The following is a 288358-nucleotide window of genomic DNA, read 5'->3' on the forward strand; positions in this document are numbered from 1 at the left end:
CCAGACAGCTGAGCTGAACTCAATGTCCTTATTCTGTCTCTTCAGCCGGTTGGATCTCGGCTTTGTAAAATGTAGTTGAGCTGATCAAGAAAGAGAATAGGAAAATGACACTCGCTGAACTCCAAGCACTTGACTATGAATTTGTGTGCCAGGTGTGATCATTCATCTGCACCAATGCTTGGGTCCCAGAGCCTCCTTCAGTTTGAGAGTTTTTTAAAAAATCAGATTATTGTTTCAGGCAATTGCAAGACAGTTTAAGTACTCTTTTTTTTTTCTCCAGGATATAAGTTGCTGCCAACCTCCTTGCTGTGGCAGTCTCCCCAGAGAAGTGTGAAAGCAGTGTGAGTTTCATCAGGCTGCTGACTCAGCAGTTCCTGTTTCCACAGCTGAGGCAAGCCACAGCGGGTAGGGACAGCAGGGCAATAGGGAATGTGTAACACAGGACCCACATAAGTGCATAAACACTGTGCTGCTGCTGGAGACAGGGAGTACCTTACCTCCCTGAAAGGTTTGTTTTCTTGTATGGGGACAGGCAAGATATCACCTTTAAAGTCACTGATAGTTCAGCACATCAGAAATGCTTTTGACTTTGGACACTTCTAGAAGGTTGCTGTCCTTGGCTCCAGTCACAAGACCTCACATTTTCATATGTTTACTAGAGCTAGATAAATTCTAGCGCAGCCTCCAGGCCCCTAGGCATGCTGCTGGCTATAAATAACCTCTCTTTCTTTTCTTAAAAATTGTGAATCGGATACAGAGTCTCCCAAGCTTCTGTCACCTGAATGTTGCACAGATACTAACTTCTAACAAAGCTCTAGAGCAGTCATCTCTTTCTGAAGTTCAAATCCCAAATACAGAAAAGGCAAAATGATCACACTTCAGTCACAACAAAGTCTAAGAGACTGACACAGCTATGGAAAAGAGCCAACCTGTAGACAAGCATTTCCATGCCCACTGTGAGAGCCATGCCAAATCCTGCTGGCTGCAGGTGGGTTATCTACAGCAAGGACAGGACATTTTCACTTGTTACCATGCAACAGGCCAGCCTGACCAGCAGGCAGAAGTCCAAAGGAGTTTGTAGGCTACTGCATCACAGCGATGATGGATCATACTCAGTGGATTCCCCAGAAAGAGACAATTCTTTCCTAGCAAAGGTTGTCACCATTTCCTGTCATCCCAGCACAGATCTCCCATTGCAGCACATCTTCCCACCTTCTAAAAGCTGAGGAGATCTGTATCAGTGTATCTATTTATCCCATATGGAGCCTGGATTAAACACATTACATGGTATTTCCCCAGCATGTAGACAAGAGGAAGCTGTTTGCCTCTACGTGACTTTTCATCTAACCAATGACCCAAATGCAGTTTGGTGTGCTGAGGAACCTCATGTGGATCTGTGACCCTCTTAAGAGAGCTTTGGGACTGTAAAGACAGTAAACACAGAGTACCTGCAGTTTTACTATTTGTGAGCACTGAAATTTTTGCTTGCAAGCTAATCTACATGGTGTATACAGGTCAGAAAAGGGTACACATAAAAAATTGTACCAGTTTTTGTGTTTTCTTGTAATGCTCCAAGTATACAATGACACAGAAACAGAGACGTGACCTACATAAAAGCCTGGCAAGGTTTCCAGCCTTCCACTGAAGACAGCACAGTAATGCCATTGCTCTTATGACAGCGTGTCTCACCATAATGCTGTGCCTTCAGGCCACAGCTCATCTCCTGAGGAAAACAGGAAAGTAAGTTGCAGCAGGTTAACTTAGCACACAGGTTACTCAGTCTTTGACCTTTCTGGGACACGTTGCTACAAGTGAATCAAGAGCATATTTCAGTTCTCCAGGACACCTGTCTCTAACATTTTTATTTTAGATAACAGTGTTATATAGCTGCTGGGCTGGACCATGCCTACGCATGGAGTAAACAGAAACCATCTGAACACCTCCAAAATGTGAAATCCTACAGAGATAAAAGCATGTGAGATCAATGTTGGCTCGAATAGAGACTTAGGACACAGTTCTTGCACTTCAAACCTTGCTCCTATCTGCACAAGCTACTCCATTACATATACTTGGGCATTTTTCCATCCAAAACCTCAGTGTTGGACATAAAAACATGAACAGAAATTTTGTTTCTAGAAAACTTAGTCAAGCTGAGGGGGGAAAGGGAACAGAATCTATTGCTTGCCTGGCAAAGCAATCTCTGCATGAGTTAATTGAGGTATGAAACGCAAATACCTTCTGGGGCATCCTGCAGAGATGGGTAATTGACCTTCCCACATTTCAGTATACTGCAAACCTTAACAGGGAAAAAGCAAGCATCTCTTTCCCACTGTTTAATTACGTTTCTACTCCACCGTGTGTCTCTGCCTGGTGCCCTGCTATTCCCCAAGCGGCGCTACCCCTTCCCCGCTGGCTGCCATCGAGGCCATCGAGGCAGGTCGGGAGAACAAAGCGTCTTGCGAACTCTGTGGGCAAGGGGAGCCCCGGGAGCAGGGCCGGGAGGAGCGGGGCTGTGCCAAGGGCTGGCACGGAGACCAGAGGGCACGGCCGGGGAACCGGGGAGGCTTTGAACGGGATGTGTCCTCGGCAGAGCCACCGAAGGCACAGTCCAGGCCCTTGGCACCTGGGGACACGAGCCCATCTCCCTGTACGGGGCTCTCTGTAACTCTGCTGTGAACTCCCACTGGGCACGGGGCACGGAAAGACGGGACAGGGCCATCACCGGCACCCCGCGCCACCTGGGAAGGGCCATCCCACGGGGAGCCCGCTCCGCCGGCCGGACCCAGGGGCACAGCGCGGGCGCCGGCCCGGCCCGGCTCGGCGGGCCCGGGGCATGTGCGGCGGCGCGGGCGGCGGGGAGCGGCGCCCCAGAGCCGCGCCGCAGAGCCGCTTCCTGCCGCTATAAATAGCGCCCGGCCCGACATGTCCCGGCCGCCGCAGCGGCTGCAGCGCCGGCGGGACCCGCCGTGCCCCTCCCGCTGCCTCGCCCGCACGGAGCGCGGTAAAGGGGCTGCGGGAGCCGCGCTGGGCTCCCGGCGGGCGGGGCGGGGGTCTCCGGGGCGGGCAGGGCTCCAGCGGCCGCCGCGCTGGGGCGGCTCGGCACCCCCGGCCCCGCGGGACGAGCGCCCTGCGGGTGCAAGGTTCGGGAGCCGAGTCTCGCCTCGTGCCTGTCTGCTCTTTCTCTCTTTTCTTCCAGACTGCTCTGTCTCGGGCTGGACGCGTTCCTCCTGCCTCCCGAAGCCGTGCTGGCAGGCTGGGATCCCTCCCTGCTTCCCCTCCATTCCCGCTTCCCCCGGGTTGGGCGCGTGCCCGCGCTGGCGGCTGGCGCTGCCTCGGGGCGCAGCCCCCGGCCCCTCGGACCGTGCCTGTGCCCGGGCTGCCAGGGACGGGGCTGCTGGCACCCTTGTCCATCTCTGCTGCTCTACAGCCACGGCTGTGAAATCCTGGCTGCCGTGTCAGGGTGGGGAGAGCCTCGCTGGGCTGCGGCTCACGCTGGAGCCGTGGCACACACCGCTGCCTGCACGTGTGGCACCTACGCTGGGCATCCTTGTTTGGTCACACACGCAGGTGTTCGTGTCGCAGCCTCCCTCAAGTGCTCTCATCTGCAGCGGATGTTGAGGTGGACCGTGTAGTTATGGTGGAGGCAACAGAGCAGGTCTCTGCCCTCTGAGCTGGCTCTTGGGGGCTTTTTGGGAGGAATCAACTTAGGGAACATCAAGTGACCAGTCTTCAAGTTTGAGCTTGTCTTGCACTTTGTTTGCCTCTGCTGCTCTAATGGCCGTGTTTCATCTTCTAATGAACACCTTCTGGAGTGCAGGGCTATGTGCCTTCTCAGAGAGTAGGTGTTCCTCAGCTACCACGTAGCCTGTTTGAGCAGCCTCTGTAAAGCAAACGTGATAACAGCCCCTGTCTCTGGCACCACGGTGTGCCTGTTCAGGAACCCACCACGAGGTACTTCTGAATTACTCCTTTACTCCTGAAGTGTGTTCTCAAAGACAGGGCTGCAATAAGCAGCTGCTCTCAGTTTTGACCTCCAGGGGATGGGCAGTGTGTTTTGCTTCTCGTTCACACCCTTTTTAACTCTGTCAACCTTCCCCTCTTTCTTCTGTCCGCTAGCTCTTCCCAGCCCAGTTTGGGAGGATGGTGCAGAGACCCAGGAGGCCACGTAAAGAAAGTAAAGGTCGTCTCAGAGCCTCAGCTTGTGAGCCTTGCCTTCAGTGAAGGTGGGAGGCATGGCAGTGCAGTTTTTCAAATGCTGTAAAGCACGAGGCCAGCTGAGCTGGCATGTACTTTCCCCTCTGCTGTGAGGGGAAGGAGCAGATGAGGAGGAAATACAGCTGTTCCAGAGCACTTCTGCCCTCTGTCCAGCCGGAGCATGTGAGGGGGGAGGACGTACGCAGAAAGAGAGATTCAGGAAGAGAGTACGGGAGGGTGGGGAGGGGCGAGGGGTGGAGAGGAAAGCTACAAATGGGGAAGAAAAGCTCTTTATGTATGCACAAATGTTATTTAAAGATCTGTTTAGCTAGAGCGAGAGCAAACAGCCGGAGATTATGAGATTGTATCTCTTGAGTCCCTGTTATTGTTCTTCCAGAAAGTGCTGCTTTTCATTCCTCAAGTATTATGTGTGTCTTTCTGCCTCACTCTTCTAGGCTCTTCAGCATCCTCTGACCTCCAGCTGAGCGGGACGTTGCCCTTAGCTTCTGCCTGTCAAATGTGTAGTTCTCTGGGTTGTACTGAACATTACATTCTCTGTAATGAAATTATTATTCCCATAGTTGGTTAAGGCAAGTTTCTGAGGAATGTGAAGCAAGAGGCACGCCAGTCCTGTGGCTGGCCTTGACTGGAGTGCAGGCATTTTGGGACAGGGGCTGTGCCTGGGGGCTGTGGTTGCTCTATGTGTTATCCTTGGCAGCTTAGGGATTCCTGCCTCTGCTCCTGTCCCTCCCACCCGTATGTCTTATTGCTGCTCACCTGTTCCTCTGCTTGTGCTGCAGCTGCTTCAGCCTTTCCCAGTTACCTCTGGGGTTGTGCTGAGTAGCTCAGAAGTCTGAGTAAGAGAGCTGCTACTCTCTTGTCTGTAGAGAAGCTCCCTCTCAGCCCTGTGCTGACTCTCTCCTGCATCCTGCTTTGACATCCCCCACACCAACAACTGGGAATTAAAGCAGTTGAAACTCTCTAGCTATGTCCTAATTACTGCTGCTGCCTTGCTATTTCTTCTGAAATTGCACTTCCAGCTTTCTCCAGGATTAGTTTACTCTCTGAATGGCATCAGGTAGTAAGGTACAGTCTTTTGGGGCTGCATGGCCACAAGACCACTAAACCTTTTTTTTTTCTTAATGGAAAACCCAGTTACATACCCTAGCAGGGTTTCACTGCTTTTACCTGTGTAGTACAGACAGAACTGAAAGTGTGCATCTAAGAAAAGGTATTGGCTGTGGAAAGAGCAATTTCCTACATGTGATAACAGTATGATCTTTACATCTGATGACATCCAGACCCCGAAAAGGCCACTGAGAAGCACGAGCAATGCTAATCCCTTTGTGAAGGGAGCATGCTGCAGTATTTCTCTTCATTACCTACGCTGCATAAAGTTCTAACAGCTATTTAGTTTTCTGCCCTGCTTATGTAAACACCCATCTGCTTTGTGGGGAGAAAAGAGTGCATGTTGGTGTTGTCTGACAATTGTGACATGACAGGAAGGCATAGGCTTCCTTTGGAGCACACGTGTTGTTGATGGCGTACATGTACAAATTAGTAAAATGTCTTTATGCAGCAGCTTTGAGAAATGTTCTGTGCTTTGAACTACCTTGAGTATTCATCTGGTTAATGGACTTATGTATAGAAACTATATGAAATAATGATGCAGCAGAAGGGCGGGTTTCTTTAAAGTTTATGCTTTTGCCAAGGTAAACATATCTTAATTATGGTTTCTTCACAATAATGAAGTGTTATCAAAAATTCAAATCTAATTAAATACTTCTATGTTCTTTCTTCTGATTTCTCTTATTCTTGACTCCAACACTTTCTCATTTTCTTCATCTGGTGCACTCTAATATTTGCTCTGTGGGATCTGTTATAAAAAGGACTGTTTACCGTTTTGGTTCAGAATCAGTGGTGCTAGCTGTGTTTGAGTAGAGGTGTGGAGACCCAGTATATGGGGAGACAATTAAATTCTGGGATGGTAGAACAGATTTTGGTAATACTGAAGAAGTGGATGCTATAAGTAGCCACAAGTCTTCAAGGCAGCTGTCTGTCCTGTGTGTAGTTAAGACCTACTTGTTTAGCTCCTTACTTCAAAGAGGTATGTGAAAACCTGTTATTGAATAATAACTGCTGAACTGTTAGTTGGCAAATAGCCCAGTAAAGGCATTATTAAAAAGTAAATTTAATAAAGATGTCTGTAATCATGCTTTAGTAGGCTGCTTTGCTTAAAGTAATTTGTGTGCTTGTGGTGACCAATCTGATAATATAGTGTTCACCAGGTACACACATGCATTTGTCTGGGTATCTGAAGAGCAGGAAGGAGAAGTAACAAACTGTTATACTATGTTAGTACTCCATTGTGATCCTCCTGGGGACTGTGTCACTGCTGCTGAGCTGAGAGTGAAATCTGAATAGTAAAAAGGTTATTTTTTCAGTGGCAATAACCCCGAACATCAAGGCCCTGAAAGGTACTGGAGTTGCTCTTCATCCTTGTGGGCACGCGAGTCTGCAAGTGCAGCTGTCCTTGGGCCTCGTCCAGCACAGTTCACACAGATCACTCAAGAGTGTCTCTGAGGCTGGAGACACGAGTGGCGGGGGAGCAGTTTCGTCTAAATCAGAGACATCAAAGGAGCTCAGAATAGAAAGTTTTTCCTAATTCCTGGAAGGAGATAAACGGGAAGCACAAGCCATAGTTTGAGATTCTGTTTTGTAACACGTAACTCAGTCATAACTTCATTAGTGTTCTTCATTTGGATCCACTTACACGTAAGTATGCTTTGGAGATAAAATGTATAGTTTTGTAATTCCTTAAACTACTAATGTTGTGGGAGCAGAGGTTTCTGAGTTTTAATGTGTTCATGTACACCCCTCATCTTTGATATATGTAGCTCCCACCATTTCCTTCTTGGGCTAAAGCCCACGAGAAGGGCCCTCCTGTGTGCCCGTGCATGCTTTCATGAGAGCCTCTTTCTGTTTGTGCTAAGCTTGAGCACGTAATTCCTGCTGAAGAAACTACAGGATATTCTTTAACGGGAAGTAGTGCAGATGTTAAAAAGAAATGCTCTTAGCAGCTTCAGTGAGCCCAAAATAGCTTCTGCATGTTTCTCTTACCATAAGTTCAGGAAAGGGGGTGATTCCCTCTTCTTCCCTCTCTGTAATACTTTTGAGTGCTGAAATCCTGTTGCCGTGAAGAGCAGGCAGTGTGGAGCAGGCTTCTCTGTATTCTTCTGGACCCTGACTTAACAGGGCCAGAAGTGAGCCCTAAACAGAAATTGCATTCCTTGGCACAGTGTCCTGCTTCAAAGAAAAATTTCCACTGACGTCCTTGGTGGTGAGGGGGGCTAACCACTGAAACTGGTTGTCCAGAGGGATTGTGGAGTCTGTTGTTGGAGATGGTCTGAAAACTGGGTAAGGCCTGAGCAATCTGCTTGAAGCCAGGTTGCTTTCCCTGCTCTGAGCTAGATGAGATCCAGCAGTTCCTTCCAGCTGGCTGTTTGCCATGTTTGTGAATTACGGGGGAAGCATGGCTGCCTTTGTCTGTCCCCAAAACCAGTGGGAATAAATGTAGTCTTAAAATATCTGAAAATGGCCTTGAGAATTCTGAATAAAGACTTCAAAAATTGAAGTATGTAGAGAAGCATAGTGTAAGAAGGTAATTTTGCCCAAAGTCTCATAACAGCAGGTCAGTAATAGTGCTGGGAGAGGATCATAAATCTCCTGGCTGGCAGACTAGTGCCTTGGTAGCTAAAAGATTTTGTCTTCACACATAAAACTACCTCCTTTCCCTACTCAACTATTTTCAGATCATTTGGCAACAGACTACACTTACCTGCTGAGAGATGTCTTTTTTTTCCCCCCTTATCAGTCATGTTCATAGGGAGTTTTAGTAGTAAAGAAAAATGTAGTGCATTGACTTTTTCAGAAACCTAGAAAATTTGATCTGGAAAAGAATTTGGTGAAATAAAGACAAGAGTTGGAAAGGAAATTTTTAGAAAGTGATGTTATTCCCAGTTAGTTGCACAACAATTAATCTCATATTTTTTAAGAGAAGAAAATAGCAGACGAAGCTGTACACTGAATCCAAGTTTGAATCTCTCTTTGTTTAAAAAAAAATCACTTGAAAACTTCTAAAAATCTGGAAGCTAAGAAGAACACAGATCAGCACTTTAGAGAGTATCATGGAAGGAGTTAAGCTGTGAGTTAACTGCATCTGTGTTTCAAATCCAAATGCTACGAACAAGGCACCATTCAGATCTTCAGTTATAAGTTATGCTGAATTCGTTATGCTGCGTTTTTTTGAATTCTGTTCAGAGGAGAAAAAAGAAAATCATGTCACATGAAAAAAAGCATTACTCTTGTTTTGGTAGCTTGTTTTTTAAGTGATGAAGTAGGATTTTTTTTTTTTTGTCTAGCACTTATGCAGGTCATCTGCTAAGTATTAGCAGCTGTGGAACTGTGGAGTTGCATAAGCATAACTAAAAGTCAGTGGAGCCTTGCACCATTCTGCAGATCTATCCTTTGCTTATTCTCCACAACAACAGATCAATTTTGTAGCTCAGTTGACACAAATCCCTAAATGTTAAGAGGGCATCAGCAAGCATGGCAAGTTGGGAAATCTTTTAAGTCATGGAAATCAGATAGGATAATGCATTATTTTATTGTTGCCACAACCTGCTGTCCAGTTAGACATGTGCCTTGGTTTTCTGTGAAGAGAGCTATGTCAGAGTAATGCCCTGGAACAGCTGAGCCTGCCAGCTATACAAACCTGATTTGTCTGGGCAGCTTTGTTTGGAAGATGGGTATGGGTGCTATGCCTGGCTGCTGTGGGAGCAAGACAAGTGTGAGTGCCACACATGTATCCCAGATTAGCCATGCTTAGTGATATGGCTGAGTACACCAGTCTCTTTTAAGCGTTAGAAAAGGCATCTTTGCATGTGTGGAGCTGAGAGCCTGGAATGTCTTGGCAGGGGAGATACCTGCAGTGCACATGTGAGTGTGTTGGCAGCAGCAGCAGCCTGAGGCTGGCAGGTCCAGCCTCTGCCCCCAGGTTTTTGATACTGGCTCAGCACATTGCAGGATTTGGTTAGCAGGGTGTGTTTCTTCCCACTGAACCTGAGGTTACAGAGAGCTTAATCTCCTGCGGTTCTGACTTTTAAGTCATAGAATATGTAATGAATTTTCTGATCTAGACTCTGGCTTTGTTTGCAGTTTCGTTTTTTTTTCATCTTTTCTTTTGCTGGTTTAAAGATCTCCACAGGCAAGAAAGACCCTGAAAGGGTGAGTACAGTGTTACTAAACTATGATCCTTACAATACTTTTTCTTGGAAATTAAGGAGATAGAATAAGTTTCAGCAGATAGTGTCCCTCTAGACTAGTCCATGTACCTGGTGGCTCAGAGCCAAGCCCTGTTCCCTCTTTCAAGACTTGAAGAGGAGTTTGGCTGAGCTCCCATTTTTTTCCCCAAACCTTCTATTTTTTTTTCTCTTTTTTCCTTTTCTCCCCACCTCTTTTCCCCCTGCCATTTTTAAAGCAGTGATATGAGAAGTTCAGTGAGGATGCTTCCTCAGATAAGTGGTGTCTGTGCTGTTTCTGCTGGGAACAATAGGCAGTGCTTCATTTGCTCATCTCACCAGCAGGCTCTGAAAATGGTGGGACCTTTAGGTGCCCTGCAATTGCCTTGGTCCCTGAGAAAGGCTGTAGGTGCTTGGAGGCAGATTGCATCTCCAGTTGAAGTAGCACTCCAGAGGTGCAAGTGTGGCATGGATCAGGAGCCTTCCTTTGTGAGTAGTCTGAACAGGATAGTAGCTGTTGAGCAGAGGGATGTGGAGGACAAAAAATATATGGTGGTGAGGAGAACAGAGGATTGCTTATTCCCCAACTTGCTTCCTACCTGAGGAGAGATTCCTCAGCTAGTAATTAAAGGGTACTATTCTTTGATGGTCTTTTGGTTCAATTTGATTTGCAGTTTGGCAAACACAGACAGCATCAGCCATGTAGTACTGAGCTCTACTGCCCTGTCTTTGGTTTACTCCAATTGATCAGTCCTCCCATGACCATCACATCAGTCATTGCTCTCCTCATGTCCTCATTACCCAGCACTGACTGACCTACTTTGCCTAACATATTCCCAAAACTGTTTCTGGCATAGGAATGCAAAATAGAGAATTTTCACTGCTACTTTCACATTTCAAGTTACCGAAGGCAGTTTTCAAAGGAAGTATTGAATGCAAACCAGAAAGGCTGCTGTGTTGTGTATGTTGTAAGTAAAGAAGCCACTTGTTCACTGTAAGTGAGCTTGCATGACTCAGTATAGTGGTCTCTTTATATGGATCTCTATTTGGTCAGGTGCTCCTTCGTGAATTTCATATGATCAAGTGCCTTGTCTTTAATTTTAAGACCCCTGAGACAGGGAATGCATTTGAGCAGTACCCTGTAGAATACATTTTCTATTCCAGTAGGATGAAATGAAAAATCAAAGGATAGCAATGTGGTGGTATCCATTCAGTTTGAGAGAGAATGCCATTCAAATGAGGCACACGGGCAACACCTACCAGTATATCATTGTTTATGTCTGCAGGTTACGTTTTAAACCATTCCAGACCATTACTACTTTGAAACAGAAAAAGATATTCCTTAAAAGTACAGCTTTTCCATTCAATAGTCCTGATGGCATCTTGGAATCTGAAACTCTCAAATGGCAGCAGGCAGCCCCAAACCTTTGCTTTAATACTAGGCAGAAACAAAACACAAATAATTATCACTTGTAACTTCCTACTGTATTTTCAAATAAAAGTTCCTCATTTGATCTTAATAGGTGACTTAGGGAGGGAAAAAATAATTGCTTCATGGCACAGTTTATTTGAAATAGATTATTCTTAACTGAATTGGCCAGTGTCCCTTGGGTATAAGTGAACAACTCATGTTCTTATTTGAAATTAAAACTAAACCAGATAATGCATTTCAAAATGAAACATCTTACTCTGAGGAGTTGCTGCACTTACATACTTACACTTACTTGTACCCTTAGGTGGAACTAGAGCAATATTTATTTTTTCATTTAGTGGTTATCCTTTTCCAAGCAGCTCTCTGCAGGATCAGTGTCTCCAAGTTTTATTATAGCGTTTCCTTTTTTTTTTTTTTCATTTGTGCATCCTTAAAAAAAAAGTGTGCACGCTGTCTGGTGTCAAGAGGAAGACAAATTAACTTGAGCTGCTATAGGGAACTAGAAAATGAAGTGTTCCATAACTGACAAACAGCTTGAGATGACTGGACAAGTTCCCTCTTTATTCATCTAAAATGTGCCAGTTGTTTAGCAGAACATCCCTGATAATGTGAGTGAATTGCAGGGTAAAACCCAGTTGGATGTCATCATGTGCAGTACTTAAATGAGAACACTGAGAGATTTTGTGTTTCCAGGGGAAAGAATTGTCATTGTTGTCTTCTGTTTTGTGTTACTTGAAGTTCCCCAAGAAAGTTTCCTCTTAGGAAGAATAATGGAGTTTATAGTAAGAATGGTTTATGACTGCTCTTTTTTATTTGAAAGCTTTTGTACTTCTCAAAAAATGTTTGTTAACCATCCACTCGCTAATTGGCCAGACTGGGGAGGCATTGAAGAAACCATAGAAATTATACCACATGATATCTAATACCAGAGCATTTACAGCTTCCAAGGCCTTTGCTCCAGGCCATCCATTGTGAGATATAGGCAGAAGCAAATGAGAATATAATGGGAAAACTTGCAAGAAGGGAAAGTAAAAAAACCCCAAACCACCCAAAAATGTATTTTCACTTTTTTCCCTTTAGATAGAAATAAAGAAATGTCCCACTGCTTAATGAGGCAAGGAATGCCTTAGGCCCTAGGAAGTGAGAACAAAGATAGACAAAAAATCCATTCTGAGCTAGCAGAGGGGTTGATAGGTGTTACCTGGGCCCAGTCCTGTAGCCGCACAGTTTGTAGTAATTGGGAGTGGGGCTGCTGCTGAGCCTCATCCCCAATGGGTACAGCTGTGCAGCACAGGTGAGTAATATTGGAGGTAATGAGCCAGGGAGTGCCCAGGGGCACTGACCAGTCACCAAAGGGAACAGAGGGCACACAGGTGCAATGCATGAACATGAGGGTATAAAAGGTTGGGCTAAAGAACAAGAAGGGCAGACACTTGCAGCCTTCTGGAGTGGTGTGGTGTTACTCTGTATGGGTTGAAGTCTTCTGCTACTGTGTGGTGATGTCTGTGTATTGTGGCCATCTCAACTGTGCCATATGTTGTGGCATGTGCTGCAACACAGTCCTGCCCTTGGTGTGTGGTTGCTGTGGAAAATCAGTGCTGAGACGACACCAGTGGAACAGGATTGCTCCAGACAAGATCAGGACAGCATTTTTCAGGACTTTCCTTGGAGCTGTTTTCTGTTGAGCTTGTGGTAGAAGCTTTCTCTTCTTGTCTGGTAGGCACTGCTGGTTATTTTTGGAAATCACCACTCTGAAGGTAGGATGACTCTTCCTTCTGCTCTAAAGCCCCAGTGCCTTTGGCATCTTTGCTTTAAAGTTTTGCAGGGTCACTGTTATGTGATTGTGCTGGGGAGGAAAAAACTCAGATTATCTGCAGGCTTGTTTGGTGCATAAACCTGGGTTCTGTCAAGTGACATTGTCAAAAATTGCAGTTTAAGTTCCTGTATTAAATATGGCTTGTGCAGGTTGTGGTTTCTTCATTTCTCAATGGAGCATGTGACCCCTGGTATCACCATCATTTCCTCTAACATACAATCAGGATTTCAGACCCTGCCACTATGGAATAATGCCTGGTATAGGACAAGTGTAAAAGAACTTTTAAATAGTTCTTGAGGGTATAATTATGGAAATAGCCTTTGGGACAGCCAAGGGTCTTTGAAATCCAAATTTCCCAAAGTGATGCGAAGTGCTGGCTTTGGCATTTGAGGCTGAGAGAATAGTCCTTGTCCCATTTACCAGCAAAAAGCCCAAAGTTAAATATGTCACAAAGTTCACTTAAAGCTGAACTAGAAACATCAAGCAGGTATATACAGCCTGTATCACAGCTTGTGCAGCCGAGCTCCTGCTGGCAGCGTGTAGTGACAGGGAACAGGTGAAGAAACACCTTTGGACTCCCACAGTGCATGGGGATGCTTTGAGGCATTGCTGGGAGAGAGCCAGGAGTAGGATCTGACAATTCATCCTCCATCAGGAACTGTGCTAGGCCTGCTGGGACTTGGCCCACAGACCAACTGGAACCATTGGGCTCTACCAAAATGCCCGTGACTAATCTTTCCTACCCAAAGGAACCCATGTTTTCAGGCCAAGCAGGAGGAGTTTTAGGAGGTCTTTGCTGTTTTTCTCTGTGGTGTTCTCTTAGGTCACTGTTGTGGTACAGCCTCTCAGGAAAGCCAGCCAGCTTTGCTGAATGGTCTAGAAATTGGACTGTAAGGCATTTCTGCTCTTTTAGCAGCACTCTTTCAGACAGCCATGCTTCAAATTACACAGTCTGGGGTTTCTGTTGAGCATAGGTAATGCCCTTGGAGCCGTAAGCCATAAACTTAGCTGTGAATTTAATTTTTCAGTTCTCTACGATACGCTTGACCTTTTGCTAGTGGGAGAGGAAAGAAGGAACAAAACACATGTAGAGGGGGATGCAGACAGATTACTGCATGTTCAGTTATAGTTGTGTATTGAACCTCTGCTGATGAGGGAGACCAGGTGCCAAGCTGTTTTGAGCCAGAATATCATACTACTGCCTCTGCCTAGCTCAGCCCTCCCATTCGGGCTATCCTGACTGTCATTCCCAAATGTGTTACGGGAATTTGTGTCCAGCTCCTTGTATTTGTGTCCAGCTCCTTGTATTTGTCTGGCTGTGGGAACAGTAGGATAGTCCCATACATTTTGAGGTAGAGGTTTGTCTTTTAAGTGCAGTCTCCTGATAACTGATTCAGTTTCAGCAGTTGATGAAACCAGGTTTTAATGAATGGCAATATAGGGTGCTTTATTTTTAAACCAGCAGTTTACTCTCGAAGCCAGGTGAGCTGTGCCTAAATGTTGCTTTCTGTCAGATTAAGCATAGTCTACATGCAGTGAGTTGGTAACCTCGGGTCTGCAAGTCAAAATTTCCTGCTCAAAGTGGCACTGCATGACTTCCATGCTGAAAGCCATCATGAAGAAGTCAGATTGTCAGCAAGGATTGAGGCTGTTCCCTGCCTGGCTAATGAGTGATCCTTTGGGACCAGGGCCAGCGGTGGGCACCGTGGTGTGAGCAGTCTCACTTGGATGTGTCCCATGTGGCTCCCCCTCGTGTAGGTGAGATGTGGGATTTCACAACAGGGCTGAGTTCTTTTCCCTGTCTAAGGAAACAGAGAATGTTAGTCTCCAAGGCTGTTATCTGGATGCTTTTCATGGACTCTGTGATTCTCTGTCACTTTTTAAACTACTGCTCTCTGAAATCCCAGTGGCAAATTCTCCTAATTCATAGTAATTACGCTGATAATTAAATAATAATGTGATATGCAGTGTATATCATACATATTTATATACTAAGACTCCCTTTCTCCTGTTTTATTTTTTTGGCAGAATATAATTGTCAATAAATATCAATGAAATGCAAAGATATTGTCTGATCTTGTGCACGACCTGATCTTGCTCAACTTATTTGGATATAGTTCAAATCAATATGGAATTGCTGGTACTTGTAGCTGAGCAAAGAATAAAATCTCATCTGTTACACAGCAGAGAAGCTGATTCTATTTTATAATTACCCAGCAACTATGCATAGACTCCCATCTGTGGCTATATTTGGCATCAAGTTATTCCTGATGTGAAATATACCACCCATGGGAAGAATGCAAGAAATAGACTAAAGTTCCCGAAGATTGGGACTTGCTTTCTCTTTAAAAAAAAAAAAAGAGGCTGTGAGCTTTGGCTAGGAGATTCAGAATGTAAAGGGGAAATAAAGTAAGCATCAGTAATAGCTTGAAATTGTGTGGCCAGTGAAAAGATGAAAAATTGCTCTTATCAATGAATATTGTTTGTGTGGCTTTAAAATGTGTGATGTTCTGGTAGATCATGATTTCCAAGGTGTAGATTTGTCTAGCTTTATTTGCATGTACATATATGTATCTGTGTATATACATATGTACACAGATGTTTGTGGGGAGTTTAAATAAAAAATATTACTTAGATTCAAGTGTGATCTTAAAACCAGTTGATGTTTTCTACTGAAACAACTAAGTATATAAAAATATGTCATCAAATATTCAGCTGAATATTTGAAAACTCTCTGACTCATGTGAATAGCTTAAGACAGGTTGCTCAATAATAAATATATTTTAACTTTGCCATCATAGCAATGCTTATGTATTGAGAAAAGGTACTTGAAGCCTAGGTGTGCCATTGGAAAATGTAGCAAACACTGCTCTAGAAAAACAGACAGATTTTACTGGATAGAGAGTGTTGAAAATATCCTTTGGAAAGATAGCATGGATTGTTTCTCCCTTGGTTGACCTGCTGAGTAAGTCAGTATTCTTTGATAGGGTCCAAGAGCTTGTGTACCAAGCTTATTGTATAAAAAAGCTACAAACTAAGAAATCAGGTTGTATGTGGAAATAATTATTGGAAGCCACAACCAGCACTCTTATTAAAACTTCCTTTTTGGTTCCTGAGAACATTCTAAGGCTATTAGAAATAATCTACAATGATATGAAGGGGCTTCCACACAAATAGAGTTCTCATTTTAGAAATATATCTAATTACACATATATGTACATGTATAAATAATACATATGCACTGCAGAGCATTTTTTCAGGAGTCTGTTAATGCCTATGTCAAAGGAGCAGGGAGGACAAGTAACCTTGAGAGCAAGGTTTATCAGTTCAGCAGTTTTTGCTCAAGAAATACATAGGCATTTCTAGGCAAAAGTAAGTTTTCTTAGGAATGGCTTTTATTTATGTGGCTGTCCTCTGAAAGGATAGCCTGTGGCTAAACCCAGGAGTGATAACTGATAATGTAATCTCATGCACATAGCTGTGTAAAGGGCTTTGAGTTGAGTTTGGGAGGGGGGGATTCACTGTTTTCAGACAGCACTGGAACAGTGTAAAAAAACTCTTCATTTTCCACAAAGACATGACTAAAGAGTGGCAATCTTACCAGAACATTTTTGATCATCAGATTTTGTTCACATTCCAGATGAGGGACAAAATAGATTCCCTGTTTTATCTGGTATGATTTTCCCCACCCCTGAGGAATGTGTTAATATTTCATCATTTTGAAGAAATGTAGTGGGCAGCATTAAATATTTACATCTCTCTGAAGTCACCCAGATGCCACCAGGATACCTAGCTCTACATCACACATGCTCTAATTCACCCCAAACACCCACTGTTTACTAATCTTCAGCCCCCGTCTGTGCTGATAATGAGAAAGAGGAAATGGAAACAGCAGGGATTATATGCTACTGAGAAGTCCCAGTTTCTGGTTGTAATTCTTTCAACAAACTCTTGCAGACTGAGCTCCTGCTTTGAAGTTTGAACACCTCTGTATTAGTGCTTGGCTCTGGTGATTTGGCTGACAGATCTGGGCTTGGTTGGTTTATTTGTGGTTGCACGTTCATGGTTCCACATGATGGTTTGCTCTTGCACTCACCTGTGTTGTGCCTGCTCAAAGCTGGGGCAGTGCAGATTGTTTTGCCTGAGCACTGAGATGTTAATTGCTCAAATTTGCTGGTGGCAGGTTCCAGATAGAAAACAGTCCTCACATATCCACTGTTCTGTCTGTGTTGTAGCCATGTCGGTGAATGGGGTGATTTTCTGTGTGGTGAATAAATAGGGCCTGTTTTTATAAGGCAGAAAGTATGTGTTGGTCTTGAATGCTGGGCTGCAGCATGCTCTGTTAGTCTGAATCATCATGTCCAGTATACTCAGATGTGTGGGTAGTGCAAGTTTCTAATCTAAACCAAGAACTTCAGAGCCCATTATTGCTTTCTTATCCCCATAGCACAGGACAAGCAAATTGTTTGTGTAAATAGCTTTACATCAGTTTCTCTTAACATCTTCCTGTGGCTTATCTGTCAGGCTGCTGTGCAACTTGTTATTGCTGCTGGGGTGGTCCTTTATTCGTAAATCAAACACTGTTTGATCTCGTGGCAAGTGAGGGGAAGTCATTTATGGCTTTAAAAACAACTTGTGCCATCTGCAGGGTTACTAATATGTGTCTCCAGGAAGTACCCAGGTGTACATAAAGGAGAGCTTCATGTGTGCTTTCCACTCAGAAGCTAAAGAGATAGTTTTGTCTTGTGTATGTGTATGTATCTATGTATTTGTAAGGTGAGACGTAGCATTAGTTGCAAGTGGTTGGCTTACACATAATGACTGCCAAAAATCCCTGTTGGAGCTTTGCTCCTCTGAAAGGTGCCAACCAACAGATCCCTCATCTGTGACAAGGATGGAGGAATAAATGGTTTGTTTACAAGGGATGAAATTTATCAGGCTTCAGATGTTTCCCTTCTTGTTTTAGTGGTCCACAGTCATAGCTGCCAGATGCTGTGGTGTCTGGGGTGACTCAGCAAACCCCGCTGTGCCAGAGCTCTGCGGACACGGTGGGTCCCCAGTGTCACACAGCTGCCTTTGCTGCCCCTGCAGTGCCTCTCCCTGGCCCCACTGAAGGGCATGCAGCACTCTGAGCTTGGCTGGAGCAGCACCCTGGGAGGCTGTTTGCTTTGGGCATGGATTAAAAGTGGCTGCGAGGCTGCTGCGAGTTACCTGCTGGGTGAGCAAATTCCTCCCCTCTTGAACAATCCCAAGTGTCTGGGGGGATATAAAAGTGTATTTGCCCCACCAGCAGCTCCAAGCACAGCTCTGGCACAGTCCATTGTGTGTGACTTGATCCTCACAGAGAGGTTGACACATTAAAAGTGACTTTGTAAACGTAGCCCCTTCTTAAAATGGAGAGAAATAACCCATCTCTTGTTGGGAATCCGGGCTGTCTGAAAGCTCCTGGGGGAGCAGCTGGGTGAGGACAAAGAGGCAGTGTGCTGAGAGCAAGCATGGCCACTTCCTGAACTCTTCAACTTCCCCTCAGTGCCTCTGGAGCTCAGGGTCTAGCGTGTCATGTCTCTGCACGCTTACCGAGGGGAAGATGCTTAAGCTGCATGAGGCTCACAGTGCTCTCAAGTGTCTTCCAGTGTAAATAATACCTTGGCCATTTGGCCCAAAACCTTCAGTGGGGGCAGAGCAGGTGCATCTGCAGACATGTGTTTGCACATGCTTTCCTACTACAGCTGCAGGAGCTTAGAGGTGCATGCACAAGAAGGGTGGGTGTGTGTGTGTCTCATGCAAAAGCATCCATTTTATGGGCTGGTTTGTTGGGGGTTTTCAGTCATGCATGTATTTCCTTTTGCATGGGCATCCTATGCATGTTTACACATAAAATACTTGTATCTTTTATTAGCTGAGGGTAATTTAAGACTGAACTGCTGCTCTGTAAATCCTGTTGTTGCTGCCCCTTTGCCAGAGGTCACTACTCTCACATCTCTGTAGATAGGAGGGATTCTCAAAACCATTGTTCCTCCATTGCCAATTATTTTAACCCACTGATATAAATTACTGGAGCTAGTTAGGCTCATTTGATAATAATGAACTAGTGAGAGGTGGTAAGAAGCCCTGAAGCAGCAGATGAGAATGTAATCCCTGGCTGGTGGTCACCAGGAGGCTGCTCACAACATTGATGTCTTCATCTGGCACAGTTTAATTATAAAGATGACATTTTAGTGGAAACCTCTTAATTTATGTAGAAATTGCAGAGAATCCATCTACCCATGGGCAAAGAAGCAGCTCTGATTGGTTTGCTCTGGGTCACTCACAGTAGCCATGGTTTTGTGTGACAGCCTGGGTAGTGGCAGAGCCAGCTTCCTACTAGCGCTTGTCTGGTTTTGCCTGGAAGTGAGAAAAGGGGGAGAAGAAATCTTGTGAGCTTTTGACCACTAGATCAGCTCCTCAGTGTGGTCCAGGGCACAGGCTGTGGAACCACTGTGCCAGCACACTTGAGGCAGCTGTGGGGTGCAGTGGGAGAACTGAATGGTGGATGCGTGACAGCCACAAATAAGTGTTGCTGCCAGAAGATTTGCATCCCAAATTTGCAGTATCACTGTCTCTTCACTCTCTTTGTACCTTCAAGGTTTTCACATTCATACTTAGGTACAGCTAAAGCAAATCTGTGCCCCAGCAAAGATCCTTGCAGTCAGTCTGTAAGGGAACCCCTGTGGGTCTAACCCACCGCTTTCACACAGGCCTTGCCAGGCTGATCAGTCCCCTAGGCATTGTCTATTATTTCAGCTTGCACTCAATAAAGGAATGCCACATTTATCTTCACCCCTCCATTAGCTTGACTGACAAGTGTTTAGTGTTTTCCACAAGGAACATTTTCCAGCAGAGCAGTGTCTCCTTGCTGACCCTGGTGTAACCATTCTGCCTCTACTGTGACTTGGTAATCTTCAAACTTTACCTCCAGACTGTGTCAGTGCACCTGGTGGTGCACTCAGGGTTAGACTGCCTTTCCAAAATTTGTGTCTTTAAAAAAAAATTCTGATAAAGCACCACCTATTGACTAGTCCTGTAAACATAGTACTCTAATACAGGACTTCACTGTCCTTCCTTTTGTGACATATGTTCAGACCTATTTGCCCAGTGCTAGATAACAGTATGTGGATGCACACTGATACAAGTGTTCTGAAGATATAAACTGCTTTTCATAGGACTCAAACTTCTGTTTACTGTATTCAAATGAAAGTATTTCTGAAAATTGCTGATGACTGCATCTGTTTGAATTCATCAATTCACTACCCCTCTGAACATTTGATAAACAAATACCCTTGAACTGAAATTTCCCACGCCTGCAGTGTAGTTACATTCTCCACTACCGCATTTGTTTCCCCTTTAAAAGCAGGGGGGGAGGCACACTGAGTATACTGTGGCAGAATTGCATTCAGCATTTGGTATTAATATACAGTACAAAAAGGTCCATTGAATCATGGAGTGACTCAGAAGGCAGTAGAGGAGGGCTTTTTGGCTATGCAGAAATGTCAGTGGTTCAGCATTAGATCAGAAATTTCTTTACATGTTGTGAGGGACAGTTAGTTGTTTGATCCGATGTTAAAAGTAAGCACAGTGAGTCTAGCAAGGTGTGGTGAGGAGGAAGTGTGTGTCACATGTTCCTCACAGGAAACGAGCTGGAGCTGCTGGGGAAGTTCAGAACTGGGTGACCTCCAACAGATTCAAATAGCACAGGTTAGTGCTCTTAAAACATCTCTTTGTCTGTCCTGCCGGGGTTCTGCAGATGTATTTTCTCTGATTTTTGGCAGCAGTGGATGAGGGGTGCTCTGTATGGCAGTTGTGCTAGCGGGCAGTAAGCAGCGTAGGATTTCAGAGCAGAGCTCTACAGCGCAGAAATGGGAAGCTCATCTGTGAGTTAGCTTGGTTTGTGCAAAGCTTGGAGCCTGTCTTGCGGTACAACAGCAGTGGGGCCTGAGTCACGTTAGACGTGTGGATGAAATCTCCATCTTGTTAAGAGTTTCATAAAATAAATTAAAGGTCTGGTTTTTTAATAGATGTAGTCAGTGTCAATAAATACCAGAAAGCACTTTTCCAAGTAGAGGTTAAAATCATTGACTATAGTGAAAACTTCTTTTAGTTTGTTTTGGCTGTACCAAGTATATAACTCTTCTCTTTGATTTTACTGGCATAGTTTCTTGTTAAGGTGTTCTTTCATTCCTGGTGATTTCTGTTGAGAAATTGCATCATGACTTTTCTGTTCTGGAGCGTTTCAACTTGGGAACACATTGCATCAGGAATGAAATTAATCTGTGTTGGTGCTGGAGAATCTGGGAGCTCTCAGAGGGAGACTTTAATAGGATGTATGTTTTGTACTCTATCACAAATATGGATTTGTTACTTTTAAATTACTGGGCAATTGTGATTAATTACAAGTCTTAAATGCAAAGCTGGAGTGAAAGTTACAAAGAAAGCAACATTCAGGATGATAAAATGTATAATACAGTAGTAAGTGCACAGAATCTGAACTGAAATGAAATCCTAGTGTGGAGTCCACGTGGTGCTGGGAGAGCATGGGGGAGAGGAGGTGACAACCCCACAGCCAGCTCCAGCTATGGTGGCTGGAGGCCAAGGTGCTCATTCTGCACCTTGGGTCACAGCTGGTGAGGCAGAGGGACTTGGACAGGGGTGGTGGCAGCAATCTCACACGAAATGCAGCTGCTGGGCATGACAGTCCTGTAACAAGGCCATGCCAGGCATTAAAATCAGAGATCTGAGCATTGGGCAGGAAGTCCTAAAGCTGCCCATGCTTCTTCCCAAATAGTTTAAAAAAATATTTTTCTGGTCATGTAGAAAATCAGACTGAGTTTCACAGCTCTCTCACCCTCCTTGTACCACCTAGAGCATTCATCCTGATGTCAGTGCAGAAACACCAGCGTAAGATGAATGCAGTGGCTCATGCTGGGCCAGGCTGCTCCAGCACGTGGAGCTGGATGCTGCACCTGGCCCTGCTGCCGGGCGTGGAGGGTCTTGGCAAGCTGGGAATAGCAGGGCCCTGTTCCTGGGCAGTTAAACAGCTCTGTGGCTCAGCCTTGCAGAGCTTTGCTCTCGTATTTCAGGTTTGGAGCTTTATATGCAGAGAAGGCTTTGGCCTTAGCTGGGCTCCTCTGCTTCTGTAAAACCAGCAAGTATTCAGAGAGCCAAAGTTCTGCCCCAAATCAGCCTTTCTCATGTATTAGGGTTTATAGTCTTCACTGGAGCACTGTTTGACTAGGAATGTGATTTAAAAGCAATTTAGTAAAATCCCACTGCAGACATTTTCATTTCAGCCTAATCCTGTCTTACAGCGACTCATCTCAAATAGATTAGGAGTTGTTTTAAGCTAAATGTAATGGCTCGTAAATAATATATTTGAGCCTCCATGCAGTGGCTTGTGCCGGGTATTTGAAATGGAATTAAAAAATAAACTGATACACATTCCTAAATAAATAAACCCTAACACTTCTACTCTGCTACCAGGAGTGAACATATTTGGATAACAGGATTGAAAGAGCAGGAGAGTTGTTCAAGAGGGGGGATTTCTGAATGGGCCTTTTCCAGCAGCTTGTATTATGAAATCCAGGGAAAGAATGTTTCTTCCTCTAACAAATTAAAAAGGAAATCTGCAAAAAGAGGAAAGGGAATAAAAAGTACAGACTAAACAAAATGAATTAAAATTGCATTGGAATGAGAGAGAAGGAAACCAAAAAGAGAGCATAATAAAAAATGGAACCAGATGGGGACAAATTCTGTGCTTAGGAAGCAAAGGCTACTCTTCTGCTGCACTTCAGAAGGAGGAGAGACTGTGTACATGTGTCTGTGCATTTATTATCTATGGAAGAAAAATTCCTTTTTCTGTGTGCTTTTCTTTTAGTTGTTTGGTTTTTTCTTCCCTTTCAGCAATGCTAATATAGAATTTTATGGATTTGAGGGAGCTTCAAATTTAGATTAAAGCCTCATTAAAGAGTCTTTAATTCTGCAAATAAATAGAATGAACTATTCAATGTCACCTTAATCACTGGCCAGTTTTACTCCCCGAAAACTACATGGCTGTGTTGCACTGTTGAACTTGTGTCCACTGTGCACTTGGATCCGTAGCACAGGGTTATTCTGCTCTTGCAAGGGAAAAAGTAGGAGTTAAGATGTGCAACACCAGCTACGATGTGCAACACCAGCTACTGCAAACCAAACCTGCATAGGCCAGCTTCAGAGAGTTTGCAGCAGAATCCCCTTGTGGGTTTCGTTTTGCCACGTAGTGTATGCCATGGTGCCATGGCTGTGAGGGACTGGGCTCTTGAGACTGATTTCTAAATAGAAGTAAATCTGTAAAGTGCTGAGTGGCTACTGTTCTTACATTTTATTTTAAAATTACTGATTTTTAAAGATTTTATTTTGTTGTTTCTATTACTGAATACATAAAATGGTCAAGTGTATTTTTTGTGGGGGTGTTATTTGCAGCACAACTGTCACATCTTCCAGGCTGTTGCCTCTCCTTTTCTTCCCCCCCACACATTTGTTTCAGCTTTTGCATGCGTTTTTCTCTAACCTAAACTACAGAAACCTCCGAATTACAAAGGTAGTTGTTGAACCGTGTCTCTTACTAGGAGCAGCTGTTGTAGTGGGTAGCTCTATTAGTGGTACCATCACATCCATGGCTTTTTATGCCTTTCTGTTTTCCTTCCGCCGTTTGGAATGGCTTTTACTATGTATGCGATGCTAAAGTTGGAAGAATGATCTTAAATTTGTTTGAGAATAAACTGGGTCCTCTGGCCTCAGTGACCAATAAGGAGAATCCAGCCTGTGTGTTTTCCTGTTCTGATTCCTCTTTAGAAAGAGGGGGGCTCTTCTTTACAGTATGCTGTCACTTTCTCGTGCAGAATTCCTACTTATTCAAGGAAATACATAATGGACACATGCTCAGGCTCTGTGATCCCCAATGGTTCACAATTAATAGTTCTTTTCCTTTCTTTCTTGCAGGATTGTGCAACCCAGGAAATCTTATTGCTATTTAACTAACTTCAGGAAGTGTATTCTGGACTGAATTGACCAATTCTATGCAAGCATCTCCTGCTGGTGACCAGGTACAGAGCCTGTGGGATCTGCACTGAAGGGTGGGAGTCATGGGGTGAGCAGCAGCGCAGGAAGCTCCTCTGCTGTGTGTCATTCCTGCCTGTAAGAGTTGAAAGCCATCTCATGTCTTAGGTTGCAGTGTGACAGTACAGGAGCCATTCTTCTCCAGGGCAGTGCCAGTTTACAGGCATGCTCTGATGTGCCACACCTTTCCTAATGTCAGATTTAGGTGCCTTAGGTCACATCAGATTTTATGCCAAATCCATAAGCTTTTAACATGTGCAGTGAGTTATTTTCTGTTTGTTTTTGTGGGGTTTTTTCCATTCCAGTTGTACAATGCTAACAGTGAAGGAATTAAAGGCTTAGGAGCTAGGTCAGGAGACCTAAGGTGTGATATTACCAGGCACAATGAATCTGTAGTTGTCATGAATTAGAGCAGATGACATTACACTTGAAAACTGCGCAGTGAAGCCTGCAATGTTTACAGTTTGGTGCTAATGAACAGGTACAGTATGAAAAGGTTCACTGAAACACATAGTTAGTAAGAAAGAACAGTGTGTTTACTTTAAAAAAAAAGGTTTTGTTTAGTTAATTTTTAATTTAATTTTTGGTTCAATTTTCTTCTCATTGCAACATTGCATCAGAAAGCATGGTCTGTAGATAGGCTGCAGTGTACTGATCTGGAGCTGGTGCACTCCAGCAGATCGAGTGTTTCCTATCACAAATGCTCTGTGTTGTAAACACCAACTGTGGCTTCCTTATGGTTACTGGGCCACGTAGAAACTGATGCTGGGAGGGTCCCAGAGTGGTTTGGGATTTTGGTTCCCTGTGGACATGAGCACAAAACCATTCAGGGTTTCTTCTAGATAAGTCTATAGCTGGTCTGAGCGGGTTGATGCTTCGGTGTAGTTTCAGCAGTGCACTTGCTTTGGAAACCACAGTCTGGAGAAATCTGGGTGCTAGGCTTGGGAGATGTGAGAGGGAAGAGCTAGTCCCAGGAACAGACAAATGTCTCACTTCATTTGTGGATCCACAGCTCTTACCAGACATGGATTGCTGCTGGATGAGGATTGGTGCAAAGACTGTTGTTTGGAGGATTATTCCACAGAACTGTAAAAGATGGTACTGCTGCGTGGTTGGTAGTCAAACCTCCCTGTTTGGGTAGGAGGGGATGGGCTGTTCAAAGAAGGGAGACAAGCAGGATAAGGAAGATATGGGTATTTATAAACTGGCATTTATAAACTTACAATGCAATACTGAGATAAAGATGATGCATTGTCACTCTCGGCCATTGCACACATGATATGGGTTTATGGAAGGTCCCAGAAACAGCAGAAATAATGACAGCACAAATCCCACCTGTGAGGAAGGACTGGAGGAAATATGACTGCTTAGCCCAAAGAGTAGAAGTTCAAAGAGACATGTAACCAGTTTTCAAATTACCATGAAGAGGAAAGGAATTAATTCTTTTATGCATCATTTGTAAATAGTATGAAAAATAGTAAATGAAATCACAGCAAACAGAGGTCTAAATAGAGTACTGGGAAAAGCTTCATTGGCTGGTAGGATAACAAGATAGATGACAGGGATATTGCAGACTTTCCATCAGTGGAGATTTTTAGAGAAAAAAGAGATGAGTACTGCCAGGAATGATATAATCTATGGTGACTCAGGGGAAGGAAGGGTAGATGCCCTCTTCCAGCCCTGCTGTCTGTTGTTCTGTATTTCAGTCTCCTTGTTGACAGTGACTTTGAATTTTTCTGGTTATTGATGAAAGCTGAATAGTTATTTTAAAGGCGATAAACATTTCCATATGATGGTACAGTGTATTTCATACTCCACTTTTCAGGGAGGGAATGGAAAATGCTGTTTCTGAGTTTCCTGAGGAGGTCTTTCTCTTGGAAGTAAACAGATAAAATGAGTGCATTATACTGTGCACTGTGAGAAGGTATTGAGCTGTTGTTAGCAGCTGGCAGGGTAATGACCAGGTCTGCTCCTCGCCTAAGAGGGGGACCTGGAAAGGCAGGTCCTGCTGCCTTCTCAGGTGAACAGAAAACTGCTCATTTACATCACAGATCTCAGAAGTCTGGTACTAATGGCAAACTTCAAATTCATGCTGGCTGCATTGGGCTGTGTTGAGCAGCATTCCCTAGTAGCAAGTTTTGGTGGATCAATGCTCACCTGAAGAAGTGTTTGGCTGCAGAGCTGAGGCTCTGTTCACGCAGCAGCCCCGGTGCTGCTGTACCCTCTCTGTGCAGAGGCAGGGCTTTTTCTCTGTGTGGTGCTGCCTGGACTGGTTCTCCCTGTGACCCAGCCTCCCGTGAGCCTGCCTGCTCACAAGGGCCTTGGCAGATGTGGAAAAAACAATGAACCCTGCGCCATCATTTTTTCAGGACTGCCAGTCATCAGGACTGCAGTTTAAAAGAGAAAGTAGACTTCATGAAAATGATAATGTCTTAGGACCTCATAAAACCAAACCAAAGCTTCCTTTCAGCGGTGAGTTTGATCCAGATACTATAGCTCTCTGAGTTTAGAAAAAAAAATTGCTTTTTATTTGCAAGCTTGTGGCCTCAGATTTGAAGTAGCTCTTAACTCTCCATCTAATTACAAATTCTGGTTTTGAAAGCAAAGATGCTAGTAGTTACGGGTCAGTCTGCCATGTGCTAAATTTAGCTTTCAAATTTACTTAAAATAAAGTTTGTAACCAAATTGTTCAGCCAGTTTGATCAGGGTTTTGGCCATATTTACAGGATTCAGCAGATGTGATGATAACTTTAGCTGGGGTTCAACAACTATGACAGCCACTCTTGTTACAGATAAGGGGAAATGGGTTGCCACCCTCCAATACTTGCTGTTTCAGGGCACCTGCACTGAGCACAGCAGCCTGCAGGTACCAGTTTCTTTTCTCTTCTAATCTGCTGGTAGTCTGGCGCTAGCAAGGACAAATTACAGCTGTGCTTTGGAGCAAGAGCTTTTGTTGAATGTTCTGAACAGGAAATGCTAGTGCTGAATGATGGTATGTGGCTGCTTTTGGTTTTGTGGGTATGTTTTCGTGGCACTGGTATGTCCTACATACTTTTTTTTTAGCTTGAACTACACTAAATTACTACTTTCATGCAGTAAACCTGTGTTTGGAATACCAGCAGGAGCTCAGCTAGACCTGCTATCTTGGGTGGAGGCCAATAACCTGCAAACCTGTCTGTTCCCTGCGTCCCAGTGAGTTCCTGTGCCACCTGTGTGGCAGGCTGCCTGCTAACACAGAGGTGCCATGCTGGCTGGCCACCACCTCCAAAGCACGGGCAAGAGCCAGGAGGCACTGCTGACCCCGGAGCAGCTGGATGAGGCACCTTGTCTCTCCTCAGGCAATGGCCTGTGGCTCCTGCCGAGTTCAGGCAAGATGTGCATTTGTTCCTCTTGGCATATTCACCTTCCTGGCCTGTCTGCCTGGGCCTGAGCTGTGCAGTCACCAGCTGTGGCCTCACATGGGCTGTCACTACAGTGGCCTGAGCCCCCTGGTAAACCCATGCCCTCCAGGGCAGGCACCCACGTGGCACACTGCCTTTGGCTGCACTTGCTTCATGGAAACGTTTTGTTGTTGAAAGTCATAGAAGACAGTTAGAGATATAAATATTTAAAATAAAATGCAGATAACTGAGTGGAACCTCTTGGCTTTTACTCACCATGACTTGGAAAACACTCTCTTTTGACATGTGTAGACTGAACCAGCTTCCTAAGTATCAAGTGGAGGGGTGTTGTGCGTTTCCAGCTGGGGTAGCTGCAGCAGGCAAGGCAGCTGTGCTGCTTTCCCTCTCAGGAAGGCAGTTCAGGACATGCCTTTGTCTTTGTGTAGGGGGAGATTGACTAGTTTGTGTCCTGAGCTGTGACTTTGCCCTGACTATTTTTTTGGCAGAATCCATTAATAATCATTCTTTCCAGCTTCTCCTCTTTGCTTACTAGCTAAGTACTTGCCATGTGCAGCTGTAAAAAGTTGTTTCCAAAGAGAAATAAACTGAAGCAAAAACTTCTGTAATTGGAGATGGGGAGGAAAGCAGATGGGTGTTTTCAGTTTGTTGTCCTTGGATGCTTTTTGTTTCACTTGTGCCACGCTTTAAACCAGAGCCCTTTACAGGACTGTGTGCCCTCCTGCTTCTGCAATCTGTGTCCTCCCAGGCCTAGCTGGAGCAGCACCGATTTGCCTGTGTCCCTTGCAGGACCAGGGGATAATGGGGGCAGTCAGCATCAGTCAGAGAGCCCTGTGCTTCATCAGCAGTGCCATGATGTCAGTACATCAAGATAGAAATCTCTTCAGGTCTGAAACTTTGACAAGACATAAAAATAGTTTCCCTCTCGCTCTGTTTTTTTGGATTTTTTTTAACCCAAACCCCACATTATTAAACACATACAAATTTTAGTGCCTCTCTAGGTAGATCAGGGAATTTAAATTCCTGCGGTGTCTTTCCTGTAACATTAGAATTGCTTCGAGTTTGAAGGAACCACAGACTGATGAAAAACAGAACTGGTACCTTGCCATCTATTAGATAATTGCCAAAACAAGGAGAGAAGCCTATTTCATAAATGAAATCTTCAGAAGCTATCTTTACTTATAGGGCTTCCAGCTGAACAATGGAACCTTAGGTTAGTCACAGACAACTTAACTGTGTGCCCTTACAGTAGGTGTTTAAATTGGCATCACCTGCTGCAGATGTGTGCTGTGTACTTGGATGCATACATGCAAATTTCATGGTCCCAGTATCATTAAGTATTCAGCTAAAGGCCCAGGTGTCTAATCTGAAACCTCCAGTTTGATGTTATCTCACCTATATTTCATGAACATATATATTGCATAAATATCAAGTCCTGCTGCAAAAGCAGATGGAAGGATTTATGTAAAAATGCTTTACAAAGCTATTGTGAGTAAAATTTTTATTGTAGCTCTGCTCTAGTAAATGAAACAAAGTGTAATTGTGGTTGGTCAATACTTTGATCTCAGCTTGGCTTATAATGATATAAATACGAAGAATATTAGTATTGCCTGGATTTTGTTCTTTGTATTTTGGCAGCTTATTTATGAAATAATTGAAACGTCTCTTAGCTGTACCTCTCTTTTCCAAGTGACTTTTGACATTTTTTTCTTGCCAAAAGGCAGCGTTGGAAATACTTAACAGAAAAATTCATCCTCGTATTACTCAGGATGTTTTCCAGATTGGACCAAGTGGAAATTGCTGGTGATAGGAACAGCACATGAGTATTGCTGGTGATTGCACACATGCAAATTCTGATGCTGAAGGCTGAGGTCTCTCCTATAACCTGTGGAGAGATGTTCAGTGTGCTGTGGGTTAGATTTTGACTGCTCTGCCAAGAGACAAACTAAATCCAAACAGAGGAGGGAGAATTTCAGGTTTGTCCTTCCACTGCTTTAGCTGCAGATGGGAATCTGAGTGAGCAGGCACCAGGGCATCAGACTCCTTGCCTGGGGATGTCTCTAAACACAAGTCCACAGGTTCCCAAAGCCCCTGGGCTGGAGCTGACCCTTCTGCAGGGCACTCTGCAGGCCACCAATTTGCTTTGGAGCTGCCCTTCCCTAGGAGTGAGTCTAGAGCAGGAGATCCTCTGCAGGGTTTCTGTACATATTTCCATTAGGTAGCAAGTTTCTTGTCCAGTAACTGGTGTTGGAGGCAGGAAGTGCTGGTCAGCTCAGAATAAGGCATATGATGGATTCAGCAAATTCAGTACTCAAAGAAAACATGAATCTTTATTGTCCCTGCTGCTGTTCTGCTTTAGCCCTAGAACTTCAACTGGCAGCCCTCATCATTTATCATACAGATTCTCATTACTGCTTTTGGATTATATCTTCCTCTAAGTCAAAGACTTCTTACATCTGGAATGAAACCAGCGCAGTTCCTACTAAGGACAGGTGGTACGTTTTTTTTTTAATGAAAAAAAAATTGACTCTTAAGATTTTTCTTGTAGTTTCAACTCAATATCAGATTAAAATCAATATTTTTTAAAAGAGAGAAAATGGTCAGATTTAGTAGATTTTTATATATGATGCAAAGAACCAGACAATGCAGAGATAATGACAACCTGCTTTATTTAATGGTTATCTGATCTGTTAGTTTTGTACAATCCATCTAAAGGTAGTTTTAAGGTTGTCTTATTGAACATTTTTAATAGCAGTAATGTGTTGCTTCCTCTGTCTATATCTCTGAAGTTGCAGGAGAAGTTTACTGCTGGATTCTACCCAGGCAGATAATTGGGTGGTGCAGGAGCATAACATTTTGGCTTTGTTTTTAATATGGATTAGAGTAAGGCATCATTTACCAGTACTGTCAGGATATTAGGTGATCATTTAATTTCACATGTGCAATTAGGTGTTTTCAGTAATATTATTACTTTTTGGTTTTTAAATTGATCCTTTTCAAACCAAAATGTGTATGGTAAAACATTTGAGATTAATTTTAATCTCTTATCCTTGATTTACCTTCTGGTTGGGTTTTTTTATTGATTTGGATGCAATTTCTAAAGTTTTGTAGACCATTGAGACCAGATAATGAACTTTTGGCCACAGTATCTTGAGTAGTTTGGGATGAGCTAAGATTGGCTCCAATGTGAAGAAGGGGCAGTTGAAGTCCCAGAGTTTGGGGAGGGGTTGTTTGCTCAAGAAAACCCTCTCATTGCTTCAAATTACATTTGTCCCCTCTTTTCCCTCCCCTTTATTATTTCCATCCTGATTTTAAAGTCTCTTCCACAGGTTTGTTTTTATATTTCCCAGATCCTTTAAAAATAATTACTGAAACCATAGCAGCCCATGTGAAAGCTTTCCGAGACACAGCGTGAACTAGAGAGCAGGCCAAACCTCAGAGGCAGAGCTCTTTTCCAAGCAAGGAGGAATGGATACTGAGAATTTCTTTGGGTGTTTGTGCAAATGGGTTGTTGTTCAGTTTCTGTGTGTGCAGATGCCCAGCATACACTGCCCAGCTTCACCTATATCTGCATTTTGGGGAGTTGAAAGTGGTAGTCATTTATTACTGTAAGCTATCATGTAAAATTTGTAAGAGTTTCATCTTGTAGCTATTCTCAGGAGGATCTAAGATAAAATACTTACCTTGGTAAATACTGAAAGTTTGCAAAGTAATGGTATATTTTGTATATGGGATATATTCATTTTTAAGTCAGTAAACTGAAGATTTTCAATTGCTCTGTTGCAAACTTGTGCTAATTCCTTAGGCAATGTGAATTGTAAAAAAGTAACTGTTTTGTAGCAGCCCAGTGGTGTCTACAAAGAACTTGATTTTTCCTGGCCATGTTACTGAAATAAGCTTTCAAACGGCAGATCAAATGGTGTTTTACAGCTTTTTGAAGTGGAGGTCAGAGAAAGTTTGTGAACACAAGGAACACAGGGGATATGCAGAATGAGTTCTCCTTTAGTACCTGCTCAGTTAGTAGGAAGTGGGGTGAGTTTCTGTTCAGTGGGTGGTTTGTGAGCAGGGCACAGAGGGTACATTATGGGGAGTTTGTTGATAGGCTGTGGTCCTTGGAGACAGATGACAGCATATCATGCTGGTTGCTCTCCCCAGGTTCTTGGAGCAAGGTACCAGCAGTGCTGAGCACTAGGCACGGCATCTCTGTGCAAACTATGGCTATGGACCTTGCTCCACCAGCCTTCCTGATCCAAAGGATGGTGTTGTGCGAGTCAGTGCCAGCCTTGCCTGCTGACTGTGACACTTTTCAAATTCATTACTTATGTGCAAATATGATTTGGTGCCTCACAAATTATCTGGTCTAATGACTAACCCCCAGATACAGTGCAAATCCCTCCACAGGAGAGAACATCAAGGAACTTCATGGGATGCACTCTTCTTAATCTATAAATATGACCTCAGAAAGTTCAAATGCTTCAGCAAAGTCAGAAGGTACAATGAGTCTCATCCAGTTACCTCTGAAAACTGGTCTGAGCCTTTCCATGAACTCTAATGAGAATAAATTCAAGCTCTCCATCTCTACCCTGTCCAGTGGAGATATCTCACCACTTTGCAGCTTCAAATCATTCAAAAATAACTTCAAGAATGGAAAATTAGATTTTTTTTAAATTAAAATCTCTGCCAGGCCTGGTTGCCTGTTTCTCACAAAACTGATTTATGGGTCTTGCTGCGTTGAACTGAGGCCTTTATTGACAATAACCTGGCTCTGAGGTGGTGGTTCTCTGCACTGTCTATGGTGGAGCAGGCTCCCTTACATTATGCAGATCTGGGGCTGGCTTTTGTTTTGTTTTTCCCACACTCCAGGCAGATCAGTCTTTGATTGCTCCTCTAATGGCAGGTATTCAAGTTACTCTAATTTACGTCAACACCTGGGCTGTAAAAACTCCAGTGCACTCTTGCCTGTGCAGTTGGTCTTTCCCTGATGACTGCCCAGGCCACTTAGCTTTTTGTTTGGGCTTTTGATGTGAAATCTGAGCTGATCTCTGTGCGCTGTAGTTTTTCAACATTCTCATAGGAATATTGTAATATTTATAAGAGGGACTGGAAAATGATGCTTTAAATTCATTCCACATGTCTTGCCCTTATATGCCTCAGATTTCCCCTTTAGTGGCACTTACTATTTTAATATAATTTAATAGATGCTGCCTTTAGTAGAACAGCCACAATTCACTGCATGTTTAGTAAGACTTAGTTGATTGTGATGAAGAAAATGCTTTATATTAAAAAAGCCTATTTGAATGCTGAATTGAATTCTAAACCTATACCCACTGAGAAATGAAACAATCTGATAGTGTGGGAGGTCCTTGATCCTTTTCTGCAAGTAATCCACTGTTGTTGTTAAATGTTTGTTAAATGTTTTTGACTGCTGCTTTGTGTCATCCTGTTGATTAGAAAAAGATGAATGAAGGCACCATCAGCAATGGTGTGGTGCAGGTCACATCATTATTCCTTTAGTGCCTTGGGCATGGAGAGGATGTGGTGTGGGGTATCCCATAGCTCCCACAATGTAATCTGTAGTTTCAGATGGGCTCTTTTCATCCCAGTGTCAGGACTTGCAGAGATTTGCACCTTTCATTATAACTACTGCTCTGAAGGGGACTGCAGCACACCTGTGGGGGGGGCAGCAGAAGTCCACCAGCAAAATCCCAGAGCTTGCTCTCCATATTTGATTACTTTCTTGACTTTTTTCTGTGTGCATTAAACGTTGCAACAGCTCAAATGTCCAAAAACCCCTCCATTTGGACTAATTTATGGTACTTTTGGCCTGTTATGCTACAAAAAAAGTGGATAGAAAGGAAAAAAATGCTCCAGGTTTCTGTCAATTGGATTCAAAGAGCAGGATTGCTGTTGTGTTACACAAAGCGAACAAGTGGTCAGGGCTGCAACAACCTAGAAATAGAAGTGGAGCAATGGGTGGAAAAGCAAAAGGTGGATATGGTCATGTAAACAAAAGCTAATGGTAATGGTAATCACCCCATGGTAATGAGCTGGGGATTCCAAAGGTCAGGCCATCCCTTTCTGCTTCTGGGTCACCAGGTGTGGCTTGTGGGAAACATCTCTCCCTGCCCCTCGCTGTTTGCTGCCTGCCGCTGCCAGGCCATGAGTGACCCTGCCTGCTCAGAGATGAGTGGTGCCATGTTATAAGGATAAGATGGTGGAAAAAGTACTGGTCTTAAGTGCAATTATTTTTGTTCTGATTTAGGACTAAATAGTCTGGAGGCAATACTTGAGTTTAAGACAATTCTGGGGAGAAAGCTGTGCAGTGCTCAGCAGCCACATGGCATTGAGTGATCACTACTACAGTGATGAGAAACGGGAAAAAGTAGCACCATTGCAGAGAAGCTCTTGGGTTATATGTTAGGAACACTGTTTTGAGAACACAAAATGTTCACAAGGAGGAAAAGATGAGGGAATAAGCTGGAGAGAGACATCAGGTCCTTTCTTGCCCCAAGTATGTTGTCCCTGTGTGGAGAGGTTGCCCCTGTGGCCTCTCCAGAGCACTGGGAGTCAAGTGTCCCTTTCAAGGTCACCTCCAGCCTGTGAGACTCCTCCTTGGCTGTGCTGGGGCAGTGCCTGGATAAAAGCCTCGTGTGTTGGTTCCAGCATTCACTTTGACGAGAGGTGGGTGGTAGATAGTGAGGTGTTGAAGGCAGCTCTGCTCTGGACAGCTGAAGGAGAGCTCACAAACAGCTCATCCTTAGCCATCATTTCTGTCTGGGAGAGAGGGTGAAGCCTTTTGCCCTCGGGCTTTTTGCAGAGTGGCTGGGGGAAAGGCCCTTCATTTTTTTGGTGTGGGGACACCGATGAGATGGAACTGGCAGAGGTGGCAGTGTCTGAGCACATGTCCTCCTCTCCTGAGGACTGGAGTACAGCCCAGTAATTCAATTTTTCTGCTGGATTTAGCCCTGGCCTCCTGCTGAGGAATGACACACATGTGCCTGTTTCAAGAAGAGTAAGCTCCCTCCTGAGGTGCCTGGTGCAGCAGGGGCTTTGCTCCAGGTGTCCTTTGCAGCACTGAGGTCCTGTTCCCCAGGACCTGGTTGCTGTGGTGGGGAATGTGACCTGACCCTTGTTGCCTGAACAGACAGGAGTATTTTTGTACAACTCCTCTGGGCACACTTGCTTAAAGAAATGACAGGAGTATGGATTAGATGTAAGCAATTTCTCTTTTCATTGAGTTCATTGAGTCAGATACTTTCTGCTAGTGTTTGCTCTAACATTATCAGCTTTTCTCAAGTCTACATCCAAACATGTAGACTGACCAAAAGTTTAGCTGTTTTTTCCAAACAGGGACTATATTGGTTACTAGAGGCAGTCCTCCAAAGTTAGCCATTGCCTGTGATCCTCTGCATATCTTGAAAAGTATTTCACTGAAAAAATAATATTTTTAAAATACTTGGATTAAAACAATGTTCTATCACCATAGCAGCCTATTTCTTAGCTGTAATTTTCTATGGATGCAGCACTGCTGGTTTTTCTCCATACAGATCTCAATTGTGTTTGGCAGATGAGGTTTGCTGGATGCGACTTGCTGTGGAGCATAGGTGCATCTGGCTGTTACTGCTCTCACCCCTGGGGTCATGTGCTGGCTCAGGGCTCTCTTGACTCGCTTGTCACTGACACACACAGTAACCTGCTCTGTTACTGTATTCCTGTGGCGGTAGGAAGTAGATGCAAAGTGTTTAGGGCGTTTTAGTTCTCTGGAAAATTACCCAGTGTGAGCTGTAGATCATGCTGACTGGAGGATCACTGCACTTGGCTGGATGCTCTGGGATGAGGGAGTGAGCATGCGGAGTGTGGAGGAAGATGGAGATGCTGTAGGGTTGACAGAGCACGGGGGCCTGGGATAACATGCATAGAGACATGAAAGCACCTGACAGCATCCTCACTTTTTTTCCCTAACTAGTCATGTCTTTTGTTTGTTCTTGTTATTATTTATCTTTACTGGTTCTCACTAGCTCCCCAACACCTGCACCTTTCGTATACCTCTTACAATGGCATAACTGATAAACTAACTCTGCAATTTCTTGAAAAGGTATGTCCAAAACAAAAAACATATCCTCTCTCTGCAGCTTAAGTAGGGCAGGAAAAATCCTCACTTTGATACTGGCTTGACATGTTTTTTTCCCAGGAACTACCCCATACACTTCTGCTAGAGACCCTTCAGGCTCTTGCCTTCCACTTCTCCGCTTTTGGTCCCTGCCTGCAGCAGGATGGTGTTGCATCCCCCGCATCAATCACTACTGAATTGGAAAAGGTGCACTTCCCATTGGGACATCCTCCTGTGTGTTGTTCAGCTTGGGCCAAATCCTATTTCAGGGCCACATAGACCTCATCCACTTCCATCTGTGCCTGTGAATAAAGCTTCTCATCCATCACCCCTCCAATGGGTCTAGGCAGGAGCTCTCCATCGCTGACTGGTACACCTCCTCTGCCCTGGCATTTTGTGTAAGGGGTGGCATTTTTCTGTGTGGTGGAAAGTCATACTCAAAGTCATACTCATTTCGGGCACTGCAGAGAGTTTCCTTGAAATGCCAAAAGTCCCCAGTAAAGTAGGCTTCCTCTCTCTGGCAGCAGCAGCTCCCCAGAATTTCCCTGGGTCTCAGACACCCAGAGTTACTTCTCTTCTGTTGGTCTCTCTTTTGGCTGTCCAGATCTCTGCAAGTGGTTTTAAGGGTGAAAAGTTAGTGCCTCCTTTTGGTACCACAGCTTCCTCAAGACAGGATAGGACAATCTACATTCTCACACCCTTGTAATGTCCTGTCTCAAGCCACAAAGTCTTGTAATCCCCTGCACCAAAAGGATTGCCTTCTCAGCCAAAAACTATTCTTAAAAGACCATCACTGGTGTTAAAGGACTCAAAAATACTGACAGTAACATTTTAGATGTCACTTTGTTCCCCTGGAGTTGGTGAGCTGCAGAAATTTTATCCCAGTTAGGAGAATGAAAATCCAGGCTTTCCTGCTGAGTAGAAGGCTGTTACACAGCAGTCTCCAGTGTCTCAATTAAAACTTGTATCAGGTTACTTGTGTTCCAGATAGGCTTTTTACTCCTCCGTGTGCAAGTGATTGAGGCCAGAGAGTCTCCTAAATATTCTTTCTTTACTCTGTAGGGGAATTCTTCAGTATCTTCCAGTAGCTTCAGGCCCAGCTGAATTTGGTTTGGTACCCTTGTTGAACTCTTTAGGGACTAAAACTCATCTGTCTGTATATTTATTTATAGATTTCTATATATTTAGAAACTTTAATAAAAAGAGAAGAAGAAAAACACCTGATATTTTTCAGGGGGGGATTTACTGGTGTGGTGTTGCATGGGAGGAGCACCTTCAGCATCCTCTGAAGTTCTCATTCACACTGTCACACTTCTGGGCTGACACTTGGTGCAGGCAGCCCCTCTGGCCTTGGGAGATGGTGGTGGTGGAATGTGGGACATGTATGCTTACTAATGACTCAGGTCTGCCAAGGAAAGTGGGAGCAAGGGGTTCAAATGTCATTACATCACTGTAACTATTTTTGGCAAAAAAGCTTAATAGCTCGATACTCTGTTAAGAAAATGATTAATGAAAAATATTGTGGTCCATATAAAACTGATTGTAAGTGATTTTCCAACTACTTTGTAATGTGTTTAGAGTTAGCTGTCCTTTTTGAGAGCTACCTTACTAAAGTATTTGGTAGTGTAGCCCAATTTCCTCAAATTCAGATTTTAAAAGAAAAATAATTCCTCTCTTTCATTAGGAGAAAGTAATGGATTTTGAAAGAATCAAATCAACACTGATTTGGAAGTTGGGTCCTTTTGCATAAGGGAGCAATCAGCATTTTAATTGGCAACTTCAGAGATTTTTCCCCTTAAATTTATGCATTCTGTTTTATTTCTACAGTTGTTTGTTCCTTCCTCTTTTTTTGCTTGGAAATTAATCATGCAGGAAATGATTAGCCACAGTGAGCTTGTCTGTCTGCCTCTGACTCAATGTTTAAGAGGGGGGCCTTCAAGCAGCTCAAAATGTCTGACATGATACAAACCAAGCACTTGCAGTGTGGTTGTTCGCACTATCTATCCCACAATAAAGGTCATGTTTCTTTTTGTTTCATTTTAGCATTTGTAATGCTTCTAAAATGATTTCTGAAACACCAAATTAAGTCTGAAGTGCCCAAAATGTGTTTCACTGCATTCAGTGTAGTGCCGTTTTTACCCATTGCTCTTTATGTCTCACTCTGCAGAGTAAGGGGCTCTTTGCAGAATGCCATGTGCACTTCCTCTCTCCTCTATTTTGATTTTTAAATGAAAGGAGTCTTTATCGTGGTGCATTGCGTAACATAGCATTTTAATATCTTTCCTGATGGCGGCTGCTGCATGTGCCTGGTAGAGTGCAGGAATCAGAGCTCTTTTATGCAGGTATTCTTTACTTGGGCACTGTTGGAGCATCTCATTTGCTAGTGGCGTTCTCCAGAGGCAGCAGGCATGGGCTCTGTGCGCTCCGCTCCCGGGAGGGCTGCAGGGAGGCTGTGGCCAGGGCAGGCAGTGTGAGGATTGCCTGGTGGGCGCCTGCTCTGCTGGGCACGGCACTGCTGAGAGCAGCTGCTGTGGCCAGCTGTGGGAACCCTTCTCTCCTGCTGCCAGTCCTGACCTCTGGGCTCGGGGCTCTCTGCCTGATGCTGCAGTCACTGCAAGCCTTTCTGCCGACCCACCAACACTCACCTAAACACAACGTTTCTATATAGCTTCATAAAAGATGTGATGATTTACCAGTTCTTCTCAACACCCCTGCAGCACCAAGCGTTATAAGAAACTTGGTTGTTAACAGATTTAGTGGGTACAATTTATTACTAGGTGGATTGGTTACTATTCAGGTGTTTCATAGAGTCAGTTGATAGCAATTTAACATAATAGCCTTTTCTTAAATTCAATTCTTTCCCACTGACCGAAAGCAAATAATGATGTGAGTCCATTGCAGAAGTGTAGGACAGTAACCAAAGCTTTCCTCTAATGGCAGAGTTACACTTAACATCTCAGGACATCTCTATGCTCTGTGAGAAACAGTCATCCTGTGAATTGGTGATGAACAAAGCAGCTGCAGAGTTCAGCATTGTGCTGACTCGGCTGTTTTGGCTCCGCAACCAAGGAGGTACTCTCCTCCCAGGAGCTACTCCCAGCACTGCCCTGTGCTGTGAGAGCAAGTCACCAGGTCACTGCATCTCTTCAGACCATTTTTATTCTTCATATAGGCTTATAGTGAGTCAGACAAAGAAATAGACTGTATAAAATTGAACAACTGAACAGCAAGGATGAGTTGGAGATTCAAAGACAGAGGTGATGTTTCTTCCTGCAATGTTTCAGCTTCAATTTCTAAAAATCCTTTTCATCACCAAAAGCAGAGTCAGAGTGATAAAAGAAAGAGTGAAGCAGTATTGCAACTTTGGTTTTAAACTAAAATTTGACAATCTAGGGTGTTTTATGGGCTCTGTAAGTGTATGCATGATAAGTTTTTGTGTGGGCACACAGGTTTCTCAGTCATGCCATGTGATCTCTTTTCTGATGGCTCCTAAAGGAAGTGTGTGCTCTAGAGCCCCATGAGTAAACAACCCTGCAGGATGCTCATGTTAAACTTTGGGTCAGTTTTGCCAGAGTTTGGTTTATTACAGAAGCTTGTCCTGTGCTTCCAAAATGCTATTTTCCAGCCTGTCTCTGAGGGCTATAGGGCTTGTTAAACAGCAGCAAAATGCAAGCTCACCAGTGTGTACCTAATTTCGATGGCAGTTCAGTTAAGAGAGCCCTCCAGTGCCAGAAATACCAGCTAGTGTGCAGTGGTTGAGTACAGGAACACGTAAATGGGATAGAGAAGGAGGGAACACCTAGTGCATTTCTCCCCTCTGCCTCCTTGCAAATCATGTGTGCAGAGAGTGTTTTGGAGAAGCTGGATGGGTCTGTGGGTAATGGCTTCCCCTTAGAGAACTCAGGCTTCAAGCATCACCTTACTTCCTCTTTATGCCACCAATTCCTTAAGAAGCTGATCTAAAACAATCCAGTTAAAAGAGAAAAAAATGTAGAACAGAGCAGCCCAAGAGGGAAACAATCTTTAACTGACAGGGAGGTAGACAAGTTATGGTATTTTACAGGAAGTGCTTCACAGACCACCTGGCTCACTTGCTGCATTCAGGTCTGAGCTGCCATAAAGGATTCATTTAAAAGTCTGATATCAAACCAAAGTGTATTCTGCCTGCTCCAAAAACTTTCCTGTGACACATGGAGTGCCAAAGAGACTGATGGTACGTTATCTAGACTGCTTTGACTTCTTAGCAGAGCAGTGCAGAGAGAATTTCTCTTTTTAATCCAATGAAGCAGTTAAAGGCTTGGTGAAATACCCTCATGGCACAGTTAAGCTAGAGACAACTGCAGCTGTGAAAAGACAGTGTTAAGAAACAGGACGGTTGTGGTCTACTGTAAGAAATAATTTTCCTGTTGACTATTTCTTTAAACAGGAAGCTGAAGAACAAAGCAGCATTAGTCTTGGTGCTTTTAATAGGTTTCAGATTTCAAATATTGCATTTAGAATATGCTGATTGGGAAAGGATAGGGCTTTGTGCAGCGTTTTATGTAACAGCTGAAAGCTACAAATTTGGGAGATGGGAATATAACTAAATTCAAGTGGATCCTCTGAATATGAAGCTGTTGTTCCTCTGGGGGACCTTAGGTGCTCAGTAATGCAGCAGAGGACTGATGAGAGCAGGCTGCTCTGTTTGCAGGACTGTGAATGTCTGCGTTTGCACAGCACCCTGTAGGCTCGGCTTCACAGTTTCCTCTTTGCCAGTCTGTCTATCTGCCAGCTTCCCTTCTGCTTTGCTCACTCTTTTGCAGTAACTGGAAATGGTTTCTGCAGTATGGGAGAAGAAAACCTGCAGGTACTAGTGCCTCACACCACTTTAAACTCCATGACTTTTCTGGATGGTCAGCCAGAGCTATGGGTGATGTGTCTGACTCCTTCTTCCACAAAGATTTTACACAAAATCCATTAAAGTCTTATTTCAGAAAATATTTCTTCTGAGGAAGGTAACTCAGCAATTTGGGGGGGAGAGAGGGGGAAGGAAGGGGGGTTACAGCTGCATTCTAATTCTTTTGAAGCATGAGCATCTGATGAGATAAATCTGTATTTCTAAACAGTTTTTTCTGACACACATATGGATCATGTCAGATGCCATTACAGACTACGTAGGTGGTGACTCACTGCAAATGCCATTTTGGTTCATTCAGCACATTTTCATCATGTTCATTTTAGCTATAAAGGGTACTGTACCTGACATGATGGTGATTTGACAGATACTGTGCTATTACACTTCCCCTTGGTCTCATCTAAAACATTTCAGTTGCTTTAAAAAGTAAGAGCTGTGTATGCATGTAAATAACTGCCCTGGGGACCTCAGCCATCAGCCTGGGGGTGTCTGGGGAATTACCCTTGTTCCTGTTCCCACTGTGTTTACCTGTCTTATGCAAATATTATATAAATCATTGTTACTAAAGGTGGCTCAGGTGAATGACCAGCATGGGTGAAAGCTCAGATAAAAGAGTAAAGCACATGCTGAAATGCATAGTGCTGTTAGAAATGCTCCAAAGCCCCTGATAGGCACGTTCAGCAAGCTGTGTGCCAAAATGCCACCAAAAAGCCCTTGTGACTTGAAAATATAGTCCTTGACACTTCAGGCTTTTTTTTTTTTGGTTGTTGTTCCATAATTTGGTTGCAGTAAATCTCTATATCTCAGGTGTGACCCTCCTAGGATTGCCTGAGGCTGAAAGTTCAGCTTGGGGTGGGGAAAAGTGGGAGTGTGGTCCCTGGCAGGGAAGCTTGTGACAGGCTGAGCTTTAGCAGCCAGGCTTTTCTGTCTGCAGCAGCCTGCAGCTGAGAGGCCAGGCTGCCTGCTTGCCTTCCTCGTCAGGGAGAGTTCTGGAACATGTCTGTGTGTGCTGCTTCTGAGGTGGGGGAAGGTGCATTCAGACATGATGATGGAGCTTGGGATCTTCAGAGCAAGCAGGGAGAGAGGAAGAAGCATGAGTCCATCCCAGAGCTCTGCTGTTCTACTCTACCCATAAAAGTGGAGGTGCAGGAATCTTTAAGCAGCTAAAGGGATTTAACAAGTTGGCATCTCTTTCTGAGTATGATCCTAAAGTATGATGCCTTCTTGAAGTAAGGGCTGATGGTATAGCTATGGGGCTATCCTGAAGCACTTCCATGGGAACAAGATTGTTGGATTTAAGAGTTCAGTTCAGTTTGGTTGCTGCATTTTGTGCACTGCCATAGCAATGCATGGATTGTGTAAGTGTTCAAAACTGGATGTATATCTATGAGTTTGTATGGCAGTGGGGATTGTGTAGGGAGCCCCTGTTTAAAGATGTGGCTGGTTTCCATACAATTAAATATAAAGTGCTTTTTGCAGATTATAAGACTTCAAAAATGTAGAATATAAACCTGTTAGCTGCAAGGATGTTTTCTAGCTGAGAAATTTATTTATAAAGATGTATTAATCTCTAGACTTTGTATGTTTGTATTTTGCTGTGCAGGTTTCTTAGCAAGAGCAGACAGAGCTCAGCCTTCCACCATGCCTGTGCCTCCCCCTCCAGCTCCCCCTCCACCCCCAACACTGGCCTTGGTAAGTTTTACAGGAGGTAAACATATGCACTGTTCTCTGCTGCTGCTTGTCACTTGGAATAGGATGTCCAGAGATACTGGGATGTGGATGAGGGTATCCATGATATTTCGGGAAAACTGTCCAGCATATTGTTTATGGTTGATCATTGGTCCTGCGAGAACCACCACCCCTTCTGCTGCCTTCCAGTTCTCATGTGGATGTCACAATCTACTCCAACTCTCCATCCTTTTATTCTTCCCACACTAGTGGCTGATCTGGTGGAGAGACAACAGCTTGTCTAATGGGACTTGGAAGTCTTGCCTTTCTCCAAACCTGTACTCCCACCTTCTCCCTTGTTCTACTCCAGTACTTCCTGTGACTTGAGCCCCCCAAAAGAATCCTATTATTTAAATTTGGTAAGGATAGCTCTAGCTGTCAGAGCACAGGATCTGGCACAACATGGTGGGTGAAACTACATTGGGCCTGGTTTAAACTGGGATAGAGCTTGTGCTGTGCTTGCCCTCCCAACAGTCAGTCACCTCACTGACAAGAAGGAAGGCTTCTTGAGATGCCATTCTCAAGTACCTAGATATTTTCAGAGCAAAACCCTAGCTGATTATACAGAATGGGCTGTCAGTCAAGAGTCTTTCCTTCATTTTCCACCTCAAGCAAGATACAGACTCTACTTGGTCCCTCCATGACAACTCTCCCCACCTTTCAGGAAATCTCCATAACACTGATCTGATAAATTAGAAAATGTTTCAGGAACTGTTTCCTAGAAGAAAGAGCCATATATATGTGCATATAAGTGCATTGTTTGAAGTTTTTTTGTTCTTTCTTGAAAAACTGTGTCACCAGAACATAAAGTGAAAAGAGACGACTGTTGAGACAAATCTCATATGTCCCAAGGTTTTATTTGGTCCATATGAAGAGGGCAGTAGTATTGAAGTGGTAATTGCCATTTTTAAGTATTTCTATCTCAGCTAAAATAGTAGACAAAGGTCCCTCTTTGCTCTGATTTATCTAGCAATTGTATTTCACAACAACTTTCAAGAATGTCCACCTTCTTGTATAATCAAGTTATGTGTGTAGTCTATTCTTGTTCCATCTCCAAAATGGCACAGATAAGCCTTGGCTTGAAAAAATGAGAGATTCTAAATCATAAGTTCAAAAAAGGTGAATTCACATAGAAGTGTTCTGTTTCTAATGAATTAATGTGCATTAGAATAGCAGTAGTGTTGGAGACTTCAAGTCAGTAACAAGGCCAGCGACCTTTGATATCATTCACAAAAGTAGACATGGCATGCTACCCACTCCAATGCTGTTAAAACAGCCACTGAAGTCTCAAGTAACTACCATATTTAAGCAGAAATTTGTATCTAGAAGTTGTGGTTTATTTTGGCTCCTCATTTTTAATTTTTATTTTGCAGGCAAATACTGAAAAGCCATCCCTAAGCAAGTCAGAACAGGCAGGGCGAAATGCTCTATTATCTGATATTACCAAAGGAAAAAAGCTCAAGAAGACTGTTACTAATGACAGAAGTGCTCCAATTCTAGACAGTAAGTATGACTCTACGTGTTGGAATTTCTGTAGGCATGAATGGTTCTACAGATCTGAAAGCAAAAAATTATTTTATGTATCATCAGATGGATTGCCATGACAGTAGATAAAAGTGCCAGAAATTGGCATGCCTAAAAATAAATTCTATTCATCATGAATGAACAGTCAGCTGAGAAATCAAGTACTGCTTTTGAAATGTGAATGCTAATTTGTTTGGTAATTCTCAAAAAGTGGTTTATTTTCCTGTTTGCTTATATCAGAAAAATATGGAAGTCCTACCAGGAGTTCTGCTGAGGATGTGCTGCAGATCAGGCAAACAAAACCCCATAAGGACTGAGAGGACAAGAATGAAGTGGAATTTCAGACTGTACTTTTGCATAAACAATATAAGGATAAATGAATGCCTGGCATGACACCATTGGCTCCAGTACCACTTAGAGCAAAACCCAAGCCAGAAGCCACAGCTGTACCTGTGTGTCACTGCTGTACGCAATTTTGCCACTCTTGGAGTGACTCAGGGCTGTTATCTTTTTAGATAGCCCAGCAGTACTGCACAAGGCAGTGACTCCACTTACCTGAATGGAAATAAGTCTCTATCCAGCTGTGCTGTGTCTCACAGCACATCTTGGCAGGTGCCAAGAGGAGGCCGGAGAAGCCTGTGTAGCAAAAGTATTGGGAAGGCAGAACAGAAACAAAAGAGTGAGGAACACAGGCCTGTGCTGACAGAGGAACAGCATTCATTTCCAAAGGAGAAAAGACACTTCTACAGACTGATTAGCAAATGTGATACACCTCAGTCTAGGTTTGGCCATGCAATTAAAGGCTGGACTGTGATAGGAACATGATGACAAAAGAAGGAAATGCCCAGAGAAGTGTGACCAAATAAAAATAATTTTTAAAAAATTAGATACGCAATCAGCCAGCTACAAATTAGTTCTGCAATCAGCCAGCTACATTTTTTAAAGATTATCTCTGAATGTGAAGTTACATATTCTAGCTATTATGAGCTGGAGGGGATTAAAGGAGGGGGTAAACAGAGAAAAATGGTGCAGCTATTATCTTATTTACATGAATTAACAAATCATGATGAAAGACTAAACCATGGTAGCAGCATTTCTCCAGAGGTTCACACCCTATCTGAGTCAGAGCCGAACTGAGCTGACATGCTTAAGGAAGAGAAGGATAATGTGGAACATTCCCCCATGGATACACTCTTCCTTTTTTTCTTGGGCAAATTTTTAGAAGTGCTTTTCATCCACAGGTTTTAATTACTTCAAAGTCAGTGAAAATTTTACCCACCCCAACTTGTGTAAATCAGGATTCCAAGAAATTAAGCAAGTGATCTTAGCCTTTGTGGCCCAGCATCTGAGAGCTGATCACAGATATTCCAACCTGTGCACCTGCTGATTTTGCAGTGATGCTCTGAATAAGGTTCTTCCATGTATTGTAGTTGTGGAAACACTTTCATTTTACTTTTGGCAACTCAGTTGTCACAGCAGAAATATTGACATTAGAGAGCAATGGGAGAGAAAAGAGAGAGGGCTGATAAAGTAATTCCTGCCTATTGGAAACATTAACAGCTAATGATTCTGTCACTGCACTTCTGAACCTACAGAAATGGCATCACCTTTGCTACTAGGCTTTGTTTAAAAAGTAGATATGTTGCGATACAATCAATAATGAGAGAATTCTGTGCATTCCCAGCAGTGATTGCCAGAGACACCTTCAGGAGGAGGGACCTTCTGCCTTCTTCCTTCCTTCCCTTTTTCCCATGATATTGCTCTGTCTCTGCTTATGGAGAAGTGGAGGGGAAGGATAAGAGAGCAAAAGTACAAAGAAACAGGAAGAAGCAACTAAGGTGCTAACAAAGACTATATTCTGTTCTCAGAGGTCCCATCCATGCTCAGTTCCAAATTCTCTGCAGCAATTTGCTCTGCTCTCTAGTCTAGAGCAGACTAAAGTAGTGATGGCATGAGAACACACAGAGGCTATGGTTATTATGGTTATTGCACCAGCTCCTCCACGGTGTGGTGGTGATAATGGTAGCTGTGATGATCCAAACCTTGTGTGTTTTGAAAGTTCATCCATTTCTTCCCCAGCTACAAGCATTACTCTAATGAAAGAGGTGACTTGGCAGGATCAGTCCTGCTTCACTAATATGGGGCATCTCTTTTCCCAACAGAACCGAAAGGATCTGGTGGAGGCGGCGGCGGTGGCTTTGGAGGAGGCGGCAGCGGCGGGGGTTTTGGTGGTGGCAGTGGTGGTGGCTTCGGTGGCGGTGGACCACCTGGCCTTGGAGGCCTTTTTCAAGCAGGAATGCCAAAGCTCAGATGTACTGCAAATCGAGATGCTGGTAAGAAAGACCGTGAATTTCCAGCGTGAAAAAATGGCATTGCTTAAAACCTTCATAGCTCTGCAATAAATTACCTGCTGGGATTGAGGAAACCATCAAATATTGTAGGCTCTTAGGAAATGTAATTTTCAGCTTGAATCTTGTTTTATTTTTACTGTTAGGTTTTATGAGGGAGAAGCAAGACTCTCTTTCCACCCATCCTCCTCATTATTGATGAAAGCTAAAGATCTTGGTAATGTTGAATGGCTACCTGCAAAGTACAGTCAGGCAAATTACATCCTGCCTTAGCTGTTGGGTGTGCAGGACAAGAGGGGAACAGAGGAGGATCCAGGCTAATTCTTTCTTGTGCACCAGGAAAAAGTATCTACTTTCCAAATGGAAAGTACTTGTGTCAGCTCCACAACGGCATGATTTGCTGCTTAGGGAGTGCATGAGGCATCCCAGCTGGCTGGTACACACACTGCAGATGGAGGCTTGTCTGGAGTGTGCTTCTGGCTGACAAAACAGCTGCCCCAAGCCTCATGCCCCTTTAAACTAGGACATCTGGGGTCACTGAGTTTTTTAAGTTCAAGGACGTAGGATTTCATACTTGTTGAAGGACTATGCTATGGAGATTGTAGTGTTACAAATATTACATATTTTATAACCTAACATAATTTTCCAGCACATGTGTACAAAACAGTCTCTCAGAGCTGGTATTTTCTATTATGTCACAGTTTATTTTTGGGAACTTGTATTAATACAAAAGTTCCTGGCTTCGCAGAACAGTACTTGTGAACTGCAAGGCCAGCTGCCTTCTTCTTGACCTGCAAAACTACATCCTTAGATCACAGCTACTAGAAAGGGCTGAGAAGAGCTTTTTGCTGACCTTTTGTTGTTAAATGTAATTTAAAAGCTAAGATTTCTTTGCTCTCGGGGTGATGCTGTTTGGTACTTGTTCTTTACCATTTCTTCCCTCCCCGTTCTATTGCTTGCTGTATGATGGCTGCATCACTTGTGGCCACTTAACTCGTGCCTCATCAGCAATATCAGGACGTCACCTGGTACTCGAGTGGTTTCCCAATGGTACCGGCGTTGGGGCTGAGCCTCAAGGCAAGGATGCCCCGTGCCGGGCTGCGCCCTGGCCGCTCGCAGACCCTCGGGAGCCGCGGCCCCGGTGCGACGGCGCTGATGCTCCCTGTCCTGTGTCCGCAGACGCCGGGGGAGGCCGGCCGCCCGTCCTGCCGCCCGGAGGCCGCTCCGCCACCGCCAAGCCCTTCTCCCCGCCCGAGCGGCCCGCCGCGTTCCGGGGCCGCCCTCGGGGATCGCGCACCGCCGCCCCGGACCCGCAGAGAGCCGCGTGCGCCGCCGAGGCCCGACGCCGGCTTCGAAGCCCGAGGCGGCGCCGCCGCCTGTGCCCAGCACGCCCCGGCCCATCGCCTCCAGCCTGCACAACCGGGCTCGCCGCCGGTGCCGGGGCTGAGCCGGCAGCCCAGCCTGGGGCCCTCGCCGCCGCCGCCCTTCCCGGGCAGCCGGGGCGCAGGGTCGGCAGCGCCCCTCCGGCAGCCGGGCCCCGGCGCCGGCCCCCTTTTTTCGGGCCGGCCGCCGCTGCCGCCCACCCCGGGCCGCGGCCGCGAGACAAACCGCCGCCCCCGCCGCCGCCCCCGCCGAGCACCGGCCGCCCGCCCGCCGGGAGGCGTCTCTGCCACCGCCGCCGCCGCAGAACAGCAAACCGCCCGTGCCCGCCGCTCCCCGGCCCGCCCTCGGCGCCCGGCACCCCGCTGCCCCCCAGCAGACCGGGGCCGCCCCGGTGCCGCCCGTCCCGCCCCGGCGGCGACGAGATGCCGCGGCTGCCGCAGAGGAACATCTCGCTGGGGTCGTGCCCGGCGTCCGGCGGGGGCCGCTCCGGACCGCTGCCCCCGCCGCCCGGAGAGAGACCGCCGCCGCCCGTCAGAGACCCGCCCGGCCGCTCAGGTGGGGACGGGGACACGGGGAGAGGGCGCTTTGGCCGGGACAGGTGGTGCAGGACGAGAGGGCGCTTTGGCCATGCCCATGCTAGTTTCACGTGCAGAACAAACACATCCCAGGATGACATCCCTGTTAGGCACTAGGAATTCTGCAGTTGGAAGCAAGGATTTGTGGGCGTCAAGGTGGCTTAAGGAAAGTCAAAGTGCATCACCAGTGTGCTCACGTGTACTTTTATAGATCTTGGTAACTTTCGTTATAGTCACTGTAATTGACTAGGGTTGCAAAGGGATTTCCCCATTACCTTCTTTGATGCAAAGCAGCTTCTGGTAAAGTGACAGCATCTGACTTCCTGAGTCAACCAGCATGAGTTAATGGTTGCGTTCTCACGAGTGGAGGTTTGTGGAACCTGACCCTTCTACGTGTTCAGAGACACAAGCGCAGTCAAATACAATAGCTTTAATAAAAGACCGCGCCAAGAGTTGTTAAATGTAATAGCACTTGTTACAGTGTGACTAAGTGTTGTTACTTACCATATGTAGATATCAAATTAGACTAAGAGTAGAATCGTCTCCTTTGACCAATTTCATAATACACATTGTCCTCTGTGACAACTGTTGTTCATAACTTTTAAGAATTCCACATCATAACTCAGCTCTCTGATACCTGATAGTTGTCCCTTGAGATGAGAGAATTTAGGCACAATCAAACCCTGTAACAGGTGGAGAAAAGCATTGCGCAGAAGATACTGCTGGGAAACTCCATGGAGTTGCCTTTCGTTTCATCCTTTGCAATAAACTCAGAAATCATCTCTAGCCTGCCCAGTCCTAGACAATAGAAATGAATGTCATGGGAGCTCCCACAGACAGCTATCTTGCTGTCAAGCTCCTTGAACCAGTCTGGAGCTCCAATACCTACAGCAGCTGTACAGAAAATAGTGGCCCTGTAACTGTGCTTTGTGGAGCTGGTTGCCAGCATCAAGGATGGCACAATGCTAGTGCAGCCTGCAGTAAATAAATCAAAGAAATCCCATTACAATTGACCAAATTGATGGATCAAAGTTGCAGAGAGTGTCTGCAATTATTCAGTCACTTCCAAGAGTTTGTTCTGTGGTGGCCTTAGCTGCCACCAGTGCTTTCCTACTTGACCCTTTTCTTTGGCAGATAGTTTTAGCAAACCTGCACTAACTTTCTTCTGGCTCAATTCCAGCTCAGTAAGTAGAAGGAAGTTGTAGCAGTACATTCTAAACATGAATACACCTCTTCTGCAGTAGTTCAGTATAGACAGTGGAGTTTAGCTAGGTTTAGAGAGAGAAGCAAAACTATTCTGAAAGTTGCTGAATGCTTCTCATTCTTTGAAACCATTCCCTGAAGGCAAACTTCAGTAATTTGTAAAATAAGAAGGGGAGCAAAAATACACGAAGTACAGCATGTTTCTTGAAATGTTTCAATGCTTTTTGCTGGAGACACAATATCTACTGCTCTCTTTTTCAAAGTGCGTGTCTGTAGATAGATTTCATCAAGACAGGGAAGCATTTATTGAAAATTAACATAATTGTCAATTGCCCAACTGCCCCAAACAGAGGTAGTGAGACTTTTGAACCTGTGTAACTCTCCACACCCTCTGCATCACCTTCTTGTGTCCTAACCACAGGCGCTTCTCTCCCTGGCAGAAGCAGCTTTCCTGTCTTTATTTACTTGTCTTGTAGAAGCACCCTTCCCCTGCCCTCAGGGCAGCCCTGGGTCTGTTTTGCTTAGGCTGTGCCTTCGTATTTCACCTGTCAAGTCTGTGTCAGTTACAGATACACAAACTCTGGAAATGCCAGTGTATGTGTGAGGTCTGTTTCAAATTTACAGGGAGATGGATATGCTCCAACTACTGAAGAACCTGCCATGCAGCTCATTAGTTTGTAAATGAGTGAGCTGATGAGCTGCTGCTTCACGCGGCCACTCCCGGGCAGAGCTTCCCTGTGGGCACCACACACCCGGAGGGAACCACCCCTATGGACAGAGAGCCTCTGAAGGTAGCAGGTGTCTTCTGCTACACGTCCTCTTGCCTTGCAGTGGTCCATAAAAAGGAAATGTGTTATAGTTTGGATCTTCACAGCACCCTGAATTCCAGCTGTGACTTCTGCTTGTTGTGGCCACTCTTAATTTAGAGTGGTTTAAAAGTAGCGACCAGGACCTTTACAGAGGCTTCTGTAGCTGAGGAGAATAGGAGCATGGACACTGCAGTGTGTTTATGTTTACATATACCTGCTCCTCTGAGCTGTGCTCTGCAAATCAGCACTAAATCCCTAGAGAGCCCTGGGGAGCAGGGAGGTGGGTGCTGAGGGCCATTACCCCTTGGGGCCAAGGGTCCTGAAGCAGCCCTTTTTGTTAGCAGGAGGCCTTGGGAGGCCAGCAGGGGCTTTCCACTGGCAGAGTTAACAGCATCTGTGTGTTTGCTTCTTGCCTTGCTCTAGGCCCGCTCCCACCGCCTCCTCCCATCAGCAGGAACGGAAGCACCTCGAGGGCTTTGCCCAGCACCCCGCAGCCGCCGTCCCGGGCAGGGCTGGACAGCCCGAGGGCCGGGCCGCGGCCTCCGCTGCCCCCCGACCGGCCCGGCTCGGCAGCGCCCGCCGCCGCCACCGCCGCCTTCGGCAGCTGTCAGAAACGGCTTCCAAGATCCAGGTGATGGTGAGCCATCCTCCCAGCTCTTTGCCCTCCACAGAGAAGGTGTAGCGGCTTTTGGCCCTAATCCCTCAAAAGAGGTTTGGGATAGACTTTGTTTCTAGTGGCAACCTTTGATTTCTGACCAACAGAGGTGTCACTTGGGTCTCAGTTAACTCTGGCAAGTAAGAGAATAAATATGCCATACATAGACCAGAATTGCAAAGTCATCAATACAGTCTCCAAAATAAACCTTTGAAAAATTTTTCAAACCCTTTTCCCTAAAAAAAGGAAGGGAATTGTTTCAGCTCTAATATTAATTCAAACCACAGCTACACTGACACTTCGGAAGTCAGAACAAGTTAGATGACTCAAAAGCTGAAAAACAGATGAGGGAAGAGATTGTCAGAACATTGCTGAAAATGTCAAGTATCTATTTCTGCTAGTGTTTATTAAAAAGATGAGGTCCAAGATTGCTGTATTTTAAAGATTCGTCATGCTTTTCTTTTTAATTGTTTTCTATTTGCATAGAACAGATAAATCCTTCAGTTAATTATGTGAGGACAAAATTGGTATTCCTGACATTTATAAGGTTAGAAAAAAGCAAACAGAAAATGAAACTGTAACTCATGCTTTTAAAACATCTTCACACATCAGGTAAGGCAGAAGGATCACAGGCATATTTCTTCTTACACGAGTCATTTGCAGGGTTCGGAACATGGAGCTTCTTTACACACTGGTCTCTGATTGCAGCCATTGGAAGTAAACATAGAAAAACTGGATCCAGCAAATAACCACATGTATAAATGCCAGGTAGAACTTACTCAGCTGTTCATTACATTATGCAGTAAAATCCAGCAATATCTCAATAAAGTTATGGTTGCAAAGTTCTGAAGCAAGCAAGTAAAGAAATGACAAAGTTTAAATTAGCCCACACTTTCTTCTTTAGGCTTTCAAAATCAGGTGCAGAACAGAGCTCTTAGAACATTTCCTATTATTTCAATGAGGAAACTGGTATGCTTGCTTTATTTAGAATTTTATAGACTCAGTAAGTACGGCAGAAGGGCCCCTGTAGTCTAAAGAGATATAGCTTCAAGTGATACATTTATACATTTTTCCATTTTTGACACTAGTTATATACAGGATTCTCTGTCATAAATTTTAGCATAATGGGTATTTTTCTTCTTCCAGTATAAATATTAAGAGAGAAGAAACAGTGCTTTTAGGAGTGTGCTTTTAATTATGTTTTTGAGCTTGGTATATCAATGACACTTGAATATTGGTAAATTCTATACCTGGAGCAAAATACTGTTTTGAAGTAGGTGAAACGAGGCAGTTCTGGTAGCACATATGTGTATGTGTTAAAAAAGCAGATCTGTTATATATGGAAGAGAGAGTAAGACTTTTTAGTGGAATTAAGGCTGTTTTCCTGATCTGTAATTTTGCATTAAACTGGCAAAATGATCAGTTTGATAGAAATTTTCATTCCCAAATTAACCTAAAGCATCATCTTCCCTGGCTTCCTAAGAGAATGCTGGTTTGGTATACAGCTGTGTAAGCATTTTGCAATTTAAAACATGCATTAAACATGATGTCAGTGTCAATTGACTTTCCTAAGCTATGTCAGAAAACTAATGAGTAAATTGCATGGGATTTTTTTCAGACGAATGGGAAAGCAGATTTTCTTTTCATCCGATATCTGATTTGCCACCTCCAGAGCCATATGTACCCATGAACAGAAGTTATCCCAGTAAACTAGCAAGAAATGACAGTAGAGGTAAGTTGGAATTTCAGTGGATTGCCCTAAAACAAAGTGAATGGGGAGGAGTCTGGATGCTGAGGTTTCCAGAGTTCTCAGGCTAACAGTCTGGTCATCCTTCCTTACCACACAGGAAAAGCTAAATGCAAGTTCATAGGTACAAGCTCTCTAAAACTTTTTGAGTGGGGAATTGTTTGTTTTTTAAGTTGAAACATATACTGTAAGTGACGAAGTCTGCCATTATGGTTAGCCATTCTGCCACAAAATCCCTCAGAACTTTCTCCTCATTTCTCATCTGAATTCAAGCAGAACTCATTTATTTTTGTGCCAGCATCATCCTTGAGTTTAGTTTTCCTCTCTTCTTGTGTGTTAAACTCTTAATGTTTTTTAAGACAACAGTCATATCCTCCTCTCAGTTTTGTTTTGCTGGGCTGATGAAATCTGGATGTACTACACTTTGCTTCCAAGCCATGTTCTCTGATTAGCAGAGCTGCTTAGATATACACTTCTGTTTGTTTTTGTCTTCTCCACTCTGTGTTACATACTGTTCCAGGTCAGGTTCCAAATGTGTCTTCTACAGCAGCATGGATGTTTCCTATCTTTTTTAGTGGTATTTTGCCTGATACACCCAAGGATCAATTACTTCTTTTACAACCAATGACATTGGTGGCTCATGTCACCTGTAATCATGTGTATATGCAGATGCTTCTCTCCTGTTTCCAAATGATGTTTTGGTTTGAAGCAGAGATTCCTGTTAGTCTCTGATTGTTCGTTTTGCCCTGTTAGCTTTCATCCCATTTGTATTAGTCCACAAAGGAAGGCAAAGTAACATATGCATTTTGTTGTGTTTCCTTTTGTAAGTTTGCTATGAAAATTTTCCTATGGGGAAAAACATTAAGAGCTTTGAAATTTTACTGTGTTTATAGCTTGCCACTTTTTGTTGAGATTTGCACATATTGCAAGTAGCACTGAGAAGTTGTGTGTTCACATAAATTAGTAAGGCTAACAAGAACTATCAGTCTGTTTTAGGAAGGGGAAAATGGACCAAAATACATATGCTTTCCAGGCACTAGGGGATAGCATTAGTTTAAAATGTTATTTTAAAGTCTTCAAAGTTCTGATGTTGTTTAATAAACTAACCAGGAACTCTACAAAGATTTGTTGGTTTTGTTTTGTTTTTTTAATGGCCAGGCATGAAAATTAGTAGATCTTCACCAGTTACTGAATTATTTGCTTGGATGTAAACTGCCCCTTCAAAAGAAGGAGTATTCCAGGAGGAGTAACACAATAAACCCTTCTTTCTCTTTTAGGTGGTTCTGTCCGAAAAGAAAGAGGTGCCCCCCCGCTCCCACCTATACCAAGGTGAAATGGGTTATGGCCCATCTTTGGGTGACATCTGCTCTCAAGTGTCCTTCGAGTCAGCTCTCCTGTCCACATGACTGGAAAGTTGTCTGTTCTGATTGATTTCCACTTTTGGCTTGTCAGCTGGAACAAACTTCAGTCTCTATTACAGAAGTAATAGATGTGGCTTGTGGACTATAGTTGCTCAAAGCTCTGAATTTTATTTGCTTAAACTGCAGGAATTTTGTGGACCCTACAGAGCGTACATGCATCATGCTTACCATGTCCAACCCCATCCCCTGGAGAGCTCCATGGGACGTCTGGCTTTGAATTTGTTAGATCTTGAACAAAGCTGTTTCATTCACTTTGGGTACAGTAGCTGCATTATTTTAATGATAAAGTATTTGATGCTTAAAAAAACAGTTGCTGGGTAAAAAGTGTAGCTAAGAGTCCCCTGAATCCGTCTTTGCATGCCTAACTCAGCCTATCTGCTTCTGCAAGCCATAGACCTACTACATGGTGACAAAGAGTTCATCTTTAACTTTTTTACTTCAGCTTAGTCAAGCAAATCTTAAACAATGCACAACACATCCTGACTCAAGGATGGAGTGTCCCTGGCCTTGTTTTTATCTGCAGAGAGTCTTCCAAAGAAAAGCACAAGTGAAGAATTCATCAGCATAAAAATATATATATTTTTTTAACCCTCTTTCCTGTTTTTTAATAGTGTTATGTGTTCTGTGACCTAATTCTGTCCTGCTCTTACGTGGACCAACCCACATCATGTCATCCGTGCCTTGGATTGCTGTACCGCCCTCTGCCTGATAGTGCATGTGAGGAGTCCTCAGAAGGTAGTCTGAGCACAAGCACAGCAATTATTGTAGTTGCAGGCTCCTTCTGTAAAGCATCACTAGTGCCAGTGCTCCACAAACTGCTTCCCAGTTGTTTCTTTGGTACAACTAAATGATGGAGTTTGACTTAAAAAGCTTCTTGGCACTTAGGTCATGAGTCTCAGAGAGCTTGTGTTTGACTTCTATTATGGTAGAGCAGCCGAGGTCAAAAATGTTCCTCAGTGAAAGCCCTTTGATGTTGTGAGGGGGATCTGGGGTTTGTACATTCAAACGGGAGCATCCAAAATTTGCTGTCTGCACTGGTTCAAGAGAAATGGAAAGATTTGGCTATGAAGCTTGTCCTTTCAAACTTTGCTGAAAGGAGTCTCTACAGAGAGATGCAAGGCTTATGATAGAAGAAAGAGTAAAGTATTCTAACATTGTGGCAAGTGGTTAATATGTTTAATGGCTTTTGAATTTTGTGTATGAGAAAAGAGTTCATTGTATGAGTGAATTTTACAAGTAGGTCTAAGTGCGTATAAAATGCCTTTGGAATATTAGAGGAAGATTATAATTCTGGATTTGAAATATTGGTGAATGATAGCTCTTTGTTAATTGAACCTCTGAAAAATATCCTCTCAGTCTCATCAGCAATATGTCTCTTCAGTGTTTTCCTTGGGATCCCTACCAAGCCTGTGTCAGCAGCTGTGCTTCACAGGGTGTTGCTCAAAAAAAAAACCAAAATAAAACATAGAAACTAGTCATGTAGGTTAAGAAAATGTTTCTCTAGCATGGGAGATATCATCCTAAGTACACTCTGTGGCTAGAATGAGGTCAGTCCTTGAAAATCTAGGGAATTTAGCCAAAGAGAGTCTGGACCCTGCTGAAATGTCTGTGAACAGGGCTTTTTGCTCTGTCTGTGAGCAGGGAGGGGCAGATCTGCTTTCTGCCTGGCAGTCTGGACATCACATTGAAGGGGATGAGACTAGAGTTGGATTTGGCCAGATCAAATGTAATTTGGTCTTTTCAGTGTTTGTTTACAAAATCTTGTTAGCTGTGACAGCATTGATTATGTACTTGTTTTTTACATTTTTGTATCTAGTGACCTATTTTTAGTTACTGTTTATGGTCTTGAACCTGCAATGAAATGCGCAGGCGCAGGGATGTGGCTACATCCAGTTGCAGGATCGTGGCTGTAAGAGTTCCTTAAACAGATACTGATGGGACCTCCGTGTGACAGGTGCACCTTGGGATCAAACCCGGCACAATGCTGAATTTGTGTATGTATTTTATGGATGTCACTTAAAGTGCCTGTCTCTTTGGGATATTATTTTGTGAATAGAAGTCCAAATAAGATTTTTAGGCTAATAACTTAAAGGATAAATTATTGTATTCATATTTTAAAACAGAAGCACTTAATACCTTTCTAAGGAACAATAGTTTGAATTTAAGAATACAATATTTTCAGTACCTTGACTTGCCAAATCTTTGTTAATATCCAAATAGCTATGTAGCCAAAAAAAACCTCCAACCCTCCAGAAATAATATTTTTAATAACTTACCTGCTTCCAACATAACTGTTTTACTTTGATAAGTCAAAGAAAATGCTGCCCCATGTTCTTCCAATACTCTGTATAATTCAAAATATCCTGTGTTTGATCATTTCAGCAAGGTTTTCTGACCAGAAATCTGGACCACTACCAAAGACTTGGAAAACCAGCTTCAGTTTCACTTTAAAATGTGCTGTGTAAAAGGCCCCCAGTTAACAAGCCAAGGATCCTGAGCTGCTTAGGTTTTAGAAATTATTTCTTACTCTAGAAAACTCTTCAGAATAGATGTTTGGCGTACATGTAAAATAGCTTAATACTGCAGAAAGGGGCATTTTTTTCAAATAACAACAGCATTTCCACTTATATGTTTTGCTGTAAAAGTCCCTAGATATCTTCCAGAACAATGCAGCATTTTATCATTCAATATATTGCTTCATGTAGCAGTAGCTATTTACAATATGATCAGTATTAAAGTATTTATTTCACTATTAAGTGTTAAAAAAGAATAATACAAAAGAGCTTGAATCAATGGTGCCTTATGAAGTTTTTAGTAAATTTTTCTGTGTCTCAGTAGAAGAATTAATAGGCATTGCTCTTCCAGGTCCTAAGTACATAGTGCTGACAGTAGCATTTTACAGTGTTTGAGCCAAGCCCTGCTGTGGTTGTGTGCTCAATCTGCTAACTCCAGGTGGAGCTCAGTGCATGGAGAGGCCACTGGGCCAGTGTGCAGGTGAGGTGTATGTGGGCACTGGTTGGCTTCACAATCAGTTGTTGGTATTGCTCTCAAAATTCAGACCTGTCCCAAAACCAGCATCTGATGCTGTTGTCCACACAGCCCAGCTGACTTCAGTCAGTGTGGTTGCAGAGGTTCCAGAAGTAAATTGGATTCACTGCTTGCATATGAGATTTGCTGGGTTTGTTTCAATGGCATTGTATTATAAACTCTGTCCTCTTATGTTACCACTGAGGCTTGCACTGCGTGACAACAGCCACGGATGTTTGTTTTTGTTTCATTCAACTCCATAAATAAAATAAGAATAACTTTTGTACCGTGTAAAAATAATTTTTGCTCTATATTTTTGGAAGAAAAGCACGTGTTATGTTTGTTATGACTTTCTGCACCAGCCATTGGGAGAAGAGGTCACAGTGATGAATGTTCAGAGTTGTTACAGGAAACTCAGCTTGTGATTCAGGAAGTGTATATTTCTATAAATGAAAAAAATAACATGGTAAAGTTCTTGTTTAAAAGCCAGCATTTCCCAACACTAAAAGAATCATAAGGTTTATTTTTTCTTTTCTGCAAGACAGCACTGTGAAAGAAGTTCCTTATATTATCATTTAAAAAACTGGGCAGTAGTTTCTCCTTTCAGCATCAGCTGTTTGCAAGACACTTGTAGAAGTAGATCTGTCTTGGAGCAGGGGATAAAGGAGCTAAACTGCTATCATGCATCACATGTATTGTAACACAACAATCTTCTGTACAGAAGTATGGGAATAGAAAAGGTACTTTTTTGCCTTGGAGATAAAGAATGGAGTTGTGATCAAACATATTATTTTGAGCAGAATGTCAAATGTTGAGAGGGCCCCTTGGCCACAGGACACTGAAAAAGAGAAGATTGCTCAAGGAAATAAAAGCCAACTGGCTGAATGTTGTTACCAGTACTAGAGTAAAAAATAGGGTATAAAACGTGCACTTTGGAGTTCCACGTGGCAGTGGTGTGGACACTTTCATCTCACAGCTGGGTGCAAGGACCTGATACAGCGGTACATTGACTCCACGTGACACAGATTGTGTGAGCCTTCATCTTTCAAATGGTATTCAGCAGAAAATAAGGAGAATCTCTCACCTAAGATATCCATGAGCACTTTAAGGGCAAATTCATGGAATGGTTCTTCATGTACTGGAAGAAAACAGAGATCCTGTAGCCTGTAAGATGGATGTGTTTGGACCATTCAACTAAAATCTAAACTGGAGCATTGTCAAAGGGGAGTATTGGAATAACTCAGGCAGAAGCAGGGCATGTGTGTATGGTCTCAGTGAGTATGCAGCAGGTAGGTATGCAGATGTAAAAAGCAAAAATTGAAACAGCATGTCTTGAGGGAGTAACCTTTTATGTATGTTGCCATTTTGAAATATAGTTTGTCTGTGGTAAATATTCCTTAGTGTAAACTAATGCATGCAGAGGAAGACATCTAAATTTGGACTTCCAAAGCCACACAAGAGGGCTGTCTGAAACATAAAACAGGCTGAGCAAAAAGTAACATTTCTATCAGATGCTTAAAGTTTGAGCTTTTTATAAAATATTAATCTAGTTCTGTGATTTTTTTTGCTTAACCTTTATTTTGTAAGTGATTTTGTTATTTTTCTGTCCTATACCAAATAAATTTTACTTTTATTTAATTGTTGGTGCAGACTGTTACATTGAGGACAAACACAGTTACTTCTTTGACAAAAGCACTTGTTGGCTTTAGCAGGAGCATAGCAGTGAGCCTGGCGGGAGCTGGGGTGAGCTGTTACCCTCCTCCTGGCTGCCATGGGACAGCAGCACAGCAGTAATTCTCAGAGGACTTCGGTCCTACATACAGTGAAGGACACCTGCAGATAAGGAGAAGTAATGAGTTTACTTTAGGATAAAGAATGATTGAAACCAGAGGTTTGTGATGCTGTACTTGTAGGTGGCTGTTGGGTGAGGTGTGACCACTGGCTCTTGGCAGGGCAAGCTAAGCACTTGCCAGGGGAAGATGACATGGAAAATCACTATAGGTAAGTGTAGATTTTATTTGTTGTGTCTCCACTCACAAGGCAGAAAGCTGCCAGAGAATAAGAAATAAATTAAACCCTCCTTTTGACTTTGGAGCCCTGTTCTTTGTCATAGGTGTTAAGCTTTTCAGATAATTTGGACCAGGTTCATCAAAGAAAGACCCTTTTATCAAAGTCCACAGGAGGTTCAAATTCAGGCTGCGCTTCTAGCTTCTCTTCAGAGTTAGAAGGGTCATTTAGAAAGCTAAAAAGCTCTGTACTATAATTCATCTATCTTGCAAAGAGTTAAACATCAGGTTTCTCATGGAGATTGCAGATCCTTTGATATCTCTGGGGACTGCTTTTTGATACCTTCATTTTACAGACTGACTGAGACAAAGAGCACTTTCTTAGAAGACCACCAACCCTTGTGTAGCCTGCAGACCCAGCAATTCTGATGCCTGGGCTATAGAAACAGAGAAGCCATGATGGAGAGTGGGGGGAAGCTGGTGAGCTGTAAAGGAGCTGGCTCAGCAGGCTGTGAGACCTTTGGCAGAGCTCAGTGGCAGTAGCCTTGATTGAGAACACAGAGGTATGAATCTGATCATCAGCTAGTATGACTGACTGTGGCATGTTTTACCAAAGAAAATCATGGGTTTTTTTCTAGTTTTCAAGAAATCAAACCGTTTGCTTGGCTTCAGAAAGAGGGAACTGAGCTGAGCAGTGACCTTGTCATAACCACAACATAGTCCCTCCTTCATTTAACTCAAAAAATGCTGTTGATTTAAAAGAAACCCATGGTGTGCCCTGTAAAACAGTTCTGACTGCTCCCTGCAGTTGAAGGAAGGCTCCTGTGTTGCGCACAGCACACACATAAATATGCAACTCCTTTGATCGTGGTTCAGCAGTTTCCAATGACCTTCCTGCCTCCTGTGCACAGGCTGCTCCCCTCTGCCCTCTCACCCAGTCTGACTCCATTTTACACTGAACATAGTAACCTAGTTCCAGCAAATTACTGATTTCAGAACTAAATATTGGCCCATACATCTCTGTAAAATACTTAATATATTATTTAGGTTAATTAATGAAATAGATCAATTGGCAATCAAGCTCTTAACCTATCTAAAGATTTCAACAGCAGTCCAGGTACAGAAACAATCCCAAGGAAAGGATGACTGGCACAAAAATATTTTGATTAAACATAGTGAATAAATTTGGTGGTTGCTCCTAACATTACCTTGTGTCCAGTATCTATCTGTCTACTGAACAACAACATCAGATAATCTCTTCTTTAATCCTAAAACGTATTTGTGGCTTATGATATATGACTTCAGCAAAACTACATTCAAAATGTTAAATAGCAATCTATCATGAAAGCTGTCTATATGATACTGCAATAAGGCTCTTATCATTCCCATCATGTTTCTTCTTTGTTATTACCATTCTTCTTTTTCCTGCAGATAAAAATTTTTTTTTTCAAGAATGCTGAGATTTAGCCTACAAAGACACATTTCTCATTTTCAAAATGGAATTATTCTTGTTATTTATTTTCTTTTTCTTATTTTGTTGGAATACAGGAGATGCCTCTGCCTAAGCACCTTTAAATTAAAGGTGGACAGAGAGGGCTGTTGGTTGCTGTCCATCCTTTCTCTCTGCAAAACAGGAACTGGTGTTCTCTCCCTGCAGTTGGGGCAGGGCTCTATCACTGTGCAATGCCCTTCTCAAAGGGGACCACTTTGACTACCTTTTGCATGTGGCTATGTACAAAAAAATTTTGGCTCCAACCTGGTGTGAACACTGTACACAATAAGGCCTGTAACTGGTTCCCTTCTGAAAATGTTTTTGTATTGATGCAAAGATGGCTGTTTAAGCAGTGGGTGTTGGGTGTAGCCCAACTTGAAGGAAGCATTCATGTATACAGGGATGTGAAAATGAGTCATTCCTGTCCTTCTCCTTTCTAGCAGAAATTTTAGTAAATTCAGAGTTACTGGTGAGCCCTTGTGTGCCCTGTGGAGCAGCAGAGCCCCTGCATCTGAAGGCTGAGCACTACCAAGCCATGAGAGCCAAAGGCAGCTGAAGCAATCAGAGCGCTTTGAAGAGAGCAAGGTAAAGGCTGTGGGTGAAAGTCCAGGCTAAAACCCCAGCCTGTCGAGGAATTTTGATACTGGAACACTAGTGTACCTGTAGATAACATCATTGTGCTGTTTGTCAGGGACTGCAGAGCCCATCAGTACTTTCTGTGCTGTCTCAAAACCAGCCCTCAGTGCAAACTGCTGAAATCCTTCTGTTGAAGTTTTTTCTCCTCCTTACTTAAAACAGAAACTTTCACTTCTGCTATTTGGCCAGGAGCTTGGGTGCCTTATGAAACCTGAGAGCTTTTGTTTGAAATCAGACAGATACATGATCCTTTCCTCTAAATAGATACTTTCATCTCCTGAGCTGTGCCTGCAGGACTGCTGCTGTGCTTTCATCCAAGTGCCAGTCAACTGGGGGGCTGGTGTGTTTGCTCCAGTTTATTGCTGATTTAGAAACAATACCCTGCTGTGTGCTTTAAGAGAATCACCGTATGTGCCAGAACCTTCATTCCTCCCTCTCTCTTACATATGGCCACTTGTGAGCAAGGACATGAATTGAAAATATATTTTTTAACTGGGAACGTGTCTAGTCCCCGTCCAAGCATGCATCAGAAAATGAGACGCCTTGTGTGTGTGTTTGTTTCTGGCCAGGCAGGCGGGCACAGGTGTGATGCAGCCGCAGCCCGGCCGTTCTCTCAGTGCCGCAGTTGCGGTGTCGCGGTGGCCGCGCGGTGTCGCCGTGGCCGCGCGGTGCCTCCCGCCCGTCCCGGCGGGACCGGGGCCGGGCAGCGGGAGCGTTCAGCGCCGCTCCACGGCGTGCGCCGGCCGCCACTCGCCTGCCCTGCCCTGCTCCCTGAGCCTGGCCGCCCACAGCTGCCCCTGCTGCCCGTGGCCGGGAGGTGGAACTGCGCGATCTTTCGGGTCCCTTCGGCCCAAAGCGTTCTGTTGTAGAAGAAAAAGTGGCGGCTCCTCCATGATTTAAGAGAAATAAACAAGGTAATTGAGGACATGAGCTCTCTCCGACCAGGAATGCCCTCCCCAACGATGCTCCCCCAAAATTGGCAACTGGCTGTCCTAGACATCAAGGACTTTTTCTTCCAAGGAAACTACCACTAGCCTCAACAGTTGGTAGCTGGTTAAAGCCTTATCTGCAGCCTACGAAATCTTATCTAGAATGAATCTTGATAACACCCGAGCTTGGTACTCAGGCTTAGCTCACTCCCCCTCGCCGCACAGATGTTATTATTTTCTAAATCCTTGGCACCCTGAGGGGTTTGCTTAAATTCCTCCAAGAGATCCCTGAGAGATCTCTTCCAGGAGCTTTCCCATAGATCTGGCTGGGTAAGCAGGCACCAGAAAAGATCTAGGAGGTCAGTAGGAACAAATTCAAGGGATGTTAGCGTAGCTGTCATCATACTTCTAAAAATTTCACTATTTCTCCCAAATTCTAACTGACTTTTACATAACTCGTGCTTTGTCTGATAGGAGAAGGGCTGGTAGGTTCTAGGGCCACTTCCACCACCTGTGTATTGAACAGGGGCTTACAGCATTCCGCGAGGCCACGCACATTTCAGCACTTTAGGAACACTACACGCTGTTTCACCACCGCAATTTCACTCCAGGTGCATCCGGCCTGACTCTTCACGCAGTCACACAGTTCTTAGGCAAGTCAAATTCCAGTACTGGCATTGAAGTGATGCAACAGAGTAATACACCTCACTACTCCACTGCAGTTCAACAGAAAGCAGCACACTATTAGAACTAAAAAAATCAAGTCTTCAGATTTTTTTTTAATTTTTAAAAATTTTTTATTATTTTTTTTATTTTTGTTTAACTGCAGCTGGAGAAGGAGCTAAGAATTAAAACAAACCACCTTTTTAAATTGAAATGCCAAGTGGAAGTAACAGAGAGCTGTAAGGAAGCTATTCTGTCAATATTGCAGTCTTAAATATCAGTATACTTATTCAAGTAGTTAAGAAAGGAAGTTTTTGTATTCTTGTTGGCCCTTAATTTAAATGTAGTGACAAACTGCTGAACATAATGAGGAGAAGGAACAGTAGCTTTCTGCTGGAGAATTCAGGAAGAAGAGGGCTTGTCAATAGAGTTCTGTGACACAAGTAGAAGGAAGGATTTAGTGGGGTAGTAGTGGTGAAATGAATGTGAAATACATAAACAAAAAACTATTGGATTTCTATCACAAGAGGCAATGCACTTCAATCTGTACATTTGATGGACAACATTTAAGCTGTATTTGTGTAAGTAATAAATAGTGCCTTGCAAAATGGTGGGATTTGCTGTGACCACAAATGGAAACTTAGTGTACGGAGAGACTTTATGAAGATGTGGGTCACGTTCTGAAAATATTTCCAAAGCTTTTAGTTTGTGATACCAAAATAGGTTTTGTGGGTTGTTTGGGTTGGTTTGCTGGGTTTTTTAGGATGGGGGGCAGGGGGGTGGTGTATTTGGTGGGATTTCCTTACTAATCAGTTTCTTGCTGAATAAGCAACAGCTGCAGCAGGTCACACACCAGAAGCAGCTTATTTAAGCACTGCAGCTTGCTTTTAAATGGTTTTCCTGAGCAAAAAGGTTTAATGGTTTTTCTTAGCAGCATCTGCTAACTTGTGTGTAGCACTAATAGCTCTCGTGGTTTTGTTTGGTTTTTTGGTGGGGGTTTTGAGGATTCAGGCCAAATTTGAGTAGTCTTCCAGTGACTGAGCACTCAGAGTACTGAGAACATGTAAGTCATAAGCTGCCTATGCCAAAATGGATGAAAAAGTTTTCTTGGGTTGAGGAAGAGCTGTAACTCTTATGCCCTGTTCTTAATAATTTCACCCCATACTGTTAGTGTGTTAGTATTTGAAAATACTATCATATAAATATTGTAAAAGTACTTAATATTTTAAGTGTCTACATACAGTAGATACAGCTCTAACCACAGTATGAGACAAATGGAAAAAACTTGATAATGATTTTCCAGCTAAAGCATTTGTAATCTGTAAGTTAAAACAGTGATTTTTTTTCTTTGACTTTTGCATATTTTTCCCCAGTTGGTCTGGTTAGCTATGTAACTAATTTTTGAGTACTTGCATTTGAGTTTAGCACACTTGCCTTCTTGCTGAACCAAGTAAAATGTTGATGTCCTAGCATTAAGGATGGAATTTGTATGTTTAGGAGGGCTGTTCTACTTTGTTTTTCTCCCCTGAAAGCAGTTTCAGAAAAAAAAAAAAACTTCTAGTGTTAAAATCACATGGGGTATTCTGAACTGTATTTAATTCCACGTAATCTTAATTTGAACTTTTCTTTATTTTTTGCTTTAGAAGGTGAATTTCACCATGCACAATATTTACTGGGCTTACTTTCTAGAGCAGTCTATTTCAACACACCTGAACATACATAATTATTGCTAAAGTCTTAGTTTGACTTTCTGCAATTTGTCTGTACTAGTTTCATGTATTTTCTTTTGGCAGATACAGTATTTTGAAGGCTATAATTGCACCTTCAGTTCTGTGGAATTGTCTCAGCCAGACAACAAAGTGGAAGTGAATGAGCGGAGTACGGTAAACATGGTTTCAAAACCAGCTTGGCCATACACACTGTCTTACAAAAGACGCTATGTGAAAAATACCAATTAAGTTCCCGTAACCAACGCAGATAATGAGGTGGACAACTGCGAAATTATAGATGAGCTGATAAATTGCTTTCTTAAGAAGGAAGATCTTTTACAAAAGTATTCCACGGTAACTGAGGTGAATATAAACATCTAATGCATCCCTCATAATTTCTGTGTTAACAAGCTTAAGCTTATGAGTAACATGTGGCATTCTCCTGATCTCTGTGTTATATTGCTTTAAGGACACTCAGAATTTCTCTCAGGTGTTGGATTTTTCTATCTAAGTCTCAGAAGTTTTAGAAATTCTTTCATGGGACAAATGCTTTTTGTGTGACACCACCCTCCAGGGGCCTATTTCCTGTTTACAGATTAATTTTCCTCAGGTTTCCCTTGTTGCTTAATCAACCATCTGTGTATTGTGCACTATAGTTCATTTGCCAGTAACCATGTGAGTCAGTGTAAGTGACCAGACACATCTAGGTATTGATAAGCATTTCATGTCCTTCCTGCACGCCCTATGCACAACTGTAGGAGAGCAGACATCACAAACCAACACACTTTCTGAACCCTGGACTACAGTTTTAGATAACCAAAGTTAGACATGAATTTTTGGATGGGATCAGCTAAGAAAATTTAACAGAGGTTGAGCACGGGTCCTGCCTTGTGCATTATATAATCAATTTACTTGTTAAGCAATCAGCAGTATGAAAAGGGTGTTTTTTCCAGTGCTGGAGTTACAAAGCCACATTGTCTGTAGGTGTAAATCCAATATTCAAATAATGCATGGCTCATTGTCAATAGCCAAGGAGCATTGAGGAAGTATTTTTCCTGTGATTGATAAGGAGATTACCTAAGAAGGGCTAATGTCTCTATCCATTTCTGCAATTACTGTGTTGGTTCTTGGATTTTTCCATGCTGTGGAAAACAAGGTGCACAGCTGTCTGTAAATTTCCAGACAGATTTCATCCTGATGCATCTGCTGACATTCTTCTTGTCTTCTCATATTCTGTATTCTTTCTTTTTGTCTATTCTTGAAAAGGGTATATTTTTCTAATACCCTACTGAGAGGTTATTTAGAGAAATTTTCCACATTTTTAATCAATAATGCTGTTTTGAAGCTCACCTGACACTTGCTACTGTAAGGCAAGGTTGTTGTTCAGTTATCACCACACCCTAACAATTTGACTACAACTTCCATGCTAGTTCTCTAGAAAAAAAAATTACAAATCCAATTTTAGTGTTTTCAGAAACAAACTGGAGAAATTACTTGCTTCCAGTAAATTCTTGAGTGCTTTTCATCAGAATACTCCATATTTTCAGGTTTTGCAACAAGTGCTTGAGTTTACCAGTGAAGTAGCCTTCACACCGAGTACAAAGATGCATTTGTGACTTCCCAGAAAACCTTTCCAAAGTGGCTCAGCTGTATGCCTTTGTAAAATGTTTTTATGTGGTCACTGCCTGTCCTTGTCCAAAACCTTCTCTCACTGAGAGTGAACCTCTCGCAGTTCGTGTGTGGGCCCAGCCTGCGTGTGTGTGTAATTGTTGCAGGGAAATGAGTGTGATGAAAGCCACAGGACAACTCATGTAATGCTTGCTCTAGATGCTTTTCATTGGTTAAACTGCTGCCCAGATCAAAAAGCAGAAATTGTCTCCCATATCATCTATTGGCTCCTTTGGTGGCACATAAGTGGATGGAAACATCCAATTTGAGTGAAAAATAACAAAAATCAAGGGGGAGAGTAGTTAATGATTATACAATGTTATGTCATGTTAAGGGAATGCTCAAGAAGATTGAATTAAAATTTTGGGGACAGCTTTCAGTTTTGTGTTTGTTTAGTGGCTTTTGGAAAGCTTGGCTTTGCAATGGCAGTAACTCTGTTTTCTGTGATCCACAGTTCAACTGCCAGAGCTGAGTTGCCAGTGGTAGAGGGTAGATGTGATCAAGAGCTGATGGTCTCTATAAACCTGTCCTCCCAGGAGGTTGTATACAAAAACTTGCCTTTCCCAAGCATTAGTCATGTTATAGCTGGGTATAGTTATGTTTGGGTGTTAAATTAATGCATGGGGGCTTTTTGATACTTCTGTGGGTTGGGTGCAACTCCATGAGAATTGATGTCCATAGCTGTCAGTCTTAGTTTACAGAGATCTTAAAAGTAAAAAGAAATTAAACTCTGTAATAAAGGCAGGATGTTGGAACACAAAGATGTTCCATGGAACACAAGGGGATGTTCAAGGCCAGAGAAAATGTGGCTCAAAGAAAGCACCTATGGAGCCTTGATTAAGTGTTCAGGGAGCAAAGAGGAGCTGTCAAGCAGTAAGAAAATACTGTCCTTTGCTGTTCTGGGACGCAGGACTTTGTATGGTCTTTGGATATGGTCAGGAGTACCCTGTATATTGAATACTGCATTAGAAAGATGTCTTGACTTCAACATTAAGTTATCATTGCTAATTATCCAGACTGAAAAAAGCCAGAAAACCATGCTCCTAACATTTCCCAGCCAAGTGAAGAACTGGTCCTGTAATCTGGTGCTTGAGTTATTCACAGTGCTGTTCTGGTGGTACAGTCTGGTTAATAATGATTTCATGTTTCTTAACAGGGCAAGGGATAAGACCCTAGTGTTCTTCTCTGTTCATCTCAGAAGAGGCTGCATGTCAATGATAGTTGCTAGGCTGTTTATAGTATGGTTTAAAAGATTAAAATCTGCAAGAGGAAATATGCCCTATTAAGTCCTATTTATATACTTTTGCTTCATTTATTTAGACAGCAGATATAATAATTTTATTGTATTTTTTCACATGCCTTTGATACTACATTTTCATACTTTCAAGTATTTTACTTTTTCCAGGTTTTTGGGGTTGTTTATTATTTACTTTTTTTAAGTATTACACTTTTAATTTGTTTGTGTTCCCCCAAAGATGACACAAGACTCGGGTCAAGTGTGCTTACCTGATTTAGCATGCTATGTATGCCAGAGCTGAGGTGGAAACAGAGCTCTGTCCTGCTACTGCTGATCCCTTGGGAGATCAGGCTGATGGTTGGTGGATATCAACAGCAGTCAATGAGCAGCCTATCCAGCCAAATGTATGCTCTTTTCAAACAGCTGAAGGATTCTTGTATTTTAAATACTTTATTAAATGCTAAATCACTAATGATCTTTTCAAAGGGGAAAAAATGCATTCAAGAGAAGGGAAGGCATACATTTTTACCAAGAGTTCTTAGTATGGTCTGGTATACCTCCCTTGCTACTCCCCAAAGCATGTCCCTCTAAGGTGTCATTTCTGTAGGAAAGAATGAATGACAGAAAGCCAAAAAATCAGAAAGGCCTTATTATACTGTATTTCCAAAACCAAATCCCAATCAGTCTGAAAGTGCTCTTTGTCAGGTGCCAAACAGAGAAACTTCAACAGTGAAAAAATTAACAAAAGAATCTTCTTTATTAGTGTTTGCATCAAAACAAAGTCTCACAACGTTACCAGTGGGTGAGTGTTACCCAACAAGCTGCACCACCTTCCAGCTGTAAACATACATAATAAACCTTGGCACAGCTTTGGAATAATCCCTTGCTGATCTTTTGCTTGGGCTGTGTGGGCCCAGATTTGGGACAGGATGTAGACAGGAATGAAAGGCAGTGAGGAGTCAAGCACTGACATGGCTGCTTCATGTCAGCTAAGGTTCTAGTAAGTGTAGACACTGCTAGTACAATAAAGATTTTATCTAGTAAAGATAAAATTTAAGCATCAGTATCTTTAAATTAAATTTAAAGCAGACATATGATATCAACAATGTAGTACCTTCTAAAAGTTTCTAACAGCCATGTTTATCCCCACAAGTTTCTGTCCCTGTCTGCATTTTTTACAGGATTTTCTTAACTCGACTTCCAGTTAATCCCCTTAAATGCTATTTCTGTTATATTGCTGCTCTTGCTGTATAATATAAATTTCCAGTAAGCATTTCAACAATAGACCTTGTGAACAGAAGTGACTATGGAAAAATTCATATCTGACGCCATGCTTCATAAATTGTCAATTGCATCTTTTTTGGTTGAGATAATTCTCCATTCTGTTTTGGTCTTTTTTGGGTGTTAACTGAAGGGGAAAGAGGTTTGGGGCTTGTTTGGTTGGGTTTTTTTCCTGGAAGTTCCTTGTAAGTTTTTTGAGTATTTTTGAGGGTTTTTTGCTGGAAGTTTGGAATGGAAAGCTACTGAGCACACAGACTGGTCGACATTCCACCACTCGGGAATACTGCCTTGCTCCCAGCGGGTCACCTATTGCTGCCACTTAACAAGTAAGGCAAGCTGGTTGGAGTCTGATCAGGAGGGGAGAATGAGGTACACTGAATTCACACCTGCTGTCTCTGCAGCAGCAGAATCTGTCGTGGCTCTTAGGAAAAGGGCAGCGGGAACTGCTGTGCCCTCAATTGCAGTACAAAGGGAAAGCCTTGAGAAAGCTGTGTCCTCGTTTTCTGCAAGAGAATCTTCGGTCATTACCGGTCTTTAGTTTTTCCTGCAGAAATGACTGACTGGTCAGATCTGTGGAACCGACGGCACGTGGAAAACACGGGGTTGTGTTTCTAAGCGCTCTGACTGCGGGGGAAAGTTGGAACGGGAGTAGGAGGTTCAGGGCCAGGCTGCCGCCGGGAGCCAGCGCCGCTATCGGGCCCGCCGAGCTGCAGGTGACGCTGCCTCGGGCCGATAACGGGGGGTGACCCTGCCCGGCCTCCCGCCGGCGGGGCTGCGGGCAGCTGGCGGCAGCCACGAGGGCCGCCCCGGGAGCGGCCGGGGCTCGTTCCGCTCTCGTACTCCAGGGGAGGCGGCTGCCGAGCGCGGGGGAAGCCCCCGGGGCCGAGGCGGCGGCGGAGACCCGGGCCGCCCCCGCGCGGCGGCCGCCGAGCCGCCATCTTGCGGCCGCTCCCTCCCTCCCCCAGCCTGCCCGGGGTCCGCCCGGAGCCCGCCCGCCCGCGGCGCTCCGCCGGCTGCGGCTGCGGGGCTGTCGCTGGCGGGGCGGGCCGGGGCGGGCCAGACCTCCTCTCCCTGGCCTCGGTACCGGCGGTCTGGGCCTTAGAGGGGTTCTGAGTTTGGCAGAGCGCAAACCCTCCCCACGCACCCGGTGCGGAGGCGCCTACCGAAAGCTGAGTAGGTAAGCTGCCCGCTCCTTTCCCCGGCTTCTGGCGCTGTTTTCTGCTGAGGCAGCTGTCACGCAGGGCAGTGCTGCTGGTTTTTTATCTTTGACCGAAATGCCGTGTGCTCCTAGCTGGGGTGACCGTGGGAAGAGAGCGGTGATGGGCCGGGAAGGGGCAGGCGAGAGGCGTTGGTTTTGTTGTAGCCCTCTGGCTGCAAGTCAAAGAATTTTACATCCCAGTTTGGCAAGTGGTGCAAGTGAGGTGCTTTTTAAGGGGTGCTGGCAAGAAAATGTTATCTACGTTTTGAAAGATGTTTTGCTGTTTACTTCAGAAGTATGCATCTATTTGTTGACAAGCCCAAATGTCAGCTTAAGTGAAAATTATGTGGAGGTATGTTTTTCATTAATTTTCTGAGTTGCCATTCGGTGCCGCTGGCAGCTCTTGCTGCATTTGGTCTTGTCTGAGCTCCTGCCGTGCCAAAGTTTTGCGGAGCTGGAAGTGTTGCTGTGAGCTGTGCCAGTGTGTGCTTCGGGCAGGCCTCAGCATCCCCAGGTGCCCAGGGCATGCGGCTGCTGCACAGCCAGGGGCTCTCCTGGAATGGCATCCTGGGAGAAGGATGGCAAAGGAATTGTGATCGTGAAAACCAACTGGGATTGTCCATGTTTCCAGATAGAGGTGGCACATTTCTTGTGCTAATTGCTGTTGTGATATTGTTCTCTCTCTCTCTGTTTTCTTAGCCCAATAAAGAGAAAAGTAAAAATTGTGGTTAACTTGCAAAAATTAGGAACTGCAGTAATCACTTCTTCCCACTTACTTTTATCATTTTATCTCTCTGAAGTTGCTTCCTCTTTGACTTCACAAATTTTTACATGAAAATGCATGTACTACATGCTTATCTTAGCTGAGAACAGGGTAGTAGAGATGCTACGAGTGGTAACTCTTCCGACCCCAATTCCATTTTAATTTTCCTGAGTAAAATAATGTGTCATCCTTACGTTAAAGCAGGAGAGTTTCTGCGTTGCATTAAAGTAGGTCATGTTGTGGGATATAATTTATGAGCAATGTGCACGGTCTTGCCAGTGTCACCATATTATCCTGAGTCATTATCAGTTGGAAGCTTAAGAGTGAGAGACCAGAGGGGAGATATACATTGAAGTTATGTCTTTTATTGACTTATGCTGTCTTTGACTTTCATTAGAAAAAGAAGATGAAAGGGGTTTTCCCCTTCCTTTGGTGAAGGAGACAGTTTCTCTATTTCTGTACTCGGAGAGGAACCTGATGTTGCTTAACTCACAGCTGCTGGAGAATTGAGTTTCTCGTCTGGTGAATTTTAAGACTCTAGAAATATTGACAACCTACAAGAGAAGTGTTTTGTGGGAAATTTAAACTGCACTTGTTACTTGCTCTGTGTCTATTGTTGGTCTTCATACAAGGCTTCCTCTCGTGCAAGCTGACAGTCTGGCTGCAAGCAGCTATGCTTGCTTGGCACAGTTGACAGCAGATAAGGCAGCATTTTTCCTAAAAGCTGTGTCTGTACTGGCCTCCAGCTCCCCAAAATGCAGCTGTGGCTGAGTTCTCAATGATTCAAATCTCAATCCTCAGTCCCTGAAGGGATAACTACAAATCATATGTTCTGTGAAGTCAAAGCTAAATGCTTTCCCTTGCAACTGTATTATATTTCCTTATTTTAGTGTTATTTGTCTGTTTAGCTTGCTGCATCTACTATAAGAACAAACTAATTTCTGTGTAGAATATATCAAGTTTTGGGTTTATGTGAGATCATTACCTCTGATTTCATTAAGAACTGTGAATTGAAAATGATTTCACTCTTGTGAGACGCTAGTTTGGGATAAGCCTGAGGTGTAACATGGCTGTATATTAAATCTGCGATTAGTCATTACATAATCTCACAATAGTTGTATAAATGTCTGTATCCTGTAGAACAATAAGTGCTGAGATGTACTCACTGTGTTTAGCAGAATGCAAAAGCTTGCATTTCTGGAAAACACTGCTTGGCAATAGATGCTCTGTGTTAAATATGAAGGGTTTGGGCTGTGCATGTCTCTCGAGCTGAAGAGATTATTCACTCTCAAAGCCGTCTGAGGAGTGCCAGGAGCAGCTTTTACTGTAATGGAGTTCTTCTCTTTGAAACTCGTGTGGTTTACCAAAAATTGGTCCTGTATGATTTGACAGGCTCCCTTGTAATGAAGTCGAAGGCAGGCTGAAGGAAGGCTGCAGGAATCTATCTGTCTGTCTGTCTGTCTATCTATCTGTCTCTCTATCTGTGTCTCTTACAAACGATGGTTAGGGTTGTGTGGGTGTGCATCCATGTCAGTTTTGATCCAGTGAGGAAGATAAGGGATTTACATTTTGTACCAATTTTGTGAAGAGGAATAATGATTTTACATAGAAGGAAGAGAGGCTTGTCATTAGCCTTGAATAGGAAGGCACAGGAGAAGGAATGCTAGAATTTAGGGATAGATACAGCTGGAATACACTCCTACTACAGATCAAATGTTGCATTTGGTTAAAAAAGTTTCAGCTGCATCTTATTGCTGAAGAAAAATACCTTGAGAGAGCAGTGAGTAGGTTGAACACATGGCACTGCTGGGAGCCTTACCTCTGTGCAGTGCTGTAAGCTTAGAGAATTTGACATGGGGCTGTGCTGAAAACCTGCTTTTTACCTTGCAGCTAGTGTAGAATGTGGCTGATTTCTTCCAAGAATTAGGTGTTGGAAATCTGTCTCTGGTCCTCTTTTGGACATTTTGCAAATTCCAACAACATCCTTAAGTTTTTTAGTAGAAGAAATGGTTTGTTGTTTGCTTCATTTCTTGCAAGTTTCCCCATTGTTCTGTAGCAAATAACACATTGAGCTCCTGGTCCAAATAAATCAAAGCTAATTTATCATCTATAATATAAGAAAGTACAGCCTTTAAAATAAGCCCTACTTGGAGTGAGACTCATTTTCCTTGGGAGAAGGGATAGCCAAAGCTACTAGACAGATCTGGATGATGCAGTAGCTCAGTCCAGATGAACTACCAGAGCATCATAGAAGTGCTTACCAAAAGCCTCAGGCATAAATAAGTCATGAGTCAAAGAGTTGAAGCTTGTGAATATTTATATGCTGAATGCCAGGGTGTGAAACAGACCTTACAAGACCTCACCTTTGCACTGACTTGATTTACTTGCTTATTTACGTGGCTGCTGTGTTTTGTGTTCCTTGTGGATAGGATACAAGGAGGCAGGGAAGACTCTTAAACCAGTTGCTAATTTGCACAGATTGTACCGTACAAAGCATTGCTTAGGATTTGGCAATTTTGACTTTACCACTGATACCTTAAATAACTTAGGGGAAATCAGTTCACCTTTGCCTTAGTTTCTATCCCTACAAAGTGAGGTAAGTAATTTTGGCTTCCTAAACAAAGTATTTCAGGATTTAGTCATGTCAGAGCTTTATGTGCAGTTACCTGATGGACTGCACAGGTTTCAGAGCTATACTGCCAAAGCCATATCTGTTTCTGGCAGGACCTTGCTATTGACCAGTGAATATTTGTGTTTGATATCCACTCTCTTCATCTGATTTGCAGACTTTGCATGTCTGCTTGCATACAGAACCTGTGGTGTTGTAATCAGCCCTTCCAAAGGCAATTGCTGCTAACAAGTGGGGAAGGGGGTCAGCAGATATTTCTGTTGTACATAAATGCTTCATGCATGCTTAAATTTCCCTGCTCCAGAACTAAAGAATTGTATGTAGAAATATGGGTCAGCTCTAGTGCAATGAATTAAACCACTGGCTGCTGTGTCATCTGTGGATTCTTTGGTAACTGAAAAGTCTGTCATTAGCACATGATATTGAAATGTTGTGAGAGGTCAAAGTTGCACGAAGCAAGGTACAAACTTCAAGGGTGATATGATAATTTAAACTCTCAATTTTTCTGGAAGGTAAAGAGGACCTTGCCAAATGTTTTTGTACCAGAGTGGAGAAGCTTTGATTCTTCATAACATTTATCTTTCTTTCCTGGTATTCAGTTCTTGTAGGGGCTATTCCTGTTGTCCAATCTGTAATAATTTAAGAGGGCATAAGCTTGTACCTAAAGGAATGAAGTTAATAAGTGTACTTTTGTTCCTTTTACAGATGAGATCATTTCACACTCTTCTTTTGGAAGAGGTGATCAGAGGAAATGGATAGCTATTCAGACTTCACTGCAAAGAACCTGTCATCTTCAGCTAACATGTCTCTTTCTTTGCCTGGACAAGCTGGACTCAATACCACTGGCGATCCCCCTTCTATGTCAATAAGCAGGCTTTTCCCAGCCCTGTTGGAATGCTTTGGAATAATTCTTTGTGGCTACATAGCTGGAAGAGCCAACATTATCACATCAACTCAGGCCAAAGGACTGGGAAATTTTGTGTCCCGTTTTGCACTCCCGGCTTTACTGTTCAAAAACATGGTGGTACTTAATTTTTCTAATGTGAATTGGTCCTTCCTGTACAGTGTTCTAGTTGCCAAAGCTGCTGTGTTTTTTTTAGTCTGTGTTTTAACATTGTTAGTAGCCAGTCCTGAGAACCGATTTAGCAAAGCAGGTTTGTTCCCTATTTTTGCTACACAAAGCAATGACTTTGCACTGGGATATCCAATAGGTGAGTACGTTTTCTTCTTTAAAATTATTGTCACTGTTCTAGATATGTTTGCTTTTATCTATCCATAATTTGAAATTGACTTCTGAATTGAAGTTCCATGCAATTGAAGTAATTTCTGAAGTGCCTCTCAAATTCTATTTGAGACTGCTCATCATCTAGGAAAGATTAAACCAAAAAAAGAGAGCAAGTTGGTTCTAGCAAAACAAAAAACAAGATGTTTGATTACAGAATTGAAAATACAATTACAAAGGCAATGTCAAATATACAATTCCAGATTATATGTAACAAGTAGATCCATATTTTAGATTACTTTAGGAGTTAACAATATCTTTCTCCTTATTCCAAGGCAGCATGATTGAGGAGAATCCTCAATTTTTCTTATTCTCTTCAAATTTGCTTGATACATATGAAATTTAGACAAATGCAATAGCATACGTTTTTTTAGATGAAGATACTGTGTTTCCCTCAGTTGCATTTCCTGAGATTTATTCCTCTTGAATGAAATCAGAAGTATGCCACAGATGGGGCTGTGAGAATTATATCTTTGTTTGTTGGTATGCATTTTAGATGCCAATTAGAGCTTCTCTTATTTTAATATATATATTTTCGGGGTCTCTGAATGTATTTCCATTGTGTCCTGGTTAAAACATTCTTTCAGCTTTTACTTTCTTGTAAGACTGCGTATTTCTTCAGGTACTTCATGATTTATAAGATATGATTTATATTTTTTTCTATGTATGATCTTGACAAAATCTACGCCATTTAGAGCTTTACTGGAATAGTCACTGCAACAGAAACATTGTAGGCTCTTGAGGTTTATTTCCTCTTGTCCTTTCCCTTCTCCCATCCCCAAACTTTCACTGGTGTTGGGTTCATGCTGTCGCCTGTGCAAGCTTTTTGCTATTAGTAAAATATTACCCAGCTTCTCTGAAGTGTTTGCAGGACTGGTCAACAAAGAATGCCTTGCTGTTTTTATGTGGTAGAGGTAGTGTTTTGAACAGAGCCTGATATTTTAATGAAAAAATATTTTTAAATGCTGTAGCAGTGGAAATTTGTAAAGGAAAAAAATCAATATTGACAAATTGTGCACTAAACCAACACTATTTAAAAAGGCATTTTGAACTCTCTTAATCATTCCTGAGTCTTCATCCCATGTAATTTCTTTAATACATTACTATTATTATGTATTATTTCTTTTTTGCTGTTTGAAAAGATTTGCACATAGCGAAATCAAAATGTGGGTCAAATTCTTGAAGCTTATCACTGTTTTTCTATTATTATGGTTATGATAGTTCTAGATAGATTAAAAAGTGATATTGGGGTGAAAAAGAACCAACTGGCAGAGAGGTTTGTTAGCACACCCCTGATGTAGTCAGAATTACTATGATAGAAAGCTTTGGGGTTTTTAATTGTGGGGTAATAATGATACAAGTCTGACAAACAGATTCAGGTGTTCTCTAGAGCTGTGTGTTAAAGCACAGGTGTAGCAGAGGTGCTGTGTGGGTGACAGTCACTGTGACTTTAATCATACTCATTGTATTAAGCATGGACAACTAGTGTGTGATTTATATGTACTTCTGAGCAGCTGGGACATGGAGAATTGATTTTTAAAAAAACGAAAGTATATTTCATTTCAGTTTTTTGTTATGATCAGCAAGCAGGCACCGTGATTTAAATAAAAAGAAAACTTTTAATCAGTGATAGAAGTTGTGGAGTATTTTTACTGCCTTAAGGATTCTGTAAGACTGATTTCTTATTTTTTTTCCACCCACTGACTCAGTAATCTAACTCCACTTTTTGTACCCAGTACAATGTATTCTGACCTCATATATGAATTAAAGTACTTATAGACCTTAGTTTATTGTCTTAAGTATGCAGGTTCACTTTACCAGAATGTAAGTTTTTAAAAGGTTTTTAAAATTTTTCGCTCAGACATTAATTACACATGACTTGGGTGGAGTTGTGTTTGAGTGACATGGGCATTCTGTATAAAGCAATATAAAACATCAGTCTCAGGTTTGAGGTTTTAGGAAAATACCTATTTGCATAAAAAGTGTCCAGCATATTTAAAGTGGTTTTGATTACCAGATTGTATTTAGTACTTAAAACTGGCTTGTTCAATGCAGTAACTAACCCCAAACCTGGTACTTCTGTTCAACAGTCTATTTAGGATTTTATACAGGTAAGTTCTTCTACATGTACTTTAATAATGCCCTGTAAAAGTAAAAATGCCTTTAGTGCCTTTTTTAATATATATAAGAAATCAACTAGTTGAGAATGTCAGTTTATTTGCTCTAAAAAGGAGACTGTTCAAAGTGAGTGCTGATCTAGCATTTGGAAGTTCCTGTCATTCCACAGGCTTAAATAATACAACGGTAAAACTCTTTTGGATTTTGAAAAATGTGGTCACGAGGAACAACTTTTTCAGAAAGGGTTAATAATGTTATTAATAATTATGAATTGCATAGTATGTATCTAATACATAGTATATGTAATAATTATGATAGAATTAACTATATATACATATATTATAATTGACATACTATTAATAACTTTAGCATATTATTGACAATTGCTAATAACAAAAAATTATTAAGTATAACAATTATAAGTCAGGTAAAAGAGCATTGGGGGTTTTTAATTCACATTAGATTTTAATCTATGTTTCCAAAGTATTTTCATTATTTTTGAAGTGCCTTTAGTACAAACTTGAACTAAGAAGCAATTCTACTTTGATTCAGAAGTATGTAGTAGTAGTGAAAGCAAAAGCTGATGATTTAGAGCTCCTTGAGGGACCATAACTACAGCAGTAACTCTTGTCCTAAGTAGTCCCAGAGAATGAACCAATAATTATGTCATAAACTTTTGTTCCGAGTTGTTGCTTTGTTGTGTTGTATTGAATCAATGTAGAAAGATCACACCTGATTTACCCATTGAAAACTGATTAAATTCCAAAGAAGTGAGACTCCCTTAAGATGGGAAGCAACTTGTATCCTGCAAAGGTGCATTTAATTCTCCACAACTGTCATGTTTCTGGGGAGGAAAAGCTAGTCAGAAATAAAGCCAAAGTATTTCCAGCATTTGGGATGACTCAAAGGAAATAGAGAATTGTTAAGTTATTTTCTTTCTTTTTTTATGTTTATGGTGGCTAATTGTAGGGTGATTAAATAGCATTGGATAGTTAATTATTGGTCTTTAATATATTCTTTAGATAACTGTTGCCTAATATGATAGGACATACTTCTCTTCCTGCATTATCTTATATTGATTGTTAATTAAATTAAATTAATTCAGTTCCTTCTGGAGGAAACTTAAATAATTTTCTTTAGTTTTCAGAGAGCAAAATTTAATTTCAGTATTTCAATGTATTTTTCTACTGAAGTGTTATCACTCATAACTCTTCATTTCCTGTCTTCTAGTTGAAGCTTTATATCAAACCACTTACCCAGAGTATCTCCAGTACATTTACCTAGTGGCTCCAATATCTCTTATGATGCTAAACCCCCTGGGGTTTATCTTCTGTGAAATCCAGAAGTGGAGGAATAATCGTACTGTGTCACAGAGCAAAATCAAAATAGTGGGCCTAGCACTCCTTCGAGTTTTGCAGAACCCAATTGTATTCATGGTCTTCATAGGAATTGCTTCAAATTTTATTCTTGGCCAGAAGATTCCTGAATACCTTGAAAATTTCCTTGATGGACTGGGCAGTTCATTTTCTGGCTCTGCACTTTTTTACCTTGGACTGACTATGGTGGGACAAACAAAAAAACTGACAAAGGGTATGTTTGTTGCACTGATCCTTCTCATCACAGCTAAACTGTAAGTTCAATTTATGTATTTTTATACCTTTGTTCTCTAGATGTTTTAAGCTCTGAATACCCTGGTCAGATGGCTTTTCTCTAAAAACGTTTATGATAATAGTGCATTTCACTCCCAAAATTTGAGTGAGTGCTTCCCAAACTCTTTGATAAAATGCAGCTGTTAATTTTTTTAAGGAAATTTAATTGACTAAAAACCTGTTGTCAGGCTCTGCAGAGAAAGAAAATTAGGGGTGCTGTGCCTTCATGGACTGCCTACAGGTTATCTGTCGTGAATTGGGTATTTGGGGCATTTGTAGCTTAAATAGTTAAATAAATAGTTAGACAGTATAAATAATAATAAAAAATAAATAGTTAGTAGTGAGTTTAAGTATATTTGATTAGTATTTGTATTTTATTTGGCTTAAACAATGCATCTCCAAATTAGTTGTTTTTCCTTACTTGGTAAGTCTTTGAAACAACTATACTGGAAGAGCATAGAAGTGGTCACTTCATGCTCTAAAACTGCTTGACTTTTAAGCATGAATAAAGGCCAAGTTCTATTTAGAACTTGTACTATCATAATCTTCCCTTGAATATATTTGAGGGAATATTTATTTATTTATTTAATATAAAATATTTTGTTTCCTACAGAACTACAATTAACATAATACAATGTTTGGGTTTTAAGTTTATATTGTAAAATTTGAAGGTGCATTTCAGTATCAAGTACAACTAAAGAGCAAAGCTAAAGACCTAGTCTGTAAACCAGCTTAATGACAAATTTTGTAATGAAAAAAACATGAAAAACACTGGGTTTTAATGTTAGCACTTTGTTTACTTTAGGCCTGTGTAAGGCTTGCATTGAGTCTGTGTGAGATCCAGGCTATTGCTGAAATGGCCTTGATGCCAGTGGTTTGCTGGCCAGAACTTTTGGCATGGGATACTTAAGCTTGAGCCCTTATTATGTTTCAGATGGCTTGCAGAAAGGTGGACTGAATTTCAGAGCTGCTGACTGCTTATAGCTACTATTACTGTAACAGCTGTAAAATGAGATTTTTAATGTTTTGCCATTCTAAATTTGAAGTTTGTACAAAGAATGTGTCTGCATAATCAGGAAAGCTGCTTCTATGCCCGAGTTTGTTGATATGTTTGTCCTTCTTATTTTAATGTAATTTGTGATGGAAGTTTTTTAAGCAGCTGGGAAATATTTTTATAACAATAAAAGCAATCATTCAAAGTGATGTCAGTATTTTGCTTTTCATAAGTAGTATTCAAAGCCTTAAATTTCCTTTTTATTCATTTTCTGAGTAAAGAAGAGTCTATTGTTGTAGGTTGAGTAATATTTTTTCAATTACTTTTTCCCCTTTCAGGCTCATGATGCCATTTCTCTGCAGAGAGATGGTGGAGCTCTTGGACAAGACTGACAACGTGGTCAATCACACCAGTTTATCAAACTATGCATTTCTTTATGGAGTTTTTCCAGCAGCACCTGGTGTCGCAATATTTGCAAGTCAATTTAACATGGAAGTAGGAATTGTATGTAGTTAAACTTTTCCAAATATGCCCTAACTTTAAGCTTAATTTCTTTGATTAAATAAATAAATAAGTAGGCTTGAAGAATCTGCTTTTCTGAAGTATAGATGTCTTAGAGTTACTTCTACTCCCAGGATCTTTCCTGATGTCTTAAGTGTCTTGATAGTCCTCGTCCTTTTTTTTTTTTCATTTGTGACTCTAGTAGAAAGAGATAACTTCAGATATAAAGAACTTGTGTGTTTGTTTTTTGGGGTTGGGTTTTTTGTCTTTTTTTTCCAACGACCTTATCGTTGAGATGTTTTTGTAGGGGAAAGAAGAAATTATGTTACTGACTTCAGTAAGAATAGTGTCATAGCTGAAAATCTATGGAAGATCTTAAGCTTTAACTGATTCATTGTGCTGCCCTTCAGTTAAATCCTGTGATAGAAAGCATTTTACTTCTCTTTATATGTACATAGTAGAGGGTACCTTCGACTTTAAATAGAATTTTTTTTAGAATTGTTTCTTCCACTTGAAGTGACATTAACACATTTTTGTTGATTTTCATTGTTTTTAATGGTTTCTGTTTTGGAGTTGTTCAGATGTATTTGGTTTTTTTAAGAAAAAATGATAATAAAGGTAAATCTTGCCAGATAGAATTTTAAACTCTGGAAATTTCTTTAAAGCAGAGTCTCTAGTATGTGTAACAACTCACATTTCCGTCACTGTGCAAATTGTAGAAAGTAGAAAGACAATGAGAAGCCAAACTAGAAATCACTTGTAAATATATATGGTTTCTTCTCATGAATTGGTGCATATTAATATTTGCATAGCTACATGGTTTTTTTAGTGATTTATTGTGTGAATGTTTATATCCAAAAGCAAATTGTGACAGTGTAAATTCACCGCTAGACAGCAGTCATTTGTATATTTGACACCCATGAAAAAGCTCTGTAGAAATCTGCAGGAGGAAACTCTACTCCTACTATTTCAGAGGCTTGTTAAAATTTTCAGTTTAGCTTTGTGTATAAACCAGATACTTTCTGGCTCAAATTGTAAATAATTTGTTATAGAAACAACTCATTATTTGTTAAAGGCCTAGGTATATTTAATTCAAAGGTCCAATTTTGCCAGTTGTTGTATTCCTGAAAGCAGATTATTTACCTTGAGATGCGATTGACTCGGTTGTTGTTTCTGTTTGACTCTTGGCAGATTACCTCAGGCATGGTGATCAGCACGTTTGTGTCTGCCCCCATCATGTATGTTTCTGCATGGCTGCTGACCATCCCTTCCATGGACCCCAACCCCCTGGTAGCTGCCCTGCAGAACGTCAGCTTTGACATCAGCATCGTCAGCCTCATCTCTCTGGTAGGCGCTGCCGGGGGAGGCACAGAGAGCTCGGGGTCAGGGCAGCCCGGCTGCGTCAGCAGCAACTGAGTCACTGCAGGAGCTGTGCTTCCTCATCACATCCTCAGCACAGGGGGAAGGAAGAGTTAAACATCCTGATTAAGCAGTGGGGCTGCTGCAAAGCTGCACTGTACAGAAAGAGGAGTGACTGAGAGCGTTTAGTGCAGAGCTTGAGAGGGTTTTTCTGTTAGGTTTGTTTTCTTGTTTTAATAACAGGGTGTGGGGGAATTCAAGTACTAGCTTACTCCACAGAGGCTAGTTACATCAAGCCAAGTGAGGTGCTTGGATATCACGGTAATGAAGGCTGTGTACAAACTTCAGCTACAGAAATGTCAGTGCATATTTGTTTCATGAAGTCTTAATGAGCGTTAATGAAATAGTTTAACCTGAAAAATTTGTTTATCAAATTCCTTTACTAGAAATTATTTTCTTAAAAATCAAGTTGATAATCCAGAAGTCCAATGTCAATTTTGTTTTGGTTTTATAGAAAGTAGAGATAGTATGATTATTTTATTTGCTTTTTAAAAATTAAAACATGCACGTTGGAAGGAGTTGGAATTTTCTGAAGTTGTTGTCTCACTGAAGTCCTCTTGTCTTGAGACTGTGCCTTAAGGGAAGTGAGAAGTGAATGCTAACTCTTGCTGGTCAGATAATTTTGGGAGATTCAGGGGAGGTGAGTGTGGATTTTAAATTCTAAATTGCCAGGCTACACTGTGGTCATTTGTGTCCTGAGGAACTAACAGGTTTCTCCATGTTCCAGGCAAGTGCTTGGTCTTTACTGGAAGTATTTCACCAACATGAGAGCACCAAGATGCTTTTTCTGAGCACAGCTCCTGAGGTGAAGGGGCTGGCAGCATATTGTAGCAGTCATGTTGCTAAGATCTGTTGTATATTTAATTTCACCATCATCTGCCAGAATACTCATCTTGTTCTTTTGGGTTTTGTTTTATTCTTTAATTAATTTTTCTTCTTGTATGTTACAGACCTGGTCTCTTACTGTTGTTGTTCTGAGTAAGAAATACAAACAGATTCCTCATATGATTACAACAAATCTACTTGTTGCTCAGGTCAGTAGTAAGGAGAATGCTGTTGTGTGAGGTTTAGGGTTTAAGTTTTTAACAATTTTGGAAGTTTGATTTTTACAGTGAGATCTCTATAGCTAACTGTGGAGGGCAGGTGAATCTAATATGTGACTTGTCTAAACAATTTCAGTGCTGTGAAATACACCCTTGAGGAAAGTGATAGTTAATGTGGGCACTGTGATTCCTAAACAGAACTATAAACAATCAGAACAGAGAGTGGCTTCTGAGATGTTTTCTTAGTTTTTGCCCAATACTGTTGAGAGCACTTCTGTTTCAGTTATGCCCATCTGAAGCAATACCAGGAGCAGCAGCTTGTTTGACTCTGTAGTAACCCTATTCAAGGAGCTAAATAGAAAAATAATCCCTGTACTGGTTTATGTCCCTGAAGCTCTGCAGAGAGATCAGCAGGTGCAAGTGTTGGTGCACGGATGTGTGGGAGTGTATGGCTGGTGGCTAGGGAAGGCCAAAGCCAAGTGGCTCTGGATTAATTTTAATTGTTATTTAATCTGAGAGAACACTAAAGAGTACATGCTCCTTATTCTCTTGAGGTCAACTGCACAACTGGAACAGCCTGTGCTTCTATAACATCTGTGTGGTAGTGCTTTCTGAAGTGTTCTGTAGTTGGTTTTGTTTTTAATCTGATCATGGAGTCACATTTAAAAATGTAATGGATGAGAACTGCAGGTGCTTCTGTTCTGTGCCAACAAAGCTAGCTTTCATCTTAAAAAAATAGAACTATTTTGTTACTGTCTCCACAATACTTCAGCCTATCTTTTCAGGTTCCTTCAGTGTTAAAATTATCATATATGCAATATCACTGTGTGACAACTGGTGTAATTCTTGGCTGAACAAACACCAATTAACCTCAGTTTCATGTGCAAATAATATTAGGTAAATGGTTTGTACTTGCCAAAACATCACCATTTTCTTACTGTAAGGTATACAAAGTTGGGGCTTTACCTGATTTGCCTTACTCCTAGTTTATATGAGCTATATACTTGCTGTCAAAAAAACCCTCCTGAAAATAAGGTAGCATAGTCAAGTGCCGCAACTGTAATACTGAATTTACGGTGGCAGTACTTTACTGCTAAATGAAGTATCCAGTTCACAAAATCACCCTCCAGTGCATCTGGGGGTGGAGTTTGAAGCTTACTGTAGGTATATAGCTCTCTGTTCAGGGTTTTTTTTGGTTTTTTTTTGTCATTCTGCTTTCCCAGTTTAAATGATGATATCTTACTTTTCTTTCCAGTTTATTGCTTGCATTGGAATGGTGGCATGGAATTTCACTGTTAAAGAGAAGGACATCACCATCCAGATCCTCGTATTTATATTCCTCTACAGCTCACTTTACAGTACCTACCTATGGACAGGTATGATTTTCCTAGGTACTGTAATGAAAGATTAATGTCCTGAAATAACATTAATTATATTCTTCAGAGTACTTGTTCCTTTCACTTGTTCGTAGTTTTACAAATGGGGGTACCTGGAAGTTGTGCTGAGGTTTAGTGTTAGGCACTTCTGCTGAGCAGGTGTGGCTTGCCTTTGCTGGATACAGTAGCCTGGCTGGTGTGTGTCAAGAGACAAGAGCCCATTCTCAAGGCAGAAGCAACTTCAGATAGAGTGAATTTGGGGGGTTGCCCTTCAGCTAGTCAAAGTCTTAATAATGCTTTTTAATTAATGCAGAGTTTAAGATTTTAATTATTCAGCCTTAAGTAGATTTAAAAACTGGTGCAACGAAAAAATAGAAAATACAGGGTGAAGGGAAATACCCAAGTAGCTTTTACACCTCTTTCCCCTGGAAATTGTAGTTTCTAAAAACAATATGTGTGCATAAGATTAATGTGGGAATTGAAATAGAAAGAATTGAAAGATGCTTCAAGAAGCTTGGAGTACCTTACATATATGATTAAAAGAATAGAGACTTTGGTATTCAAGATATTTTTGTTCAGAATCTATGGTTTTAATTCCTGTGGTGTTTTTTTGGAGTGAGTTGTATTTGTTTAGCTGAAGTACATAGCTCATGATTGGTGTGGCCTAATATAAATACTAGCTTTGCTTCCACATGAAAATGTTGCTGAGCTGCTGAGGTGTGAGTAGGCTAGGCAGTTCTAGAAGATACTCCCAAAATAGTTAGATATGTAAAAATATGCAAAACTTTTTAGTTAAATTTATCATTGACTTTACAAAGGACTAGTCAGTTTTTACAGAAATGTTATAACTGAATACAACACTGTTTGTTGGTTGCTGAAGAGTGTTGGGATAGAAAACTGCTGTTATTACCTCAAGAAATTAGTTACATGTGTCTTAAATGTTCTTATGGTATCTTTTTCCATCTTGTGAACCTTTCATGTCATTTAGAAGTGAGTATTTAATATAAAATATCCTGGAATTTTTTCAATGTTTCACTATTAACATGATTTTTTAGGCAATGAGTATTTCTAATTTACTTTCTCAGAATAGAATCAGACAAATTATTTTAGAATATTTAAAGGTCTGAGAAGACTATTTTAAGCTATTGAGCAGGTCACATCATAGTTTCTAGGCTTTGCACTTACCAATTCCCTTTTTAATAATGAACAAGGCATTTATTTTGGTTTTTTTAGGTTTTCTATCTTTTTCTTTGTTTCTGTTGAAGAAGAGAGAAACTGTAAAGATTCCCATTGGGTTTATCATCATAGCTGGATGGGGGTAAGTTAATTCAAATGCTTCCCTTCTGAATTAGTAGGAGCATGTTATGCATCTGTTATGTACTTCCTATTTTGTTCTTTCAGAGTCCCAACAGTTCTGGTGGGAATCTTACTAATTGTTGGTGAACGTAACAACTCTAGTATTGACTCTGCCTTTTTCTATGGAAAGCATCAGGTAGGAACATGTTCTGTCTCATCACTTCACACTTCTGCCATGCCACCTGTGCAAGTAGCTTTCAGTCAAAGTGCAGGCTACTGTAATAAAAGTATCCTTGTAGAATGCTTATAGATTGATAAAAAAATGTATTTCTGTCATGAGCCACTAGGTACATTTGCTTGGAGAAAGACCTTCATGTTTAGGCAGCTATGACTAAGGAAAAAAGGGAGTAGGCTTCTTAAAGAAAAACCTTAGGAGTGGTAATGAATTACAGAGCTCTTTTCCTGATGACTAACTTGTATTCTAGCATGATAGTTATCTAAAGTTGTTGTTATCCAGTATCTAATTAATGGCTTTTGGTCTGTAATAGATAGGATATGTATCACCTGTGTAGCAGTAACTGCTTGCACTATTGTAGGCTTCTCAGCACAATCATAGGTCGAAAGACCCTGAACTACCATTTTAACCAGCAAATAGTTCCTCTTATCAGAGGATATAGAGTGTACTAGCATAGGTATTTGTCATCTTTTCTCCCTCTCTGTCTTGTGGACAGAGAGTCCATGAGCCACTCTGGATTGTTCATGTGGCACTGTCAGAAGTACTAAATAGCCTCAGAGTGGATTCTGGGTATCAGTGCAGGTGATTAGAAGGAAAGGCTAATTAATAGGATGCTCCCCATTGGCTAAAGAATGTAAATTAGAGCACATTCCTCTTTGGAGTGAAAAGGTACCAGAGCAGAACTGAACCCAGGAAGGGGGAAGACAGTGAGGGATGTTTTTGGATTGCATGGGAAACAGGGGTCCACACTTTAAAAAACAAACAAAAAAGCTCAGTTACTCAGGCAAGGAAAATTAGTTTCTTTCAGTGCCATGAGGTGCAAGAGCAGTAAATATAGGAAACATAGTCTTGTTCAGACTCATTTGTAAGTGTCTTTAGAAAAGTACAGGAGTTAGAAAAACAGACATAGGCAACTATTTTCCTATATTTACGTGCATTTTCTTTGCTTTCTTAACAGATAATTACCACAGCAGTCATACTGTTCCTCAGCATATTGATGTCAGGTATCTCACTGATGTGCATGAACAGAAGCAGGCAGGGGTCCAGCTATGGGGTGTTGAACCCATACTCACCGCGTAGCTCAATGGAGGAGGTTGAAGTGGAAGGGAGTGGGCAGAATCATACTTCAGCCACTATGACTCAGTCTTCTCCAGAATCTTCTGCACAATCTTCTCCAGAATCTTCTGCACAGTCTTCTCCAAGATCTTCTGCACAGACATCTGCAGAAAAAGGTAGACAAAATATATTTCTATAAAGAATAACCAGCTTAGGGCGCTATAAACTAATTTCAAATATAATTCTGACCTGGGAAGGATGGTTTACAGCTTCAGGTGTTAGATTAGGACAGAAGAAAATTTAGATATAACTACCCAAATATTTAGGTTTGTGTTTCTAAAGTTTGATTGTTACCATTGTAAGAGTTGTGTAAGTGGACAAGAAGAAAAGGCTGTGGATGATTTTTGTATAAGTAGTGATACCTTGATAAGGATGTGATAAATGCAACCCACTAGGCATCTTAAATTGTTTACTCACTAAATTGTCTCTCTGAGAATGAATTAAATGCCAGCAGAAACACTCAATGTGTTTCTAATCCTTTTTTGTATGTAGCCTTTTTGATCCCCTTCTGGTGATGTTATTTTGCCTGTAACTAAAAGTGCTTCTGTTGCTTCAATGGTGGTAGTGTTATGTTAAACTATTAGTATTAGTGACCCATTTACTTTCTCAACAAACTGGAAAAGTTAGGCCTGTCTTCTCCTTTTGGGTTATTTTTGAGCATAATAGTTAAAGCTGCAAAGAATATATTGTTACACCTGGAAAATAAATTATGGTAGTGAGGGAAGCTAACTATCCTATTATTGTATATATTTAATAGGTTGCTGTTCTTGTCAAACAACAAATGGTGAATTACCCTGTGCTAAAGACAGCAAAGCAGTGTCAGATGCTGTTGAAAGCAAGATTCCTCCAATTGAGACAGGTAAAGCAGTAGTATCTCCTTGTTTTTATACTACAGGCTCTTTCCCAACATCTGTGTGTTATTCTCACAAAGAGACTGTTGGAGCTATTGTTCTCTCAACTCTACCTGGATAACTGATATTTTGTATTAAATTCAGTTATTAGGCAATATTACAGCTGTTTGTTCTCTTCTGCTGATAGTTGTTTGTAGTCTCTCAGTGTTCAAGATGGACAGTTGTTTTGGATGTCACTTTTTTGACCACAAAGCTACTTTGGTGTGTTCTGAGCATTCAGACTTTACCTCTCCATTGTTGTCTTGTTTGGATGCTGGGAAGTTGAATGCGTAACCCTACTTTGCATCAAGCTTTTAACATAAACCACTTTTTTACATCCTCATATTCACATCTTGCATCTTTTTAAAAAGCCTTTGTTGTAATCAGGCACAGGTTTTGAGCACTAAGTAAGATCTAGAGAAGCAAGTGCTTACTGCAAATTAGATTAAATGTCCATGCTGCTGTGTACTATTTATGTCTAGAGAAGAGAGATGGAGAAAATCAACTAAGAGGACTTAGGAGTCACTAAAATAGAAAAAAAATTGATTGAACTGACTGTTCAACACCTGTCTGAAAACTGCATGCCCGGTGCATTCTCACTGCACATCAGTGTCAGTAATCAAAGGTAGCTGCCAGTACAACTTGGCTCTTTTTCCTATTTTTTCACTTGTTCTCATGCATTCTTAACCAGAAGATCATATGCTTATGCTTTGTTTGCATGCACCCTAATTTTCAATTAATCTAAATATTTCACACTGAAGCATTCTTCAGTTATGTCTCGTCTCACAAAATGCTCCCTTTCTGCCTATTGCCAACTATTTTATCTATTAAGTAATTGAGACAAGCACCATAAGAATGTCTTCAAGAATAGAGAAAGGCCAATTTAATTTTCTTATCCTAAAAGATAAGGTAGAAAATACCTTTTGGTTGAGTGGAAATTATTTCAACCTCCTGAGTGAACAGTTCAAAACTGTAAATCAGTAAAAGCAAATTGTAATGCATATGCTTGTGTAACCTTGGCTGCAATAATTACTAATTCTTCTGCTATCTCACTGAACTGCTTTGAGTTATCTGGTACCAACTCCTTCATATGACCTTGCCAGGAAGTTTTTCACTGCCATCTAGAGGAAGATACTCAGAATTTCTTAGAACTGTAGCTGGAAGTCAAGCATCCATTCTCTTTGTGTTTGATTCCTTTCGTTGGTAGGATTATGATCATGTTCTGATATACTGTGTTAAAAACACAGTCACAGACCTGAATTAAATATGGTTGTCTGTCTGATTGAGAGATAAACAACACTGAGATGCAGAGTAAAAACATTAGAGCTGACAGTATATTTGACTTTTTTCAGAAATAAATTTAAAATTTTAAAACTGTTCAGAGAATTTCTTTCATTATTTTCATTCATTCTAATAGTGTTTTCTCAGTGTTAACCACACATTCAGTTTGAATTAAATCTTTGAAAGAATAATTCTGTTGGAAAAGCTTTTATTGTTTTAGGAGCACACATAAACTTCAGCTGTTTCATTTGAGTAGATGTCCGAACAGGTTATTGTCAAAGCCAGTATTAAATTTTGTGTGTGTCACTTCAGTAGAGATACTTAACAAAGTGATTTGACTCAGCAAGTTGCATGAACAAGTTTGTTCATGGAGTTCTGAAGATAGAAGGCTAATGAAGAATTTCTGGTTTGTTTTCCAGTGGATCAGTGTGTGAGTCACTGCAGTGCTCAGACGTGTGTGTTGGCTCAGGAAGAACAGCTTCTACAGACTGGAGACAAACAGCTGGCCAGACATGTGCTGCTGTGCTTACTTCTTATTGTTGGCCTATTTGCTGTAAATATTCTTTCTCCCCATGTTAACTCTTTGAGGTAGAATGATTTTTAGGAAAACTATGTAGACAATCCAGTAAAAATCTTCCAGTTGCTTAAGTAAAAATTCATTAAATAAAACAGAGGCTATATTTTGCTTCCTTACTGGAAGAGGGATGTCATACAATTAATTTTTCTGTGCCACATCATAAATTAAATGCAAGTTAAGATTGATGATGTTGAGCAAGATACTAGAGAACCCTAAAGGGGAAGAAAAAGTGAAGTTATATCATTATATCATTCATCACTACTGCCCCTCTTCCCAGTTTTCTCAAGAGTTGGTCTTCTTCCCTAGACAATTATCAATTAAAAATATAAACTGAATTCTGCTTCTGAAGGAGACTACAAAAATTGTTCTATCTGATCAGGCTTATATTGGAACTTGGATTTCTCTGAGGTGTTAAAAATAAACTTAAGATTATTTTAAATGGGAAATGCAATTTTGTTGGTTTTAGTGGTGTTTGGAGCAACATTGCTAAGTTAGTGTTGCCACTCATCATTACTGACTCCAAGATGTGTTGGTGATTGCTCCTGGGTACAAATGTGAAATAACAGAATGTAATGTGTTGGAGATATAATTTTAATTTTTAACTGTGACAAAGGCAAGAAACTGCTCTCTGAATGTAATGCTCAGTTGAATTTTTTGTGGATGTCAGTTGGGAGAAGCATTTTATTTGAAATGGAAAATACTGTGGCACAAATATATAATACTACAAAGCAGGACAGTGCAGCACAACAGTGTGGGTTGGTAGCTACTGCTGTTGCTTTTCAAGTTCTGTTAAATTACAAAATGAAATGTTTCCCTCTCAAATTTCCTGTATCAAATATTTCATGCTAGTATTGTTTTTACTTCTTTTATATTTAAGGGGTACCCCAACTGTCAGCCTATATTTTAGCTGTATCTGAATGCTTATGCAGATGTTATGAAATAAGATCAGTTACTTAAAGAATTAGCCCTTACACTCAAATGGGTTAACTTTGCAGGTTTCCTCCTTCTGTCAGGCATCTCAAATAGCTGAAGTGGTATGTGCTTCACCTTAACATAATCCTAACTCTGCAAGAAATATGTAGAAAGCTCTGGCCTCAGCTAAGCAGCCTTAAGACAAACACTGCAAATCTGTCTGGGCTCATATTGACTGTGTTATGTTGAAAACCTAAGTATACTTGAGGCAAGTTCCTTACAAAAACATGTAAAGAACTCTTACCCTGCTATGTTTTGCATTGTTATGTTTAAAACAGCCAAGGTTCCCCCTCCCACCAAGCTATTAAGCCTAACTAAGACGATATTTTAAGGTGTTTATTCCCTCTTACTTGTCTTTATCTGAATAAAGAGACCATGAACATTGTGCAACAATTATTAGCATGTGAGGAGAAGAAAGCTTTTGATTTTTAACAGTTAGGTTATGTTTGTGGGTTTTGTTGTTTTTCTATTTTCTTTACAGAATCTCTCCAGTTGCTTGTGGTGGCTGTTCAACCAAGAGCCTGGAAGGCTGTATGTGGAACTGCAGTTCTTCTGTGCTGTGTTTAACTTTGGTCAGGTACTTACCAATGTTTGTTCTGAAAATGACCATGTTGGTGGGTGTTGCAGCAGATAATGCACATCTTCTACCATGTACATTTTCAAAAGTGCAAGTGACAACTGAGTGCCAAATGCTCATGGAAACTGATTAGGAATTTAGCCTTATTTGTACCAAAGCTTCACTGGTGTCTCTTCTGTGGAGTTACATCAGTTGCAAGGCAGGTCCATGGATGTAAGGTTTAAATAATATCTCTGGTTTTGGTGGCAGTGCCATAGCAAAGAGCTGAAGATGGATGCTGGTTCTGGCTGCACCTGGCCTGGTTCAGTGCTCCTGACGCCAGGCAGCTTTGTCACCTGTGCAGGTGAAAGCCAGGCAGAGTAAATACACACACTGGAGGAACATTTTACACAGCCATGGCACGTGTGCCTACAGGATGCACTGCAGTATCAAGTAATGATAGTTCTATATAAAAGCTGCACGGAAAAATGAATTAAGTAGAGAGCATTCTAGCTTTTGAATTACAGTAAGTCTGTCCTTTCCTTGGCATTAACAAAGACAGATTCAATACCTGGCTATGTGAGGTTGCCAGTTACCCCAAAGTGTCAAGTGGCATGTCACAGCATTAGTTTTACTGAACTATTTCTTGAAGGTTTTATATGATGGACTATTAGGTATTGATATGTCTTTCTAAGGTCCAAATGAAAAAATCAAAGCAGAAACAAAATGCATTTTGAATGGTATTTAGAAAAGAGGGATACTTTCCATGTATACATGAAATGTATTTGGCACTGAATTTATAAGTTCTGTCCTATAGAAACTAAAGGTTTTGCTTCATGTTGCTTTTTCTTGTATTTTTTTTTCTCCAGGGCTTCATTTGCTTTGGTATTTTTGGCTTAGATAAGCATTTAATCATTCTGCCGTTCAAGCGAAGGTAAATAGAATCTTTGCACTTACACCTATAAACCTAATTATTACTAATTATCATCTTTTAAGGATGTTGAGTTTTCAGTGCTATAGTATTTGGTTTCCTATTTCATTAATCTTCCAAATTTCTTTTCTCTCCCACTTGTAGAGAGGTTGTTCTGCCATCCTAATGACACTTTTAGAGACATAAGGTCCTGCAGGCTCCATAGAGGTGAAATCTTTGCCAAGTGAAGGATCTTGAGAAATAATTTCAGCTGATAAACTAAAACTTAGATCTGGGTGCTGAATCAGAATGTGTCATCACTGTTTTAAAGCGCTGTGTCCATAACCCCATGCCAGTACTTTGTGTGGACAGGCCCTTCCACAGTGGAGGAGTGAGTGTACCAAGCTGCCTTTACCTTAGAGCTAGTTGGCTGCCCTAAGAATCCAGCAGCTAGAGCTGGCTCCCAGCTACTCTCTGACTTTGCTTCTGCCCAAACCTAGAATAAGACCTCTGTGTTCAAAAGCCATACAAATATATTGGGAAGATTATATGTAAAGTATTGGACACAAAAAGAGGTTGTGATAGGCTTCCTGGGAGGTCCATTTTATTATTTGCAGTTTCCCAAAAAATGCCCCTGCTTGATTTGCTGTCTTGAATTTTTCTTTTTGTTTGTGTATGTTTTGTAGGCTTGAGTTTTTTTGGGGTGGAAGAGAAGCAGCAGGGCATACAGATGCCTCTGTACCTGAGGAGATCAGGATGACTTGTCAACAGTTTGTTCGTTATCATAGAGATCACTGTGTCAAAAGCATTGTCAAAGGCAGAAGGTAAGGTCCTTCCCTGCACATATAACCTGTTACAAAACACATAGCTCATCTTTTGAAAACAATGAAATGCAGTTAATTCTGTGGGTGATTCCTATTGTGTATATTTATTCAAACCTCAAGATAAGGATTAGAAATTTAACTATAACAGAAATGCATCTAGCCTCACACTAAAACATTGGGGCGCAAGTTATGATATTATCCTACCTAGGTTTTAAATAAATTATAAAAAGTTTTGTATCACTAAGGGATTTCTCCAGATTTTGCATTTAACTGGAGGTCAGAGGACAAAATCTTTCTAAAAAAATGTATATGATAACACCTATAGAAATGCTTAAGGCCCTTTATTTGTTTTGTTTGGTTTGTTTGATTTGTTTTGTCGAGTAAGACACTGTCCATATTTGTAACTAAATATTTACTAATATGTAGCTTTTATAGCAGGCAAAACTGTTGCAACTGATTTTAGTGTGTACTGAGAGGCCACTTAACATGTGAGATTATAGTGGGTTTAGGACTTTGACAGCTTCTGAGTTTATATAATTTCTTTTACTCGTACCTCTAATGAAGCCTAAACTTCAATTTATGAGACCAGTAAAGATTTCAGAGGCAAATTATGTTACCTAAATCAAGGATTGTGCCTTCAGATATATGTAGGTAGATAAGAAGAAAAAAGCAGACAGAAGCAGCAAGAACAAGGAAAAGATTCTGCCTTTATTGAAATATATGAAATGGAGACATGAATTGTTCTAACAGGACACTTTAAGTGTTCTTGTAATATAAGCTTTTAAGTAGGACTAGCTTGGCGGGGGGGTGGTCTTTTAATGGTCAGGCAGTCCAAAACCATATTGCAGAACTGTTCTGGACACCATCATGATTTTGTTCAGTCTCTTCAGAAGTCAGTAATGTCCCATAAGAAAGATGCATCAGAAAATGTCTTGTGAAGTAGAACAGGTTTTACAGCTGTTTTTCTCATGCCTCTGCTGCTATTGTGGTTTCTTGGGCTTAGGGCTGTTCATTTAGTTGTACTTTGTGGTTTTTATTATTCATATCCACCTGAGAATACATGAAATTATGACATTTGTTGCCTTATTGTTGTAATACTATGTTTGTGCAGAACTTGGTTCATGTCTTATTTCCCCTTATGAATTAAAACAGTGCATTTGTCTTGTCATTTTAAATATTCATCTAACTTGATCCTATCCTTTTTGATTTAAATGTGCTGTAACCAAGATGTTGTAACCATGGATTTTAATTTATTTTCATTTTTGCATCTTCTAATAGATGTTAACACTTGCTCTGTGTTACGGCTGCTTTCAACTTAAAAAAGAATAGGGGAAAAAATGCAGTCTTTTAGCTCTTAATCACCTCTAGAAACCCTGTGCTTGGGTTCCACATAATAGATTTTAGATAACCAGAAACATTCATAGCTGCAGGTTAATTTTTGCATGGTATGTCTGCTGAAACTAGGTAGATGATAGTCATTGCCTCATAAATACATTTTAAAATAGTCTTGTTGTAAAGGTTTTGTTTATTCTCAGTACTGCATGTGTGGTCAATATTTAACAGGATATGCAAGTTATAAATGGGCTTTGTTTACAATATGTGTAAGCAGTTAGTGTCTGTTTAAAAGTGTTCAGAAATTATAAAAAGAAATAAAATTCAAACAGAATCTTTGTTGCTGGGGTTAGGTTGCTTTCAGGTCAGATATTTTGTTGCAGAAAGGGTCATGGTAAGAAGTACATGGGAAGTAAGTATCCAAGAAATAGAATTACATTGTGTTAGTTTTCAGGAAAAATGCTACTGATGTCCACTAAATTTTATTTACAATTTGGATTTTGTTTAGAAGCCTAAAACAACTTTGCATGTCCATATTGCTTCTCATTGAAATGTCTGTAGGAAAATGTAGTGAACACTGGCATGTCCCAAATATACAAAACTTGCAAATTCTTTTCTAACATGCTCTTAACTATCATGATGTCTCTCCTTGTTTCCTGCTGTTTTTCCTTGCCTTTCCCCATCGTGCAGTGGTGATACCAGATTTACAGAACATGTGGGTGAATCATTCCTTTGACATACAGGTGTGGTGCCAAGATCTCCACCGGCATCTTCTTTGGCTGTGACCTGGTGAGCTGGCTGATGCAGGTTGGCCTTGCCTCTGACCGTGGGGAGGCTGTGGTGTACGGGGACAGGCTGCTGAGAGGAGGCGTGCTGCAGCACATAACCAACGAGCTGGAGTTCCGCGATGAGTACCTCTACTACCGCTTCCTTCCTAAAAAATCACCTGCAGCTGACAGCCACTGACCTGGGCAGGCAGGCAAAGCACAGGTAGTTGGGGTGGGTGCCACCACCTCTTCTGCCTTCACTACTGAATTTGGAAATATTTTTCTCAGAGAACTGTGTTATTCTCGCTTGTAAAATTAAGAGATGTGGTTCTACTCGTGTCTATTCTGAAGAAAATGGTAGAAATTTATATTTAGTAGCATTCCAACCAGAATGCTACTAAACAAAACCAGATGCTCTGGATTTAGAACGTTTTTTCCATTTTGAGCAAAACAAATTTTACTAAATGGTATGTATCACTGTTGTATTTTAGAGGCATTATAACTGCAGCTTTAATACTGAGGCCACAGTGAGGAAAAAAAACCCCATGAAAGGTATTTTTCATGTTGCTGGATGTTCTCCATATTTTAGTATGATGAAATATTGATGCCTGTTTACAGTCAGGCTTCCCCTTGACTTCACAGAAGTAGGATTTCTTCTGTCATAACTCAGTTTTTACTACTCTGCTCTTGTCTAACACCGGGAACATTTTTGAGCTGCTTACACCTGAGATCAGGTGGGTTTTTTCCTCCCTTAAAGCACTCCAATTAAAAAGACAGAATTGCTGTGACAATGTTACCAATATCAGGGGATTAAAGCTGGGCAAATACCAAGTGGAATAACTTACAAGTAATGGTTTTGTACAAATCTACCATATCTTAAAACCATAGAAATATTCAGCACTCTTCCAAAATAGGAAATTATATAATGGAATAAACAATTTATTCCAAAATTTTGCCTTATGGTGGTAGTGACAGCTTTATCAAGAGCAGATTTTTACATAATGAAATTAGCCTTTACAGTTTAAATCAGAACTGCCACCCTCAAGTAAAGATTTTATGGAAGTCTTGGTTACATGTGCAAGTCAAGACAAAATTCTTTTTCAAATCATAAAACTTTTAAAGTTAAATTAATGACTTTTTAATCTAATATATAAAGAATCCTAAATGAACATCCAGATTAGGGTTTAGAGTAGCTAAACATCCTAGATTTTAGCTGATTGCCTAACACAAGTTTCTAATAAACCTCAGGTATCCTCCTACAAGTTACTTCAGTGTCATTCAGATTCCTGTGCACTGAAGGCAGAATCTGAGGACCTGTATGTCTTTTGCAATATTTTGAAAAGGCTAAAGACAAAGTATTGTATCTGATAGCCATTATGCTGCTCTTTTAAAACTGCAAGAACAGCATTTATATGTCCATATAAAAATTTTATGTAGTGAGGGAAAGAAATCCAGGTATTGAAAATTATTTGCTCAAGCATATGAATAAGTCTTCTCACCCTTTTTAAAAGAAAGTCTTTCCCTTCTTTTTTCCCTTTTTTTTAAGCACATAAAATTTTATTACAGCTACTTTTGCATCTATTTTGTGTTAAGAATTAAAAGTGATTTTAGCAGCATAAGCTACTATTCAACAAGCAGTTGTTTTATAGTTGCTATAATTTCCTGCAAGATTTAAATTGAAAAAATAATTCCTTTTACTGTCAGTCTGGTTGCAGTATGCACAGAAACATAACATCCTGCTGCTTATGTATGCTGTACAACCTGGTATATTTTAATGTTTTCCATCAACAAGATAATTATGTTTGTATCAGGCTGTGGCCACAAAGGAAAGCGTTCGTGTATTTCCATTGTGAATGTTGAAGACAGCTGCATCAAATATTTTGGAATAATTAGATATATGTGACTTAAGAGCAGAAACTGCAAGTATGTCTGGCTGCTAAATACTGCAACTTGTCAATAAATCTGTTACTTGATTTTAGAGTTCTGAGCTGTGATGTGGTGTGTGAGGGTTACGTGTGTGTGTCAGGGTTTATGGCAAATGTGTTTTTCTGAGAGATTTGTTAACGTGGCTCTTGGGTTTCAGTCCTGGTATTTCTTAAATCCATCCTTGATCCTTTACAAGCAAGCAGAGCACTTCTTAATGGGTGTCCACCATTCAGATACCTCCATACTAGAAGTGTGCCACAATCTTGTCTACTTACTGAATATAATTTTTTAATTAATTATTCAAACATTCAAGAATTTGATCTTAGGGCAGTTTTACAGTTCTATTTATAGTCATTGTTCTTGCACTCTTGTCTTTCTCATTTTCATCATAAAAGTCCTGCTTCCCTTTTTTTCTGTAATGGTTCTGCTTTCCCCTAGATTTGAACAAAACATATCCGTTTTAAATAAGAAATTGCTCAAACTTTCTGCATAGAAAAGACTCTCTGTTACAAATCTAATACAGAGAACACCTTTGATTACCAACCAACACCACATTCTCTTTGATTTACTGCTACAATATTGTGACTTCTGATATCATACCCATTGGTCTGATGAGTCTGTGATGGTTAATAAATAAAGAAGCTAGGAATGAAATACAAATATTTTGTTTCTAAATCACTGGATACTTCTGGAAGCCTATAATAGACTTTGAATTGTTTTAGAAAGTTAAGTAACCCTTTTATCTGGTAAATATTTGCTTCCACCAAGGAGCACTGGCAAGTTTTGAATGGCTGACAAGCTGATGTTCTGTCAATAGTTGATGTACTGTTATGTGGATTTCTGGTAGTTAGAAACAGCTTTGCTTTGAAGAAGTGGTCACTGGTGCAATGACTTCCTTTATTTTGAAGGTGGGTTAGTTTGGGATTAATCTGTTGGAAGCTAAGTTCATGAAAACATCTATTGAACAAGTCTAGAGGAATGTCAGTGAAAATTGGATCTTTTTTCTAGGACTAATCTCAAAATAATCGTCAAAATGAACAGGATGGAACACTTAGGTTTCTAGTATGAAATTTTAGTACATTTTTATTTCAATAATGATCCTTCATAAAGCTCTAGACCTTTTAAAGATACATTCCTAGGTGAAAACCCATGAGAAGATTGCCCTCTAGGGGACATTCTGATTCTTAATGAATTATATTTTTTTTAATATAAGGTTGTGGAAGGGAGGATTATTTGTTTCTCCTGATCCCATCTTTATTTTCTGTTTTTACACTGCGTGTCTTCTAGGAGAATGAAATCCCAAGGAAAAAGGTACTGAAATACCGTGTACTCTGTTGGCCATCACTTTAACTGTCTCCACACATTACATTGTTTTTACATTGTATCCTGTAGACCAGTAAGGAAAAAGCAACACATAAATGAGAGGCACAGTTGGACTGTATCTGCCTGCGTTGGGACTGGACCAATGTGCTTAACCTCGTTCATTGCCACCCCATGATTAAGTGGCCAAGAAGTTTGCTTAAAGGCCTGCTCCAACTTCCTGTAAATCTTCACTCTTTGCACTGTAGCATAAAACTATTTCACTTGGTTTGCTATGCTGCCTGAAAACTTGATTCATACCTTGGTTTCCAGCAGAGTTTCACCTGTAATTTAAGGATGCTTTGAAGCTATCAGTGTAGAACAGCTCATGATTCAAGACCAGGAAAAGATACATAACTGTTAGATATGGACATCCCATAAGGAAAACAGATAAATACAGTAATTTTTTATTAAATCTATCTTCCAGTTATCAAACTGGACTATTGAACTTCTGTATTGAACCACTGTGCTACTGAACTTCTAAGAAATTACTGCCACGTGCTGCACATTAGGTCACTAGAAATAGAAAGTTCATGAGCCTTTCCTAAGTCAGTAGTTTCTTGCTGTGAATCTGAACACAGCGTCCCAAATTAATTCCGACTCTTATTGTAGGATCAGAAAGAATAAATTTTACCAAACTCTTAATTTTCATATTAATTCTGCAAACTTCATTGTCTATCTATTCTTTATATTTAACTTTTTTTACCAGTAGTGTATTGAGCAATTTACAGAATGAGAAAACTGCATGTGAAAAATTGTCAAAGAATGATCTTTCTGTGGTTTGCTGTGTCTGTGGGGATGCAGTGTCATGTCCCACATTGCTGCTGCAGCTCTAGTGCACCATTTCATGTTTTCCTCTGAAGGCTTGCAGAAGTGCTGCATTTCGAGTGCTTTTTTTTTGGTTGCTTTTTCTTACAGTTGTGCTTGTTATCCTGACTTATTGATCATAAGGTGAAATCAGAGTCTTCCTTGTTGTTTGTTTAGTTTGGCCCCTGCCACAGATAATAAAAGTGGTGTCATATATTGATCATTACTTTTAAACAGGATCAGGAAGGAAGAGTTTCTTTTAGGGCAAAAAGTTTGATTAAATTAAGTTCACAGTCTATTAACTTTGGCAAAAAAGTCATGGTTTAAAAGGCTTTATATAAAATGACAAAAATTTAAAGTACTTTTAAGTGTCCTGCTGAGTACATGTATATACTTGTGTAGCTCAACCTCTTCCTTTCTAGTTGCCCAGTTTTAAAAAGTTTAACAATTAAAGAAACATTTTAAAACTCCCTCATGATGTTATGAAGTGCACTGTAAAATTAATTTGACAATAATAATCTTGTATATAAATAAGTTGTATATAAATAATCTTGTATATAAATAAGTTTATTTTTCTCTATCAGGGTGGGAAAGATAGGAAGGTGAAATCTGTGGGGAACTTACAGGATGCTTGCACTGCTGAATTCCATGTAATAAGATTTCACAATCACTCACAGAAAAATATTATTATTGTAACTGTGATTTGTTTTTAATATACCTTGAACTCCTAGTCTAATTTTACATTAAAGGAGTAGGGGGTCTGTATATGAAATGTATCTTAGAATGGTTTTACCAAACAGCTGAGTATCAATCTTACTTGGTTTGTTTCTTTTTGCTTGAGTGTTCATCATAGCTTCTACATTTTAGAAAGTCTTCAGCATGGCCATTTTAATTCAGGTAGTCTGAAATTCTGCTACAATTCTCCTGACTATAAAAGCTAAAACTGCATTCTCCAGAGCTGAGTTAGTGTTCTTCATTCAGAGATAGGGCTGTTCACTAATTTAGTCAAGCTACTGCATTCTAATTGCATCTGTTTGTTGGCAAAATCAGTCTCTGCTGACAGCTTTGTGCCATGTACAGTGCCACTGCCTGGCTTTTAGGAGCCTTTCCAGCATTCTTCTTATAATCAAAAGCCATTTGTCCTAAATATGAATCTGCATCTTTAAAACTGTCCATGCTATGTGATATACTGAAAACAGGATGTTCATCTATATAGCCTCTTCATTAGAAAACTCAATTATAATCCAAATTTTACCACATTCAAATAATATTCTTAGCCATATATTTTGAGTTCTTCTTCTACACACTGTGAAAAAAGATTAACTACTTGTTTAGTATCAAGACATCCATTTTGCAGGATTGATTCCATTTGACTTATCTTCTGTTTCTCCAACTCCTGCATCTCTCTGAGCATTTCTTTACCTTTGTCCTGCAAAAAGAAATATTTATTTCACTAAAAACTATACAGAGCATGTAATCACCCTAACAAAATTCTGTTCTACTGTCCTTATTTTAATCTTTTAAGAGTTTCTAGGGTCCGCATTTATGTTGGTAGAAATCAGTATCATGACAGGTTTTCTTAGATATCTTTCCTAATATCTAGCACTCACTTCATCTCCCTTGTCTGATTGAGGAAATATTAAAGCTCCTTTAGGTATTAGCTATCAAAACTTAAGTGGCATATTACTTACTTTTAAGATGATATATCTGTAAATAGGAGAGATTTTACTGCTAAAAGTAAGCAGCTACCTTCCTGCTTCACTAAGTTGAGTGAAGTTCTGTGTTCAGCTCCCTTTGTCATCTTGTTTCCTTTCCTGTCCCTACCAAGCAATGATCAAAGACAAGCTCTCCTGTCCACCTGACACCGGGGCCTGAATAGCAGTAAGAACTCTTGGCAGAGTTGTGTATTTGCCTGTGGCTGCTGGGGCATTTCCCATTATGTGGCTGGTGAGGGAGTCTGTGGGGGGCTGCTCCTCTCCTGGGGCTCAGCCTGCCAGCACAGCACAGTGCTGGTTGCAGTTTCCAGTGTCAGGAACACGTGCCTGCCAGATGCCAGCACACTGGGCTTCTGGGGCACTGCACTGTTCTGTGCAATCCATCAAAGGGCATTAACTGCCATCACATGAACAAAATGGGAGCAGGGACCTTATATAAACCACCTGCTTGCATTGAAATCTAATTGAATCAACGTACCTTGGTAGTTTCCATAACTACAGCAGTGCTTTCATGTTTTTTATAGAGCTCATGTCTTCGATCTGGCTTACTCTGAAAACGTGGTTGCTTCTTAACTGGATCATCATGACCAAATGTAGGGGACATAGTTTTTAATAACTGAGTAATACCGGGCACAAAAATGAAAGGCTTGAATACAGATCTAGAAAGAAGAAATAGAACAGAGATCCTTTACTGACACTGTTTTGTTAAAATTTTTGAGTCAGTAAATTGCTGTATTTTTTCCCATTCTTCTACTTGCTTCTTTTAAGAAAAAAGTATTAAAAAACCATCTAATGGTGTTAAAGTCACTGTCACAGCAGTGTTCCATTAAGTAGGTTGGTAGATACCATTAATATACATAATGTGCATTTATGTTCCTCCTACATTTTGATTGTGCTTTTTCAGGGGGAAAAAGAAAACCAACCCAAAGCAAAAAGGAATATAACTAGGAAAACTGCAACACTTTTTCATTTAGATATTTGCAATTTTTTGTCCAATTTACTTGCTGCTACATCACCTGGCAGGATCTGGAGTTCCAGTAAAGAAGTGAATACAGGGCAGATGAGGCTGCTGAGGCAGTACAGACACCATGCTGCCAGTTGTCATAAATCCACCTTCCATGTTAATGCCACTCTCTTTGTCACGAAGAATTTCCATCATTATTTCAGAAGTGATAGATCCTGTTCAAGATGCAATATAATTATTTAGCCACAGAGCTAATATAATACCTAGTGAATGACATGTTCCCTACAACTGACTCCTTTTGGCAATGCCAGTTTCAGTTTGTCTGTGTTGGCAGGGGGAAAAAAATCATCCTAATTGCAAACCTTAATATGGAATACACTTTTATTGCTTTCCCCAAAGTATTTATTTCAAAGAGAGGTGATAAGAACATGCCTTAAAAAATGGGGAGTAGAAAGACAAATGGTATTTCCCAGAAAGGTAAATTTCATAGGGCTACTAAATGGTCATTCACAAAGTAACTTTTCAGATGAAAAGTAGTAGCTTGGATTAAATGCTGAACGTGGAGCACTCTGTGGAAGTAAGACAGATCATTATAATACTGGTTGATATTTGAACAGAGTTAATACCATTATGATGCTTTGAAGTTATAAAAATAATAACAGCCACACATGGATTTTGTGTGAAACTTTGAAAATTAAACACCTAGACTGTCACTTGTTTTGGAGCGGTGTTTTGGTGAGGGTTTTTTTAAAATTTTCATCCTTTTCAAGGAGGCACTGGAGTGGCATTACATTCTATGCTCAGAAGCCACAGTAGTACATCTATTTGTAGAAAAGTCTTTGTCAGCAAGCTGTGTGAGGTTTATTGCCAAGTATCTGTGAAAATAACTCCTGCTCAGGAGCAACAAAACCCTTTCCACATCTGCCTGTTCAGTGATATCACTGTTGCTGTATGCTGAAGCTCAGATACTGACATGGTACCACCCAACCATCCAATATTCTAACAGGCAGCTCTTGCAGGATGGTGTTCTTTGCACATTTGGTGTACCAGTAGAGGGTATGCTTCTGGCAGAAAAACATTAGTTCACTCACTCTTTATTTTTTATTGGAAGGTATAGTCTACCACTTTACTATTTTAGTGTTTCCCTTACTGAGTTCTAGCTGCATATTTTTTTTAACTACCTTGCCGTTTCCTCTTAAAATAGTTACTCTGCTAAGTTACAAGTCTCCAGTATTATTTTTTCATACATGACCCAGGTTGCCTGGTGACAGGCATGCCACACTACATTTCAGCAAGAAGACACACTTAAGTATTCCTATAGTTGCCTGGGAAGGTCAGAGAATTAAAGAAATCAGCAAGCTAGATGAATCAAAGGAATTAAAAGAAGCAATGGTCATTTTGTCAGCTACAACTTGGCAACCTGTCCATCAGGGAAGAAGGTACTGCATGTTTTACACTAAACTCTATTATTTTGTATGCCTGAAATACATTCCCTATTTTTTGAAATATGAATAATATTTCTCTAAAAATGGCCCTCACATAGCAGGCAGCCTGGAAAAACCCCAGAACTGTAATGCCACTGACTGAAAAAGCAGGGAAGGGTAGATGAAGAAACCAGTGATTTTACTGATGCTGTAAACCAAATAGCTTTTAGTTAAGGCACCTATTTAAAATAAATCTAAACAAAGTGAACCATATGAGACTGATAACCTGAACACCTAGTGGGATTTTTAAAATGGCTCGGGTAAATGCCTGAAAATGGGGATTTAGAATGAAAACACAGATACAATCTCAGCATTGTTATAATACAAGTAAATACAGGTATTATGAAAATGCTTTCAGTATTCAGAACCTGCAATTCCCAAAATGAATGCAGGATTTACATGATCACTAGAGCAAGACTGCAAAAGTAATTCACTTTGATGCATTAACTAAATGCTAAAGCTGGTCTGGCAGAGTTCAGCCAAATAAATAAAAGAAACAAAGGGGTGCAATGTAATCTTGATTCAGATTAATTACTTCAAATGAGCATGTGAATGCAGCTACAGCAAAAACCTGCTAGATGGATGCAGTTAGAAGTCAAGTAATAGGTTCTTTCTTTAGGAGTCTGAAAAGTAAGTGTTTGAATTACTGACTGCTTAGAGTACAGAAAATAATTTTGTTCTGCTCTTGGTGTGTTTTGGTAGACCACACAAGTTTAGAGTAGCCATTGCAGTGAAATGACAAAGATTTAAAAATTCATGTCAAAAATGAATGCAAGGTGTGTATCTGAATGCTGTGCTGTTGCCTTATATAAATGGTGCCTGACTGAAGCTGTTCATAAGCTGTTCATTCTTTGTGGCTGCAAACTGCTGGGAATCTGTTTTAGCCTCTAGTTTTTTTCCTTAGCAGTACAGTAATAATATGTAGCCTATTGAAATGTTTCAGAACAGGTCTCAGAGGGCATTTAGTGATATGGTCATAATGTGACCTCTCAGGGTTGTTACTGTAGCTCTGTATGTTTGATATTTGACCCCTGTTTTAATTTTTCCTCCTCAATAAATTAGCAAAAAATGTACAGAAACTTGCAAGTTCAGTGCTTCTCTTAGGCAAAAAGTTATTTTAGTAAGTTGTGGTTCACCAAGTCATGTGAATGATTGCCTGCATCAGATGTATAATAATGTATGATTTGAATTAATGTAGCTTACAAAATATTTTGCATCTCTTGAAAAGAAAAAATCAAAAGGATACCTTTGTGTTTGTTCAGAAGTTTATAGCCTTCACAATATCGGCCTCCAGACGTGGTCATTCTGGCAGTATTGACATAAGAATATGTGGCAGCAAAATCAAATTCCTTTTCCCCATCCCACCAGCCATTGCTTTTGGCATATTCCTTCAGTTCTGGGTGTTCTCTGTCAATCTTGGTTGTGATAGAGAGCTGGTTGGAAATATTCCGCATGCCTCCTGTTTGTAAGTTGCAGAAAGAATTGTTTTAATACATTGAATGATTTTTCTTGGGATTTGTTTACAATTAGCTTAGTAAACCAAATTAGCCCTGAAGAGTTTCCTACAAGATCAGAGAGTCTGGTGGTTTATTTCTTGCCCTCTCTCCCCACCTAGATGTATTTTTCTGATTGAATTTTCACTGCAACTGATTTCTGACTCATTTGCTTCTATTGCCAGGATTGTATTTCAGGTTCTGTTTTGATTATTCACACCTTTACATTCTTCTTCTGAGACATCCAAAGATTGAGCTTGTCCTCCTAAGTCCACTGGAAGAATCGGCCACTTCAGGGCCCAGTACATCAATCCTGTCCCCAAATGAAATTGTCATGGACTGCTATCATCCTTAAGACCACACATACTGCTGTCATTCTCATGCTGACTTTCTTGCTGTCCTCTGTTTTCCAAGTGCACAAGTGGTTACCTCTGGCTCTGAAAAGGCCCCTGTCACTGAGCTCCTCTGACAAACTGCCAGCTACTCCACACTCATGCCCCAGGAAGCAATGCCTGTTGTTTACAGACACACGTATGCAGCTCGAGGTTAGTTTAATGCCTTAATGAAATGGTAAATCAAAACTGGAGAACTCCAAGGGGTCATAGCACTTGAAATGTTTAGAACAAAGAGCATCATCCATACCTTCTACTTTTTCTGCTGCCCAGTATTTTCCTGATGTCTCCAGCACCCACGCTTCCTTTCTGTCGGCTATCAGAAAACTGTTGTGGTATGTAAATGCCATGTTGCTCTCCATACAGTTTCCTCCCTGTCCATATTTTTCCAGCAAATCAACTATGACACTAAGAGCCTTTTCAGCTGTGTCTGCTCTCTCAAGTCCAAGCCTAAAACAAAAGGAAAATGTTGGTTTTGGAACTATGAACTCCACATAGAACTATTCAGCCTGAGCATTCTAATTGACCTGAAATGATATTTCTATATGCAGCGGCCAGTTTTATGATCTGGTAAGGAAAAACACAGGTCAGGTAAAGGGCTTCTTTGATGTGGGTCCTCTATGAAACATGACATGGGGAAAAACACCAAATGGGAAATACAGAAAGGCAGGGAGAGGGGTCCTACAAAATGCTTACAAGTCCTGTGAGGTATTGGACTGGGGGGAAACTACCAAAAGAAATGACTCACTGCTGTATGTTAATGGAATTTATGCTGGCACCTGTAGTGTAGGAACTTGAACTTGTTATTTACATGGAAATAGGCAGCTGAGACCAAAACTTAAAAATAATGTGTGTGAAAGATGGGGGAATAGAAAAGGAGTACAGACCCTAGGAAAAGGCCCAAACAGTAGTGCCTGAAGTCCATCCACCTGTGCTCTTGAAAGGTTTTGTTTCTGTTTAGTATAAATTTTATAGAAAGAAAAAGGTTTGCTAATTTCTTTGATGAATTCTGGTCTAGTGCCTGATACTTCTTATGGGCTCCTGGCAGAAATCTAGTGCTTGTGCCAAGAAATACTTTTAACCGTGGCTAGAACAGTGGAAGGAGTGCCTTCTGGACGTGAAAGTTCTATTTCCCCATATAACTCAAACAACATGTTTCCACGTAAATTCCGAATCCGGTACCATTTACCAAAAAGGGAAGGAAAAAACAAAACAAAACAAAACAAAACAAAACAACAACAACAAAAAAAACCAGCTTGTGCACACCTTACGAGGTCCATGCCGAGGAGAGCTTCCCCATCGCAGACCTCTTCCCTGCCCCACACGGCCTCGTTGCCGATGCACACGCCGTGCTCGTTGGCGCCCATCTCGGCCCCCCAGAGCCAGGAGGGGCGGCTCAGGACCACGGCGTGGGTCTTCTCCACCTGCTCGATGCTGATGTAGGTGCACTGCAAGAGGGCAGAGCACACACGGAGTCACAGTCCCCGCGGGCTAAGCACGCAGACAGGGGCTGACACCGGCGTTCTCGCCGCCCCCCGCAGGAGCGCTCCCGCCCCGCGCCCTCACCTCCAGCGCGGCGCCGGGCGGGTGCGCGGCGGCCGGGAAGTGCACGACCTCCTGCACCTCATCTGCCGGCCGGTCCGAGTTCTTCCCGAACACCACGCGGCCCCCGGGCGCGGCGGGCGGCAGCGCCACGAAGGTGTCGCAGGAGAGGGGCGGCGGCCGGGGGTCCATGCTGAGGGCTGAGGGCCCCGGCGGGGCGCGGGCCCGTCGCGGACAGCGGCAGGCAGCTCGGGCGCGGGGCGGTGCCCGCGGAAGGCCCGCCCGCCGACCCGGAAGGCCCGGCCGAGGCCGCCCCGGAGCGCCGCTGTCCCTGTGCCTGTCCGTTCGGGGGCCGGCGGCTCCCGCTCCGCCGCCGCCGCCATGGGGAAGTCGTTCGCCAACTTTATGTGCAAGAAGGATTTTCACCCCGCCTCCAAGTCCAACATCAAAAAGGTGAGGGGGGCCGGGGGTGCCCCGGCGGGGACGGGTTGCCGGTACCGCAGCGGCCCGAGCAGCGCTCCTCACCTTCCTGGGGTGGCACCGAGCAGCGCTACTCACCTTCCTGGGGTGGCACCGGGGCTGGGGCTCCTCACCTCCCTGGGATGGCACCGGGGCTGGGGCTCCTCACCTCCCTGGGATGGCACCGGGGCTGGGGCTCCTCACCTTCCTGGGGTGGCACCGGGGCTGGGGCACAGAGAAAGGAGGAGGCAGCGAAATAGTTAAGAAATACTTGGAGCTTCGGGTTGTCTTGTTCCCAGGTCGCATTTTCCTGGCTCAGGCTTTTCAGCACCTGATTCTCCGAACAAATAGGCACTGAAACCCCACCTGTCCCGATGTGCCCATGTTTTCCCAGTATTTCATACCTGCCTGAGCTGGGTGCAGGTGCCCTCTCCAGAACCGGGCCCATGCCAGGAGCCCCCGAGGAGGGGCTGCCGAGACTTCGCCCATCAAGGGTCGCTGCAGGGAAAACAGTGGCACCCACAGGGTGTTTTCTGAACCTGCTTTTCCCTTTGAGCTGCCAAATTTTCTCCTGTCTTTTCCGTGTGTAAGTGTTGTTGGAACTTGAAGTTTCTCAAAATTACTGCTGTGGGAAGTTCATTTGTTAAAATACTGGATGAAAAGAATGTATTTTATGTGATTAGAATGGTGGTCATCCCTTGTGAAGCATTTTCAATTGGGTAAACTAGTTATTTATACACTAATATATTTTGTAATAGTTTTTGTATTTAAGTGGAAGCTTAATTATTTTCACTAGGTATGGATGGCAGAACAGAAAATCTCATATGATAAGAAGAAACAGGAAGAATTAATGCAACAGTATCTGAAAGAACAGGAATCTTATGATAATAGGTGAGAATTGGCTTAAGATTGCGCCCTTCTTCCTTCTGTCTTGTTTTTATGGTAGTGAAGGTGATATTGCTGTCAGCAATTTGAAGTACTGTCTCCATTGACTGTAGTAGTAGGAGAGGGCAGTGATTTATTAAGTGATGTCTGATTAAGCAGAAGTCACAAGAACTTCTTTAGTGGTTTGTGCCTGTCTTCTGATTAATTTCAAAATATGCTACATTTCACAGAACAGTCAGTAACCTTGTATAATTATACATTTGTATCACACAGAAATCTGGTTTTCATAACTCTGGGCATACTGCTTTTCAGCTGAGATTGAAATGTGTGATTTTTGCTTACAGTGGATCATGCTAAGTCATTGACTGGTCTCTCAGGTTTTTTGATACTCAGATTTTGTTACTCACATTAACAAATGAAAAAATGCTAGTTATCATGACAATTTCATACTGGGTGGTTTTTTTTTTTTGGTGAGTGTTACCAATGTGACTGTTTTGTGTGTAACACTCCAACTGCCCTTTCTATTTAGGTTGCTTATGGGTGATGAGCGTGTGAAGAATGGTCTTAATTTCATGTATGAGGCCCCACCTGGAGCAAAGAAAGGTATTGCAATTTCCTGATTTTGGGCAGAGTACTGCAAAGCTAAAAACCTTCTGAAGAAATAAACGCAATGCATTTTATTTTAAAATAACATGTTCATGGTGAGATAATGATACGAGGTGTGATTTTTTAATTCTTTCTGTGAGAATATGCAGGGATAGATAGATGTGTGTGTGTGCATATAATATGTAATAATTTTGATCTCACAAAGCTTTAATTTCTTCAAAAAGAATGGTTGGGGTTGGGGTTTTTTTAAGCAACAGTTCAGTGTGAAGGGAAGACCAGATAAATATCTTTCCAGGAAACAGCAAAATTCTGTCCTCAACCAAGGATGCTTCTTTAGCCGATTATAAAACCATTGGATGAGGAGGACTGGACCTTACCAGGGCAACGACTCAGACAACACAAACCTGTATTTTGGCCTGCTCTCTTTTACAGAAATAGCAGGTTGTTTTTGTTTAAAAGTTACGCCCATAATTCAGCTTGATGCTTGTCAAACATAGGAAATACCAGAGCAAGACATTATCAGAAGTTATAAAAATAATAAATACTGAAATTCAGTAGTCAAAATTGCTGCCTGACCTGTGTCTGGTGAATCTATGACTGCTTAGTAGTGTCATAAATGGAAGTTTCTAAATACCTGGTGGACACTCATATCAATCCGTTAATTTTAGCAAGATCTGAATGTAAGTGAAAAACTAAGAAAATATATTTTCTCTAAGAGAAAACATGTTCCCTTTAAAATGCATCTTTCCCATTTGCATGAAATCACTTGGAAATACTTGGATATACTCATTCTTGTAGACCAAGTTTTGCAATTATTTAACTTTAGAAGCTCTAATAGTAATCTCTTAAGCTTAGAGGAAATGTACTTTCAAAGTAGCAATTATTGCTAAATTTTCTTTTTAATATCTTAAAAATAAGTATTGTTGCTACTCTTGCAAAGAGTGAAGTTTTTATTAGTGTTACAAATCAGCACAGTTTTAGAAGGTGATTCTGGATTTACAGGAATTAAAGCTATATACTTTAATATATATATTAACTAACCAGAGGCTGGTTATTTGTAAGCGCACTCTATATAAAGCTACTTACTGAGTACTTGCACTATTGATTAGTATACACCATAAAATGTTTTTTCTTTAGCTTGGGGGGGAACACCATCTAGATTTTACATATATAATTAATGCATCATTTATTTTCTTTGCATGCTTCCTGAAAATTCAAAGAGGAAACAAAAGAGGTATTTCATTACATTATTTCTTCACATTTTCTTCTTGCTTGCTTAAAATGTGTTCTGAAAAACTTCAAACTTACTATGTTTTCTGTTTTATAGCAAGAAGGAGAGACTGAATACAAATTTGAATGGCAAAAAGTTGCTCCTCGAGAAAAGTAAGATATCTGGATTTTTTCATATACTTTTCTTTTTGTCCCTTTTCCCCCTGTTTTATTTTTGAGCAGGTCACTTGTGTGATCTTGTCACATCCGGACACTTAATTAGGAAAACCCGTTAACCTGGAACTATTTCCTTGCTCAGCTTTATTTTCATTTGATTTTTACATCCATATTTGAAAACGCATTAAAAACAACGTTTACAGGAATTATACCTCTGAAATGGGTGCACACTTATCAACAAAAGGTAGTTTTGTATATGATGTCTTTTAAAAAATAGTGGTGAATGGAGTATTTGTTTTTGTCTTGTGTTTGTGTACAGGTATGCTAAGGATGATATGAATATCAGAGATCAGCCCTTTGGTATCCAGGCAAGTTACACACATTTCGTTCTGTGGGTGTCTGGGCTGTATTTCAAACGTTGTTATACAGAACTTTCACATGGACTCTGTTAATTTTATCACCTCTTTTTCAGTGGGTTTAAAGGCTTCTGTTATGCCTCTTGGTGACTAAATGGTGTCAATTGGCTTTGTTGCCCTTAGGTGCGGAATGTGAGATGCATTAAATGCCACAAGTGGGGTCATATAAACACTGATCGAGAATGTCCCTTATTTGGCCTCTCTGGAATCAATGCAAGTTCAGTCTCCAGTGATGGGTCAGGTAGGCAGTGCATGGTTTTTACAGTTCTGGTTAGACATATATGGGAGGAGCTTATCATGTTTAATTTTAGAAGGTTTATCGTATTTCAGAGTTGATGAAATCTGCAAAACAGTGAATTCCAAATGCAGGATCCACAAGTTTGAGTTAGTTATTTCATATTGCAGGGACCTAATCTTCTGATTAGTAACTCATTTAAAGAAGATTCTGTATGGCTTTGATCCTATCTGTGCCTAAAACTGAGAAGCTGCAACGAGGCTTAGATCAGAAGGACAAAATTTGTGTAACCAAAAAAATGAATGGATTGTCAAAGATTGTCCCAGTTCAGATTTAAGCAAACTGCTTAGATAAGATGGAATATATCATTATATCTTTGTTAATCTCTTGGTAAAAAAGAAGAGGTTTGTGAGCTTTTTTAAAATATGTAATTGTGTAAGTAGATATGCAATTGAAACCTAGATTTCAAATGTCTGGTTTCCCTTCATCTGACTTCTTTTTCCTTCTTGAGCTACAATTTTTTTTCTTCTATTAGCTCTCCTGTTACTTGAAGTCCCACAGCAGTTAGTGCTAGATTATGTTTGAAGAAGTGGGTATGAACATTCAAATTGAATATTTTTTTTTATCTACGGTATGTTTTTTCTGTGAGTTGACCCAAGCTGTAATGCTTTTAAGTTTCTTAAAATTGGGGCATGTGAAAGAAACATCAGGTAGCGTGAATGAGTTTTCAGCCTTGCTGTGCTGTGCTTTAAAGTCACGTGTTGTGTCTTGGGTTTTGCACTACATGGATTTGCACGCACTCCATGGTTTCTGCTTTTCTTCTGTCTTCATGCAGATTATCTATTTTATGTAACAGCTCCTAGTTTTGTTACATATTTAGGCTACCAACGATCTTGTTTTTCAGAATTGGGTCATATAGATACATAGTTTCTTTGGGATGCTGCCTAGAAGAGTTGAGTTAAAGGAAATGGTGCCCCTTACTCTCCTGTCTTTTTAGGCATTGTCTGATGATTGTGCCATTGTATTACTCATCCTGTAGTTGACTTGCTCAGCCTTTCTGTTCAGTTGGTTATAAAGGTAAATCACTTTCTTGCATGATTCTTATCTTAGAAAAAAATTGTTCTTAGAGCATTTGTTGGTGGTAGAATTATATTGGTCAGCTCTTGCATGTCAGAGATGCCTTTGTGCTACAGAACTCACTGTCCACACCTCAGTTCAAATGATGTGGGTTGATTTTAGGGGTGTTTGGTTGAAAAAGCAGAAATTACTTGTTTGTGCTTGCACAAACCTGAATATGCATTCCTAATTATTTGTTCCAGTGTGATACAGACGCTCTGCAGTGTCAGTAGAAGAATAACTGCTTGTTTCAAACCTTACTGAACTATCTATATAGGTGTAGGCAATGTTTGACTGCTGTGGGTGTATCCCACTTGAAGAGATGTCCCCCAGATGGCTTTTCAAACCATCTTTCTAAGCCTAAAGAGAGCATTTAGCATATATAATGAATTTTGCATGAAGGAAAACGGTGTAAAAGTACTTAGATGTTCTCAGACTGTGCCAGTGCCCTCTCATTTTCAACTCTGGAACTTAGAAGACAGTGTGCTATGCTGAGCTTAGACTCTTGTAGGCTTGAGGAAGGATTTTTAGGGAGTAGGGGTGGGCGACAGATCAGGATTTGTATATATAATTTGTAAGAAGCTGTTCTTGAATTTGAATAGTCAGCTGTAATGATACTGCTACTTTCTCTTTCTTTCAGGGAAGCTATGTAAGAACACTGTAGGTAAAGCTTAAAGTTCTTGATTTAATAGCAAATACAAAGCTTAGAGAAAGTGGTAATATTAATTACAATATCAAATAAAAGGTTGTCTGCTTTTTCTAGCCTCGGGAATACAAACCTTTCATCAACTTTTCTAAAACTTCATCTGATTTAATAACAAGTTAAGTTACACTCCTTAGATGACTTCTGGAAGTATGTGTAAATGAAGCACTGCAGTTAAGTGACAACACAAATTCTTGAATTCACTGCTTCTCTTAAGACTCATAATTCATCCACATGGTATGCTAAAGTGTATGCCACATATTTTTTTAAAAAGTATGGGGTTTTTTGTTGTTGTTGAAACCCTGGCAGTAGGCCTGTGTTGGCTAGGATGGGAGCAATTACTTTGCATCGCTGAGAGTTCTGCCCAGTTGTTACAGTGCTGCAGATCCACAGTTGGCTCTGCTGCATCTCTTTCCACCTCCAAGAATCTTCTCCTGTTGCTCTGTGCAGTACACCTCCTCAAGCTCTGTTTCTTCCTGCTTCTCTTTATCAGTAATTGCATGCACTCCTAAGCTGCTTTCTAGACTAAATTCCTGATTAATTTTTATTGCTTTGTAGTAATGTAAAAATGTCCATTGCCATACTGTTCTTTAGACTGGCTGGAACTCCAGAAAAAACTACTTTGGAAGGGACAGAGACTTTTAATGAGATCATCCTTTTATGAAACTGTTCTGTGTTTTGTGAACTGATGATTTAAAAAAGTTCTTTGCACTTGAAACCAGTTGAATTGCACAGAAATTGCTTCCCAAGCACCCCTTCCTCCACGTGTCACAAGTGTCTCCTCATGCTTAGAAAGCTGGTAAAAACCATGGAAATGGTCCACAGTTTTCATTTTTTGCGGTTGTCAGCAACAGGAAAAAAAAAGTGCAAAACTACTTGGCTTCTAAGGTAAGGTAGAGTTTGTTCAATTTTTCTGAAGCTGTTTGTTCATTTCTAAAATGTAGAGGTTAAAACACATGTCTCTGAACAGAGCAGTGAATAGGGATTTCAAGGATAGCAGGGATTACTGGTAGTATGCAGCAGGTCTGGGATGTGTGCTAGATTTATTTGACTGGACTTTTTAATAATTAAGTGTGTAAAAATACATTTGCAATGAACTCTCAAAAAGTTGAGAAACGTTTGGCTAAATTATTAGCGCATATAGTACTTTCAAAGGTTAGGAAGTATTACCACATTTAGGAAGTAGTGGTAAACTTCTTTCTAGCTGGTGTTTCAGGAAATTGAAATATAAATATTGCCTCATAAATGAAAGGGTACAGCTAAGAAATACAGATATAACAAGGAAAATTTTAGTACAGTAGTCAATGTACAAGAATTCCAATTAGTTTATGGAATTAATTGTATTAGAAGGACCAAATTTAAGTTCTAGATAACTAAACATTTTTTTAAAGAGCAGATCTTTGGATTTTTTTTTTATATTCTTTGGAAAGAGCTCTATTGCTTTGAAGTTACTTACTTGGTAGTGCTTTACATCTTCTGATCTATAATAATTTCATCCTAATAGAAGTCAATCTTACATGCTTTTCATGCAAATTGAGTGGAATAATTTTTTGGCAGTGCGTGGTAGTTACCCTAGATAAATTTAGGTTAGAATTCTTCCAACTTTGCAGATACTCTTCCTTGCTGGAGCACACCATGCACCAGCACAGTGCTGGAAGGCTCTGGTCCATGTGCTGCTGAGCATCCTGGCTGGTGATGAATCTCTGCCCAGTCAGGCTGTGGGAGCATTGGGCTTCATGGTTCTGAATCTGGTGTGCAAAGGACACTGGCATCACTAATTTCTGCAGAAGTAGGTTTTAAAAAATGGTCTGGCTTCCCTGTCAAAGATTTGGAGCAGACCTTGATACAAATTCAGTTTTTGTTCTGTCATAATTTATTCCTGCTTCAGAAGGTGTGAAACAAAATTACTTGTTTGGACTCATTATTTTTTTCAGCATCAGAGGAAACATTTGACTGCAAATAAACGAAAGTGAAACTCGTGTCTGATTTAGTTGACTTAGCTAAAGTTCCTGCTCTATTTCTCCATAGAGAAAAAGAAGAATTATTAACTGAGATTTTTTTCCCCCTCCCAACATATTCAATATAGGCTTTTTCTTTCCCATAAATCCTATAAGCTGTGATTCTGTCATTTCAGCAGAAGAATAGCTGTCTTTTAATATAATGTGAAGACTACATTGTAATGTTCCTCTTGACTCATAAAACTGGTTGGCAATTGCTGTGTCGGATTTGGTGTTGAATATTTTTGTGTGCGAAGACCAGTCACAGCCTTCATTTTCCTCCAGCGAAACCACTGCAGGGCACAGGGTGTCTGTGGCACAGAACTGTCTTCTGCTGTCTTTCAAGATCTGACATACATTGCAGTGCTTCAGCAAACAAAAATAGGTACAATCAGTACCTTAACTTGGGCATGGTGGCTTGATTATTTTGCTTCTGGGACATTTTACTAATCTAGCTGGTAATTCATACAAAAAAATAATAATCTTACCATTAAAAAGCACCTATTGAATAATATCTCACCAGTGACTAGAGATTATTTTTTCAATAAGGCAATTTCAGTGGATGTGGTTATCATGGGATAATCACACCCCTGGGGTACAGCCTTGTCTGTAATCTCCCAGGAGTGTAATTATTGCGTGATAACTGCACCCCCTGGTGTTGCATTATTTCTATTATGAAATTCTTAGTTTTAGATATAAAGTAACTTTGATCACTGAAAACTGCAAAGTAGTGTTCGAATGTTCCAGCTGTGAGGCTTACAGAGACCAACTTAGAAGATTTGCTTCTCCGTTACAAAGGTAAATTAGGCAATCAAAATGCTTCTTTGGACTAAACTGATTTACAGAGTGTTTTACTGATAAAATCCTAACTTTCAAACTTCACTCCAGATGAAAATATCAGTTGTGCTTCTGACTTTACATGCTGCTGTGTATATATGCATGTAGAAAATACAGAATGCATACCAGCAAAAAAACCAACTCACTAGCATCGCAAAGTTTGCTTGTTTTCACAATCCTTTCTTATAATTAACCAGGAGCATCTGTTGGGGTTTGTGAGGTTTTTTTGTGAACCCTGAAAAGGTGTTAGCTTGATTGGAACAGAGATCATTAGGTGTCCTGTGCAAAGTGTTTTGAAATAATATTGTTATTTCACTTCAAAATTACCCGAGACTTTCTTGGTCAGGTGAAGTTAAGACAAACTGATTTTTTTTTTCCTTTCCCTTCTTTCCTACAAACAATCTATCCTGTTCAGTGATGGTTTGGGCAGATGGGGGGAGGGATTACTGAAAAGCTATGAAAGCTTGAATGCTTACAACTTTTATTATATGGTTTTTAGAACAAAAAACCCAGGATCTGACCCTTTTTTATGAAGAAAGGTATACTATCTTAGGAAGTGAGGCTAGTGTCTCAAATTGTGTGAACAGCATAGTTAAAAGTGGGATGGTAAGGTTAAAAGATGTTCTTGCACTCTTGGCCTATGAAAGCTAAGCCTGGAGAATGCTGGGCATCCTCCTCTGCTGTGGACTACTTTGCATTTTTACTGGCTCTGTATGTGAGCCATGCCATGGAATTACTAAGGAAAAAGTACTGTAAAGTGCTTAGCACACTCTGGAAAATTCAGGCAAATTAAGGTAAAATTCTAATGGAGCAATGTGTATGTGTATCTAGTGTCTTATGGTCTGCCAAGAGAAAGCCACTGTAGGTATAGCTGTGCAGGTGCAGCCTTCTAAAGGCTCATTACCCAGTTCTGGGGTTTGCACCCTCTTTTTTCATATCCTGAGTGCCCCTAAACTAACTGTGGGCATTTTTTCCATCTGTCTATGACTTAGTGTGCTCCACTGATCTGAAGCTTTTAGGTGAAATACCTTTCCAGAGTAATCATTGAAATTACCAGTCAGGTGGAGACAGCAAAAAATGAAATCTATGTTTATGTTGCATTATGTCTGCATCTCACTGCAGTTTCCCAGTGACAAATAGGGTACCTTTTTTCCCAACAGAGAAAAGTCTGCATTGTATTGGGAATGCAGGATTTTTTAAAATGCTCTTTTGAATTTGTCATAACCAAGAAAAGGTATTTGAATATATTAACTGTGAATATTTGTATAAATGGTCATCTGTAGAAATGTACAGTGTGTGAAACCTTCCTTTATGATCTGCAGCTGAGACCTTTGATTGAGAACAGTGGGAACCTTAACTAAATCTTCACATAGTTTAAGAACTGTCACATTTTAGAATAATCCTCCATTTATGTTTCAAAAGCCTTGGTATTTGTTGTGAATACATAAAATACAGATTCTATTAGAAATCTTGTGCTTAGCATTTAAGTGATAAATATGGATTCCAATAGCAGTTTGATAATATTAAATGACTTTTACTACTCAAAAAAAGTAAAAAGAAAACTCAGGTTTCTCTGAAATACCATATCACAAAAGCATGGCAAATTACACCGAAATTCTGTGCTAAAGTGTTAAATACAGTTAAACTGCAGGCCCTCTGAAGAAGAGCTAATTAAAAGCCAGAGGTTTTAGTCATTGATTTCTCTCAATGCCAACTGCAGCAGTTGCTTTGAAGTGTAAATATGGTCTGAATGCACTCATCTCTGAAATAGATGAAAAAATTATCAGTAAAAGATGATTGATTCTGAATTAGTGGAGGCAGCATGAACTTACTGTGTGTCATGATCACATAATTTTGATTATAGTTCTTTGTCCTGTAGATAAAATAAGTGCCTACTCTCATCTCTATCACAACCTCAGTAAAAGTTCACAGACTATGGAGTGTGATTAAGCTCAGTCTGTAATTTTTTTCCATTTTTGCTCAATTTCCATATTAACAAAAGCCATAGAAAACTCAGTGGACAGAACAAGAAAGTATATGGATGTATTGACATAACTGTCTATTCTAATTTTAAAGTTAATTTCTCTTTTAAAGCAAAACCTAAAAAGCATTGTATCATATGTCTTTGCTACTACCCAAAAAAGGTAGCATTCTACATTCAGAGTATATTTATCCTTCATGTGGTTGTGTGCTAGACTGAAACGCACCATCAGAATGTTTTCCAAAGCCTAGTTAATTCAAAAGAGGTGGTTTTGTACTCTGCAGGTATTTATTTATCTACTTTTCCACAGCAAAGTATGGCTTTAGTGCCACTGATGTGTAGAAAACCATAAATAAATTTCAATTTGGGGGAGTTATGGCATCACATGGTCCAAGCTGCCTAGGAGAAAGGATGGTGACAGCATGCTTTAGGCCTACTTTGCTAACAAAAAATGTTAGTAGCAATAAAATGTTTAGTAGCAATAAAAGAGAAGCCTTGAGAGTATCTTGTCTTTGATTCATAAATTAAGTTTTAAGCATGGTAGCGTGGAGTTTACTGACCATGACATATACTGGCAAATTGACAGCAGATACACGCTATGTTTACATTTTCATGTAAATTTCCTCTCTTACAAATCAGAAGTGTGATGTTGTGATGATGGTGATGTTTTTAGATTAAAATGATCACATTTGTAAACGAAAAGATATCCCATGCCAGAACACATTTGCAGAAAGGGAGAAAAGCTTGTTCTAAAAGCCATATTCTAAATACTGTTTTGATAATATGCAAAATGAGCAGTAGTTAAAATAAAGGTAAATAGTTGCAATTGAAATGACACCATGATGAACCTACTTTTTCCAGTATTTTCTACCATTTTCCAGTAACTTTTATATAGTGTACTCTCTTTAATAGTGTACTCTATTTAATTTTGTAACAATACATAGAATACAAAGCAAAACATACATACAGCCTTAAATATCATATAGTTCTGTAACTGCAGCCACAATGTAAGTAAAACTGCTTACTGTCATCTCCCCTGCCAAAGATTACAGTGTTATTGTTTCTTATGTCTTTGCTTTCCATTTATATTCCACTATAAAAATCCATTTAAAACTTGATTGATTGTAAAGAATAATTCAGTTTGCTTATGTGCACTGGTGACAGTAGTGAAAGCTTTCATCAGTAAATTGGGCAAATACTGTCAAGACTGTGCATCATGGGTAGGTGGAAGTAAAACTATTTTTTGTGATACTGGCAAACATAACTTGATGGTCTGTCCTCACTGCCACTGAAGCTATTGCAGAAAATGTGGTATTTAATCACAGTTGTTATGACAAAGTGTTTTAGCATACTTAGAATATTTAGGAAAAATAGCATACTTTGAATAATTAGAAAAAATGTGCTTTGCAGGTTGTAGTGGAGGCCTGCTAGATGGTGTGTTACAGCTGGCATTGCTCTCCTAAGGGTGCCTGTGCTTCCTAGAGAAAACATTGTGGGAACAAGTCTTACATGCCCTCTGCATTTGTAGCATCAAGAGAAGTACAGACAGGACAGAAAATTTATTGCAGCTATAGATTTCTCTGGTTTCTGGGACAGGGGTGGGGCAGGAAGAGCTTGCTGTAAGGCAGGCACTTAAGTAATTGAAATCCAGAACTGTATTCCCCTCCTGGTGGCTTAATAGAAGGAGAACTGATTCTGTTAATTCATGTCAGTTGTGTGATGAGAAATTGGGAGTGCTCCTTGTTCTAAAAAAATAAATTTACAATATGTTATGGAAATCCTAATACAATATTCTTCTGCAATCCAGTGTAATTTATGCTCATATATGCCTGAGGAAAAAACTAGTTACATCTCTTCTGTTTATATAATTTTACAGGTATTATAGAGATGCCCCAAAAGCTGTTAAGCTAAGGTTGTACTCGGGGAGTGCTTTGTGAAGACTCAGATCTTCGCACTTCATTGCATGTTTTGAGTTTCTAGATTTTGTACCCCAACTCTTTGAGTCAGCTGAGCTATCTAAATTGTATCCTTAAATAGTATCTTGAACAGAAGATAACAGAGAGAATTAGAATTAGTGCAGCAAGAATTTCTGTGGAAAATAAGAAGCAGGAAGAAACTGTAACCTCTTTGTGTGAAAACACTATTTCTTGAGAATTGCAGTAGCCAAAAAAAATCCCTTTAAAAATCTATAACTATTTAAGGATGGAGGCTTTTTTGTGCAAGCCCTTGTATAATGTTAAGTACTTGTAACTACAGAAAATATAAGAAGTTGTCAGTTGTCTTAATGCATAAAAATAAATGTGACATTCACAAGCAGTTAATCATGCTATATGATAAAAAGTTTTTCCAAGACTATGAATTAGTTCTAAAGCAGGTAAATGGTTTAGTTTTAGCTGAGTGGCATCTGGGAAAGTTTTAAAGATTTTTTTTCCCTTTTCTTTCTTTTTCCTATCAAAATGCAAATTTCAGAAAATCACCTCAACAGTCATATTCAAAAATAGCAAGGTACTGTATTTGACTTGTTTCAGGAAGAATAAGAAACAGATGATGAAACATTGTAACTTTGAACTTATTTTTAGTTTGCTGATGAAAGAGTGCTGAGGGACTAGTTGTCAGAAGTTGTAGCAATCAGCTATTTTTATAGGATGCCTGTATCTAAAGTTCTGCCAGTTCATGGCATAATATCTCGGGATGTTTTCACCTGCATGAGGTCACAGAGGTGGCTTCTTCACAGGCTGTCTCACAAGTCTGTAAGGAATGCCTATATGAGGAGTTTGATTTTCGTAACACATAAAGGATTTTTGTGCCTGATGTAGGAGTGAGTCTTTGCAAGTGATGGATGCTGTTCAAGAATAATAAGCTATCATCATAGCCAAAGATTTTAGCCAACTGAGAGCCTCTCAGCTCAGTCTTACCATCTGTTTTACTGTTAATGACTCACTGGAGCATAGGGCTGCCAGGTGTACCTAGTACTGCTTTCTCTGACAGTCATGGAGGGTGAAGACACAACTGTGGTCATAAGCCAAAGGCAGGCTGAAAAGATTTACCACTTTGGGTTACCAGGCAACCTGCTGGCATCAAGGTTTAAGCTTTAACTGCTTAATAGGGAAGCCAGGGACACTTTGGAGAAGTTGCTTTTTTAAAATCTCTGTTAAGTGAGGTTCAGTTTTTAGGGTTTCTTTTACAGGCTTTGTCTCTCCCATTTACATTAGCCAGAAGAAATCCCCTATTACATTTTATAATGTGGAGATGAGAATGTGATTGTTTACTCACAGATTTAGGCATCTTTTAGAACTCTGTGAAAAAGCATCTCAAAAGGAAGCATGTTACACACCTCAGTGCTGTCACATAAAATAGCTGTGCCCAGGAATCCTGAGAGAACTCAACCTGTCACTGATATTTCAAAGAAAATCAGATCTGCTTATCAACATCATTAAAATACAAATCAAAAGCAGTCTGTTGAGGTATGGATGGGAGAAGAAAATCACCAAACATTTGATTCCTTTGATTTCAAGCAAAGGAGCTTAATTATGAGAATTAACATTTTCTTGATTCTTGTTCTGTTGCAGAAAGTAGGCAGTAATAGAGGTTTGCAGTTAAGCTATGCAGTCATTGTCAAATATTATGTCTTAATTTAACTTATCAGCCTGGACTTGTAACCAGGTAGAAAACAGTCTCTTTGCACTTCCCAGATCAGAGATTGTTTTCTCCCTACTGTGTCTCTACAGATATCTTGCTGTCATTGGGCAGCAAAACTTCTGAGAAGCTCAGTGGCATCATTGTTCTGAAAAAAGTGTAAGCAGGTTAATCTGTTTCATCCTCTCAGAAATGTTAATGGTTTTTAAACTGCAAAGATGCCATACTGCAAGGAAGTGTCTTCCATTATCAACCACTCTGGACAGCTGCCCATGGCATGCCTGGCTGGGGTCTCCACACACAAGAGTTGTGAAATAAGATTGTGTTTTGACTCTACTTCCATTTATGGGGTTGGTTTATTTTCTGAATCTCATTTCCTAGTGTTTTCTAAAACCTTTAGTTATAGTAAAAATAACATACTTAATAAAGCTTCTTGGAGATTCTTGCATCTCCTCACAAGCTTGGCTGAACCTAAATGACTGTTTCCCTCACAATTGTAGGGGGACCAAAACAGGAATAATTCATTTCTTAAAAAACTTTTGTCTCAAGTTTCTGTGGGTGCATTTGATGCAGCTTGTGTACGTCCATAAAACAGGAATAACAGTAGTTTGGTAACTGTCCTTATTGTCCTTATCATGGTAATATTGGGTTGCAACTCAAACACTGTAGGTGGAGCTATGAATTTCTCATTGATGTCATTAATATACAAGGAAACAGATAAACAAAAATCAGTAGTGTTGGACATTCATTACAAGCTTTTTCTTAAAAAATAAGAAATTATTTTGCTTGCCTCTTGCTAGTGCTATGCACAAAGAATGCCAAAAGGGTTTGTTTCTGGAAAATAATTTTGAATTGTGGTTTTGAAGGCCAGTGTGCCTTCATGTCTCGCTGGTCTCAATTCTGACCATAGTCCTCATAGGGACCCACAAAATTAGGGCTTCTGTCTTGGTTCTTTGGCAAGTCTGCTGTGTAGGTTTGGACAAGTTGCATTTCTCTATTGGTCTAATCACACTAATGAGAACAATTAGGTACTGGATACACACCAAAAGGGGTACAATGCTGAAACACTAAAGAGGAATACCTAAGAAGTTAGTTAAGTTACTCTGTAGGCAGTGGCTCTTTGAATAATAGGGAGGAACTACCTTTGAATAATAGAGGTATTCTAGGCTTGAATTGGTCAAGTGTTTTGGTTTCTTTGGTGTGGAGAAATCTTTCATGCCTCTATGCTTTGTCTTCACTTGGCTTCCTCATACAGGGTTTTTGACTGAATTGTATGGCTGTTTTATATGGACTTTTCAAATCAAGGCCTCTTCTGGTGCCAAATTCTGTCTGTCTAATGTTAGTTTCTGTTCCACTCAGAGTAGATTTCCACAAGCACACCAAGGTGTGAAATTTAAAATATGCCAAACTGTGGACACTGGGGCCTATACACCTTCATTAATTGTGAGCTTACAATTACACTATAACACATAAAAAGAAAAAGCACTTCGGGTAGAGTACAGAGGGGACGGGAAATAACTCCTATTTAAGAAAAATGTAAACTCCAGGGAAGACTGAAAGGTATCTCATTTGAAAATTCTTTTGCCTGGAAAAATAAGGAACTTGTGAAAAGAATGTCATTAATGCAGGGGCTCCTCAAACCATTTCCAAAGTTTTGTTTTATTCCTTCCTGCTTCACATGTAGACCTGTTTGTTTCTGTAATGTAATATATTATACAGGAAAACTAAGAAAATGGTTACTTCTTTTGAGAAAGTGCTATATTATTTTCCATATATTTTCTATAGCAAAAATCTCACTTTATTTTTCCTTACTTGTCTGTATTGAAAATCTCTGAGTTTTATCAGTCTTACAACTAAGAAAGTCTTTAACCACAGAGCAGAATCAGTACATTTCATAAGGCTAATTAATCTTATACTTTTCAGTAGTTCACTGAAGTAATAGTGAATGTGTGCTCCATGCCCTGTTTTACGTTCCTTTTAATTTAGATTCACCTTACACAGTTCACTGACAGTAAGTTTAGTGAAGGAACTGGGAAGGAAATTTACTGAAAGTGACCTCACAAGAGAGTGAATATTTAGGGTGAAGAAAAAGTACCAAATCAGACAAGTACACAACATTATGATGATCACATGGATTCAATTAAAGCATAAGAGTGAGTTACAAGGTTTGTAAATTATGCAGTCAAGTCTGAATGATCCATAATACATCCATAATACATATTTACTCCTTGTTAGATTCTTGCAAAGAAAAAATCATGTGCCTAATGCCAACACCTACTCTAATGAGGAATATAGCGTGTTTTTTAAGCTAATAAAGCCAGAAATCTCTGAGGAGATAACAGTCTAGAGGCTACATATATTTGGCAAGCCGTAGAATAAGTAAGGACTCAGATACTTTTCATGTTTTTATATTCCATATCTGTTCTTCTAATGTTACTTTTTACATTGAAGTTCAAAAATTTGTGTCATTATGAAAAATGAGTTAGTAGTGACATATTAGAGGAGCATTATCTCATTGTTTTTAAGGAGAGGAGGTACTGGAGTCTTATTTAATATGCTTTATTTAGATCTCCTCTGCTTTTTTACTATAATAAAAATATATTACTAGACTTTTCTAATATATTGTTTTCAACATGACAAAGTTACATAAGAGAATCCCCTTGTACTTAAAGAAAAATGCAATTATTTTCCATTCTGAATCTTCAGACTGCTGTTTTAGAAAATCATATCTGATTATTTGCTCAGCAGAAGATTATTGAGTTGATTTAGCTGTGATTTTACTTAACAAAGCTTCAACTGAATTCCTACTGTGGAGTCCAAAAAAGGTAGAGAGATATAAATGATACATTCAAACTGTGATTTTTGTGAACAGGGCCATCAATGCACCCCTCGGAGCTAATAGCGGAGATGAGAAACAGTGGGTTTGCACTGAAACAAAATGTACTGGGGAGAAACTTGACCGCAAATGATCCATCACAGGTAATATCTTTTTACCAGTAAGCTGAAAATGTCTGTAAATCTAAATGTGATTGCTTATGAATTGTTACTTAATGTTTCCAAATATGCATATCCATAGGAAAGCTGAAGAGCTATACCAGTAGAAAAATGCCAGAAAACTTAGTTTTCCAGCTTTGTTTCATACAGAATGGTGAATCATAAATTACCTCTTTTTAAACCACATATAATAAATTAAATCCCTCTTCTGGGTGAGTAGAAATAGAATTTTTCATAATGGGGTGGTTAGGGCTTCTGCTGCATACTTGTAATACAGTGCTACCCTTTGGATGAAGTTTGAGGCAGTGTGCACAAATAATTACTGCCACAAATGCTATATCTGAATGGGTTTTTCTACTTGATTCACCATTGTTCCAGTTATTTTTTCTGGGAGTGAAAATGCTTCAACTGTCTTTACTTAGACTGCTCAAAGTATATTATTAATTGAGGTGCTTGAATAAAAGTGTAAAATGAAAGATTAATATACACTCCTTGAAGTAACCTTTGTTCATATGGCAGGATAGTCAAACCACTAGTAAAGTGGGGATGACCACAAGCTGGTCTTGAAATCTTCAGTAAATCAGCAGTGCATTGTGTCTCCACAGACAGATGTACCTTTGCCTTTAAAAAAAGCTATGTCCCCGCAAAAATGTAGCATATGGACACTGTTAAATGAATAATATTGATATCAGTATGTTTACTTTATGTTAGGTGTTCTGGGGTTTCTTTGTAAGACCTTTTTAATCTTTATTTCTTCTTTCGTCTTCTGAGTATGGCTAAAATTAAAAACATCACTGTGGAAAGCTGTGGTGTACCAGATGCACATAATTTGAGGAATTCAGGGTCTTCAAAGCAGTTTTGCTTTGCTGATTGTGTTGCTGTATGTAGATTATATGATTACAGTATTTTGCATTGCTAGAAGACTTTGTGCACATATAAAGACTACTAACACAGCAGTGAAGTAGATGTGTTACCCATTTTCCTAATGACTAAACCGAGACAGAAAAGTAATTTGCTTAAATTACTCTGAGTTTGAGCAGGACTAGTGTCTTACCTATTCATCCAAGCATGATAACAATGGAGTGACTTATCCTGGGGAATTGTGGGCTTCAAAACCAGCTCATTTTTATTAACTATTTGAGAAATGTTTCTTTCCCTAGCAGTGATTTTTTTCATGTGTTAGTAATAACTCCTGTTGTATAGCCCCCACATTATAACACCTACTCAACTCTGAGAGAGAATGTTGGGGTTTTTCACTTGGTAGTGGGTATTCTGTTCTAACCAGTGTCTTAGGCTGACTTGGTAATACAAATATATTTGTGTCTGTGCAAAAATAAGGTACATAGGGGCACCACTTTTAAAACAGAAATCTGAATTAATATATTATTTTTATCTATTAGAAGCTAAGGTCTTACTGCATTTTTCTAGGAGTTTGTTACAAGTGAAGGAGATGATGATCCAGAAGTTGAATTTTTAAAATCACTATCAACCAAACAAAAACAGAAACTTCTAAGGTAGGTCTGGTACTTAGTGGAGGGGGTATGTATCACCAATAGTTCTGACCATATCCATGATTGCCACTGTAACTTTTTGGTGCCATTTAGCACCATCAGTGCAGAAGAAAATCAGCTTAGTTTAACATACACTTGACCACAAATGGCATTATGTAGCATGATTTTTAACCTACTTGGTTTTATTTTAATCTAATTTTGATTCCTTTGACTGCGTCTCATTTCCAGTTTAACTGGGATACTGAAATACTAATTGGCTCACTAGAGATGCTGTGCTGCTATTTTAAAATACTGTTCTGCACTCTGTTGTTTACAGTATCTTCTCTTGTGATAAAAGATTCTGTGCTCTTGTTCACTGGTTTACAACTTGACAAAGTTTATCTTCTCCCTGTGGCTGAGCTGAAGCTGATTCTGTACCCCACTGCCAAGGTTGGCCCAGCTGCACCCTGTGCTTGTGTCAGGGCTTGCAGCTTTTTCTCCCTGTGGGTCTGAGTTAATGAGGTTCCCATGCTTTGCTTTTATCCAAGTGATGCTGTGTGCCAGGTGACTAATGGGTTTTTTCTGTCTTCATTTGCAACGTTATCCTGAAATAATCTCAAAATGTTTAAAATCAAAAATACTTACTACTGGCAGGTAGATCCCATAGATGCATGCAGATAAAACAAGCTTTTAGGATAAAAGATGTCACATATGTGGGGAGTGGAAGGGGAGGGGGGAAAAGGTGAATGGCTAAGCAGGTAGTAGGCAGGTACATATGGTATTCACATATGTAATAATTCTCTGAAAACAGTCAACATGTTTTATGTTCCTTTTAAGTATGTAGATAGGGTAATTTAAAATGTTATTTTTGTTTGAACGTCTGCTGGCCCAATACATTGAAATTTTTATAATCCTTTATATTTTAGAAGTTGAAGTTTAATAAATATTTGGGTCCTTTAGGCTTTATTAGTCTGAAGGGATTTTTTTTAATACACTGGAAGCAGTTTCACTATTCGCTCACTGATTTTCTGAGCATAAATACAGAAAGCAGAACAAAAACTGCATGAAAGTAGTCAAATAGTATGCATGTGCATGATGGAATATTGTATATTTACAGATAGAAAATGTAAGTTTCTAGTTGTGAAAAAAGAGGTTACTGGAAATATCTGTATTAGTTGCCTAAAGAACTCAAGGATGTATGTTTTAGTCTTAGTTTTCATCATTAATAGAAAGTGAATACTAATTGCATTTTTTTCATTTTCAAAATACCTTTTTAAAATGCACAAACAAAACCAACAATAATTTTCTAAAGTCTCCAGGGCAGCCTGACAAGGAGAAAAAAAGCACTACTGAATGTATTTATTCCTAGTTACAAGCCCCAAATTGATGTCTCTTACTGATCTTTTTAAAAATTAAAGAATTAAAAAATCATATTATTCCTGTTTTGAGGGAGCAGCTGTGGATTACATACTATGGGTAATGCAGGTTAGAAGTTTTAAAATGAAACATTGCTGAAAAAGGAAAAGAATTCAATGTGTTTTTATAAAAATGAATGTATTTACTGTGTAGGTCATCAGAAGTAGTGAACTTTGAAAGACAATGACTTTGTAATCTAGTATATCTTAACATGTCTGATTGTGCCACTCTTTTATTTTGAAAACAAAAGGAAGTTAGATCGTCTAGAGAAGAAAAAGAAAAAGAAAGATAGAAAGAAGAAAAAGCAGCAGAAGAAAAAAAGCAAAAGTAAACACAAGAAACATAAGATGAGGTCCTCTTCCTCATCCTCCAGTGAGACTTCAGTAAGCAGCAGTGACAGCGAGACTGACAGCAGAGATAAAGCAGCACAAAAGAAGATGGATTCTAAGAAAAGAAAAAAAGACAAGTTTTCAGAGGCTAGCAGCAGCAGCGATTCAGAAGGAAAGGCAAAAACGAGGAAGGAAAAACTTTATGAAGATCTCTCCAGTAGTCACGGTAACAAGGACAAAGACAGGGAGAAGTACAAGCTTTTAAAGCGAGATAGTTCTGCAGAGAACAACAAATGGAACTCCTGTGAGGGGGAAAGAAAGTCCACAAGCAGATACCATAGCACGAACACGAGAGACACTGAAAGAAAGGAGGATAGTAGAAGCCAAAACATGAATGAGGGGAGTAGGAGAAGCCCGTGCTCAAATCACAGCAGTTCCAGGCAAAGGCACATAAGAAGTCCAAGTCAAAGCCCTGGTGAAGAGTGGCACAGGAAAAAGGACACCAGAAGCCCCAGCACAGATGTACACAGAGAGAGGGGAAAATGTAGAGAAGGCTATGGGGACAAGTGCAGCAAAGTGGAGCACAGAGAAAGGAGCAGACGCAGTAGAAGCAGAAGCAGAGAGAGGAAAAAAAATAGATAGTATAGGGGCCAGGTGCAAACAAGAACTTCTCTGGGTTTTGATGAATACCTTTCAACAAGGGCTCAATTACATACTGCTGTTCATTTTCCAGCCTCTGGAACTAGCATTTCCTGCATAAAGCCAACAGCTTTATGTATGGCTCAATTCTGTTGTGTTGGAATATTTGTAAATTAGGTATAAACGCTAAGGTAATTTTTTTACTGTCTAAATATGCTTATTGGCAAATACCTCTTGTATACATGCAGTAATTCACAAACCTGATTTTAGGATTTTAAAATATTTAAAAGCAGTATGTGATACTCTTGGTTTCATCCATGATTTCTGTTTAGATGCAGCTGCGAGGGGAGCAGAGAAAGCAATTGAGATAGTTCTGGATAAGATCACTGCTTTAGGTATCAAAGCATTGTCTTGTAGACAGTTTTGTTTTTTTCATACTGAAACATTTTTCCTAAAGTTCCCTGTAAGAGATCAATTTTATGAGTTAAAACAACAGAGAGACATAGTTCACATAAGTGTATAGCCAACATTTTCTGGCCTCCTGCAGTGTACAGCTTGGTCAGGGCTATCTAAACATCTTGAACCCCTGTTGGTATGTGTCAGTACAATGTCAAGTTATTGTTCAATAATCTCTGAAGACATGAAAGGAATATTTACTGCCTCAACTGTTTCAAGTATTTCATTGTTTGTGATATAAGTTTGTGTAAATAGTCATCCTTTTGTTTTCCTGAACCTTTTTGTGTTTTTAGTGACTGTCAGTCATTTTCTGCATATGTTGTTATGAAGATGAACTTCCATAATAAAATACCTTATTCTTTAAAACCAGTAATAATTGCCATCTTCTTCAGAGTTCCAAGTCAGTACAAATGCACAAGGCAACACTTCACAAGGTTTTTATTGCAAAGGAAAGGCTTCTCTGCTCTTTCAGGATGGCAGATGGAAGCACATTCATTAGTGGACGTGTGAAACAGTCACTGTGCTCAGTATTCCAGCAACTTTCTTACCCTCCTCACTCACAGGACAAATGGGACTATCTTTTATTACCAGTCCACTTCCACTTCACTCAGAAGATTTTCAGCGCTGCACAGAGTATAATAATACATGGTGAAAGTGACCTGGCTTATCGTTTAAGTGCATGTGAAGAGTTTGAAAGGGTGAACCATTAAGAGATGTCACCTTTTCAATGTGTCTGCATTAGGTTGCTCTGGGCATTCTTGCTGAAGTAGCTGGGAGTTAAAGAGCCCCTGCAGTAGAGTCAGCCCCCCTATATTGATGTGTGGAAGCTCTGATTTAGAAAGAACAGGAGGAGACTGCAAAAATGCCTGTTTTAGCAATCTAAACAAAAGCTCTGTGTAAGGGAGGACAGAGTAATGTGATAGGGGAAAAGATATATTCTAGTATGAACATTTTTGTGTTAAGTGCAGCAGGAAAGAGGAATAACTGGAAGGTGCCTCCGTTTCAAAGAAGGGTCTCTCCAGTTGTTTTGTGTTTGGCAGGAATCCTGCCAGCAACAATGCAATTGAATCCCACCTGAAGAAGAGTGGACAGCTCGATAGCCACAGCTGTATGCTCTTTTGTGGGCCCTGCACTTTAGTCCTTTCCATGTAGTTAAACAGTGTATCCTACCTTTTCGAATAGGAAGAGACTGGCAGAAAAGTCATGATATTTTGGATGTATCTGTCTTAGACTACCAGGGGAGGGTTGGTGTGGCTGTGCAGGCAGTGTCTCACTCCCGGTACCTTTCCTAGGCCAGCTGTAAGGAAGCGACCCTCGGGGGCCCAGAGGCCGGCTGCGGGAGGGTGGGGCCGTCCTCGCCACAGGGGGCCCGGCCGGAGCAATCGGGGCAGCGGGAGTGGGCCGGGCCGGGCCGGGGCAGCAGGGGCGGGCCGGGCCGGGCCGGGCCGGGCCGGGGCAGCAGGGGCGGGCTGGGCGGGGCCGGGGCAGGCCCGGGGCGCTGCTTGCCCGCTGCCCTCACGGGCACCGCCCGCGGCGCGGGCGGCTGCGCGCGCCCGGCCCCGCCCCGGCCCGCGGGGCCATGGGGCGCCGCCGCCCTGGGCCGAGCGCGGCGCTCGGCAGAGCCGGCGGGGCCCGGCAGGAGGTGCTGTCGCTCCGCGGATGGAGGTAAGAGCAGCTCCAGTGATATCGCTATTCCCTTATTTATTTATTTATTTTCGTAAGAGCCGCGGAATAGGGTTAGCCTTCTGCGGGGCTGGGCGGCGGGGGCCGCGGCGCCGTGAGGTGGTTCCCTCAGCCTTGCGGGGAGGGCAGGACCCGTGGCAGGGACTCGCCGGTGTCGGAGCGGAGCCCGGCGGCTCTCCTGGGGCAGGCGGGCGGCTCTGCCGGGCTCTCTTCTGCGGTTTGGCCCGAGGGCTTGGGGCTGCGTCGGGACGGGGCGAGCTGGGCTCCCGGCCCCGCCGGGACCGTCGGGCGGCTCTCGGCGAGGGCCTGGCGGCGGGGAGCTTCGGGCGAGGGGTCCCGGGCCGCTTTTCGGGTGTGCCGCCCCGCCGGACCCATGGCTTAGAATTAACGCCGTGCAATAAATTATTTTTACTCCGAAAGTAAATAGACGGGTTACTCCCAGATGGGGCTCCTTCTCGGATCGGTACAATAAATATCCCTGAAGGAAGCTCTCTATTTATGTTGTCATTGATTAATTCTCGCTACCTCATTTGATTTCGATTTAGAACGATTTGATTCTAATTTAATTAGCATGTAATTTGGATGTACATAATTACTGTAATTATGACATTCAGGTGAGGCAGCTTTAGGCTGAAAGGTAATTTCAAATTTTCTAGCAGCCTACTTTGTGCCGGGGAGCGGACAGGGACCCCGCGCCCTGCCAGCCAGGTACCAATTAGCCCATCTCGGGAGCAGCGCTGCCGCTCGTTTGTGGAACAACAGCGGCGCCGAGGCGGCGGCGGCGGCACAGCCGCGCCCGGGGCCCGCCGGCGGGTGCCCGCCGGGAGCCGCGCCCGGCCGCAGGTGCGGGGCCGCGCGGAGATCGCGGAGCGGTGACCGTCGAGGGCCCGGCCGCCCCTCCGGTTGGCGGCCCGGGGAGCGGCGAGGCCGGGCCGGCTGCCCCGGGCTGGGTGTGCGCTCGGTCGCTGCGGGCCAGTCCCGCCCCGCCGTCTCCCCACAGAAGTTCACGCTAGTCCGCCCGCTCCCAGGGGCCCTCCCCAGCCGCCGCTGCCCCCCGCGCTCCTGCCGCCGACTCCTCGCTGCTGCCCGGCCCGCGCAGCTCCGCCGCCCCCGCGGCCGCCCCGGCCTCGGCCCCGGCCCACGGGAGCGCCTCTAGGTGGCGCCCGGCAGCCGCCGTGCGGCCCGCGCGGGGCAGCGCCGCGAGCGTCCCGGTGTGCGCGCTCGGTCTTGTTCCGCTCTCCTTTTTGTAATGTGCGTGTGAAGGATGTTATTCCTTGAGGAAATTTGTAGCTAAATTATTCTCACTTAAAATAAACACTCAGCACAGCAATTACTCAAAGGGGCGGGCTGTCTGTTAGCTTCCCTTCATCTGCGTTTTGGAAGGGTGGGAGAGGATCCTGGAGAACAGATAATGGCTGCAAATAAATTACAGCTCCCGCAGATAAAGTTTCCATTTGAATTAAAAGACGCAATTAAGAGGCTGTCCAGGCACGAGATCGGGTGTTTATATATTATCTCATTAGAACAAAAACATTAATGTTACCTTTTAAGTGTAAAACGAGCCGTTAGGTCTGTAACTCGCCGCGGGGGGCAAGGGACACGCTTCCTGCGAACGGGGGACCTAGCGATCGAATGTCATTTAGTAGATAATTTTTCCTGACATTTTACCGTCTCCTGTCTGTGGTGTTGCCGTCGCTGGCTGGTTGTTAGACGTGTTTTAACGGGCTCTCGGAGCGGGGTTGAAGTTGCTGTCCGCGAGGTGTGGCAATGAGCAGCAATAGCTGGACCGGGATTGTAAATGGGAGCTAGGCTCAGCTCACGGGCGAGCCCGGGGCCAGGGGGGCCAAGGCGGCGGGGAGCCCGGCTTCCCCTGTGCCACCCTTCCCGCCGGGGCCCGACAGGGCACCCTTCTTGTTCCCGGTGCTCTCCCGCTCTCAGGTTGGCGTCCTCTTACTAAAGAGGTGAACTACAGATTCAAAGACCGAAATCAGATTTATTTTTCGGGTTCTCACACCGTTTGTTCTTTAGGGTTTGTTTTTTGGTTTTTTTTTTTGTGTAGAAGTTCCCCAGACCATATAATTATCTCCAACATTTTCGAATGAATGGTGTCATTTATTTTTTAAAAAGGTGACACGCTTTCTATTTTCTTGGTTAAACGAACCGGCTCTGCGGCCCAGAGCTGCTCCTTTCCTCGTTTCTGGGGAGTCTGGAAGTGATGGACGTTTTCTGACCCGAAGGGGCAAAGGCAATGCAAAAAGGTCCTTGATCACTGAGCTGAGAATTGTAACCCCGGCCTGGCAGAAACTGGACCTGCATGGTGTCCTTTGATGTGTTTTATTATAAATCGAAAACAAAGCTGACTTCTGCCCAGCACCCCGCGCGGGTGCATTCCTGCGCAGCCCCCGGGCCGCCCGGCCCGCTCTGTGCGCTACCGCCGCCCGAGCGCGTCCCCAGCTCCCCTCCCTGCCCGCCGGGAAACCTGCCGGCACCGGCCGGAGCGGCAGCAAAGACACCTTGCCGGGCTGCTTTTGGCCAGGAAAATTCCGGAGCGGTTCTGGGGGAAGGTGCTGTGGGCAGCTGTGAGGCGAGGTGCCTCTCCCGGGAGGCTCCTTTCCCCCGGCCCGCAGAACGGCCTGCCGGGCTCCCGCCGCCGCCCCGGGGCACAGGCGGTGTCGGCGCTGCCCGGCCGCTTTTGTGCAACAGTGGCGCGGAGGAGGTGGGACGCGGTTATTAGTATTCACGGCAGATGTATTTTCTTTAACGCAACGTCTTTATTCCAGTTGGTGGCCGACAGCAGAATCCGTTTCTCGATGCTATTTGCATTCCCTGTTTTATGGAGGATTAAAATATTTGTATTCATCCAATCTGTACCGGCTAGGGTAAATTAACTTTTTTTTTTCCTCACCCTCTTCTTTTTATTATTTTTTTTAATAACACAATTATCTCATTTAACAATTTGCCTTTAAAAAAAATACTGTGGCTGTTAGGTTGGTGGTCAGGAGACAAAGGGAGTGAAAATAATTTTCATTTCAATAATTGCCTTCTGGTCAATTTAACTGTGCCTTATTTTGAAAGAGCCTGTCTAAATGAGATTCCTGTCCCAAATGTGTTCCCAGGCCTTAGCCCAGCCTTTAATTATTCCTGAGTTTTTTTTCTTCAGAATAAGACGCTGCACTGAGTAATCACAAAGAAGTCAGAGAGCATCCTTGAACCTTTTCAATAGCAAAGCCACTGATATTCAAATAACATGCAAGGACCATTTGACTGCATGGGGACATAAGCATTTCCAATTCACTATTTGCATAGATCAACTGTCTTTGAAAAGGAAAGGAGCAGTTGTCTTCCATAACATTAAAAAGCCTAGTTATCAAATCAAGTGCTTAGTTTGGGGCTTTTAAAACGTTTACATTTTATCTTAGGTTGCCCTTTACCGTTTGACATGCAAATTTGGTGCAGTTAATTTGGACAATTAAAAGGATCTTCAAGGGAGCTTTGTCACCGAGAATATTCAGAGTTTTCCCCGCGGACCAGCTGAGATAAAGTTGGCCAGAACAAATGATGTCTAGGAGATTAATTAGATATTTGATAAGACATGAATCCCTAATAAGGGAATACAAGGCACAGGGGGCTGCTGTGTGCTCTAAGTCAAAATTAATAACATTTAACAAGATTTTCATTTAGGCATGAAATGTCTTTTCCGGAGTATTGACTCTAGCGATTTATTCCCCCGAGATCACCTCCCAGCCTAGGCAGCCTTGTGGCGCTGAAGGCTTTTAAAATTAAATAAATAGTTCCTCAGCGCAGTTTGCCTTCACTCGATTTTGGGGAGGGTTTCACCAAAGCCGCTTAGGTCTCAGCATGGCTTCTGGCTGTAGCAGGGCTCGGACTCGGTTAAAATTTGTTGGTTTTTTGTTTTGTTTTTTAAAGTAAATCAAAGCAAAGGTGGCTTGATCAGAGCGAGCAGAGGCCGGTCCCATCCCCTCCCAGCTATATCATTGCTGACTGTATTTTTAATCACAGTGACTGTAAGGACGATGGAAAGGGGTGCGAGGCTCCTACTCAAAAAGTGACCCCTGCGAGGACTGGGCGGGGGGGAAGGAGGGGACACGAAGAAGAACAAACCCGTGAGTATATTGTTCAGAGTCCTTTAATAATACCAAAATGAAAATATGTCAAGATTTTTTTTCCATACAGATAAACGCATTTAATTTCTTTAAGAGACCTTAACTTACGTGTATTTGAGTGAAGTGTTAACTCAACATTTTAAATATCTTTTACATATATACTGACTTCCACAAAGTGCATCAGAAATTTATAATTAAAAAAAAATCAAAACCCCAAAACCTCCCTGAATTTCAGGAATTCACCAATTAAAAAAAAAAAATCCCCAACCCCCCTATCAGATCAACATTTACAAGAAAAATAAGGGAACACGATCTGGTTTTCTTTTTTTTTTTCCTGTTTTTCTTCTTTTTTGAACCCTATTTATACAGATGTTTATGGGATACAGAGGGACCGTCTCAGAGTTGCAGCTGTATTTCTCACCTTAAGCCTCTCTTAGGATGCTTGCCTTCCAAGAGAAAGAGAAAAGGGAAACGGAAGAAAGTGTCACTCGGTACCTACTGGCCGGGCGGGACGGGGGCCGCGCCTCTCCGGCCCCGCCGTCCACCGGCCCGCCCCCGCCGCGGCCCGGGGCAGCTCGCGTCCCTCCGGCCGGCGCGGGGCACAGTCCGAGCGGCTCCGGCGGCGCTGCCCCTAGGAGTCGCCGGGGCCCGCGGTAGGTTCCTTGCCCGGTCCGCGGGCGGCGCCCACCCCCTCGTGCAGGATGAGGTCGGGGGACTCGGAGCGCGGCGTTTCCAGGTTGCTGGCGTCCGTGTCGCTGTCGCTGCCCTTTTTGCCCCCGCCGCCCCCGTTGTGCGTTTTGATGTGTTTGCTCAGGTGGTCGCTGCGCATGAAGCGCTTGTTGCAGACGGGACAGGCGAAGCGCTTCTCGCCCGTGTGAGTCCGCAGGTGCCGCTGCAGCTCGTCGGAGCGGGTGAAGCGCTTCCCGCAGAAGAGCCAGTTGCAGACGAAGGGCCGCTCGCCCGTGTGCCAGCGCAGGTGCGCCTTCAGGTGCGAGGTCTTGCCGTACACCTTGCCGCAGCCGGGGATGTGGCAGCTGTGCAGCCCCTTGCGCCGCAGGCTGGCCCCCGCCGGCCCCAGTCGCTCGGCCTCCTGGCAGTTGGGGCAGTCGCAGGTGGCGCGCCCCGAGTAGCGGCGGGCGGAGCGGGCCGAGCCGCCCCCGGCGGCGGCGGCGGCGGCGCCCGAGATCATGGCGCTGGCCGCCGCCACCGCCGCGCTAGAGTCCGTGTAGGAGGGCAGCACGGGCTTGAAGCCCTCCTGGGTGAGCAGGTGCTGGCTGGTGGAGAGCAGGTGCGAGGCGGCCGTGGAGCCCAGGCCGGTGGAGCTGAAGGCGGAGTGGGTGAGGGAGCTGAAGTCGGGGTTGTAGGTGCCCAGTTGGGAGTGCAACGAGGCCTGGGGGGCGCCCGAGTGCAGCGAGCTCTGCAGCCCCCCCGCCGGGTTCTGCACCTCAAGCCAGGAGCCGGGGTTGGTGTGCACGTCCCACCAGGAGGAGGCCGCTCCGTTGGCCACCTCGCCCGCCGAGAGCGTGGAGTGGAAGCCTGACTTGTACCAGGACTCGTAGGGGTGCGCCATGCCCACCCGCGGGTAGAGGCTCTCGGCCGCCGAGCTGTGCACTTTGGAGATGAAGGCCGACTGCCCGCCGGGCTCCTGCGGGGACACGCCCGCCGCCGCCGCCGAGTTGGAGAAGAGGCCGCCGTAGTCGCTGCTGAAGGCCGAGGAAGTGGGCGAGGTGGAAGCCAGGCAAAAGGCGCTGTTGGCGGTGCCTGTGCCACTGGCCAGTCCGTTGGAACCCCTGCTCGTGGCCACCGTGAAGCCCGAGAGGCTGGAGCCCAGGTTGCAGCTGGAGGTGGAGCGTTTCCAGGGGTGGAAGCCCCCTTTGGCGAAGGCGCTAGACTCGGGCAGGGTAGTCAGGGGACTAGTGTTGCCGATCTTGTTGCAGGTGGCGGCCAGCATGGCCAGGGGAGTCGTTCCAAATCTCGGCTCTTCCTGCGGGAAGAGACAAAGCCGGCCCGTCAGCCTAACCCTTGCCACCTCGCCAGGCTCCCGCGGAGACGCGGCAGCGCGGGTGGAACCGCGGCGCAACGAGCGGTACCGCGGAAAAGTTTTCTCTTATTTTAGAGGAAGGCTCCAGCCCTGCCACGCTGGGCACAACTCGTTTTCCGCCGGAGACCGGTCTCATCGCCCGAGAGATTTACCTCGCAAGCGGGTCCCGACGGGGACAAGCGACACGAGTGTTCCGAGAGGGCTGCTCGAGCGTACCGCCGTTAAACCAAAAATCCCGTGGGAACGAAATGCGGCGTCTCCTCGAGCAACCGTACAGGAGCGACGGAAAAAAAAGAGATGGCAGCAAGGCGAGCAGTGTGCGGAGCCTTCCGACTGTCGCCTCGTGCAACGCCGGGCCGGCGAAAATCTTTGGAAATCGAGCGTAGTTAGAGTTAAAAAAACAAACAAAAAAAATCCCAAACCAAATCAAGAATTAGACAAAAGAAAGCAGAAGCAACACAGCTTCTCTCCGGCCCAGCGAGTTTTCAGGCTAAACTCTTTGGGAACGACCCGATGGGCAGCCCGCAATGAAATCCCCCGAGGCGGGCCGGGATCACCTCCCATCCGCGGGTCCACGCGATTTCGGCAAGGGGCAGCCGTAACGCGGCGGCAACGACAGTTTTTCCAGGGGGAAGCCGCGAGGAAGCGCGCGGTGCGACTTACCCCGAGGATAGACGTAGCCATAGCACGTCCGTGGGCTGGGCGGTGGGGCGGAGGGGACGGCGCTCGGTGAGCGCCCCGCGCTGCCCGGCGGCACTAAGGACACTCCGGCGCGGCGGGGCCAAACTCTGCCTAAGTGCGGGCAGCGCCCGCTTTGAAGTACCGCTGGCGGCGGCGTTCGCCCAATGAGGGCGCGGGCGGAGCGGCCCGGAGCGGCCCGGCAGCCAATCAGGCTGCGCGGAGGTGCCGGCGCCGGGGCGCGGGGCGCGTGCCAGTCAGCGCGCGGGGAGAAAACTCCCGGCTCCGGCCCGCGGCGGCCGCGCCGCAATTACCGCCGGCCCCGGCCCCCGGGCCGCGCCTCCCGCCGGGCCGCGACTCCCGCCGCCCCCGCGCCGCCTGCCCGCCGGGGGAGCGGGGCGAGCCGCACAGGGCAGGAGTCGAGAGCGAGGTCAGCGCCGGCGGAGGGCTGGTGTCACGGCTGACGCCGCTCCGCCGTCTCCTGTAAACTGTGCAGGAGGTGTCCGATGCGCTGCTGCTGGTGTAGTCACCTGCGATCCTCGCGGCCCGTAAACCATACCTGCGTCGCTTTTATTCAACAGGCCCTTTGCCTCCTTTTCAAGCCATTTGGGAGCCGTCCGTGTTGGATACAAATAACCTAACAGCGCCTAATGGCATTCTGTGAAAACACGTTTATTTTTTTGTTTTGTTTTTTTCTTTACTAAATGTCAGAAGTGATTTCGTGCACAACGTATTTCTTACTTTCATTGCAAAAAGAACTGAGGAGGCTCTGTGGTTATATAAAGTGCCAAAAAATTCCAAAGGCAGGGAACCGCCAGGCATCTCTTTGCTCTTGTACCGGGGCGGGAGAGGGGACGAGGGGCATTTGACATCCTGTCGCTTAAGATAGAGGACGTTATTTTACAGAGTAATCGCCAGCAAAACACTTTGAAAGTCAAATTCGCAGCCTGCAGCACGTTTTTCAAGCCTCATATACTCCCGTGGAAGCAGTGCTGCTAATGGCAGAAAGCTTGCTCCCTCCTAGCAGTGCTAGGGCGCTGCTGGAATAAGCCGCCCTAGCACTTGCCTGTGGCCTCTGCACTGTGCACACTCCACGCACCCAGTGAGCGACAGAGACTATACCTGCTCTCTGCATGTGCAAAATGTAAGTCCAAACCTCGGCTCCTCAATGTCTTGCAAGCTAGTCCCTTTGATTTGTAATTATCGGAGGCTTCTTAAGTAATTGGCTAGAACTTGCCCGTACTGTGCCCGCGGAAGATCAATAGGCGTGCAACTTTTCATCATCGCGGTCGGCTCTGTGAGAATGGGAATAGGAGCTTTTCCCCTTCCTTTTTGCCGTTCCCAGGGCAGCTGGGTACCATTCTGAACCAGAAATACGATGAGTGCGTTTAGCAATGCCGGGGCCTTGCTCTGCATTTCAGTCAATATTTCCTTCTCGGTGCCGCCTCAGCCATCCAGTGTAAAACCTTCTAGCAGATGCAAAATAGGCATCGCTTACGAGCAAGATGGAGAAACCGGGAATTTGAGATTATGATTTGCTTTTCTTCGCATGTTTACATATATACGTGTGTGTGTGCGTGTGTATGTGTGTGCTTAAATAAGGTGGGCATTGCGGTTTTTTCTACATTGTGTTATGCAATCTATAGGACGACTGCCATGGGTGTCCCTGGAGATTATCTTTTATTTAAATGTCTAAGGCTATTTTCAAAGGGCGCTCGCCTTTTTGTCGCCGGGTATTAAACAGAGTCGGGGCAGTAGGTGAAAAAAATTCTGTTCTGCGCTTAATTCTTTCCACATTGGCTCGCAGCTGGCGCAGGGGTCCGAGTGATGCATGGCAAACCCTTCCCTCGGAAGGTCTGCCCGGAGCAGATCCTGAGCGGCGGCTGTACCCAGGGGGGCTCTAGCGCTCGGCGGGTGGAGGCGGCAGAAAGGGGGTGGCGGGGGGAGCGACATAACCCCCACGGGTGAGGCGAGGAGTCCGACAGGGGCACCCGGGAGCCATCGCCCAACAGGTGACTCCTTCCTTCCTTCCTTCCCTCCTTCCTTCTTTTCTTCTTCCTTTTCTCCGGGGAAACCCGCTCCTTCCCTTTCCAGGAGCCTGCCATGGTGGTCGTCAAGTGTCAGCGCGGCGCTTCTGGCCAACCCCAGGGCGGCGGGGGGAGAGGGTCTTTCCTCTCATCCTGGGGAAAGTCATCAATAAAATACGGCTGGAAGGCAGATCGAGAGCGTGACGTTTAAAAATGTTGCCTCTACATCAGCGAGTAAAGGCATCCGCTGCCTGCTTGCGCTCCCACAGCAAAGTAGGGATTCTGCTGTGCCTGAAGACTGGCGGGCGGCTCTGCCTGCCGCACATCCATCTCCTCGCCCCTTTGTAGTCGGAAAAGTAACTAAAACCCGCAGGAACGAGGCAGGCGGTGGAAAGGCTGAGCAAACGGCGGCGGAAGGGGGAACGCTGCTAAAATCTTTAGGGGGTCAAGTATTTTCTGACAGATTTTTTTCATACTCCAAAAATCGAGTTTTTAAACAAAGATCAATGTGTTATGCTAAAGTGTTGAGCTGACTGTTAAAACATTTGGGGGGATAATGACAATGTAACAAAGGCCTGGTTTGGAGTGAATCATCACCCTTTTAAAAGTTAAAGCAATTTTCAGGAGAATAGCTTTCAGCAAATGCTTTACATTATTCAAAACGGCCAAATAATGCTCTATTATAGAGCCTGAATGCTGCCAGTCAGCCCATAAGTGCAATTTGTGCAAAGGCTCGGTGCCTTATCTCCACTTCTTTATAAAGAGGTGAATATAAAACAATTTCTTCCAAACCCAGACAGAGAGCACGAAAATTGCTTCCCTTTCTGCAATCAGGGCAATTTAACTGGAGTGCAATTAGCACTATTAAATGTCGATTCTGCATAAACAAATCTGACTAAGAAGCGAAAGTGGGGTGAGAACCTCATATAAACTGAAACTGATTTTTAAAAATTATGTATCCGGGTCCTTTACAATTGATCCGTGACGTTTTCATCTCAGAATATATTTACATCATAAATACATTACAGTTAAATCAATGTAAATCTAAAAAAAAAAAATCTCAATATGAATGCTAGTAAAGAATAGCCTAATTAAATGCAACAGTTCACTTTCTTTGAACAATATTGTTTCCCATCTTCTCTCTACGAGTGTCTTTTGATCTGTGCAACTACTAAAGTTGCTGTCTTTAGGAGGTAGAGCTGGGAAACAATTCTTTCATTACAGATGGTTGGGAAGCTCCTGGGTTTATATTCAAGAGCATCAGATGAAATGGCTCGTCTCTTCAAAAAAAGCTCTGGGAAAGAGCTGCCAAATATTTTCCAAATAAATCGATTTAGCACCAGTTAAATGCAAGGTTGCTGTACAATTTCCCCTGCATTCTAGGAGGGGCACGGAGTTTTACCCGTGGCAGTTATGGGTAGGAAGGGGGCAAACCCTTCCAAGTTTAAGAGAAGCAGCCTAATTTTCTGCCAAATAGAAAGGACATGGGCAGGAAACAGGCAAACTCCTCACTGCCGAGATAAATAATTGTGTCCTGCCAGATTTTTTTTTTTTTTTTAGCAACAGTTCTTCCGTGCGGAACCCCCTCCCCCCTCAATTACACTCTTCACTTACGTGATCTAGAAGCCAGCATTGATTATCAGAGCAACTCAGAGGGGTACCTGGTGATAAATTAATAACTTCAGTTAGGAAAAGGCTCCCCTGCTATTTTGCCCAAGACTAGATACTACAAGGGGGAAGTATAAATAGAGATAGTGTTAGAATACAGACCTTGGTGCCTGTTGAGTCCACTGAATTCTTTCCACTATAGAGTTTTTAATTTGTAGGTAAAGATGAAGTGCAGCTTTTGATTAGAAGGAAATCTTTTATAGTTAATAAAAAGGGAATGAGCATTGGGATCAAATAGATAATGGAAATTAAATGAAAATTATGGTACTCTCCCACAATTTCTGCTTGATCTTTCATATGATGTTTGTTACATGGTGCACTCCCCTCTCCTCCTGCCCCCTGCACACTGAGCCCCGAGGTGGAGCATCAGGCTGGGCTTTCATATTTTCTCGATCTTTAAGGTGACGATCTTTTCTCTGTTTAAGAGTAGCAGGGAGACCCATATTACCCTGTGTTTAAAAAATCTGCACAATCGTTTCAGAAACCTGCCGTTTACTGAAAGCACTCAAAAGCGTTTCTTTGGAATTAATTCTCTTCCGCTAAATTTATTTGGACTGTGAATTTTAAAGCTCCCTTGTTCTGTTTATCTCAGCCGGAGACACGTTAACAATTCCAGGGAAGACTAGTGTCAAAGGAAAGAAGGTGACTGCAGACTGGATGATGATTTTAATTACTACAATTATTGGGAGATTATTCAACAGCATCATAGATTTGTTTTCTGCCTTGGTATGAAAGTCTGAGGAACATTGTGCGAGGAGCATTGTACGAGGATTTTACCTCTTGGTTCACATGCTTTCCAGTGCTCTTACGATGTATAGGTTAGGTATGACAAGCTCAGACTGCAGCAGGTTGGAAATTCAGCCAGTGCTAGCGTTCAGAAAGCTTTCTTAAAACGCAGGTGTTTCTAAATAGAAAGAGTTTAATTAGTAAACGCTTGGACCCAACGTTTATAGAGCGTAAAACCGCCTTTCCACACAAGTCCATTAAAGCAGCTCTGCTGACTCGGTAATGAGGTGCGTGCGGTGAGCAGGGCAGCGGCGGCCGGGACGGCGAGCTCGGCGGTCCCGGGCAGCGCCCGGCCCGCCCCGGCCCGCCCGGCTCCTCCGCCCCGCCGCTCCCCCGGCCGGGGCGCGGGGAAGCGGCAGCACCGGGCGGGCGGGAGGGGAGCGGGCGAGTGCCTCACCGGAGCAGCCTCCCCGCGGAGGAGTCCTGTCCCTGCGTTGCTCCCAGCATCCCGCTTCCGGTGCCCTCCTAGCTTTTTACACCACGTTTTTAGCCAGGCGTGACTCAGAATGTTGACTGTGATTAAGCAAGCTGTCTATCTAGAGATAGAGATATGTGGCAGCGTAATTGGCGGCATGATTGACATTTCAAAGTTCTCTTCGGTCCACAATGACCAATAAATCCTCCTGCAGCTTTTGCCATTTAATGAATTGCTATTTTGGTAGAGGAAAATATGCCAGACCCCCATTCCTATGTTCTCTTCTTCCCCCTCACCCTGTCCTGGGATTAGGGCAAGGAAAGAAGGGGAGCCGTTCATTATGCTCTTTCTGTGTTCTGTAATTACTGGAACTCAGGCTTAAGGTGAATTTCAGCTCAGATCATGAACCATTTCACGTTCAGATGCAAGCTTGCAATACTTTCCTAGTGGCAATTAGGAGCCTATTACAAGCCATTAGATTGATCAATGTACCTTAAACAATGTGAGTGATTTATATGGCAAAGAAAAAAAACCTTCTTACATCCATTGTACTGTTCCAGCGACCAACCTGGCCCTCTGTCTCCATTCATCACAGCTTTAAACAACAAAAGCAATTTATTTAGTAAAACTTAAATGCAAAGAAAAGGGCTCAGTTCTTCGTCATGTAGGGCATCTGAGCTTTATCTCTTTATTGTCAAGAGATGTAGGCTGGAAGAATCTGAGTTTGTGGGGGGGGGGAAGGGAGGGGTGGATTTGCTGGTTTCCAAATGGGTTAATTCACCTTGTACCTGAAAGAAGGAAACAAAGAGATCCCTGACTGCTTCCTAAAGAGGACACTAATCTGCTGTGCAGATGCAACACAAGGAGGAAAGCAGGGGCTTACACAAGTGTTCAGCGAAGTGTTTGGTTAGATGATTGTAGCCTTTTAATGACAGTCTGGACGCAGAACCACGATCCCTGGTAGCTCCAAGACAGCTCAGGAGTGGAAAGCAGGCTGGGATGTGCCAGCTGATGGAGGGACAAGGGTAGGTGCAGTCTTCACCGCCATGGGTGGTTATTCTAACCATGCTACAACTAAAAAACTACAAAATATCGGCTGCTATAAAAGCTGGAGCTGCTACCCTGTAGGACTTGGGTCTGTCTTTATTTGCCTCCTTTCACAAGACCCAGGGAACCTCTCACACCTGGAAAATTCCTCCTAGCTCCTGCCAACCCCAAAATGAAGGTTTGGGAGAGACTGGTGACTTTGCACTTGCTACCAATTTATTAGGTAAACAGAGATTTAGTTCAGAAGGAGCAGGACCATGATTTACCATTCATTGAACTGATGCCCCCTGTTTCTTGCATTTTTCTTACCTTTTTGCTAACCGTATTTTCCTTGATACTTAGCACTCCAAAATTAGTCTTCTCTATACATACCAAGTGACAAAATGAATCTTTGGCTTGGTATTAAACAGTTCTGACATGCTTCAAATTAAAACCGCTGAGAAACAAAACCCCACACGTGAACTAACTAAACCATTCTTTAAAATGTGACTTTAATGGGACCAGTGTAACTGGTGACAGTGTTTCTTAGAAAAAAAGCCAAAACATCTGTACGTCTTGGTTCAGCTGGAAATTGATTTTGGAATATCATACGAGAGAGAATGTTATTAACTTAAGATTCCAATTATTATTTGTGTTTCAGCAACAATCTGCTCTCTGGAAATTGCTGCAATGCTTGTCAAAAGTCACTGTTTTATCCCATAATTTTCTGCAAGGAGGTAAGCACAGAGCTCCTCAGTATCAGTACAAAGAAAAGAAACAAGGAATGAGTGTCAAGCTCTATCAAGAGATACCACCCTTTTGCTACAAAACATGGATACAGCCATTCCTGATTTTCCAAGTTGTCCATATGGGATTGATATTACTCATTTATTTAGTTATCAGCTGCTTGCTTTCTTGCTAGCAAGGGATTACTAAAACACAATGTCCACAATATAAAACCAAATGAGAGTTTCAGTAGGAATAAGGGCAGTCCTCCCCCTTCCCTAGAGGAGATCCCACATTGAGAAGAGTGTTTATGTCGTGAGAAGAGCATTTCTGGTGAGTCTGTCATACACTAAACCCACTTCTTCCCTTTCTTATAGACACTATGCTATCGAGAGCTTTACCCATAGAATCAGCACTGTGTCCTGCTTACCTTAAACTTTCTCTTTATCATGGAGGAGACATCAAAGAAGAATAAAAGATCTGGAAGCCTCTTTCAAAGATTTTGTAGAGGTTGTCCATTTAGTCACATTGTGCTTTAAAGTCTTTTTCCTTTTCCAAAGCTTTGCATTTGTCACTTTGCCCAGGAGAGTTGCTGGGCCAGTCTCCTTAGGACATGTTGTGGCCTTCCTCTACTTTAAGTATTGCTGCAAAAGCAGTCTACTTGAAGGGATTTCTGCAGTCCTTAACTACACATATACAAAAGCAGCCTATGCTTCCTAATATGCTGTTTCAGGCCCTTACATTCCAATCTGGCTTGCATTGCCCTTTAATTATCTGTCTTCTTATTGTGATCAAGTGAATTTTTAGTAATCTCCACATTTATTGTTAAGGTAAATAGATGCTGCTTTTAATCAGTATGGAGGGCCAGACCAATGCAGTTTGAAGTAACTTAAGTCAACTATAAAGGGTTCAATGTGTGTATAATTACAGAGGACGTCAGCTATTCACTCCAGTCTAATTCAGTGTCTGTTTAGAGACAGAGCTCTTCCTTTCCTCTGCACCCTCTCTCACCTGATTTGCTCCCCACTGCTCTGCAAAGCCAGCAAGAAGAGCACAGTGGAGGCCAAGCTAGCAGCAGCCCTCCTGAACCTCAGGCTGGATTAATTTAGTGGATTGGAACGCCTAGGTGAGTATAAGCATACGGGTACAATATAACGCCTTCTTCCAACAAAAAAGATTGATTGCATCTTAGCCTCGGTATTAAATGTGCTATTATCAGAAGAAGCTGGAATAATGCATGCAGTAACTTTAAAATAAAGCAGGTTTCCTTTGCGAGCATACTTATTATTTCAATAGTATTTGAGAACTAGTTTAATAGTGGCCATGTTGTTGCTTACTAAAATATATTTGAATTGAACACGTATATATCAAGGTATTTTTTCTTAATTTTAGTTTGAATTATTCCTGAAGTTCTCATTAAATTTACCATTTGTAAAGGACAGATTAAATGAAAATGGCTTTTAGAAAATAGAGCTGGAAATTATTTTGACCTTTGTGACCTGCTAGAGGTGATAATTTGCTGCAATACTGCATGTTGGACGTATCTGACATTTTAGGTATTCCCTCATAGTTTCAGACCTTTGTACAGATGAACTCCACCTGGGACAACTCAGCAGTCAACTTCTTGTTACCTTCATGTAAATGAGAAGACTACAGCTGTCTCAAGCAATCTAGGTGGACACCACCAATGGAAAATTAAACTTGGGCGAGGGCAATGCTAAGAAAAGAATGTCTATTATCCACAATAATGCTCCTAACATTTTCTAAACAGCTATTACCTGTGTCTGTCCATAATTGTCCTTGTTACATTAACGTTGCAATCTTTCTTTCTGAACAGTTACAGAAATCTCTCCCCACTGACTTTTCCATATGTAAACAACCTATACAGCATTTTGTAATGTAAAACAAATGTGGTAAGTAGGTCCCACATTAAAAAATAATTTTGAGTGGAATGTCTGAAATGCTCAGGGGATTTCAAGGGGGAGGTTAGAAAATACCACCACTTGCACTCAGTTTCCAAATGCATTCCCATATATGCAGATGAGTGTCCATAGGACCTGTGGAGCACATTGTTGCTGAATTTGGATTGTCACTGAGAACAAATAACTCACTTTCTCTTTTGCAAAATGATGCAAAATAATCTGTAGTGGATTTTTGTTATATTTCTCATGGCTTTTACTGCACATGAACGTAACTAAATTTTTATATTGACAATAAAAATATTTATCTATTTAGAAAACAACTTGACTGCAAAATTCCCAGTTACGGCAAAATAAATAGAAGTCAAAATCTCTATCATCACATCCTATCAAATTAGAGTAACATGCTAGTTATTCTAATTGAAATGTGATTCTCTGTAGGGGCAGACCATTATACACCTCAGAGGGATTGAAAGCAGGGAAACAAAATGCAAGTTTCACATTTCTAAAATCTCATCTCCACACTTAAGAAATAGGATGGTCACAATTCCCATGCAGTACTTAAGACAGTGTAACTTGATCCTCCATTATGTATTTTGGAGGAAATTTAAGAAAGCTCCAAGGTTTGTGCACCTAAGACATGTAGAAAAATGTGTCAATGTGTCCTGTTTGTCTGGTTTTTGGAAAATGTCCTGGCTGGAAGCACAGCTCTCGGAGCAAGAGTGTCCTCCAGCTCTTTCCTATTATCACTGTACATAGATCAGGATGTGAAATAAGTAGCCAGACCTTTCAGCCAGTACCCAAGTTGTTATGCACTAACTTCAAAAGAGACTGAGTGAGAATTACATGCTCCTATTCAAAGATGTTGAAGTTAGTGCACATAGAAACTTGTGCTTGTTCAGAGGAAATGTCTAAATTTTCTAAAAAGGTGTGAAGTGTAAAATAAAATTGCAGGCTTTGGAAAGATAAGTTGTGTAATGCCACAGACTGTTCTGAAACCCTCTTTTCCCAGCAGTGGGGGGAGTGCTGATATCCAGAACACGGAGATGCAACACTGTGTTTTTCCAGGGAGTAGCTGTGGTACCCACAGATTGACTAGCCACATTCCATGAAGCAACAGGAGCACAGGAACACCTCTTTGTGCCAAAGTACATGCTAGAGATGCTACAAAACATGGTTTATTGCCATGTGAGGGATGGACTGAGCCCATATAACACCAGCTGTTCTAATGGTGTGCAAAACCCCACAGTATCTGGAATTTTGCATCTTCAAGACCGAAATTTTATGAACACTAATTATTTGCAGATGGTGCCTTACCTTACTTGCAAGTGTGAGTGTCTGCACACTCACATTTGCAACTGCATAAGGGAGAGGGAGGGGATCTGTGTAAATAAACTGCTTAAAAAGAAAACCAAATAGTCAAACTAACAGCTTGGTAGTTTGATATTAAATTGCCTATTGTTACAGTATTTTTCAAATAGCTGTTACCATAACAACATATTTTTTCTTTAAATTTTTTTAGCTGTTTGGAAAAAAAATTCTTACCAGAATTCTTCCATAATAGCTTCCATTAATAGCACTGTCTTCTGTTGGGGAGGCCAGTGCTGATGTCTCCTGCTGTCACAAGTCACTCACACATCTAGCAGATGTTTTGTTTGATAAGGCCAATTTGAGCTTTATAGAACACGTTGTGGTTTTTCATCCATTCCCAAAGAGCAAATATCAGTTAGGATGAGACTCCAAACTGATCATTTGCAGGGAGACAAGGAGTGTGATACCTGTCAGTGGAATGTGACCCACCCTGAGAAACTATCTCAGACAGAACTGTAAAAGATTCTCCTTTAACACAGCAATAGTGTACCAAGCACCAAGAGACAGACCTTGGAGCCATACCTATAACAAAACCAAAAAACATGAGAAGGGAAAGGAGGGAGAAAGGAGGTAAAAATCCTTTAGGAGGCCAGTATTTCTCTTCGATTCTGTAGCACACATTTTACTAAATTCTTAATGTAAATGCTGTGGATGAAAGTGATTTATCTCTATCAGACAATTTATTTCAATCAGAATTAGAAAAAGTGAAAGAAAAGGAATCCACTTTAAACACTGATGCTGCCCCAGCAACACTGGCAATTTTATTTTGGATTCAGGTAATTTGCATGACTAAGAAATAATTGCTTTTCCAGCCCCTACACACACTTGAATGTGGATAACATGTCCAGATTATTATATTTAATAATTCGTCTGCTAATACTATCTTGTTTCTGGAAACAGAGACACAACTATTTATTTTTGCAAGTCTTATTTTATAATCAGGTTTTTCATTTTATAATCACCTAGGACCATATTTTAGTGTAAATTGTTTGAATTGTCTTTAAGCATTTACTGCAGAATTAGAGAAGGTTACATGAAATATTTGAATGCTATATAAAACTTCTCAGAGGAGAAGAAAATATTGCTATATGTTATTTCTGTGTTAATTACCTGGATCAAAATGTGTGGCAGCTAGCCAGCCCATAGGGCATGCTACTTTTCTAGAGAAGGTGTGTAACTGTGTACATCCAGATGTGTGCATATGTGTGTGCCCATATTTTCTTTGTGCTAGCTAAAAATAATATTGAAAAATCTTAAAACAGTGTTGCTAAACAGTGTACTTTAATTTCCGTACTCTTTTATGTAAATCTACATTCACAAGAGTAGTTTAAATTAATTCCAGAGAGGACATTCCACATTTGTACATGTGTAAATGACACCGTAAAACAAAGTGGTTATCTGGTCATAAGGCTGCAATGAGACTACTGCCACAACATCAAATCTTCTGTTTATTTGTGAAGGTATAAAACATTTGGGTGAGCCTGAAGACAGCAGTGTTGAAAACAGCATCACAAATCCTGTTGCTCTGTTTAAAATTCTGAATAGATAGGGTGAAGTTCAGATATTTTTTCCAATATGTAGCTGAAAATATTTCTGTAAGTAAATTGTTTCCCCCCATATTTCAGTGTATTTAAAAACATGCACACTTGTAAGTATTTCCACTTTTAAGAATGCTAGTTCCAGTTTTAAGAATGCACCAAGTCCTTTTGCTGCGTTTCTGGTTTAGCAACACAGCTGTGTCAGGTTTAGCTGACACACGATTTGACATAAAAAGGTGAAAGTGGTACTGCAGATGCCTGCAATTTGACTGATAATGTTAAGAATGTTCATCCACATACTGTCCATTAGATTTGCTTTGCTGAAGTGAGGTTACTCAATCTGAGATCACTTCATACAGGCAACAAGTCTGAAGTTTTAAAATCAAGAGTACTGCATGCTCCTCTTTTATGCTCCGTATTGGTTGTAAATGCATGAAACAAGTGTTAATGAGATGCAGTAAATTTATTAACAACAACAAAAATCTCTTGCATTCACCCCATTCTGCTGTAACTAGGATTGAGAAGACAAGCTTTAAACAGAAAGAGCTTTCATATCCTGCTCCAGGAGTGTGACCAGCCATGGTAGGTTGCTCTTGGATTCATAACTACTGAAAGGACTTTTGAAATGGGCTCTATTTGAACTTCTGAGCATGGTCTATAATCTTGTTTAATAATTACATCAACTGTGACAGTTTAATTCAGTGTAGGTACCTAAAACTATTCCTGAAATTAATAATAGGCATGCTTTATAGCTTATGCATGTCAAAAGTTGTAAGACAAGTCTCATCATGGAATGTAACTATTTTAACATGACTTTTTAAATAGTCCAACCATTTAAAACAATTACATAACATTTTTCCTCCAATTTTTAAAACAAAAAAATCTTTCTTTGTATTTATAGGGTTGAATATAGTTAAGTGACCTCTACAAAAGCTTCCTCTTTGAAGTGTTCTCTGAAGAGATCTTCAAGGCAGCTGAGTGCCTCAGATTGTGACTTTGTAAGGTTTTGATGCTAGAAAATTGTTTAACAAACAGCTCCAAAATATTGAGATTTTGATTAGTAACATACAGTGTCACGGTATTTAAAAAATATAAAGTTTGAATTCTAGCATGTGGCAGAAGAGTATGTCTTCCACATGGTTAGGAGAATGGGAATGGGGGCATACCAATATCTGAGCAGGAGGAAAATAGTTGTATAAAGCCAATTAAACTATTGTTTAGGAATATATTGTACTGCTGTCTCTACTTGTGCCAGAACTATTCCTCTAAATTCATGGTTGCAGAGGATGATCCTTCAGCAGAATAGGGAGTTTGGGTTACTGTTGCTTTGTTTTTTAAATGTATGTACTGTATGACTCTGCAGAGTCCTGGATTTGGTTAACATTAACTTCTCAGCAGAGAACAGTTTGGGAATATTAGCCTAACTTCTTAAAATAGTAATATGTGAATAGTATAACTCAGGAAATCTAGCTGAGCATAACAGTCTTGAAGAGCAATTCTCACACTGAAATCAGTCTTGAGGCCTCAGAACCTTTCACAGTAGTTAATTTCCTGTAGCGTTTCATACTCTACTTTTCTCATAAAAGAGTACTCTGCCAAAAGAAGTTTTGCTCTGTCTAAGGAAGCAAAATACTGCTGTACTTGGAGTCTTTCCAATGACAGGACTTGAACTAATGTTAAGAGATGCTGTACTGGCCTACACTGAGGGGTTAGTTTAAAAATCCCACCTAATTTATACCCTCATTATCACTAGATTAGGATTGCATCTAATCCCATAGTAATTACATATTAGTTGTATATATTAGCTCTAGGGTGGGATCTGATGTTTGCATACAAGTATTTATTCTACTAAGTGAAAAGGAGAAAAGACCTACCCAACTCTGGCATCATACATCTATACCCCATTTGCATATATACCTTTTAAATTCTAAACCAGAAAAAAATTTGTAACTTTAATTTCTGTTTTGGGGTAAGCCAAAAGGGATTTAAAAAAGCCAAAAGTGTTGATTAAGAAAAAATTACAGGAGCAAAATGCAAAGTAGTCAACTATTCAATGTGAACACATTAACATTAGAATATGCCAGCTGCCATTTACCATGCCCATTGCAATGCTGCAACTGTCCAGACATAACGCTGTTGGAAGATGAAGTGTACCTGTAATTCTTACCAATGCCAGCATTTCTTTGTTGTTTTTAATGGTTGGAAGTAATGGGTAGCCATAGAGATGTACAGTATGTTTCTGAGCAGTTTTTCATTTGATCCATCAGTTTGAGGAAAATATTTCCTAATGCCGTTCTCTATTAGTGATGGAAAGTCATTGCAATATGAATATGCTTTCAGCAGTGCACTATGGAAAATGGACAATAAAACTCAAGTTCTTCTGTCTTCAGATCAATGTAGGCATGAATCTTAAAAATGTGAATAAAAGAGCTCATTCAGCAAGCCCTACTAATTATGTCTAGCCCGCATTTGCAAATTGTTTAATTGTGGATTGGTATTACTAAATCTCAAGGATTATTTTGCAGTTTTTGGAATCAACATTAAAAATAGTCTCCATTTAATCTCTTTCAGAAGAGTTGAAGCTAAATGTTACAAAACTAAAATGTAAATAATGAATAAGAGTCTCATAGCCAAATTATTATCTAATGACTGGAATCCAACTTCAGAATCATTACAGAACTTATTTTTTAGTGTTCATTCACCCCACCATAGATATAATTTCATAACATTTTTTAAAGAACATTTTAATAAGCAGGAATATGACAAACCTTTGTGAATTAGGATTTTGAGACTGTAGATTACCATCTTTAATCTCAGCTAAACAGAAGATAGTCTCTCAAGATCCTTAAGCACAAATAAATTTTAGTTAGGTTTTTTTTTCCTAAACAGTTTCTGTGTGTGAATTTCCAACTGTTGATGCAAATACCTACCACAGCTCACAGACGATTGCAATTTCAAATTTCAAAACTAAGTAGGCTGGTATTTCTTCAGTCAATAATGCTGAAAGGTACATACCGAAAAAGGAGGAAAACCCTAAAAACATTAAAACATCAAGTATTTTCCAAGTGCTTAACTCATGCAGTCTTTGGGAATTACAGAAATTTAAAACTGCACTACTAAAGTTGCTGACAGCATGCTGCTTTTCAGTAGTGAGCTCTTTGTCATGGATGGGAAGGCTAATCAAAGTGTGAGGCAGCCTTGCTGTTCCAATTTCATCTTTCCAGAAAGACTGGTCTCTGAGATACTGAGGCATCAGTTTTTCACCTGATGGATTGTTGATGAGGCTTCACAACCAAATCCTCACGGTGTGTGAGTTACAGAGCTGGCTCTAGGCAAGTTCAAGTTAAGCCATTTGTATCCATGTCACTTTGGACGTGTCTTGTTTGGTGAGCAATTAAAAAAAATAGGTCGTGTTGTACTCTGGAGATAGTGCTGTTTGTGATTCTCTCAAAATTTAAACATTTTGCATGCCTCAGACCACTTGCAGGGTAAATGGAGTCCCCTGCTGAGTAGCTAATAGGGGAACTCACACTTTCAAGAAAAGTGTGTCTAATAGCAGGGGATTTCTATAAATCTCCTGGTTTGATGTACACCCTCGCTTAAATGTTATGGGAGTGGCTTCAGTACCCTGCAGCTTCTGCATCCCACTTGTAGCTGCAGCCAGGCATATTTAGAAATTCATTGAAGGCAGAAATTTTTAAAAAGGAGTTATCAGCTCTCCTTAGAGATATCAAAAATCAAAAATTAAGTAATTGGTTTACCTTTCTTCCCTCTTTCAAAATGCTACATGTGCTTATTATTTTTAAGTTGAAGTCACAACTCTGGAGGATTTTTGAGTTCTATGATAGTTGAATATGGACGGAATCTATATTTGTTCAATTTTAAGCAGAGAAAGTAAAAGAAGCAAAGCTACTTTTGAAATGAATTTATAAACTGAGATCATTGCATATAATAGTATGTTGTGTACTAGATAGTATTGATAGGAAACTGGCCTCTGAAGTAAGAAAAAAGTCCAACCAGAAAATATTTATTTGGTAAATATAATGATTGCATTTGGTAAACAGAAAATATTTGTTTGGTAAACATAATGATTGCATGTTATGCTCTTGGACATAGCATCTCCCAGGCACTGTTTGTGATTCACAGACTGGTGATTATTTCTAAAAGAATCTGGAAATTTTCTGAAAAACTAGAACACACAACATCACTTGAGCAATTAATGGTTTTCAGTAATTTTGTAGTTCCCTGAAACACTAGAGAAGCTTCCTAGATTTTCTTTTCTAGGCCAAAGATCTCTTGAGCTTTGTCTGTTTCCTGAAAGCCCTTGCTTGGGTGTTTCTAAGACAGCTTGATGTTCCTCAGCTGGGCAGAAGGCATTCAAGCAGGTGCTAAGTGTAATAAGGCTAGATAAGAGACCAATCATGTTTTTAATGGCCTACTCCTCCTTGGTTTTGGGAAGTGGATAGTGTGTCATGATCACCCTGTTGGTCTTACTTTCAGATACAGACTGGGGAGGTGGCTGGGATTTGTGCATGTTACAAAGAGCATGTTCTTTGTAATAAGTCTGGCTATTAAATGTAGTTTTGTGGCTAGTACAGCTGTCAGTCTGATAGCAGGCATAGCTTTAGTTCTGTGGAGGTCATTTACCCCCTGTGTTATCACAGCAGTGAGGTGAATACTCACACTGGTGGCCAACCTCTCTTTCTAGACTGAATGCTGTTCTTAGGCATTTTGTGCTTCACAGTACACCTCTCCAGAGAAGTGGGAATCTTAAGCTTGAAAGACTCCTGAGGCAAATGCTATTTTAGTCTCATTGAAATCCAGCAAGGCACCAAGCACTGAACAAAAACCCCACAGAAATTACAGAAGAAATAACAGGAGAGACTTGAAATCACCTGAATTAATAGGAGTTCTTACCCTGCCCTGCAGATAGGTGAGTTCTCAAGTGTTGCTGCTGCTATTGCTAATTGCCTCGAATACCCGACCCATGAGACTGCAAGTGAACTGATAGGATGTTTCCTATGTTGCCTCACATGAATAATTCAAAAATATGCAGAAGATGTGGCAAAGTATGATTACTCTTTTCCCATGAGGAAATCTGAGTTGGTAAGTGTATTGGGGTCTGTGTTGGATGGACTTTCAGTCACTCAGAATCTTCCTTGATTGTTGAATGGCTTTAAAATTAGCCCATGTTTCTGCTGGGATCATGCAGAAAACATTAGCCAACGTGAGAACTGTCACAGATAGCTGCAGTGAAAGTGGTTAACTTGATCTCAGATTCATCTGTGAAATCATCTGGGGTTTTATTCAGTGAAACTTGCAATGAATGTGTGAGCCCCTATTTTTGTTCTGAAGTATATTTTCTTCCTTTTTAGCTTATTTTTTACAGTGTGAGTATTTCTATTTTTTTGTGTATTTTAATTATTCTTTTGCTTTGAAAACAAGACATGGTTTGTCTCTTTCCATAGTAAAATTAAGAATGTCATCTTGAGTCTGCTGAATTAGGGAAAACAACTTGAAACATTTTGTAACTTTTGTTTTCTGTAACAGGAGGGAGTTAAGGCTGATTGGGACAGTAGTCACATACTGTTTGTGCTGGTACTACTCTGAAACAAAGAATGATGAGGACTGGAACTTGCAGATTCAGAAGGAGCAAGTATGCTTCCAGTGTAAGAGTTAAGAAAAGAGAAACAATCATTCAAGTTATTATTTAATGATGGACTGAAACTTGCTTTTGAGAAATGACTTCAAAACTTATCCCAGATAAAATGAAAAGAGAATTACCTTTTACCTGGAAGATAAAAAATTAGTAATATTTTTCTCAACCATCTACTTAAGAAAATTGGGTATAAATTGACATAAATTGGTTATTGAAGCAGAGGTACCACTAAAACTGTGACTGATTCTATTAAGTCTTCTCCCACTTTGTGCTGCAAAACAATCTCATCTTCTCATTAGAGTGGCGGGAGACAGCTCTGTGAGTGACTGTAGATTCCTTTCCCAGAGTCTGTAAATGTTTCAGATGCATCTGTCAGGCCATACACCAGTTACTAACATTCTCCAAAAATAATGACACTTCATTGTTACTGAACTAACATAACATAGGTATTCAAACTTGGCCACCTACCTACGCATTCCAATCTACAAAACACTGTGAGGGAAGAAAATTGAAGTGGGATCATCATTTGGCAGATACATATCATAAATTAGTGATCTTCCCAAGGCTTTTCACTGAACCAGCAGTGCAGCTAAATAGCTGTCACTGAGGCACTATGCTCATATTGTAAGGGAATGGATTAAGAAGAAATCATTAATAATGATTTCTTGATGATGATTAAACAGTCATTGATTCTTTAGAAGATAAACTGAGAGGGACATAAAAGCATTCTCAGCTGTATCAAGGCACCAAGGTAAGGAGTGTCAGTTATTGGAAGCTGCTTGAGTCAGGACCCTGAGGGAGGCATAAGGGGTCACTTATGTCATGACAGCCTTTTTCCACCTGTTGAGGAGCTTGGCTGCCTGTGTTGGGGCGGGACTGTCACCTGCATCAGGTGCTGTGGATAGACCTGTGGGAGAGAGTCTCACTGGGGACTTGTTGTCAGTTCAGAGGTATGTTTGCACTCAGGTGTGAGGTTGTAGGTGTGCCAGTTCTATGAAGATCCCATGATCTAATCTCCAGTCTGTTGTCACTTGGCTACCTAGCTTGACCATCACTTGTTTTGTCACTACTGATTTTTCTGGCAGTGAATGATTTTTCCCTAATCTAGGTTGCCATTGCCAAACCTGCTTTGCTCTTTTTGCTCTGGTATTATGGGGAATCTGTTGCCCATTGCCAAACCTGCTTTGCTCTTTTTGCTCTGGTGTTATGGGGAATCTGTTCCCACTGGTCTTGCTGTCACCCTTTGTGCCTGGTTGGAGTTCTGTGGGTGGACTCAGCTGCTCCAGGCCACCAGCTGCCCTGGTGAGAAGGGGAGAGTGTTTCCAGCCCCCGGGCAGTTATCTGGAGCCACCAGCAGCGGTATTTCACTCTTGGCTTCCTTAGAGAATTTCAAGGAATTTTGATACTTGTATTTCAAATGGAAGGAAACAGGACACATAGGACCAGGTTTTCTCTAATTAATACCACAAGACCCATTTATTTTGGTGTGAGAGACTGTAGCCAGTTGTAAATACCATAATAAATGTTTTTGGAAATGATGGTCTACTTTGGCAAGCCTCTCCAGATCTTTAAGACCTTCAAGCTTTCCATCTGTTATCCAGAATGAAAGACTAATGGATATAATTTTACAGACTATGCTAAAAAAAAGTAATGCTGAAATCACTGACATACTTGGTAAGTGTTTTGTAATTAACATTTTCCCCCCTTTTAAACCACTAAAGCACTTTGTGGACTAGATTACTGTGCCACTACTATCAAATAAGGTAGGAAATCTTTTATAATATTTTGGTTCCTATTTTTACCCAATTTACATTATGGCATATTAAAGATTTCCATAGTTCAAATTGGTGAACTGATGTTTAGCTCTAAGTGTCTTTAAACTTTTGGTTTTCACTGTGGATTTGACATAAAAGAAAAGTTGTACTTCAGTACTAATTAGTTACATTAGTGTTATCACATTTTTGCAGATATATTTTTAAAACACTTATTCTGATTATTTGTTTAATACAATATGCTGATTCAAATTAAAATGTTGACTTGTTTTAATAAGAACTCTGACATCTGTTCATACATCCTTCATGTAAAACCCCTAACAGAATTCTGTTAGTCCTATAACATAGTGGTATTGCTATAAATGTTACCAAGGTAACATTTATGTTTGGTAAAAACATTTTTGTATGGTATGTTTTTACCATTTTAAACAAAGATGTTCAATGCTAGTACTTATTCCCCAACTATCTTTTTGAAACCATTATCCTGAGAAGTAAATAATGTTTGAAAGAAGGCAAATTTTTAATGCAGAGCAGCATAGTCATCAATAGCCTACAAAATACACTTTAAAAATCATGCTTTTACAAACATGACACAGACTCTGCTGTAGCACTGTATGCTCTAAAAGCTGCAGATATATTTTAGAAAACACTGATGAAGCCATTACTGCTTCATGCATTTGTTCATAGTATATATCATTATTCAAGAAATTTAAGAACCATAATGATGGAAAATCACACAGAAAGAAAAGGAACATGGACTTTGTCAGAAACAAGGGCTACATTTTTATTCAAGAGGCCATAATGATGGAAAATCACAGTGCAAGGCAGAGACGAAACAGGGATCCCATAAAGGACTGACACACCACAGTGGCACAAGTAGTAGAACCGTCATAGCAAGTGGATAAAAATAAAGAAAACAAAATTAACTAGAGAAGAGCTGGATTCAGGGATGAAGCAGAGAACAGAAACAAATCACAGTAAATGCTGAAGGTTAATTTCAAAGAATCTGCTGAGAATGAGTGCAGAGACAAGTTCCATCAATATTAATGAAACTGAAATAGAACTCCAAATGACCATGAGTATAAAATGGCACACAAAGCATTTTCTTTTAAATAGGTTGGAGATTAGATCATAAGACCTTTCCAAAAATGAACAGAATACACACAAGATGTTATTATGGGAAAAACTATAAACAATCACAACATAATTAATATTTCTATAGTTCTTTTTTAAGATTTATCAGCACACGCATTTATTATAAAAGGATGGTTCATAGAAGAAATATTTAGGAATATAAGCAGAGAAGAGTATTTTCTCATGTCCAGTGTTCTACAAATATCTTAAAGGGATCTTGTATAACTTCAGTAGCAGTTTTTGACTCTTTTTTTAAAGCAGTCTGAAAGAGCTAGATACCTCAAATCCTTAATAATATGTTCCACTTCAGGTTTATGTAATGCACAAGAAAATATTATTGCCCATCTTGAAGTGAAAAAAGGATAACCATTATATGTAACTTGTCAGTAAAAGCTCTGTGCAGTCAGGAAAGAAACTTTCCTAAATTCCTTAAGCTGCCCACTCATATCCATGAGTACAGGCCAAGGATCTTTCAGAGATTCTTATATTCTTGACACTAAAAAGTTTTGTGCCACCAGCTGACAACTGTATTCACTTCTCATCAGATAGCCTATGGTTAGAAACAAAGGGGCACACCTTAAAAACATGATTTTTAACAAAGACCAACACAAATGTGTAATTTCTTGGATGATATCGCCAGGAGCCCTGTAAATTGTGGCTGGCATATCAAATATTGTAAAATCCTTAGCACAAGAGCAGGGCAAGTGAGTACCTTTCTGATAAAGATTGCTCTTCCCTATGAACGTTTGTTGTGACAGGCAAAATTTCAGTGTCATAAAGAGAGATTCAATCTGTTTCACTCATGTAAAAAATTAAACTATTAAAGGTTTTTTCATCTGTTACGAGAGTGGCCACGTCTTTCTTCTCATAGCAGATCACTGATGTTATTTCAGTGCCTTCCCACAGCTGATCAGCAGTAGTTCTTCTCCACTTTAGGGTTCTCAGTGCGCTTGCTGCCAGTGCACAAACCTTTCTTTTACATTGTAGTAAAGATGTGATGGTCTAAATAAAGCTATTGAGAGAAATAAAAATACTTTGTAAGACAAAGTCTTGGTTTAAAAGGGAGACTGGGATATAAATATATACATATATATATGCCTTACAAAGTATTGTACTTTGCCTTACAAAGTACATAATTCCAGCATAAAAAATACTGGAATAAGTGCAAAAATAACGTAGATTAGGTTTGGCAGAAAAACAGTTATTTGTGGTAGGCCATACTCCTGTGTTTCTTCATTGGGGCGGAAATTACATAGTGGCAGCCAGTAGCTAAACAGTGGCAGAAAATCCCTTTCCAGAATTTATTTGGGTTCTGGAATCCCTAGTGAAATCTGTGTCCAAGCAGTCCATGCTGTTAAGTCAAACTTTGGTTGCACCCACAAAAATACTACAATCGTGAGGCAATGCAATTTCTATGATCACCTGTTATTTCTTAACATGGTGATAGTAAGCTTTACCACTTGATAAGTAATTTCTTAGTGTTTTGTAATAGGGTTTTATTGTCTTTCCAGAACCCCTCTGCAGAGGTGTTCTCAAGCTTTGGCTGCTCAGCAAGCACTTCTGGCATGCTGAGTCTGTCCTGCTGTGTGCATCCTCCAGAGCAGCAGCTAGCAAGGCAGGACAGTGATCTCTTCCTGATATGGAGGTGAATGTAACTCTCCTTTAGGACACCGGGGCATGGGATACAGTGGGAAGCTGACTGCGGAGCAGGTTTGTGTCAGGTGCACTGGCACCTGAACAATTGTTGCCAGATGATGGTGGGTGCAAGGGAGCTGTGACAAGGCACCTTTAGAGATAAGGACTGCCAGGGTCTCTGCAATTGCTGTGGGCTCTTGCTTTATGCTGGCGCCACCAATAGTGTGCATATACAGGTTGTTTCCTAAGTTAAAATGTGGCAAATCCCACTTATACAGATGAGAGTACTGCACAGTTGAGAATAGAAAGTTAAGAACAACTTTGTAAGTAAATTATGGGGAAAACATTGGTGTTGAGTGAAGCTTTGCTGAGCTTCTAAGCTTTTCCGAATAGAGAGTTATGAAATGACAAAGTAGCTAAGAGGTCCTGTCCTGAATGCACAAGTGAGGCATAATTGCATTGTGACTTTTTCTTATAAATAAGAACAGTACCATGAAATTAAAGAAAATTATATATATGTGATCTGAGTTTTAAATTGATTTTATTGGATTTTTGTAATATAGTAGCTGAGTTATGAGGAAGAAATGATTGGATTCTTATTATAACCACAAGAATGCAGTATCAGCAGTATGCTTTAGGATTTACATGTAAACTGAAGCATTGTATGGAGTAAATCTCCATTGTATTTACAGAGGTCACTGTAATGCTAATGTAGAACAGAAACTGTCACCCTACCTTCTCTAACAGTGCAGTGCTAGCTATGACAATGTTTCTGAATTGGACCGAGGCATACAGTCATCTGTTCATGCTAAACAATATAACTTCATGAGGCAAAACTAGCTGCCTGCAGTTGTAAACTTTTGAAATATTCCTCTGCAATCCCATCTTGAGGGGTAGTCTGTTCCTGTTACCATCTCTCTAGGGCTGACGTGCTTTTGGGCTTTAATGGATAAGCCCAGAGGAACATGTCCCACCCCCTTTTTGTGCACCAGGCTCCACATCCAGCCCTACGTGCAGTTTTTGTGAGCACTCTGGATGACCTGGTAAAGGCTGCAGATTTTCCAGAGCATAAAGAATTCTTTGCTATTTTGCAAATATTGTCTTAACTATTTCCCACAAGTAACTCTTTTTCTACGTCTCTAGAAATGTAGATGACTCTGATTAATCCCTTTTATCTGAACTTAGCAGGTTATAAAATACTTTACAATCTGAAGTTAATAGGCAGAATAAGTATAATACGGAAAAAATTTTAAAGATTTCCAGAATTGCTGCATGATGTCTTCCAATATTTTGTTTGGTTTTCATTTTACAGTCATTTTGCAAATATGTAGTGTATAAAATGTATCATTATCACCTAACTAACGTACTTTATTAGGTATCTCATTTTGTTCTTCCATCAAAACAGAATGTATCTTATGAGGCTAGAATATAACTGCTCAATCTGCGTTAGATCCAGAATGAGGTTTGTGGCTTTTTTCCTGAGATCATGTTTTGAAGTTCAACTATCCAGATCTCTCTATACATTTTTCTGCTGTGTTCAATAAATGAAGTCATTCAATCTATCCGAAGAAGTTACATCACAAACATTTTTGTGCCCTAGAAGAGAAAGATAAAATGTCTTTTAAAGCTAGGAAGAGTCTACTATTCTTGCGTAGACATTTAATTGCACACAGTTAAAAATCTACATTAAATGGCAAAACTTATATTATTTTAGCTTTTGATGTTGTAACTTCAGACTTGTACCCCACACAAAATGTAGAGTTTAGAGACCTTTATAGAAAGGTAATTTTATTTTCCCTAAGGTTTCTTTCTTTCTGGTGTCTCTCAGGCTGCTGAACATTGCTCAAAGATTACAAAAAACTGATTCAAGAATAAGCCCACCTGTGGGTTTATTCCTAGTCAGCATTCTTGCAGGGTGGGCTGGTTTTGAATTTTTGTTTGATTTCTTTTTTTTGAAGTACACAGGTATAGTCCAAATTCAGGTATAGTCCAAATTTAGAGATAGAAGTCTCCCTACTTATAAATTAGAGGATCTTCTTTCATGTTCAGTAATACCCTTCAAGGCGTGAGAAGTATTTAAGACTTATGTTCCTTTTTCATAGTTTGTTGTTTAACTATCAAGCAACTTGATTAGGACACAATTCAATGCTACCATCTACAATGCTAAATAAAGTGAAATCTACATCTTTTTATTAGATCACTACCATTCATTTTGTTTTAGCAGTTTTTTTCTTGTCATATGGTTTATTTGTTGAAAAAAAGGTCATATCCTAGCCTCTTGGAGGCCTAGAAAAACCCTAGTATTGCTCACCTCATGATCACTCCCAATTTAATTTTGTCTCTGCTTTTATTAGTATTAATCATAAAAATATTTTTCTTTTATAATAGTACTTTCATTTTGCTAAGGTCCTGAAATGTTTAAAGTAGACCTGTCATTCTTGAACTGAAATTTTAATAATTCACTGGTAATTTGTCCTACTATAGAACCTCTCTCTTCTTGGCTTTCTCTCTTGTGAGCAAATCTCTTTCACTATTCACACTATGAACATCTCAGTATGCATTATGCTTGTTAGAGACATTGGCCATGTTAAAGTTATGAAATTCAGCTGATATTTCCAGAGTTATGATCTAGAAATAGTAATAATATGTGGCAAATCAGACTGTTCTGCAGTAGCACTAGATGCTTCTAGACTGAGAGAGTCTGGGATGCCACAGAAAGGGGTGAGAAAGATGTTTTCTGCCACCACAGCAGTCCTGACCATCTTTGGAGCTGCATTAACACCATCAACAATCTGTTACCATTAAAACAAGGACAGTTATCACAATAGAAAAAAATAAAAATGTATAAATATAAAATGCAAAGGGTAGTATGAATATAAGTGTATAAAGAATGGAGTAAATTGAGATTCTCTATGAAATCAGCCAAATCCACAGCTAGAAGAACAAACACCAAACTCTACCTGTTGAACTCTACCAAATGTAATGTTTAAAAATACTGTATTCAAGAACATGTTCAGCTGTGTGATGACTACCTTTAAACTTCACAGAACTCAATGAACACCATTTAGTTTAGACCATGCCCTTGAGTAGTGTTTCTTTTTAGTACTGAGTGTATTTATTACTGGGAGTCATCTGGCTCCCTTCAAGTGGCAGGGACCTGGGTAATTCCAAGCTGGAATGTACAAAAGCAGCTGTGTTCTTCTCACCCCCTGTGCTGCACTGAATATTACCTGGTCACAGCAAGGATCAGGGGCTCTGTCTTTATTCTCTCAGTTCTACAAAACCGCTTATTTTTGCAGTTAACGGCGACTTTGCTGTAAATATATGTTCTGGGCAGCAGAAAGCAAAGACTGTTGGTGGCAGAAACAATAAACTGTTTGTTTTATTACTGTCTCTTAAACATTGCTTTTAATCAGGTAGAGTTGCTCCAGGGCTGTTTGGCTTCTGCACATGATCCAGCTGTACAATAAGCTGTATTTGTGCAGTACTTCAGTGTTGGAGAGTTGACATTGAGATGATCGCTTTCTAGATGTTAGTGGTTTTTTCCATTAAACTTATAAAACACATTTTTTATGTAATATGGTCAAGATTATTATGGTTTAAACTCTGTATGCCAGTTTAAAATGAGGTTTTCAGCATTATGACAGATTTGGATAGAAAATTCAGCTAAATAAGGCAAACCTTGACTTTAAAAGCAACTTGAAATCAAAAGCATGTAAGATGAAGTGTTACATGGTCATGAGTCAATTTCTAGCTGAAAGAATCGTATGCTTTGAAGTCCTGTATCTGCATTTGGTGAAGTGGCCATGCTAACAGTAAGTTAGATATAGGAGCTATGGAGGGGGAGAGGGGGGAGGGAAGGGGAGAAGTGGGCCATTTTTACAGTACCTTATATGAAGAGCACAAATTAAAAACTTACATTCAAACTTGCACATTTTTGTACACACATTGCTGACTTTGGTACCATATGTAGTCACATTGAAGTACAGCAATGAAAGTAGGCAGGATTTTAATTTCTTTTTATCTTCCAGTTCAGCTATTTTCCCCAACAGCTAAAATCAAAATTATACCTATAGTAGGCTTTATTTTTTGTGTATACACAAACATACACACATACACTCCTTTACTTCATGTATCAGACTGCTTATGCCTTACACCTGTGTTGTGTTTACAAACTGGTAAGTAAAATATTTTTATTTTAAGAAAATATGATGTTCATCTGCCAAGAGCTATTGTGCCTAGATTGGACAACAAAATAGTCTGACAAGATGTTTGGATTGTGGGAAAATTTAATAAGCAGAAAAGCTCTCCAAAAGTAGTCTTTCAGAAAGTTTGTGGCCTTATTAATAGAGGTAGTCAAATCCATCCTGTATCATTGCTGTGAAATAGTCCTGCAAAACACTGCTTTCAGGACAAGTAAAGTGTCTTGAACTTTAGAAGGGTGGAAAACAATGATGTTTTTATTTTGTTCCTGAAAAGGAAATTAAATTTGGTTACTGAAGATTGTCATTTATGGATGTGAAGGCTGCTGGTGCTACGTTGAATTTGTAATAATTTCTGTTAGTTTCAATTTTACTGAATGTTTGGTGTAGTAATGCATTAGCTGTATTCAACAACTAAGTAACTGTGTCTGAATCTGAACTAGATATACTTTTTTTCCCTCTTATGTGTATAATGATAGATTTTAAGACAGTAGAAAGACCACATAAATATATTAGCAGCAAAACCAGCATTCTCTTCCTCAATATTATTGTTGCAAAAATCTCATGTCACTGAAATATAAAAGTTGTAACAGACATTTTTTATGTATAATTTCAGATTAGACTTAATAAAAGCGTCCTTTCTTAAAAAAATTTCAAAAATATGTTCAATATTATGTTCCTTTTACTGTGAGTGAGATGATATATATCTGATGATACTCTCACCTTGACTCCTTCACTCTGGTGTTTTTCAAGTTTTGAGAATTTTGTCTTACGGACTTAAAATGGGGCATGCTATAAGAATAGTTTTTACTGCCTTCTCTTCTTCAATTTTCTTAGCAGGCAACACTTGATGGTGCCTGTCTTTAATGGTTCAGAGAAGCAGAGACTGAGTTAAAGAAAATGTCTAATTTTTTTAAAGAGTCCTGATCTGACTTCTGTAACATTTTCTACAATTAGTTTTTCGTAGATTCTAAATGTTTCATCTGTTCTTCATAACCTCTCTATTTTATTCCTAGATTATTTTATTATTTTGCCATGTAAATGTTCTAAATCAATCACAATGTATTTACAAGAGTCTCCTGACCATATGTCTTTTTTTCTAGATAAGCATGCACAAAAATCTAGTGGTGTGCCTAAGCTCCAGCGCTCCTTTGAATCCAAAAAGCATTCTCTGGCTATGGCAGTATGGCGCTTCCTGCTCTGGTGCAGGATTGATGGGTTGGCGAACAGGAGGGCAGGACCTTAGCCTGGAGCAGGCTCGGAGGTAACCTTATCACTCTCTACAACTCCCTGGAAGGAGGCTGTAGCCGTGTAGGGGTCAGCCTTTTCTCCCAGGCACCCAGTGACAGGATTAGAGGACAGGGTCTTCTTCAGCTGTTCCTGAGAAGGTTTAGACTGGACATGAGGAGAAATTTCTTCACGGAAAGACAGAGTAAACATTGGAATATGCTGCCCAGGGAGGTGGTGGAGTCTCTGTTGCTGGAGGTGTTTAAGGAAAGACTGAACGTGGCACCCAGTGCCATGGTCTGTGAGTGCCATGGTCTAGTTGACAAGGTGGTGTTTGCCCACAGGTTGGACTCCATGATCTCAGAGGTCTTTTCCAACCTCGTCGATTCTGTGATTTGTGCGCGCATTTGCGACTCCGGGTGCTCCGCCGTTCCGCGGCAGCCGCTGCTGTTAGCTGGGCTGGGCCGGGCCGGGGCCGTGCCGCGCTGTCACTGCCGGGCCGGGGCGGGGCCGTGCCGGGCTCGGGCCATGCCGGGCTCGGGCCGTGCCCGGGCCGTGCCGTCGCTGCCGGGGCGGGACCGGAGCTTCGCCCCTCCCGCCCGGCGCGACCTTTCCCCCGCGGCTGCACCGCCCCTTCCGCCGGCGCGTCCGCGTGCGAGGGGCCGCTGGCGCTGTTGCTCCGAGGCGGATCCGCGCCGAGGTGAGCCGGGACCGCGGCCACGACCGGGACCGCTCGCCTGCCCGGCCGCAGGAGCCCCGCACGGGCCCCGGCCGCCGCCGCCGCCGCCCCGCGTGTGTCTCTCCTCGGCTTCCTGGAGGCGAAGGCCCCGGCTGGGCCGCTGCGCCGTGCCGGGAGGGGACGGGGCGTGGAGGGTGCGCGGGGGTGTCGCGGGGAGCTCAGTGTGCCCTCCTCTCTGCTTGCAGATGCCCCCGAAAAAGGGAGGCGACGGGGTTAAGTCGCACCCGATTATCGGAAGGTTCGGGACGTCCCTGAAGATCGGCATCGTCGGGCTGCCGAACGTGGGGTGAGTTGGGGGACGGGCGGGGAGGCTGCTCGCCGTCCCCGCGGGTGCCCCTGCGCAGGGCAGCAGCTGGGGCGCAGCGTGGGTGCGGACAGGTGCGGACCGGAGCTGAGGGACACGAGTGTGACTGCTCAGTGATGCACTTCCATCTTTAGCTGGAAGTACTTGTAGCTGGAGCGACGCAAAACTGGCAGCGATAGGCAGGTGTGAACGAGTCTGGACAAGATAATAGGGAAGGGTTCAAAGAAAGGAAAAGTTTTAGTAATTGCTGAGTTTCATAAAACCCTGTGACCCTTGTCTTTTCTATTTTCTTACTTCTGCTGTTGTGTATACGTAATGCATGTTTTCGTGCAAACACTTAGGCAAATGTGCACACCAAATTCCTTTTATGGGATGATGTGCAGGGGAAGGGGTAATTATTCCATGTCGTTAGCAGTGAAGAGAACTTTCTTTCTTGAAACTTATTCAGAGAAGAAGAAGTCTTCTCGTGAGACAAGCCCAAGTGACAGTTTGGAAGAGATGCTGGAATGTTAATAATTGATTTCTGTCATGCTTCTCATCTGTAGTTGTTGTGGCTCCTCATAGGAGCTCTACTTGAAAAGTAGGATGAATTGATTACCTGGGGAATATACATGTGAAACTTTTTGGTATTGATTTCTCTATCCTGTTTGCTAAGAGAAAGTCTCAGCATTTTCAATCTTTAAATCTTTAACAAATGAGATTGTGTGCATGTCTTAAAGCTGGAAGCACTGCTTTCTTATGTTTTTGTTATAATTTATTTTACTTTTCAGGGTGTAGCTAAGATGTACTCCATAAAGGAAATAATTAGCTGTAGCATTGTACTGCATGTCAATGGGGATAAATAGAATTTTCAATTATGTTATGATGTAACTTTCAAAGAAAATTGTTAGTGACTTTTGAGCTTGTTGGCTGTATGCAGAGCAGCTCTGAAAATCACAACAACCTGAATATTTATTGTAGAAAATTTGGGAGGTAATAAATCAAGAATTGCTCTTTTGGCTTAATAAGTGCTACCTAACAAAGTAATCTGTTACTTGGTTTAAGGGAAAGTGTTCTCTTTTCCCCCTGATAGAATACTTGTAGGCTTGTTACCACTGATACTTAACAAGGATGAAAATAGTTTGGTAAGGTATGACTGTATCTTCATATGCACCAAAGATTATTGGTAACTAACTGATGTAGTTTGCTTTTTGTGCCACTTTTTTTCTCTTTTCATTGTTGACTTTTATTGCTTGGATACTGAAATTGTGTCACAATGTAAATAAATCTTAAGGAACAATATACACGTGTGGAAAGGGTGAGTCATGGCAAAACTAGTTTAAAAAAAGTTTCAAGCATCCTTATTGGTGTCTCACTGTACTTGAAGAAAATGAGAAATAGCCAGTAGGGCTGTGCATTGCTGTCGACTTAATTTTTTTTTTTTTTGCTAACATGTGTGTACAATATAGATACTTATGGGAATTTTATAGGATAGGGAAGAGAGGTAAGCATCACTGGGTTTCAGTGGGGCATTCCAGATGTGTGTGCCTTCTGCTAGAATCAGGGCAATGGTCACTGCTGTTGAAGTAAATGGAAAGTTCAGTATTGCTTTGGGTTAAAATGGGGTTTAATCCAGTACTTTTAAATGCCTCTAAATTGAGCTACTTTAAGAATGTTTGTATGTCATTTGTAGGAAATCAACGTTTTTCAATGTGTTAACAAAGAGTCAAGCGGCAGCGGAAAATTTTCCTTTCTGTACTATTGATCCAAATGAGAGTCGAGTGCCTGTGCCAGATGACAGATTTGACTTCCTATGCCAGTATCACAAACCTCCAAGGTAATTCTTCATATTTTTCTGCAGTTAGGCAACTGAAATAGTATCACTGAACCAAAACTTTTCATGAAAGTTTAATGCAACTATAATGTCTGGAAGTTTGTTACTGACATCTGTTTTAGAATGTGAAGTTATATGTCTACCTGGATTTTAGGATTCTACCTTTCCCATGCCCCTGATAGGACCTTTATTTTATAAGAATGGTAAATGTAGGAGCTCTCAGTCATTGCTCAGCACCATTTGGTGCTAGATGTTCCTGTCTTTGAAGGTGGTTATTCCCAGGTGCCATGGAGGATCTTCTGAAGAGATTTGGAAAATAAACAGTAGTGGACATACCTAACTTGTCATAAGGTTGCTCATTTGAAAGATATCCACTCTATACTTTGAAACATTCAGAGTATTGTATGTGCTGTATGAAGCTAAACAAATATCTGTCATTATCCCTGCATCCTCAGTTATTTGGCAATAAGTTTTGTGGGCAGTTGTTTTTTGTCCCTGATTTTCTCTCCTTTCTCTCCTTTCAGTAGGCACTGCTACTTGTACATCTCTCCCGATTCTTTCACTCTTCCAGGAGTGTGTTAATTTTGTCACATCATTTTTTAATTTTTTTGCTGTTGACTAGTCTGCTGTGTATGTTCAATGTGAGAACTTCTTTGTTTTTTGCTTGAACAGCAAAATTGAAGGTGCTTTCAGAAAACAGGAACTTCGGAAATAGGGACTTGTGACTCATTAATTTTAGTTTGCAGTTACTTGCAAAGGTATCTTGAATCAAGTGAGTGTACATAAATCATAGGGCAAACTAGCATGCAGGTGTGTGCTTTTTTCCAGCTCTTGAGCCTCAGTTTTAGAGCCAGATCTCACCCACAGTTAAAAAAGATTGATTAGTTGCTAACCAAAACTCCATTTTCTGGCTTAATTTTCAGGTCTAAGCAAGCTGTTTCCATCTGTAACTATTGTGCAGTTTTTAAATACTGCATTAATATGAAACTGTTAGTTTAGGATTGTTATAACATGTTATCTTGTTTTTCCTGCTAAAGTCAGTGTTAAGCATGATGGTTACTGCATGGATCTTAAAACTGCTGAATTAGAGACAGAGTTTTCAGGCTGTTGACTGTGCAGAGGTAATGACATAGCTTTTAAGTTTTGTTGACAGTTTTCTTCTAGCTTATACTATTAGTGCTGCTTTGGCCATGTCAGTAACCCCTTTTTATTCTCTCTTAGCTATGAAGGGCTACTCCCATATTAATAGCTGAAGTGACAAAGAGATTATTACCTCTTCCCTCACCCTGCCTTTGGCCATCTATCTTTACAGGGAGTGCTAAAATTGTAAATACTTGTATGTGTATTCTCTGACTCACAATTCTCCTTCCCTCCCTCCTAACTCATCTCTAAATTATTAATGAAAATAGTATATTTTCTGTCTTTATTCTGTAAATATACTGAGTTTGATAACAAGCTGGATAATCAGCTTTTATTTGAATGGTCTTTTGAATTTCTACAGGCATTTGTTACTTAATGGATGTGGGCATCAGTAGATAGTTATATCTCCTGAGTTCACTTATGCTGCTTATGTGATTTTTGTATTTCACTGTAACAGTAATAAAGCAGAGATAATTAGTGGTAGTCCAGTAGGACACTAGACTGAGGTAACTTACTGGGCTGTTTGTGCTTGTCTGCCTCAGACAAACTCAGGAAGACAAGGCTGTAGTCACAAAGATAGGCTACTGAATTGTAATTTAAATGTCTTAATTTCTCTGTATAGTCTTGATTTTGTTCTTCATCTTTATGTAATACGTTCTGTGGTAATTTTCTACTTGTTTGGATTAGTAGATGTAATCCATCTGTGCACACAGAATGTTTATAAACAGTGAATTCTCTTTAAATTGGACTCTTGTCTAGCCTCAAGATTTTGTCTTTCAAAATCTAAAGCATTTGGGTTTTTATTTCCCATATGTTACACTTAGTCTTCACAGTACTGCAGTCATTGTTGGGAGATGGGGAAAAGAAAAAAGGGTGACTTTGTCTAACTGAAATAATGTGTGACAGGACAGAGTGATCTCTCCTTGGTGCCTGCAGGGAGCCAGGAGAGGGGAGAGGGACAGGGCTGGGCTGGCAGGTGCTGTCTGTGCCACTGAGCTGGGACTGCTCTGCTGCAGCCAGACTGACTCTATTGCCAGGGGCATTGCTGGTGGGAGTTAGTTCTGCTGGTCTGCCATTGGAGGAATAGTTGGGATCTTCAGGTACTGTTTGTTGCTTGAAGATCCATTCCTCTCTCCAAAAGAGAAGGGAGGGATGGATCAGCTTTATTGGGACTGCTCTGTTGTCACTTGTTAGCCCATGCTGAAAGCTGACTGGTATTAATTAGAAGTGTAAATGTTTGTAAATGAAATCACATAGGCAAAAATTTAGAGACAATTATCTACAGGTAAATCTGTATTTAATAGATTAAGGTACACTGGCAGAATTTGTGACCTATGCTTCTTTTCTTTCTGCAGCAGTGGGATGTATGTGACTGTTGACAATAAATAAGTTGAATGATATAGACTGTACACAGAAGGTGGGCTCTAAGAACTTACAGTAAAAGCTGCTATGTTGTTGCCAAATGATATAGATGATTTCTTTGAGCTTTAGTGTTACTGCTGTGTGCTTTTTGGTGTGAATGAAACTGTGGACACTAAAAAAAAGAAATCTTAATATATTAAACACAATTCTGAATGCTTGTGGTTTTAAAGTATTTGTTTATATTATGCTACTAACTTTATGTATTTAAACTACTTATTTGTTTGTTATAAATTTCATACGATATTCAGTGATAACTCATTTGTTGCATTGTGCCCATGTGTAGCTTTCTCAGAAAGGACATGGCTGATTTTTAATTTTTTTGTCCTCCTACCTCTGTTACTGCAGTATAGATACCTTCAAGCAAGGTTTTACAGACTGATTGGATTAGTTCCAGTTTTGTAACTGGAAAGAGAGTATTTTCTGTAGACTGATTCACTTCAGCAGGAGCTAAAGCAGAAAGGTGTATTTCCCCCCACCTATCTATGAATACGAAGTAGGTAGCAGAGGATGAGGTCTGCTAATTCTGTAATGGAAAAGAGATGTTTTTCATCTCAACAAGTAGCTCCTGACATGAAAATTACGACATGGAAGCCAGAAAGAGTTGGTCTGTTAACTGCAATTAATATTTTATGGGACATTGTGTTTAGGAGTGATGGGTATCTCACACAAAAAAAGAACTGTGTGCATAGTGCACCTGAAGAAATTTTACTAATTTAATAAAAGCTTTAATGAAGCTATTTTCCTGTGTATTTTTTGTTCTAAATTTAATTAAAGTGCTGCTTAATCACCTTAAACTTAGAGCTACTTTTTTTTAATGTAAGCATGTCAAACTCATGTAGAGTTGAGCAGTGATTTTGTCCTAGCTCACAAATAGCTTGAAAGCCTCTGGGTGTATGTACCCACTACTCTTAGGCCATAGGTCCCCCAGCCTGTTGCCACAGATGTGGTGTGCTGTGCCTGACCAGGAGATGTGCCTCAAGTGACATTGGAGTCCAGCCTCAAAGTGATTTTCACTGAGGTGGTAGAGGAAACTGCAATTTCCTCTTTATTTCATTTATTTTGTGCCCCAATAATCTAGTCACTGTGATTATTTGCATTTTTTCTACTTTAAGTTACATGACTAACTGAAAGAAGTACTGAGGAAGAAGCACTGTGAGCCTAAGGTAATTAACTGCAGCCTAACTGTAAGTAATTACACCCAACTACTGCTTTGGCTGATAGGAATCAGCCTGTCTGAAAATCTTAATGAAAAGATCATTTCGAAGTCTTATGTTTCTGCTTCCTCCCTTGTTTAAAATCAAATGAGATTATAAGCAGGGGTGAGTCGAGAGAAGGGATGAATCAAACTAAGAAAGTTGTCAGTATTTGTCGCGTTCCTGGTTTGCACTCGTAAGCTTATTGCAACCACAGATGTTTCTCTTCCACCTAGACTATTTCTAATCTATCTTAGATGTCCTTTTTAAATTTAAATTTTAAAGTAATTTTGATTATCTCAAAGGAGGGTAATATCTAAATTGCAGCTAGGTATTCACACCCCTCTTGAACTCCAGCACTGTCCATTATACTCCAGGATCTCTGTCTTTTTTGTCAGTGAAGTGCTTTGATTTGTTCTGTTGTGTTGCAGATTGATAAAATTCATTCATTTAGATCTTTACTGCTCAAGTGATGGTTACTGAACTAAATCTGAGTTAATCCCATTGCTGTCTAGATCAGGAAAGTCTTCTGCAATATTAAATGAAAGTTCCCTTGAACTCATTGTAGGATAGCATACTCAGATACATGATAAAGTTTTAAAGTCAAAATTATGTAAACAGTTGCTGGAAAGCATTTTGTAGAAACCAGATCAGCAGTGGGACTTGGAGGGACATCATGTGGGACTTAGGCTGTGTTTAAGAGCATTTATGTAAATGGAAATCACCTGTAGTTTCAAAGTGAGAGATCAGTAACTTAGCAGGCTGGGACTCTTAACATATCAGCATCTGTAAAAGAATCCCATTTTTTTACAGAAAATTGCTGGAAATTGGTAACTATATCCTGTTGTTAATGTTCTTTTTCCTTCGGTGTTACTGCCTTTGCCTACTCTTCAGTTTGTTCTGAGCTGTCTAAATCAGCTGGGCTGTGATGTGTGTTTTAGCATTGCTTGTTTGTCAGCAGTGAATGAAAAATCTTAAGTAATGGTGACTTGAGCCATCTTTTCTGCCTGATGAGAGGAGGCAAAATGTAATTAGTTGTATTTTGTGGGTGTAATAACTTACTGAATAGTTTGAGAATGCAGGTGTTTGGTGTGTACAGGACACGGAGCATGTGTTGTAATCCACACTGAGTTTCTTACCTTCTTATAATTCATATAAGCACAATTTAATTAGCAGATTTTTCACTTCTGGTTCATGTGCCATTAGGTTCAAGTCCTGTTTGTCAGTACCATGGATGAAATGCTATTAATGAAATCATTCTTGCATAGAAATGACCGGGGTTCATCTGCAGTACCTCGTTCTTTGGAAACAGATTCCTCTAACCGCCCAGTGAGGGGTTTTGCTTACATTGCAAGATTGATTGTGGGAGCTGTAACAGTCTCTTGGAAGAGGGAGTTCCAAACTGTTCTGTTTGGAAATGAGCCAAAAATAGCAGTGAGGACAGACAGAGAGTTGAATGGCTCTCAGAGAGATTGCCACAATACACATGTTCTCTTTCTGTCTTGCTGCTTTTACTTCAGGTCATTTGTGAATGGTAACAGATGACTCTTACTTAAGTTGTATGAATTTTCAGGAAGGAAGAATTTCTCTTTTCTGTAAAATATGTAACCCTATGGATGCATAAGCCTTTTATTCCTGAAAATGCCCTAACCACCCGATTGCACTTTATCTGGCCCAGTGAGTCTTGTGCTCTTTACTGTGTGGTTGCTCATATTTTGTGACAGTGAAGCTGGTACACTAACACAAACTCAATGCTAATGCTTTTCCAAGTGAGGTAAAAAATCCCTGCTCAAGAATTAAACCTGTGGTTAAAATATAGAGATACTTCTGGATTTGGTGTTCTGTTTCATATTATAAATCCTTGTGACATGCTTTATGGTAGATTGGTGTAGCACTGATTTGTACAAATGATCAGTTGATGCCACCTGTTCCTGATGATCATTTGAGGCTCAGTGACATTATGCTAATGCTGACTAACGAATCTTAAGAAATTGAAATTAATATGTTTAGAGGAGGAGGAAAAAAAAGCAAAATGCAGTTAAGTCTTCAATAAACCATATTCAATATATATGGTACTTTCCCCTCATTCTGTGCAGTGTTTTCTATTTATTTAGTTTCATAATGTTGACTCTTTGTCCTTCAGAGTAAAGGTAAGTGTGACTAGCTTGTGCCTTTTTCTGTTTTTCTGTATGGCCATCTTTCTACGATGAAACAGAGATTTAGACCCGGAAGGTGTCTAACAGTGGGAGTAGTTTTAATTTGCTTGGAATGTGAGCTTTGTGGTACCCGAAGTGAAGGTGAGAAAGCGCCCTGGAAACCCACACACTTCAAAGGTCTCTTGCTTGTGTTACTCAGCTGTGAAAGAAATGTGCTGGGGTTTTCTTTCCATTGTGTAGCAAATGAGGTTGATTCTTGTGATAGAGTGGCCATCTGCATATGAAGGTATCTGTCTTGCCCTAATGTGGCATCTTTGTAGTGAAAGTGTGAATTGTTCTGCTGGCTGGCCAGGAGGTTAATCCCACCAGAAAGGTGAGAGGGGAGCATAGAACATTTCTTACACCACCTTTGTTTTCCTTAAAACACAGTTTGAAATGACAATGGAGAAGTGCTTTAAAGAGTGGCTTTTTCTGTCTTGCTGCTGAGTAGTTAAATGTCAAAAAGCAAGGACTGGGAAGTTGCCCACAGTTCCTTCTGAAGTATGTTAGTTCTTGTATCAGGCAAAAGGAGTTACTGGGTTAATGCATTCATATTTACTGGCTTCTGTCTTCAGAATGTGAGTTACTCTTCCTAGTGTCTTAAATAAGGATTTGTTCTGTGTTTGTGTACTGGTAGTTAAAAAAATACAGTGGGACAAAAATGTGAAATTTGTAAAATTGGTTTACTTCATAGTGCACTTATTTTAATGTACTTTTGACTGCATTCCACAGCATTAACTTGCAGCACACAATATCTGTCTTCCCAAGGATGGGCCCTTCCTTTCATGGGCCTAGTGAAGTTTAAAGTTACTGTTGTGTTACCTGAATGTAAGTAACACACTGTATTATGTCACATAATTGTTTCTTTCTAAGTACATCACAAAGATATTAATTACATGGAGCATGTCACTGGGTTCCTATGGTATTATACTGGACAGGTTTAGTGACACTTTGAACTTCACCTTAGTAAACAAAAAGATTTTGTCCAGATCTTGTATTGTGAAATTATTTTACTTGAAATAAATATTTTTTCTTTGGAAGTGTTAGAGCAATGTTGAAAACAAAACTTTAGGTCGCCACTCTTCCAGAAATAATTGATGTTCTGTATTCAAACAGATTCTAGTGTATCATATCTCCCCAAAGAGAGTTAATTTGAAGTGAGGAAGCACATCTGCTGATTGTTTTGCAGTCAAATGAAAGTGGGGTAGCACCAAAGGAAAAAAGTGGGAATTGTGTTTTGTTCTACCTAAGTCAGTTGCTCAGAGCAGAGACAATGATCCATAGATTTCTGTAACTACATTTTTTTCTGTCTCAACTATAGCTGCCATACCAGGCACTGTGATGAGACAGGTGGTTTTCCTGCTGGTGGAGTTTCCTGCTGTTACAGATTTGACAGCAGTCATGTTGTCAAATATTCCGTATTTGAAAACACATATTTATCAGCAAGTTGTCACACTAATAAAAATAAAGCTTAGTTTGGGCTGTGGACAATAAAGATTTCAGAAGTATGATACTGCCTAGAAGATTACTGGCTGGGTTATCCCTAGCCCTCATTCCCACCTTTGTGGTTGTTTCTGTCTGTGGGCAGCACAGGTAGGGCTTTGGAAAAGATATCTTAAGGTGGACCACAGAATTTATATCTTTGGATTTGAATCTCCTGTTGAAGAACAGTCACCACAGAACAGCGGGAGTGCTTTCCAGATCGGCTCTTTTCACCCATGCTGCCTTGGGGTGGTGTCACCCCTCTCCTTGGGGCTATGTGGAAGCTGTGGGTTTGGGATTTGCTGCTGTACTTACTGCCCGTAAAATGGTGAGCTGCTGTATTAGTCCTAGCGTAGTGCTCATGAAATATGATGGTGATGAAGTGTTTGATGGGAATGAACTACTCTCCCACCTATTTATTTTGGAGCCATCAAGCTGGACATTTTGAGACTGTGGTGTGCAGTTTCTGGTCTTTTGCAAGTGGGGTATTTGCAGCACTGTGGTTCTGTGCCTGCCACTGTTCTGATGATGGTGTTAGTTGCATAGAGCATATGAAGGTTCTTTTAGTCAACGTCTTATGACAAAGTTTTAGTGGTTTCTTGGTTTTTTCCCTGATTCAGCTGGATTTTTAGAAGTAATTTGGTTTAGAGTGTACATGAAAAGTTTAATGCCCATTATGCTATTTGTTCATTTTTTATCAAGTTGAGATTTTGTGGAGGATAGAAGGTTTGCAGTTGGTAAGTTTCCCATAACTTTAAAAGCTTTTTTCTGGTTTTTGTCAGCTAATTTGAACTTAATGACTATTCTGTTGTTGCTGTATAAAATACCATGTGAACATGTCTACTTAACCCTTTGCTGTTCACTGTGGTGGAAAACATCACAGCTGTTTATATTATAATACCATCTTACCTGCTTTTTTTCCAAATTGTTTGCATTACTCTGGTCACTGCTAATTTTAATCAGCACTATATTAAAAAAAAAATACTCTTCTGAGAAAGTTGCATAACCTGCTGAACTAAATGGTAACCTTGGAGGTGTGCAGTAGCAGAGTGCAATGGCCTTTTGTGTCTTATCCCTTTGGTCCTGTGAAAACTGTGCATTGCACATGACATATTTGTGCCTCAGCCTTCCAGACCTGCTTGGTTGTTGTGTAGTTGCCTATGATTCCGCACTTCAAAACTAGTTTACTTCATTTTACATGAATATTTACAGAGAACTTAGAGAATGGATGTTTTACATGGGGTGGGGGGAATTTTGTTTTATGCATTCTACACTGTGATGTTTAACTTGTTCCAGCAAAGAAGTGTTGGATTTTCATGTTCTGAATTTGGTTTTGTGCCACAAATATTGGAAATACGCTTTAGTAATGAAACTTCTAACTTTTATATTTCAGCAAAATTCCGGCATTTCTGAATGTGGTGGATATTGCTGGCCTTGTGAAGGGAGCCCACACTGGACAAGGCTTAGGAAATTCCTTCTTGTCTCACATTAACGCCTGTGATGGGATCTTTCATCTGATGCGTATGTAAACTTACTTACCTGTTTTCTCTAGCTAAGGACAGCATTGTTGTACTGTAATTAATAACTGTGGAACAAATATCCATTACAATTCAATTTCTACCATTCAGTTCAAAGCCATCAGGTTTTTCCAGCCAAGACAATCCTCACCCTCTGCTATGTAACAGGTATGCCTTTCTTCATTAGCCTTGTACTGAAGACTTAAAAAGCAACTGGGTTTTTGGAAATCTGCAGTAATGGTTTCATTTTCTTCTGCTGTCAGTGCATGGCAGTTTGTCTAATTTCATGAAGAAGGAAAAGTGGAATGTGTTAATAATAAAAGACGGAAATGGAAGTAGTAGAAACCTGCTGCTTTTGTAAATCCTTAAACTTTGCAGATCCTGAGAGGATGAAGTTTCTTTGTTGCCTTTTATACCAGGGTTTAGTCCAAGTTCCTGATGAGCTGTGTATCTTTGGGAACCAGTGCCCTGAAACCAACTGTCAGTTTTCAGCCTGCTGGGTGGACACTGAACACTGAATGTCTGCAGTCACAGTAGAAAGTGACTTAAGAAGAACACAGGCAGGCTGCTCCTGTTCAAGGGTAATAGGCAGGGGACTGGAGGGTGAGACTTGTATGCCAGCATGCTGGAAAGGAGGTGTTGGTGAAGGTGAAGAGAAGATAAGAATTATAAAGTGTTGGTAGGAAATGATCTGGGGATTGTGCAATTTCCAAGCATGAGAAATTTAGTGTTTGGTTTCATTTTGATTTGATCTGGAACACATTTTCACCTTTGAGCACTGAAAGTGTTGCTCGCTGTCTTTGTGCTGTTGTGATAACACACTGCTACTGCCTATGGCAATGGCCAGCATGAGAAGCAGAGTCCTTCAGAGAATTGGTCTTTTTCTTTTTGATGGATGCCAGGCAGGAAGTCAGAAGCAGCAGGTCATTGTGGATTTGTGCTGTAGACTTCAAGCTCTGCATGCCTGAGTATATCGAAGAAAGGTTTGTTAGGCTTTGACTTAGCTTGGTTCAGTTGGTAATTTTGCAGAAAGCAGTTTGAGAATTAACCAAGTTGTATTAATTAAGGTAACAATAGGTAAGAAAGTGGCTAGGTAAGATAGGAATGGAGTTGAGTATGGTGACACAAACTTTGGGTAGCTCAGCAAAGGTATTTTATAGTTCTAGGCTGAAGGGTTTGATCCTGTTCTCTTTATTTACTGAGGATGTGTTAAACTGCATTTTCTTTAGGACAGAAGGTATATTTGTTGTTTTTTTAGCTGCCAAAACAGACTACACTTGTTACCTCTTTGTGTTTGGAGATGTTTTTTGGAGAAGGCTGTTGCCTGTCAGTTGATCCACCACAAGGTACACAGGTGAGCACTTACATGGCATAAAGCTGAGAAGAAATTCTGTTTCCACCTAGCTAATTCTCTACTTTCTTTACTTCGTGTAAGAAGAGACAATATCCCCATCTTGAAATGTCTGTGAGTGTTCAGCCTTCAGATGTCTATATCCTTGTTAGTCTGTTACTTTCCTTGAGATACATGTTTTCATTAAATCAATAAAAACATTGTTTATGTGTCTAAGGTGTATTTAATATATGTAAAGAAACAGGCAACACATGGCAGCCGCACATGGTAGGGTAACAGGACAAGTGAAAGGAGAGGTAAATTTGTGTTGAGCACCACTGTATTTTTATACATGATTAGTGACAGTACAAAGTAGATTCTCTTAGCTCAGCAAACAAGAGAATTAAGTTTTCCCCTGCAGAATAGAGCAATCCATTCCTGGGTTTTGATACTTTCTGTAGATATTTTTTTTCTGTGTAAGTGCACAAACTGAAAATGCTTTACTGATATTTATACTAAACCAGTTGGTCTCCATACACATAAAAATAAAAATTTGAGGTATTATCCCATTTTCTTAGAGGTAGGGGCATAACTTACTTTTGGTCACACTCAGTTCTGAAAACCTCAGATATCCTTGCTTGCTTACTGGCTGAATGAATGGGGGATTTAATTTTGAAATGGTTGTCTGTCCTGGATAGTGGTGTTTGCAGTCCCAAAGTAACCTGACACGCGCTTTAAGGTACAGCTTTGTACATCTTCCAGGTTTCATGGTTTAATTTCAAACATTTCTGACAGCTCTGTTCTCCATGTTTCAGGTGTACTGCAGTTTTGACTGAGGCAGCAGTGTTTTTTGTGTGGTGACAGAAGGCAGGCTGTTTGAAGGTTATCATAGCCCTTCTTCCCCAGTTTAATGGCTTTAACCACCTTTCAACTTTTATGGCAGATCGGTCACAAGTACTTGTAGAAAATTACTTTCTTTCTACGGTGAACTATAAATGGCAATTTTGTTACAAGTGTAAATTTACAAATTACACTTAAACAATGCTTCAGTGAGGAAAATGGTAGATATCAGTATTTAGTCACTGCTACATCTCTGTCAAATTTTTGAACGTACTGGGTGTTAAATAGCCAGAGCTCTTCATATTTTGAATTTCTCTTCCCACTGATATTCTGCAGTCCTAGTTTTCTAGAAAATATGTTCCACATTTTTCTGTTATTTTTAGTTTCTTTAATGAAATCCAGTCTTTCTCTTCAAAGGTACAGAGAATGGGAGGAAGCTTGTCTGTAAAAGTACTTTGCTATCAAATGCTCCTTTTCAATTAATAAAAAAACATTAGAGTTGGATGCCTGATGTTTCAAGTAGGGCAGGCAACATTGGGTTTTGTGGAAGAACCAGAGAGCTCACCTGTGGCATCCCCTGGTGTGCCAGTCCTGCAGAGGATCCTGTGAGCTGCCTGCTGCTCACAGTGACTCAGTGCTGGGGCAGGGCAGGCACGTAGGGCTGGGAAGCTCCTGCTTTGCTCCTCTGGAAGTGCTCTGACTTCACAGCAGAGGAGCTCCAGCTGCCCTTTAGCAGCAGGATGGGGAGTTTGGTAACTGATAATCCGTGAAATCTTGTTCTTTGTGGTAGGAGTGAAAGAGCTGTGAAGCTGGGTAAACATCCCCTGCAGTCTTACGGAAGTGACTGGTGTGACCAATGCCAGGGAGTTCCTAGAAAGCTTTAATTGCTTTTACTCCAGTTTTATGTTTGTTAAAACTGGAAATGTTTAGTCCACCCCCTGGTTCTGCCTCCTTCAGGGTTTTAGATAGCTTCTAAAGCTATTTGTCATTACTTAAAGCTCTGATAGCTATGAGTCATGTCAGTTGAGCATAGTTTATTCTTACTTGGAAAAAGCACTAATCAAAACTGGGTTTGACAATATTTTTGCTCAACATTTAAAATCAAGTTGACTTAACTGTATTTTTTTACCATCATGTAGGTTAATGGTAACCTTTAGTAATACTGCTAGTGTTTTGATTTGCCCACAAAAATCAAAATGTTGATAAAGTTATTTAATTGAATGAGATACATCCTCTTTTTTCGCTGATTTTTTTGACTTCCTGTAAAAATGTGTGTATTTTCTATATGAAGATGCTAATCATATGTAGCTTTTTTATGCTTGAGGCATGATGCATTTTTCCCCCATGTTCTTTAACAAGAAGCCATACTTGCTGATTGCTGCTCCTGGAATCCTACTGCTACTGAGAGGAGGCTTGTGAGGATATCACTTGGCCACACTCCACTGCACTAACATTGCAGTGAACAAAGTACGACTTGCATCTCATCCTTTCAGCATGTGTGTTCTGTGCTTTGGGAATCACAGTGGCTCAGTTTATGCAGCTGTAGCTTGACTCTGTCACTTATGATATCTGAAGCTGTTTTTTCGTCTTTATAATGTGTCAAAATTCACCTTGAAATGATGTTAACATATCTGTCTTAAAAAAAGTGGTATTGTCTTTGACATATATTGGTTCAAATTTTTGAAGATGCCTTGGTTTTGTTTTATATTACTAAGTGCAATTGAAACCTGTTAAAAAAGCCTTGCCTGTTTACAAATACAAATCATTCACTGCTAAGCTACCAAAGTTTAAAAATAGTCTGCACATATCAAACTTGTTAGTGTTACACTATCAAGATGTATTGATGTATGCTATTGAGTAGATGATAGTTCCTATTGAAATTTTCTCTTCTTATTTATTTTTAGAGCAACCGAATTAAGGTTTAATAAAATATTTGCAAAAGGTCATACTTCAGCTAAACTTTCAGTTGGCTTTCAGTAACTTCTCCATATTAAATCCAGAAATTGGGAAAGCTTTCAAATTAAACTGGCAGTTGTGTCTGTCTATTAATCTAGTGCTTGTAGGTTTTTTCTTTGTAGATTTTTTTGTTAGGGATTTTTTTGGTTAAATATTGTACAGGGTTTTGATTTTGAAAAAAGATTTCACATAGGAAGTTTTTCTAATCACAGAGTTATGAAAATGGCATTCCTCTACTCCTTTTAGCAAAACCATCCCTAAAATTGAAATAATTTATATTTGCAAGACTGGTTTTGCATTGCATGTTGCAATTTCAAAATTTAAATACAAGAACATGGAAGGACACTTGAGATGAAGGCTGATGCTTAAAAGCAGTTGTTTGTAGAAGGATGTGAAGAGCAGAAAAGAGCCTTGTGTTTGCTTTGGATACTACTACATTCTTGTCCAAAAGGTTGATAGTGGAATTAAAGGACCAGGATGGGATTCTTGTCAATCTTCTCATGCAGTTTCAATTACTACTACTTTGAAACACCTGCAAGAGAGAGGGAAACATTTTGTACATCAGCATCCTGTTTGATTGATCAGTGCCAGTGCAGGATCAACTAGCTTAGTTTGGCTGGCTGTGGAAAACTTTTAACTAATCAAATTTTTCACTTAGGCAAGGAGATAATTAGGAAGGGCAGTAACCTCCTACGCTGAAAAATTGCAGAACGTTGCAAGATCTGTCATCATCCTTGAACATAATGTTAGCGTGTTTGATGCTGGAGTGTCGAGATGCAGGAAATCACATTATAAAATCACCTTAGTCTTCTCTTACATTGCTGGTGTTTCTTTTCTTTTGGTGTGTGTACATGAACAAAATTTGTGGGTTTGTACCTCAGAGCTGTTCACAGTATTGTTTGCAGCTTTGTTTCCAGCTGAGGAGTGAATTTGTTTTCCTGGGCATGTGGGTGCAGGTTGTGGAACAGGTGCTGGAAAATTGTAATCACTGTAGTGAGTTAGCCTTGTCTTTATTGAACAGTAAATTACATTGCCAGATTAAATGAAACTGATACCTGAGCTTTAATTTGTGTTCCTCTAAGGCCAGGTGGTTACACTTTAAAGCGCAAATAAACTCAGGTAAGTGTTAAAATAGTTTTCATTTAAAAATTTCTCACAAGTAGTTGTTCTGAGAGCTGAACAAGCCTCCCCAAATATATGGCTATTAGGAGCAAAAATTCATATGTATCATATTAATCCATGATAATTGTCTCTCAAGGATGTACTCTAATTCTTCAGATAGAGAGCTATGAATGTTCAAACATTATGTTATTAATCAAACAGTCCAAAATTTGTTTTATGTTGAGGTTGCCTCTTGATGTCACAAATTGAATTTTGATTGTATTGTACCTATGAGGTTTCAGTCTCAAATATTGTAAAGTCTGTAATTTTATTTAATTACTTATTCTCATTGAGAAGGAAAATTACTGTTCTTGCATTCTTGTCTAGCCTTTATCGTAGCTTGATAATGCTAGATTTGTTAGTATCACGCTGATTGAAGTGACAGTGGATTTTGGAACCCACTTCATCATTCATCTTTAGCATAATATCCTATGCCTCTTTATGTCCAGTTTCTTTTTTGTATCAGAACAGATGAAAACATAAAATTTCCTGTCTAAAGGGCACCACCCTTGCTAGAGTAGCAGCATCTAATGCCATTCTATTTATAAATGGAACTTGTTAAGTTTCCTCAGCAGGGACTTAAAGCTATGACCTCGCAGGCCAGAAACAGGAGAGCTACCTACTGAGCTACAAGGGCAATCTCTCAATTCTAAAGAATACATAGAAAATTTCTAATATACTGTACTGTGAGTCATAAAGTACTTGACCAGTAAACCCTTCCTCCCCTGAGAATAAAGACCAGGCAGGCTATCTTTACTGAGTCATTGCTATTGTTTGACCTACGACTACTTTTATTACAGTTCTGTGTGTGTGCTTTGGCAGTGTGTAATTGCTATTTAGGCAATGCAGATGAGTTTTTCCTCTGTGATACTTCAGAGAAATCATCAATGTGTGATAGAGTTGGGGTGTTCAGGTGACTGTTTGTGAAATACATGTTTACCTGTTTGAGTGTCTTTGCTGGTGGTGTAAAATATCCTGACTTCTTAAAAACAGTGATAGTTTAATAATTTATTAAATTTTTTTTGCTGTTTCATGGATTTTCTTGAAAGCTTGAAGGGAAAAGTAGTGCAGATGGATTTGGGTTTTTTTTCCTAACGGTTTTGTTTCTAATATGAAATATTTGCCTGTTTTCCTGTGGTCAGAAGAAGGCTATCTCAGAAAAGGTAAAGTAACAGTTCTTTGCAAAAAGATAAGTGGTTGAGTGTTTTTACTTTAATTAGCTGCATGATTGTATCAGAACGGTGAGTAGTCTGTAAATTGAGAATATTGTAGCATCTCTTTCAGAAAGCTGCTTTTGTGAAAGTGTTATTTTTTTTTAATGCTTTTGAGAAAGTGTTATTGGTTTGATTTTTATTTTAATGCAGAGTTTTAAGGAAAACTTGAAATTGGAGAGGTTCCTTGAAGCACTTCTGTTTCTGAATCGTAGATGATGGCTATGCTTCCTAGCACAGCTGAGAGCATGGGCTACCCTGGTTTGTGAATGGCAGGAGTTTGCTCAGGGGCTCTTGATCACTGTCCCTTGTTGCTTTGGAGTTGAATATGCAAGTGAGTCAATACTAAATGAGCTGAGGTGATCATTCCCAAGGCTTATGTGCCTTCAGTATTGAAATAGACAAGGAGCAGTTTACTTATCTGATTGCTGTGTACTGAACAGTGGACTGATTACTGCAAATGGAGACCAGGAGGAACCTGGCTTTGAGTTTCTTATTCTGGCTGTAAGTTACTTATCCTAGACAAAGTAGCAAAGCTTCTGGGTTAGTTGAGATATGCTGTTGTAAGATTTAATTAATATACACCTCCTTTTTGTTCTGTGTCAAGCAAATTTGTCTGAGATCTTTGGGTTGTTAGTTTAGAGTTCCTTTGTCTTTGCCTATGAGAGTTTATGAGACTGTTTAATAAACTGACAGAAAAAGCTCTGGTTCAGTTTCCTTTCAGAATTGCTACTTATGGGAGCTGCCTGGTTTCTACAACAGCCAAAATGCCACTTTCGGAAAAATAGGTGTTTGTCCCTTTCCAAGTCATACATTGTGCCAGACTTGTACACTGGATGGGAAGGTCTTCTGCAAGCTGAAGTGGCTCCATACTCCAACACCTTTTCCCATGGATATGCTGCCACTTTCTTCTGTGCTGTTGAAACGGATTTTGAAACCATGTACTAAAAGGGGCTTTGGCTCTTAGAAATAACCACATTCTTCTTGCTTGGTTATTTTAAAAATAGGTAATTTCTCTAATCAGAGTCAATATGTAATACAGCAAACAGTCATGCTGTTCTAGCTGAGGGAGCATTAAGCTGAGATTGTTAAGATGAAAAATGTTTGTAAAAAGGCAGCCATAGAAAATATGCCACTTGCATCCTTTTTTTTTTCTTTTTAGTTTTCTTTTCTTCTAAGTTTACAAGACGTAGGGATGTTTTCTTTCAAACTTTGCATGTTGTCCACTGGAGTCTGAAGAAATCTGACTTTCCTATGACTGTTATTTATGCTGAGATGTTATTGAGATGCAGGGTTTGGTTGCAGATGTGCCTTTGTGCTGTTGTAATGCTGAAGTATTGATGTGGAAATCTGCTGACTTCTTTTGGGGAGCCTTCAACAAAGATAGTTGGTATGTTTTCAATATGCTTTCCAGACTTTCTCTTCTGTTCTGATGAGGTCCAGCTTCACTTCGGGTGAAGATGAAGTTTTGCTTTTCTACTTGGGTTTACAACAAGTTATGTATTAGTCAGTTATCAATGGCTTCTCAGCAGAAATTCTTATGGCCTGTTTTTTTCTCTGTTTGGAACTTGTCACTCTTGTGTTTGCTTCACACAGTTTCTCCTAGCTCTTTTTTAGTGTATTGCAAGATGAATTTTTATCCTTGTATCTTCTGCGGAAAACAGAATTAGCAATGGGCTGAATTTAAATGCTGGATGATTATCAGCAGTAGTTGTAAGAGCTGCTTTGGAAACTGTTGCTTTAGTTTTGATGCCAGGGGTCTCTAGCCTCAAACAACACCCTGGAGCCTCTGTGCCTGGAGACAATTAACAAAATACCAACCCAAACATTTATTCATTTTTGTGAAATACCTCAGAAATGCTACTTTCAGTACTTATTTTAGGTTTTGCAATTAAAGTGAAGGTTCATCTGTTGTTGATAAAATAGCAAGAAGATTCTTCAGAACCTCAGTGTTTCTCATTTGGTATGTAATTAAGTTCCTGTGTATTCAAGTAATACATGATTAATTTGTTTTCTTTAAAGTTAGTTTAAAAGACTTTCTTTACAAAATCAAACAACATCCCTTCTTCCTTCTCTCTGCCTTCTTCATTCCCCCCACCATCATATACATTTTTCTCCATATATGGATGATGGCAGAAGATTCTGTAGCTCAAACTCACTTTACTAAAAAACTTCTAAAATATGTTTGAGCATAGGTTTGCATTTCAGTACTAGCCTTGATGGCTGTTACTGAGGTAACAGTTGCTTGACACTTACTGCGTATTTTTATGCACCCAGATTTGGTAATTTGATGTGAAAATTATTATCTCAAAGCTAAATAGCAGTAGGAATGGGAAGTTGAGTGTGTGAAAGAGTTGCAAACAGGGGGAAATGTAGAAGTACAGGAATGTATGCTGTCTGAGAGGGATTGCTTGCTTTCAGACAAAATATGTAAAGAAGCAGAGGGAATCCAAAAGTTGGGCAGTTTAAGACTCTGGGTTGGGTTCTCTGAAGTGTCAAAAAGCAGAAAAATTAGTCCAGTGAACATCACCATAGAAATTGTGTGTGTGTGTGTGTGTAGTGTACAAGATAAGAAACATTGATGTCATATTTTTCAGTTGTTAGTGGTAGCGTGATGAAACTGCCATGCAGAGGAAGGAGTCTAATATGTTGTATGTGAGTTTAATCTATCCCAACCAGCAAACACTAAAATGTTTTAATCATAAACAGATGATTATTTCATAGCTTAATTACAAGGCAGAATATAAAGATTGTTTTGGTATTCTTACTGCATTTTTGTCTTCTCAACTTACCTTCCGATTTTTAAGAGATGTAACAAAAATCAGCAAATACCCCTCTAGGTTATTTTATTCTAGTTCTGTTTTTTTAATCTGAATTATCTGTATGTTTATGGTGTCTTTTATTTTGCTTTGAAGTTCTTTGCACATTAATGCAAATGTAAATGAAGTATGTTCCTTCATTTTGTGCAGCATAGCTGCTTTAATTATTTTTTTTAATAACTCTCTGTGCTTAAAGAAATCAAAACTGTTCATTGGACTGTGCAGTATTTAGGAAAAAACCACGTTTTTTCTATAATACCACTCTTGGCCCAAAACTACATTAAGCAACAACTGAAATGCATCACTTTCAGTTGGTTTTAAGACTGGAAAATACACTTCCAGAAATTTCCTTCCAAGGGTACCATAACACTCAGCTATTGTTTGAGATGGATATAGAAAAGATAGTCATCAAGAAAATATATTTTTTTTTGTCTTAAAGTGATTATAATTTATTTATCTTAAGCTACTGTTTAAATATTGAGTGCTTTGTGCAATTACGAAATGTTGTGAGTGTAGGCAGAGCTCAAGTCAGTGGGATCCAGAACCTTACCTCAGTTTCTGCTTTTAGCAAAATAATAGATCATTTTCCCTGAACCATGGTTCATCTTTGTAGTTAGTATGTTGAGCTTTAATTTGTAGAGATTGTTTAGTCATTATGATAAAACTTATTACAAAAATTTTGATAATGAAGAGTTAAAAAGCTCTTCATGTTTTCTTTTTATAAGCCACCTGTTGCCTTAGATGCATAAGTATATGAATTCGAACAAAGTGCTCATCACTTGTCAGCCATCAGTGGCAGCATAAAAATTACTTGTGGTGCTTGCTTTGCAAGAAGTTCTTTTGTGTTTGTGACATCAGCTTTGTTTTATACAATTAAAGTATTACACGCTAGAATAATCTAAATTGCAACCACTAAATGGTGATGTAGTTCTTTTTTCATAGAGCTGAATTTGTTTACTGGTTGTATACAGCTATTGACTACTGTTTAACATGACATGTCCCTTTTGCCTAGAACAGTCTTTGGAAAAGGCGGTTTTTTGTGTCCTGTTCTTGTCTCCCACCCCCTCCATTCCTCCTCCCTTCACCATTATGGAGAGCTTTTCTCGTACTTTTTTTAACAAGTAGATAAAAATACATGTTAGGCTTCAGGGTTTCTTTTTTTTCAACTAGCAAATTAATGGCACATGATGATATTGGAACAGAGAAAAAAGCCTTGCAGTGAAGTGATCTGGACTGCAGGAGATGTTTTGTTCCATATGAACACGTTTTGACGTGAACAGAATAGTTTTTGTTTGCACGGTTTAAAATAAAACCCACAAGCAAACCAGGTTTTTCTGATTCTGACCCTACTGTACTAATGACTGTACAGATACCTACTGAATGGCTTTCTCTGTTGGAAATACCTCATCTGTGATGTTCTGTTCCTCTGTTATTGCTCTATTTTCCTTTTATTTATGTATCTTCCCATTTCACAGTGAATGGGAAGAATTTGCATGTGACTCGGCCATGATTTCTGAAAGTTGTTCTCTGTGTATTAAAACAGATATTCAGTGCTATAGAAATTTGTGAAAAATCTGCTGTCCCCTTCTCAAATTACATTGTATTGAATAAAATGTGGGTTTTGTGGACAATTCAACCTAGTGGCTGAAGTTAGTAGTTTTTTTTATGTTAGCTGAATTTGCAGTAGGCCCCATAACCTTAGGAAAGGTGTAACATCTCTTCAGAATTTTGGTATACTGAAGTCAGGTGAGGCATAGTTCCTACTTGAAGAAATGACACTAAGTTACCTTTATTGCTAAACTACCAAGCTACTTTATTGCTGATTTTTGTATTCAATTGCTTTGTTTTTGGAAGGAATATGACTACTGTGTAATTCCATATTTGTGTGCATGACTTTCTGGGTCTACTGAATCTGTGATATAATCTCTGTGGCTGCATACTAGTCCTGGAGCATTAAAGGGTCCCTTCAGCAGTCACCTCTCCTCCTTGGGCCTGGAACCCTGGGACGGGAGTATGTAAATTCAACTTTCCTATTCTTGCACACTGGTCTAGTAACTTGCCCTTCTGAGGAATAATCCAAGTTAGAGATTTAGATAGAAATAAAGTTAAAAGTAGTTTACAGTCAGATAATGACTACAGCACTGTTCCAACAATAATCCTGTGGGGATGGGATATGAAAAGAATATAAATGCATGCTAAAGACCATGCAAAACAGTATTAAAAAATACAGCTTTCCTTTAGTCTCTTCCCATACAGTGGCTTTAATAACAATATGATTATTTTTAAACTGGTAAGCCATTAACAACATTCACTTTATTAAGATACTTCCATTTTATTATTCCAGCATAATTCCAAGCTGCTAACTGGCTAATTATTAATTAATGCTCTCATCCTTTCACATGTTTTCCTGTTGTAATTTTTCCTAAAATGTGTATGTAAGCAAGTAGGGAGAGAACAAAAGTGACCTCTTAAAGTACTTCTATATTTTTTCCAAGGGTGTAGTTCTTCTATTTAGTCATACTGTGTGATTCAAGTTCCATGAATTGCAGTCAAGTTCTGCTCAGTGTGAATAAAGATGGCTTGGTCTGAACCTTAACTAATCAGTATATATTTATAGAAAACAAAAATAAACATTTCCTCTCTTTTGTATTGACTACTGTTGCAGACTCACGTTAAGGTGACTGTGCCATTTAGAGTGAAAAATTTAGCATATGAGTTAATTGATAATTTACAAATTCACATTCTTTTTGTGAGGCTATAGATTGTTCTAGTTGATTTGTCCCACGCTGAAATAAAATAACACTTGTTTAAATTTAATTTCCCCCTCTCTGTATGGATTCACTGTGAGTGGTTTTAAGTATTAGTGGGTGTAGTTGCACTCTTAAGTAAATAATTGGAGGGGTGTCGTTATATATATTTTTCCTTATGGAGAAGTATTGCAGTGTCATTGTTGACTTGCTTTAGCCGTTGTTGGAGCTGGGAGGTGCAGTGTGAATAGGCCTAGCAGAGCCAAGGTATTGCCAGCTCAGTTGGCTACTCAGCTCTTCAGTTGTCTTGCTCACTTAACCTAATCAGCGTTTCAGTTACTAAGTGAAGATAAAACCATTCTGAATTATTTAATAATTTGCTTTTAATGAAGCCCCCTATTTTTAGAAAAAGTGTTAGGTGTAATTAAATTTTTATTTTCCTCCTGTATGGTTAGTGTAATATTGCCATGCTAAGGTATTTTGACTACCGCATTTGAGCATTGTTGTTGAATAATGTGATGGACTAGACACTTCTAATTTACATCATAATTCTGATTCTCCTAACCAGCCACCATTTTGAGCAAGAATTTTGCAGTTTTTCCTAGTCTTGCTGTGGGTGGAAAGGTGCAGCCTGCGGGTCAGTGAATGAAGGGAGCCAGTGGAGTCCAGGAGAATGCTGTATCCGGGTGGTGTGTGGGTGTGTGCACTGTGCTTCCCACACTGGTGCCCCGTGGATGGGTGTGGATTCCCTGAGCAGGGGTTGAGCTGATGGCTACAGGCTCTTCCCTCCTGTGTGCCTGTGCTTGGTCCTCACTGGGCAGGCTGGGCAACCTCCTTGTTATTGGCTGTCCTCGTATTGTGATCATGTGGGGCTGGATTTGGGAGAGGGGCCATGGGATTCTCGGAAAGTGATGCTGGGAAGCAGGGCTGGCACTGCCTGCCTGGAAGGTGCCCTCAGCTGCCCCTGGATGGACAGCTTGGTGCAGAACAACAGTGTTTTCCAGCTTGTGTGCTGCAGTCATAGGAGGGGTCCCTTCATCTGGTTCCCATAAGCAGCATCCAAATTCCCTCTCTGCTCTAGAGAAATGCTGCTTTTGTCAGCTAAAAACATCAAGTTAAGCTTTTCTCTCATCTCTTTCTGTTTGTGGATTTTTTTTCCTCAGAATGCCTCTGCATGTTTGCTGATTTGAGTTTGTTTTCCCCTTCCCACTTTTGTTTTCTTGCTCTGTAACAGCAGGGTGATGTTGGTTAACAGGATTTTGTACACCAGTGGTGCTATTTACTAGAATGTTGTTAATTTGTTTTATTAGAGCACTGAAAGTATGAGAAACAATAATTTGTTCACAGTCTCAGAGAACTGAAAGCTTTTTGACTGGAAAGAGCAAATCAAATATCTCTAAAACCACTGCAGCTATAGGAAATTGTTTTAAGTTGAAACCTTAAATTTGCTGAAATTTGGTAAGTTAGTACAAAGCAATTTCAAATCTTGGCCATAAAATCACTGTGAAGTTACTTTTTTTTTTTTTTAAACTTTGCCTTGGTGAACAAATAACATTCTTTGTTTCAGAGCATCTGTAATTATACAGAAGTGTGTTAATTCTGAATTATACAAGCACTGCACCCTAAATACTTCCATGAAACTAGGCTGAAATATTCAGCATTTTTGAGAAGAAAGAACTTTTTGGAAATCTTTGATAAGGGAAAATACTACTTGTATTTAACTGCAGTTTGAATTTTTGATGCAGTTTGAATTCATAAATCAGTATCATATGCCACCAGTTTTTGTGCCTTGATGCAGTGAGTGGATGGGTAAGCTGGGCTGGCCGTGGGGGGGAGAAGGGCAGATGGAGCTGCACCAGAGCAAGGCTGTGTTCCTGTGGAATGCAGACAGGGTCTGACTGCCTCTCCTAGGAGGAAGGGATATTGTAATATTATCAGCAATGTTGTATTGAAAACTGAAAACAAGTAACTGAAAGCACATTGTGAAGAAACAGATGATTTAAATGATTCGGAGAACATTTCTAATGTTAGTAATCAGCAAACCACAGAGAAATTTGCTTGTGATCAGAGTTCTGATTTTTCACCAAAATGGAAAGTCTAGTCAAAGGTAATCCATCTTTTGTTCGCTTAACATGTTTTTTCTTAGCTATACTGCCTACCAGTTGATTTAAAGAAAAAGATTTTATATGCATATGTACTATTAAATAAATGTCAGAATGGAAACTTAACAGCTTTATAGCTTTTTGGAATTTTCCCTCTTCTGCAGTAGAATGTCATAAAATTTAGAAAATTTTTATAGACATAAATAGTTTGAAAAATAAGCATTCAGTTAGCGTTGGCTGGATGAAAAACAAAATGCATCCTGTTTTCATAGCATTGCAACAAACAGCTCTACTTTCTCAGAACTTTTTTTTTTTGAGAAAAGTCTCTTGTTGTTTTGTTGTTTGTTTCTTCTAAACTTTTTGAAGTTTAAGCATATTTTCAAAAGATCTGAAATAAGGTTTTCCTGCCATATCAAAAGGAAATAGTAACACTTTCATTCTGTGTTATGTGATATAGTTGAGCTTTTATTGTAATCCCTGATCTAATTTAGGTTAGAACATTACATTATGTAAAAAGTGCATACAGTATTCTGTATCAAGGTTGTTACAAAAAGAGAGAAATTAAACAGTGAACTGTCTTTTTATAACAAACTCATTTGGAATCATAAGGTTGCTTTAAAATAGGATGGAAATCTTGAGGAATCTTCTTTTCTGTCAGATTCTCCTCCTCGATCTAGCAGGGGTGTGAAGTCTGCTAGAACAGTTCTGGCTTGCTCCTGTCAGCTCTGTCCTGTGGCCAGGGGGTGAGCAGGCTGTGAGTTGGGTGAAACTGGAGGAAGGGATGGTGGGGCTTGACTTGCTGCTCTGGGGGGCATCTGCAGCAGTGCTGTGAGACGCATGGATGTAAGTGCTTGAATATTGCATGTGCCTTTTGCCTATCCTTTGACATTTGGGGATTTTTGTCATCTTTCGTGTATTCTGAAGAAGTTTAAGTATTGTGGCTCAACATCTTCTGAGAGTCTACTAGTTTTAAGGACCCTAAAATAATTCTGTCTTTTTTTATAATAATGATAGCCTCTTCAGGATAGATGTGGTCCAAGACAAATGCTACGTGATAGTTTTTGGGGAAAAATTGCAAGGAACCTTCCTACAGTAATTGGATGAAAGCTTTTTTAATAGAATTAAGGGCATCTGATGGATGACAACTTGCTTCAGAGACTTCAAAAATTGCCAGAAGCATGATAGCCAGTATGATCCTTTTCTTTTGAAGATTTTCTTTGAGTGTTTTGAGGTGGAGAGAATCTTCATTCTGTCTTAAGAATGATTTTTTGGTTTATTTTATCAGGAAAATAAGACTAAGGTCAAACCAAACCTTGAACAAATGATGTTTTGTTCTGGAATTAGCTGTCAGCATTGTCTATTTCGGTGTTTTCTGAAAGTGTCTCACTGCCTGTGAGTTTGACACTTTGTATCACAGGCTATTTAAGAACTTGTGGTAGCAGTAATGTTTAAAAAGACAGGGGTCAAGTGAAGGATAATTAGTATTTATTTTTCTTTCTGGAATGTTTGAATTTAGAATACTTTTTTATCAGAGAGGAAATGTTTTAAGATACATGTTGCCTCATGCTAAAAGACAGTCTGAGGTGGCCTGCTTGATACAGGCTTTCTTTGCTGTGTGATACAAATGTCCGTACTGATATTCACGTGTAGAGAATTTGGGCGTACCTTTGTGTAAGTGCATCTGTTGGATTTCAAAATTTAAAGAAACCCTGCAAGGGTGTGCATAGAATTGCCAGCTTATAGTGCCTAGGAAACAAAGGCAGTACTGCTGAAAGGCAGTCTGCCCTCCCTTTGGTGTTGGCCATGTTTTTGCCTGTGCACTGCCCTGTGCCTGGATGTGAGCACAAAATTAGCTGTGGTTGTGTGCCAGGCTTTATGGAAGGTCTCATGTCATTTACTACTAACCAGCAACTGCCTTGTAGCTGTAATCCCTGTGTTTGCCCATCTAGTCGTGATGAAACTGTGCTGAAAGGTAATACACCTGCATGTGCACTGTGTTTGGAAAGCTTAGAAAACATGGCAGGTGACACAAAATAATTCTTGACATTGAAAAATTCTGTTAAATGATAAAAATATGTCAGAACAGATAAGAATAAATGGAAACTGTTAAATAATGGGTAAAAAATATAAGAGTCTATTTTCATACCAAAGTGTTGGTCTCCACAGAGACTGCTTGCTAAAGCTGATTGTGCACTCAGTTGTACCTCGTAAGCATTTTCAGGTATTATTTTTAATACAGACAAATATAAAATATAAAATATTATGTAAGAAGTAGAAAGTGGGTTTAAAAATAGAGGTAATGTAGAGGTAAAGTACTGTTACTCTTTTAAGGTAGTAATTTAATAGCAAAGCGGAAAATAACTATCTAGCAAAGTCTGCTGCTGTACTGGCATTGCAAACCAGTGTGTTCAGAAGGGCACAGAGGCCATCTGGCACTCATCCCCAAACTCCAGCTCAGGGTGCCTGTCATTGTCACAGCCTGAGAGAGCCTTTGCTGCTTGTCCCTAGCTGCAGTTCAGGTGCTGTGGTGATGCCAAAATACTTCATTGGCCATAAAAATAGTGAGACTGTATTATTTCTTCACCTCTGCATGAATGAGGAAAATGTAGAGGTTGGGCATGTTTGTGGATGGTGAGCTGTCCTTTGGGATGTAGCAGTTTATGTGAATGGTCTTTACCCTACAAGATCCATGTGGTGCAAGGGTAGTCCCTAAATGGCTTACCTAATCATGCAGAACCTGCACTGACATTTTTAATTCATGAATTAAAACTCGTTTAACTTCAAATTCTCAAATTGAAGTTTTCAGTGTTTTAAACAAAAAGGTTCATAACAAACTCTTCGTCATGCTACAGTATTTTATATAATCTTTGTCTTTTTCTAGCATTAAGAAAAGTGTTTCTGTAATGTTAATTAGCTAGTAACTGCTGTTTTCAGTGTGCTTTAATTACTGTATGTTGCTTGATTATATGTTATGAAATAAACTTAAGGTTATTCTAGATTGTTAAACGGTGAGCTAATATATAACTACTGTGCTTAGGATGAGGTTTTCCAGATATGGTGGTGGGAATACTGGGAAGAGGAGAAGCTGGAAGTGCAGCTCTCATTCTTAGAGACATATGAAGAAAGCTTTTAGAATTGCCTCCTAGATTTTGAAATTAATATTTATGAGAAATATCTGGTAAAATACCATGAAAATACCTTAAAACGTGCATAATCATGGAATAGATTGTAAAGATCTAACTCTAGGATGATTTGCCTATGTCTTACTAATAGGTAGACTGCCTTTGCTGGCAGTCTAATTGTACAATGCAAGATACTTCTAATTTACTATTACTAAAGAATTTTTTTAAAATGCTCCTGTTCAAGATACATTTAGCAATAGCTACACTACAAAATTACATGTATGTATGTAGTTCTGTCTACACATGTAGGTTCTGTTGCAGTGACAGTTGTACTTTTTAATTAGCACAATGTTTAATTAACTTGGTGATCATGGACCATTTTATTTTCAATTTCAGCTGGACCAAATACTGAATGAAGGGTTGTACATGGTGGGTATATTATGTTTGGTAAACAGACAAAAAGAAGTAAGCCAGGCTTTCTAGATGACTTAAAACATCTGATAACAAAGATACTTGATTGCCTTCCACAGTGAAATAAAAAAAGTTGAAAATTTTTTTGAGCAAAAATGATGAGTATTGTAAAATGTATCCTGTAACTGCTCCGTCTCTTTAAAAAGATATTTGCAGTAGTAACCGATCTAGCATTGAAAACCACTAAGAATTTTAATATTGTTCATATGTAATTGCTGTAATCTCTGGTCTTTGCAGGAGATGGTACTTAACATACTCAAGGTTTTTTCCCATGGTGTTTCTTTCTCAGATTACTAGAATAAGGTCTGTATTTATTTCAGTCGATTGTACATAGAAATAAACAGTTTGCATTTTTAGTTGATGCATAACATTTTTATTTGCTTTACTCTGTCTTAAATTCTAGCTTGATCCTTAGTAAAATTTTGTGGTTATGTTCAGATACTTCCCCTCAGATCTTCAAGTAGTACATGTAAGCAGCTGTGTAGCTCTGGTCTCGGGCTCCTTTGCAAACAGAGAAAAATACATGAACATAAATGCTCTATTGTGCGAGTTTATTCCCCCAAAGATTTTCATCATCATTTCTTTTACAGTAATTTTTCAAAATTACTTCACCAGTATTTTAACTCTCAGTAAGCTACCACTCAATAAATCATATATTCAAGATCTTTTAGTTTTATGGGTTATTTTTATAAGTTCCTAATTTTTAAAGAGTTTTTCTTTGAAGTAGTGTAAGAGTATGGCTCAGCAGTGCTGATACCTAGGAGAATAAGGTCAGTGAAGGGGGAGGGGGTTGTTCTTTTCTCTGTAGGCTAATAAAATGTGGCATTTTAAGTGCTGTGGAGAGGGTCTCAATTGTGGCCACTCAGTTAAGTAACTACTTAGGGACTCTGAATATGCATTTTTTTCATTCAAAGAAAGTAAAACAATTAAGTGTTCCTTCCTCTACAAATGTTACAAAATATAACATATATGTTAATTTCCCTTATTTCACTATTCTTCGTGGATACTGAGGCCTGGGTGCAGGTGGGGGCCTTCTCTTGTTGCTCTTAAGTTTCATGCATTTTATTGCAGTTGTTAAATATCAGCATCTCACTGCCAAGTCACTAAATGGTGATTCTTTGAATTTTTTTTTAAAGTAAACTTACTGCTCATTCTGTAAAAATCTATTAGTGGCATTTTGACATATGAAAAGTTTGAAGTCTTCTGGATTTTTAGTCACCAGATAACGATATTAATAACATAGTAGTGTGTAGCAGTGCATAGGTGAGATTTTAAAACATTCAAATATAGCTTGCGTTTAGGGTTGATGAATATAAATGAATCAGCCTGGGGTTTTAGTTGAAAATATTTTCAAATTTAAAGCTCTTGTGCCCTGATGGGATTATTTCAGTGGTTGACTGAAACATTCAGGAGAAGGGAAACGTTTCTTTAATGCCAAACAGAGGGAATTGAGCTAGGAATTGGGAACAGAAAAAGGAAAGAATCCCCAACTTTAAACATCCCTCTGATTATGATTATCATGAAACTGAGCTTTGCTTCAAGATTTTAGCCAATGCTGTGTTTTCATAATTTAATGGGTATTTATTTTCTGAGTAGTAAGTGATTTGTATTTCTTAAAAGATGCCTATAACGAACTGGGTCTGTCAATAAGTAACTCATTTGCAGCATTATTGTACTCAATCATGAGAAGTTTAATTGCAGTTTGCTTCTATCATTTTCCTTGACAGCTGTTGAAAAAAAATAATGTGGTAGATTTGGATTTATACTGACTTCCAAGGAGGAGATATTTGTTCAAAAGCAGTCAGGGAGTGCAAAGATCCATGCCAATATTCAGAATTCGTATTTCCCTTGAATGGAAGGTTGTGATAAAATGGTACATGGTGTGTTTTCATTGCCTGTTGAAAGACTTTCATGCAGTTAAAATAAGCATTTTGATGGTGGTTGAATTAAGAGTTTTTGTCAGTCTCTTCTCATCATGGATGATTAGACTAAAACGTCTGCTTGTCTTGACTTGAGATCACCACAGCTTCAGATAACATGCTTTGTGATTGAAGGTCGAAATATTTTGAATTCTAATAGGCTGCCAGATGAATTGCTTGAAATAGACTGTAAAATTTCAAGGCTTCCTTTTCCATCTGCTGTGAAAAGAACCATTGGGAATGGTTGAGCTTGATGATCATAGAATTACGGGATGGTGATTCTAAAACCCTCAAAGGGAAGTTGCTATGGAGATCTAGTTCCAAACTGTGAAATGATTCACCTCTGAAAGGCTTCAGGGTCTGAGAAGCTGAACACATCATTGTTCAGGTGGTCATTGGTTAGGAAATTGCTGGTGCCTGTGTAATCAGCACTCCTGTGGTAGTTAACGATCTAAAAAGGTTTGTTCTGAATGATGTGGGACAACAGCAATGTGCATAAGATGGCTTCTCTCAATCATAGTTTGCTCAGCCTGGTGCTTGTAAAAATATAGTGAGCTAAATGGCAGGGAGACGAACTGCTTCATTGAGGAGGTCTTTTAAAAACAAAATTCTTTCCTGTGATGGATTTGACATCTAAAGTAAAAGAAGAAAAACTGTTTCAGCTTAAAAAGCTGTGGTTAGATGTTGCAAAAATATCATATATTTATTTTGCAAGGAGCAGAACAGCAGGGCTGCATATTTGTATTTGCTTGCAGGCTAAAGGAGTAATACTGTTGGAAATAAAGATTTCTACCCAGTCACACCTCGGGAACATAATGAAGTAGCCTTGATATATTCATATTACTCCTCTTCTATCCCTCCTCCCCAATATTAGGGCATACAAGGCACTCCGCTCTGGCAGTCATAGAAAAAACACCCTGTATATCCAGGATTCAGGTTAATCAAAGTCTGTGTTTTCTTTCTCAGTTTCTAATTTATTTGTGTGGTTTGAGGGTAGGAAAAGGGAATAACAGGCCAGATTTTTTGCATACATGTATAAAACAGTGCGTTTTGTCAACTGCTGCTAAAATTTGCCAGCAGATTCTTAGATTTCCTTGAAAACTCCAACATACACACAAGTACTTAATGTACTTTTTCAAGGAAGCCAGAAGTCGTTTGCACAGTACACAAGTAGTTAGTGACTATACCTGCCTACCTAATTCAACATAAAGCGTTTTCTTGACCATATGATGTTCAAAAAGTCTGAGTTACTATTCCTTGCATACTCAGTATCAGCCTTTCACATTTTCTTAACACAGTCTCTTAATGGTTCCTAGTAAAGAAGATGCCAGTGGCTACTAGGTGGTGCCAGATAGTTACAGAACACGCTGATATGTTCCACAATATAGTTGCCATTTAAGTAAAACGTTGCTAGGAAAAAAGTGAATGTCTGAGGGCTAGGGATTACTTTACTGAAATAAATACAAAATGAGTTCTTGATTTCCCATGTGATGGGCCAGCCAGTCTATAGCAAGCAATTTATTATTTTTTTGTTGGAATGGTTTTTTGATGATCGTGAAGAGACTTAACATTCAAAATAAAATATTAGTATCAAGTTTTGTGTGATTAGCTGTTACATGAAGATTTGAACATTGAACAGGAAATATTGCAAACCCTCTTTATCAAGTTTAGCATCTCAGATAAGATGGAAATTATATATTAACTTGTGTTTTTAGTATTTCTGATTCTGTTCTAAAAAGATAATTTGATATTTCTTGTAATTGCAAGCCTGTACTGTGATGTGAGCCCCTAAGAACTGTGACATCTCTTAATTTGTAGAGAAGTAAACATGTGAAAAATAGTGTGTGGAAAATAATAAGCTGTTAACCTAATGATGCAGCTAAAGCTAATGATATATTTAAAAATTATTGTTATTAATTTTTATTACTAGAAACCCATAGGCAGCACTCTTCTAAAATTGGAATTGATTTGCAAAGGATAAATCTGGATTAATAGTATTGCTTCTTTTGCATTAAATTTGTTTTTCACCATGAATGTGGGTCAGAATGTCCAGAGGGAAGGCTTTATGATTAGGCACATTTTTGTAAGATAAATTTACTGAGAGGCATATTGCTTTTGTTTTTAAAGCTATTTTATTCACTTAGCCACACTGCACTTCATTACAAATTTATATAGGGCATATGCATACCTAATGGCACTGATAAAACAATACTTGCTGATCTAAATCTTTACCAACTCTCATTTTTGTTATACATCAGCTGGTCTTCCCTTAAGTATGTTTACTCCTCCACACCTCCCTTGTGCAACAAAATAGATCCTCAAAGGAGCAGCATTGAGATAATGGAAAATAAGGTTCTTTGTTAACATGTGATGGACTGAGTTTACGACTCCTTGTAAGTACTCTCCTTTCAAATACTATCTTGTTCTTCTGGTAAACAATGGCTGCTCTGAAAACATAGATTTCTTTTCTCTCACCAGTCAAATTCTATAATCCATTTTTATAGCATTTTTGTAAGGCACTGCAAGGACTTTTGACAGCTTTGTAGGGCTATTGTTTTATCATAGCAAAAACGTCATTTTAACTTTTAGAATATTTGGAATCTTCTTGGATAATGAATTTGTTGTAGCTGAAAACTTCTTACTGAGTTTTTTTCCTTGGTATTTATATATCTTAAGTTATTGCTTTAAATGCTTTTGAAGAGAAGTTGCTGTATTGAAACAATTTTATACTCTTTGTTGTGGGTTTCAGGAGGGTTATAGTTTTGCATTCTGTGCTGAACTGCTCATTCTCTTCATTATTTTGCAAAGACCAACCTTCCAGGTTATGAAGAATGTGGAACAGGGAGCTGAGCTATCTCTGCACAGGAGTCAGAGTGGGCTCAGCGGAGTTTAGTGGCTTGGACTTCGTTGTAGCATTGGGAATTCAGAATGTTTCAGTAGGAGTACAGTCATGGTAACTGCTAGGTAGTGCTATTCCAGACCCAATAAAAAGTTAAGAGCTCAAGTGGGTTTTTTATATTACTGCACCTTTGATGTAATCAATCTGTGACTCAGATAGATAGTCCATGAATAATTAAGGTGTTTCCTATGTATCTGGTCATTCAATGCTAGGCAGAACTGCTCTGTGTGTTTCTGCTAATGACTGCTAGTTGCTATTCATGACCTCTGTAGATGTATTGTCTTAAAGACATAGTTACTGCTAGCAGTTATATTTTGATATGGCAACCCTCAGAGATTGCAGATATGACTGTCACCATGGAGCTTGATGATGAGTATTCCTAAAGAGAAGACCAGGATGACTGACCTTCAGGAAAAAGGGGCAAAACGCAGCACAGAGATAGGGTGTTTCTGGAGGCAGTATGAATGCACAGTTCTACAGGGGCATATTTCTACTTTCCAAATGGTTTCTGCTTAGGAAACAATGATTTTGTACAGTGTAGATTCCATCAGATTACAAATATATAAATTTCAGTCTACTTTTGAGTAGGAAAATCTGGATGTATGGTACACAGAGACATGTTAGAGGTTATCCACTGGTGTTTGTGGCCAGACTTTCCTGCATGCTGTATGCTTTATGCAGGCAGTGCTGCTGCAGAACACTCACCAGGGAGGGGAGTTCTGTGGAGAATCCCCCTTACTCCTGTTTGTTTCTCTTTTTGTGACTTAAACTCACAAAGGGAGGTGTTCAGTCATTAGAACAGAAAGTAACATAAAATAGAATGGGACTGATCTCAGGGTGACAAGAGCACTTGTCTCTGAAGCAAGCATATGCATTCTTTAGGTGTTTAGGCTTTTGACCCGGCTAAGTTTCTAATTTGCCCCTTCTTCCTGTTAACACAATTGTGGTTTGTAAAAATCTGAACAACGAGGCTAATTTTTCCTAGGAAATTTTAAACAATTTATGTGGCATGCTAACCATCTCAAAAAGTTTTACATCAAGTGCTGCCCTTCCCAAGGTATCTTCTGATAGTGAATCTGTGTGAATTACCCAGGTAATGTGTTGCAAGAAAGGAAATTAAGGAGTATGTCCTAATTGTGTCCCAACTATTTGCTGGGAAGTGCAGTGATAGTATTTAAAATACATCATCAAGGGCAGTCAGAGCAAGCCCTTGGCAAACCGGGACAAAGGGCTCAAAGATTTATTACTTCAGCTGTCAAATAATGTCCTTTACTCAGTATGACCAACTTGATGGCAAATCTCAGCAGGTAGAAGGTTTTGCCTGTGGAGGGATGACTACAGCCCAGTAGTGCCAGGATGAAAGAGCAGTGGCAAGTAAACACATTTACATCTGAAATAAATCACTAATATTTGCCAGACACACTCAGGAGTAGGAGCTCTGGAGCAGGATTTTACAGAGAAGCTCGTTGGAGTGACTGTCTTGGTAACAACTTTTCTCTGATAAACCTGCCTCCATCAGGAACTGGATTGTGGTTTCTTCTGCCAGCTCTCGTGTCCTGAAGTGAATTGCTTTGCCTCAGTGTTTCCCGGGGATATTTTAATTTTTATCTCTGACCTTGTGCAATACTCGCTTTATGAGCACTTTTATGCAAATGTAAATTCTTTGTATGCTTAAGAAGTTGATACTACAGTCCTTTAGAATCCTGTATTGCTTCTCCATGCTCTCATTGTGTGTCTGCTGGTGCAGAAATAGACGTGCCCTTTTTTGTCAAATGCTCCCAATAGATTTGGTATTGAAAGGGCTGCCATTCAGCTGCTGGTTCAGACTTTTGGGAAGTGGTTTGCTCTCTCCTGACTGCTGTGGTATTAGGGCTCAGCAGGGTAAATGGAGCTGCTTGTCTTTTATATAGGTAAGTAATGAATAAGTCCTAATACCACACCAGTCAAGAAAGCCCAAAGCAGCTGCTTTTACCATCCTGTGTCTGTATAGCCATATGGTACACATAAACTGTAATGTTGTGTTCAAAGTCATTAATGCTTCACCTAATATTTTGAACTGGTTTTTGTTGCTAAAAATCAGCTAAACTTGAGAATAAAAACAAGTGTTTTAAATGGAAATTAAAACCTTTTCTTATATTTTTACGATGCAGGTAAGACAAAATAATTATTGCCAGAGTGACTGCTTGCATTTGAAATAAATTTATACATATTATTTTAAAAAAATCTAGTTAACTTTAAAATATGTAAGTTTTCTTGTCATTTAGGGTTCTGTGAAGCTGATCATCAAGAGGGTTGCAAATCATTGGCGGTTTCTATTTTCAGAGTTCCACATCCCAGAGTAATTTGCTTTAATTTCACCCAATTTAACCTATACTTCACACCATCACCATTCAGCTTTAATAGCTATGTTCTATGCATAAGAAAAGCAGATAAATGTCCACAATTAGACTGCAAGTGATTACAACTAGTTAGGGCTTTATGAAGACAAAACTTAAGGGGCTGTAGCACAAAACAAAGCCACAAAAGATGTCTAAAAAATTATTTCTTCAGAAGTCAAGGTTTACTACAACGTTTTATTTAATGTTTTTTGTACTTGATTTTGCTTATGTTGGAGATGTAGGCAGGTGCATCTTCTTCAACTGAAAATTGCTCTGCTTAAAGAATATTAGGTTTGTGTTACAGGTGATTAATTTCACTTAAAATTAGCTTGTAAGGGAAAACATGCTAAACCTACTTTATTTTTGGTTCTTTGTTAACATGTGCTTTGTTTAAGAAGCTGTAAAAATGTTGATTCTGACGGTATTATTTTCCCCTTCTAATAATAAATATGCATAGTAAAATGTACTATCATCAAAGTTTAGCACATTCTGTAATGTTAAATATACCTGTACCTCAGTCAGAAATAGCAGTATCTTTTACAGTTTAAATCTTTGGAATACTGATGAGAGCATGTCAAGCCAGCCTAAGTATAGATATTAATTATAATTTTTTTTTTACACTTCTAGTCTTGTTTTTTTGTAGCTCAAAGAAATACCCTACTTCTAGCTTCCCACTCAAGTTACTGTATTTTAGTTTGTTTTGTTCTGTCCCCCATTCCCACAGTAAGTGGCCAGATAGATATTATTGCTCATTTGTGTCAGGGCTGGTACCGAGGGTGTGTGTGTGTGTACCGTGATGTGACGTGCCCGGTTGTGCCGAGCAGCTCCCTTTGATAGCACTCAGTGAATGTATGTGCAGAGGAAGTGCAAGTACCAATTATTCTCTGGGTCTGGTTTGTGGTGGTGTTATTAAACATTCCCTTACAGTTTATTGACAAAAAATGCTGGTCATTACCCTAAATACCAATGGGAGTTTCAGCTTGTGATGCAGTTCAGATTCTGATCAAATTGTAAATATCCCCCTTAATTGCAGCATAACATGTACGAATACACTGCTTACCTTTAGTAAATGAATGCAAGATGCCAGAATGCCATTATGTGGAGCTTTAGTGTTAGCCAAATGTTTGGTTACGTTTTACTTTAAGGGTAAGGATAATTAGAGAAATGAAGCGACTGGTATATAAAAGAGAAATTAATCTTGAAGATAATAATTAATTTCCATAATTGCAATTAGGAGCAGAATAAGATAAGTTTAGAAGTAGTATTTTGATTTGGATTTTAGCATCTCAGTGGCAGCTTGGGGCAGCTTGGAGCAGCTAGAAACAATAAGGTTTAGGCTATAGGCAGCTTCTTCATTTTTTTGTAGAACTAGTTTTATATGCTATATCATAAAACTTTCAGTCCAATCAGCAACTACATTTAAATACTGCAAATTGTGGCAGCAAAACAATAATTCTGCTGATTAGCCCCTTTCCATTTCTTGTAAGTGAACTGTTTATGCTGTTGAGTACCTTTTGAAAAAAGAAAAAGCCAAAACAGCCTTGATTAGTCAAGGAGTAATTGGATGACTTGATTTTAGCAAGAGAATGAATTGGTTGATGATAGCCTGTAACTAAGTGTAGTGGTTCTGTTCAGATGAATACATAACATACAGTCATCAGATCTTGACAGGTATAACATAAGCAATGCAAAAATTTCTGGAGGCTGAAAGGTAAATTTTGTCAAAGGAATTTTGAAGCTGATTTTTGAAAGAAATGGGAAGAAATGTGCATGCCATTAGATGATACCATTTAAAAGTGACATTCGTTATGGCTGTCCTGTATACATATTTATGTGCTCTTACTTTTGCTTGTCAAGAACAAATCTAGACTGTGTGTCCTGGCTGCCATCAAGACCTTACAAATTGACAGTTCCTGCACTTCCACAGGAAAAAAACAGAGTCAAGTTGCACATCATCTCCATTCGTTTGTTTTGTTTTCTGCATTTTTAAGCCAATAATTTGAAAGAAATGTGCAGCTGTTGCTGTATTATATCTTTAATGCCACTTAAAAACATATTTTTGGCCCACCACACTTGGACCTAAACAGCCCAGATAAAAGTGCTCAGCTAAAGATAAACCCTTCCCCAAAACTGAAGAATATTTCAAGTTTGAACCTAAGGGCAACAGAAGAGGGAGCTGGGTGTGGCAGTGATAATTTCCAAGCTCCTTACTTCTAGTAATTTCAACTTATATCATTATTTTGAGGCTGTTAGCTGGCAAAAATGAATCCTGCTCCAGTATTATGCTTTACCGCTTTCCTGTCTAAATACTTGTCTTCTTGTTTTAATAGCCGTAACTGATACTGCTAAACATTAAGGGAATTTACCACAGCAGATGTGTACTTGCAGTGAGCCTGATGTTTTTAACTCTGTAATCTTTGCTCTTGTACGCTAAAGGAAGTGGCAGGTGTTTTTAAAGGTAGAGTGCAAATCCATCAGGATGTTATGGGAGATTATTTGAGAAAAAGTTATATATATAGGATACTTTAAATAAGAAACGTAGCTTCTGTTCAACTTCGTTTTGACAAACTTCTGATAAAATTATAGTTTACCTCTGCTAGGATGTGTGAGAGAGATGCCAGAGAAGTTGTAATGATTTTTTAAAGTAATTAAATTACTAATTAGAGTGTCCCAGTTGACCTTCCTGTTACTGCTGTGTGATTAGCTTGGCTGTTGACAAACACATGGTTCCTTGGGGAGATTCTTGAGTAAGTCTATTTTATGTATGTATTTCTTTGCACATGTGGCAGATTGATTCCTTTTTCCTCTTGCAGTAGTATGCCATGGTTTCCTGCAGTAGAAAGAGGGCAGTTTTGCAGCACAGGCACTATAACGCAAGGAAGCAGTCAAAAGGAAGGTGGTGTGGTTTGGGGTAATGTTTGAGAAATGCTGAGGCCCTTTATGTTTTAAAAGCAAATGCATTGGTGAAGACATGGGAAGTACAATGGATTTTCATTTTATTCATTGGAGAAGGTCATTGTCCATAGGTCATACTGTCTTGATAACACAGTGGTGTGACTAGTTTTGGAGCTGTTAATTGTAAATATGCTTTTTAATTAGTATTATTTTAAAATAAATAAAGTAGTTAGATCAATTTGTTGTTTGTTGAAATTCCAAAATATCATAACAGCTTTTTAAAGATGAATTTTTTAGCACAACTTTGAAAAACTTAATTTCTTAATGAAAACTTGAGGTGCTAGACCACAGAGCTCAGCTGCCTGTATCCTGCAGGTGTGCATGTACTACAGAGGATATTGTGTGAACAAGTTGCTAACCTTGTCAACCTCCCTCCTATTTACAGAAATTGAGGCCTCATTATGTCAGTAAGAAGACAGACATGGTTTGTTTGAGGTTCACAAAATTTAAACGCACCTCATCATCAGTGTGGGCTTTTCCTCTGATGTGTGGCCATGTTTACAGCTACCCCATTCTAGTCCTTTGCTTCCTCATCTGGATGCCCTGTTAGTATAATTTTGGGGAACCTTTGCTCCCTCATTTTTCTGCCAACCTCTCCCAAGCTATATTCAGCTTGAGATCAAAATAAGACTACCAAATGTCTGTTTTTCCTTTTCCCCATTATTTTTCTCATAGATTCTGTTGTAATGAGAGAGCAGTATCAGACAAACCAACCTGAGGATTTCTTTGTCGACATTTGTTTTTCATTTTTCTTCTTCAATGTCCATAAAATAACTGATTTGGGTTTTTTTTGCCTGATACCCAAGGCAGTCTTACCTGTTCCTTCAGAAAAACAAAATTCTCATTTGTTTGCTGTCATCTTTTATCTCAAGACCCACCTCCTCCCATTTTCCTTACTTCTTCCAATTCAGCAGTTTTTAGTTTCATCAGGCTGTTTTTCTACATAGTGCACCCATACCAGCTACTAGTCTGGTGCTACTCAGTGTTCCTAGCCTGTGTCCACCTTGTGCATCATGTTCATGGTACAGTTATTGCATTATCTTTACCTTTAATTGGACAGTGATGGGATTCTTAGTATTCCATTTGTTGCACTTTAAAATAAAGCCTTTGGGTTTTCTGTTTTGCTGCTGTATATGCTGCAGGGAAGGTGGGGCTATCATACCATCTTCTGTAACAAAAGAGAGGCAAAGGCCTTGCTTGACAGGGGAATTTCACACAAAGGCAGAAAGACAAAGTAATAAATAGCAATATGCTGTTAACAATCTGTTACAGGTAAGGTTTGTAGATTGAGATTATAGTTCTTATTTTCATCATTGAAAGTTGTAAATAATATGCACATTTTCTTGTTTATCTTATTTATAAACTCAGTTTTACAACTCCACTTTTTCCTACTACTTTGTATTTTTATATAAGCAGTTTTTAAAATCAGATTCTGAGTAAAACATTTTTCTAGTAGTTTAACTGTTAGTTTCTCGCAGCTGTACTTTTTCCAAGAGATCTTATCTCTTACCCAAAGCCTAATTCCTAAGGTTACCACCAGTTCTGGCTTGCTATGTCTGCATGCAGCTCTGCAGACTGGAATTGAATTCCCTACAGTGCTCAGTGTGATTTGTAGCAGACCATCACTACAGAGCAGGCTGGAGGCTGGCATAATAGATTGTTCAAGATACATCCCACATGGATATTGAGAAAGTTAAAAACTAAGGCTCTTCCATCCTAGTGGTGTCACTCTGCCTTTTCCTTACCTTCTTCTTGAGTCTCCCTCATCCCTGAGGGAGTATCCCTGGTGTGTCTCTAGCTAGGCTGTTGGTCAGAGTGTGATCTGGTTTAGGTTGATGGCTGAAGCTGACATTGAAACTCTGATCAAGAGATTCACAAAAAGAGCTCAGTGTCTGTTGCCTTGAAGAATCTCTCATTTGTACTACGATGTGGACATTACTGCCAGTTTAGTCTTCTATGTACAAAAACATCTTAAAGCTGCCACTTTGTTAGGGACTGTGTCTGTCTAAACGGGAATTCCTCTAAATGTAAAATTGGAAATTTAAACTTAAAATCCATGGCTTTAATGAAATACACAATTAGTGTTTATTCATTCCATGAGAAGAGTCAAGCAACCCAATGAGGAGGAAAGAAGGGTCAATTGTTGCCTTTAGTGGGAAATCACCAGCTCAGTAAGAGGGGCTTTTTACCCAAGCAAGCAACCGCGTGTGCCAGACACAGATCTCTTGTCCTCCTGTTGCCTGAGTGAACTGCAGGATGGCTGCTGACACAGGCATGATGGAAGGAGGAGACTTGAAGAAAACTCTGGCAGAACATTGACGGGTCCATGGGTTAAAGGCTTTAGTGAGCTGATAAGAGAGTGAAGTTATAGAGTCCATTTTGTGGGGGTGGAAATACACTGAATTAATTGGGTTTGAATGAATAAAGAACAATTTTTTTTTTTGTGAAAAGGAATGGGAAGATGTGAGGAAATGAAGCTGTTGTTGAAGAAAACAGAAAAATATAACTAATATATAAGCTGTTTTTTATTGTTGCTAAGTCACCTTTTACTTGCTTTTTCAGAAAAGCTGCTTCCTTAAGACCAAATCAAACTGTTTATTTTACTTTTTATTTTTGTGTTCTAAGTGCAGGATCTTCATGGTCATGCAGCTTTTCCCCCGATTTAACAGTGTGGGGATTTTTGTTGCTTTTTAAACCCATGGACACTAGATGCAGAAGGATGTGAGAAGATATTATTTACAGGCTTTTTTTCTTGATACAAGGAAGAAAGTTAAACTTTTAGCTGAATGAATGCTACATATTGTTGAGAAGGCTGAGGCAAGTCTGTGTGGTAACATCTTCCTAATTCTACCCTTTTTATTCAATATTTCCTTGTAAATTAGAACAGAGCAGTTAAGCTGTTCTCTAGTATTTGCTCATCTGAACAGCCTATATCTCATTCTGTCCGGTGTGCAAGTGAGGATTTATGGAAGACAAGGGCTGTGGTATCTGGTCCTTGATTGCCTGGCACTGGTATAGATTAGTGTGGAGTGTTTCTATTTAACAGAGCAGCCTGTTCTGCCATCATGGTCAGCATCAGGATCTATTGCTGAGGTAATTCTGCTTGTACCCGGGGAGGTCACTGATCAGCTTTGGAGAGTAACAGGAAATGAGAGAGGAGGGAACTTCTGGTAACCACAATTTGAAAGACTATTCATAAGTTTATGTAAAAATGGTTTTGTATGAACAACCTTTTAAACCTGTGTTCCATGTGCATTGGTGTAAGAGCTTTGTTGCTAAAATCTTGGTTTTCAGTAAGTTAAAACAAAAGATGAAGTTTAAGATGTTCATGATGACAAAGAACCCCCACAACATTCTGTATATCAGTTAAGGAATTGTTTGTTGTTTATCCTGTTTCTTATATTTTTCAGTACAAGAAATGTCTTGAATTTTTGTTCCTATCTAAGAAATAAGTTTAACTTTGGTAATGTTCAAGTGACATTCTTTTCATGGCTGATTTCTCATGCATATCTTCTATGTTACAGGTTAGGCATGCAGATACTCTGAAAATTGATCCAGGAAGAATTAATAAACTCTTTCTATCTGTTAATATTTTTATTTTTAAAACACGTATTGGTTTTTTGGGGGGAGTAGGATTTTTTTAAGTGATGCTGCTTATCTGATAATTTCAATCCTAGTTGAATTATGTTGCCAGATTGTCATCAGAAGGGCATGAAGTCAGCACACATGCGTCAGTAATATCTGGTTGTTTTAACCTTATGTTTCCAGTTGGCAATTTGAAATTATGGCTTCAACTGCACTTTAAATATGTGATAATAGCATGTGTTTCTAATAAGGGCCAGCACCATTTTGTTCAGATACTGTGAATGGTTGTCACTCATATATGACAAATGCACCTTCATCTGCTTCTTTGATGGCCCCCTAAAAACCATACCCTCAAATCAGGCCGATGAAATTAGCTGCTGTGTAAATTGTGTGTCTGAGTGGTTCATTATCTAATCACCGTCAGAACCACAGTGATAAAGTAGATTGAAACAGGGACGAGGTCTGCCAGATGATTTCAGGCCTTTTTTTCTAAGCTCTGTTTCCCTTGGAAACACTAAGAGTCATTCAGAACTTCAGAATTCTTTGTCTAGAACTTCTTCATTTCTTAATGCATATAATTGGGCAGCCAGTGAGGTCTGCCAAGGTGATTTGAAAGGTTTTCTCTCCATCATTCTTGTAATCATTACCGTGTGTATTAAAATGTTCCACAATGTTCAGTTTAGCTGCTGTGTTTGCTACTTCTGGGTTAGATATTATTAAACACACCAGCTATGTTCAGGAAACTGCTCCAGCCTATTCCTTTGTAGGAGAAACTCTTAAATGCTCTGAGTCCTGTCCTAAAATGGCAAAGTGCTGTGCTTTGAATATACAGAGAGGGAGCTTTGGATTCTGGAGTTGGTGTGTAAATTAACATACTAAACCAGTATGATATAAAACATTGCGCAGGACGCTTGTACATGGGTGGGACAGCCATGTGGCTTTTCAATTTCAAAATTTCTTGACTCATTATAGTACATTCTAAATATAGATTTCTTGTCTTTCTAGCTTAATAGGTGATTTAAATGTTCTTTTGTTACAGGAGCATTTGAAGATGATGATATCACTCATGTTGAAGGAAGTGTAGATCCTGTTCGTGACATCGAAATTATACATGAAGAACTTAGACTGAAGGATGAGGAGCTGATCCTGCAGAGCATAGATAAGCTTGAAAAAGTAGCTGTAAGAGGAGGGGACAAGAAATTAAAACCTGAATATGTAAGTACATGACCTGTAAAAGTAAATCATTAAGTCTTCTCAGCATTGAATTGAAATATTTGTATTGTTGGGTTTTCATATTGATCCCACATGTGTAATACAAAACACGACTACTATTTTTATATGTATTTTAAAGTAATTATTATTATGAGTTGAAAAAATATTAGAATGACTGGCTGTGCTGTCAGTGTAAGATTTCAGAGATGTAGCTAATTGTAACTTTTGAAATTCAGCTGTTATTTTCTTGCTGACACAGCTTTGTATGAGAATTGCCAATCCTTTGTCAAATTTACATCAATGTCTAAGTTGTAATTCAGAGTTACTTCTGACTTATTCCTGCTGTTAAGCTCTACTATGATGTTGATATTAGTATTCCTGTAGCCAGCAAGTGAATGTATTTTTTTGCGATTGCACTTTGTGTCTTTTAGTGCCTGTTAAATGAAGACTGCTAGTTGAAATTAATTTTAGAATGTTGTTGTGGAAAGCTGCTTAAATGAGCTCAATTATCACAGGGTAGTAGTGATGTTTCTTGGTAAATTAGTAATGTATAATAATTACCAACTTCATAGTATATTTTTTGCAAATTGATGTTTTACTGCTACTTGTCTTTTGAGTCCCCTATACTTTGCCAGTAGTCATTCATTTTTCATTGTCATTAATATTCTGTAAATATTTCAGGTGGTATATAAAATGCATTCTCTAATTATTGCAGCAGTTTATCAATGTGGAAATAGATTATTTATGTCTAGCAGGTAATATTAAGAAGATAACTGTTTTCTCAGATGGATTTTTTGATAGCAAGTAGTAAGAAAAACATGGTTATATTGGTGCTGCCAGGTTAATTCATCAATATTGAAGTGCAGTGAAATTTGTTGACCCTGCCTAGTGTCTGGAAACAGGAGCTGAAAGCGAGCATCCCCCTCCAAAATATTCTACTCCATGATGCAGTGTTAAAAAGCACTTCTGTGGTAGCTTCTGTTGGTGAAGAACTAGTCTTCATCTGGCATGAAAACTAGCATGTTTTATTTCTTGATTCATCTAGGCCAGAAAAAATAGCTATTGTTAGAGGATTTAAAGGCTTTATGTAAGCCCAGAGAGAGAGAACCTTCATTTATGAACCTTCATTTCAGGTCTTATCTGTCATGTGAACCCAGCCCTGAGTACATGTGGGCAGCGATTTTTATCTTTCACAAAAGGTTTCACATGCTTAGACGAACAGTGCAGTTTATGCCTGCGGTTTCAAATAGCATCCACACAGTATTTCACCTTTTAATTCATGTTAAAGAAAGGGGCAAGCAAAAATCCTGTCCATAGCGAATTCAAAGTTCATCCTAAAGCTAAATTTCACATTGGTATGACAGGATGAAAATGAGGAGTGCTGTGATGCTGTTCTGCCCAGCCTTGAGCTCTTCTCACTCACTTTGTTGTGTGGCTGTCTTTGGAAACAGCTTTGCTCAACTCCTTGTGATGGTACATTCCTATCTAGTTTTTGAGTGTACCTCTGTGGATGCTTTGAGGATTTTATATCACAATGTATGTTCTTCGTGTGTGAAGGAAGAAGTTGGCACTTTTGTGATTACAAAGAATCATAACTGAAGTGTGTTTAAAATAGAATTTGTAATAGTGATTGGGTAACTTAATGGGTGGTAGGTACAGTTATGGTTGTATGGCAAGAGTTGTTCTTAGTCATTTTTTAACTTCAGGAAGTTGGTATGTCTTTGAAAACAGAAAATATCAGATTATCCTCAAATTAAGGGAGACAGTAAATAAAAAACTTCAAATCTAGAAATTCAAATTAGATTAATTAAAGAAAAATTTCAAATCTTTATTATTAATCTTTTTTACCCAGCTTCAGTTTGTCATCCATTTCATTGCCTCTTTCTTCAGTCTCCTTACTATTACTTCATCTGTAGTTCACCTGTCAAAATGACTTTTTCACCTTGTATTTGTAACATACACTTCCTGTCATTTGTTGTGTTTCCTTAATCCTGTTTTTATGAACACATGCACAGAAAAGATCAGATTCTTGACGTCCTGTTGCTCTGCCAGTTCTGTTCCCAAGAACAGCTGTTACACATGATCAGTCTCAGCTGAGTTTGTCAGCAACAATAGAGGTTTCAAAGGCGTGAAATTCCTTTGTTTCATGGGAAGGGGTGGCTGAACAGAGTAGGGAGGCACAAATTAATGCTTCCCTTGAGACAAAGGCTGCATGGAGGAACTATAGTCACTAGGGAATCTCTTCAAGGAAGTGTGGGGCATAATGCCTCTGAATCTTGCTGATCTTGGACCTTCTTGCATCTCTTCCCTGTGACTTGTATGCTTGAATTGTAATGGATATACACTAGACTTCATAAAATGGACTTTTTTAATGGTGAAGGCTTGTGAAAGCTCCTTTCTTCTCGTGGTAAATCAATGCTTAGGTCCAGTTGTGCAGCTTCTAGAAGCAGGTTTGTGTAGCTGTAAGACTGTAACAGCAGCTCTTGGGCATTTCTGGCCACTACTGAGCTTTAGATGTTCATCTGCTGGGTTGGGAGACATTCCTGTACAGTTTGCTTTGCCTCTTTTCCTTTCATGTTTTGGCTTGCACACAAGGCCTGTGGTTGCATTACATATAATATACTATAGTACAGTATAGCAGGATTGATTATGCAGTAAATGATTACAGGGAAACCGTGTGGGATTAGTGCAAAAAAGCCATTAAAGATGATTCCACCTTCCTAAAGTGGTAGCCAGATGTTAGGAGTATACTTTGGCAGTTTGGTCAGTCTGCACTTCGCCAGTCCATTGCACTCTGCATTTAGCTTGTCTGTCACAGGCAGAGTTTCCTGTCCAGCACAATTTGCAATGTCTCCATGTGCTTGCAGCTACTGTTCAAGGCTTGCTTTTTTTAGTGCAAAAAAAAAAAAAAAAAAGAAGAGACAGTATGGCCTGAAATGAGTACTTTTTTCCAAATAGGTTGTCTTCAAAAAATAGAGGATGGGACAGGACTGGGAGAGAACTTCTCAGGATTTGCGTTTTAAAATTATTTGCCAATATAATACACAGCCATTGCTAATATTCTGTTCTTAGCAATATTCTTCTTCTCTAGCAGAGATGTGGAACAAACAGCTCTTGTCTGTGCACCAAGTGTTCCCAGTCATTTTTCCTTTCAGGAAAACCAGGAGGTTATGAAGGAAACAGCTTGGTATTCATAGATTGTTTGGGTTGTGTTTTTAAGCACTATGTTAAAATTTTAGTGTCTCTCTTTTTTATTGTTTTCTTTCCCCCATTCCTTTTGGAACAATTCAAGGTGAAGATGCTTGAGAATGTCTCAAGAATTTCAACTGGTTGAGAGTTATAGAAGTCATTTGTCTCATTTTATAAATATGAATTGTCTGCTTTAGAAAATTTGCTTTATCAGTAAGCCACCACAATTGTAACTTGGTAGTCTGAAATCTCCAAAAGGTTTAGGAGGAAAAAAATAAAAAATTTACAGTGTATATCAGTCAGCAGGACTTAAATCTGAGATTTGTATTTGATTGCCTGCATTTTACATGGTGTTATAACTTGTTAATTATCATTTTTCCTCTGTCAAAACCTACATTGCCTACAGGTGGTAAATTCACCTTTGTGGAGTGACGTGGCTTGGCAGTTGAATAATGTTAACTGTTTGTCCCGTCTCTCAGAAAATTGATTTCTCAGTCCCCTGTCAGCAGAAATAAAGTAGCTGACTGTTGTTAAGGGGCTATCAATGAAATAATTTTCAAGTTCTACTTAAAAATCAGTGGCACAATATGATCCAAGATCACCAACATGTAATGTTGACATAAGCTTGGAATAGCTTCCTTTACACATGTATTGTCTGTTTTGCAAGTATTCCCACAACCTTCTCAGAAATGTCTGTTTACTGTTACTAAGGGTAGTCTTTCAGACTTTATGTACCTTTAAATATTATTTTGGCTATAACCTTCTAAAGAGATATTATAGAATAAAAATACTCCTGTTATTTGCATGTATTAAAACAGTGCAAATATAATTTCAGAAAGCAGTCAGAGTACTTTTGATTTTATATTTTAAATCTGTCTGGTGCTGGTATATGCAGAGACGTGAGATAGATATTGAGTTAAACTTTATTATTAGCTTATTATTGATCTGTCATTTTGGATAGTAGGTGATTTCAAAGTAAAATTCAAATATATATGACTCTATAAATCAGAATGTACAAATGATAAAATTAATCTTAAAAAATATATTTTAATTGGTGGGATTTTTCAGTCCTGGAGACAAGTCTCTAAGTTAATACCATTTAATACAGTGGAGTGAACATTATTTCAGGATTTTCTTCCAATGTCCTCCCAGCCTAATTCAGTTCTAGTCCTTAGAAATTGATAGCTCTGCAACAGATAGCTGCTTCCTTGAGCCCTTTGTTGGTGCCCAGTCTTGAATTGCAGCACAGAAGAATTCTTATGTTAACAGTATTGAGATCTATATATCTGAATACAAGGGTATTGTTTATAGTTGAGCCGATGCAGATTATTGATGCTAGTGATATGAAGACACAATCTTTAGGTCAGAATCAGTGTGCACAGTGTTCGACCTTCCAATTTTCTGTTGAAAAGTGGCTTCTACAGTAGGTCAGGATCAGCATTCGCTGGATTTGAACTTCCAGGGTTGGGTTGAATGGGATGCTTTCACCAGTCTCCATTGTAAAGTCTGTCATTTAAAAAATAAGATTAGTTTATCAAATCAAGCACCTTTTTTAACAGGAAAAGCAATTGCAGTTATGGAAAGAGCAGTTAGAGACTTCTTTTTTGTGTGATGGTAGGAGAACCACCTAGTGCATATTCAGCTTAAAAGAAAGGCATCAAGCCTTGTTTTGTTACTGTGGTGGACAATGACCTAATAATGAACACTTACACTCTGCCTATGGTCACTGTATTTGTCAGCATATATGTACTATGAAGAGTAAAGCAAAATCTTCCTAATGCTGGTTTAAGTAGCTTTAATCCCTTCCATTCTCCTCCCTTACATTTTAATGTCTTGGTCCTGTCCTGAGAAAGTAGTAACTGTTTGAAAGATGTTCTTTTGTTCATCATTTGTTGTTAAAATCACCAGTATGGTATGGGGGATACTTCACATACAGCAAAGAGCTGGTAGATTCAGTTTGTTCTTATTATCAATATATACTGCATGAAAACCTTTCCCTCCTGCAATATTCTGATGAATGGGATGTGCCAAGCAGAATTTGCTGACCTCTTGCTGCAAGCACTTGCCGGAGTTCTCACGGATGGATGAACTCTTATTTCCTCTAACTGATGATGTCAGTTGGGAATGTTCACCTTTCTTTCATTCCAAGTTGAAGATAAATACAGTCATGAATTGTATAAATTTTTTTTTTTGCCAGTTTCTTTGGTCTCCTTGTGTGAGGAGAGTTTGAGAGGCCAGTTTGTTCCACAGGAGAGGGAAAGAAAGGAGCAGTGTACACATGCACTGTTGACATGCTCTCTGCTGATGGCTTTTACAATTGCTAACTTAAATCATAGGGAATCGAGAAAATATTTATATTCTTAATGCATATAATTATGCCTAAAATCTTGAGTGGACCATTTACTGTGCTTAATGTGGTATTTAGAGAAAATTAAAGTTCATTCTGGAGAACATTTTGAATGTAGCACGGCAGATGTTTGTGAATTGATTGGTAGTAAAGCCTGACTTAAAAATACATAATGTGTAAACACATGTTTGGATTTTTTTGGTATTATCAGTAGAGAAAGAGAAGTCAGTGCTTAAATATTTTCTGTCAAGGCTGATATTTCCTGTATAGATTTGACAAGTAGCTTAAAGTAATTAATTTTGTAAATCATGCCTCCCTTGATATGTCTAGATCCAAGTAAGTTTAAAAGTGTATGTGTATATGCCAAAATAACACTATATAAAAATAACTGTATTCTGAAAAAGACACCTTTTTCATTTGGCTTAATTCGCACAAATCTACAACAAATGCATTCACACGTGGATTTATTTGAAAATTTTTGTGGATTGGCTAATGCAACAAGGAAAGTTTAGTGAAACTCTTCAGAAAGATATTTCATTTTACTTTTCAGTGCAATTTCCCTGTTCTGAATTTCTGAACTGCTGGAAATAATCACTTGTAGATGGACTGCATTCTTTATTCTTGCTTGCTTTTTTCTTTAAGAAGCGACATGTGACTGAGTTGTTTTATTTTTAATGCTGTAGAGCCCACAAGGATGACCCACGCAGGAGAATTTTGGGCTTATTAACAGGAATTACATTGCTTGGAATGCCTCTAGGATGTTTTGGGTGAAACGTCCTTGTTGTGGTTCATAAACATTATTGGCATGTAGTTCTAAGTAAATCTTATATCATGTACAGCTTGTACTGGCTCTGTGAGAAGGCATTAAATAGAAGGAAGGATAATACACTTGTCCTAAATCCATTACTTGGCCCATTGTATTTTTATTAAAGTCAGTGAGCAAGGGAATTGTAAGAGATGAGACATTGTTTTGTACCACAGAGGAGCTCATTGTCACTCCAGTTGGTGCAGTACCTGGCTTGTTCTCTTTCCTGCACCCAGCTGCTACAGCTTATTTTAAGCACTTACCACAATGAAAAAAACATCATCTAGCCTTTTCTTTAAACTGTCAAATTTGTCTTAATTGTCTTTTAAAATACCATTGTTTTTAAGTAATGTTTTAAGAATAAATTCTTACCGTGTCACTTCATCCTCAATCTTCTAAATTGCCCCAAAACCTCCAGGAAGAGCAGACAGCTGAGGCTCTGCTCAAGAGAAGTGAAAAGATTTCCAAGTAAAGCTGTGAATAGAAGGAATGTGGGCTCAGTGCACTCCATCCACCTCATGTGTACTCAGTAAACTGCTCTTGGTGCAGCACACTGAAACTAGCTATGAGTACCTCAAATAGCATTGTTCTCTATCTGTATCTGAAAAACCATTTTGAAATTTTGAAGGCCAGGTGGAATAATTATTACCTGGTTTGATCCCTCGCATATCCCAACTTAATTCTTACAACTGTGGTTAAAATGGAATGTATCTCTTACCGGAATAATTAACCTTTATTAAAGTATTTTCTGGCTAGAGTTAAATTACTTCAACTTGTATTAGCTATGCCAGTAATTAATTATCTTTACTGTTTAGAAATAAGAGACAATTTTAGTCTGTAATTGTCAGGCTTTAGCAGTCATTTGATTTCTCTATGCTAGTGTGAAAAACCCTGCATATGTGAGATTTTTGGTTTTTTTATATATATGTATATATATATACACATATAATATGCAATAAGAATAAAAGCATAGAATTTAAGAACACCAAATCTTCATGCATAAGCACATTCTCAAAACCCCTGTTTTTTCTCCAGTTTTTAATTATTTCAGCAGAGATAAGTGTAAAATTATTCCTGTTGGACACTAGGCTATTTATATACTCCAGGACTGCATTAGTGTTCTAGTTACAGTACAGTTCATTTGCTTGTGACCCTCCAGGCTTCTCAGTCACTCTTGCAGGAGGAAGTCCTGCGTTGGTAAATACTGTATCCACCCTCCCTTTGCCTCTGCTCAGCAGTGTATGAACTTCAGGGTTTTGTATTCAAAAGCATGGTTTGCTTTTTTAGAGTTGTGGGGCAGTTCTGGTCCCTACATAGGTTCCCAGTGTTTGTAAGTTACTGTTCCCAGAATGTGTGTGTCATTAACATGGCCTTTTTTGGCTGTTGAAAGATGGTAACCAGGGAAAGGCAAAGAGTTTGTTTGGAGCGCCATCAGAAACACACACATTGGGGTTTTTATTTACAGGTGTATTCTGAGACCTACTAGGTAGGTGGTGTTGACTCCATTTAGTATATGCAGTGATTTATTAAAGAAATAATTCTGTCACTGAGCCAGATTCTTTAGGGAAGTCAGAATAGGTTATTTGTACACTACCACCTTCATTACTGATATGCAAAGGTGTTGGACTTTGGAATGATTGAGAGGAGCTAACTAAGAGCTACAGATAATGTTAATGTTTTAGGTACTCCTTGTAGCTTTTCCTAGCAGCAGAGAAGTATAAATAATAGAATTTTAGACAGTTGAAACATTTTAATAAAAAGTATCTAAGTGCTTTTGGAGTACAGGGAGATGGTAGGTTTTTACATCTTAGAAGTTTTGAAGGGAATGAATAAGATACTGAAAAACACTGCATATGTCCCTTGGTGGAGGAAAAACCTTACTGTACTCACAGTTACTCTGTAGTAGTGGAGACTTTTGCACTGCCTGCAGGATCACAGGGAATTCACTTGCACTTTGAAGTGTGAAGTGATAATCCTCACAACTGCTTATTTCTTTATTAAATTTACGGAAGTTAATTACATGCCCTGGTAATTTACAACAAAAAAATCACAATTCTCTGATGCCAAGTAGGCAAGTGAGTTTCCAAGCTTCAGTTTAGTCCCTCATGCTGTAAGAAGAATTTGGCATTGGCACACATTATTACTATCATTCATCCAGAAAGTCTATTAATGTATGCACATTTTTCTACACAGTAATGTTTCATGAGTAGGTCTTGGTAAATCTGCTATATGCAGTTTACATGTATTTCATTATTTTATACTGCTGGACTTACTGTTAATGTCCTGCTTAGCATTTGTGGGTTGAGTACTTGTGGTCTTTGGAAAATGGAGTGCAGGACATGATTAAAATAACTGTATTTCATATGGCTAAATATACTGAGTATTTGTAAGTGCTAAATATATTGCCATGCATATAGTCAGAAATGAACTGATTTTACAAACAGTGATATTTGATATTCATTAAGTTTGCTGCATTTCATACGCCTTGACAACTGTAAGGAAATTGGAATTTGGAGGTATTTTTGGTGTCTTTCTGAATGGCTCTTGTTACAATGTTGCTAGCTAGAAAACAAGAGTACCACTCTCATCAAAGGCGGCAAAATGGATCATTCTGCTGGTGACAGATTGACCTCTAAGCATACAATTGGGGGTGCCAGATCTAATAAAACAAAGTGGATCATTGCTCTGTATTCTGTTATTAAGCATCTCAAAGTTAACTTGAGTAGTGATTAAGTGTCTTTAAATTACTAGTACAGTGATAGAGAAGATAAAAAGATCAGGTTGTACTCTTTCACCAGTCCTAAATAGAAGCAAAGAATTAAAAATGGTGCTGCATGAGAAATAACCCAAAAATGTGCTATTTGTATGTTTGTTGAGAGTATTGGGGCAGCTGAGTTAAAAAGAAATACATGGAAATATGTGCCTTTCTTCATGTTGCCATTTGTATTTAACAATTTCTTGTTAACGAGTTAAGTCCCATTTCAATGGAACACCACCACTGATGCAGGGGAATCTAAGTTCAGCTCACCCTTTTTTGAGTTTCTGGACTGTCTACTTACATTCTGCATGGTGTGACTGCTGCCCATATAGTCCATGAGAGAACTTCTTTGTGTCTCACTGCTTCATCAGCTTCATCCAAAAATGCTGCATTTGCTTACAAGTTTCCATCCTTTTACCTACAGAAAGTTTTCCAATACTTTGCCAGCCTCCCTGCGAAACCAAAATAAAATTGCACGTAGATGGTTGTTAGTTGTCCTCAGCATACTCAGCTGTAGATCTGCCTTACCTGTGGAAATTGTCCATGTAATCACTCCTTTAGAACAGCAGTTGCAAACAGCTTTAAGTCAGGTGCATAAACGGGAAATTAATAAAATTAGGTCAGTGCCAAAATGGATTTAGACTGTGTGTCACTGTAAGTAGCAAATTAATGTGGGAGAGGTTTTGATTGGCAGTTCTGTGGTTAGGCATGCTTTAGAAAGGCCAAACTTTATTTGCTGTGTTGATACTTGAAATTTTGTGGAGCTTCTGTGTTACCTAGCTCCTCTTACAGTGTGATTACAAAACATTTCATTTCTGCTTAAGCAGAAACTTAAAGGTTTGGCTCCGGTGACTTCTGCTATGGTGGTTTTTTTTCTGTCAGTTTTTTATTGACTCCAGTTTATATGTAGCAATGCATTGCTGTTGTGGGAGAAACTGTAACGCTGAAAGTCATGTGGTAGGTGCCTACAGAACTAGTTCAAAATCCAAAATAGTGTGTAACCAGAATTCCTTCACTGCTGAACGGGAATCTTGGTGGTTGTGTTGATTTTTATATATATCTATTTAAAGAGAAGCTGAGGATAAATATCTTAAGTGAAAAGTACTTACTGGTAGAATTGCTTTCCTTATCTTGTTTATACAGATTAATTAAAAAAATAAAAAGCACATAGGGTTAAAGATAAGATGGTGCCAGTGTTTTCTTCTTTATGTGTAATCTTGTTGCATGTCTCTACATAAGCTGTTCTGGCCACTCATCATAGTAACCAGCTGGGCCATTTCACCTGCTGGAGCCATTAAAGAGGACTCTCTCCCCCTAGATTAATCCCCTCCGACATTAGTTTTTTGCTCTGACAACTGGAGCAGGCATTCAGAATTTGCAGGTGGCCAGTGTGACGCACATAATTGCCTACAATTTTAGGCAATGAATAAAAATGGTCTACATTACTTGTCAAAGGTTGTATATGCAGTGCCAAGTGAGATCTATGGGAAGCCTTTTAGGGTTTAAAGAACAGTTAATAGCAAAGCTGCACAGTGCTTTTTTAATCATAATGCATTTGTAATATAGCACTTTGATCTTCTCCTTGTAGGAAATGGTGTTATATTAGCCACTTTTAAACATTTATGAGTGAAATTCAGTTATAGGAGAGTAAAAGTGATTATTCTTAGGCAGAACATGTTAGATTTCATTAAAAGTTTTAGCTTGCCCCTTCCTTGTTAAAATCTGTGGGGAGTCCTGTTCCTGGAGGGTTTCAAATCAGGATCTGAAGATTTAGAAGAGCTTTTTTTTTTCCCTCCACTAACGCTACTGCAAGACTAGAAAAGACGGTAGTAAATACTGATGTTATTTGTGATTGTTTATAAATGTACTTCAACAGCATAGCATTAAGTACAAAAAATGTTGTGTGCTCAACAGTTCAGGGAATGTTTCCTTGTATTTTAAAGATCTTAATGCTCAGTTGCATCAATTTCAGCTTAAAAAAATGCATTATTTAAAGCATGATCATAAATTATCTACAACAAAAAATAGGCGACTCTAAAATGTACTACTCCTAGAAGAGCAGAGTTTGACCTTTCAGACCCAAGAGCCTTTTATTAACACCTGCCTGTAAGGAAAACCGTGCCACACGCAGCTTTCGGATTCACGACCACAAAACTGATGAGGAAAGGCTTGAAGGGTTCAGTTTGTGTCACTTGCTGTTTGCCGTTTCCATTTCACAGATGATTAATCTTTCTGTGAAGAAAGGCCAGAGAAACAAAGCACATTGGGCTCTTCCTGCAGTTACTCCTTCTGAATGCACACTAGCTTGCTAACTAAAAGGCCTTTAGATTTCCTGCCGAGAGAGATGTTCTGAAAGTGAATGCAGCTGGTTGGAGGTCACCAGTGCAAGGCTCTTGCCATTGTGTAATGGAGGCTTTGGCAGGTTTCATTTTGGGGGGGGGAGGGAGAAGGTGTTGGCAAAAAATTAATGCAGAATAAAAAGGGCTTTGGCCGTTTGAATTAATTTCTTGAGGGTGGATCATCAATAATAGGCTCCGTTTCTTTTGCTCACAATTTAAAAAAAAAATTTTTTTTTGCTGTGTTTTGTCCCACCCATTCCCTTTTCTTAATGGCCTGTTTATATTGTACGTGGTCTCTCCCACTGGATGCTGAAATGTTGCGTCTTACTGAGTTTGAAATGCAATCTAAAATGTACTGATTTTTACATATATTTTATGAGCTCTGCTGATGTTCTTGGTGACAAGAGATGATACTTGAGTCTTGTGTATTTAACTTTCTAATTGTAGGATTTGGATGACTTTAATAATCCATATTGCTCTTTAGCGACTTTGAAAGCAGCAATTTCTGTTTTTCTGGGAGAGTAAACATTTGTTTATAAAAGGTATTAGCTAATTTTTCATTTGTGTGTATGTTTTGAATCTTAATGGATACACGCCTTGTTTATGGAAGAGAATAGTCTTGATATCCAGCTGAGTTTTTGACTTTGGGTTTTTTTTTGATCTTGCGTAGGACGTAATGTGCAAAATCAAGACATGGGTAATAGATGAAAAGAAAGCTGTCCGCTTCTATCATGATTGGAATGACAAAGAGGTAGGCTTTAAATATTACTCCATGAATTGACTTCTAATTTTGCTACCTGTTACTGGTTCTTTTAAAAGTTGTTGGTTTTGGGGTTTTTTTTTAGATTTCATATTCATAGTTTATTGAATGTTGAATGTATTAGCTGAATTTATACTTATCTGTGATTTATGTATTACACTTGCATTCTGTAGCCTTCTCAGACATGCCATGAAGAAAATGATCATAAAATTCATTCAAGTTGATTTAAACTGTTTTTAAAATTCTCTCCCTCTATTCTCACTTCCAGATTGATGTTTTGAACAAACATCTGTTTTTTACTTCAAAACCGATGATCTACTTGGTTAATCTGTCTGAAAAAGACTACATTAGAAAGAAAAACAAGTGGTGAGTGTACAGGTTAAATGTCTAAACTTATATTTCTGTTTCACATTTTTCAATGGTCAATAATTCCTTGCACATTTACATCACCAAGGATATTAGTTAAAATAGCTATATGAACTAATCTTGCACTTCTGTTACTTGTTATGCTCCCACTGACATGCTGCTTGAGTACAATGCATATGGTGAAACCTTGACTGAAACTGCAGAAAAGAATATGCTTTCCATCCTTACAATTCAACATGAAGCCATTAACATTGAAGAAAACAGATTTGATTTAGAAGTACTAATTTAAATAAGCATGTGGCTTTATCATGTTCTATAATGCTGGTTGTCTGAACAGCATCTTTTTCATTCCAAAGGAATGAATTGAGTGCCAGAAGACTAAAGCTGTGTGAGTTGCACAGAAGTCTTTTGAACAAAATTGCACATTTTAGCGTTACTCTTCTGTTTGTAGTTGGGTGCCTGGCTTTCTTGCCACTTCTTGTGCCTTGCTTGTGGTTTACAGGCCTCTTTTGACGGGCTTTTAATGCCATGAATAGCTCAGGCTTTAGTCAGGTGTTTCCGGCATCAGTGTTGTGACTCAGGTACATAATGTTTACAAAATCAATCTATCAGACATTCAGTGAAGTGGATGAAGATCCCATCCTAACATGGTAGACATAAGGTGGGAATCCACTGTTCGAAAGTACAGCATTTAGCATGTCATTGGAAGCTCTAGATGGCATAAATACTGCTCTGTGGAGGAGGGAACAGATTGGGTAGTAGGCATATGATGAAGGAAAATCTATAGCAGTGTGTTTAGATTAAAAAAAACCCAAACAAACAGCAAATATTTTCTTACAATTCAGAATTTTAAACACTGTACTTGTGAGATACTTTGAAGATGTATAAATGTATGTTTGTGAACAGATATATGCATGTAACTCATCCAAACAAATCAAAAGTATCTAAAGCGGAATATCTGCATTCTCCTAAAGTACACCCTCTGTTTCTCCCTGTACTTCATTAAGTACTTAGATGCACATGGTTTCAATTTTCCATTAAAAATTCTCATTTCCATATGATATCAAAGAGTGAGAAGGCTTTAAACTGAAAAATAAACATTCATAGACTGGAAGCCAAAACAATAATTAATGTCAGATGGTTAACTCCAATAAATCATTAGAATAAATTCTGTGAAATTACTGCAACTAAAACTGTCCTTTTGATACTCCAAGACATTTTGTGTTGGTACTAAAGAACAAAATTTAACGTATTTTAGTAGCAAACCCTCTCAGTCCCAAACACAGACTTCAGAATAGACTTCACAAGCAATATAATAACGTAAGCTCTTCATATTTGACCAAGTTTTATAATTTTAAATTATTTTTTTTCCTCTAAGTAATTTTTGGGTATGACAATTTAAATATAAGAAGTGGTTCTACCCTAGGAAGTATTTAAGATCAGGGTAGTTGTATTTGCTCTGTTGTTGTAAGGTGATACTTTTTTCAAAGTAAAAATGCTATGGTTCTTCAGGCTTTCTGTAACAGTACAGATATGGAAGCTTATGTGCAAATGGATGAATCAGTTTCCATGTCCCAGAAAGGATCCTCACACCTGTATTTGGCTGATTACAGGTAGAGCTCAGTGGCTCTAATTGTACAGTAAATACCATTGCCCAGACCCTAATGGCAGCCAGACTACTTAGGCGACGCCAGTCTGTGATTTAGCTGTCGCCAGTCACCCCGTGTTTTTTGTGAGACTGGTTGTGATGATGACATAGTTAAACCCAATTGAAAGCAAATCTTTGGATAAATTGCAATTTTTAATTTGTAAAAAATCAGATGTTTGAGTTGAGGAGTCATATAATGAAACAGTTTAACTGTTTCTATTACAATTAATGATTTAGTTTTTAAAAAGTATACCCAGATCTCATGGATGTGAGTGTAATTGTAGCTGAAAGATCAAAGCCTGGGTATCTGAGTGATGTTCCAGAAGAGAATTTACCACATAGCCATTTTCAGTACAGTTTCTGCCTCCTGCTGTTCCTATTTTCCCTCAAGCTAGCCATTGACTACCCCCTGTGCATCCCTGCTCGTAAAAAATGATTGAGGAAGTATTTGTCATGTATTTATGAGTGGGAAACATTGTGTGATAGGGAAAGGCATCTACTAGAACCAGAAAGATTGCCATTTCCTTTCCTTCAGCTACTCTGCCACAGCCTTAAATCCTCGGTTTATGCAACATAGCTTTTATATTTAAGAGCAGAATAAATGTTTTCTATGAAGGATGCTAACTGTAGGCTTCTGTCATTTATATGGTGCAAGCAGATGTAAATGATTAGAATATATTTTACTGTTAGATGCCACTTTCTGATTTTTGTTATTATTTTGAGGGGTAGGTATTCATATTTGAAATACAAGCCACGTTTAGTTGTAGTCATTCTTCTAAAAAAAGTTTATTTATTTCTGAGCTTAATTCATAATATAACAAGAGACTTTTTTCATAATATAAGAAGAGACTTTTTTCATCGGACTTTTGCAACTATAAAAGTGTTTAAAACAGTCAAGGAGAGAAGAGGCTTTTTTGATTTTGTGTGGAGAGGAGAACTGAAATTGTCTTTGTTTTACTTGGTCACTCTTCCAGAATTAATGAACATTTTAATTGTTAGTTAAAGCACACTTATATTTAGGTGCCAATGTGTCATTTTTCAATCCAAGGAAAGAATAAAACACTGTGAAAGATAGGACTATTGTGTGTTTGAGTAGGTGTATTGACCTTTTGAAAGATGTAAAAACTGGAATGGCTCCAAGCAGTTACTTGCTGGTTTTAACAATGTTGAATTAGTCATTCAGTTGATTTATGATTAAGACCTAGCCCCTGAAGAGAAGCTGACATGGCAGCTGTGTTAGTCGCACTTGTGTTATGATCAGATGACAGTAATCTTGATGTTTATGGGGGAATCCACTGAAACCATTCCTAATATGTACTGCTGTGCTCTAAATGAATATTTAAACTCTTTTAATAATTCCCAATTTTTTTAAACTGGATCTAGTACCTTAACCATGGTATACTGTATTAGAGTTTAACCATCAAAATATTCAAAATAGTAATAATAATAATTACCATTTTGAGTCCCAGGATTTCACATGAATCCAGGATATCTGATTTATCAGCCCTTCATCTAATTTAAGCCTTACATTTTAGTCTTGCTATACAGCATGCATCTCTAGTGGCTCAGAGAATGGATTCCAGTTATGGAATATATTGAACTAAATAATGAGTGGATATAGTGGACCATGCTTAGCATCATGTTTGGTTTGGTATTTTGGACTTACTTGCAGCAAGCACCAGAAATACTGGTATGTGTTTAAGCTGCATATCTGATGACTCAATTTCTCTGGTCCAATAAAGTGAATTTCATCCTATGCCTAGACTGTAATTTAAAAAGCCGCTTATGCTGCTGAAGATTTTCTAGTATTTCTAGCATTGTAACGAAATTGTCTGAGACTTAATTATGGATTTCTGAACATTGTTTTCTCTAATATAATTCAGACTTGTTGAATATCCAAATGTATGTTAACATAATTTTAAGGGGTTGTTTCTCAAAATGTTATGGTAGGCATTCTGTTAAAAATGTTGATCAGTGTTGATAGGATAGGAGACAGTATTTTGCTCCTGTGTATTTAGAAAAGTGACATATATGTCTTAATAAATAAAATTTTGCCCATTAATTTTCATCGCATTTTCAGTGTTCTTAAGCTAGAAGAGGTATAATTAGGTCAGATGAAAGGTCCATCTTTTCTGGTATCATGTTTCTGACAGGCCACTAACAGATGTCCAGGGAAGATTATAGGAACAGATTAAGCAAACAGACTATGTGCATCCTGCTTCTTGCAATCTGTTATTGTAGAACTGACTGAGCCAGATATGATATACTTATGGTTAATACTTTTTGACTGATTTTTATTCTATAAATTTACCCATTTACCTTTTGAACTCAAGTATACTTTTTGGTATCCCAATATCCTGGAGCCGGGACTTCAACAGCTTAACTATGTGCTATATGTAGAAGTACTTCCTTATGCTTGTTCTGGATCTGCCACATCATAATTTCATTTGATGCTCCTTAGATCTTGTATTATGAGAATGAATAATCCTTTTCTATTCATCTTTTTCATATTGCTTCAGATGTTCCAAATATTTAAAAAAAAAATTGAGGGGGTAGGGAAATCTGACATGAAGAAAGAAATATCGAGGGTGGAGTAAAAGGAACACTCCATAGGTTTGAGTATGAACTAATCTCTTTCACTCGGTCTTTCACTTTTAAACTAGTTAGGAAACAAAATTATAAATGGAATTCTTTATTACCATTTATGGTAATTAATGGAGCCATGGAGTTCTTGGTTGTATTTCTGCAGGTATGGATGTTTAGGCAGTGACATTTTGTTCTAATAAATATATTTGAGAAATTAGTTGAAGGAATTTTAAAATCATAACTTGTAATGCCAAGGTGATGTTGAGATGTTCTCTTGACATAGCTGCTTAATGATTTTAAGGTTGTCTTCTATGCTGACAAATTTGGAAAAGAATATTTTTTAAAATATATTACAGTTCTTGTTCCTGCCTTACAACTGAAATTCTTTAAAAGAATATTAGGAGATGATTTATGTTATCTGGGTATAAGTAAAGTTTTGCACACACAAGTTGAGAAGTCAGATATTCAAAGCTAATCGGATTCAGAAGTTAGGCATCCTGTGCTACATCTTTACTGCCTGACTGAGAATATCTTACAGCTGAAGCTGTCAAAACTAGGAATTATGTATGTTTTTCATGGAGCACCTACCTAGTCTAGTAAGGGATAGTGCATGTTATTTGCTTAATAAAGTTATTCTTTATAGTTTCTTATACAAATGAATTAATGAATACAAATTAATTAGTCATTCAGCAGTCAAATGGCAGTCTGTTTTCTTTCTACCACCATGTCCTGACATTGCCAATTGACTTCTTGGAGTCTTCTGTTTTACAATTCCAGTGACTTCATTTAGTTGTTGTGTTTAGCCCATACTTTTTGCCTCACTGTTTTCCTAGCTGATATGCTCTCCATGGGTCTTTGCCAGATTCTCTCTGCTTTGATTTCATCCCATTCTTGCTGGCTTAGTTCCAGTCCAGTCCTTTGGCCTGGATGATTTCTTTTACCAGACTTCCTGTTTTGGTTTGCTTTCTTTTGCCTGCCCCTCTGGAGTCCCCTGTCTGTTTGAATGTGAATGCATCTTGTTTGGGTAATAGCAGGTGTTGGGGACATGTCTTTAAGCATGGAAAGATGGGTCCCATTCTCAGCTTCAGTGTGTAACCTTGCTCCAGATGCAAAATCACCTTCCTGGAGGCTAACTTCACTCCAGTGTTCACCTTCTGCCCAGATTTGATGGTTTATCTCTGATAGCAAGTTTGCTCTGTGCCAAATGTCTTGGTTCCTATGTATTAGGACAGTAAAATTTTTCAAATGGGTTGTTTCTGTATGTTTTAAAAATGGGTGGTGTTTTATGGTGATGCTTTTTTCAAAAATTCTGGTCCACCTGATTACAACATGGCACTACTAAATAGCTAAAGTGTAGGTTGCAAAGTTAGGAAATAAAACCTCAGTGGTTTACTTAGAATATGTTGACTCTTGAACTAGTAAAGAGAAGTGTGTCATAGTAGAGGGGAACCTGGATTTTGGGAAGGTCTGTCCTGGGCAGATAAAGGTACCATCACACTATGCTTAGAACCCATCAAAGGCTACAGACTGTAGAGAGAAGGGTGAGCAGGGAAATGAAGAACAGTCTTTCCAGTGTTCAGAGTGGCGTGTGACAGCCCAGCATCCCAGAGCACCAGGACCAGCCCAGCACAGCAGCCATGACCTGTAGGTGCACAGTTTGTGGTGATTGGGAATGGGGCTGTGGCTGAGCCTCATCCCCAGGGGGCTGCAGCTGTGCAGGACAGGTGAGCAGCATTGAAGGTAATGGGCCATGTAGTGCCCAGGGGTACTGACCAACCACAAAAGGACACACAGGTGCAATGCATGCAGATAAGGATATGAAAGGTTGTGCTGAAGGAGAAGGGCAGATGCTTGAAGCCTTCTGAAGTGAAATGATGTTACAATGAGCAGACACCTGATGCCTTCTGATGTGGTATGGTGTTACTCTATGGGTGAATGCTTAAAGCCTTCTGAAATTGTGTGGTGATACTCTGTGTATCATGGCCATCTCAACTGCAGCTGATGTGTGACATTTGCTGTGACAATGACCCACCAGGCTTCTCATACTCGGAGAGCATTGGTGTTAGCTACAAGCGACTTCTGAACTTCATTGCTGTGTGTATGATCTCTGTCCTATCAGCTGCAAATCATCCAAACCTACCTTTGAACAGTTCAGCATTGCTTCCCATCTTCTCTTCCTTTTCTTCTTCCCTGTGCAGATGCCCTTCCCAGTGTTTTTAGTTTTTTGGTTTGACCATCATCACAGTAGTTTCTGAACTGTTTATATCCAGTTCTGTGGGTTCAGTTCTAGTATTGAATAACTGCAGCTATGGGTGTTTGATGCCCTACCAGTTTTATAGTTGGCTTGTGTAGTCTTATGAATTGCTATCTGTTAATGATGCTTTTTCTAATCTGCCGTGGCAGTTGAGGAATAGTTCAGTAGTGAATTTCACTCTTTCTTATTTTAGAATAAAGCAGTTTGTGCATGTAAGCCTGTAGATACTCATGTCAAAATCTCTATCATATTTGAAGATGCTCATGAGATACACCATTAGTAGTAGAAAAGTGGAACAGACACAGAACTGTGTTTCTTTTGGGTTGTTAAGTGTTAGAAGCACAGTCACCTTCACTGCACTGTGCACAGGTCTTACCCTAGAAAGTAGGATTTGGGGTTTTTTAATAGAGGGAGATTTTGTCCTGTTTTGCTTTACAAATAAACTAATAGAGATTTTTGCAAGAGCTTGTTATTCTTGTTAACAGTTGTTCATCCTTAAGTTACTGAATATTAAGTTACTTATTTTTTCTTCATATTAATTTATTAAGCCCTGTGCCTTTCAGAATGAATGAACATTGTTAGCCTGTCTTTGTCAACTAGACAACAAATAAGTTGTGCATAGCCCTTAAAGCAAATAAATTTCTCTTTCAAATCAAGGGAAAAATAGATATTATGAGGTTGTGTCCCAGTCTGTTGGGTCACTGTTCCTGCATCTGATATGGCATTTAAAAACCAGCAGTTGGTTTACTTGAGGGTCTATTGAGAATCATAAGATGGAGAGGAAGCTGTTGAATTACTTTGGAGGTGAGTGGCTGTGGTCTCACATGATGTGATTGATGGGAGTAGCTCCCTCTCTGTGTGAGGATCTGATACCTCCTTACTGCCTGTAACTGGGTTTTGAGGGGAAAACTCTCATGTTAGGTGCATCAACAGTTGTAATAACTGACAAATGAGCTTTGATTTTAGAAATTTTTTAAAGCAGAAAGTGCTTTGATAATATTGTCTTTCGTTAAGAAATTGACAATACACTTGTATTGCTTTGGTATTTTGGATTAGGAACTGCAATCAGCATTGCTGTAATACCACCTCTTGAACAATGTCCCAGTTGATAAGTATCTTTCTTTTCTTGATGTGTTACTCAGTATTGCAGTGTTTGATTCGCAGACAAGTACCTGTATATCTGTCTAAAATTCTGCTTAATGAATTCGTTTCTTGAAACATTTCATGCTATCACTTCCTACAGGATTGTCTTAATATCTTTAAGTTCTCATAGTTGAAGCTAATTTTATTCCACCTACCATTATTTCTCTCATGCATGGTGTTTGAGATACCTGTAGGGTCTGGGAAAAGTACTCATCTTGAAATTGTTCTTTGTGAGTGGTCTGCAACATCTCCTTCTCTGGGGGAAATACATTCTGTAACATTGTTCTGTGTTCTATAAATAGGGACTACGTGGAAACATCAGGAAGTCAAGCATTTATTATAAATGGAAAAATAATATTTGAGGAGGATGATAGGATGATTCTTTTTTACAACTGGAAATGTAGATTCTGTGGCTTTAACATCTTTTTATTAAAGTTTCCTTTTTCTAAGAGACTTCTTTGTTTCACAATTGACAGACACATTTTTCATTGATGATTATTTTGAAAATCTTACACATTTTAAAAAAATAGTTTTCCTTTTAATTTTATGGTTATTTACAGCTCATTCTTTTGTGTTAAGTATATGGAAATATGTTTTCATTTAACTGCTTGTTTTTCCCAAGAAACATATCTTACCTTCTAAGGTCTTGGCACAGGATTTTATTTTCACAGCTAGAGTTTCTTCTAATCACTAATATGGATGACTGATGTTCAGATGTTGGTAGTCACTAGTCTTACAGTGGATGGAACCATGTACCTTGTCTGGAAACAAGGAAGAGATGCATGTTCACATTTAAATTGGAAAGTTTGTACATTATATATGTTTAATTGAAGAACTGTCAGATGAGGCATTGGGTATGAGTATCTTATCATCCTTTTTTACCAATGCTTGAGCTTAATTATTGTTAATTTTAAGAGAAGTTGATGAGAATATAAATCTAAATAATGTTTGGGACTTACTGTGCTCTGGTATTAATTTCTAAAGCCTGAAGAAATGTTTGGAAGATAAATATTTGGAAGAGACTTAAGTATGTGCGCAGGTATTGTCGTTCATTGGGTTTAATCAGATTCATTGTATATTGAGTCTTCCTCTTGTTCTCATGCACTGGCACAGTAATACATTCCTGAAGCAAAAATGTATTTCAATCCAAATGGCTTTTATTAAAGAAAAAAAGAAAATAAAATCTTACACCTAATACATTGAAAACCTGCACAATGTTGCCGATCTAAAACATGTGATGGTACTTCCAGCCCATGTTTTATTTCAGAGGCTCATTAAATGCATACCTGTTTTTTATTTAATAAAATCTTAATGTCCCAGGATATTCAGAGTAATGAAGTGTGCATGCAAGTGCATGTGTGTTCAGTTTCCCATAGGATTTTTGAAAATTATTATTAGTAGTATTATTTAAAAATAAGTTTATGGAGGGTAAATGTTTGTCTTTGGCTCCCTCTATCTGTCTGTCTCTATTTGTCTTTGTGGACTAACATTTTTTCATAACTTGATGCATTGTGTAGATTAGAATGAGCAGATAAGATGTCTACAAGTATTTCATATAGGCATTTGGTAAAATAAATAAATAAATAGAAGTATGGTAAAGACACATGGAGGACTAGTAAGAAATTTAGTTTTCAAGCTTAACAGCAAGGTTAATGTCTTTGTGCTCAGACAGTGTCTTGTTGAAGTACATTTCCATTCAATTCAGAGTCTAATTTTTGTACTAGGCTTTTCATAAAGACACAGCTATATGATCAGTACAGTAAATAGAAATGTGGGTTTAGCTGCCTGCCTTGCAGTAGGGTGTAGTGTCTGATAGCCTTTTGTTTCTGGTCTCTAGTTATGTTAGTACCCTATTGACATAGAAGGTAACTAGATTGTTCTATTACTGATTTCTGACAAACAGAAATTGTTTGATATGCTAAAGCTCTTTCTGACAGAAGATAGAAAGTTTTGACAAACATGCATGGCACAGCAAGTGTCCAATTCTAAAGAGCAAAATAAATGCAAACCACTATTATGGGGAACACAAACAGCCTGAAAGCAAGTTATCAGTAAGCAAATAATTGTTGAACTGTTATGAATGGAATAGGATGTTGAAATAGGGCATGATTGGCTGATGTTACATATGTCCTTGATTACCTTCCTTGTGCTTTTATCCTAATAAGTGACATTCTTTGTATTCCCTTGGATGGCTAGACAGTCTGACACTGAAGAAGAATAAATATTGCATGTGGTACACATTAAGCTGTCATCTAGGACAGCATTTATAAAAAGTAACTAGAAAAATTCATAAGAAATTCTGCAGTGCTACAGTTTCCTGGCTCCAGTCATAATTGTCAAAGTTCTTGACACATTCAGGTCTTCTGAAATGATTTGGGTTTACAGCTACTTGGTGTATGAATAATTATTAAGGATTCATTTTTTTCTGATAATGCAGACTGTTAATGTTCTCAAAATGGTGCATTTTCATTGAAGACCATGAAAAAAAACCAAACCAGTGTTGTGTATGTAGCCAGTTCTCTTGCAGCAGTTGGAACTAAAAGATGTATTTGTATAAAATAAAACTAAGTGATAAAATTAAGGAGCTCGTTTTCAAATGCTGTCTTTGAATCTCGGTAGAAAATCCATTATGAGCTCATGTATTGTTACAATTATTGTAATTTGGAAATGGACCTTTTTTATGTAAAATATCAACCTTCTGTTTTTCTTCACTGACTTAAAATTAAGACTCAAAAGCAACATAGCAGGATATCATCATCTCTGCAAGGGCAATGGAGGAAAACCCTTTTGAACTATCTAAGCTGATGAGTTTGAATGATAATTTTAATTTCAAGAAGAGGGAAGTGTAGGAGTTCCATTCTTCGTACTCTTAAATCCCTCAATTCCTTGTGATGGCTTGAAGATTGACCAAGAAATATTTAAAGGTCCATTTGTACTTCCATGTGTTTATCTGTTGCCTACAATACCATGATACTCGCTGCATTTTGACACAAAAATTCATGATAAATATTTTAAAGGCTTCTCACAGTTCTGTCACGGACCATGTCATTGGAACTGTTCACTGCATTCATGGTATAACCTGGTTTTGCTTCATATGAAAATGCAACCTTCTTTCATTATTGTTTAGTTCATGAGAATTGGGTTTTTTTAATTATTATTATTTTTTTACTGAGTTAAGCATATCCCATAAGGAAGAAGGGAAAAAAGCCTGTTACCACCTCATCAAGTTACTTGAGGATTAACATAATTTTATAGGTGACATTGTGCTTATTCTCATTCCTCTCCCAAACAGCCTATAACTTACAAGATCTCATTGTGAGTAGCTTGGAATGGGAAAATAGACCCATTGGCTCTTTCATAAAATTTGCATTTAACGTTAAGTGAAAGTCTTAAAAGAGTTCTTAGAAAAAGGTTGGAAAAAAATAATCTGTATTCATGTGAAGGGATAAAGCTGAAACACCTGTTTAGGTTGAAAAAAGTTTTCTCCAAGTATAACACTACTCAAATGTTACAGGTAACTGTTAACTCTGTGGACCACTACAGAGCACAAAATATTTGCCCAACTGGTAAATTGAACTGTAAGCCCCACTGTGGGAAATTGCTTTGCGGTGCTCCAAACAGCAGTTATCTTAGTAATTGTACCTGAATTCTTTTGTGGCTAATAGACAGCTGATGTCCTTCTTACCATGACAGAATTAGTTTATTGCAATATTTTAATTATAAAAATTTCAGGTAAGATGTTTCATGTAGTTTGAGATGGGCTGAGTATGATTTTTAATTGGTGCTCTGAGAGCACAGGCGTTTGCGTTGAGAATGTGCATAACCCCGCATTTCACATTCTAAACCGGCACTCGCAACAAGGAGCTTATCAGAGCAAATTGTCTAGTCCATCCCCTTCCTCACTCAAAACCTAATGACCCTTTATCATCATGGTTTAGATTGCTGGACACAGATGTGAGAAAATACAAGTAATCTACAGGTAACTACAGTAGCTGCACTGATGTTCTCAGAGAACTGACTGCTGGGAAGATAAAAAGCTTCCCACAGAGCCTGTGACTTTCCAGCAGCAAAGCACATCATGAGCTCATACATGAAGTTTTATTTGCGGAAGATTCACAATAAGATGCATTAGGACATTCAGCAGGGTCCCTTCTTAGATGAGCACAAGAATTCAGTGGGGTTGTTAGTTGATGCACTAGTGCATGGCTTCACACTAAAAAACTAAAACTAGAAAATGCAACGATATCGGTAACATTTCTTTTTGAGAACATCACAGACTACAGCTGTAATGTATTGATGTGGTTTGTTCCTTGTAGTAAGTCATCTAATGTCATTGGGCTTTTTGTCTTGCTATGGAAAGTATTCAGGTGTGAAGCAAATGTTTTGTTAGGAAAAAATGCTGCTGGCTGTTGAAATACAGTTAGCAGTACATGCGAGATATGAAGAAGTAAAGTAGAAGTAAAGTCTTATAGGAAAAGACTTGTGTATAATTACCATTTTTTTTTACTCAGCATTTTTTTGTTGTAATCGTAAAGTAGATCTTAGGGTCTCTGTGTTCAGATATTTTGCCAGAGAGTGGGAAAGAAATAAAATATTCTTCAGATAAATTTTACATACCCTAAGGTTAATAATGTAATGAGCTTGTTTACTATTTTTAATTAAAAAAATTTTTTTTGTAATTCAAGAAGCAGTTTTTAGTGATTCAGTAAGGTTGAAATGTATCTATTGAACCATATGGGAATAATCAATGTGAATCAGTCTGTCCGCACTTTCTTTCTCTTCTAAAGTAACTTAAGTATGAGCAAGTTACTTATGTAGAAAAAAATGAATATGAATGCTGAAATGCTTTTTTCCCCCTTTTTTTAATCATCTGTAAATTTAGAGGTTGTGAGGAAAGAGATAACATGGCATGACAGGTACAGGTCATCTGGAAATAATGAGTCACAGAGGGTGGTATTAATTATTAAGCAGGCAGTAAGCATTACAGTGGTCATCTTTGCAGAGAATGGTAATCCCTCAAAAAGCCTAAAATGCAAGCCTAAGAAAACCTGTGAACAGCCTCCTCCCACCCAGAAAGAAACAAAATAGAAATCCCACGAACACCATATCCCTTCCTCTGGCAGTATGAACAAGACAAACTTATGTCTGTTTTTTAGGTGAAGTCCTTCTGCCGTGTTCAATCATCCTCAAAGCTTCTGTGTTCTTAGGGAGCTGCTCTGTTGACAGTTGCTGCTGTTGGTGCCAAACCTTTGAGCAAGAGGGCTGGCTCTAAGGCTGTGCCTCTCGAGCTGAGCCTGTAGCCAGAACAGCAGTCTCCTTAATTTTCTGTTCTGTTGTTTGATCCTCCATGCAAGTGAACTGCAAGGCACTCTGAAAACTATATAATCTTTGCTCCTCATTCTGTTCTACTTCTTTATGCCCAATTTCCAGCTTATGCCAACCTAAATGGTAATAAGCAGAACTCCTTACTGCAGAGCCTAACAGACACCCTCTGAGAAATTATTTTCTGTGATTACACATATCTTTTGGTTCACAGTAAAGACATGCAGAAATGTTTTCTCTTGTTCACTAGCAAATATGACATATGGGGAAATAAGTATATATTCCCTTGTTCTATTTTGTCTTTTGATTGAGGAAGACAAAAGAAGTAAAGGGCTATACATTCTGAAAGAACAATTCCCCCCATCCCTTTTTTAAAGTTTTAAATTAATTATTATGAAATCCATGTACAAATTGCAGCAAACATTTGATATATCCTTTTATGAGATATGCTGTGTTTCATATTCAGTAGTGGCTTTAATTCTCAACTACAGTATTCATACAGAAAACCAGAAAAAACATTGGCTGTTACAAAGTTTTGTTTGAGCTTTTTAAGCTGAGTGATTAGCAGAAATAATGACCCTGTCAGCCTTAATCACATTAAAATGTGGTTAACATCATTTAATTTTTTCCACTTAATATGCGAAAATTTCCAGTAGATTTGCAGTGAAGGCCATTGAAATTCCATTAGAACAAGAATAAAAATTTCAGGCATCATTTATTCAGAGAGGGAATAAAGGTCTCGTCTGAAAACTGCTGAATCTTCCTATTAGAGAAACTATGAATCATTGCATTGAGCAGTACCTTTAGCTACTATAGTACTGAATCTGGGTTGCTTCTGAATGAGTGGAATGCATTTTTAGCATGGTGCTTTTCTGAAAATTGCAGCATGTAAGTGTTTTTTCAAATTCAGTAAGAGCTTTCTCCATAAAGGATTGTTATGTAATTGTTTTAACTGCTGTAGGGCAGGGGAAATGCTTCTGGTTTAGGCATCTCATCACTGAAGTTCCATACTTTGTGTTATTTTTATTGCAACATAAAAAAATATGTCCTCTTTCTGATTGATTCATAATGTATAGTTGGGCTTTCTTTGTGGTGAAAAGCAAAATTGAGGACATGCACAGCTTTGACTTGAATATTGTCATATGAAGTCTTTTGCACTCTTGGCATTTCTTATTGCAGGCTCCACAGGTTTGTACCAGAAGAACGTGTACAATAACGTTGAATGTGCTAGAGAAACTATCAACTGCATCTCTTCTGAGAGAAATTTTTGTTTCAAGGAAAGACACAGTATTGGTTAGTGTTACTATGTTTCAGATTGCTATATTTATATCCCCATTTTTTGTCCTTTTTCTGTGTAAAGATAAGATTTCATCTGCTAAGTGGAAGCACTAACAGTACAACTATATGCTCTGTGCTTTTCTAGACGTTACTGAAGGACTTGTATATAATATTTCTTTATAATAGATATTACTGTATATTTCTGGTATATATCTTTATTGTCTCTGGTACTTAAACTGTACAGTGGACTGTTTGTTTATTTTTGTTTATTAGACTGGTATTTTATACCTGAGCTTTGTTTATTTCAGCCTATTACATAAATATTTTGTCCACTTTTTAGTGGGAAAAATCATCAATATGCATTGGATTTCTGCAGAACGAATTTCAGAATGTCAATATTTGTGCAATTTATTAAAAAAAATATAAGAAAGTACAGTGGGAGATAATTAATGTCATAATAAATACTGTGAGATACACAGTGGTAAAGGAATTTTTCTTTGAAATAGCTGTTGCTAAATTTAAGAATTGAGCAGACCTAACAGGAATTTGGAAGTGTCTCAGTTGTACCGCTGTATGTTGAAGCATGAATGAAGCTGAGCAGGAAGTGGGTCTGTGACCAGGAGCAGAACTGGTAACCCTGCAGATGAGATAAAAGGAAGCAGGGGTGTGGGAGAGACCACAGCAAGGGTAGGAGGGAGGTGTGAATTCAGTGAAGCGTCAGTTCCCTGAGTTGCCTTTGGAAGCATCTCGCTAAAGAGCTCTTGGACCAGGATGGAAGGCTTTGAAGACTGGAGAAAAACACTGGGAGAGAAAGCAGAGTGAGCAACAGAATGTGAAGAACTGTTGGATGGGAAAGTGGCCATATTTTAGGGAAAATTATCAGAATCTCTTCTGCACTCACTAGATTTTTCTCCTTGGAATGCATGGCATGAAATTCAGAGGTACTTTGTCTTTTTGTTTCTGAGCTCTTAGCAAGTACCTGTGACACCTTGCAGCAGAACAGCTTCTAGTCTACTGAGGGGCAAATGCTCACTGTAGTTCCATTAGCTCAAAGATAGGTTTGTGTAATGGGTATTTAATGAGTACATTCAGTTTAGGATTCAACATGTTTATTGGTGGCTTTTTTATAAATTGGAAATTATGTGCTGCTATATTAAGTGTCTTAATGCTGTAATGGGACGCATTTCAAAGTCAGGAAATGCCACAATGAAGGTTGTTAGTGGTGCTTAGGGGTGTACCTTTCCTTCATGGCCAGCCTTGCTCCATGGAAAAGACAAGCTTGCTCTTGAGGACGCAGTAGGGTTGAGTCAGTAGGAGACCCCTGATGATGGCATTCCCTTTTTCTGGAACAAAGCTCAATACTAATGTGGGACTATAGAAGGAAGGCCTTATGTTAAAGCCACATGCCTGGAGATTTGGTGATGAGGGACTGGATTCTTTGTCTCTTTTAAATCTCTGTTTCTGATACCAGGTAGGAAAATTTAATTTAAAATTTTTTACATACTTTAAAACACTTTTAATTTTCTTCATTTGACCAGCTAGTATATTGAAGTCCAGTGCTATTATTAGTGCTATTTTAAGAATTGTACCTTGTTGAAATTTTGAGATGACTTACTGCCAAGCTATGCTTCAGCCACCTCTTCTGCTTTACCTGTGCTGTCCTTGTGAGTGGTACTGGTAAATAAGTGTGGTATGGTAGGCTACTTCTAACTTTATGTACATTTTATTTTGGAAGAGCAGGACTCATGAAATCTGGTTTTTCAAGAGTTTTGAGTCTTGTTTCCTTACAACAGTGATCCCAAATTTATACTCCTCCTTTAGGAAGCAGTGACATCAGGCAGCGAGCACAGGTAGCATCAGTCTGACAGTCCTACTGCCGCTGGTCAGCTGGCCAGCACTAGCCAAGCTGAGTATGCGGGGGTTGAGTTCTTTCTGCCTTCCTCCCAGTGAAGGCATTGGTTCTTACAAAAGGTGTAGGAACTTGATTTGTATGAAATTGAGACCTCTTTGTCCTCCTGTGCATTTCTGCATAGCATTTAAGTACTTCTGAATTCACAAAGTGTAGTGCTTCCTTGTAACTATATGGTAATCCCTAAATTACTGTAATCCCTCCTCTGCATTCAGTACAGAACCAGTTATTGTTGGTAGCTACACAGTATAATGACTTCCATAAATTAATTAAGGTGGTGATTTGTTGTGGATTTTTTTTAACAGTGGCTGATTGTTCTGCACTTAGTATTGGGAGGCAGTTCACAGAACCTTGCTGCTGCCTTGGGTTGAAAATGTTCTGCTAATTTCCAGCCTCTGTTTTTCCATGGCTGGCTTATTTCGTTGGTGGTTCAGGCAGCTTTGTCCTGTAGACTAAATAGCATCTTATCTAATTGGTGTTTATCTCCTTATTTAAAGCAGGCATTATCACTTTTTTCTTTCTGTGTCATTTACACGAGGTTCAGATCTCTGATAATCTTAGACCTGTTCTGAGCTTAGTTGACCACAGCTGCAAGTAGTGTGCTCCATGTGCTTTCAGGAATACCTTGTATGCAGATACAATGCATCCTGTTAAGTAAAGGGAAGCATTTCCAGTAGGATCTGTAGATGATATTTTCCTTTTCCCTGTTGCATTGTCCTGGTGGCTTAGATTTGCTTTGAAGAGCACTAACCTAGTGTGATCTCCCTTCTCTGTCACTTTCCATTGACAATGATGATGACTTTTCTTGAGGAAAGTGTCTCCTGCCCCAGCATTGAACAAATAATTGGCATGCAACTAATGTTTGTGTCAAGATCATTAATGTATTTAACATGATCAGTCCTAAATTTGATCCTGTTGAATTTTGATTTAGTACCCTAAGATATTAATTTGTTCTCTTATTATCATATCCAGTGCATTGCTCAGTCCTCAGTCTCTACAAATCCACTTCCCCTACTTCTCCAGCTGAATGAGTAGTTTTACATACAGCACACTATCAAATACTTTATAGATGCATTTCTCCTGCACAGAAAATCATATGTCATATCAATGAGAGAATAAATTTATCAGGACATGCTTTATTTTTTCCTTTAAACCAAATTACTTGTGTTTACCCAAGGTTATTTTCTGTCATCATTTCTTCTTTGATGGTGTCATTATTCAACCAAACTAAGACTAAAATTGCATTGTGTATGTTGATTAAGGGACTCTTTGGTGGAGAAATGCATAGACTATCATGTCCCAGAATAACTGCCCAATATGATATTTTAGTATTTTTCCTTTGGCTAGGTCTACTTTTAACCATCTGTTACTTACTGGGGCTCTTCCCTCTAGACCAGGTCTTCTCCAAACTTAAATTCTAGGCTGCTTCTGAAACAGAAGAAAACGTGAGCATTAAAACAGGAGCAGTGCTTTTAATTGAAAACGTCATTGAGAAATTCTTTGTTACTGAAACATTTCTCAAACTGTATGTGCTAGAAGAGTGTAGGTGATTGCTTGGAGCAAATAAACAGCATTTCTCATGATAAGAAAGCATCTGGATGGAAGTTGAATAGTTCACAGTGTCAGTAGTGCTTTGGATGTATTATTTTTGTCATCACTTGCATAACTGGATGAAGTGTTTTCAACTGCAGTTTTGGACAGCAAGAATGAATATCCAGAAAGTAGAAATCATTTCATAGAGGCTGTTAGAAGTCTATTTTTTTTTTTTTGCTTGGGAGATGATTAATGTTTTACGTTTTTAATGATTGCGCATTTCTTGTCATAGTTTTTCTTTTCAGTGTAACTGTAGATCAGAACACATTCCTTATAGTATATCCCATGCATGTTTGAACTACTTTGAAAAAGTGAAATGATGTGATGTTTAGCTACAGAGAAATGTCAAAAACAATGCATTTATATGATATGAAAGATTTGCAAGTGCAAGCTTAGCAATTGATAGTAATATTATAATTAGCTCTTTATAACAGCCTGCTTTTTATTCATGAACATTTTCATTTATGTTGACAACTATCATGTTTGCCACCACACATGGAGCTTTTTCTTTACTCAGGAGAGACTGAACATGGATTAGTATGATTTTGGGCTTACATTCTGACTTTATTGAAAAATGGTTTCTGGGCCAAGTCACAAAAATAAAAGTAGCTTGCTTTTTAGGTTTGGCTTTTTGATCCTATTGTTAGTGCTAGTGTTTGTAAGGGTAAAGCATACCACAGAGCACTGTAACTTCAAGGTGGAGTTCTTCTCCGTGAAATTGGTTTTTTTATTGTCGAAATTGCTGAGGGTGTTGAATGCTTCCTAATCCCATAACTGATACAAAAATGAAGCTAGGTAAGCTAACAATTTTATAATAAATCAAATTTTAGTTTTGTACTTTCAAATAAAAATGTTTTGTGCATACCCACCCACAGAATAAGATTATTTACTTCTGACAGAAGTATACTTTGTCATTCCATTTTCAGCCTTAAAAATCTGTGTCTAACAGATCCTTTAGTCTGTCAGATAAATGAAGCGTGACACTGATCCAGATACTTATTCTGGCTTCTGAAAAAAATCAAAGTTACTGCTCCCCTAGGACAAGTATGTTTTAGTAGATGATTCAGACATGGTTAATTTTTTTTTCATTTCACCATAGTTTGGACAGGTAAACAGACTGTGTCTGTGGAATTGAACATTTCTGTGACAGCTTTTCAAATTAGTGAAGTACATTTCATACAAGGCAACTCTGCACGCTGTGAAAATCCTGAACTCATTTAGTGCTTTGCTCAGACATGGACATGTTCATATGACAGTACAGCTGTTGGATTTATTAGACATTGTTTTGGGGAAGTTTATCAGCAGGAGGCAGGACTGAGGCCCATCACATAATTTTATGTGAGTGTCTTAGGCATATAAGGTAAGGGTTAGTTTCTAGAGCAGCCTATGTAAAGAGGAGAGGGGAGATACTTTAAGAAGAAAATGAGAAAGGGAGTCCTAATTTAAGTACTCTGAATTGCCCTCAGAAGAGCCTCCTACTTCATTAACTATATAGGGAGCAGAGCTAGATTAGGTGTCTAAATCAGGGGTCTGAAATAAAGCCTTGTATTCTTTGAGTTGCTCTAGGTTGAGTATTAACCATTCAGCATCTTTGGGGTTTTTTTTTTGGTCAATACTATTATTTATGAATGGCTCATAACTTCTTGAATTTATATATTTGAGACTTTACTATTATAGCATTGATATGAATTGTGTTGCTATGTACAGGACTCTCAAGAATTGTTTTCATGTGACATAAAGAAGTCCTGTCAAGAGACACAACTTAAAATTATCATGCCACAGCATAAGCCTAACTATGGAATAGGAACTCTTTCTACTAATCTGTAATAGTATCTCAGTTATCATCAATTTGCATGGAAGTCTTGTGACTGAGATTTGCTCCTTCTGCTATAATTTATGAATGAGTAATTGTTAAATTATTTTGTTATAATTTTCAAGATAACCATTGTAAATTATGCATTTTATAAATTGCAGCAGAAAGAATGACAAGATGTGACTTTAAAAGCATCTTTCTGGTCCAAAGTATGTGTGCTTAAGTAGGGCTTGTTGTGCCCATAACTAGGAAATGTAATATGCGCAGTTTGTTGCAGTCTCTGTTGTTATGTGGGTTCATCAGTAGTTGAGTCTTGGCTGTTCTTGATCCTTGCAACAGCCATCTCTTTTTTGTCTTTTTAGTTCAGACAGAATTAGTGTTCACAGTTGGCAGCCCAAGGAGAACTGTAAGCCTTTCACGTGCCAGCAGGTGCTACAGAGGCAGTGTAGTACCACTTGTTGTTTAAGTCATAATTTGATTTGAGTTGGTTGTGATACCAATTTATAATTGGTTTCACTCACCTTAGTGGGGACCATAATTTGGATGGAGATATTACTACAGTCTTGGAAATTAGATCAAAAATGAATGTTTTGAAATTGGATTTTAAGATCTTTATTCTTCATAAGTGATGCTTCTTACAATGTTTTACCTTAACTGAGCTTTTGTTAGATTATATAAGCTGTATAATGTACTGAAAAATAATTTCTTACTGGGGGCTCTACATATATATATCTGCAGAAAAAGTCATCCTGGATCATTTTACTTTTTTGTCTTTCTACCGCCTTGGTGTTTTTTATTTCAAAGTGGTTGTAGTCCATGAACTTTATTTTTCTGTTATGCATGCTTCTCCTAGATACAGAAATTTTTTGTTAATTAACTACTGTCCTTGATTTACAGGTTCGTGTTCTCTGGTATTATTTCTTTCACAGCTCCCACATTTTGCAAACCAAAAAGTTTCATGTCAGTTAAGCCAAATCTTTGTATGAAATACATTCAAAAAGTGGTTGGTCCTACATACAAATTTGTAAGTGAAGAGTTGTGTCCTTATGTGTTTTTAGCATACCATTAAACAGCCAATGTCTCTGGGTAACTCTCTAGACCAGGCAAGCTGAGAACCCTCTGCTACTGCCATATTGTGTTAGTTTGTTAATAGAGCTTTATCTTGAGGGCATAAAGTTCTTTGATAAGGATTTTCAGAATATTGCCTTGATTTTTAAAATTCTGTTGTCAGCCATTGTTTTTAGCATGGAAGAATCCATTTATAAGTGATCTCATATGGGATAATTTTTACTCAGGAGTCCTGCCATTTATAAGCATTTTTCAATAATAAATAATGAAATTCCTGATTGAACTTGGCTCCATGGCATTGGTGTTTTTTGGGTGGTTGGCGAACTTAAGACATCCTGTCCTTAGTAGTCTTCACTTGTTCCTGCAGCACCCTTCAGTTAAATTGGCACAGCCATTTCTAAGGATAGGTGGGAAAGTGAACTAGTCCATCTTAAAAGGCAATAGCTGGAGAGGGGAGCTATGAAAGAACTAAATTCTCCCTCCAAAAGCTGCTTTTTTACTGGGTTATTTTTGTTGGTGAACAGCTTGAGTGAACAGCCTGCAGGGAGTGCTGTAGGGGCCCTGCTCCATGTGCTGCAGCTAGTAGCAGAAAAGCAAGTGTAACATCTGGACGGGTAAGGAATGATATAAGAAGCTCATATCCAGGTTCTAAAAATGTTTATTTAAAATCTGGGATACAACTTGAATAAAATAGTAGGTGCAATACTAGTCACCCCATCTAACAAATGATTTTGCAGAATTATTGGAGATTTAAGATAATGGCCATGATAGAGATCAAGGCTTTGGAGGAACTTGCTTTGACGCATGAGGCAGAGAACCTGGGATTACTTAGATTTCAAAGGAGAATGTTAAGGAGTTATAAGCCCATCTGTAATAAATGTCAAATGGAAGTGTTCGTCAGGAACCTCCATGATTTTGTTTTTTGATACAGTGTAAGTTGAAATTACAATGAAGTTTAAAAATATTAAATCTGGATCTGGTAAAATGAGATACTTGATGTACCTGTTCTGCCATAAGATTCCTGTGATCATGGGATGTGTGGCAAGTCCCTGAAAGGTAAAGAATTTTAAGGGCTATTCCACTTCTTGTTTCTGGCTCAAGTCAATCTATGTTAGGAGATGGCAGTGACATCTAACATGTGAGGTGGGTTCTCCATGCTGGCCTCTTGGAAGGTTCAGGTGGATGCAGTGACTAAATACTGCAGCTGATATGAACATTGGACTATGGGAAGGTGCTGAGGAGCTGAAAGCGCTCAGGATATGCAGGATAAATGCAGAGCTGAGTTCCTCAAGCTCTTGTCCTGAGGGGCTGACAGGAGGCGCTTGGCCAGGGAGCAGCCCAGTGTGTGGAGGCAGTGCTTTTGTTCTGAACTGTTACTAGAAAGCATTTGCAGGTGAGGGCTGGGAAAGGGCTTTTTGAAATTGAAGGATTGCTGTGTTTCATCTGGCCAGCTGGGAACAGGGAATAAGAAAATAAACTTATAAGCGTCACTGATGATTTAAGACGTGGTTGCCGAGGTCTGTAACAGGTACTCCCAAACCTTCTGTAGATTTGTCATCTTCATAAAAACTTATCATGGTGAGGAAGAAGGTACCTTTTTATTCCTTAATGTTTTCCTGTTTAGTCGTTCTTCTTATGTAATGCAAGAAGAAAGGGATACTCAGAGAAAGGCAGTTAGAGCATAGTGCTCCACTACAGCAGAGTGACAGCCACCTGTGCTTTCCTCTTCCCTTCTTCACTTCTGGCACAGACCATTTCTGTGATACAGAATCATACATTTGTTATACATTGTATTTGTATGTACATTTGTTCTGTTGGTTTTACCCTCCCATCCTTCCTTAATTGTAGAAATTTGGAATGAAAGCTTACTGAAACTGTGAGTGTTTCTGATCTCCATAAGGATACATATACATGTTATCCTCGTGTGAGAACAGTGGGACCTGATCTCTGTAGATCTGTGCCCACTACCAGAACAGAAGGGAAGGACGTCACCTAGGCACTGTGTCATGCAGTACTGGTGCTTAGGTAGATAAGGTCTTCCTCTCCCATCCTACCAAATCAACTAAACCTAATTATCCTCATAGTTTTGGGAAGTGGCAAACACTTGCCTAACTCATCATCATTTTAGATAATTTGTGGTTTCATTTGGAACCTCATAAGGGATGTGATTTCAAAAGGCAAAAGAAATTCACAAAGAGGAGAGAAGAAACAGGGTATTTTTAAGTCAATGATTTTTCTTTTAATTTCAAGAAAAATGTTGGAACAATTCAATGTTTTATTCCCCTAAAAGCAGCCCAATTGTCTTCACAAATTCATGTTGACAGTTCATTACTTATTTAGATTGTCTGATGAATCTAATATTTTGTTTGTGGTAAATGTAACAGTCTTGTATATAGCAAAAAATATACTTCATATTGGGATTTTTATTAAGCCTTTAAAGGTTTCAGTGCCTCACAACATTCTCATGAACAAGATAGGAAATATTGGCTAGATGGAAACGACTGGAAGTTGAATGTGCAAGACTGGTTGGAAGATAATACACGAGCATGGTTATTGGTGGTACACTTCCCTAACAAAGAATATTGCATTATGAAACCTGCTGAAGCAGCTCCTGGCTGAATGCTGTTTGTATTTCCATTAATGAACTGGATGATGAGCACTCTTGTTAAATCTCTGGATGACCCCCAATCTAGGAGATGTCCACATATGTGTAGAACAAAATCAGAACTTAGGAGCATCTCAAGAAACAGAAGAAATCATTAGGAAAAAATAGCCATGGTGCAGCTCCTGAGAAGGATTTTATACAGGAATAATTAACTATGCAAACATAGTATTAAGAATAGCTAGTCAAATGGGGTCACTCAATAAGTTATAACCTGAGCATGAGATAATGTTGCAGTGCTGTCAGAAAAAAGCAAATGCTAGACTGGGTTTAATAAACAGTAAAATCACCTGAAAAATTAGTTAATCCTTTATCTCTTTGTAATGTTTATAAAATACTAGTATTGAAAGCTCTGAGAACTGCATTGGGTACTGTGTGCTTTCAGAAACTTTTAGACCAATTGAAGAAGAGTCCAAACAAAAAGGTTCAAAGTCAGAAGTAATATGTGGCTTACAAGGAAAGCTCAAAATAAAAACTACCTACATTTTTAAAGATATAAATAGGGAGTGTATATTCTCATCCACAACCTATAGACTCAGTTTACCTAAAATAAAGGTGGCTTAGGCTCCACCTATGGAAAACTTCAACAATAGGGAGCAAGCACTAAATAGATTGAGTTTAGAAGCCTTTAAAAATTGGTATTGTGCCAAACTGCCAACAGGAAGAGCCTGTTGGAATTTCTAAGTCCTCTTATTCTCATTCCTATCTGTGGATCTTTTTTCCAGTCTTTTGTAAATTTTGATCATTTAGTTTTGTCTTACCTACGTTTGTTTCTTTCCTTCTTGTGCTGCCTGATATTTTCTTTTTCCCTGCCGTGCTCGTTTGTTTCTGCTGGTTTTCACTCGTAGTTCAGGTGTAGAACAGAAAAACACTTGTTTCTCTTCCATTAGTTTTTTCAGTCTTGCTTGTACAAAAGCATACTTTCACAAATCACCTTCCTTCTCAGGGGTCAGGTTTTCAGATCATCTTGTCTTGCAGGTGTCCACTGAGCTTAAGCTTTCTCTGCAGCTTCTCTCTTCCATCACTACTTCAGATTTCCATCTGAACTCTGTCTCTGTTCCCAGCTGGATCTCTCATGTGAAACTCTCTCAAATATTGATTTTTAGGTAATGTACCTTCTTCTGCAACTTTTATACCTTTTTATTTTGGTTGGCTGCAGGTTTTGGTTTTTTCTGCCTCAGTAAGCATCCCCATTTTAAAGTGAAGGCACCCCCTTCTGTACAACTCCCATTTCTGGTGTTCTTTGCTTTATTGGCCTTCTCAGTGAGTGCCATCATTTTTAAACCTTTCTCCAAGGTCTTTTGCATCCTGATTTAGTATCAGGAGTTAACTCTGGTAGTTGTCCTGATCCATCTGCACTTGAAGTCACTGGCCCCTGTGGTTTACTGGAAATGCTGATAATGCTGCTGATATTCCTTATGTCCTTATCAAAAAACAGTCACAGTGTTAGGTGGAAATGAGCATCTGAATTCCTCTTTAGTGTTTTCCCTGATCAGAAATTTGAGTGCTGCCTTCACTGCAAGTTCATGAGGTCTGGTTTTGCACTTGCCTTGGTTTTGTTCTTGTGTCAGGCTTTTACACAGTCATAATATACTTTTCTGCTTGCCATCACAGAATGAATGGATGTCTTGCTGTCTCTTTAGTCTGTTTTTTTTTCCAGAGAAGATATTTTGTCTGTTTACTGGCATCAGTCAGACTTCAATTGAAGAACCCTCTGTAGTTGCTGTTGGCACACTCCTCTCCACAGGGAAGGGAGGAACCAAGCTACCCCAGTCAGGAAAGTCAGTTGGCTGTCGCAGAAATCCCACTCTGTTGCACTGTTTTCACTTAGTTTTTGGTTTACTTTGTTAAGAAGGGTTTTCATCTCGAGCAGTTCCTCATTTCTTAAAGTAGTTTCAGCTGTTAATCATGGTCATTGGTGCCGTCAGTTCTACTTTTTTGGTTTTTTACTTTTCATTTTGTTACATTTTAGTGTACAGTGGTGGTTTTTAAGTATTAAAAGCCTTTAAGCATAAAATCCAATACTTTTCATTATTCATTTTCAAATATAGCATGAAATAATGGAGAGATACTTCAGGATATGCTTATCTTAACAAAGGTCCAAAATGATTGTACTATTGCTGTCCTTTTACAGACATAAATAATTTTCTTCGGAAAAATTATGTGCTCAAATAAAACAGACTTTGACATTAATTGTTACCATTTGTTAAGACCATTTTGATCTGTTTGGCACACTTGGTTATCTGTAACAGGAAGGCAAACATACACTATTATTTTACTGATTATTAGTTAAGCATTCTACTTGGAGGAAAATGTGAATTATAAATACACCAATATTTATATTTGAGTGTTTACTTTTTTTGTGTATTTTCTTTATTTTGATTGCATTTAGGGGAATTCCTTGGTACTTTTTTAGTAATTCCTGTGACACTGAAAGTCACAAAAGTAAAAGACTCGGGCAGAGAATCTGACTGTACAGAGTGGGATGCACTACCTTATTCTTTTAGTGAGGCTGTAGCAGGTCTGATGTCAGTCACTTCAGAGACCTTTAGACCTCAGTGCTCATTTATTGGTAAAATGTACCAGCTTTGCTCCTGCATTATGAAGATGGTCTGTCAACACTTTGAGATATTCTCCTTTGTTATTAAGCTTGTGATGCTCTACACTGTCAGGTTTTTTGCCAATTATAGTTAAGGTACAATGGTGTATTCACTGGATCAAAGTCTCACACTGGCGGTAGAGGAATGATTTGTAAGTCTTTATTCATCTGAATCGTACAATAGAATACCTGAGGAATGCAAATAATCCCTCTAAGGACTCAATAGAAAAGCTGTTAAAATGACAGTCTAAGACTATTATTATTCTGAATTGGTGTTTTAGCCAAAGTAATTATTTCTTATCTTGTTGTTCCACAATAGTTCTTAGTTTATTAGTTATGATGACCATATTTACCAAACAGAATTTGAATCAAATTTTTGACATTATTTTCATGCTCATTTCACTTTTTCAGGTTTACACATTTCATTCCATCTTTCTTCACTTGGCATATTATTTAATTAGTCTGGAGACCAGTGTTAGGTAATTCCTTAAAAAAAAAAAAATCTATAAAGGGTATACGCACATGTGTCAAAGTAAACTCATGAATTTTAGATTCATTTTGAGACATATTTTTTGTAAAATGTTGGCATTTATAAGCTCTGAACTTTGATACCAATTTGTTAGCCAAAATAAATTAGGTAACTGCAAATATTAGTTTTAGAAATGCTGTTAAGTGTCAGACGTCCCATTGAGAAACACACCTTAATTGTAATTTTCAGTTCAGATGTTTCTGAAGGCAGTAGTGTTTTAGTATCAGTTCTGGATACCAAACTCTGTTTTCACTGGGTAACTGGAGGCAAGAAAAGATTAGTATAATGAGGATTGAAAAACATTGACGGGGTATTTACATAAGTAAATGATAGAAGACCAGCCTTATATAACAAATGTGTGAAAACTGTTGAGTGAACTTCTATATTCTTTGTACCATCTAAAACCCTACTCAGTCGGCCATGCACTTAATCTCATAATAGCTCTGATCCCCTGCTATTTTCTCTGACAAATGTGTGTTGATGAACTTGTGGTTGAGTTCATTTTTTTCTGAAGTGACATTTGCATTGATTATTTAAAGGTTTGCAGGCCACAGTTTCAAAGCACTTTAGTATAATAGCAGCTAAAACCTTAGTCTAAATCTTACAGATTAGCAGGACTAAGAAAAAGAGCTCAGCAAGCATAAAGCCCTGTGCTGTATGGTGGGTGCTTCAGGTCTGAAACATTGCTGGCACCCAAAGTGCTCTGTTTTATGATTCCATTATTCGTGTACAGGAAGTATTCCCATGGCTCCTGTGTTTGCTTGCTGAGCATAGAGCTGTCATTCTTACCATTCATACGTGTTTAGAAATAGTGTCCTATTAACAGTAGTGAACTCCTCCCTGGTAATTTATACATGTCTCCCTTAAACTTACCATAAATACTTGCAGTCATGAATGTGATGCTTGTGTTTAAAGATTTTTTTAAACACCATCTACTGCGCTAAAGTTTTCACAGAATCACAGAATATTCTGATTTGGAAGGGACCCATGAGGATCATTGAGTCCAGCTCCTGACCCTGCACAAAACATCCCTAAGAGTCACACCATGTGCCTGAGAGCATTGTCCATCTGGGTGAAGAAACTTTCTCGAACACCCAAACTAAACCCCCCTGACACCACTTCAGGCCATTCCCTCATTCTTTGGTCACCAAAAGAAGAGATCCGTGCTGTCCCTCTGCTTCCCCTCACAGGAAACTGTAACTGCAGTGAGGTCTTCCCTCAGTCCCCTCCAGGCTGAACAGGCCAAGTGACCTCAGCTGCTCCTCACACAGCTCCTCCTCAAGGCCCTTCACCATCACTGTTTCCCTCCTTTGGATACCCTCTAAGACCTTTATAACCTTCTTACATTGTGGCGCCCAAAACTTCCCCCAGAACTGGAGGTGAGGCTGCCCCAGAGCAGAGCAGGACAATCACACCCCTTGCCTGGCTGGTGATGCTGTGCCTGATGTACCCCAGCACACACCTGACCCTCCTGGCTGCCAGGAGGATGCCAGTTTTGTTCACTTTAGTAGGGTAATTAACATTCAGAAACTAACACCCTAAGTTTTTAGCTCTATATTTGTTGTTTTGTTCAACTAAAAGAAATTATGCATAGCAAGCTATTGTAAATGCTGCCAGTTACTGAAGATGAATAGGAAATTTTTTTCTTTATTTAAAAATAATTGTAGTATAGTAGCCAGAAGCTTTGTCCTGGGACAACAGTAAAAAGGTGGGAAAAACCAGTAGAAACATGGAACTGTGTTGATCAGCTGTGGCATACTCCATGATAGATATGCAGAAAAAGCACGTGCAGTTTGCTATATAGGAGTGTAGTGTTCTTTCCTCAGCAGTCTTAGCCACTGAGATGCTTTTTTTTTTTTTTTAATAAATAGAAAAAAGTCAGGAAAGACTGAAGGCCCTCAGTTTTACCACATTTGATAAATATAATTCTTGGAAGTACATTTTTCTATCAGAAAGTTTTATTCACTTTTTAGATTGCAAGTATTTAACCTCTACCAAACACCTAGTTATTGTCCCAAATTATGCCTATTTCTGTAGATTAAATGCCAAACAGAAACCAGGAAACAGTGAAATGTTAATGGAGTACACCTGAAGCAATTGCTGCCTGTTAATGCCTTGACCTTGGAAAGCAATACACAAAAAGATGGCATCATAAATCCGTGCAATTCTTATGAATATGTATGTGCTACTTGATAATAATGAATGTGGTACAGCCATGCATGCACTACAAGATAATGTTGTGCCCTTTGTTGTCTACAGGTTGATAAAAATTAAAGAGTGGGTGGACAAGCACGACCCGGGAGCTTTGGTCATTCCTTTTAGTGGGGCCTTGGAACTCAAGTTGCAAGATATGAGTGCTGAGGAGAAACAGAAGTATCTGGAAGAGAACATGACACAAAGGTTAATTAGCATTCATTTTCCCTACACTTTATTATCAACTATTTCCTTGCAGTAATTTAATTGCTTGCGCTGATAGAATAATAAATGACAGAGTAATTACCATTATAAAGAGAGAATCTTCTCCTTTCTTTACCATGAGACAGAGTGAAAAGATTTATTTTAAATTAAGTTTTTAACTGTCATCTGTCATCTCTGTACAGTGTTTTAATTATAACATAGGTATTAGTTATGTATATTTTTGAGAAGGAATGATCACCAAAACTGTTTCGTCATCTATGGGGAATAAGGACAGTGGAGAAAATTTTGCCATAATTTTCTGAGGAACTATAATAAATTGTTTCAATATTGAATTTCAGTCAAACAGATACGCTTTCATGACCTGGAGTCCTGAAAATTGCATGAGACAAGAGTGCTGCCTGATAGGGTGATTTATATTTATCCCATATTTCTGTAGGTTGCCAAATAAACAAATCAAAATGCTATCTTTATGATTTTGCAGTAAAAAAGTAGTTCTTTTGAGGAGAGTTCAAAGTAAAAGGCTACTGCAATTATTGCTCTGTTCAAAAGTAGACCTGATATCTTCAAAATATGTGATGTCTTTCCACGTAAATTGATTACTTGGCACATTTAGCTGTTTTATGTGTATGTGCTGAATGAATTGGATTCCTTCCCCCTTTTTTTTTTTCAGTGCTTTAGCAAAGATCATTAAGGCTGGATATGCAGCACTCCAACTAGAATACTTTTTCACTGCAGGCCCAGATGAAGTGCGTGCATGGACCATCAGGGTAAGATTCATACTTATTCATCAGCTATATCCAGTTCCACACTATTGAATTCAGATTGATATCACTGACTTTGAAGTTTGTCATGGTGGCGGTTAGCTAGTCATTACAGATGAGGTTTTTGTCCAGGATAACTTTAATTATTTGTGAGCTGCTGAACAGTGAAAGTGGAGCTGCATTGATTGAGGCAGGTAACAATTGATTCTGCCTATTACATAGTCTGAATTTCTTCATCCTGTAGAATCTGTCTACCCTCCTCCTGTGGTCAGAGATAAGACGTACCAGTATTGTGCTTGCTTAATCTGTGTGACTGGGTTTGTCTGCAGTGAAATTGATGTTGCTTTTCATTTTGTATTCACTAAGTTTGTTTGGGTTGCGGATGGTTCATTCCTCCTGTGCTTTGCTGGGATTACATTTTAGCAATAAAAGCAATATAACGTCATTATATTCCTTGTGGATACACAGTTGGGCTCCAAATCCTAAAATCAGTGTGCAGTAATTCAAGTCTTTTACTGACTTTAGTATTTAGATCTAGTTTATTTTGGTAGTTTTATATATTCATCTGGGAACTTATGTAATGTCTAAAACAATATTATGTATTTTAAATATTGATGTAGAATGGTTATAGCCATAGACATCAACTGATTTATTCGATTTATTCCCAGAGGACAGTAAGAGCTGAGCTGTAATGGTTTGCCTTTGAATGTAAATATGTTGCAATATAAAGATCAATATAGAACAAATATTTTGGAATGTGTACAGTTGTAAACTCTTACCTTAAAAATTACAACAATGTCAACTTTTGGAGGTGCAGTTCAGTCTTTGAGCTTCTATTTTTTGCATCAGTGTATTTAGGGCTGTGCAATGAGTTTCAGTGCTGTATTTAATTTCATTCACTGGAATTAATTTGTTTTCATTAATCAACATAATTTCCTGTAAATTTTTATTTTTAATAGTACTGCTACAGATGTTTGTGTATGTGTTTTAGCACATTAAACTTATTTTCTTAAAAGCATGTGTGGGGTTTTTTTAGCTTTTTTTTTCTCATCTCTGTTTACATGATAACTGCTTGCTAAGGTCCCTGGAACAGCAACCAAAATAATACAAAAGCAGGATTTTGTTGTTCTGATTCTTGCCATAGTTTTAAAAGCATATTGTGAAATTCCACTTTTTTCAGTAGAAGTGCTTGCTCTTTATTAGAGAATTTGAAAGCTGGTTTATCTTAAGACTGATTGTGAGTATCTTTGATTTAATGTGCAAAGATACTTAGTCAGGTAAGCATCAGTGAGTAGCCATATTAACCCAATACATCTTTTATTGTAAAAACTGTGCTTTACAGTGTCAGACTCCTTAGCACTTTAACATGCTTTATTAAGCAGCCTTTAGGTCACCATTATTGCTTAAATTTCTCTCCATGGTTGTGTGTGCACAGAATGTATGTCCTTGTAATTTGAAGCATGCAGCTATAATGCATTCTCCTCTGTTGCATTAACTTAAATTATTGTATAGTTGTCGGTGATTTTTTATTTTTTAGCGATTCAGTTGTTGATGTTTTGGTAAGAATACTCAGTTTGTTCTATATCAAACTTACTAAAATTGTTCTGAAATAAAAATAAGCTAATGTGTATGGCTTGACATCCATACATCATTTCTCATTGCAAATGTTGTTTGCCATGAATGTTATCTTTAACTGAAATTATTTGGATGTAAGTGAAAGTCTTGAGTAATTCAGATTTTAAAGTTTTTAAAAAATCTTTATCTTCCTCACTTTCTGTGTAGAAAGCTAGGGGTCGAAGCAAATCTCACAACAAAACACAGTCATAGCTTCTAAAATCAATACTGCTGTTGATAGCTATTAGGAAAAACAAAGCTGCTGTTCTTTAATGTCGCTTGGTTTATCTATGGCAAAGGCACTGTCTGTGTCTCAGTATTGAGGATCACCCAGCTGCCTGTGTGGCATTTTAGCTGATATGAAACAAAGTTTCAGCAGAACCTTAACGCATTTAAAAAAGGAGAAACCTCTTTCCTGCAATCAATCTTCTTAAATGCAATTAATTTTCTTCTTGTCTTTCGTTTGACAGAAAGGGACGAAGGCTCCTCAGGCAGCAGGGAAAATTCACACAGATTTTGAAAAGGGATTCATTATGGCTGAAGTAATGAAATATGAAGATTTTAAAGAAGGAGGTTCAGAGGCTGCTGTCAAGGTGAGCTTCCCACTTTTTCTTCTCCCTCCAAATGTGCCATTCTTCCATTTCAAATCTGAATTTTCACTGGAAAAAGTTCTTAATGCTAAGTGAATCTTCAGTCGCTTTGAGCAGTAGACCAAAATCCATTTTCATCTTTTACTTAAGAAAGAGTTCAAATGCACCAACTTACTGGACAGGAATGCAACTATTTCAGTACCCTAGATATAATAGTGCATGGACTACCTGTCAGCACTAAGACTAAATGTAATGCTAATGTGTTGGGGTGTTTTTTCTCTCTGTTTACATATTTGTGTTCAGAATTTAATAAGCTTTAGAAGTGACTTGTTTTTGAAAAATCAGGTTTTTAAGATGCAAGAGATTTTTTGAATCACTTCTAAAGGGAAACATGAAACAGAAAAATCTGTTTCTTCTAAAAATGTGTCATCTTGTTTTGAAGAAAGGTATTAAAAATGTTGGATGCAAATGGTTAAGAAAATATTATATTATAAAATTGTACCCCTTTTTCAGGATTAGTGGGTTCTACTTCTAGGCTCTGATAAGCATAATTAGGATCTTAAAATTTACCTTTTCAGTATTTTATTCGATTGCCCTTTGATGTCTCAATCAAAAATGCTATGCCTTACTTTGGTCATTCAGGGTGGCTACTATGTGCTGAATAGACAGTAAAGATATTTAACGGAAAACTTTTCTCCTTGAGCCTGCTCTTTGTGGTGACACTTGTGTTGAGAAGAGTTTCATCTGCTTTCTCAACACTAGAGGGCAGAGACTGCTCAGGTGCCCAAAGTTGTGCCCTTTTAGAGCTGACAAATTATATCTGATTTGACGTTATTAAGTATGAAATGAACTTGTACATGGCAAAAAATGTCATAACGAAAGCTGTTCTTCTCTGTGTTGCTAATGCATTATTTCCTTCTTCTTTCTAAGCAGAAAAACTTACCTTTATTTCATATACATTTGATTTCTCGTTTGGCACTTCTGACATTTTCTTAAGATTTGTATTTTATGAAATTGCAATTACAAAGCACGTTAGTTTGATTTACTCAATCTCAGTATTCGAACGTTTCTACACGCAATTACGTGTTAAAGAATTTAAAAGGTTCGGCTTTATTGTTTGCTATTTGATAGCTTGAAAGGTATGCAAAACTATGATTTCAAATTCAGCCTATTCTCAGTGGTATCACTAAGGAAGATCATACTGAGCAGCGGGACTTTAATAGGTTTGTTTGAACCCCAGGAAGTGAGGGAAAAAAATCCCATATAATTGGTTCGTTGCGGCATGTGAACTGCTTTATGAAAAGGGAAGTAGAGTTGTAGTTGTAAAGGGAAGCCACAGCTATAAATAATTCTAATATTCTGCAGTCAGAAACCACTTTACGTAACAGATTCAAATTTTGCCACTATCATTTTTGATGCTCAAATACAAGTGTTTTCCCTGAGAGACTACATCAGTTAACACTTATTAAATTAATCAGTATTTTGCTTGTATATTTTTATTTGCTTTTCACAAGGTGAGATTCTAAAAATGAAACTTCCATGCTCAAATCATATTTAATGATTAAATTTTTATTGTTATGATGTAGCTGTAAAACAAGCAGATTTGCATTCGTTACTCAGTTTTAAAGTCAAGGTTGGGAAAAAACCCTTGTTCTTAGAATAAAGTGTCATATTCCTCTGGTCTTTTCTAATTTGCATTTAATACAATGTTTCATGCCATAGACAATGCTAATTGCTTTTATATTGCTGGTAAATTTCAAAATTAAATTTAGGCGCTTGTAGGAGTCATCTTAAATAACAGTGGTAATGGGAGTTGCTTGCTTTGTATGTTATCAAGTTGATCGATTTTTAAGTTTGATTTTGTGTGTGTTTAACACCAGTACAGCATAACTAATTTAATGCCAGTGCTGTGAACTATACACTGAATAGCTCTGTGTGGGCTTTGTAGTCTACAGGGATATCACATTATTAGCAATCATATCTGCTTAGGCAAAGCTGGCTTCTACAGATGGCTGCTTTCAAGTGCAAATGAACTGGTTAGACGTGTCTTGTTTAATACATACTCAAGATTCACAAATGGGTATTGATTTTTTCAACCAGTGTTTCTGATAGCAATGGAAATGGATTAAATGGTCTCTAGAGAATTTAAAGGAACACTGTCACTTTTAATTAACTGTAAACTGGTAACAAAAATACATAAACTTACATTAGTGTATCAAAATGTATTTAATTAAGGAAGTCTATGTCACACTGATAGTGTGCACTACTGTACTAAAAAAATATGTTGTGTTACTTTGTGGAGGACAGTTTTTTCTACAAATATTTGTGAGTAATAAATGTATTCAACTGTAAAATGTTTCTGTACCTGTGCCTGCAGCTTGTGTTTTCTGATGATTTTTACAGCACTGTTTTATTAGTATTTATGCCATCAATTTGTCTAATTACTCTTGACTTTAAGCATTATTAGGATCTTCAAAGGAAAGAACTTGAAACGTTTTACAGTCTAAACAGATTTCCAGGGGAAAGAAATAGGAAGACGTTTGCAAAGTACTATTTCTTATGTATCAATAATGTCATGTGGGGTAAGGTCAATTTCTGTTTCAGTATATATTTATTGTCAGGGCTATCTTAGCTGCTGTTTTCCATAGGCTAGCATCGCTGGGAACCACATTTAAATAAGGAATGGCAGCAACAAGGTTATCGAGCCTCTAAATTTCTAGGCAGCAATGTGGGGAAATGGGTTGCTTTACAGAGCAGGTTTTGTGAAAGAAAGGTGTCTGAGTTAACTGTGTACCATTAATCTGATCTGTTCTACAGCAACTAAGGTCATTAGTTAACAGCTTTCCTGTAATGGGATCTTAGCATGCCACCACTGTGATAGTGTCATTGAGAATAATGGCACAGTGAGGTCTTGCATGGAAGCACTTTCTCCTGCAAGAGAAAACTTCAAAACAGGAATGGTTATTGAACTAAAGCAGAAGCTCTCAACTTTTCCATATTGTAGACACTTTTCAAGATAAATGCTTCCACAGACCACCTCCCGCCCAGCCTGTCAGGCCTAATGCCACAGCCTCTGTAATACTGGGTTTAATTACAATGAGATAACAGTAGAAAAATAGAATAATAACTTGTAATGCAGAAAGTACTGATATTTAATAGATTCCTTGCCTATTTTCTGCTCTCCTCAAGTACAGCATTTTAATAACGAATTTTCTTTTCATGTCTTTGGTCCGTATCCCTTTTCCTGTATCCTGGTTTCACAGCCTATCTGCTCTGCTGTCTGTCCTTCTGAAGCAAATGCCTTCTAAAGGAAATTTCTTACAGAAGAGCTGAGCCTGCATTTTGTGCTCCTCAACCCTTCATTATGTGGGTGCAAGCAGACAAGAGAGCCCCACTGGCAGCCCAAGCCAGGCACAGCTGTGGCTTTTGCAGGGTGTCCCCGTGGTCAGTGGGGACAGGACCTCGTGTCCGGCGGCTCGGGGGCCCAGGAGCCCTTTCCAGCAATGCTGCTTTCCATTCCTGTGCCAGTGTTTGCCATCTGCAGGGCTTTCAGATGAAGGAAAAGAAAGCCAAATAGAAAAAAGGAAAAAAAAAGAACTGTTTTAGTGTCCTTTATCTTGCCAGGCTCCACCACTTTATAATGCAGGTGCATTTTAAGCACTACAGATCCAGTGGAAGCTACATTACTTATATATATATTTTATATATATGTCAAACCAAGTGGTGTCAAACTGAGGAGTATTGTGACTGTCAAACTCTGAAGCTGAAGTATTACCATCTCTTAGCCAAAATGTATTTAAATAATTGCCCTTTGAAAATACTGTAAAATGTCTAATGAAGTAACCAATTTTCCTTTTGTCTGTTCCCTTTACAGGCTGCTGGAAAATACAGACAACAAGGCAGAAATTACGTAGTGGAGGATGGAGATATTATCTTCTTTAAATTTAATACACCTCAACAACCCAAGAAGAAATGAATACCAGATTTGTTCGCTCAGAAATGAACTGTGCTGCTTCAAAAAGCATATGAATTTTTATTTGGAATTGGAATATCTGGAAACAAAAAGCATACAGTTTCTACCTAGGGAACCTCCCTTCCCCCCAGTGAAATTATTCTTGTTTGTTTTGAATTAAAATATGGCACCTCCAGCAAACATGCAAGTTCACTAAATGTGAACAGCTTTGCATTTCAAACGATTAAGACCCTACTCCAAATTGTAGAAGCTTTTCGGGAACCATATTACTCTCATGATACTTCATTAATCTCCATCATGTATGCCAAGCCTGACACGTTTGACAGTGAGGACAATGTGGCTTGCTCCTTTTTGAATCTACAGATAATGCATGTTTTACAGTACTCCAGATGTCTACACTCAATAAAACATTTGACAAAACCAGCCTTGGTGTGTTTGGGGATGTCTGTATTGACTGACTGTGGTGTGCTGAATGCGATACGGCACCTGGTGGATGCTGATTACAGAATTTTAAGACGTGTATGATGCTGTAACTGGCAGTGTGGGGCAGCTGCAATTGTATCTTGAAAGTGAGTCTTTCATGGGAATCAGAAGATTAGGATGCCAATGATTTGTCTCAAAAAAGTTAATGAATTTGTAGATGGACTTTCACTGAAAGATGGTACTAAGGATAATAATGATGGCAGCATAAATTATTTTTACTAGAGAGAGGAAATATATGTAGAAAAATCATGTTATCTATGAGACTGAAGCTTTTTTGTTCAAATCATTTTGAAAAAGTATTTCACTCTTGCCTTGAAATTAATAAATCAGGCTGGAGCTGTAGTACTGATATTCTGCATTGTCCTCTCAGGTCTGGTTTTGAGGCCAGACCACACCCGGACAGTGCTGTGAAGGAAGAGGTCACACCGTGCTGGATAGGTAAGTTGTTCTGCTGAGATGAGGTTGCAGCTGGGAGTGCCTTTTTACCTCTGCTTTTTAACCATGAAGGAGAGCTGATCACTCTGGGTAACAGGAAAATAAGGTGTTGGCAAAATAAAACCAAGTTTGTTCTTTCAAGGTGAGGTGTGGAGCTGCCCTTTCTCACAGTATGTTTAGTGTGTTTAAAACAGCCTGGCTTTGTCTGAGTGCCCCTGTGCTGGGGGTTTTGGCTACAGGTTCAGTGGGGTCGAGGCTGGGAGAGATGCTGTTGTTACCTGTGGCTTGTTGGTGTGCCAGGCCTCTTGTGTCCTGGTGATAAATTCCCTCGCTGGGAACTTTGAAAAGGCAGCTTGTCACCAGCTCACTCCCTGCTGTGTGCAGGGCACTGGGAGTGCTGGCTGCATCCTGCTGGAGACATTCCCTGGAGATGCCATCTTTGAGCCTCCTTGCTCCTTTCTGGGGGAGTGAGACATGCTTCAGCCAGAGCCATGGGCCTTGTTGTTGGCATCGTGCCTTTAATTGCACCAAAGAGAAGGAGGGAGGGCAGATGACTTCAACACGTAGTTGTTGATTTTGTTTTTTAAAGAGCATCTCCTGTTTTCATGGTGGCAGGAGCAGGGACAGTATTGTAGAGCAGAGAAATTAGGGCTTCAGGTGTTTTGGAATCCTTGAAATTCTCTTTTGTATCGTCTCCCTGGCATGGCCGGTATTTGTTCCTGGTGTTATTTTGATGTTACATAATTGAGAAAAGATTAGGACCATCAAATCTTGTGTTAGAAGTCAAATCCAAAAGAAAACAGAGCCTACCTGTTTCTCTTGGAAGTCAGCAAGGTGCTAGTACCAGAGAAGGGCTCATGCTGGGTTTTAGACACAATGAAAGGTGAGTGAGAAGTGGAGTATGGGAGTATGTGTGCTGCTGAAAGAGAAGTAACCTCTTGACGGCACTAATACCCACTAAAATGTGTTCTCTTGTCCTGGCTGAAATTTGTTCTGGTTTCCAAAATACTCCTATGGTCCTGAATTGTTTCTATTTATTTGTGTGTACTTCATGATACCTCCCTGTTCTAAAAATAAAAATAATTAAAAATCAAACTAAGTTGTTCCTGGTAGACAGGGTTCTTCGAGGTTACTACAATATCCTGAATATAGAAAATGAACTTGAAATGTTTACCATATCTTAAAAAATATAGATTCTGTAATGTTTTATGTTTCAGTTTATTAATTTGCCTGAATAGTTATCTCTTGAACTGTTCAACTAGGTTCTTTTAACTAGTGAAGCTAATAAATTATTCCAGAATAATCGTGAATTTTATTAAAAGAAAGAGTAATGTGATAAGCTGTTATTTCTATCACCAGTGACTTGTGACAACTGCCATGTTAAATATGTGCAGCCCATGTTTCTCTTAAGTGGGTTTATGCATTACAAATCCTTAAAACTTGTAGATATATATTGTGAATGTAAAGCACTCTGCTTTAAATAGAATTGTGATTTAACTTCCGCCAAGCACAAATTATATTGCATTTCAACCTGAACTGGCTACTCCAGGTGCAATGTATCCATCCTACTCACATTTGCTATTTAAGAAAAAACCTGTGGAATCTGTCTGCGCACTTTTCACTTCCACTGGCTTGGTGGCAGTGGGTAGGAGACATGTTGTTTCTCCAGCAGGAGGATGAAAAACATTGTAGGCACTGGTCTTCCAAAATACAGAAAGTAGGGATCTTTGCAAGGGAGGAGGAGTACTAACCCTTCCTCTTGACGTGGCGTTCCTCAGTGACGTCGAAGCATGCTTCTGGGATTAAACAAACACTGGTGGAACAGGGAAAGGGCTGCTACCAGCTTCCAAGCTTCCAAAAGAGAGTGCCCCAAAGTGCTGTGGCGATGGCAGTGAAAACTGCCTGTCAGGTTTACTCTGTAGGAGCAGATCTGGAGAGTGCAGCAGTTGGCTGGGAGACATGATGCTCCCCTGATATTTGGGAATGCTTGGGCTGGTGGCAGACTGGTCCCGTGAGGAGTTACAAGGGCAGTTTCCACTTCAGGTTCAAGAGAAGCAGTTTGCTCTAAGATAGCCAAGGAGTAGCCGGTTTGCCTGTTGTGAGAGTCCTGTGCTGTGCAGAGCAGGCGGGAGTGTGTGTGCGTGTGTGTGTGCGTGTGTGAAGAGGTGTGCTAAGGAGGTTCACTTTTAAAGTTATGTTCCTGCCAAATAACAGCAATGCTGTAGACAAGGGCTTAGGGTTGCTGTCTTTTGGCAGAATCAATAGCAATATCATGGTGATGTGCTTGGGGACCCCAAGATGTGACATTCAAACCATTAAGAAGCATAAAAAGCAGAGAAATTTAACTTTTGAAGACTATTTGTACCCATAGATAGTTTGGGTGTAAGATACAGCTTTCTATCCTAATAGGCATTTCCTAATAACACATGGGAAGTGGGTTTGCCTTTCTGTGTGGATTAACGTATCAGATAAAATATAGAAGTACTGTCTTAACTTCATGTCTATTTGTTCTTTCATTGACTATGTCCAGCCCTGTAGAGATTGGTAGAATTGCCACAGTTGTTTTAAAGGATTTCCTTTTCCTGAAGGATCCTTTTTTACCTGCTGCAGTTTTCCATCTGCCTTTTCCCACCCAAGGTCACCCTGATCGCTTCCCAGCCCACAGGGCCTGTCAAGGACTCTGTATGGCAGAGTGCCTGCTTTGGAGACCCGTGCTGTAAGCTGTATTTTCCTTCCCTCTTTCCCAGAGAGCAGGCTTGCAGCTGGAGAGGCAGCACTGCAGCTGGGCTGGCTTTGCTGAGCACCCCTGGCACTCCATTGGTGCTGCTGCCCCGTGGTGCCGGCTGAGGGCAGGGACAGCCCTGCTCAGGCCATGTGGCCCCACAGCCCAGGGACTGTGCCCCCCTCCCTGCTCTGCTCCAGCAAGCTGGCAAACCACCCTTGCAGCTTCACAAACGTCGGGGAGGTGCGTTACTGGGGCAGTGTTTGATGTTCTGGTGGCTGCCAGGCTTGTTCAAGCTGCCCTTGCACAGCTCGGTTGGTCCTCACTGAGGTAGGGATGCACATGCCCCATTCCAATGGGTGGCTTGCACACCATTTACTCTGCCAGCTGCATTATAGGACCATAACGTTGCTTTCTGAAAAAATCAGTCTGTCTGGTGGAGTTTTCAGTTTGAACAATATTGGCTAAATTTTACCATTGCTGTCCACTCACAGACTCAGCTCACAGAGGATGAAGCAGAGAAAGCCATTAAAAATTTGTAATTGTTTAAAACTAATAATCACTTCTTTTAGCTTTTACTCCTTCCATACTAATTCCAAATGTTTGATTACACTATTCCACAACTTCAATTAAAACAGGAAAACCACTGGAGGCTTTCAAATAAAATCAAAGTAATGGTATTCACCACAGTATCCCTGTGGATTGAAATAATGCTGTGCAGGTTGGGCTTAGAAAGGTTTAAAGTAAATTCTGCATTTCAAGGCTGTCTTTGGAGCAGTTATTTCTTGGCTTCTCTGCATGGGTAGTGCCCATTCCAGGTCCATGGAGCAGAGACACATGGCAGTGTGTTGCATGTTGAGGAATGTTCCATGTGTGTGCTTGCTGTCAGGAGCAGGGCTGGGTCTGTGCTGCCATCAGAGCTCTTTGTGGCTCTGTGCACTTAATGCCTGCAGAGTTTTATTCTCTACATGCAAAATGTGTGTGCTCAGCAGAGAAACTGATAAACCACACAGCAAATCAAATCTGCAGCTGTTGCAAGAGGGTGTGGGACGTGTAAGGTAACAGAATACATGCAGTGAGTTTTGGAAAGGCAGTGCCTGGCAGCCTGGGGCGGGCTGAGCAGGAGCGCGGGGTTTTCCTGCCCTCGGCAGCTCTGCTGCTGCTGTGGGAGGGGAAGGCTTTGGCACTGCTGGGCCCTGAGGGCAGGAACTCTGCACATCAGGGGAATTGGAAAGGCTTAAATTGGGTATGGGGATTTCTCCAAACACAGATAAATAACACATCAAAGGCTATTTTGGTAAGAGTGGGGATGGAGGAAGTACTGCTCTGTGTTGACCATGTTTTCATCCCCTGTGGCCCCAGCACAGCCACAGCAGAGACCCTGCACCCCTCCCAGGCATCACCGTGCCTCAAGGTTCCTGAGCCTGGAATCAAAAGAGCTGAGGTAAATTATTTTTAGAAGGGCATGTAGGGACAGAACAAGGGACAATGGCTTTAAACTGGAGAGTTTGCAGTTAGATATTGGGAAAAAATTTTCCCTATGAGGGTGGTGAGGCAGCAGAAGCTGTGGATGCCTCATCCCTGGAAGTGTGCAGGGCCAGGCTGGGTGGGGCTTCGAGCAGCCTGGATGGAAGGTGTCCCTGCCCAAGGCTGGGGGTTGGATTCGATCTTTGAGGTCTCTGCCAACCCAACCCAAGCCATTCTGAGTCTGTGAAATCCCTGCACTGCTTGTACCTCTGATACCAAGTTCCCTTGCTGTATTTTGGTGTAATGATCACAGCAGCATGCACGGGGGAGGGAGGAGGGTTTGTGAGGGTGATTTGGGAAAGCCCTTGGTGAGGACATTCAGCCCCCACGGCCTAGAGGAGCTGCCTGCCCCACAGCCCAGCACGAGGTGAGCACGCCCAGCCCAGGTTTGGTACCTGCACCTGAGCACAGAGGAGTTACACGGGGCTGAGGGGCTCACAGGGCTTCATTTATAGTAAACATGTAACAGTTTAAAGGCTAATAAAGCTCGTGCTCAGTAATGAGGAAGGCTGTTGCCCACATAAAAGGGTTCCCCGGAGCGAGCCAGGCTCCGAGGGAAGACCCTGCAGTGCAGCCTGTGAGCCCTGGGGGCTTTGAGCTCCCCAGGGCACTGCAGCTGACCCCGGGCACGGGCAGGGCATGGGCTGGGGCTGCTGCTCTGAGCCAGGCCAGGCCTCACTCCCTTCCCTTGTCCTGTGCTAGGAGCACTCAGCCATGCTGTGTAAGGACAGAACTACCTCTAACCAGGGGCTCTTGTGCTCCTGAGGGGACACCTTGCCAAAACTGTCAGCAAAAGATTGTTTCAAATGTGCATGCAAAACCTTCTGGTTGCTGAAGGGTTAAATTTCCCTGTAATATGAATCATGTGCAAAGTATCCAAATTTGGTTATAAATTCTGTTTAAGTTTCAAAGCACAAGTGTTATTGGAGGTAGCAATACTAACATCAAACAGCCTTGATAAGATCAACAAATTACTAAGTATAATTGTTTGTGCTGGGGTGTGTGCAAGGAGATAAATAACTCATAAATTAAACACCAGTGCCTGAGGGTGAGTCATTCATGGATTCAGAGCTGTCCTGACACTCACAAGCAAAAAGTAATTTTCTCTTAGTTCAGTAATTATGCATTTCAAAATATAAGATCAGCAATCAACGCTAGGTGTGCTTGCAAAGGTGGAGGATATTTCAGCTTTTGGAGTTTCCCATACAGAGATTAACAATAAAAGTCTGTTGCTTTTCTCTGTAGTGGGGAGTATTCAGGCTGAGGTACACTTCTTCAAAAAGATAATGACTAATAAAGGGATCAAGAATAGATTCAGATTTTGCTGTAATAAATTGACAGCATTCTCCTGGCTACTAGTTTATATTAGCAGAAAATATGTCCCAAATTGTTAAAGGAAATCAACAATCCCCCTGTGATAAGTGCTGTTAGTCAACCAGGCTAGAGCCTGCTTCTGAGAGCACCTGGCACCTTGCTGGCTGCGCTGCAGCTCAGCGGGGTCATTAGAGCCCCTTCCTGACTTATTCATAAGACCCCATGAGGATCTTGGTCTAATCAGGGTTTTCCTAAGGACAGGGAATAGTAATGTAATCTGTTATTGTAACAACATCATCTTGATCTGCTTTTATTTACTAATGTTTTGCCAGCCATTAAATATTTTTCTGTCGAATTCAGACAGAGATCACACTGAGAAATCATATTTTTGGAAATGTGGTGTAAATCTCGCAGCTGCTCAACAAGAGTTGCTGCTGGGATAAACTCCCAGCCTGCAGGAGACAATTGATGTGTAACCTACACCCTCCTGACCAATCAGATCTCGAATAGCCTTGACCTCCTCAGGCTGGGGAGTTTTCTGATGGGGGAAGTGTGGTGGGAATCCTCCTGGAGGAGGACGAGAGGTCTGTGACAGCCTTTGATGGGTTCTGTCTGTCTTCAAGAGTACTCATAGTGTATCAGTTTTCATCCACAGGTACACAGGAGGGATAGAAGCACAGCTGGAATACAGTTACATGTGACACACGTCGTCTCCATGGAGTGATGCCACCTTCTTGTGACACCTCCATCCCCTGCACACAGCCTGGCCTCTGCAGGCTGCCTGAGCTCTCTGATTCCTACCAGCCCAGCAGTGCAGTCACATGGTGCTCAGGAACCTGTCACCAGGTTGTAAGGACACCTCTGCTGTTGCAAGCCTCCTTTTACGTGCTGTGTTGTGGGAAACCCTTCACCTGGAGGAGGTTTGTGTCCAACACCAGGTGCTGGCTTGGGGTGTGCTTCTGGAAAGTGTTAGAGGTCATGGCTGGCTTCACTGGCAGATGCCATTCTGGGAAAGAGAGGGAACCGTTTAATTTATATTTACTATTTGGGAGAAAAGCTGTAAGCACACCCTTTTATCCCAAAATAAAAATGAGTTAATGATGGGAGTGTTTAGCCCATTGGGGATGTCATTGTTTTCAATTACGTGCCATTCTGATGGGAGAGCACAGATTCTTAGGCTGAATGGAGATTTGTGCTCCAGCTATTTGTGCCTTTTAAAACATTTTCTTTACTACTTTAAGAGAAAACTGTAAAATGACAATAATGACATATTATTACAAGTAAATTACACTGTAAAATAGCATTAATATTGCAGTTGAAACCTAGAATTTGAAATAAGATGGAAATATTCATTTGCACACAGCTTTTGTTCTTATCAAAAGCAATTTGGATTAGGAATGAGATTTACTTAGCGCCTGCACTCTCGGGCGAGCTAATGCTCACTCACCTGGACTGGGCAGGCTGTCAAGCTCGTCTGTCACCAGGGAGCCGCCAGAGGAGCCTCGGGCACAGCCCGGCACCCCCGGGCGGCACAAAGGGAGCGGAGGGGCTGGAGCGGCCGGGAAGGGCCGGGCTGGGCAGCCGGGGCTCCCGGGAGAGGGGGTCAGCCGCTGGTTTGTCTCCAGAGCAGAGGAGGTTCTGTACCACAGAACGTGAAACCCACTCTTCTCCCCCCCCAACAGAGCAAGACTAATAGGAATGAGAAATTAATAAACCCAAAGGGAGTGCAGGGTAGTAATCGGGGACCTTGTGCTTAGGGATAACGCCGAGCAATCTAACACTCCATTCCATGAAAATTGTCCCCTGGATTTGACAGCCCTGTTCTTTAGAGGTCAAGGGAGTTTGATATTTTTCCTCTCCTCCATTCACAAATAGGAAACCATCAGAGCCTGGAAGGGCCACTTCTGTACAGAGTAATTTTGCACTGGTGAGGACTGCGGGAGAGCCCCTTTATAAGGGCATATATAAGGGGTGGCGTATCAAACTGCATTTAATTGCTCTTTTTTGGGCTGTGTTGGCATTACAGTTGGTTGGCCTTTCAAGTAGGACAATCTACTGTACATTAAATTGGGACCACCAGCAAGGCCCCATGAGCACCCCATGGCAGTGGGTCTTAAATCTTCCCCTCTCTCCATGCGTCATCCCCAGACAGAATGGACCTCCCCTTTGTCACACCTTGGGCAAGGGCTGCTGGCTCTCCAGGAGATCAGCCCACTGTTTGATGGCCACAGGATGAACAGGGGAACCCCAGGAATCCAATCACTTTTTTTTGGTCATAGCTTTCATTAATTTTTATTTGCATTTTCAGCACAAAAAAGAGAGTAATAAATCTAGGACGGATCTTTCAGGCAGCTTCTGCTTGACATTACACCTGCAGCCTGTGCTCTCTCTGCTCATCTAAATAACACAAGGCAGGCACAAAAGTCCCATGGGGCAAAATAGGTGGAGAGCCTCCTATGTTCCTATAATCCTTTGCAGCAGTGATAAGTCTCTATTATGTGTCTCTGCAGTAATTTTGCTGTGGAACAGAGGAAATGAACTGGCAGGTGCTGAATCCTGTCACATGCTCCTCATCACCCCACACAGGTGATGTCTCTGGGAAAAAGAAGATGGCAATGAAGGCCAGAAAGTGCTGCTGGGATGCTGCTGCCACCCTGGCTGTGTGAGGTAAGCCCCAGGCAACCTTCCCTCTCCACTGGATAAATGGGGCTGCAGGGAGGTGCAGGCTGCTCCTGGTCCTGTAAACAGCTAATTTATTCCTGCACTGCTGACACACACAGGGCAAGCTGGGAATAAGCCAGTGTATCTTTGTTGGAAACATTCTTATTCACTAATTCCAAGGCTGTATGAAAGTACATTTGGAAAGGATGGAGAATTACCTTGACCACCTTTTGTGGCTCTGTGCCAGTCCCCAACCTGGTGCCCTGGAGTGGAGCAATGAGCGTGGCACTGTTGTACTCCATCCCACCATCCCCTTCCATTTCTCCAGTGAGAAGGGCATTGTTAACCTGCAACATTAGTTTTAGGATACAGGAGCACTTTGTGTCTGAGCTATTAAAGACAAATTAGAATACAAGGAGTGAGGACGGCAATGGGAGTCAGAGGGTGAGATCCCAAGGCTGCCTACAGCTCCCAGGGCAGCCCTGCCAGAGCTCAGGCAGCTTTGCAGGGTGCTTCTGCTGTGGGGCCCTGCCTCCCTCACCTGCTTCTGGCATCAGCTTTTACAAGTGTCCTGTGTGCTCCTGATGGCAGCGTCCCAGTGACAGCAAATTGGCAAAGCTAAGTGACACTCAGCATTGCAGGGGCTCTGCTGCTGCGCCACTGTTCCTGCAGGACTGGGAGTGTTTCTGATGGGCAAAAACCTATTCTGGCAAACTGCAGTTTTGAAACATTTTTCAGTTCTTCCATGAGGAATAACATGAGGTGTTGTATAAGACAGGCTTGAAAAATATGGTTTCATCTCCTAAGTAAGCTCCTGGAATGGTTTGGAAGGGCATTGGCATTGCAGCAGGTCTGGGATGAGTATGTTCACTCTGAAACCAGTGGTTCTATTTTCAAAGGCAGTGAAGGTCTATTTGCAGGGCTTGTATTTTAATACTTTGTCAGATTGTTTCTTAGAATTACTCATGGATTATTTCTAGCAATAAGTAAAAATACATATGTTATTTGTTTTTCACTAGATGTCTTTAGTTGGGACAAAATGTCTTTAAATTAGAAATCAAGTCAGATGCTCCCCCTGACTGTCACAGTGGGCACCTTCAAAATAAGAGAGCTGTTTTCTTTTGAGGGCTCAGAGGCCAGCAGAGGATACCAAAGGCATTCTGGTGCTTGAGCCTTGGTGGGGCCTGGCAAGCATGCTGGCTCTCTTAGGAGTCCCTACCTAAGTGGGGTGTAGGAATGAGTGTCCTTCACCAGATGGTATTAAAAAACCCAAACCCAAACCTCTACTAGTTAATCCATTTTTTGGAAAGTATCTCTAATAAGACAGATATTCGAAAGTGCCTTGCCAAAGCTGTTTCATTATAACAATGAACAAATAAGAAAAAATAAGCAGGAGAGGTCATGAGATAGGAGAAACGATTTCTAGGTGTCCTATGTCAACAGAGGAGTTTTTATGCTTCATATCTGAAATAACCTAAATGGAAGGCCATATCTAGAGCCAGTTCTGTTTTGGTTTTCAGGCAAATGCAATTTTAATCATAATGATCCCACTGTATTCAGTGAAACTGCTCTGAGCTTGGAGTTAGTGATGTGCCTATCTTTGCCTAAAGACAAATACATTTTTATAAGCAAATTAAAGGTAATCATGCTTTAAATCTTTGTTGTCCCAATTAGTTAAATTGGGGTCCAAGGAAACCTTTCTGGCCAGAATCAGAATAGACTTCTGCATCTTAATTATCTAAATAGTTTTATCAAATTTGTTATTTACCAGAGCTCCTGTGATGAGTGGGTATATGGGAAATGCAATGAAATATTAAAATGTTTGTGAAATATTCTTGCATGTTTAATGATTTGAGGATTTTGTTCAGCAGCTGAGTTTTTGAGCCTTCAATACCAACATTTATGCTTTCACTTCTTCATAAACTCAAGGAAACTTTTCAGAAAAACTTTAACTACAACATGTCAATGAACTATAAAGGAAAGATTTATTTTGTGTATACCCTCTTTACCTGAGGTCCATAGTTAGACTCTGCATTACAGCTTCTGGATCTCGTGTGCTCAGTTCGTGCTTTTGATCATGCCGCTCTTTGCACAAAGCTGAGAGAATTTCTGCTTCGTAAAGAGGAAAATACAGACACGTTTTGATGTCTATAGAAATGCATGTTTGCTCTTGTTTTTGAGGCAGGGGAACTTAGGGTTTAACATCTCAACAGTTTTTCTTAGGTTTCTGTGCCATCAAAGTTTCCAAGAAGGACTTAATGGGGAACAGAAATCATTTGGTTGTGGTGGTGATGGGATCCTTGATACGTTTTTCTTTAAAGGTTGTACATGGATAAAAATAGTAAGTAACCCAGTCTACTCATAACCACTTCATCCTTAAGTTCATGCAAGTTTAGGGAGGTGTAAGTGACTAAAAGGATGAGTGGCTTAAGATTCACTGAGTGATACTGCAAATACAAGGACTGAAATACCAAAGGAGTAAAGGATATATAGACCTTTGCCCATTACATCAAGAAAATGAAAAAGTTAGGAAGGGGGAGGGGGGGATTCCTGTGCTATATTTTTCAAGTCCTACTCCAAAAGGGGTAACCAGCCCATTAGTATAGGTGCCAGGAAGCTGCTTTTGTGACATCTCACCAAACACACCTACTTTCACTGGACCATAGAAAGATCAATCCTGTCTGAAAACCACCCATTACCTAAGACACCTAATTTATATTAGAAGCTCACTAAAAGGCACTGTCTGGCCCCCAACCTTCACTGCCAGTGATAAAGAGGATGTTTTACACCATATGTGACACTTAATCAAAACCGATATTCTTTAACAAACCCTTAACCTCTAGCACACAGGAGTCATATGAGGCCAAGGGACAAGACACAGATCCAGCTCAGGGTGGCATATCCTTTGATTAAGATGATACAGATTTCCCATTTTTATCAGGGTTACAAATTCTGGATATATCCCTTTTTGATTTGTCAGCATTAAATTTCAGTAGAGGTTCAAGCCAAAGAGAGACCAAGACTAGTTCTGTCCTCAACTGTGTATTAGGAGATAATTTCTCTGAATCCTCTGCAGTAATGATCCTCTGATCTTCTCATCTTTCTCTTTCTGTAAGCAAGTTTTCCTGGGAACCTGGATTTAAACTATGGCACAAACCTTGCTTGCTTCTGGGTCCTTTCTTAAGGAGGAGTATCTAAATACTTTTATTCTGTGAGCCCTGAAATGGACCTTTTTTCCTTTCCTTAGGTCTTTTTCAAAGAGCCAAACCTTCAAGTGAGTTCTTTCACCCTCCCTTGGATTTCTGGGGCAGGAGGTTTTACTTACGGAGTATACAGTACTTTAGATGAGGATTGCAAACTTCAGGGGGTTAGAGAGTTTTCACTACCTGCAGTGCATTGGAATCTCAGTTATAGTTCACTTTACTCCTGGGTGACTTCCCTTTCCCCCCAGTTTTTTAGGTGGACCCTTATTCTAGCATTTGCATGTGGCTGGTTTGGGCATGGAGAAGTCTCTCAAACTCCTCATCACTGGTTTCCCCTTTTGTAGGCAAATTTTTCAGCTAGAGGTTTATATTTTGTTAGGAACACGGTTCTGCAGAAATTTCTTCTAGTCACTATTCCTTGAAAATAACATGCTGCTTTATTATTAATGTGTGAAGGAGATCTTGGAAAGGGTTTTACTTTTCAGCTGTAAGTCTTTAAACACTGGAGCCGCACATCTGTTCTGCAAGGCTCTGTGGCTGGCTGGAGGATATGGGCTCACTTCTGCCAAGTGCACAATATCCTTGCTCAGCACACAGAAATGTGTCTTATTTGGACTGTTTTCATTGTTATGGTTGTTACTAGCACATTCATAAGCAAAGTTCTCTCTGTGAGGAACTGTCTTTCTCCCACATTTCCATAGGAGCAAGGAAGGCCCTCTACCCTCACAGAGAAGATGAAATAATCTACAAATTTCTCTAGCAAAAAAGGACAAGATTTTGCATGAGTTTAAGATTCCAGGCAAAAGACGCAAGTAGGAAGCAATGGCTCTCAAATCTTTCAGACCTTCTTTTTTCTTTACACTCCATGAAGAAAAAGGGGCAGTATATGTAGGCTACTCTCTTTAAGAGTGAACTTCAGTCATAGAAAGGCCTGTAATCATGTTAAACTGTATTCAAAGGCAGCTTCTGTTTCATAAATTCAAAGCTGACAAACAGAAATCTGGAGGACTGGTTCTAGTTTATGGCATATCACATACATCAAAGGTCAGCCTTTTATTCTCCCATACCTTGGTTTTAAAGCTTCTTTAATATACAGAAGCACAATCAAGGAAGAAAGACTTGCAACTCAGCTGCCACTCCCAATTCCTTACCCATCTTGATTTCTTGATCAGAAAATTAATTTGGCCTTGGAATCTTAATTTTTCTTAAATCTTTTCAGATTTAATCAGTGTGTTCTGCTGGAAGCAATCTTTCACTTAAGATTTCATAGCAATGTAGCTAGAGAAACCATGTCATTTCCTGCATCAAACACATCAAAGTTATGTTTGTTGGGGTTTTTTAACTTTGTCTCATGCTTCAGTTTTGGTCTCTCTGCTCTAAGGAAGGAGGGTGTTTTATTTCTTTTTCTACTGGGGGGTGAATCTGCTCTACTGCAATGCAGTCTAAAATTAAGAAATTCCCAGGGAAAGAAGAGCAGATGCCTCCTCCTGTGCAGTGTGCTGGTACAGGAGCTGACAGCAGTGGCAGGGATGGTTTTCACAGCCAATGCCTTCTCTGTTGCACATGGTACGAAGCACAGCCTCTTGGTATCATTTAATTAAAAGGCAGAAGGCAGACTATGCTGTGACCAAGTGCTGCCACTATTATTTAATGACACTTCCCAAACATGAGTGCTCTCACAGCAGTGAGAGATATAGCCTCCCTTATCCCTAACTTGGGCATTCAATTTACTGTTCACAGTGTCCCAGTGAATACTTCCATTCTCTAATGAGATGGGAGGGCAGTTGGTGTTTCCAGATTTAAAGCTTGCTGTTGCAGAGATTTGGCTCTGGCATTCGCAGGAGGAAGTTGCCCTGGGGGCCAGAAGGCTGCATTACAGCATTTGACAGCCTGCTCAGGTTGCCATTAGGTATGGGGTCAGCTAAAAGCAGTGCAGTCCCATGGCAAGGTGCCTAGTTTGTGGTTTGTCTTAAATTGAACCTTTCTAAAGAGGCTTATGAATGTTTGGAGAGAGTTTGCCTTTTTTGGCTTTGTTTAAAACCCAAGATTTGGCCCCAGCGTTAAAGTCAGTGCCACGTGCAAAGAGGAGTCTTGGCTTTCCTGCACAGGTGCAAACTCCACTTTTCACCCCTGTGCATGCTGCAACTCTGAGCTCCCTCTGCTTTCTCAGCCTGGGAGGCTCCTCAAGGGTGGGAGTCCCTCTGAGGCTTTGTTGAACATGAATTCAGCCCAGCTGAGGACACAAGGGTGTGCCAAGGGTGCTGGAGTGTGGCTCACCCCCACTCAGGTGAGAGTCTTCTGCAATTCTCCTCTCATCCATTTACCCCCAGCTGACCTTCCCAAGGGCTGGTGAACCTGAGATGTGGGACACTGCTGTGCTGGAGGCACCTGTTTCATCCCAACCGTGCCTGAGAGCACGTGCTGGGTATCGAGTGGCTGGGAGTTACCTCATGCTCTGTGAATGGGAGCTGCTGTAAGATGGGCTGCTGGACTCCAGTGCCCTTTTCTTCTCTAGTCCCCAGCAATCACAACAGCATCCACAGAGCATGGACTTTGGTTCACAAATATTAATTAAAAAACCCTTCTTTCCTATTTGCCTGGAAACGAAGCTGGAGCTCATTATAGCTGCATGCTTTATGGAAGCCTTGTAAGTGGTGTACAAGATACCTGGTAAAACTTTAACAACATGTAATGACATCTGAGTTGTCTATTTTCTGAAAAATATATTGAAATTGCCAGTTTGGGCCTGGGATTAGGCTGTAATACAGGACACATAGTTTTGAGAAAATTCAGGAGTAAAAATACAAACCAGCTTGACACAGAGTAATAGAAGAAGGAAAAAAAGGCTATCTTAAATGCTGGTGGCAGGCCAACATGGGCATTTAGAAATTAAATCCTAAATCTGATTTGTGGACTAGCAGCAGCCTGGGATGAGTGCTGCAGGGGGCAAGGGGCAGTTTTGAAGTCCATGCATGTCCTGGCTCTCCGGAGGGCTGCAGGTGCCATCCCCAGGCTGGCTCTGCTGGCTCCCTCAGCGCTGGGCAGGGAGCTCCGGGGGCTGCTCTGCCCTCTGCACCCCAAACCTCCCAACAGACAGACTGGACAAGTGGCAGAAAAAATGAAAAAGCTGATGGCTATGGAAGGGTTAAGATGCCTGTTGATGCCCAGTTTGGCCATGCAGCTACAGTCCTGCTTTCAAAGAGGCTGAGTACAGAGCCCTGTGCACTGGCTCTACCTCTCTCCGGGGCTTGCAGCCACCCCGGTCCCACAGACTGCCCTGTGTTTGAGGAGGATGAGGATTTTAGGACTTTCAAAACCAGACAGGAAAAGAATTTAGACCTCACCTAAATTGTATCTTGAGCCCATCTGCAGTAGGTTGTTGGATGCAAGTTTGGAGAAGGAACCTAACTCTTTCCATGGGAGACACACGCTGTAGCAGACAGAAGGCTACAAAGGCATGTCACCCCTGTCCTGGAGGAGGGACGGTGCTGCTGAGGGCCTGGCACACCTGTGTGCTGTCAGGTCTTGGCTGCGAGGTTCCGTTACTCCCCCTTATGTGCTTTCTTTCGCTTTCACTGCTAATTGGCACTTTTTAGCCATTTTTGCATGTGGAGTGTGTTAACACTGGATAGGGTTATTATCAAATTAATTAGGAGCTCCCTCCAATTATTCCTGCTGTGCCTGCCGGGCTCTCCCCGCTCCCCCCGGCGGGCTGATTGGCTACCTGAGCCCCTCTGGCTCCGAGCGCCGCAGCGGAGCCGCGGGCTCGCTCCGCGCCGCTCCCGCCCCATCCCCGCCGAGCGCCGGGACACTGCCAGCTCGGGAGCCTGACTGGAGCCGAGACGCTGCTCCCAGAGGGGCGGCCCGGCTGGCTCAGGATGGCTCCAGCCGGTGGGCGGCACTTCTCCTGGCACAGGTACGCACGGGGGCTTCGGGGTGGGCACACGGCTGCGGGCGGGATGCGAGCGGGCACGGCTGCACGGGGAGCTTATCCCAGCCTCGCTCAGCCAGGGTGAAGCTGCGGTACCTGGTGTCGGAAACAGCCGAGGCTCTCAGGCAGGGGACCGGGATTTATATATTGAAACTTGCAACATACAAAACCACAAAAGCAGCTGAAGCCAACCAGCATGTGGACATTTGCTTAATTGAGAAATAAGCACATAGTTGTGGGTCAGTGACTATACAGCTGATTGGCTGAGGCTATTTTATTTTGGAATAATTTACAGTTGTTAAATGGATTTGGAAAAGCCTTAATAGTGGTTATTAAACTATTGACTTAGCCTGACGTGTTCAGTGTAGTAATCCGTGTTTGTGTTTGTGCTGTGACGAGGCTGCTGGAGCTGGGAAAGGTGCTGGAGCGCTGTCAGCCCAGGCGGGGAGCCGCGGGGGCGGGCGGCCAGGGCTCCTCCTGCGCGGACATCAGCAGAGCTCTTCTCATTTTATCTGGGTCAGAAGCAACGCTCTGCTTCCCCATAGCTACAAATTCATTATGTGCGTCTCCGTCACAATCTATTGAAACTAATTTAATGTCAAAAAACCCTCCTCTACAAAGAGTGACTTTTTTGCACCTGTGCAGAATCAGACTCGTTTTCAACTGTTTGTGCAATGAATAACTTCAAGTGCAGCACTTGTCGAGTTTGCCCTTCTGGCCAGCAGTTCAAACTGTTCGCATTCATTTATACCGCGGTGCAGGATACATTTGCTAAGGACTACAGGGCGCATATTTTATGATGCGTGGAAGAAATCCCTCCAAATGAACTAAATATCTTTCCTACTCATCATGTCTCCTGTCCACAGGTGATTTACAGAGCAATTCTTATTTTCTTTTTATTGTTTTCTTTTGTATGATGGTTAAAAAGGCAGTGGACAGATACTTAAAAGATGAATCCCCTTTTTCTGCTCTGTTTAACCCCTTAGATGCTTACAGTGGTAAATGCTGGTTTTCCCTGAAACACCATTCTGTGGGCTGGCAGCTGTGTGTTAGTGTGGACACTCTGCTACAAGGAATGGAGCTCTTGAATGTTTTAGAAAAAGATTTTTTTCCTCCAAATTGTCAGTTGGTGACCAAACTCCAGTAGATGTCAGGAAGAAGGAATGTTAAGCAGTCAGATTAAAAACAAAACAAAAAAAAAAAAAAAAAAAAAAAAAAGTTTCCTCTCCAAATTTTGGCTCCCCTCTCTCAGACAATATTATTGTTTCATTAGTTGCCCAGTTAGCCAGAATCTCTTCTGGGAGAGACAGGCCCTACATTTCAAAAGGAAAACAAACAAATATACCATCCTGTAAAACCTCTCATCCCTGTTAGTTTTCAAAGAAAAATATAATTCAAGACACTTTTAAAACATGATACAAGGGCAGAGGAGATCAGAGGCTCTGAGGCCACCTTTGGAGGTCATGTCAGAGGGCTGCTGTCTGCAGCTGATGGCTGCAATGTTTTTATTTACTCCCCATCCTCTTTTTAAATCTCCACTTTGGAAACACACCTTCGGTGTGAATAACTCTCTAGACTGAATGGGGATTTTGAGGCTGCAGGGGAGAAGAAAAGCCCCACCTACTGAGCAGCAGTCACAGAAATGGTGTGAGGCCTGTTGCAAGGAGTCTGCTGTGAAGTGTGACCATCTCTCCAGTCTGGGCAAGCCCTGACCTGCAATGGCAAATTCCCTGCCGAGGCTCTTTGCCCGCCAGGACTCCTACACCAGCCTGGATGCCTGGCACACTTGTTGATGTGCCAGAGATTGTGTTATTGCTTTTCCAGCCATTTCACAGGCCCAAGGTCAGACAAAAGGCTTCTCTTCTGGTAGCATTCCCATGTTTTTTGTGTGCTTAGCAATGCAAACCCAGGTAACAGCAGTGACAAAACTGCATGTCCCTGGCTGGCCATTGCAGTCAAGCAGATCCATCTCAATATGTTCTGGTCATGCAGGAGTTGACTTGCATGTGCAGCCAGGTGAGAGCTGTTTTGTTTTACTAATTATTATAAATTTTTATTTACCAATAATTTTTTAAACATAGATGGACATATTTTCTTCCTCTTGCCTTTTAAAGAATGGTCGCTAGTATTTCTACTTTAGAATGCACATGTTCTCATTTCAATTATTCTACAATTGTTTTCTACCGTTGAGAGGTATTCCTGTATTAAATATATAATGTATGAGTACATTCAATGGATATTCATGCAGTATTTCAAATGAGAGTTGCTACTTTTCCCACATGCTTAGTTATCCAATAGGAAAGAACAACATGAGAATTTTCTATCATGGAATGAAAAGCACACAAGAAGCTGGGAGCTCCAAGTATTGCAGACCTGTGTAATGTCACTGGATTTACCTCCAAATGCTCTGTGAAGTATCCTGTGTGAGGGCACTAACCTAGATAGTTTACGTAAGACTGCAGAAATTCAATTCCAGAAATGAACCTTTGTATCTCTAGGAACAGCTGGAGAGGCTCAGGTCTACTCATCCTGCTCAGAATGGACACGAGGAATTTGGATTAGATGCAGATGGAGTGGGGATTTTGTTAATGACAGAAAGAGAGGCAAACATAACTGCCTGAACAGAATCACAAAATATCTGTGTACGTATTTCTGACTTTAAACGATGAACACCATAAACATGCTATCATACAGGAGGCAAAGCATATGTAAACGTAACAATATCCCATTAACTCTCCAGCAAAGGAGAATTTTCATCACTCATTCATATCCCATTGAATCAGCACAAAGATTCGCTGCTGGCTGTTAATTATCCTCTACAAAGATCTGGTTATTTTGTTCAATTTTAGTAAAGGCACAGTTGTTATTGTAGCGTACATAGAGAGAATGGTACCTCAGGGAGCAGGGAGGAAAGAAATATGCTCGTGTAGAATTTTAACTAGGAGAGTTCTGTTGCACTGAAGGGATTCATAGGGTAGGATTTTGATATGTGCTTCAGGAAATTAAGCTTTTTCAAGACAAAAAACCTTGCTGTGACTCTCTGAATATGTGATACCACTCAGTATTTGAAAGACATCAGCTGCTTAAAAATAGCTTGCTGTTACTTAAAAGAATTTCTAAGACTACTTTGACTGAATGGTAGGCAGGAGGAACTGGTCTGCTTTTCTCTGAAGTCTGTGACCCTCCAATCACATCAAGGAAGGTGTATGCAAGAGCTCACAAGGCCCATTCATCTCCCTGGGGTTTCTGAGGGGCACTTGGAGGCCACTAGCCAAAGGCAGCAATCCACTTCCTCCACACCAGCATGCTGGAGGAACTGGGACCTTAGACAGGAGCTTTCTTGGCAGGACCCAGTGTCACAGCAGGAGAGTGGCAGATGGAGCTGCCCTTGGGCTGAGTGTGATGCTGGAGTCACCAGGACTCACTGGAGTTCTGGAAAGGAGCTGGGAACAATGGTGGGCAATGCCAGGGAGCCATGTGCTTTGTGCACTGAACTGCTGCAAGCACTGCAGTCACTTGGCACTTCAGAGGGCTCAGGAAAGATCTGCTGAAGGTGTTGTTTTAGAGGGTGAGTTCTTTCCCACATGCCTTCCACTATCTGAATGTCAGGCAGGAGGCAGCAAAGCCATGAGACACTTGGGTTGCTGAAGTCACTGCTGTTGGTATGAAGCAGGTAGGTGGCTCTAGGCTCATGTAGGAGGACTAGCCTTGCTCAGAGGCAGCACTGCAGCTGCAGTGAAGTCAGCCTCATTCCCTGTTTCTCATTTCTACTTGATGCCTCTCTTCTCCTTTGTTGTGCAGGGATAAGTATAGAGTTCACAGAGTGGCTGTTTGTTCCAAGTGTGCAAGTGGAAAGGACAGGACAAAGCATGTAACTTTGGGTAGAAATACTGAGAAAAATAAGAAAAAAATATAAACAAAGCTGAAGAAAGATAATTAAAACTTCAATGAATATCAAGAATGACTAGGGATGAAAGGAACACAAAAAAGATATGGGGTCAGGAAAGTGAAGCAAGAGCTTCGGGGTGGGATATAAGAAACCACAAGACAGGACAGGATGATCACTGTTGGTCACTGAGACACTGGCCCTGGCACAGCCCTGCTGAGGTACCTGTCCTTGCCACACCACTTGGATGTGACTCTGCTGGTCCTGCTGCTACCTGCTTGACCAGACTCCAGCAGAATAGATGATTTCTTTTGGAGTCCCTTGTGGTTAATCCAATATAGCAGCTAAGGAATCAGCACCAAAAGGCACAGTTCACTTAGGAGATTCTTGGATCCTTGCCTTGCATTGCAAAGGAAAGACCTGAGCAGGCTACCCCCAGAATCCCACACTTGGGCTGATTCTAACAATGAAATAGATTGATTATACCTTCTGCCCATCTGTCAGCACTGGGTTCAGCATTAAATCCTGTCCACTTTGAAGCAACTACTTTTCTCCACTGTGATGGGAAAATTCATGATGAGAAGCTTCCCACTCAGAGCAGCTAGAAACAGTTCATTAATGAAGTGTGGTACGTTGTTTCCTTTGCTTCTTTTAAGTTCTTTGAGAGGGAGGTGGGAGATGCCCACTGCCATATGGCCAACAAGAGCTGTGGAGTGTCTCTTCTATGATAAGACCTGATAGTTAAACCTGATGTTTGTTGCTCAAGTGATGTCTGTGAGCAAGCAGGATTCCAGTGCATTTCTATTATTCTACAGCTATTCTGCATTTCTATTTCTACAGCTTAGAAAGCATTGCAAGACCATTTTTGTCTGTAAGTCTTCTTGTCACTAGAATTATTTTTTACATTTTGGCGTACCCTGGGTTAGAGGGGAAGACCATAAATGTTTTTGGGGTTTTAATAGTGTTACTACAAACTGTGTCTTATTCTAATAGCTGCTTGTAAAGTTCCTGTTTATTTAGGAGAGACTTGTATCACATCTGTATAATTTTTATTGTGTAATATTAAAACATCTTGAGAGGATTTTAAAGACTTTTTTCCTATTGCTTTTTAGTGATGAGTCAGAAAATAGTTTTGATGCCCCTTCTGCCTCTGATTTTCCTGGCCCCCAGCTGTTCTGCAGCTGGAACAGATGCACACTGTACCTCCCAACATCTCACTGGCACAAGGGGAAAATAGCCCTCAGCAAAATTCTGTGGGAGATATGCTGTGCTCCATGTGTAAAGCTGGTGGATCAAAGATATAAACTAGGGGTATGTGGGGTTTTCTTTCAGTTCCTGCAGGGGAGTAAGACTTGCCTTAACTAGATTTGCCTTCTAGGAATGCAAAGTCACTGTGGAAGAATGCTGGGTCTTCTGGTTTCCTCAGTGTTTGGACTGTTTTTATCAGCCTTAAAATAAAAGGATAGCAAAATTAATGTGCAAAATGTTGCAAGAGAAATGATCAGCTGGCCAGCATCTAAGGGATGTATTTGTAGTCATGTCCCTGAAGTTCAAGTGTGAACAAGTTCAGGTGCTCAGGTGGAGCAACGGAGTGGGCAGAACTTTTTGTGCTCTGACCTGAGGAGTGGGGAGAGTTTGCTTTCTCTCCTCCCTTCCGTGTTTTTCCCTTCATTCAATCAAGCAGCCTGACCACCCAGTGCTGCAGCATTTCAATGCTACTTTGCATCAGATGCACACAACCCAAAGAATGGGCTTTGGCATCTTCTTATTGTGACTATCCTAATCTATTTCTAAGGGTGCTAATTCCAGGAAATGGCTGTCATTTTCTTATGGCTCAATTCATACCATGGTTAAACACTCCACAACAAAGGAAGGGGACATTTGCTTGTGTAGCCTTCACTTTTGGCCTGAATACTGTTTTATACAGGGTTAGTCTTTATGCACAAGGTAAAGAAGCACAAAGGCAAATGTTGACTGAAAGTCTGAAAGCTGTTGGAGATGAGTTGGAATCTCTGAATGTTCAAGAAAATGTGTATCGAAATCCAGAATACCTTATTGGGGTAGTTATTTGTGATCTTGATTTTCACACTTTGTGTTGTAGCAGCAGAGGGAATTCCCTCAAGGTCATTGTTTCCTGGTGGATGCTGTGCCTCAATGGCATTCAGGGCAGCGTGGTTGGGAAGGAGCAATGAGCTCAGCTTGGACCACCAGCTTTGAGGGAATTGGGCCCCCACAGCAAGGCCTGGATCAGCCCAAAACACCTGTCAAGGACACACCTAGAGAGAGAGAAGTCTAAGCAGTACTGGGCCACAAGGTAGGTGACTGCAGCTTTGGGTTGGTTTGTGCTAAATAACAGAGCTCATTTGGGACTCCAGCATGGAAGCAAATGTGTCAGCTGCACAGGTGATGGATGGAGTGAGTAGTCTTAGAAGATATGTGAGAAAAACACAGAGATGAGATCAGCCACAGAGGAAGAAGACCAGAGGCTGGATAACAATGAAAAAGAAACAAAGTGGGGGAGAGTTATTTCACCTTCTTTAGTATCATAGAATTATTTAGGTTGAAAAAGTTCTTTCAGATCAAGTCCAGCCATTGACCCAGCACTGCCAAGTACACCACTAAACCCTGTCCCTACCCATCACATCTCTCTGGGCAGCCTATCTCAATGCTTGATAACCCTTTCAGTGAAGAGATTTTTCCTAATATCCAATTTAAACCTCCCCTGGCACAACTTGAGGCTGTTTCCTCCTCCTGTTCTATTGCTTGTTACTTGGGAGAAGAGGCTGAATCCCAACTGGCCCCTCAGGTTATGTGGAGTCATGAGGTCCCCCTTGAGCCTCCTTTTTTCCATGTTAAACACCCCTACCTGCCTCAGCTGCTCCTCTGTAGACCCTTCAGCATCTTCATTGTGATTTTCTGGACACGCTCCAGCACCTCAGGGTCTTTCTTGTAGTGAGGGGCCCAGGACTGAACACAGATTTTGAGATGTGGCCTCACCAGTGCAAAGTACAGGGGGATAATCACTACCCTGGTCCTGCTGGGCACAGTTTTTGGGACTAAAACAACTACCCAGCAAAAGCACTGAATCAGAAACATTTTCTTTGTGTGAAGGAATCTAGAATGTTTTTTAGAGCAAAAACTGCCCCTAAAATGAGAGTCTGCCTCCCAGGATGGAAAAAGGAAGCATATTCAGCATGAAAGGGGTTAAAAAGTAGCAGGAGGGGCTTTATCCTTCTTCTACTCATCCTTTATCTTTTCCTAGGAACTATACTTCCTTATTAAAGAATATGTTAGGTAAACCGTGCAAGCTGGTTTTTTTTTAAATATCATGATTACACTTCAAATGTAAAACCACACATGTTGCTCTGGGCTCTTCCTGGGCCTCTCCATGAGTGAGTGTGCACCTAAGGCAGGTGCTGCTGCCTTACCCAGGGCTCTGCAGGGCTGGCACTGCAGGAGCAGCCAGACAGCAGCAGGGCAGAACAGCCAGGGGCCGAGGGAGCACTGGGTGCCTGGGACTGGGGCCCTGCTGGGAGAGGAGCTGGCAGTTTTCTATTTGACAGGGACCAAACATTGAGACAAACCATTTTTGTAATAGCCAGATGGCAGCAGGAGCAGCAACTGTGGAACAGCCTCTGGACAAGAGAGTGTTACATCCTTGTTTTGGTTACTTTTAATCTCTTTGTGTTATTTACCCAGGACCCTGCTGAACGCCCTTGCCAGACGCAGGCAGGCAGCTGGAGCGAGGCGTGCCCGCGTGATCTCTCCACAGCCCGCGCAGAGGGAAGGCCTGGGCACCCCGGGAGCCTGGCTCAGTCTCAGATGCCAACCAGGGCGAGTGAAGGGAGGGTCTGCGTGGCCACCAGGTCAGCCTGCGGGGCCCTCTTGGTTTAATCACATCTCATATATGGCCAGGGGTATCATTGTATTTTTCAGCTGGGCTTTTTCCAACAGTTTTAGATACCTCATGTGAGAAAAGTAGTATCTTTTAAAGAATACATTCTATATTTGGGAGTGAGTGATTTGAGGCATGAATGTGTCTGAAGGAGAAAGGCTTTTCAAGCAGCATGCTGCTGGCTCAAAGGATCCCACAAATTCTGCTGGGCCCTGCCTCTGAGTCGTGCTGCCCTCTCAACAGCCTGAGCCTTGAGGAATCAATTCTGGAACTGCTTGAGACTCTGCATGATATTCTTCAATGGTCTCTTTCTACTCTGAAAGAAAAATGTCAGAGAGAATTAACAACTTAGACGGGCAGGTGGCAAGGCTTGAAAACCAGAGATGATTGAGAGAGGAGCACTGTCCCACAAGGAAACAGCTACTAATATTGCACTGGTGGTGGGCTTGGAAAAATGAGTTTTGGGGTTTTATTAACTACAGCACAACCTTAAATAAAAAGGTGGAAAACCAGATCTAATTTGTCTTCAGCCAGTATATTGGCAGTAGAATTAATGTACAAAATGTTGGGAATGGCCTCTATTAACATCCATGCTGAAAATCTCAGGTTGGCTGTAATGCCATGGGGCTGTAAAGAGACACTTCTCTTTGCCTGTGCAAAATGGTCCAAAGCAGAGAGCATGAACCAGGCAACAGCAGGATGTGTGGGGGCTTTGTAGGATTTCAGGCTCAGCTTTGGGGCACTCGAGAGGACCGAGATACTGCTAAATTCAGAGGCTCTGTCACCATTAATGCCTCAAGCTGTTCTCCTGCATAGCTACAGATGCATGGTGGAGGCAGAAGCTGGGCTGGTGGAGCTTGGGAGCTGTGTCTGCAGCTGGTCTGCTGCTTCCAGGAACACCAACCAATGCTGTGTGGCACCACTTGGCAAATTGTGAAGGGATGTGGAACATCTACAAGAGAAAGGAAAAATGTTTTCCAAAGAACAGAATGGAACACTAGTTAGATACTTAGTCAGAAGAGAGGAAAAGAAAAACTGTTGATCCATTCTTCAAGATAGAGAGATGGTGAAATGGAGCATGGACTAGGATTAAAAAATGGGAATTTATTTTTTGGTTCTGCCGTGAGACTTCACGTGTAACTTCTGACAAGGCTCTTGAAGCTCCCGCACATCTCACTCATGTCTCTGAAATGGAGATAATGTCTTCCACAATCTAAAAAGATTTTATGAGGGGAACATCTTCAATGGTTGGAGTCCTCAAGTGGGGAGGTAAAATAGTATCAGAGGGAGTTCTCTGATTTCTTTCTATTATGGGCATTGCTGAGTTAGATAAGAAACAAGCCAGGATTTCAAACAGTTTTGGAGTTTAACAGTGTTGGTATCCAACAAAGAGCAAATGTTTTTTATTGAGAGATAAGGATATTTTGTTTCTCACAGTGTAAACACGAAAATATTGGTCTTTGTAGATTAGCTGCAGCAATGAAAATACTTTGCACGATCACTAGCTGGGAGTTCTTGGACTTGGTTAATACATCTTAAATGGTCTGGTACAGGCTGGAATTAAACACAAGATACTGGGCAGGGTGAGGCTTTTTCACTTAAGATAAAGCCAGTTCTGTTCTCTGTGAAGCCTCTGCTTGCAACCCTCAAACTAATGACCACATAGCAAATGTGGACAAACCAGTGAGGAAATGGGAGAAAGACCATCAGCTCACTGCCATGTTGGTTGCCACTGAATTTTGATGCGTGAGGGTCTGCCCCACTGCCCCCATGGGAAACCCTAAATGTACTTTATTTCCTATTTACAGCAGTCAAAGTCTGAGGTCCTTTATTCTGACTTTGACCAATAAATTTCTTTTCCTCGTGGAAAGCCTGGGGGCAGATTACAAAGTTTCACAGATAATTTGTAAACCCCTAAAATTGTTGTGGATTTTTGGTTTTGTTTTGTTTTCCTGTGGCCTTTAGAAACCTGTTTCCCAGCCTGCCTCCTCCATTGCCTGAAAATCATGGGAATAAAGAAATGCTTGCCGACTTCCAAATGTGAACAGAACTGTGAGGATCTGGGTCCCAGAACCACAGAAATCAAGAGTGTGTTTAGCTTTGAGTTTCTGCAGGGTCCTACTGCTCTGGGGCCTTTACTCTTTAGGGAGCAGTAAACAACAAAAAGGTAGCTCTCTCCCTCTGGACTAAAAAAAACTTGCAGATATAATGGATTTGTTTTATTGTAGATGTTTATGTGAATTGTCCTACTACAGAAATTTTATAATTCATCCAGGAAATAAAATGGCTCCAATGACTAACTTAACAGTCACATAAAAAAAAATCAGCGAGTACTGCCAGCTTTCTAAGGTTTTATAATACTGTTCCCTTAGACTGTTAAAAGTGGAGTCAACTTGTTAAATATTTACTTATTTAACAAACATGCTGTTTTAACCTCCTCCCTATACCCTTAAGTAATGAATGACAAAGCACAAAAAGAAGGATACTCACCTAGTTTATTTCAGATTAGGAAAAACAGGGACTGGTAGGTATAACATACTAAATAGAATGGCTATTTATATTAAAAAAATAGCAAAATGTAGCTAGTTTAGATGTAACATACTGAACAGAATGGGTATTTATATTAAAAAAGTAGCAAAATGTAGCTAGTTAAGATGACTTAGAGTAAACTCTAAGAGTTTACGGTAGTTAAGAGTTTAGAAGACTTTATTGCTTGAAGCCTTGGAGATTCCTTATACCTCACTAGATCATTATTATTCTCTTAGCAACAAAAGATTTTAAAAAAAGTTCATAAAAAATCTCAGGATAAGATCACAAACATGTAGCAGCAAGAATAACAATGCCACACACATCCCTTTGTCACTCAGTGACAAGAATGGGCATATCTGTTTTACTGGAATTAATCTTTTGGGGAAGAAGAGGGGAATAGGATTTGGAAGTTGAATTCTTTCATTATCTTTCCTTTGTGTGCAATATGAAGGACAGTGAACAGAGCACAGCTAGATATGGCCACAGGCATCCAAGGCAGCCTAGGTGCATCGACTGCTTCAGCACCTGCAAGCAAGATTGCTGAGCTTGAGAGACAAGTTTCCATGTTACACAATATGAAGAATAAGAAGTTCCTGGATTGTATTTTTAGAGATGTAAGTGTGCTTAGCAAAGGAGGGTCTGAGGTATACAGTGCAAGAAGAGAGGGATAGATGAAAGCTGAGTTACTGTGACTGGAACATAAAAAGTCAGGCAGTCATCCAGAAGGGACTGTGAATGTTGGAGTGCCAGAGTTTGTCCCTGGAGGTGTTACTGGCAGATGATGAACACACAACCCTGGGGTGAAGTAAACAAGCCTTGTCCCAAGCTATGAAGAGGGAGAAATGTGACTGAGACGAGCACTACAGCAGGTAAGTGGTTTCTGGAAGATTGTGTCCATTGATGCATGGTGCAGCACTGGCCTTGGACTCCTCTCACTGTCTGTTTCCTTTAGCATCCAGGAAGGTGCCAGAGACGTGTGACACTGGCAGGAGTGTCTCTGGCATACCAGCAGAGCTGGGGGCCCTGCACTGCACTGAGAAGGGTGAGCAGTGTAAAGAACTCCGATTTAATTTCCTTCAGCTGTGTCTCCTGCAAGGATACCACACTTGTATTGCAGAAAAAACAGGAACATTTAGAGGCCCAAGATGTGTTCCTCACAAAACTCTTAAGAATGGTTAGACCCATGGACATCAGTGATGTGACAGATCAGAAAGTGGGATGAGAGGCTTTTTAACAGCACTGGTTTCTGCTACCTTAAGATCAAACTCCAGGCTGCCAGGGCATGAAGTTTATCTCAAGTTTGCCGTGATCTGGAAGATGCTGTTTTCTCTTTGTCTAGTGTGCTGCACATGTAGATTCTTCTAAGGGATCCCACGGGCTCTTTAAGAACAAAATCTGGTCCTTCCTTTCATGTTGGGTTTTAGCTCATCAGGTTTGAGAAATCTGCATTAAAAAATATCTTTTTTCCCCCAAAGTCAAAGGGCAAAAGATGGAGTATGTAATCATCAAAGCTGGATAGCAATGGATTAGAAATCCAGCACTGACCAGTAGTCCTCTGAGCTGCAGACCTGATGGGGCTTGGTTCCCCTTGGGCAAAACTTGTTGGGATTCTCCTAGGTCTACATAGCTGGAAGCTCTGACTGCAGCTTTTCCTGTGGGGTAGGGATTTGTGACATCTTTCATCTTTGCAGCTTTCTTGGTGTTCAATAAGGGCTTAATTCAAACGTCAGTGGGTCTCCTTTTACTCAGCAGCTTGTTCTTATGAAACGTACAGGAATTTTTCAGCCTTTTTTTGCTCTATCAGATGTGGTTAAAATTGGCTACTGTTTGTTCTTGTTCCCTCTCTCTTGCACAACATGCAAGTATGTACGTGCACATCTGTCTGCACACAAGCGCGCACACAGAGATTTATTTTACATCTGAAGAGATAATGATCTCAACCCCATTTTAATTTCTGTAGGAATCCAGGCTAGGAAAAAAAGTATTGCAATGCTACTTCTTTGGGAGAAGAAAAGGAGAATGAACTGATCTTTTTTTCTATGCAGTACACAGATTATTCAATTACCACTTTGCTGTAACATAGTATGTGTTGCTGAGAATCTGGCACTACAATTAAAAAGTAGAAGACGTAGTGGGCTCTGTGTCCTGGAACTGCAGTCGTGCTTGTGCACGGCATGCACGCTTCTCCTCCAATGCCAGAGTGATCCTGCGGAGACTGGAGGAATGCATGGGGAACGGAGGCTTGCCACAACATCCTGTCTCCATTATGTCTTTTGGACCTCTGCCACAGAAAAGAAGGAATTTTATCCTTCATTTGTAAGTAATTAAGATGATAGTGGAGTTTGAATTTTCCAACTTTGTGAAAACAAACTAATAGCAATGATCCACTTCAATAACTCAGATACTAATTGACACAAGAGAGAGAAACAATACATTAAAAAATAATTAACTTTTGTTAATTAATTTTTAGGAATAGGAAGGACACCTGCAGCATGTGCAGATGTTTGCAAGTGTCATTAGACTGGGAAGGTTGTGCAGTAGTTTGGAAATAGAAACAGGTAAAAAGGACCAGGAATGATCTGCAGCATCATTTGAGAAGTAAAGTATGTGATTGCTAGAGAGCTGCAATAAAGGTGATGAAGATGTGCATTTTTTAAGTATGTTTATAGAAGCCAGAGGTTAATTAGCAGTTAAAAAGCATCCACTGGTGTTTTATGTGAGCACCATGAGTGTGTTAATTATCATTTTCAGCCTCAAATATGCCTCTTTCAGACTTAAGCTGAAACAGATTGATGATTCTTTTACTGAGGCGTTTCTTAGATAAATTTTAATTAGTACCTTTCCCCCCTCCCCCCATACAGTTTTCTCCTAGGACCAGAAGTGGAATTTCATCTCACTTGGCTTTCTCTTCCTTGGTGTTTCTGATGCAGTTCCAGTCCTATCCATGGCAAAGCAGGAAGGTAAGAGATAAGGGGAATGCATCTGTTACCAAGATTTGGACTTTGCAGAAATGTAGACACAGGAAAATGTGAAATAAACCCTGGACTTTCCTTTTTCAAACCTCCTTTTTCAAAGTTAGGCACAAACCTAATTTGTTCTGTTCATCCTAATGCTTTTGTCTACTCTAATAAAATGACACTTCTAGGAAAGAGCACAGAAGTTTTATATGCCCCTGTGAGCACGCCAGAACTCTCCAAAAACTGGGGTTGCCCATAGGGAGAATGGACCAGACACCCTGGGGGCATTTAAGCCCCCAGACTGAGATGACAGGGGCTGTGTGTAATCCCCTAGCAGCAATTAAAAGAACATGCTGAGAACCTGAGCTCTGGTTGTTCTTTGTATCAGACACCTCTCAGGGAAGGCTCTCACGTCACAGTTTCCTGCCTAGCCCTTTTCTGTAGGTTGCTACTCACAACTCCTTTTTCAAAGATCCCATCGGGGATTTTTTTTCCCTAAGAAACAAAAAACCTCCTTCATCTGAAGATATGTAAGAATTCAAAACTTACATACAGGTTTCCAAATGACCTTACAGGGACATTCATTTCATCTCTCGCTATTCAGATTACACTGTGGCCTCCTGGCTGATGGAACTGAGACTTGCCAGAGAAAGCATGAGATGTGGTTTGGACTACAGACCCAGACTTCCTTCTCCTAGAGGGAGCCACGGAGTCTTACTTGCTTTTGTTTTGGGAATGGGAATTCAGACTGAGATTCATAGAGGTAAGTCACTTCATTCCTCCAGAAGTACTTCCTTTCAGAATTTGTAACTCCTGCTATAATGTTTTCAAATTTTCAGCAAACATATGTGCACATATAATTTGCTAGTCTCTTTCATTTCACTGGCCTCCTTTTCTATCAGTACTATTAAAAATAAACCAGCAAATTGTGTGGAAGAATTACACTAGACAAGAAATACACAAGATTTTTTCCCATTCAGGTGGCTTTATATTTTATCTATGTATCTATTTAATTACTTCCATTCCAGTTTTGTGATGGGTAGTGGAGGAAAATCCTTAGATGCTGTATTACTGATTCTGCAAGTCACAGTTATGTGGCCTCTTCATCTGAACAATTTTTCTAACCTTACCTAATGGATCTACAATTTTTCCCCCAATTATTTATATGATTAGATTTTATCTGTTGTGATGACCTTGAAGGGCACCAATTAAGGATAAACAAACAGGATAATGATAAGGCCCAAAGACAGTAACCTCTAGGAAGCTTGAAAAAAGACATCTATTTCTCATTTAAGAGAGGCGAAATGAAGCATGATTAACTTGCTAAATGTCAAGTTTTCAGCTATGTACTGATCTGCTTTTTCCTGTTGCCTCTTCCCAAATGGGAGGGAGATTAGATGTCTTTGTCTCATCATCAGTAGAAAGAAATTTTGTTAATGAAAAATATTCTTACTTAGATGAACTGCGCTGCCAGTTGAATAAAAACCACACATATTTTACAAGATTTAACTAATATACTCTTTATTTATTTCTTTACACAACTAAAACCAAGATAATGAAATTAAGGGAAAAAAAAACCCAAAACCTTGGGTAATTACACTGAACTTTGTTCCCTATTATAATGACATACTTTAACACAAGCAAGTTTTCTCTAACATTATTAAGAATAGAACCTGTTTACAGGTCAAATACCAGATGTCTCTAATGAATTTGAAAATTTGCAAAATATACAACAATGTATCACCTGGGGAAAGTTACAGCTGTAAAAAACAAGGAAGAATTTCTGATTAAAAAGGAACATGACTTATTTTGTCCCAATTGCTCAAAAAAATTCATAAATACAGTGAGTAGGTTGAAAGCAATGTTCCAGAGGTCTGCCCTCACATACTGGTGCATGTAGAGCTTGGACAGACTTTCTGTTGGCCCCATTCCTTGAAGATCAGTCATCTGTGTTGGTGAAGAGTCACAGCCTTTAGATTCATGCCTAACTGGGTTGTTAGGCTACTTATTCACAGGTTCTTCCTCTTACCAGGCAGCGTGTTTCAGACCTCCAGTGAAGTGCACAAAGAGCCTGGAGCGGGGATGCTCCTGCTGTGGCTGCCCATGAGTTTGCTAGGTCTGCCTCTACCCATCCATAGCTGCTAGTGAATGCCAGCAGACCAGTGGAACCCAGTGTCTCTCTCTCTGGCTAACAGCTGGATCCAGGTACCGCACATTTCCCTTTGACCTTTCTTTAATGGAGTTCTTTCAAGCAGAGACCAGTACTTTTAGAATTGCTTCCCCATTTAAAACAGAAAAAATGCTCTCCTAAAATCCAATTTCGCTAAGTTTTATCTGTCTTTCATATGGTGACACTTGGATATCACACTAAACCAATGCCTTGATATTTCACATGCTCTCAGGTAACATTGTGCTCCTCTAAAGGCTTGAAATCCTGGGCTACTGACAAGACACTTTACACAAAACATAGCCAAAAGCAAGTTCCAGTGTTGCTCAGCAAATCTGACACCCTGAAATAATCTACTTGCAGCTGCTGAAGGGAGTCTTACCTCTCCTTGTCTCTCCCACCCATGGAGCTCTGTTGCTCCCTGTGTCTAGTTTGACTCAATTTACCTTGCAGCATCAGAAGCGTATTTTTGCAGGATTTTCTTACAGCAATGTCCATGAGCTGTTAGGTTGGCTCAGCTTCTGGGCAGACCACCCCTACTGCTAAAGCCTACTTCCCTCCAGCAAAATTTTTGTTCTTGTAGCCAGAAGAACAGGGAGGTGCTTTCTGGAGGATGATGACACAATGCCAGCCAAGACTCTTCTCTAACCACTGCTGATTTTATACTCGAAAGGGCTCATTTCTCTATTTGATGAACTCGAGTCATGCAACTATCTCAACTACTCTGTGCTGACTCACAAAACCTCACAAGTCAACTTCCTGTCAGTCCTGCCTGTGGCCCTGTGTAAAGATGATCCCAATATTTTTAGGCAAATGGACCCATATGGGATGTAGAAATTAAGAGCGCAGTATCTCCAGGACTGCTAGCTACACTC

The 288358-nt window shown here is 40.3% G+C and overlaps 6 protein-coding genes across 9 annotated transcripts; 4 read left to right on the forward strand and 2 right to left on the reverse strand.

Moving 5' to 3' along the window:
- The first annotated feature begins 2888 nt into the window (after positions 1-2888).
- Positions 2889-56977, forward strand: WIPF1 (WAS/WASL interacting protein family member 1). The gene is given in 16 exon segments (XM_030951779.1): positions 2889-3001; positions 23756-23859; positions 41878-41966; positions 43376-43505; positions 45689-45859; positions 47054-47192; positions 47194-47224; positions 47226-47292; positions 47295-47468; positions 47471-47499; positions 47502-47599; positions 47601-47812; positions 50268-50419; positions 50421-50481; positions 52118-52231; positions 53524-56977. Coding segments are annotated over 14 exon segments (1485 nt in total). The 5' UTR covers positions 2889-3001; positions 23756-23859; positions 41878-41915; the 3' UTR covers positions 53580-56977.
- Positions 56978-64128: 7151 nt separating this feature from the next.
- Positions 64129-96023, forward strand: GPR155 (G protein-coupled receptor 155). 4 transcript variants are annotated; one of them, XM_030951781.1, is made up of 16 exons: positions 64129-64492; positions 73611-74116; positions 77536-77935; positions 79287-79452; positions 80641-80796; positions 81819-81902; positions 83167-83287; positions 84521-84605; positions 84689-84779; positions 85777-86050; positions 86692-86793; positions 88525-88658; positions 90136-90231; positions 91080-91144; positions 91807-91944; positions 94020-96023. In XM_030951781.1, the coding sequence occupies exons 2-16, from the start codon at positions 73657-73659 to the stop codon at positions 94240-94242; spliced, it is 2595 nt and encodes an 864-aa protein (XP_030807641.1). In that variant the 5' UTR covers positions 64129-64492; positions 73611-73656; the 3' UTR covers positions 94243-96023. The 4 variants fall into 4 exon arrangements, with proteins under 4 accessions (XP_030807641.1, XP_030807642.1, XP_030807640.1 ...); XM_030951782.1 differs by lacking the exon at positions 64129-64492 and adding an exon at positions 68688-69028; XM_030951780.1 differs by lacking the exon at positions 64129-64492 and adding an exon at positions 69319-69492.
- A 1182-nt stretch (positions 96024-97205) lies between these two features.
- On the reverse strand, positions 97206-105918 carry SCRN3 (secernin 3). Its single transcript, XM_030951784.1, has 7 exons — positions 105750-105918; positions 105450-105631; positions 104434-104633; positions 103545-103757; positions 100867-101029; positions 100329-100509; positions 97206-99564 (listed from the first exon to the last, which is right to left on the reverse strand). Exons 1-7 carry the CDS (start codon positions 105915-105917, stop codon positions 99409-99411), a joined length of 1263 nt encoding a protein of 420 aa, XP_030807644.1. The 5' UTR covers position 105918; the 3' UTR covers positions 97206-99408.
- Positions 105919-106016: 98 nt separating this feature from the next.
- Positions 106017-127679, forward strand: CIR1 (corepressor interacting with RBPJ, 1). The gene is made up of 10 exons (XM_030951785.1): positions 106017-106178; positions 106981-107075; positions 107599-107672; positions 108896-108909; positions 109003-109058; positions 109381-109429; positions 109601-109718; positions 122855-122961; positions 124405-124490; positions 126133-127679. The coding sequence occupies exons 1-10, from the start codon at positions 106107-106109 to the stop codon at positions 126851-126853; spliced, it is 1392 nt and encodes a 463-aa protein (XP_030807645.1). The 5' UTR covers positions 106017-106106; the 3' UTR covers positions 126854-127679.
- A 5464-nt stretch (positions 127680-133143) lies between these two features.
- Positions 133144-135935, reverse strand: SP9 (Sp9 transcription factor). The gene is made up of 2 exons (XM_030952435.1): positions 135818-135935; positions 133144-135097 (listed from the first exon to the last, which is right to left on the reverse strand). Exons 1-2 carry the CDS (start codon positions 135836-135838, stop codon positions 133745-133747), a joined length of 1374 nt encoding a protein of 457 aa, XP_030808295.1. The 5' UTR covers positions 135839-135935; the 3' UTR covers positions 133144-133744.
- A 27568-nt stretch (positions 135936-163503) lies between these two features.
- Positions 163504-256196, forward strand: OLA1 (Obg like ATPase 1). The gene is made up of 11 exons (XM_030951803.1): positions 163504-163637; positions 163862-163962; positions 165653-165796; positions 174619-174746; positions 207277-207452; positions 219558-219638; positions 219916-220013; positions 248677-248817; positions 249506-249602; positions 251681-251803; positions 255675-256196. The coding sequence occupies exons 2-11, from the start codon at positions 163862-163864 to the stop codon at positions 255774-255776; spliced, it is 1191 nt and encodes a 396-aa protein (XP_030807663.1). The 5' UTR covers positions 163504-163637; the 3' UTR covers positions 255777-256196.
- Positions 256197-288358: the final 32162 nt, after the last annotated feature.

The sequence above is a fragment of the Camarhynchus parvulus genome, chromosome 7 (assembly GCF_901933205.1).
Source record: "Camarhynchus parvulus chromosome 7, STF_HiC, whole genome shotgun sequence".
In the NCBI taxonomy this organism is placed as follows: Eukaryota; Metazoa; Chordata; class Aves; order Passeriformes; family Thraupidae; genus Camarhynchus; species Camarhynchus parvulus.

Excerpts from the sequence above, each read along its gene's own strand:
- GPR155 (XM_030951781.1), top strand. The coding sequence starts at position 73,657 with ATGGATAGCTATTCAGACTTCACTGCAAAGAACCTGTCATCTTCAGCT. Across the intron at positions 84,606-84,688 it reads ATCATCATAGCTGGATGGGG|AGTCCCAACAGTTCTGGTGG; the intron begins GTAAGTTAATTC and ends TTGTTCTTTCAG. Across the intron at positions 91,145-91,806 it reads ATTCTGCCGTTCAAGCGAAG|GCTTGAGTTTTTTTGGGGTG; the intron begins GTAAATAGAATC and ends TATGTTTTGTAG.
- SCRN3 (XM_030951784.1), bottom strand. The coding sequence starts at position 105,917 with ATGGACCCCCGGCCGCCGCCCCTCTCCTGCGACACCTTCGTGGCGCTG. Across the intron at positions 105,632-105,749 it reads CGCCCGGCGCCGCGCTGGAG|TGCACCTACATCAGCATCGA; the intron begins GTGAGGGCGCGG and ends GCCCTCTTGCAG. Across the intron at positions 103,758-104,433 it reads GGCAGCAGAAAAAGTAGAAG|GAGGCATGCGGAATATTTCC; the intron begins GTATGGATGATG and ends ACTTACAAACAG.
- CIR1 (XM_030951785.1), top strand. The coding sequence starts at position 106,107 with ATGGGGAAGTCGTTCGCCAACTTTATGTGCAAGAAGGATTTTCACCCC. Across the intron at positions 107,076-107,598 it reads CAGGAATCTTATGATAATAG|GTTGCTTATGGGTGATGAGC; the intron begins GTGAGAATTGGC and ends CTTTCTATTTAG. Across the intron at positions 109,719-122,854 it reads AGTCTCCAGTGATGGGTCAG|GGCCATCAATGCACCCCTCG; the intron begins GTAGGCAGTGCA and ends TTTTGTGAACAG.
- SP9 (XM_030952435.1), bottom strand. The coding sequence starts at position 135,838 with ATGGCTACGTCTATCCTCGGG. Across the intron at positions 135,098-135,817 it reads TGGCTACGTCTATCCTCGGG|GAAGAGCCGAGATTTGGAAC; the intron begins GTAAGTCGCACC and ends CTCTTCCCGCAG.
- OLA1 (XM_030951803.1), top strand. The coding sequence starts at position 163,862 with ATGCCCCCGAAAAAGGGAGGCGACGGGGTTAAGTCGCACCCGATTATC. Across the intron at positions 174,747-207,276 it reads TGGGATCTTTCATCTGATGC|GAGCATTTGAAGATGATGAT; the intron begins GTATGTAAACTT and ends CTTTTGTTACAG. Across the intron at positions 251,804-255,674 it reads GTTCAGAGGCTGCTGTCAAG|GCTGCTGGAAAATACAGACA; the intron begins GTGAGCTTCCCA and ends TTCCCTTTACAG.